The sequence below is a fragment of the Hemiscyllium ocellatum genome, chromosome 5, assembly GCF_020745735.1.
Source record: "Hemiscyllium ocellatum isolate sHemOce1 chromosome 5, sHemOce1.pat.X.cur, whole genome shotgun sequence".
NCBI lineage: Eukaryota > Metazoa > Chordata > Chondrichthyes > Orectolobiformes > Hemiscylliidae > Hemiscyllium > Hemiscyllium ocellatum.
In genome coordinates, this window is record NC_083405.1 from 138,898,502 (window position 1) to 139,182,419 (window position 283,918).

Here is a 283,918-nt window from a genome sequence, read left to right on the forward strand (position 1 = left end):
ATACAGGCGACGAGATTAGATGGGATTGAGGATGACAAAGAGGAAGTTTTAGCAATTTTGAAAGATCTGTAAATAGATACGACCTCAGGGTCGGATGGGATTTATCCTCGGATTCTCTGGGAAGCCAGGGAGGAGATTGCAGAGCCTTTGGCTTCGATCTTTATGTCATCATTGTCGACAGGAATAGTGCCAGAAGTCTGGAGGATAGCAAATGTTGTTCCCTTGTTCAAGAAGGGGAGTAGGGACAATGTGATAATTACAGACCAGGGAGCCTTATTGCAGTTGTGGGTAAGGTGTTGGGAAAGGTTATAAGAGATAGGATTTATAATCATCTGGAAAAGAATAATTTGATTAGGGATAGTCAACACGGTTTTGTGAAGGGTAGGTGGTGCCTCACAAACCTTATTGAGTTTCTTTGAGATGGTGACCAAACAGGTGGATGAGGGTAAAGCCATTGATGTGGTGTATATGGATTTCAGTAAGGGGTTTGATAAGGTTCCCCACGGTAGGCTACTGGACAAAATACGGAGTTTTGGAATTGAATGTTATTTAGTGGTTTGGATCAGAAATTGGCTAGCTGAAAGAAGACAGAGGGTGGTGGTTGATGGGAAATGTTCATCCTGGAGTTCAGTTACTAGTGGTGTACAGCAAAGATCTGTTTTGGGGCCACTGCAGTTTGTCATTTTTATAAATGATCTGGGTGTGGGCGTAGAAGGATGGGTTAGTAAATTTGTGGATGACACTCAGGTAGGCAGAGTTGTGGATTGCCCTAAAGGATGTTGTGGGTTACAGAGGGACATAGATAAGCTGCAAAGCTGGGCTGAGAGGTGGCAAATAGGAGTTTAATGCGGACAAGTGTGAGATGATATGCCAGTAACAGTGGTGGACTCTCCCTCTTTATGGGCATTTAAACGGGCATTGGATAGACATATGGAGGATAGTGGGCTAGTGTAGGTTAGGTGGGCTTGGATCGGTGCAACATCAAGGGCCAAAGGGCCTGTACTGCGCTGTATTTTTCTATGTTCTATGTTCTATGATTCACTTCGGAACAAGTAACAGGAATACAAAGTACTGGGCTAATGGTTAGGTTCTTGGTAGTGTAGCTGAGCAGAGAGATCACAGTGTCCAGGTACATAAATCCCTGAAAGTTGCCACCCAGGTTGATTGGGTTGTTAAGAAGGCGTGTAGTGTGTTGGTGTTGATTGGTGGGGGATATAGTTTTGGATCCACAAGGTCATGCTGCAGCTGTACAGAACTCTAGTGCGGATGCATTTGGAGTATTGTGTACAGTTCTGGTCACCGCATTATAAGGAGGATGTGGAAGCTGTGGAAAGGGGCAGAGGAGATTTACCAGGATGTTGCCTGGTATGGAGGGAAGGTCTTATGAGGAAAGGCTGAGGGACTTGAGGCTGTTTTCGTTAGATAGAAGAAGGTTAAGAGGTGGCTTAATAGAGACATATAAGATAATCAGAGGGTTAGATCGGGTGGACAGGGAGAGCCTTTTTCCTCAGAAGGTGAATGCCAATATGAAGGGTCATAGTTTAAATTGAGGGGTGATAGATATAGGACAGATATCAGGGGTAGTTTCTTTACTCAGAGAGTAAGTGGGGCATGAAATGCACTGACTGCAACAGTAGTAGACTTGCCGACAGTAAGGGCATTTAAATGGGCATTGGATAAACATCTGGATAATAATGGAATGGTGTTGGTTAGATGGGCATCAGATTAATTTCACAGGTCGGCGCAACATCGAGGGCCGAAGGGCCTGTGCTGTAACGTTCTACATTCTATGACTGACCTCCAACAACCACAACCATCTTCCTATGTGTCAGGTCTGACTCTAACCAGTGGAGTGTTGCCCCCTGATACCCACTGATTCCAGTTTTGCCAGGGCTCCTTGATGCCACACTCGGTTGAATGAAGCCCTGATGTCAGTGCTGTCCCTCTCCCCTCCCCTCTGGAATCCAGCTCTTCTGCCCATGTTTGACCCAAGGCTGGAATGAGGTCAGGAGCTGAGTGACCCTGGGGGAACCCAAACTGGGCAGGTCACTGAGCAGGTTATTGCTGAGCAGGTGCTGCTTGGTAGCTCTGTTACTGACACCGTCCATCACTTTACTGAGGATCGAGAGGAGACTGATGGGGCAGGAATTGGCCGGGTCGGATTAGTTTTGGGATCGATAAAGGGCAGTGGGAGAGAGGAGGGTGGCTCAGTGGTTAGCACTGCTGCCTCACAGCACCAGGGACCCGGCTTCGATCCCAGCCCCGAGCGACTGTCTGTGTGGAGTTTGCACATTCTCCGGTAACTGCGTGGGTTTCCTCTGGGTGCTCCAGTTTCCAAAGATATGCAGGTTAGGGTGGGTTAGCCATGGGAAATGGCAGTATAGGGTAGGGGGTGTGCCTGGGGGGATGCCCTTTGTGGGGTTGGTGTGCAATCGATGGGCTGAATGGCCTGTTACCACATGGAAGGGATGAGTTTGGGGCAGATGCTGGAAAGAGGCAGTAGAGTGTTGGGGCTGAATGGCCTGTTTGTGGAGTTGTGTTAAAAAGTGAGGTCTGCAGATGCTGGAGATCAGAGCTGAAAATGTGTTGCTGGTTAAAGCGCAGCAGGTCAGGCAGCATCCAAGGAACAGGAAATTCGACGTTTCGGGCATAAGCCCTTCATCAGGAATGAGGAGAGGGTGCCAGGCAGGCTCAGATAAAAGGTAGGGAGGAGGGACTTGGGGGAGGGGCGATGGAGGTGGGATAGGTGGAAGGAGGTGAAGGTGAGGGTGATAGGCCAGAGTGGGGTGGGGGCGGAGAGGTCAGGAAGAAGATTGCAGGTTAGGAGGGCGGTGCTGAGTTGAGGGAACCGACTGAGACAAGGTGGGGGGAGGGGAAATGAGGAAGCTGGAGAAATCTGAGTTCATCCCTTGTGGTTGGAGGGTTCCCAGGCGGAAGATGAGGCGCTCTTCCTCCAACCGTCGTGTTGTTATGTTCTGCCGATGGAGGAGTCCAAGGACCTGCATGTCCTCGGTGGAGTAGGAGGGAGAATTAAAGTGTTGAGCCACGGGGTGGTTGGGTTGGTTGGTCCGGGCGTCCCAGAGGTGTTCTCTGAAGCGTTCCGCAAGTAAGCGGCCCGTCTCCCCAATGTAGAGGAGGCCACATCGGGTGCAGCGGATGCAATAGATGATGTGTGTGGAGGTACAGGTGAATTTGTGGCAGATATGGAAGGATCCCTTGGGATCCTTGGAGTTGTGTTCCCATGTGCTACCATTCTCACCTGCGTTCCCGGTCGGAGTTATTCCCTCCGGCTGCTCATCCCCCTGGAAAACAGAAGGTCACGTCACTGGGAACGGAGAAAGGAACTGGGAGCCTGGATCGCTCTCTGATCCCCCACTCTCCTCCCCCTGTACCCTCAGCCTGACGACTTGTGTTCCCTCAAACAGCCACAACCTTCCCCACACTCACCGTGTCAGGAGCCTCAACCTGTCACCACCCCACCCCCACATCCCCCAACACCCTCACTCCCAGACAGAGAGAGACACCACCCTGGGGAATAGTGACTGGTTGAAAGGTGATACAGTCATAGAGATGTACAGCACGGAAACAGACTCTTTGGTCCAACCCCTCCATGCCGACCAGATATCCCAACCCAATCTAGTCCCACCTGCCAGCACCCGGCCCATATCCCTCCAAACCCTTCCTATTCATATACCCATCCAAATGCCTCTTAAATGTTGCAACTGTACCAGCCTCCACCACATCCTCTGGCAGCTCATTCCATATACGTACCACCCTCTGTGTGAAAAAGTTGCCCCTTAGGTCTCTCATATTTTTCCCCGCTCCCCCTAAACCTATGCCCTCTAGTTCTGGACTCCCCCACCCCAGGGAAAAGACTTTGTCTATTTACCCTATCCATGTCCCTCATGATTTTATAAACCTCTATAAGGTCACCCCTCAGCCTCCGACGCTCCAGGGAAAACAGTCCCAGCCTGTTCAGCCTCTCCCTGTAGCTCAGATCCTCCAACCCTGGCAACATCCTTGTAAATCTTTTCTGAACCCTTTCAAGTTTCACAACATCTTTCCGATAGGAAGGAGACCAGAATTGCACGCGATATTCCAACAGTAACCTAACCAATGTCCTATACAGCCGCAACATGACCTCCCAACTCCTGTACCCAATAAAAAGCAAATTACTGCAGATGCTGGAATCTGAAACCAAAAGAGAAAATGCTGGAAAATCTCAGCAGGTCTGGCAGCGTCTGTAAGGAGAGAAAAAAGAGCTGACGTTTCGAGTCTAACTGACCCTTTGTCAAAGCTGCTTCAGTGCTGCTGAACAAAGAGACCTTGGAGTGCAGGTTCATAGCTCCGTGAAAGTGGAGTCACAGGTAGATAGGATAGTGAAGGTGGTGTTTGGTATGCTTTCCTTTGCTGGTCAGAGTATTGAGCTTTACTGAAGTCCATATAGATCACATCTACCACTCTGCCCTCAGCAATCCTCTTTGTTACTTCTTCAAAAAACTCAATCAAGTTTGTGAGACACGATTTCCCACACACAAAGCCATGTTGACTATCCCTAATCAGACCTTGCCTTTCCAAGTACATGTACATCCTGTCCCTCAGGATTCCCTCCAACAACTTGCCCACCACCGAGGTCAGGCTCACTGGTCTATAGTTCCCTGGCTTGTTCTCACCACCCTTCCTCCTCTGTAATCTGGACATTTTGCAAGGTGTCACCATTTATTTCCCTACAGTCTATATCTTCCATGTCCTTTTCCACAGTAAATACTGATACAGTAAATACATTAGTCAACCTTCAGTCTTCCAGCACCTCACCTGTGACTATCGATGATACAAATATCTCAGCAAGAGGCCCAGCAATCACTTCCCTAGCTTCCCACAGAGTTCTCGGGTGCACCTGATCAGGTCCTGGGGATTTATCCACCTTTAACCGTTTCAAGACATCCAGCGCTCTGTAATCTGGACATTTTGCAAGATGTCACCATTTATTTCCCTACAGCCTATATCTTCCATATCCTTTCCCACAGTAAATACTGATGCAAAATACTCGTTTAGTATCTCCCCCATTTTCTGTGGCTCCACACAAAGGCTGCCTTGCTGATCTGTGAGGGGCCCTATTCTCTCCCTAGTTACCCTTTTGTCTTTAATGTATTTGTAATACCCCTTTGGATTCTCCTTAACTCTATTTGCCAAAGCTATCTCATGTCCCCCTTTTGCCCCCCTGATTTCCCTCTTACATATACTCCTACTGCCTTTATACTCTTCTAAGGATTCACTCGGTCTATCCTGTCTATACCTGACATATGCTTCCTTCTTTTTCTTAACCAAATCCTCAATTTCTTTAGTCATCCAGCATTCCCTATCCCTACCAGCCTTCCCTTTCTCTGGATTCTTGTTATCTCATTTCTGAAGGCTTCCCATTTTCCAGTCGTCCCTTTACCTGCGAACATCTGCCCCCAATCAGCTTTCGAAAGTTCTTGCCTAATATCATCAAAATTGGCCTTTCTCCAATTTAGAACTTCAACTTTTAGATCTGGTCTATCCTTTTCCATCACTATTTTAAATCCAATAGAATTATGGCCCCAAAGTGCTCCCCCACTGACACCTCAGTCACCTGCCCTGCCTTATTTCCAAAGAGTAGGTCAAGTTTTGCACCTTCTCTAGTAGGTACATCCACATACTGAATCAGAAAATTGTCTTGTACACACTTAACAAATTCCTCTCCATCTAAGCCCTTAACACTATGGCAGTCCCAGTCGATGTTCGGAAAGTTTAAATCCCCTACCATAACTACTCTATTATTCTTACAGATAACCAAGATCTCCTTACAAATGTTTCTCAATTTCCCTCTGACAATTAGGGGGTCTATAATGCAATCCCAATAAGGTGATCATCCCTTTCTTATTTCTCAGTTCCACCCAAATAATTTCCCTGGATGTATTTCCGGGGATATCCTCCCTCAGCACAACTGTAATGCTATCCCTTATCAAAAATGCCACTCCCCCTCCTCTCTTGCCTCCCCTCCTACCCTTCCTGTAGCATTTGATTAAGAGTGTTTTGTTGCTTACCCTTGGGTCTTTTGGAGTGGAATGTTCCGGAGAGTCAGTGTCCCCAGTTCCTGACTGGTCTCTGTTTGGAGTTGGCACGGACCCACAATGCACTGCAATGTAACAGGCCAAATCAGAGACTCCCAGCAACTGCACTGAAACATCGGCTCAGCTGATTGGACAATGGGGATCGATGGATAATGGGGGTCGATGGACAGTGGGGGTCGATGGACAGTGGGGGTCGATGGATAATGTGGATCGATGGACAATGGGGGTCGATGGATAATGGGGATCGATGGATAATGGGGGTCGACGGACAATGGGGGTCGATGGACAATGGGGGTCGACGGACAATGGGGGTCGACGGACAATGGGGGTCGACGGACAATGGGGGTCGATGGACAATGGGGGTCGACGGACAATGGGGGTCGACGGACAATGGGGGTCGACGGACAATGGGGGTCGATGGACAGTGGGGGTCGATGGATAATGTGGATCGATGGACAATGGGGGTCGATGGATAATGGGGGTCGATGGATAATGGGGGTCGATGGATAATGGGGGTCGACGGACAATGGGGGTCGATGGATAATGGGGGTCGATGGATAATGGGGGTCGACGGACAATGGGGGTCGATGGACAATGGGGATCGATGGACAATGGGGGTCGATGGATAATGGGGGTCGATGGACAATGGGGATCGATGGACAATGGGGGTCGATGGACAATGGGGGTCGATGGATAATGGGGATCGATGGATAATGGGGACAGAATTGATGGATAAAGGGGTCAGGATTGATGGATAATGGAGATGGGGATTGTTGGACAATGGGGTCAGGGATAGATGAATAATGGGGTCAGGGATCGATGGATTAGATTACTTAAAGTGTGAAAAAAGGCCCTTCGGCCCAACAAGTCCACACCGACCCTCCAAAGAGCAACCCACCCAGACCCATTATCCTATGTATACCCCTGCACCTAACATTACGGGCAATTTAGCATGGCCAATTCACCTGACCCGCACATCTTTGGACTGTGGGAGCAAACCCACACAGACACAGGGAGAATGTGCAAACTCCACACAAACAGTGGCCCAAGGCTGGAATTGAACCTGGGTCCCTGGCGCCCTGAGGTAGCAGTGCTAACCACTGTACCACCGTGCTATAACAGGGGCTGATAGATAATGGGGATTTGCTCTGGAATCCTGAGAGAGTAATCTGAACAGGGAGTCTCTGGATGTCTTTCCAGGGAATGTGATCGGTTGACTTTCCCACATCATATTCCAGGAAACCGTTCCCCAAACCCGGGATCGATTCTGATCTGGTTCAGCTGCTCACCTTTCTTTGAGGGGTCAGAATTATTTGTGACGTCTGTCCATCCTCGCCTTTTTCTGAGCTGCAAACACAGAGAAACGTTAATCTCAGTCTCTGGACCACAACACCTTTCCCACTGGATGATCTCCCAGTCACTCTAGAACCTTCCGCTGGTTCAGGTCTCCCTGTCCTGAGGAGTGACCAACACAGGGCCTGCTCCTGATCGCGCTGCTCTCTGTGGGAGCTTCATCCCTCACTGCGGTGGGCACACCTCTCTGATTGGTCAGTGCAGCGGCACACCCTGACGTGGTGCCAGGCACTACAGCAATGCAGCTCTCCCACCCGCAGTTCTCTGGTCACACCAGTGTCCAGTCGTAAGTGAGGGTGAACAGATTCCAGTTTCACAGGCCCGACAGCGGGGGTGGGGGGGAGGGGGAGGGAATTACCCGAGGGGGGGAGATCACTGAGGCTGAGGGGGTGGGGGGAGACTCCGAGGAGACGGTCCTGAGGGAACGATTCTTCCCGTGAGGAATCCTGAGGAAAACCCGTACCTGCAGACAGTGCAGTGGAGGATATTCCCGGGAATAATTCCTGACCGAGGGGAGTGGAGAGGAAAAGGAAAGCTTGATTAGATTAGATTCCCTACAGTGTGGAAACAGGCCCTTCGGCCCAACAAGTCCACACTGACCCGCTGAAGCACAACCCACCCATACCCCTACATTTACCCCTTACCTAACACTACGGGCAATTTAGCATGGCCAATTCACCTGACCCGCACATCTTTGGACTGTGGGAGGAAACCGGAGCACCCGGAGGAAACCCACGCAGACACGGGGAGAACGTGCAAACTCCACACAGTCAGTCGCCTGAGGTGCCCTTCCTCGCCCCTCACTCTGGGAGATAATCCTGGGGAGGGTTTTCTGGGAACCCATGCTCACGGCCGCTCGGTGTTTGAGGGAACGCGAGGGAATGTCACTGACCACTCGGGATTTCATCCGGGGAGCTGGTCCATCGAACACAAACACCGGCTTGATCCCTTTCTCCAGGAGGCTGGCCGTCCGATAGAATAACCCCATCACCTGGCTGCAGGGACAGGACACAGAGAGAGAGAGAGAGAGACCGTCACCACCAGGAACCGGCAACACACTCACTCACCCTCACACTCACATTCCACCCCCTCACTCACACTCACCCTCACACTGACACTGACACTCACACACACTCACACTCACATCACACTCACACTCACTCACCCTCACACTCACTCACCCTCACACACACACACTCACATCACCCTCACACACCCTCACACACACACACTCACATCACACTCACACTCACCCTCACACTCACATCGCACTCACACTCACCCTCACACCACACTCACATCACACTCACCCTCTCTCTCACACTCACTCACACTCACATCACACTCACACTCACATCACACTCACACTCACCCTCTCTCTCTCACACTCACTCACACTCACCTTCACACTCACATCACACTCACCCTCACACACACACTCACATCACACTCACACTCACCTTCACTCTCTCTCACACTCACTCACACTCACCCTCACACTCACATCACACTCTCACTCACCCTCACTCACACTCACCCTCACACTCACATCGCACTCACACTCACACACACACTCACTCACACCAACACTCACACTCACACTCACTCACACCGACACTCATACCCTCACCCTCACACTCACCCTCACCCACACACTGACACACACTCACACTCACATCACACTCACACACTCACACTCACCCTCACATCACACTCACATCACACTCACACTCACCCTCACCCACACTCACATCACACTCACATTCCATCCTCTCACTCACACTCCATACTCTCCCTCACACTCACACTCCACACGCACATCACACTCTCACTCACCCTCACATCACACTCACCCTCACACTCATCATCACTCACCCTCACACTCCACCCTCACCCTCTCACTCACACTCCACCCTCTTTCACACTCCACCCTCTCCCTCACACTCCACCCTCTCCCTCACACTCCACCCTCTCCCTCACCCTCACACTCCACCCTCTCCCTCACACTCCACCCTCTCCCTCTCCCTCACACTCCACCCTCACCCTCTCCCTCACACTCCACCCTCTCCCTCTCCCTCACACTCCACCCTCACACTCACACTCCACCCTCACCCTCACACTCCACCCTCACCCTCACACTCCACCCTCACACTGACCCTCACCCTCACACTCCACTCTCTCCCTCAAACTCACACTCCACCCTCTCCCTCACACTCCACCCTCTCCCTCACACTCCACCCTTACCCTGTACCAGCCGCAGGGTTAGATACAGAGTAAAACTTCCCCTACACTGTCCCCCATCAAACACTCCCAGGACAGGGACATGCAAATGAAGATCCCATCACCCTCCTGACTTGTACCTTGTAGATGGTGGACAGGTTTGGGGAGTCAGGAGGGGAGTTACTCGCTGCAGGATTCCCAGCCTCCGACCTGCTCTTGTAGCCGCTGTGTTTATGTGGTGGGTCCGGTTCAGTTTCTGGGTAAAAGTGGGTCCTACAGATGCTGGAGATCAGAGTCTAGATTAGAGTGGGGCTGGAAAAGTGCAGCAGGTCAGGCAGTATCCAAGGAGCAGGAGAATCGACATTTCGGGCAAAAACCCTTCATCAGGAATGGATTCCTCTCACTCACGAAGGGCTTTTCCCTGAAACGTCGATTCTCCTGCTCCTCAGATGCTGCCTGACCTGCTGAGTTTTTCCAGCCCCACTCTAACCCCAGGTCAATGTTAACCCCCAGAATGCTGATGACAATTGAACATTGAAGATGGAACAGTGGGGATGGTTTTCCTGTTGTTCTGAGAATGCTCCCAGCTGAATGAATTCTTGTGGAGTTTCACTCCGGGGACGAAGCCTTCCAGAGTTGAGCAGCCGGGGCAGGTTCAGGTGGATCTTGGCTGCTCTCTGCTGGTGGATGAGGAAACAGCAGCCAGTCTGAAACCTTCCACAGAATACCAGAGGCTGCAGGGACGGGAGGGACTCACCCTCACTCTGTGTTAGTGCCCGGGGGGTCAGTACACATGGGAGGGGGTCAGGGGGGTTCAGTACAGATGGGGGGTCGGGGGGGTCAGTACAGATGGGGGGGGGTCAGGGTGGTCAGGGGGTTCAGTACAGATGGGGGGTGAAAGGGGTTCAGTACAGATGGGGGGGTCAGGGGGGTCAGTACAGATGGGAGGGGTCAGTGGGTTCAGTACAGATGGGAGGGTCAGGGGGTTCGGTACAGATGGGGGGGTCAGTGGGTTCAGTACAGATGGGGGGGTCAGTGGGGTCAGTACAGATGGGAGGGGTCAGTGGGTTCAGTACAGATAGGGGGGTCGGGGGGTTCACTACAGATGGGGGGGTCAGGGGTTCAGTACAGATGGGGGGTCGGGGGGTCAGGGGTTCAGTACAGATGGGGACTGTCTGCTGAGGGGAGGTTGAGGAGTTGGGGCCTGGATTTGTTGGAGCTAAGAGGAGACTTTATTGAAAGAGACGAGAGCAGGGGACACGGTGGCCCTGCCTCAGGAAAAGGGGTCCCCTTTTTAAGAGTGAGCTGAGGAGGAATCTCTTCTCTCTGAGGGGAGCGTATCTGTGGAATTCTCTCCCACAGACAGCAGGCGAGGCTGGGTCACACAGGACATTCCAGGCTGAGAGACAGGTTTATAATCCCGAAGGGAATCGAGGGGAATGGGGTCAAAGTAGAACTGAGAAGGCGAGGAATCTCAGATCAGCCGTGAGATGCCTCAATGGGCTGAATGGCCTAGCTGTGCTTCAGGTCACACGGTTTAATGGGTTTGGGTAATTTTCAGTGGTTTGCCCATACACCTGATGTTCCACTTCCACCAAATAGCAGAGATCGTCCTCCGCGTTTGCCAGACAATGCCCATCGTCAATCAGAGACAATCTAATCACCACTGCCTTGGCATTCACTGGTGTTACCATCACAGAATCCCCAAATATCAACATCCTGGGGGGGTTACCAGTGACCAGAAACTCGACTAGACCCACCATATAAACACAGTGACTACAGGAGCAGGTCGGAGGCTGGGAATCCTGCAGCAAGTAACTCACCACCTGACACCCCAAACCTGTCCACCATCTACAAGGTACATGTCAGGAGGGTGATGGAATACTCCCCACTTGCCCCTGGGTGGGGGCAGCTCTGACAACACTCGAGCAGCTTGACACCATCAGGACAAAGCAGCCGCTTGATTGGCCCCACATCCACAAACATCCCCTCCCCCCCCCACCCACGCTCAGTAACAGCAGTGTGTACCGTCCCCTCCCTCCCCCCACCCACGCTCAGTAACAGCAGTGTGTACCGTCCCCTCCCTCCCCCACCCACGCTCAGTAACAGCAGTGTGTACCGTCCCCTCCCTCCCCCACCCACGCTCAGTAACAGCAGTGTGTACCGTCCCCTCCCTCCCCCACCCACGCTCAGTAACAGCAGTGTGTACCGTCCCCTCCCTCCCCACCCACGCTCAGTAACAGCAGTGTGTACCGTCCCCTCCCTCCCCCCACCCACGCTCAGTAACAGCAGTGTGTACCGTCCCCTCCCTCCCCCCACCCACGCTCAGTAACAGCAGTGTGTACCGTCCCCTCCCTCCCCCCACCCACGCTCAGTAACAGCAGTGTGTACCGTCCCCTCCCCCCCCACCCACGCTCAGTAACAGCAGTGTGTACCGTCCCCTCCCTCCCCCCACCCACGCTCAGTAACAGCAGTGTGTACCGTCCCCTCCCTCCCCCCACCCACGCTCAGTAACAGCAGTGTGTACCGTCCCCTCCCTCCCCCCACCCACGCTCAGTAACAGCAGTGTGTACCGTCCCCTCCCTCCCCCCACCCACGCTCAGTAACAGCAGTGTGTACCGTCCCCTCCCTCCCCCCACCCACACTCAGTAACAGCAGTGTGTACCGTCCCCTCCCTCCCCCACCCACCCACACTCAGTAACAGCAGTGTGTACCGTCCCCTCCCTCCCCCACCCACCCACACTCAGTAACAGCAGTGTGTACCGTCCCCTCCCTCCCCCACCCACACTCAGTAACAGCAGTGTGTACCGTCCCCTCCCCCCCCCACCCACGCTCAGTAACAGCAGTGTGTACCGTCCCCTCCCTCCCCCACCCACCCACGCTCAGTAACAGCAGTGTGTACCGTCCCCTCCCTCCCCCCACCCACGCTCAGTAACAGCAGTGTGTACCGTCCCCTCCCTCCCCCCACCCACGCTCAGTAACAGCAGTGTGTACCGTCCCCTCCCTCCCCCCACCCACGCTCAGTAACAGCAGTGTGTACCATCCTGCTCCTATTATCAATGTTTCTATTGGTTAGTTAGAGATCAGGGTGGGCTCCCAGTCTCTGCTCCCAATCCAGACACAGCCTGCAGTCACCTCAGACCTGGGAGGACGAGGGAGCTGATAGCGGGGGGGGGGGGGGGTTACTGATGGGGGACCCACCTGAGATGGCGCAGGTATCGCTTGTCAGGACGGGCCGTGCGGAACTGATTCATCACCACAGCAGCATCGAGCGCCATCACTCTCCCTGGGGGGCAGGAACACAGACACACACCGAGGGAGGGGTCAGCTCAGACAGTCAGGCTCATACTGTCACCGCCCCCCCCACCGAGACCAGCTCATCCATCGGAGGGGGAGGGGGAGCGGTGGGAGAGGGAGGGGGAGGGGGGAAGGGGAGAGTGGGAGAGGGAGAAAGGGAGGGAGGGGGAGAGGGAGGGGGAGCGGGGGATGGGAGGAAGAGGGACGGAGAGGGAGAGATGGGGGAGGGGGAGAGAGGGAGGGAGGGGGAGAGGGCAGGGAGAGAGGGGGCAGAGGGGGAGGGACAGGGAGAGAGAGGGAGAGTGGTGGGGGAGAAGGAGGGGGGAGAGGAGGGGAGGAGAGAGAGAGGGAGGAGGGGAGAGAGACAGAGACACATCTCGAGAACACAGTGTAGTCAGTAACGGACACTATCGGACAGTGACATGACCACAGGCATGTTACACCTCATTCCACACATTCCCATTGTCCCACACAGGGGCTTGGGGCATCTCTGAATCTGACTGACACTTTATACTTTGTCCCAATCAGGAATATTTGATTAAACAGTTTAGCGTAATCCCTTGATGATCCTCCTGGTGAACAGGACTGTGGGGAATAGCAGGAGATTGCCACTGGCTGATAGAAGCAGTGTTGGGATAATGGGCCAAATGGCCACTATTTGCACAGTACCAATCCTGTGACTGTGTAATCACAGCCCCATCCAAAAGGCACCCCCTGACTCTCTGTAACACCCATCAGATCCTGAACCCCAACTCACCGGCAACACTGTGGGCAGCACTCTGAACATCAGACCATAATGTCCCACAACAACACACTATCACCACAAGGGAGCGCCACACTGAGGAACAGTCACTGCTGAGGGAGCGCCGCACTGTCGGAGGGTCAGTGCTGAGGGAGTGCTGCACTGTCGGAGGGTCAGTGCTGAGGGAGTGCCGCACTGTCGGAGGGTCAGTGCTGAGGGAGTGCCGCACTGTCGGAGGATAAGTGCTGAGGGAGTGCTGCACTGTCAGAGGGTCAGTGCTGAGGGAGTGCCGCACTGTCAGAGGGTCAGTGCTGAGGGAGTGCTGCACTGTCGGAGGATAAGTGCTGAGGGAGTGCTGCACTGTCGGAGGGTCAGTGATGAGGGAGTGCCGCACTGTCGGAGGGTCAGTGCTGAGGGAGTGGGCACTGTCGGAGGGTCAGTGCTGAGGGAGCGCTGCACTGTCGGAGGGTCAGTGCTGAGGGAGTGGGCACTATCGGAGGGTCAGTGCTGAGGGAGTGCCGCACTGTCGGAGGGTCAGTGCTGAGGGAGTGTCGCACTGTCGGAGGGTCAGTGCTGAGAGTGTAGGCACTGTCGGAGGGTGCTATGTTGAGTTGTTATCCTCTCTATGCTGTGAGCTGTATTTATAAGTTGCCATGGGTATTATTTTGAACACAGCACGTGTTGTTCTCCCCTTTTCCTGCCTGTGACCCTGGTCTCCACCTCACTCCCATCTCCCCTGGGTGTGATCTCGCCCCCCTCTCTGCTATTTCCACCATACTCTACAACCCCCTGATGAAGGAGCGACGCTCCGAAAGCTAGTGCTTCCAAATAAACCTGTTGGACTCTAACCTGGTGCTGGGTGATTTTTAACTTGGTAGAGGGACAGTAGCATTGAGGAGGTGGGGGGGCTGCTGAAGGATTTGGACGGTTCAGGAGAGTGGACAAAGAAGTGACAGATGGAGGACAATGTGGGAACGTGTACGGTGATGCACTTTGGTCAGAAGAATAGAGGCGTGGACTATTTTCTAAGTGGGGAGCAGAGTGTAGTGCTGGAAAAGCGCAGCAGGTCAGGCAGCATCCGAGGGGCAGGAGAATCGACATTTCGGGCAAAAGCCCTTCATTAGGAATGAGCTGATGTTTGAAATGTCGATTCTCCTGCCCCTCGGACGCTGCCTGACCTGCTGCGCTTTTCCAGCCCCACTCTCTCGACTCTGACCTCCAGCATCTGCAGTCCTCACTATCTCCTGTTTTGTAACTGGGGAAAGGTTTCAGGAATCCACAGGGACTTGGGAGCCCTTGTTCAGGATTCCCTTCGGATTAACCAGCAGGTTCCGTTGGGGTCAGGAAGGCAAATACAATGTTCGTATTCAGTTCAAGAGGGTGAGAATCCGAGAGCAGGGAGGTCCTGCTGGGGCTGGGTAAGGCTCTGGTCAGACCCCATTGGGAATATTGTGAGCAGTTTTGTCTCCCGTATCTAAGGACGGGAGGGTTGGTGTTGGAGGGGGCCCAGAGGGGGTTTACAAAGATGATCCTGGGGATGAAGGCATTGTCACATGATGAGTGGTTGAGGACTCTGGGTCTAGACCCGATGGGGTTTAGAAGGATGAGGGGGGGGATGGGATTGAGATTGACAGGAGGCCTGGGGAGAGGGCACATGGAGAAGATGTTTCCCCTCGGACCGGAGGGCACAGTCTCAGGGGGAAGCCTTTAAAACGGAGAATGGGGAGGGATTTCTTTGGCCGGAGAGTGGGGGGGAACGTGTGGAAGCCCTTGCTGCAGAGGGAGGTGGAGGCCTGGTCACTGAGTGTGAGTAAGACGGAGACAGACAGGATCCTGGGGAGTAACGGGATCGAGGGTTACAGCACAAAGGCAGGAGGATGTGATTGAGAAACGTCAGCCACAATCGAACACTGGGGCAGACTCGATGGGCTGAATGGCCAATTCTACTCCTGTACCTGATGGCCTGACTCTCACAGTCTCCCCCATTCTCTCTCTCCCCCTCCCCCCCCAACCCTCCCTCTCTATCCCTCTACCTCACACTCCCTTCTCCCTCCCTACCCCCCTCTAACCCCATTCCTTCTCCATCCAATCCTCTCCCCTCCCCCTCCCCTCCCTCCATCCTTACCCTCACCCCCTCCCTCCCTATCTCCCTCACTCACTCTCTCCCTCTTTACCTTCCCTCCTATATCCCTCCCCCTCTCCTCTGTCCTTACCCTCACTATCCCTCACCCTCCCTAAATCCCTCTCCCTCCCTCTACCCCTCCCCGTCCCCTCCCTCTCCCCCGTCCTTACCCTCACTATCGCTCACCCACCCTACCCCCTCCTCTCTATCTCTCTCCTACCCTACTACCTCCCTCTCCCTCCATCCTTACCCTCACTATCCTTCACCCACCCCTCTCCTTCTGTCCTTACCCTCACTATCCTCCCCCTCCCTCTCCCTCTGTCCTTACCCTCACTATCCTCACCCTCCCTCTCCCTCTGTCCTTACCCTCACTATCCCTCCCTCTCCCTCTCCCCTTACCCTCACTATCCCTTACCCTCCCTCTCCCTCTGTCCTTACCCTCCCTCTCCTTCTCCCTCTGTCCTTACCCTCTCCCTCTCTCTCTCTCTGTCCTCTCCCTCTCCCTCTGTCCTTACCCTCCCTCTCCCTCCCTCTCCCTCTGTCCTCCCTCTCCCTCTGTCCTCTCCCTCTCTCTCCCTCTCCCTCTGTCCTCCCTCTCCCTCTGTCCTCTCCCTCCCTCTCCCTCTGTCCTCTCCCTCCCTCTCCCTCTGTCCTCCCTCTCCCTCTGTCCTCTCCCTCTCTCTCCCTCTGTCCTCCCTCTCCCTCTCCCTCTGTCCTCACCCTCCCTCTCCCTCTCCCTCTGTCCTCACCCTCCCTCTCCCTCTGTCCTCTCCCTCCCTCTCCCTCTGTCCTCCCTCTCCCTCTCCCTCTGTCCTCACCCTCCCTCTCCCTCTCCCTCTGTCCTCACCCTCCCTCTCCCTCTGTCCTCACCCTCCCTCTCCCTCTCCCTCTGTCCTCACCCTCCCTCTCCCTCTCCCTCTGTCCTCACCCTCCCTCTCCCTCTGTCCTTACCCTCCCTCTCCCTCTGTCCTCTCCCTCCCTCTCCCTCTGTCCTCACCCTCCCTCTCCCTCTCCCTCTGTCCTTACCCTCATACGAGTGGATGCTCTTGTCGGTCACTGCCTCCCGGGCTCTCTCCCGGATCAGCTCCGATAGTTTACAGATTCCCATCGCCCAGGATTCGGCAGCGTCTGTACACCCCCACCCCCCTCACACACACACCCTCACACACACAGACCCACCCCCCCCCAGCCCCCCTCCCTCACACACAGACCCACACACACACCCTCACACAGACCCTCACACACAGAGAGACCCTGGTGCAGCGCCGCTCCGCACAGACAGAGAAAGAGAGAGAGACAAAGAGAGGGCCTGGGGGGAGGGGGAGAGAACAAGGAACAGCTGCAGGAGGCCCCGATACACACAGACACACAGAGACACAGACAGAGACTCAGATACACACAGACACACACAGGGAGACAGAGACTGAGGTACACACAGAGACACACACACAGAGGGAGACAGACTGAGATACACACAGACACAGGGAGACAGAGAGAGACTGAGGTGCACACACACACACACACAGGGAGACAGAGAGAGACTGAGATACACATACACACACACAGAGGGAGACAGACTGAGATACACACAGACACAGGGAGACAGAGAGAGACTGAGGTGCACACACACACACACACACACAGAGGGAGACAGAGACTGAGATACACACAGACACAGGGAGACAGAGAGAGTGACTGAGATATCGACAGTTTGAGCTCACAGCTTGACTGAACTGGAGTTAGGCCACCCTTGGAATGTTGTGTACAGTTCTGATCACCACACTGAGAGAAGGATGTGATGCTTTGGAGAGGGTACAGAAAAGGTTTACCAGGAGTATGGGGGCTTTTAACAAGAAAGGAAGGTGGACACACTGCGTCTGTTTTCACTGGAACGCAGCGGCAACCCAATAAATGTTTATAAGATTGTGAATGGCATGGACAGGGTGGAAAGTATGAGGCTTTTTCCCAGAGTGGAGGGGTCAATCTTCGAGGAGAAAGTGAGGTCTGCAGATGCTGGAGATCAGAGCTGAAAATGTGTTGCTGGAAAAGCGCAGCAGGTCAGGCAGTATCCAAGGAGCAGGAGATTTCGGGCATAAGCCCTTCTTCAGGAGGACACGGTGTGAGTGGGGAGAAAGGGGGGAAGTTTAAAAGAGATGTGTGAGGCAGGTTTTTGACACAAAGGGTGATGAGTGCGTGGAACACGATGCCAGAGGAGGGGGCGGAAGCAGACACAATAGCAGCATTCAGTAAGAACCTGGACGAATACATGAATAGGAAGGGAATAGAGGGATATGGATCCTGTAAGGGAAGGCAGTTTTAGTATGGAAGGGCAAAATGTGTCAGCACAGGCTTGATGGGCCGAAGGGCTTGTTTATGTGCTGTATTATCCTATGATCTTTACACAGAGAGAGACTGAGATACAGGAATGTGGACTGAGAGCAGGGTAACAACACTGCACCATCATGAACAGAACCAGGGAAATTCCACAAATCCAGAGACAAATCAGGAAAGGGACAAAGAGAAGTTGGGAAAGCTTTTGAAACCCATTACTCATGGAAAACAAGTAAATGGTCATGGCATGTGAGAAACACAACTCACTCCCAAATCAATCAGCCTGAGACAAAACCTTGGAAACAAGAACAATTTATTACAGCCTTGCAAGGACCAGACGCTTCTGCAATCAAGCAGAACTGCGTGCGAAAACAGAGCGTGTTAGCTTTCTTATTCAGTTTACAAGTTGCGGAATCATGTCTCCCTTTTCCCATCCTATCATAAGCCGATTACCTCACTGGTTAGTTATTTTCTTATCTGGCCATCCTGCTATCCTTGTCTGCATTCTTTGTTCCTTGTTTGTTACAGCTTGTTCTTTTATCCAGTTTCTCTTATCATACTATAATCTTTATTGTGAAATGACCCTGCTGCTTCTTTTTGTGGTCAGCTACAACCCTTTAAAGTTATTTCCTAGCTTAAAACTATTTTCTTTAAAAGACCCTCTGTATTCATTCAAGTCTTAGCCATAAGTATGCTACATGCTACAAGAATTAACACCCCGCCCCCCCTGCAAAAACAACATTTCTAATCTCCCACATGACATCAGTGTGGAACCCTTAGAGAGCTTCCCAAAGCAGAGGGTGCTGGGGACAGCAATGGACCGGAACTGTAATCCCAGTCTCTCCTCACAGCTCATAGACAGACTGGGTTCCAATGTCCCGGAATACCTCCCATTCAGGAAGGATCCCAGTCTGTCCTGGGGAAGGTGGTTGAATCCATTAAGGAATCTAAATGCATGATACTTCAATAACCGTGCGCTGGTCAGGCAGTGTCAACATGACGATGCAAAACCATTGGGAGAAGAGGCCATTCAGCCTCTCCAGCTTGTTCCACCAGCCAGTGAGATCATGGCTGGTCTGTGGCCTAACTCCTATAGCCTGCCTTCTGCCCGTATCCCTTATTCCCCTGCTTTACAAAAATGCATTGATTTCAGCTTTTAAATTAACCACTGATCCAGCACCCACTGCTGTTTGTGTTGGAGAGTTCCAAAGCTCTCCCACCCCTTGTTTGTCAAAGTGTTTCTGAACATCTCTCCCACACAGTCTGGCCCTCATTCTCAGACTCTGCTCCCAGTTCTCGATCCCAGACCAGTGAAAGGGAAGTTGTGTGTCAGTGATTTCACAGATTGGATTTTTTGAAGCAGTAACATTCTCAGGTGGATAGAGAGGAACTGATAAGTATAACCTGCTTGGATTTCCAAAAGCCATTTAATTAGAGCACGTGATTGAGGGGCTAACGTTTGTGTGGATTAAGGATTGCTTAGCCAATGGGAAGCAGTATCAGGAGTAATGCACCTTTCTCAGTTTAACATGCTGTTTTGTGTTCCCCTTCATAGTTTTACAGATGTTACTGGTACCACCTTGGAACATGACCACTCTAATTCTTTGAAGAGGTGACAAGTAGGTTAGACCAGGGAAACCCAGTGGATGTGGTCTATTTAGACTTCCAAAAGGCCTTTGATAAGGTGCCACACGGGAGGCTGCTGTGTAAGGTGAGGGCCCATGGTGTTCGAGGTGAGCTACTGGGATGGATTGAGGATTGACTGTCTGACAGAAGGCAGAGAGTTGGGATAAAAGGTTTTTTTTCAGAATGGCAGCTGGTGACAAGCAGCGTCCCACAGGGTTCAGTGTTTGGTGTTGCTGCTGTTCATTTTATATATAAATGATCTGGATGAAGGGACTGGGGGAATTCTGGAGAAGTTCGTCAATGATACAAAGTTAGGTGGACAGGCAGGTAGTTCTGAGGAGGTGGGGAGGCTGCAGGAAGATCTAGACAGCTTGGGAGAGTGGTCTGGGAAATGGGTGATGAAATTCATTGTGAGCAAATGCGAGGTCTTGCACTTTGGAAAAAAGAACACAGGCATGGACTATTTTATAATCGGTGAGAAAATTCATAAAGCCAAAGAACGAAGGGATCTGGGAGAGCTAGTACAGGATTCTCTAAAGGTTAGCTTGCAGTTGAGTCCGTGATTAAGAAAGCAAATGTAATATTGTCATTTATCTCAAGGGGTTGGAATGTAACAACAGTGATGTGCTTCTGAGACTTTATAAAGCTCTGGTTAGGCCCCATTTGGAGTACTGTGTCCAGTCTTGGTCCCCACACCTCAGGAAGGAAGTACTGGCACTGGAGCATGTCCAGCGGAGATTCACATGGATGATCCCTGGAATGGTTGGTCTAGCATATGAGGAACAGCTGAGGATCCTGGGATTGTATTCATTACAGTTTAGAAGATTGAGGGGAGATCTAATAGAAACTTACAGGATAATGTATGGCATAGAAAGGGTGGACACTGGGAATTTGTTTCCGTTAGGCAGGATACTAGGACCCGTGGGCACAGCCTTAGAATTAGAGCGGGTCAATTTAGAACAGAAATGAGGAGACATTTCTTCAGCCAGAGAGTAGTGGGCCTGTGGTATTCATTGTTACAGAGTGCAGTGGAGGCCGGGACGCTAAATGTCTTCAAGGCAGAGATTGATAAATTCTTGATGTCACAAGGAATTAAGGGCTATGGGAGAGTGCAGGTAAGTGGCGCTGAAATGCCCATCAGCCATGATTGAATGGCGGAGTGGACTCGATGGGCTGAATGGCCTTACTCCCACTCCTATGTCTTATGGTCTTATGGATCCTCTGCTCGGCCATTGTCAGTCTCTCTCCAGACCAGAGCACATGGACCAGTAACAGCTTTCAGGGCGTTGGGGAGGGGTGGCACAGTTGCTCAGCCACTGAGAGTTGTCCATCTTCCTGACGACACTGACCCGGCTGCCACCAGTAGTTTCACTTTGCCTCAGTCTGACTATCACCCTGAACAATGTGGTTACGGTCGGTTTGCTGACCCCCCCACCCCTTATCCAAACCAGCTGCGAGAGGTTTCACCAAGACCTGAAACATTCTGCAGTGCGACCTTCCCAATCCCCTCCCTCACGGTCACACCCTTCAGTGCCTGACATAAACTGAACCAGAATTATCTTGGCGGCACGGTGGCACAGTGGTTAGCACTGCTGCCTCACAGCACCAGAGACCTGGGTTCAATTCCCGCCTCAGGCGACTGACTGTGTGGAGTTTGCACGTTCTCCCCGTGTCTGCGTGGGTTTCCTCTGGGTGCTCCGGTTTCCTCCCACAGTCCAAAGATGTGCAGGTCAGGTGAATTGGCCATGCTAAATTGCCCGTAGTGTTAGGTAAGGGGTATATGTAGGGGTATGGGTGGGTTGTGCTTTGGCGGGTCGGTGTGGACTTGTTGGGCCGAAGGGCCTGTTTCCACACTGTAAGTAATCTAATCTGTTCAGCACTGGGGATACATCTACCACCTGGGAAACAATGTCCCCTCCTGAGCTGCTCCAGTTGCAGACTCCCTGCCCAGGATTGTCACTGATCTCACTTACCAGCTGCATGAAATCCAGCCGTGATGTTAAGGGCTGTCCCTCTCCCCTCCCCTCTGGAATCCAGCTCTTCTGTCCATGTTTGACCCAAGGCTGGAATGAGGTCAGGAGCTGAATGACCCTGGGGGAATCCAAACTGGGCAGGTCACTGAGCAGGTTATTACTGAGCAGGTGCTGCTTGATAGCTCTGTTACTGACACCGTCCATCACTTTACTGAGGATCGAGAGGAGACTGATGGGGCAGGAACTGGCCGGGTTGGATTTGTCCTGCTCTTTGTGTACGGGACATACCGGGACAATTTTCCACATTGCTGGCTAGATGCCAGTGTAGTAACTGTACTGGAACAGCTTGGCTAGGGGAACAGCAAGTTCTGGAGCACAAATTGTCAGTACTATTGCTGGAATGTTATCGGGGCCTATTGCCTTTGCAATATCCAGTGCCTCCAGCCATTTCTTGATGTCACAGGGAGTGATTCACATTGGCTGGAGACTGGGATCTGTGATACTGAGGACCACTGGAGGAGGCCGAAATGGATCATCCGCTCAACACTTCTGACTGGAGATTGCTGCAAATGCATCAGCCTTATCTGTTGCCCTGATGTACTGGACTCCTCCATCATTGAGGAGAGGGAGCCCTCCTTCCTCAGTGAGTTGGTTAGTTGACACGACTGAATGGGACATACTGAACGCAGGTGATGGCGGTACCTGGGATATTGTCTCTGGAGTGGAATTTGTTCAGTATGACCATCAGGCTCTCGTTTGATGAGATTGTGGGACCTGCCCTCTCTGGTTTGGCACCAGGTCATCTTTAGCAGGAAGGAGGGCTTTGTAAAGGTGACTGCGTTCACTGCAACATGTTACATAACTAATGATTATCATGTGATCGTCACCAAACCTTCGTTGGCAGATATCCCTCGTTCAAATCAGTGGTGGTGGAATGGCAGGTTAGAATAATGAGAGGTGATCTCATTGAAAGATGTCTGATTCTTAAGGGGCTTGACAGGGTCAATGCTGAGAGGATTAGATTAGATTAGATCACTTACAGTGTGGAAACAGGCCCTTCGGCCCAACAAGTCCACACCAACCCTCCGAAGCGCAACCCACCCAGACCCATTCCCCTACATTTACCCCTGCACCTAACAGTACGGGCAGTTTAGCATGGCCAATTCACCTGGCCTGCACATCTTTGGACTGTGGGAGGAAACTGGAGCACCCGGAGGAAACCCACGCAGACACGGGGAGAACGTGCAAACTCCACACAGTCAGTCGCCTGAGGCGGGAATTGAACCCGGGTCTCAGGCGCTGTGAGGCAGCAGTGCTAACCACTGTGCCACCATGCGGCCCACTCATGGAAGAGTCGAGAGCCAGCGGGCATAGGCTCAGGATAAAGGGACACCAATTTCAGACTGAGATGAGGAGGGATATCGTCTCTCAGGGGGTTGAGGGTCTTTGGAACTCCTCACCACAGGGAGCTGTGAGCTGTGGAGGGCAGAGTCCTTGTGGATATTTCAGGCTGAGATCGAGAGATTCCTGATCAGTCGGGTAATCGAAGGGATTGGGCAGGAAAGGGGACGTGAGGAACGTGGGATCAGCCATGGTCCTGTTGAATGGTGAAGCAGACTGGAGGGGCTGAAGGGCCTTCACCTGTTCCTGTGTGTGATAGGAACACATTCTAAACAAAGGTCAATATCCAGTGGTCCATCCTTTTGAAAAAAATAAAGTTTTCCAGGTGTTTTGATACAACCAAACGGCTTTAGGATCCAGGAGGCAAAAGTGAGGGCTGCAGATGCTGGAGATCAGAGTCTAGATTAGAGCAGTGCTGGAAAAGCACAGCAGGTCAGGCAGCATCCGAGCAGCAGGAGAATCGACGTTTCAGACAAAAGCCCTTCCTCAGGAATGAACTGATGAAGCCCGACCTGCTGTGCTTTTCCAGCACCACTCTAATTTCTTAGGATCCAGGAGTCAACGTGGAGTCACGTATAGGCCGGACCAGGCAAGGACGGTCTTCCTTCCCTCCTGAACCAGACGGTTTTCGGACAGTCCAACATTGTCCACAGTCAGTCTGCTGAGACTCTACTTCAGGAGGCACATCAGAATGCTGAAGATGGTGGAACTCCCAGGCATGGGAAATCAGCACAGGATCCATCACACCAGGTAAGAATTGGGCACACAAACAGCCTGTAGATACCTCTCGTTTAATACATATTATACAATCGATAAAAATATGTTAGTTACATATAAACAGTGTGAAAGGATGTGAGTGTTTTAACAGAGGCTGCTGGGTGCTGCCCTGATCAGACACTTGTGTCGGTGAGACACAGTGTGAACCTTCCGTACTGCCTCCTCCTGCCAGCTCCTCACCAGGCTCTCCCTCTCGGATTTATCGAGGCGGCTGCTACACAGCCTCAGCTCACCAAGCTTCACTCCAAGGGCTGTCAGGTCTGAGGGGCCATGGACAGAGGAGCCTGAAAGACAAACCATGGGTCACTGCATCGCCCCCGAGACTGGCACAAAGTGAACAACTCTTTCCCAAATCAACTGGCTGCAAATTAAAACAGAAAACACGAGGTGTGGGTGCTCCCTGCCCTGGTTACTTTCCACCTACAGCTGACCCACACTTTACATGTTAAACTCGCACCCAGGAATTGAGTATCGGAGGGTCAGCGCTGAGGGAATGCCGCACTGTCTGAGGGTCAGCGCTGAGGGAGCACCGCACTGTCAGAGGGTCAGCGCTGAGGGAGCGCCGCACTGTCAGAGGGTCAGCGCTGAGGGAGCGCCGCACTGTCAGAGGGTCAGCGCTGAGGGAGCGCCGCACTGTCGGAGGGTCAGCGCTGAGGGAGCGCCGCACTGTCGGAGGGTCAGTGCTGAGAAGGTGCCGCACTGTCGGAGGGTCAGTGCTGAGGGAGCACCGCACTGTCGGAGGGTCAGTGCTGAGAGGGTGCCGCACTGTCGGAGGGTCAGTGCTGAGAGGGTGCCGCACTGTCGGAGGGTCAGTGCTGAGAGGGTGCCGCACTGTCGGAGGGTCAGCGCTGAGGGAGCGCCGCACTGTCAGAGGGTCAGCGCTGAGGGAGCGCCGCACTGTCAGAGGGTCAGCGCTGAGGGAGCGCCGCACTGTCAGAGGGTCAGCGCTGAGGGAGCGCCGCACTGTCAGAGGGTCAGCGCTGAGGGAGCACTGCACTGTTAGAGGGTCAGCGCTGAGGGAGCACCGCACTGTCAGAGGGTCAGTGCTGAGGGAGTGCCGCACTGTCAGAGGGTCAGTGCTGAGGGAGCACTGCACTGTCGGAGGGTCAGCGCTGAGGGAGCACTGCACTGTCGGGGGGGTCAGTGCTGAGGGAGTGCTGCACTGTTGGAGGGTCAGTGCTGAGGGAGTGCCGCACTGTTGGAGGGTCAGTGCTGAGGGAGTGCCGCACTGTCAGAGGGTGAGCAGTGATGAATGTACTTTTCTGGCAGTGAATTTTCTGAACGTGACATTGATGTGAGGCCTGATGACCTTCTGAGATTGAGAGGATAGTTGAGACGCGTTGCTGCTGTCTGAGCAGTGACGGGGATGATGAGAAGCTCCCGGTCTGGGCTCTCTCGGTTCGTGAGCAGCCGGTGACTGGGCATTGGCTGTGTTTACCCCTGGGGTAGTCACCCCCACGTAAGGGCCGGTCTAGTCCTGTGCTGTGATGTAGAGGACAAAGTTAAAAATCACACAACACCAGGTTAGAGTCCAACAGGTTTAACTGGAAGCACACTAGCTTTCGGAGCGACGCTGCTTCATCAGGGGGTTGTGGGGCAGGACCATAAGACATAGAAGGTGCCCTACAACCCCCTGAAGGGGCAGTGCTCTGAAAGCTAGTTGGACTCTAACCTGGTGTTGGGTGATGTTTAACCTTGCCCTGTGGTCCAGGCTATACACAGGCAGTGGATAGCTCTCAACTGGCAAGTCAGTCAGCCACTTCCCAGAAACAGTGCCATCAATTCCAATCAGGAATCAGCTACTGACAATCCGTGCCAAAGGAATCAGCAAAATCCTGCATTCACATAGCGCCTTCAACAATGCAAAATGAGCTAAGATGCTTCACAGGGCTGTTCTCAAACAGTCAATACCCAAACACCTGCAGAGATAGGAGCGGGGGGGGGCGAAAGCTCTTTTACACATGTACGTTGTTCAGCTGGTTTTAAAGGAGACAGTCAGAGATTGAGGAGTTTCAGGAAGGAGACCCCTCAAAGGGGGTCAGAGAACAGACGGGGGGGGGGGGGGGCGAAGGAGCTGTGGCTCAGCACTCTCAGCAACACCCCCCCAGCCCAGTATCAGATCACACAGAGCAGAACCCACCAGAAACGTTCAGGTACTGCATCCCACAGCTCCGCTCTCTGACTGCACCAAGCAGCATCTCCAGACCCGCTGTCGTTATCCCAGAATTGGCCGACACGTCCAGGGAAACCAGGGACGGACACAGTAACAGGCATCTGAAGCAGATCAAATCAAGAGGCACAGCGTTATCACTTACCACTCTGTATCTAACCCCGTGCTGTCCCTGTCCTGGGAGGGTTTGGTGGGGAACAGTGTCGAGGGAGCTTTAGTTTCAGTTTCCCGGAGTAAAAGGAACGTCAGGCCACCTTTAGGGAAGGAAGCGGCCATCCTTCCCCGGTCTGGCCTACACGTGACTCCAGACCCACAGCAATGTGGCTGCCTCTTCCTGACCTTCCAGAATGGCTGAGCAAACTCCGTTAAAGGTGATTTGTGATGGACAACTAAAACCCCCACATCCCATGAAGGATTTTTTAAAAAAAAATAAAAGCAGTAGATGATGAAACCTGGTGATGAAAGACTGTTTGCTGAGAGTCTGGATCTAAACCGGGCACCATCTGAGGGTGTTCCTGAGGCCTCACTGTGACCTCAGATATAATGCTGCTCGATGGTGAGAGTGAGTGCGCCCACCAAAGAGAGAGAGAGAGAGAGAGAGAGAAAACGAGCATGCAAGAGAGAGCGCAAACACGAGAGAGTGTGACAGACAGCGCAAGAACTAGGGAGAATGAATGCTTCCTTGCAGTAAGGAGATCATTGCTCTGGGTCTGAGAGATATTTAAACTGGGGGAGTGCGCTGCAGTATTGAAGTGAGTTACCTGCACAGATCTCTGACAGAATCATCAGTCAAGCGATTCCCAGAGAGGTTCAGATGGGTCAGACTGCAATCACTCTGGACACGAGGAGAGAGAGAGACAGACACACCATTAACCCATCACAGAACGCTGGTCAACGCGATACCTTTAAAAACTAATCCTGATCAATCAGTTCGGTGTGCTGCTGGTAAAGCACAGCAGGTCAGGCAGCACCCGAGGGGCAGGAGAATCGATGTTTCGGGCAGGAGCCTTTCATCAGGAATGAGGCAGGGATCCGCTGGGATGGAGAGATACCCCACCCCCATCCACCTATTGCACTCTCAGCTACCTGCCCCCAGCCCCACCCCCCTCCCATTTATCTCTCCATTTCCGAGACTCCCAGCCTCATTCCTGATGAAGGGCTCCGACCCGAAACGTCGATTCTCCTGCTCCTCGGATGCTGCCTGACCTGCTGCGCTTTTCCAGCACCACTCTCTCGACTCTGATCTCCAGCAGCTGCAGTCCTGTCTGTCTTCAAGCCTGATTAAATAATGTTAACACGTATAGCCATACCCTGAACTCACCTGGGACAGGTACCTGGCGAGATGTTCCATTCCCAAGGCGTCACTGTGGTTACTGATTACGCCAGCGATGTCCAGGTGGCTGACGGTGTGGTGGGGCAGGCTCTGGAAGATCAGCTCGGTTCCCACTGAGCCCAGAGCATTGTGCGACAGGCAGACAGTCTTCAGGTGTCCAGCGCCTGGGTGAAAACAGGAAACCTGTCAGCAAGGCTAGTGTGGGGTCGGGGACAGGGACGGGGAGCTGACCGCCTCCCAGACAAGGACTGCCTGTCCCTGTGTGAAACACACATCTAACACCACACGGAGTACTGGCACCAACAGCGTTCACGATGCCAAATACCTCACCCTTCCTCATCATCCTTCCCTGCTGCCATACTGATCAATCCCATTTCACATTCATGTGGCTTAGTTAGATTGTGGATTACACTGAAATTGGTGATATAGTAGACTGTGAAGAAGGTTATCTAAGATTACAAAGGGATCTTGATCAAATGGGTCAATGGGCTGAGGAGTGGCAGATGGAGTTCAATCTGAATAAATGAGGTATTGCACTTCAGTATAATAAACGAGGGGAGGACTTGTACAATTAATGGTAGGGAATGGGCAGTGTTGGAGAACAGAGGGACCTGGGGGTGCAGGTACATAATTCTTTGAAGTTTGTTTCACATTTATGCAGGGTGGGTAAGAAGGCGTTTAGCACATTTGCCTTCATTGCTCAGTCCTTTTGAGTCTAGGAGACAGGACGTAATGCTGAGGTTATACAGGACATTGGTGAGGCCTGTTCTGGAGTACTGTGTCCAGTTATAGGAAGGATATTATTAAGCTGGACGGAGAATTCAGAAGAGATTTATGAGGACGTTGTCAAGGTTTGGGTTGTAAAGAAAGGCTGGATAGGCTGGGACCTTTGTCAGAGTCAGATGTGCAGCACTGGAAAAACTCAGCTGGTCAGGCAGCATCTGAGAAGCAGGACCATAGGAGGTCACAAGGTGACCTGTTAGAAGTCTATAAAATAATGAGAGGTGTAGATATGTTGATGGTAGTTGTCCTTTCCCTCGGATGACGAATTTCAAGATTAGGGGGCACAACTTTAAGGTTCGAGGCGAGAGATTTAAAAAACAGACACAGACACAAAGGGCAAATGTTTGACACAGAGGGTGGTTCATGTGTGGAATGTACTTCCTGAGGAAGTGGTGGATGTGGGACAGTTACAATGTTTAAAAGACATTTGGATAGGTACATGAACAGGAAATGTTTGGAGGGATATGGGCCAGGAGCAGGCAGCTGGGACTAGTTTAGTTTAGGATTACGGTCAGCATGGACTGGTTGGGCCGAAGGGTCTGTTTCCATGCTGTATGACTCTAAAGCTGTGGGATGTGACAGGCACAAGGTGACAGCCCATCAGGAAGTCCCTCCCAATGGGCCCCAGCCCACTGCTCCATTAACAACACAGATCGATATGACCATCAACAGCTGTTTCTTTCATTTATTGTGTTATGACTTAACAAATTGTGCATCACAGTTCCACAAGCTGTTCCGAAGTGTACAGCGTCCCAGAGACAGACATCCACGCATACTTCCACTCTGTGAGCTCAAGTCCATCTCAGGGTATACAGTCTGTTCTGATATAACACAGTAGTGCCTTTCTCCTGTGATCCCGTGTTATAAGAAAACGGTGTCACAGCAGCACTGTTTAAACCAATGGGACCAGAACTATGTTAGAGCCAATACAGGGAAGGAACGTTCACATTTTATAAATGATGGTCTAAGTTATTCAATTGCGTGATAACTAATTTGTGTTGAAGAAATGAGTGCTAAAGCAGAACCGACTGTAATATCTAAGACCAAACTCCCACCACATCCCTGCCACCAGCCTGCCCGCTGTTTGCTGATCTACAAGAGCTCCAACTCAAGTGAAGCCTGGACTTAAAAAGGCTTCAGGCCTTTCTCAACTCTGTAACGATCATGGTCCCAACAACCCTCAGCTATCTCTCTGTCCACCCAGCCTGGCCTACAAAGAACACAGAAAATGTACAGCCCAAGAACAGGCCCTTCGGCCCTCCAAGCCTGAGCTGATCCAAATCCACTGTTTAAACCTGTCACCCAATTCCTCAGCATCTGTGTCCCTCTGCTCCCCACCCACTCAGGCATCTGTCCTGACGCATCTTAAATGAATCTCCCTGTGCCTGCCTCTACCACCGCTGCTGGCAACGTGTTCCAGGCACCCACCACCCTCTGTGTGAGGTATTTACTGCGTGTATCCCCCTTAAACTGTTCACCTCTCACCTTGAAAGTGTGACCTCTCGTTGTTGAATCCTTCACCCTGGGAAAAAGCTTATCTCTATCCACCATGTCTATCCCCTTCATGATTTTGTAAACCTCAAAGTTTGTGCGAAGATTTGTAGCTCGGGTGCTTGTTGTAGTGGTTCTGTTCGCCGAGCTGGAACAAAAACTTTGTAAACCTCAATCAGGTCCCCCCTCAATCTCCTTTTTTCTAATGAAAACAAATCTAACCTACTCAATCTTTCTTCATAGCTAGCACCTTCCATACCAGGCAACATCCTCGTAAACCTTCTCCACACCCTCTCCAAAGTGTCCACATCCTTTTGGTAATGTGGCGACCAGAACTGTACACAGTACTCTGAATGTGACCGAGCCAATACTGTGTGTAATATTAACATGACCTGCCAGCTCTTATACTCAATACCCCGTCTGATGAAGGCAAGCATACTATATGCCTTCTTGACCACTCTACCCACCTGTGCAGCAACCTTCAGGGTACAATGGACCTGAACTCCCAGATCTCTCTGCCCATCAAGTTTTCCCAAGGCTCTTCCGTTTACTGTATATTTTGTTCTAGAATTAGACTTCCCAAAATGTATCACCTCACATTTGCCTGGATTGAACTCCATCTGCCACTTCTCTGCCCAACTCTCCAGTCTATCTATATCCTCCTGTATTCTCTGACAGTCCCCTATGCTTTCTGCTACTCCACCAAACTTCGTGTCATCTGCAAACTTACTGATCATACCAACAATGCCCCCTTCCAGATCATTGATGTCTATCACAAACAACAGTGGCCCCAACACTGACCCCTGTAGGACACCACTGGCCACCTTTCTCCATTTCGAGAAACCCCTTCAACTACTACTCTCTGTCTCCTGTTGCTCAACCAGTTCTTTATCCCCTAGCTAGAACACCCTGCACACCATGTGACTTCACTGTCTCTATTAGTCTACAATGGGGAACCTTATCAGATGCCTTACTAAACTCCATGTATATGACATCAACAATCCTTCCTTCATCTATCAACTTGGTCACTTCCTCAAAGAACTCCCCGCACAAAACCATGTTGCCTATCACTGATAAGCCCATTCTTCTCTAAATATAAAGAGATCCTATCCCTCAGTACCTTCTCTAGCAACCTTCCCACCACTGACGCCAGGCTCACTGGTCTGTAGTTACCCGGAATATCCCTACTACCCTTCTTGTACAGGGGGAAAACATGAGCAACCCTCCAGTCCTCCGGCACCTCACCTGTATTAAAGGATGCCACAAAGATATCTTTCAGGGCCCCAGCTATTTCCTCTCTCACCTCCCTCAGCAACCTGGGATAGATCCCATCCTGCCACGGGGATTTGTCCACCTTAATAACCTCTAGCCTGCCCAACACATCTTCCCTACTTATCTCAATGTGATCCAGACCAATCAAACTTCTATTTCTAATCTCAACATTCAACATGTTCCTCTCCTCAGTGAACACTGATGCAAAGTAATCATTCAGAATCTCACCCATTCTCTCAGGTTTGACACACAGCTTTCCTTCGTTATCCTTTAATGGACCAATCCTTTCTCTAGTTACCTGCTTGTTTCTTATATAAGAATAAAAGGCTTTGGCATTTTCCTTAATTCTGCTCACTAAAGCTATTTCATTACCCCTTTAGCCTTGTCCTAAGACTTGTCCTACTCTTCTGATATTCCTCCAGGGCCCGTTCTGTTCTTAGCTGCCTGGACCTTATGTACGCTTCCCTTTTCCTCTTGGCTCCTCGTACAATTTCTCCTGTCATCCATGGTTCACGAATCTTGCCCTTCCTATCTTTTGCTTTCAATGGGACATGCCTATCCTGCACAACTTTAATCTATCTTTGAAAGCCTCCCACATCTCAAATGTGGACTTCCCTTCAAACAGCTGTGTCCAATCCACATTTCCCAGCTCCTGCCTAATTTTGATATAATTGCCCTTGGCCCAGGTTAGTACTCTTCCCTTAGGACCACTCTCATCTCCGTCTATGGGTATTCTAAAACTTACAGAATTGTGGTCACTGTTCTCAAAGAAATCCCCACCACAACTTCTACCACCCTGGCCTGGCACATTCCCCAGTACCAGGTCCAATATGGCCCCTTCCCTCGTCGGACTATTGACATACGCTCTAGAAAACTCTCCTGGATGTTTCTTACAAATTCTACTCCATCCAGGTCTCTGACGCTAAGTGTATCCCAGTCAATGTTGGGAAAATTAAAGTCTCCCATCACCACTACCCTATTGCCTCTACATCTTTCCATAATCTGTTTACCTATTTGTTCTTCTCCCTCATGCTCACTGTTGGGAGGCCTGTAATACAGCCCCAACAATGTAACTGCACCCTTCTTATTTCTCAGCTCCACCCATAATACCTCACTACCCAAGATCTCCAACAAACCCAAACCCCTCCCTCCTACACCATCCCTCAAGCCACGTGTCCATCCTGCCTATTTTCTCATTTCTACGCTGGCTAGCACGTGGCACTGGGAGTAATCCTGAGATCACTACCTTTGAGGTCCTCCATTTTAAGTTCTCTCCTAGCTCCCTGAATTCTGCTTTCAGGACCTCATCTTGTTTTTTTACTTATATTGTTGGTGCCAATGTGCACCAAGACAACTGGCTGTTCACCCTCCCCTTTCAGAATGCTCTGCAGCCGATCGTTGACATCCCTGACCTGAGCCCCTGGGAGGCAACATACCATCCGGGAGTCCCGTTTTCAACCACAGAACTGCCTATCTTCTCCCCTCACAATAGAATCCCCTATGACTATGATCCTATGAGTCTTTTACCCGCCCTTCTGAACAGCAGTGCCCGCCACAGTGCCATGATCTTGGCAACTGCTGCCCTCCCCTGGTGAGCCCAGGTCCCCAGAGCATTAGCTAGGTCTCTGGGTTAATACTCTAGTGATAATACCACGAGGCCATTGCCTTGATGAACATGCACACTGACCATTAAACAGCAGCACCGAGCTCACTTTAGGCAGGAGCTGGCTCTTACCTTTCAGGGCTTCTGCCAGCAGGAGGCGGTAATTCTGCAGGAACCTGGCTGTGAGGCCACAGGCCTGGAGTTTGAGGGTGCTCAGTAGTGGGCAGGATCTGAGGAGGGAGGCGATAGCCTGAGAGCAGCCATCGCCCAAAGGATTGAGGCTGAGGTTCAATTCCTCCAGACTCTGAAACACAAAGGAATGTTGTTGAGCGATTCTCTAGAAAATCCTCCTGATGCTGTCCTTGAAAATCTGCTTGTTGCAGCTGAGTGCCCTCCCCCCATACAGATTAACCCCTCCTCCATTAAAGATGGGTGTATAGAAGAGTGGGGTAAAGGTGAGGGGAGATGTGAAGGAACGCTGCAGTGAGTCACGGTGACTTGGTGAAGGGACCTGTCTGTGGTGGTGGCTGCAAGGTTACCTGGTGTTGACTCAGGTCACAGCATCAGCAGGCAGCCTCAGAGCAGGGAGTGACACACACACACACACACGCGCACACGGGGCCACACACACACACACACACACACACACACACACACACAGACTCAATAGTGACAGCCCAACCCTGTACACAGGCAAGACGGCTTCAGAGTTTGCAGATGATACCCAGTAGTAAGGAGGACAGTAACAGAGGGACTGACTGGAAGGGACAGACATGGTTTAATGTGGATAAATGTGAGACGACTCAAGTTGAGAAAAATCCGATTGGGAGACATAATCATAATGTAGTGGGGGGCCTGGAGGGCAGATTTACAAATCCTTGTAGGCGGTTGGTCAAGTTGGTTAGATGGTTAAAAAGGTGTAAATAAAGTGTGGCTTTTAAAATGGGACATTGAATACAGTAACAAAGAAGCCAGGCTGAATGATTAGCTTGATTCCTGATGAAGGGCTTTTGCCTGAAACGTTGATTTTCCTGCTCCTCGGATGCTGCCTGACCTGCTGTGCTCTTCCAGCCCCACTCTGACGTAAACACTGAAGGATTATTGATCACTCATTCAGCCCCAGCTGGAAAGCTCTGTGTACAACCTGGGAAAGTTGCCAAGGTCTGGAAGCAGTACAGAGGAGGTTTCCCAGAAATCAACCCGATGGACAAAGTGGAGGAGCTGGGATTGCTCTCCTGAGAGCAGAGAACAGGAAGGTCAGAGATCATCACCATGTTCCAAATTCTGAACAAGTTTGATGAACCAAGTCAGGAGAATCTGTTCTCTCTGCTAACTGCTTCAGTAACCACGTCTCATGACAATAGACAATAGGTGCAGGAGTAGGCCATTCTACCCTTCGAGCCTGCACCACCATTCAATATGATCATGGCTGATCATCCTTAATCAGTATCCTGTTCCTGCCTTATCTCCATAACCCTTGGTTCCACTATCCTTGAGAGCTCTATCCAACTCTTTCTTAAATGAATCCAGAGACTGGGCCTCCACTGCCCTCTGGGGCAGAGCATTCCACACACCCACCACTCTCTGGGTGAAGACGTTTCTCCTCATCTCTGTCCTAAATGGTCTACCCTGTATTTTTAAACTGTGTCCTCTGGTTCGGCACTCACCCATCAGCGGAAACATGTTTCCTGCTGCCAGAGTGTCCAATCCTTTAATAATCTTATATGTCTCAATCTGATCCCCTCTCAGTCTTCTAAACTCAAGGGTATACAAGCCCAGTCGCTCCAGTCTTTCAGTGTAAGGTAATCCCGCCATTCCAGGAATTGACCTCGTGAACCTCATCAATTTAAAACAATTAGCAAAAGGTTTACTTTCAGAATGTAATGTTCTCTAGGATGACCTCTCGGGTATAGTTTAAAAACAACAGCAATATGCAAACTACAGAATCAGTGAACATTCTAAGAGGAGGCCATTTGGCCTGCCATGTCTGTGCTAGCTCCCTCCATGAGTAATTCACTTAATGCCACTCCCTGCTGCCTGCCCTTGGGCTAGACCATTTGATTGCTCCTCAGACAATTCTCCAATTCCTGACTGAAAGCCCTTACTGAACTACCTCTGTCACACCCACACAGACAGGCAGACACACACCCACACAGACAGGCAGACACACACAGAGACATACACAGACAGGCAGACACACACATTAGGTGAGCACTTGAGGGACAGTGACCACAACTCGGTGACTTTTACTCTAGTGATGGAGAGGGATAAGTGTGCACTGCAGGGCAAGAGTTATAGCTGGGGGCAGGGAAATTATGATGCGGTGAGGCATGACTTAGGATGCGTGGCTTGGAAAAATAGGCTTCAAGGGAAGAACACAAATGATATGTGGAGATTGTTCAAGGAAAAGCTAATGGGTGTCCTTGATAAGTATGTACCAGTCAGGCAGGGAGTAAAGGGTCTTGTGAGGGAGCCGTGGTTTAATAAGGAATTGGAATCCCTTGTTAAAGGGAAGAGGGCGGCCTATGTAAAGATGAGGCGTGAAGGTTCAATTGGGGCGATTGAGAGTTATAAGGTAGCCAGGAAGGATCTAAAGAGAGAGCTAAGAGCAGTGAGAAAGGGACATGTAAAGTCCTTGGTTGGTAGGATTAGGGAAAACCCAAAGGCTTTCTATAGGTATGTCAGGAATAAAAGGATGACTAAGGTAGGTATCGGTCCAGTCAAGGATAGTAGTGGGAAGTTGTGTGTGGAGGCGGAGGAGATTGGAGAGACACTAAATCAATACTTTTTGTCAGTATTCACTCAGGAACAGGACATTGTTGCTGATGTGAATATTGAGTCACAAGTGATTAGAATGGATGGCCTTGAGGTATGTAGGGAAGAGGTCTGGGGAATACTGGAAAGGATGAAAATAGGTAAGCCCCCTGGGCCTGATGGCATTTAACCTAGGATCCACTGGGAAGCTAGGGAGGAGATAGCAGAGCCATTGGCCTTGATTTTTATGTCGTCGTTGTCTATGGGAATAGTGCCAGAAGACTAGAGGATAGCGAATGTGGTCCCCTTGTTCAAGAACGGGAGTAGGGATAGCCCGAGTAACTATAGGCCAGTGAGTCTCACTTCTGTTGTGGGCAAAGTCTGAGAGAGAATTGTAAGGGATAGGATTTATGAACATCTGGATAGGAATAATGTGATCAAGGATAGTCAGCATGGTTTTGTGAAGGGCAGGTCGTGCCTCACAAACCTTACTGAGTTCTTTGAGAAGGTGACCAAGGAAGCGGACGAGGGTAAAGCAGTAGATGTGGTGTATATGGATTTTAGCAAGGTGTTCGATAAGGTACCCCATGGCAGGCTAATGCAAAAACTACGGAGGTATGGCATTGAGGGTGCATTAGAGGTTTGGATTAGGAATTGGCTGGCTGGAAGGAGACAGAGGGTAGTAGTTGATGGTAAAGGTTCATCTTGGAGTGCAGTTACTAGCGGTGTTCCGCAAGGATCTGTTTTGGGACCATTGCTGTTTGTCATTTTTATAAATGACCTAGAGGAGGGGCTTGAAAGCTGGGTGAGCAAGTTTGCGGATGACACGAAAGTCGGTGGAGTTGTGGACAGCGAAGAAGGATGTGGCAGGTTACAGCGGGATATAGATAAGTTGCAGAGCTGGGCAGAAAGGTGGCAAATGGAGTTCAATGTAGGTAAGTGTGAAGTCATTCACTTTGGTAGGAAGAACAAGAAGATGGATTACTGGGCTAATGGTAGGCTACTTGGTAGTGTGGATGAGCAGAGGGATCTTGGTGTCCATGTACACAGATCTCTGAAAGTTGCCACCCAGGTAAATAGTGCTGTGAGGAAGGCATATGGTGTACTGGGCTTTATTGGTAGAGGAATTGAGTTCCAGAGTCCTGAGGTCATGTTGCAGTTGTATAAGACTCTGGTGCGGCCTCATCTGGAGTATTGTGTGCAGTTTTGGTCGCCATACTATAGGAAGGATGTGGAGGCACTGGAACGGGTGCAGAGGAGGTTTACCAGGATGTTGCCTGGCATGGTAGGAAGATCGTATGAGGAAAGGCTGAGGCACTTGGGGCTGTTTTCATTGGAGAAAAGAAGGTTTAGGGGAGATTTGATAGAGGTGTACAAGATGATTTTGGTTTAGATAGGGTTGACCATGAGAACCTTTTTCCGCTAATGGAGTCAGCTGTTACTAGGGGACACAACTTTAAATTAAGGGGTGGTAGGTATAGGACAGACGTCAGGGGTAGATTCTTTACTCAGCGGGTTGTGAGTTCATGGAATGCCCTGCCAGTAGCAGTGGTGGACTCTCCCTCTTTATGGTCATTTAAGCGGGCATTGGATAGACATATGGAGGTTATTGGGCTAGTGTAGGCTAGGTAGGCTTCGGTCGGCGCAACTTCGAGGGCCGAAGGGCCTGTACTGTGCTGTATTTTTCTATGTTCTATGTTCTACACAGAAACATACACAGAAAGGCAGACATACACAGACAGGCAGACACACACAGAGATACACACAGACAGGCAGATACACACACACAGGCAGACACAGGCAGGCAGACACACACAGAGACACACAGACAGGCAGACACACACAGACAGGCAGACACATAGACACACAGGCAGACACAGAGACAGACACACAGGCAGACACAGAGGCGCACACACAGGCAGACACACAGGCAGACAGACACACACAGACACAGACACAGACACAGACCACTCCAGGTCCTCAACATTCGTTATGTGTAAAACTCTTTTCAAGTTCTTCACTTCCTTTCTCTGTAACCTTTAACCTGTGCCGCCTGGTTCTTAAAGCTTCCACCAACAGACACATAGAAACGAGGAGCAGGAGCAGGAGTAGGCCATTCAGCCCTTCGAGCCTGCTCTGTCCTTCAGTACGATCACAGCTGATCAAGTTTCTCCCTGTTTATACTGAAATAAAACAAAGAACTGCCAACGCTGAAAATTAGAAACAAAAACAGGAATTGCTGGAGAAACTCAGCAGGTCTGGCCAGTATCTATGGAGAAAAAGCAGAGTTAATGTTTCAGTTCAGTGACACTTCTGAATTTTTCCAGCAATTTCTGTTTTTGTTTCTCCCTGTCTATTGTCCAGATCCTCATGATTTGGAAGAACTCTCTGAAATCTCTTCTCAACCGCCATCTCTTCCACGGAACACATTCCCAACTTCTCCAGTCTGTCTGTGTCCCTGAAGCCCCTCATCAGTGGGCCACCCTTGAGTCTTTTGCGGCAGCCTCTCCAATACCCTCACACCCTGAGAGAACAAAGTACAAAGAAAATGTACAGCCCAGGAGCTGGCCCTTCGGCCCTCCAAGCCTGAGCTGATCCAAGTCCCCTGTCTAAACCTGTCGCCCAATTCCTAAGCATCTGTGTCCCTCTGCTCCCCACCAACTCAGGCATCTGTCCTGATGCATCTTGAATGAATCTACTGTGCCTACCTCTGCTGGCAGCTCGTTCCAAACACCCACCACCCTCTGTGTGAAGTACTTGCCACGTTTATCCCTGTTAAACTCTTCACCTTTCACCTTGTAAGTGGGACCTCTCGTTATTGAATCCCTCACCCTGGGAAAAAGCTGGTCTCTATCCACCCTGTCTAAAGAGGATAGATAGATCTTCTGAAGGTTTTAAACCTGAGCAGGTGACAGCAGTAACCACCCTCCAGTGCTCTTTCAGGCTGCACAGAGGACAGGTAGAGAAATGACTTCCATTCAGTCCAGAACAAGGTATCATCACTGACAGGTAGAGAATGGAGGAGGGATTTCTTTACACACAGAGTGGAGAGCACATGCAACTCTGTGAAATACTGATGCATCACATTAATGTAAGGAAGTGAAAGTTTCTTTCTAATTTGCCGATGGGATGGCGAGGCCAGTATTTATTGCCCAGGTTAGGAGTCAGCCATGTCCCTGTGGGCGTGCAGTCCCACACCAGCGTCTTTAAACAGCACCTGGTGAACCAGCGAGACCATTACACCAACTGACAACAGGCACAATCAGGATTTTTATGTCAGCCTTTTATGGGATTCAAACCTACGTCCCCACAACATGAAATAAAAACAGAAAGACCTGCAGATGCTGGAAATCAGAAACAAAAGCAGAAGTTGCTGGAAAAGCTCAGCAGGTCTGGCAGCGTCTGCGGAGAGAGATCAGAGTGAATGTTTCGGGTGCAGTGACCCTGCCACCGGTGCTGCCACTCCTGCGGTGCTTTTCCAACAATTTCAGGTTTTGTCCCCAGCACGTTGACCTGGGTCAGTGAATTAGCGGGGACGAGAGTGTGGTGCTGCTCAGGCAGCAGCCGAGGAGCAGGAGACTTGACATTTCGGGCTGGAGAACTTCATCAGGAGGGCTCTGGTCCAATACATCCATCCTCCTGCCCCTCGGATGCTGCCTGACCTGCTGTGCTTTTCCAGCACCACACTCTCAACTCTGACCTCCAGCAGCTGCAGCCCTCAGTGAATTAACAGTCCAGTGACATTACCAGGCAGTAGGTTGGGGAGTGGTAATTAGTAATTGGTGTAGAGTATGGACACTAGCACATAGCAGTGGGGCTGAATGGCCTGTTTGACTGTGATTGTGTGCCAAACTTCCACACTTCGCCCCTGTTGCTTGAATCTTCACAGATTTCCCTTTCAGTCAGACAGGCTGGAGTCTTCCTGGTGAAATGTACTTGCACAGCCAGCACTGACTGAGCAGATGGAACTCACTTGGAAAGGAGTGTCCCTGGAGAGGCTGCTGGCCTGACAGAGCGCGCTCAGGCCTTGGTGTGTGATCTGATTGGAGGAGAGGTCCAGCACCCTCAGGTTGGGCATGGTTACCAGGCAGGCCAGCAGCTCCCCCATGGCATCGTCACCCAGGCGATTGGCAGACAGGCACAGCTGGCGGGTGGGGGTCTGCAGTTTCAGGGCCCTCAGGATGGGACTCAGGTGCTCCTTGCTCAGGGACAGGCCGGACAGTTGGAAACAGGTCCCGCTCCCCTGGGTCTCACACACCCTTAACACCAGACCGTTAACAGCTAGAGAAAGAGAAACAGGAATATCCCGATCAGCAACAACTGGGAACCAGCTCAGAACAATACCAACACAGAGGGAGGGGGGGAAGGGGTAGGAGGGAGAGGGAAGGTTACACAGAGAGGGTGGGGGGGAGAGGGAAGGATACACAGACAGGGGAGAAGGGGTGGGGAGACAGAGGGATACACAGAGAACTGGGCGCTCATCAGTAAATGAGAACGGTCAGCCTTGTAAGATCTCTCCCCTTACCCAACGACAGACTGTCACAGGCCCTCCTGTATCGCTCAGAGAGTGGAGGCAGGTCCCAGGACACGACCTCAGCCAGGACCTGAGAGATAGAAACGGGAGCAAGGGTGAGATTTCCATTCCACGATCAGTTCACACTCAGTGTCACACAACGCAGGGGGCTGCGAGGCCACAGGACCCTACAGCAGCACTGTCGGAGAGCTTTCACCGAGACAAACCCCAGGACGGGGGGGGGGGGGGGGCTTCACTCTGTATCTAACCCCGTGCTGTCCCTGTCCTGGGAGTGTTTGATGGGGACAGTGTAGAGGGAGCTTTACTCTGTATTTAACCCAGTGCTGTCCCTGTCCTGGGAGTGTTTGATGGGGGACAGTGTAGAGGGAGCTTTACTCTGTATCTAACCCCGTGCTGTCCCTGTCCTGGGGGTGTTTGATGGGGACAGTGTAGAGGGAGCCTTACTCTGTATCTAACCCCGTGCTGTCCCTGTCCTGGGAGTGTTTGATGGGGACAGTGTAGGGGGAGCCTTACTCTGTATCTAACCCCGTGCTGTCCCTGTCGTGGGTGTGTTTGATGGGGGAACAGTGTAGATGGAGCTTTACTCTGTATCTAACCCCGTGCTGTCCCTTCCCTGGGAGTGTTTGGTGGGGGGACAATGTAGAGGGAGCTTTACTCTGTATCTAACCCCATACTGTCCCTGTCCTGGGAGTGTTTGATGGGGATGGTGTAGAGGGAGCTTTACTCTGTATCTGACCCCATACTGTCCCTGTCCTGGGAGTGTTTGATGGGGATGGTGTAGAGGGAGCTTTACTCTGTATCTGACCCCATACTGTCCCTGTCCTGGGAGTGTTTGATGGGGATGGTGTAGAGGGAGCTTTACTCTGTATCTAACCCCATGCTGTCCCTTCCCTGGGAGTGTTTGATGGGGGATGGTGTAGAGGGAGCTTTACTCTGTATCTAAGCCCGTATTGAGACGGTGGTGCAGGTCTTACCTCCTCGTTGCTTTGCAGAACGTGGATGATGGGGTCCTGTGGAGCGAGCAGTGCCCCTTCCTTCTTCAGGGTGAGTCTTGGCCGCAGCCCACACGTCTGGTAATGTCGCTGAGCGGCCTGTTCTGCCAACCAAGACACAGTCCGTACTTCAGTGTCACTGTAGGCCGAGGAAAGACAGGTTACACTCACAACTGGGGCTGTGCTGAGATCCAGTATTCTGCCTCGCGTGTTTCAATTCCACGTTGATGAATTGATTGGATATCCCACCAGCTGCCATGGTGGGATTTGTCCCCAGAACATTAAACAAAACAACTGTGGATGCTGGAAATCTGCAACAAAATACAGAAATGGCTGGAGAAACTCAGCAGGTCTGGCAGTGTCCGTGGAGAGAAAGCAAAGCTAATGTTTCTGGTCCAGTGACCTTTCTTCATGGGTTGTGGAGGAGGGTCACTGGGTATTAACTCTGTTTTTCTTTCTCCACAGATGCTGCCAGACTTGCTGAGATTCTCCAGAAGGAGCCCACCTCAAGACAGGCGGGTAAACGGTGTGGAAGGCTCTCAAATGATTAACCTGAAGGCTGGAAGAGGAGATACTATCCCTCTTGGGGAACTGAAAGCAATAAGTGATTGTGAAAGTATCACTGATTATCCGCGAAAACCCCTCTGATTCACCAAAGTCCTTCCAGGAAGGAATTCGGCCATCCTCACTGGTCAGGCCGACACCGGACTCCAGAACGTGGGTGATTCACACATACCCTCTGAAATACATTCCTGACGATGGGCTTGGGTCAAACCATCAACTCTGCTGCTCCTCGGATGCTGCCTGACCGGCTGTCCTGTCATACAGCTGTTTACAGTGCCCTCTGTTCAGGGGCAGTCAGGGTGGCCCCGTGTGTGTGTGATGGAAGAATGAAAGTCTGGGGAGAGCTGCCCACAGTTCAGCGCTCCGTATCCGGAGCGGGTCAAAGAGGCAAAGAAGGGTTTACGAGAATGACAGCCGAACAGAGAGGGTCATCATTGTTGAGAAAGACTCAACAGGCTGGGATTCTGCATCAGTAAGGAGCTGAGGGATCACTGGGCAGGGGACTTTAGTATTTGAAAGTGGTTTCACAAAGGATTGACCAGTTCAAATAGACAGCAGCTCACCCTCTGGAGCACAACCATGGACAGACATTAATTGGATTTCTTATTGTCACATGTACCGAGTGAAAAGTATTGTCTTCTATGCTAACCAGACAAATCATACCCCACACAAATACATCAGGGCAATGGAACAGAATATAGTGTCACAGCTACAGAGAAGGTGCAGAGAAAGGTCAACTCTAATGTACGAGAGGTCTGTTCATAAGTCTGATAACAATGAGGAACAAAGCTGTTCTTAAATCTATTGGTACATGTTCTCAAACGTTTGTATCTTCTGCCCTGTGGAAGAGAGTCTAACTGGGCTGGGAGGGGTCTATGATGATGTTAGCTGCTTTCCCGAGGCAGTGGGAAGTGTAGACGGAGTCATTGGATGGAAGGCTGGTTATCCCGACGAACTGGCCTGGGTTCACCCCTCTCTGTAATCTCCTGGGCAGAGCCGTTGCCTTACCAAGCTGTGATCCATCCGGAGAGGTTGCTTTCTGTGGTGCATCGATATAAATTGGTAAGAGCCTTTGTGGACACTTCCAGTTTCCTTAGCCTCGTGAGGAAGTCGAGGTAGTGGTGTGCTTTTTTGTTGTAGTGTTGGTGTGGATGGGCCAGGACGGATCATTGGGGAATAAATGCTGGCCCAACCAACAACAATAACATTCCATGAGTTTTAACAAAAGATTCTCCAGATTAATTCCCAGAATTGTCCTCTGCTTCCCAGAATTGGAAGTTTTCACCAGGAGATAGGTGCTGATCACTCAAGAGGCATCAGGTTATCAAACTCAGTTGGTCATTGATATCTCTGTAAACCGACTAGACCCTCCAGCTCCCTTCCCCCTCACTCCCCAGCCTCGAACATACCTGTGTGCTATTGGGATCAGGAAGACATGATCTTGAACTCTGACCCTCACTCTGATCGATGGAGGAGCTGCTGGGGCAACAGGCACAAACTGATGAGTTGAAACCTGGAGAGAGAGAGAGAGCAGGACAGACAGATTACTGAGCACTCAACACCGAGACATGGGGGCAGGGGCTTGTCACCATGTGACCCAGGGGGGAACACCCCATAGGGCCACAGTCTGACGCAGGGGGACACCCCATAGGGACACAGCCTGACCCAGGGTGACACCCTATAGGGCTGCAGTCTGACCCAGGGGGGCACCCTATAGGGCTGCAGTCTGACCCAGAGGGGCACCCTATAGGGCCACAGCCTGACCCAAGGGGGAACACCCTATAGGTTCGCAGTCTGACCCAGGGGGGCACCCTATAGGGCTGCAGTCTGACCCAGGGGGGCACCCTATAGGGCCACAGCCTGACCCAAGGGGGAACACCCTATAGGTTCGCAGTCTGACCCAGGGGGGCACCCTATAGGGCTGCAGTCTGACCCAGGGGGGCACCCTATAGGGCCACAGCCTGACCCAAGGGGGAACACCCTATAGGGCCACAGCCTGACCCGGGGGACACCCTATAGGGCTGCAGTCTGACCCAGGGGGGCACCCTATAGGGCCACAGCCTGACCCAAGGGGGAACACCCTATAGGTTTGCAGTCTGACCCAGGGGGGCACCCTATAGGGCTGCAGCCTGACTCAGGGGGGCACCCTATAGGGCCACAGCCTGACCCAAGGGGGAACACCCTATAGGTATGCAGTCTGACCCAGGGGGGCACCCTATAGGGCTGCAGCCTGACCCCGGGTGGGGGGGGGGGGGGGGGGAGAGAGCACCCTATAGGGCCGCAGTCTGACCCGGGGGGCACCCTATAGGGCCACAGCCTGACCCAAGGGGGAACACCCTATAGGGCTGCAGCCTGACCCAGGGGGGACACCCTATAGGGCCACAGCCTGACCCAGGGGGGACACCCTATAGGGCCACAGCCTGACCCAGGGGGAATACCCTATAAGGCCGCAGTCTGACCCGGGGGGGCACCCTATAGGGTCACAGGCAGATCCTACAGGGCTGATGGGTCCCTCTGTCTGGTTAGTGTGTGAGGGGGAACACGGAGAGTCCTGGCCATTACCAGTGAGCTGGAGGCTGCTGTGGGCTCGCTGGTTGTAGAGGTGACCTGGGAGGTATCCCTCTCAGTGTTGCTGCTGCTGTTTCCTGTCCTCCTGAGCCCGGCCCTGTCCACTATCTGGGTCATACGCAGTTGCTTTGATCGTTTCTTCTGCAGAGTGGCCCTTTGGCGGCATGCAGGCAGCTGTGAGCTCCGACAGGGATCTCCTTCAGTGCTGAGGCCAGGCTCCTCTCGCTCAGGGACACTGCCTGCCTGTTCCCAACGCCTCTTCTTGGCTCGGCTGCTGCCCAGATCATCGTCCAGCCAGCTGTCCTCCACGTACTCACTATCTGGGATCAACGCTGACTTCCTGCTGGCGGCTGGCGGATGAACGGGCGGTGCTGCTAAAGTTTGGGATAAAATCCTGGACTTTGCACTCCCTAAATTCCGGATAGCCTGCAGGTAAGTGGACGCTCCGACACTGGGAGCATCGAAATCACATTCCCGCCCCGTCCTGGACGAATGCCACTCACTCGTCTCCTCCTGATTCGAACCAGAGTTGTTGAGCAGAGCTGGTGTCCAGCCACTGGTGGGTATGGTCCTTCCTGGGCCAGTGGAAGCCCTCTGACCCATGACCCTGTGCCGTTTCTTCACTGGTTGGCATCGCTCCACTGGAACGTCCTCGTCGGAAGAGCCCTCCTGCCCGAGAGCAGACCAATCCAGCCGGTTGCGAGTGGTCATCTGGGTACCGGAGCCTGAGAGTTTCCCAGGGCCATCGGAGGTCCCATCGGCGCTGTGTAACCGAGCACGCAGCAGACTGCTCTGGGTCACGGGAGCTGTGTTCGAATCCAGCCTGCTGCGGCACTGACCTCCCGCGTCGTTGTGCTGAAACCCTCTCTCCTGTTCCTCAGGGGGAGTGGATGCAGGGCCAGTAACACCCCCTCTGATTGGCTCCTGTGGCTGGGAACTTTCAGAGTCAAACACTTCACTCTCTTGAAGGACTTGAACAGGCTGCGAATCTGTCAACAGGAAATAAAACTAATAACGATATTTCACCAAAAGGTACAAAGGAAAGCAAATTCTAACTATTACAAAACCAACTGTTAGTAGAGAAAATTAAAACATCCTTTACTCTTTCAACCTGAGAGTGAAGTTCTCTCTACACTATTCCCAGAAGACGGGTAAAGTAACCCTACCGCTACTCTCGCAAATGGAAAGTAAAGCCCTTTTACACAGAGCCCAAACCCTCCCAGGACACTGCATGGTGACAGACAGAATAAAGCTCCCTCTACTCTTTTAAACTGATAGTAAAGCTCCCTCTGCACTGACCAGCACCAAGTGTTCCCAGGACAGCGACAGCGTGGGGTTTGATACAAAGGACAGCACTTTCTGCACTTATAAACTGAACATACAGCTCCCTCTACACTGTCCCCCCACAAACACTCCCAGGACAAGGACAGCACGGGGTTAGATACAGAGTACAGCTCCCTCTACACTGTCCCCATCAAACACTCCCAGGAGTGGGACAGCACAGGGATGGATACAGAGTAAAGCTCCCTCTACACTGTCCCCACCAAACACCCCCAGGACAGGGGCAGCACGGGGTTAGATACAGAGTAAAGCTCCCTCTACACTGTCACCACCAAACACTTCCAGGACAGGGACAGGTACAGCATGAGATACAGAGTAAAGCTCCCTCTACACTGTCCCCATCAAACCCTCCCAGGACAGGGACAGCACGGGGTTAGATACAGAGTAAATCTCCCTCTACACTGTCCCCCCACCAAACACTCCCAGGACAAGGACAGCACGGGGTTAGATACAGAGTAAAGCTCCCTCTACACTGCGCTCATCAAAGCCTCCCGGGACAGGGACAGCACGGGGTTAGATACAGAGTAAAGCTCTCTCTACATTGTCCCCACCAAACCCTCCCAGGACAGGGACCGCATGGGTTTAGATACAGAGTAAAGCTCCCTCTACACTGCCCCACTGTGTGTGTACAGAGTGTGTTTCAACTTGTGGGAAGGAGCCAAACCCGAGGCGATCCATCCATGAATTGCCATCAGGAAATCCAACTGGGAGTTCAGAAGAAAGGTCTTCGCCAGACAGAGTGAGAATGTGGGCCACCCTCCCAAATGTAGGCAAGATGACCAGTCCATGTGTGTTTCACAGCGAACTGAGTAGAGGCAGATTAAGGTGCAGTTGGAGATGAGCACACAGACCATCCTGGGCTGGATGGGCTGAATGGCCGTTTCTGGAGCTGCCCGCAGGGAATGGTTTTCCTCACATTGCTGGTGAAAGGAGCCTGCAATTACAATGTGCTGGGATTTCCGGCTCACCTCTGGCGGAGCTGTTCGTCAGCAGTTTCTCGATGTGTTTACACTGCTGCTTGGTGTCTTGGTCAAGGTGTTTGCCGTACGTCTGCCTCCAGTCGTGTAGACTGTCCAGGGGGGTGTGCCCCTGAGGAGAAAGGAGGAGAACATTCGGTGAGAGACAGACACACTCACTGAGAGCAGCTGAACATCGGGCACGATACAGAGGAACAGCATTTGATTGGGACCAGAGTCAAAAAGGCCGGCACTGGAAAGGCACAGCACGTCAGGCAGCATCTGAGGAGCAGGGGAGGCAATGTTCCTCAGGAATGACAACACAGGCGAAACGTCGACTCTCCTGCTCCTCAGACGCTGCCTGACCTGCTGTGCTTTTCCAGCAGTAATCACTATGACTCAGATCACCAGCATATGCTGTCCTGATTTTCACCGGATTGATCGGGATCACTCTGTTGTATTCCCTAATATCCACATCATCCTTAACGTGCAATCGGGAAAAATTATCAGAAACAACTCCCGAGAATCAGTGCTGGAAGCAAATCACAAAATGATAAACCAGGGGCCATCCACACACCAGCCACGCCCCCACACACACACACCAGCCCCCCCATCACTGTCCCCACACACCAGCCCCCCCACACACCAGCCACGCCCCCATCACTGTCCCCTCCCCACACACCAGCTCCCCATCACTATCCCCTCCCCACACACCAGCTCCCCCCATCACTGTCCCCCCACACACACACCAGCCCCCACATCACTGTCCCCCCCCACACACACGAGCCCCCCCATCACTGTACACCCCCCACACACCAGCCCCCCCACACCAGCCCCCCCAATCACTGCCCCCACACACCAGCCCCCCCATCGCTGTCCCCCCCCTCCCCACACCAGCCCGCGCCCCCCCATCGCTGTCCCCCACCCCCCCACACCAGCCCGCGCCCCCCCATCGCTGTCCCCCACCCCCCCCACACCAGCCCGCGCCCCCCCATCGCTGTCCCCCACCCCCCCACACCAGCCCGCCCCCCCATCGCTGCCCCCCCAACACCAGCCCCTTGGTCTCCCCCCTGATCCAGGGCCCTACCTTGGCGTTTCGCATCGTCACGGATGCTCCCTTCCGAATGAGCATTTCAGCCACATGGAAGTTTCCGCACGTGATCGCATCGTGAAGGGGCGTGATCCCCTCACAGTATGGCCCTCCGGGATCATTCACATTCACCGGGTGATCCAACAGGAAGCGGACAATCTCTGGGGGAAATAATGGCTGTGGTTTAATAGCCGAGGGAGCTGGCTCAGTGCCCACCTGTCATTCCTATCCCTCATGGGGTGGAGGGGCTGCTCACATCATGGTCAGAGCCTTGGCACAATGTACTGGAGTCACAGCTCCTCATTATATCGAAACCTATAGCTGGGCACAGCAGCTCAGCCTGTTGGGCAGTGAGGTGGGGGAGGGGAGCGAGGAGGGGGGAGCACTGAGGGAGGGAGCGATGATAAGCATCACACCAGCTACTACACTGTCTCCCTTGGTCACTATAATGGGCCAGGGTGAAGCATTCCAAGCAGCTCAAATGACCCCTATTTTCTCAACAAAAACATGTCACAGCATCATGCACAGATGACAGATCCCTGGGACACAGGCCATTCGGCCCCTCCAGCTCTGCCTTTCTCTAAGGTTGTGGATGATCTGATTGTGTTTTGAACCCAACCCTCCCATCTACACTCCCTCCCAGCCCCACTCTCTGACCAAAACAACACGCTAGCCACCTCTGCCTTTAAAATATCCAACGACCCCCACCTCCCCCGGCTTCTGGGGCAGGGAGTCAGAAAGGCTGACAGTCCTTACAAAGAGAATGATTTCCTATCTGGCCAGAAAAGGCAGCCCCTGGTTCTAAAACACTGTGCCCAATTCTGAACTCACTCACAAGGTATAAACCCTATCCACGTCTATCTCGTTTGGACCATTCAGGATCTTATATACGTCAAGGGGTTATACTTTAGGCCACGCGGTATCTGGACTGTACATCCAGAGACCCAGGTAATGTTCTGGGGACTGGGGTTCGATCCCTGGCACAGCAGGTGGTGGAATGGGAATTCAATACAAGTCCGGAATTCAGAATCTAATGATGACCATGAATCCATTGTCATTTGTTGGGATAACAACCCAACTAGGAAAGTGCCCTGCTTAAAAACAAAACCGAAAGAACCACAGATGCTGTAAATCAGAAACAAAAACAGAAACTGCTGGAAAAGCTCAGCAGGTCTGGCAGCATCTGTGCAGAGAAATCAGGGTTAACGTTTCAGGTCAGGTTACCCTTCCTCAGAACTGTTCTCTGAGGAAGGGTCACCGGACCCAAAACATTAAAGATCTCATGGAATACAGGGAGAACTAGCCATTTAGATACAGAACTGGCTCAAAGGTAGAAGACCTTTGAGGGTTGTTTTTCAGACTGGAGGCCTGTGACCAGTGGAGTGCCACAAGGATCGGTGCTGGGCCCTCTACGTTTTGTCATTTACATAAATGATTTGGATGCGAGCATAAGAGGTACAGTTAGTAAGTTTGCAGATGACACCAAAATTGGAGGTGTAGTGGACAGCGAAGAGGGTTACCTCAGATTACAACAGGATCTGGACCAGATGGGCCAATGGGCTGAGAAGTGGCAGATGGAGTTTAATTCAGATAAATGCGAGGTGCTGCATTTTGGGAAAACAAATCTTAGCAGGACTTATACACTTAATGGTAAGGTCCTAGGGAGTATTGCTGAACAAAGAGACCTTGGAGTGCAGGCTCATAGCTCCTTGAAAATGGAGTTGCAGGTGGATAGGATAGTGAAGGCGGCGTTTGGTATGCTTTCCTTTATTGGTCAGAGTATTGAGTACAGGAGTTGGGAGGTCATGTTGCGGCTGTACAGGACATTGGTTAGGCCACTGTTGGAATATTGTGTGCAATTCAGGCCTCCTTCCCATCGGAAAGATGTTGTGAAACTTGAAAGGATTCAGAAAAGATTTACAAGGATGATGCCAGGGTTGGAGGATTTCAGCTACAGAGAGAGACTGTACAGGCTGGGGCTGTTTTCCCTGGAGTGTCGGAGGCTGAGGGGTGACCTTATAGAGGTTTACAAAATTGAGGGACATGGATAGGGTAAATAGGCAAAATCTTTTCCCTGGGGTCGGGGAGTGCAGAACTAGAGGGCATAGGTTTAGGGTGAGAGGGGAAAGATATAAAAGAGACTTAAGGGGCAACTTTTTCACACAGAGGGTGGTACGTGTATGGAATGAGCTGCCACAGGAAGTGGTGGAGGCTGGTACAATTGCAACATTTAAGAGGCATTTGGATGGGTATATGAATAGGAAGGGTTTGGAGGGATATGGGCTGGGTGCTGGCAGGTGGGTCTAGATTGGGTTGGGATATCTGGTCGGCATGGACGGTTGGACCAAAGGGTTTGTTTCCGTGCTGTACATCTGTATTAACAGCTGTCCTTACCTGGTCTGACCTACACGTGACTCCAGACCCTCAGCAATGTGTTTGAGTTTTAACTGCCCCCTGATATGACTGATCAGGTCAGTCAGTTAAGGGGCAATTAAGGACAGGAAATAAATGCTGGCCTTGCCAATGACACACACACAGCCTGTGAAAGGATAAAGGAAAAGTGTTTGCTGCTGGGTCTGTCTCCTCATCGTCCTGCTGCCTGGAGACAAACATCCCCCTCACCACAAAGACTGAAATCTTCCGTTTCCACCTGTGTGTGTGGGAGCATAGCGGGAGGGAGAGGGAGGGAGGAGTGTGATCGGGGTGGGGAAGGGGAGTCCTGGGAGGTAGGGGTATGATGACCGAGCTGCTGGGAATGAAGACTCACCCAGGTGGCCATGGTTACAGGCTTCGTGTAATGGCGTCCAGCCGCAGTAATCCCTGGGATTCAGGGGGTGACCCTGAAACAACAGCAAACCAATCGCCAGATCAACATCAGGCAGAAGGCATCGCGAAATAACGGACTGTTTCGGGAAACCGCATCTCGGTCCCTGGCCATGCAAACGATCGCAAAATGGTACAGCTCAGAATATTCTAGAATTCTCATGGAGCGAAGCATCATATCAGGCCAACTGGCCGAAAACCTACTTCACACCCCTGGAGAAAGATGGAAACCTCCTGATGCAGGCTCCCAGCCTGGTGTTCCTATACTGATGGGACAATGTACCCGCTTACCCAGGGGCCTGTCCGGTGCCCCCTAAAGATCCACAAAGGGCGGTATGATGGCTCAGCGGTTAGCACTGCTGCCTCACTGCTCCAGGGACCTGGGTTCAATTCCAGCCTCAGGCGACTGGCTGTGTGGAGTTTGCACGTTCTCCCCGTGTCTGCGTGGGTTTCCTCCCACAGTCCAAAGGTGTGCAGGTTAGATGGATTGGCCGTGCTAAATTGACCACAGTGTGCAGGCTAGGTGGGGTTAGCCATGGGGAATGCAGGGATTAGGGTTGGGTCTGGGTGGGATGCTCTTTGGGGGGGGGGGGGGGGGGGGGGGGGGTCAGTATGGACTCAATGGGCCGAATGGCCTAACCCCACACTGTGGGGAAGACCATGAGAGTGAGAGGTGACATGTAGAGACCACTGCCCTACATTCATTAGTCAGAACTTAAGTGATTGACTCAGTTTAAACCAGTAGCTACAGATAAACTTCCCTCACATGTCACTTTCTGAAGGAGAAAGAAAAGGGGTGTGGGTAAAAAGAGTGGGGAAGACCCACTTTTATTGTTCATTGCTAGAATAGTGAGTCTTGTTCAGGCCATTTCACAGGGTAGTTAAGAGTCAATCACGTTGCTGTGGGTCTGGAGTCACGTGTAGGCCACTCTGGAGAAGGATGGCAGTTTCCTGGTCTGGAGTCACGTGTAGGCCAGACCGGGGAAGGGTGGCAGTTTCCTGGTCTGGAGTCACGTGTAGGCCAGACCGGGGAAGGATGGCAGTTTCCTGGTCTGGAGTCACGTGTAGGCCAGACCGGGGAAGGGTGGCAGTTTCCTGGTCTGGAGTCACGTGTAGGCCAGACCGGGGAATGATGGCAGTTTCCTGGTCTGGAGTCACGTGTAGGCCAGACTGGGGATGGGTGGCAGTTTCCTGGTCTGGAGTCACGTGTAGGCCAGACCGGGGAAGGATGGCAGTTTCCTGGTCGGGAGTCACGTGTAGGCCAGACCGGGGATGATGGCAGTTTCCTGGTCGGGAGTCACGTGTAGGCCAGACCGGGGAAGGGTGGCAGTTTCCTGGTCGGGAGTCACGTGTAGGCCAGACCGGGGAAGGGTGGCAGTTTCCTGGTCTGGAGTCACGTGTAGGCCAGACCGGGGAAGGATGGCAGTTTCCTGGTCTGGAGTCACGTGTAGGCCAGACCGGGGAAGGGTGGCAGTTTCCTGGTCTGGAGTCATGTGTAGGCCAGACCGGGGAAGGGTGGCAGTTTCCTGGTCGGGAGTCACGTGTAGGCCAGACCGGGGAAGGGTGGCAGTTTCCTGGTCGGGAGTCACGTGTAGGCCAGACCGGGGAAGGGTGGCAGTTTCCTGGTCGGGAGTCACGTGTAGGCCAGACCGGGGATGATGGCAGTTTCCTGGTCGGGAGTCACGTGTAGGCCAGACCGGGGAAGGGTGGCAGTTTCCTGGTCGGGAGTCACGTGTAGGCCAGACCGGGGATGATGGCAGTTTCCTTCCCTGAAGGACGTTAGTGACCCAGATGAATATTTACTGCCAGGATTATCATTTCCGACTTTTATTGAATGTGAATCCCATAGTTGAGGGATTCGATGCCATATGTCCCCAGAGGATTAGGCTGGGCTGCTGGGTGAACACAGCATCTCTCACCTCACGTGCTGTTCCAGTTTGTTTAGCTTACGCCTATTTAAGACGATTGCTCATTAATAAGCTACCTTTAAATCACTTGGAGAGATTTTTAAATCACCCTCTGATTTCTTTGGGACCTGGGGTTTAACCAGAGGGTTAACCAGGCGGCCTGAGTGAGTGCTAACTGATGTGGGTGAGGCAGTGTGCTGACTACAGGAAGCTGCGAAGGGGAAGGAGAATTCATGGAAATGCCAGGGCTACCTGACACAAAGCCTCAGGGGCTGGTCACCCTGAGGCTCAGTGGTTAGCACTGTTGCCTTTCAGCGCCAGGGACCTGGATTCAATTCCAACCTCCCACAATCCAAAGATGTGCAGGTTAGGGTGAACTGGCTGTGCTAAGTTGCCAATAGTGTTCAGGTAAGGTAGGAGTATGGGTCTGGGTGGGTTATTCTTCAGAGGGTCGGTGTGGACTTGTTGGGCCGAAGGGCCTGTTTCCATACAGTAGGGAATCTATGATTCTATGAATCAGACTCAGCAGGAAATTAGACCACAGGGTGGAGGCGAGGATGGAGTTGGAGTAGACTGGTGACTCTGAGGAACATTCCGAGAGCAGGCTGTGGCCCAGTCGGGACCTATCTCAGCTGACAGCCAGAGTCCTGGACAAGTCAACACACAGCCATTGCAGTGGGCACAGTGAAACTACATCGAGCACAGGGGAAAAGGCTGGAGATCAGCAAGCAAGGACATTACCTTCTCCACCAGGCACTGCACGTGTTTCAGGTTCCCCTCGATGCAGGCGCGATGTAACACGGTCTCCCCTTTCTCATTCCGCCGGTTCCACTGCAGGGACACAGGGATACATCCCGGTCAGAGCCCAGTCCCCCACAGGGATACATCCCGGTCAGAGCCCGGTCCCCACAGGGATACATCCCGGTCAGAGCCCTGTCCCCCACAGGGATACATCCCGGTCAGAGCCCGGTCCCCACAGGGATACATCCCGGTCAGAGCCCAGTCCCCCACAGGGATACATCCCGGTCAGAGCCCGGTCCCCACAGGGATACATCCCGGTCAGAGCCCGGTCCCCACAGGGATACATCCCGGTCAGAGCCCGGTCCCCACAGGGATACATCCCGGTCAGAGCCCGGTCCCCACAGGGATACATCCCGGTCAGTGCCCAGTCCCCACAGGGATACATCCCGGTCAGAGCCCAGTCCCCCACAGGGATACATCCCGGTCAGAGCTCAGACCCCACAGGGATACATCCCGGTCAGAGCCCAGTCCCCACAGGGATACATCCCGGTCAGAGCCCAGTCCCCCACAGGGATACATCCCGGTCAGTGCCCAGTCCCCACAGGGATACATCCCGGTCAGAGCCTAGTCCCCCACAGGGATACATTCCGGTCAGTGCCCAGTCCCCACAGGGATACATCCCGGTCAGAGCCCTGTCCCCCACAGGGATACATCCCGGTCAGAGCCCTGTCCCCCACAGGGATACATCCCGGTCAGAGCCCGGTCCCCCACAGGGATACATCCCGGTCAGAGCCCGGTCCCCACAGGGATACATCCCGGTCAGTGCCCAGTCCCCACAGGGATACATCCCGGTCAGTGCCCGGTCCCCACAGGGATACATCCCGGTCAGAGCCCAGTCCCCCACAGGGATACATCCCGGTCAGAGCCCAGTCCCCCACAGGGATACATCCTGGTCAGAGCCCAGTCCCCCACAGGGATACATCCCGGTCAGAGCCCAGACCCCACAGCGATACATCCCGGTCAGAGCCCAGTCCCCCACAGGGATACATCCCGGTCAGAGCCCGGTCCCCACAGGGATACATCCCGGTCAGAGCCCAGTCCCCACAGCGATACATCCCGGTCATAGCCCAGTCCCCCACAGGGATACATCCCGGTCAGAGCTCAGACCCCACAGGGACACATCCCGGTCCCCCACAGGGACACATCCCAGTCAGTGCCCAGACAGCCCCCACAGGGATACATCCCCTGGAGGATACGATGGTTAAGGAGGCATTTGGTGTGTTTGCCTTCACTGCTTAGACCTCTGAGTATACGATTTGCAATGTTGAAGTTGTCCAGCATGTTGGTGAGACATCTTCTGGAATACCGTGTGCAGTTCTGGTCGCCCTGTTATCCGATTAATATTGTTATGCTGGAGAGGCTTCAGGAGAGATTTACCAGGTTGTTGCCAGGAATACAGGGTTTGAGCTTTCAGGGGAGGCTGGATTGGCTGGGAGTTTTTCACTAATGCATAGGAGGTTGAGAGATGACCATATAGAAATCTATAAGGCCATGAGGGGGATAGATGAGTCAGCTGCCTTTTCCCTCAGGCGGGCATTTTAAAGACGGGGGGGGGGGGGGGGGGGGGGGGGGAGAGCTGGGGCATATTTATAAATTGATAATGTGGTGCTGGAAAAGCACAGCAGGTCAGGCAGCATCCGAGGAACAGGCAAATCAACGTTTCAGGCCAGAGCCCTTCATCAGCGTTTTGCCTGAAATGTCGATTCTCCTGCCCCTCGGATGCTGCCTGACCTGCTGTGCTTTTCCAGCAACACACTCTCGACTCTAATCCCCAGCATCTGCAGTCCTCACTTTCACCTGAGCGTATTTTTAAGTTGAGAGGAGAAAGATTTTAAAAACGATGAGGAGCAACTTTTTCTTTTAAGTGGTGGGTGTGTGGAGTGAATGTCCAGAGGTCGAGCTGGGTACAGGTATGGGGTCACAAGGTTTAAAATACATTGGGCTCAGAACAGGAATAGGAAAGGTTTGGTGGGATATGGGTCAGGGGCAGGCAGCTGGGACTGGTTTAGTTTGGGGTTATGTTTAGCACGGGCTGGTTGGACCGAAGGCTCTGACTCCCTGCTGGATGAACGCAGTGAGAGAACAGGGTACCTGCAGGAAGACTTACCCGGTTAATCCTTCGCCTTCCTGTAGTTGCTTTGTCATAACCCTCCAAGTCATCGTCATCTGAAAATATATAAAAGAGGACAAGTGAGGATATCAGCTCAGCCTCCCCAGAGTTTCTGTGGGTCACCTGATCTTTCAAGCTGTGATGCGAGTCACCAGAATACAGCACACCTTCCCAGGGGGACAGCAATATCCTCCATCTGTCAGCACAGGGCGGGGTCGTGTAGCTCAGTCCCCAGGGGGACAGCAAGACCCTCCATCTGTCAGCACGGGGGGGGGTCATGTAGCTCAGTCCCCAGGGGGACAGCCAGACCCTCCATCTGTCAGCACAGGGGAGGTCGTGTAGCTCAGTGTCACTGGGAAAGGGAGAGGCAAACAGAAACTGTCAAGGAGAGACGTGTTGCTCTCCTACTCAGCTATACCATCCTCACCTTCACTGGGTGTGTACACAGTCTTAGGAGAGAAACACCCTCTTCAATCACTCTGTGATAAATAATCCCTCACCACTACCATGGTCAATTCATACCCTTCTGCACAACCCTGTAATACACTGCAGCATCTTTTTGTGAATGAAGTAACTGGTAGTACAAGAGGCTGGTATCCCTTCACCATGTCACCCTTCAGTTACATGTGCACAGTATATGACACTGACCCAGTGAGCTCTGAGCCAGCTCTCAGACTGAGCAGAAGCTCTGACACTCTGGGTTATTTCTTTTTAAAACCCCCACCCTACCGCCTAACTGCGGTAGTGCTTATTTTTCCCCAGCACCCATGGGGTGTGTGTGTGCAGGTGTAAGACACAGTGAGAGAGACAAGGTGCACGAATCTTTATTCAGCTTCCATCAGTAAAAAGTGAGGTCTGCAGATGCTGGAGATCAGAGCTGAAAATGTGATGCTGGTTAAAGCACAGCAGCTTCCATCACCAGGAAGAAAGGAAAACACCCGAGTGGCCTGTGACAAGCAGTGCCCTTCACATCAAAGGGCAACGCTGTGTGATCAAACAGTGAAGGGGAGGGCAGGGACTAAATCAAAATAGAGTTGGAGGGGGAAATGATGCACTCCACTCCCTGCGGCGCCCACCTCTCCCTGAACAACTCCAGGGTGTCGGTGGACACCACGCGCTCCCTCTCCAAGGACACCCGGGCCCTAACGTAGCCGTGGAAGAGGAGCAGGCAGTCGGCACTAACGACCCCCTCCACGGCCCGCTGCCTGGACCTGTTTATGGCCAGTTTGGCCAGGCCCAGGAGCAGACCCACGAGGAGGTCTTCAGACCTGCCCTCCCTCCTCCGCACCGGGTGCCTGAAGATAAGGAGCGCGGGACTGAAGTGCAACCAAAAACAGAAGAGGAGGTTTTTAAGGAAATCAAAAAGGGAGTGCAAACGCCCACACCCAATATACACATGGTCCACGGACTCCACAGCACCACAGAACAAGCAGTTGGGCTGGGAGTCCGTGAACCACCGCAATCTGCGGTTGCAGGGGACTGCTGTGTGCAGCACCCTCCACCCCAGATCCCAGAGAAAGGGGGAGGGACTCCTGCGTAGAGAGGGATCCCCACTGCCCGGTGGCAAATGGGCACGCCAAGGCGTGTCCAGGGGTGGATGAGGGAGAAGAGGTGGACAGTGTGCAGCAGCAGTCAATACAGGGCCTGCCTTTTTACCCCCAGAAAGGGAACAAAATTAAAATTCCGGAGGCGGCTCAGGTTGTGGGGCACGGGCTCCCGCGGGAAGTACGGGACCTCGGGGCCAGACACTCCTGTTTATATCTGTCAGCCAAGGCTCCCTGATTGGGGCTGTTCATCTGGTCTATTCAGGAATCTCACTGTAGGAGATCGACCTGGTGAACTTCATTTCAACCATTACTATTTACTTGTTAATGGGATCACAGCCTGCAATTATTGCCGATCATAGTCATAGAGGAGAAAGTGAGGACTGCAGATGCTGGAGATCAGAGCTGAAAATGTGTTGCTGGAAAAACGCAGCAGGTCAGGCAGCATCCAAGGAGCAGGAGAAGGGCTCATGCCCGAAACGTCGATTCTCCTGCTCCTTGGATGCTGCCTGACCTGCTGTGCTTTTCCAGCAACACATTTTCAGCTATCACAGTCATAGAGATGTACAGCACAGAAACAGACCCTTTGGTCCAACCCACCCATGCTGACCAGATATCCCAACCCAATCTAGTCCCACCTGCCAGCACCCCCCGATATCCCTCCAAACCCTTCCTATTCATATACCCATCCAAATGCCTTTTAAATGTTGCAATTGTACCAGCCTCCAGCACTTCCTCTGGCAGCTCATTCCATACACATACCACCCTCTGCGTGAAAAAATTGCCCCTTAGGTCTATTTTATATCTTTCCCCTCTCACCCTAAACCTATGCCCTCTAATTCTGGCCTCTCCAACACCAGGGAAAAGACTTTGCCTATTTATCCTATCCATACTCCTCATAATTTTGCAAACCTCTATAACGTCACCCCTCAGCCTCCAACGCTCCAGGGAAAACAGCCCCAGCCTGTTCAGCCTCTCCCTGTAGCTCAAATCCTCCAACCCTGGCAACATCCTTGTAAATCTTTTCTGAAACCTTTCAACTTTCACAACATCTTTCCGATAGGAAGGAGACCGGAATTGCACGCAATATTCCAACAGTGGCCTAACCAATGTCCTGTACAGCCGCAACATGACCTCCCAACTCCTGTACTCAATACTCTGACCAATAAAGGAAAGCATACCAAATGCCTTCTTCACTATCCTATCTACCTGCGACTCCACTTTCAAGGAGCTATGAACCTGCACTCCCAAGGTCTCTTTGTTCAGCAACACTCCCTAGCACCTTACCATTAAGTGTATAAGTCCTGCTAAGATTTGCTTTCACAAAATGCAGCACCTCGCTTTTATCTGAATTAAACTCCATCTGCCACTTCTCAGCCCATTGGCCCATCTGGCCCAGATCCTGTTGTAGTCTGAAGTAATCCTCTTCGCTGTCCACTACACCTCCAATTTTGGTGTCATCTGCAAACTTACTAACTGTAACTCTTATGCTCGCATCCAAATCATTTATGTAAACGGCAAAAAGTAGAGGGCCCAGCACCGATCCTTGTGGCACTCCAATAGTCACAGGCCTCCAGTCTGAAAAACAACCCTCCACCACCACCCTCTGTCTTCTACCTTTGAGCCAGTTCTGTATCCAAATGGCTAGTTCTCCCGGTATTCCATGAGATCTAACCTTGCTAATCAGTCTCCCATGGGGAACCTTGTCCTTAATTTCACAGAGAGCAGTTGAAAGCTAAGTACATGTAGGCCAGGCTAGGCCAGGATGTCTGATTTCCCTCCCTGAAGGATGTAAATGACAATCAACAGTGGTCATCATAGGGCGGAGTTTTTATCAAATTCAAACTTTGCCATCCACTACAATGAAACTCAGACCCATGTCTCAGGGACATAAGTCAGCAGTTGTGGAGTATTAATATAAAACAAAGAACTGTAGGTGCTGGAAATTTGAAACAAAAGCAGAAATTGCTGGAGAAACTCAGCAGCACCTGTAGGAAGAAAGCAGAGTCCATGTTTCGAGCAGAGAGAACTCTGCTTTCTCTTCACAGATACTGCCAGGTCTGCCATATTTCTCCACTAATTTGCTTTCGTTGTGGGTGACTAGTCCAGTAATGTTACTGCCCCCCTGCCCCAGGAGAGATCCATCTCGTTAGTTATCGGTTAACGGTGACACATACCGCTCTCTGAGAGTTCCAGCTCACTATCTTCCAGAGGCTCACTGTTCTCCATTTCCTCTGTATTGCTCTCATCCCCACTCTCACTGCCCTGAGCCTGGGATAGGGCTTCTAACTGGGCCAGGGTGGCAGAGGCCTCAGGCTGCCCCGCCTTCAGTTGTGCCCAGTGAAGGAGCTTCAGTGATCGCAGCTGCAGGAAGGAAGTCAGCACGGTTAACCCTGGCCGGACACGGTGACAATCCTCACGTACACACAGACGCGCACACACAGACACAGACGCGCACACACAGACACAGACGCACACGCGCGCGCACACAGACACGCGTGCGCACACAGACACACACAGACACACACACAGGCATGGAGACTCTGAGTAGATAGGATCACAGAGGGAGATGGAGGTACAGAGGCAATCTCACTGGGCTGGCAATCCAGAGGCCCAGGCTAATGCTGTGGCAATCAGGGTTCAAATCCCACCCTGCCAACTGGACAAGAGCATACTCACTCAAGTCTCAGTAATGGTACAACCATTGGCAACTGCAGCAACAGGAGGCCATTCAGCCCCTTGAGCTTGCTCTGCTATTCTGCCAGATCACATCCAGCTTGCCCAGAATTATACCATAACCTTCAATACGCTAATCAAGTTCAGTCTTGGACAAACTCAACGGCTGAGATCACACAAACCTCTGGGTAAGAGAGTTCCTTCTCACCTCATCTCACTCGGATGCCATTGGCCCCATTCTTCTGAGACTTTGGACAGTTTCAGAGGCTTCAGCCGGGGGAGGGGGATCACACGCAGCTGCCCCCCACCTCCCCTGCCAGGCTGGCAATGACTCGCTCATGTTACGGTTGGCATGGCCCTGTAGGGGAGGGGGTGGGGGTGGGGTTTACACAACACAGGGGTCGGGGGTTTCTTCCCCCTAACCGCTCCGGGAGTTACCTGCAGTCGGGGTAGCTGAGCCTGCTCGGCAATCCGCAGTGCGTGCTGGTAACATTCCACCAGCTCACTGTACCGTTCTCCAGCTTCCTCTTTGGCCAGGGCCATGTTTAGCCAGGTCTCACACTCCTACAACAAACACAGACATTCACATCACTGGCTGCCCCTGCTTTGTGAAGGAGACAGAAGGTTCTCCCCATCCCAAACACCGTCGCGGTCAGTCCCTCACTAACAGCAGTGGGCTCGCTTGGTCTGGGAGGGAACAGCAGCATCAACTGGGAAACAGTCCCACACAATGTGATCTGAACAGGATAAATTAGATTCGATTCCTTACAGTGTGGAAACAGGCCCTTCGGCCCAACCAGTCCACACCAACCCTCCGAAGAGTAACCCACCCATACCCCTACATTTACCCCTTACCTAACACTACGGGCAATTTAGCATGGCCAATTCACCTGACCCGCACATCTTTGGACTGTGGGAGGAAACCGGAGCACCCGGAGGAAACCCACGCAGACACGGGGAGAACGTGCAAACTCCACACAGTCAGTTACCCTGAGGCTGGAATTGAACCCAGGTCTCAGGCGCTGTGAGGCAGCAGTGCTAACCACTCAGCCACCATGCCCCCCCTGCCCCCAAATTCCTTGAAGGGCCCTGGGGAAGGAGCGTACAAGTGGAGCTCATTGTTGTTGCAAATTTAAGATGCTACTTAAAACTGACAACAGACCAAACTTTAAGTCAGCTGATCTAATGCCCTTCCACAGCTCGACATTAAACAATCTCCCCGCCAGATTGAGACATAAAAGATTATGAAAGGATTGGACACTCTGGAGGCAGGAAACATGTTTCCGCTGATGTGAGAGTGCTGAACCAGAGGACACAGCTTAAAAATACGGGGTAGACCATTTAGGACAGAGATGAGGAGAAACTTCTTCACCCAGAGAGTGGTGGGTGTGTGGAATGCTCTGCCCCAGAGGGCAGTGGAGGCCCAGTCTCTGGATTCATTTAAGAAAGAGTTGGATAGAGCTCTCAAGGATAGTGGAATCAAGGGTTATGGAGATAAGGCAGGAACAGGATACTGATTAAGGATGATCAGCCATGTTCATATTGAATGGTGGTGCAGGCCTCGAAGGGCAGAATGGCCTTCTCCTGCACTTACTGTCTATTGTCCTAGCCACTCACCATCCTGACTTGGAAATATATGGCCATTCCTTCACTGTCACTGGGTCAGAATCCTGGAATCTGTCCCTCAGGGAACTATGGGTCAACCCACAGCACATGGACTGCAGCAGTTCAAGAAGGCAGCTCACCCCCACCTTCTCAAGGGGCAATTAGGGACAGGGCAATAAATGCTGGGCCCAGCCAGAGATACCCACTGAATGAATGTTTTGTAATACTGATCTAGCACTGTGACGTTAACATTTTGTATTTATATCCAAGCACTATTAACAAGTTGTGATTGATTGTTGAGGTAAACGCCGAGAGCAGAGCCTACCTCCTTGGGGTTCCCCTTGCGCAGTGCCAGCTCAGCTTCATAGTGCCTGACCGACTGTTGGTAATCCTTCAGGTCAGCAAAGGTGGTTGCTAGTGAGACGTGGATAACAGCCAGTTCCCGGTCAGGCTTCCTCAACAACTCGGCATGTTTCAGCTGGGAAACAGGGCGAAGGGGAGAGTGGCGGGTAACAGGGGGATGCGCCAGAAGGAGGAGAGAGTGAAACAGTGAACATTAGTGTCCCGGACCATTCTGCACGCTTCAAACTGAGAACCCGCACTGCCTCCATGCTCCCCACCCGCCCGCCCCAGCCTCTGGAACATACCCACCCTGGCACCTGGCACTGCTCCAGGAACAAAACTGGCTCATTGACTTGGTGGCCTTTGGGCGCGCAATGAGTGTTTCGAAGTATTTACGCTCTCATGCTGTAAAGAAATGTAGCAGCAGCTGCGTCGACACAGTCTGTTCCCAGAAAGGCCAGCAATATAAATGATCACATGTTCAAATGTTGCTCAGTGAGAACATGAGAACCAGGAGCAGGAGGAGGCCATCCGGCCCATCGATCCTACCCCGCCGTTTGGTGAGACCATGGCTGACCTTTCCATGGCCTCAGCTGCACTTCCCCGGGCCCTCAGCTCGTCCCTTAACCCCTTCATTGTTCGAAAAATATCTACCTTGGCTTTAAAAGCAATTATTTAAGTAGCATCAACCACTTCCCTAGACAAGGAATTCCATCGATTCACAACCCTCTGGGTGAAGATGTTCCTTCTCCATTCAGTTCTAAACCTGCTCGCTCTAATCTTGCAGCCATGCCCCCTAGCCTCACCTGCCAGTGAAAACATCCTCTCTACTTCTATCTTATCCATTCCCTCCATAATTTTATATGTTTCTATAAGATCCCTCCTCTTCTGAATTCCAATGAATATAATCCCAATCTATTGAGTCTCTCCTCACAAGCCAACCTCCTCAACTCCGGAATCATCCCAGTGACCCTCCCCTGCACCCCCTCCAATGCCAGTCCATCCTTTCTCAAGTAAAGAGACCAAACCCACACACACTACTCCAGGGGTGGCCTCACCAGCGCCTTGTACAGCTGTAACACAACCTCCCTGCTTTTAAACTCCATCCCTTTAGCAATGAAGGACATTCCCTTTGCCTTCCCAATTCCCTGTTGTAGCTGCAGACCAACCTTCACTGATTCATTGGACTGTACCTTCCAAAGCCACAACCACTTCCATTTAGAAGGACAAGGGCAGCAGATACACGGGAACCCCACCCCCTGCAAGCTCCACCCCGAGCCACTCACCATCCTGACTTGGGAATCTGTCGCTATTCTTTTATTGTCGCTGGGTCAGAATCCTGGAATTCCCTCCCTCAGGGACATTGTGGGTCTACCCACAGCACATGGACTGCAGCGGGTTCAAGAAGGCAGCTCACCCCCACCTTCTCAAGGGGGCAACTAGGGACAGAGCAATAAATGCTGGGCCCAGCCAGTGATGTCAAAAATCGGTTTAAAGAGAAAAGGAATTAAAATCTATGTTATGAGAGAGATTGGTCTTTTAATCCCTAATTCCTTTCCTACTTGTCGTATTTTTCTTTTAAAAAGGTCAAAATTGATTCTGCATCTACTCCATTCCGCAACCAAAGCGATCTAACAACTGGATAAATACACCAAGGGCCGGGTGCCTGTCACAGCTAGGACAGTTACGATGGGCTGAGTGGCTGCCCTTGGTAGTTTTGATGATCTGAGTATAGGGAAGCGGTGTTAAGAGGTTTAGCTTGCAACGAGAGTGGGTATGGACCCTGTCAGACGTTGGGGAGTAGGTTTCATATAGAGGACCCAGTTACCTGCGCCTGGTAATAGTCGATGGCCTTACGATAGGATCCCACTTTACAGCAGAGATCGGCGAGTTGTTCACACAGACCCAACTCCTGCTGCTGCTCCTTGTCAGCCAGTTCGGATAAAGCTTCTTCCAATCGGCAGCCTTTCACAGCTGGGGAGGGGTAAGGAACACACACAGCAATTATTCACAGAAGCAATCACACAGCTACTGCCAGCCCCCAACACAATACAGGATCACATCCCCTTTATGGTGGAGAGATGAAGGAAAGATAGAGCTGGAGAGTGAGGACACATGCACGACAGAGAGAGAGAGAGAGAGAAAGAGAGAGAATGGTAGCTGGTTTGTGCACAGCTAGTTCCAACATACTGTTCTGTGAGAGACGGTCACTTTGTCGGTTTCTGAGATTGCGTTCTGAGAGATTCCCTCCCTCCCTCAGGGCATTGGGGAGCAACCACAGCACATGGACTGCAGCGGTTCAAGAAGGCAGCTCACGCCCACCTTCTCAAGGGGGCAACTAGGGACAGGGTAATAAATGCTGGGCAATAAGTGCCAACACTCACGTGCCACAAGTGAATAAGCAAAAAAAGATTTCTTTAACCCTGACCCTGGGGTGGTCAAGGATCACATCATTAAAAATGTGCAGGGATCGACATGAAATATAATCTGCATGATCAAACAACACCAAACCCTGGTCTGCAGCATCATCGCCCTCCGTTTAATGAAGGAAGATTTACATTTCTCTATCAGGTTTCTCCTCAGGAGCTCGGAAAACATCTCACAGCCAAAGTAGTAGGGTGGAGGTGTAATGATTGGCTGCTGTTTGCCTACGTACGCACACCAGGATTCCATAATCAGCAATATAATAATGACCAAGTCTCCTCCTCTACTAGTGTCGGCTGAGATTGGGGAACATCCCCTCCCCTCCTGTTCTATTTCAAATAGTGGCCATGGGCTGTTTTACACGAGGGGTCAGATCCAGCCTCACCTATAAGATTGCACTTCAGACAGTAAAGCACCTTGTACTGGGGGGGTGGGATGGTGGTGAGGGATACCGGGGAGGGCTGCTCGAGGTTGCAACAGGACACAGAGCTGGACTGATCAGGAGCAGATGGAGTTCAACCTGGAAAGTGTGAAGTCATTCACACTGGAAAGTGGAATTTGAGTACAGAATACAGGGTAAAAGGCAGGATTCTTGGCAGTGTGAAAGAACACAGGGATATTGGGGTCCACATCCATAGATCCCTTCAAATTGCCATCCGAATGGATAGGGTTGTTAAAGAGGCATATGGTATGTTGACTTTCCTTAGCAGGGGATTTGAGTTGAAGAGCTGTGAGATTTTGCTGCAACTCTATAAAACCCTGATTAGGCCACATTTGGAATATTGTGTTCAGTTCGGGTCGCCTCATTATAGTAAGGATGTGGAAGCTTTAGAGAGGGTACAGAGGAGATTAGCCAGGATGCTGCCGGGACTGGAGGGCATGTGTTATGAAGAAAGGAACTTAGTTGTCTGGATACAGAATTGGATGGCCAACAGAAGACAGCGAGTGGTAGTAGAAGGAAAATATTCTGCCTGGAAGTCTGTGGTGAGTGGTGTTCCACAGGGCTCTGTCCTTGGGCCTCTACTGTTTGTAATTTTTATTAATGACTTGGATGAGGGGATTGAAGGGTGGGTCAGCAAGTTTGCAGATGACACAGTGGTTGGAGGTGTCATTGACAGAGGGCTGTTGTAGGCTGCAGCGGGACAGTGACAGGATGCAGAGATGGGCTGAGAGGTGGCAGATGGAGTTCAACCTGGATAAATGCGAGGTGATGCATTTTGGAAGGTCGAATTTGAAAGCTGAGTACAGGATTAAGGATAGGATTCTTGGCAGTGTGGAGGAACAGAGGGATCTTGGTGTGCAGGTACATAGATCCCTTAAAATGGCCACCCAAGTGGACAGGGTTGTTAAGAAAGCATATGGTGTTTTGGCTTTCATTAACAGGGGGATTGAGTTTAAGAGTCGTGAGATCTGTTGCAGCTCTATAAAACTTTGGTTAGACCGCACTTGGAATACTGTGTCCAGTTCTGGTCGCCCTATTATAAGAAAGATGTGGATGCTTTGGAGAGGATTCAGAGGAGGTTTACCAGGATGCTGCCTGGACTGGAGGGCTTATCTTATGAGGAGAGGTTGACTGAACTTGGACTTTTTTCATTGGAGAAAAGGAGGAGGGGAGGGGACCTAATTGAGGTATACAAGATAATGAGAGGCATAGATAGAGTCGATAGCCAGAGACTATTTCCCAGCGCAGAAATGACTAACACGAGGAGTCATAGTTTTAAGCTGGTTGGAGGAAAGTATAGAGGGGATGTCAGAGGCAGGTTCTTTACACAGAGAGTTGAGAGAGCATGGAATGCGTTGCCAGCAGCAGTTGTGGAGGCAGGGTCATCGGGGACATTTAAGAGACTGCTGGACATGCATATGGTCACAGAAATCTGAGGGTGCATACATCAGGATCAGTAGTCGGCACAACATCGTGGGCTGAAGGGCCTGTTCTGTAGGTTGAGGGAGCTGGGCTTTTCTCACTGGAGCGAGGAAGGATGAGAGGTGAAGAAAAAAACAAGAACTTACTTGGCAGAGAACGTTGATAGGGAAAGGTGACATGATAGAGGGGTACAAGATGTTGTGAGGCATACATTGAGGAGATAGTCAGAGAGCTTGCCTCAAAGAGGAAATGGCTATCATGAGGGGGCATAATGGAGGAAGGTTGAAGGGGAGATGTCAGTTCTTTACTGAGAGAGTGGTGGGTGTGTGGAATGCATTGCCAGCAGTGGGACTAGAGTCAGAGACATGAGGGACATTTCAGCGACTCTTGGATAGGCCCATGGTAGATAGTACAATGAGGAGTATGTGGGTGAGTCTGATCTTAGAGTAGGGTAAAGGGTCGGTATCACAGAGGGTCAAAGGGCCAGTACTGTGCTGTACTAGTCTATGTTCAGCATCACCCTGGAACCTGAGACTCCATGATGGGGTTGAAGTGAGCGTGCACCTTTAACCTGCTGAAGTATGACATTCAGCCCCTCTAGCTTGTTCTGCCATTCAATGTGCTTCATAACATCTCTCCTGAACGATCTGGTTCTCATTCTCAGGCGATGTCTCCAAGTCCCTCTCGAATCCCCGAACAGTGGAAATCGTTTATCTCGGTCCACCCTGTCTTTTCCTGTGAATACCTTGGAAACTTGGATTACATCATCCCTCACATCCCCCGATGACATGTCCATTCTGGGCTGCCTCCACCTTCCAGACAAGGCTCCCTGTAAACTGGAGGAGGGACACCTCATCTTCCATGGGGGAGCCTACAACTCCACATTACCGACACTGAGCTCAGCAGCTTCCCAATCTCCCCAGCCCCACCCCCCCATCCAACCCTCTGACACGGCATTGCCCTCTTGACCTCCCCTACCTGTCCATTTCCCTTCCAATTTATCCTCTCCACTCGCTTCACCAATCTATTACAGTCACCTCCTACCATCACCTACCCATCGCCATCCCACCTAGCTTTCCCCTAAACCCATTCCCCCTCCCCATTTATCTCTCAGCCCCCTCCCCAGTCCTGATGTGGGGTTATGCCCAAAACGTTGATTCTCCTGCTCATCAGATGCTGCCTGACCTGCTGTGCTTTTCCAGCACCACACTTTATCAACTCACCCTTTAACATTATAAGACACCAGGCCTCATTTGCACAATCTCTCCTCATCACCTGAAGTCAAGGTATCATTGTTTTGAAGCTACATTGTAATCCCTGAGTTCACAACATTGCTGATGGACATCGGTGTCCCCATTTCTGGGGATAGACTGGCCACTAACATCCATTACAAACCCACCAACTCCCACAGCTCTCGGGACTATCTATCCTCACTGCCTGCTCCCTGTCAGGACTCTATTCCATTCTCCCAGTTCCTCCATCTCCGGCACATTTGTTTTGAAATTGTCAACTTCGACAAGGCTGGTGGAGGGTGGGTGGGGGATGTTGGGGGAGGGGGGGAATCTCTGAATACTCCGCCTTCTCTTTTCATTACAGTAACTGACCGGGCCCACCATGCAGTTGAGTCCAACCTATCTCCCACACTTCAGCACGCACCCCCATCTCCCAACCCTCCCCCAACACACGCCCACACACAGATACAGAGCAGGAGGGTACCCCCGGTGTTGGTTTCTAACCAGGGCTGGCTCAGCTCACTGAGACAGGGCACACAGCTCAGCAATAAACTGGAGACGATACAGTCCAGATGGCACTGAAGGCACAGTGGACAGGGTTCACTCGGCTGGTGCCAGGTATGAAGTGGTTTCCTTCGGAGGAGAGGGTGAATAGGTTGGCCCTGTGCCTGCCGGGAATGAAAGGAAACCTTATTGAATTCAATAAAGTTTTAAAGGGACCTGGGTTTGGTTCCACCCTCGCCTGTCAGAAACAAGTTGAATCTTTTGGAAACAGTAGAGACAGATGGCACTGCCAGTCTGCGAGGTGGTCAGGCCTGTCGATCAAAGGTTGGCACAGAGGTAGAGCCGAGGAGTCTGACATCGCACAGAGCTGTGGTGAGAGGAACTGAACGGGGCTTCTGTGGCAACAGGCGGGATTTAAGGATGGCGTGTTGCCTTCCTGGTGCCAGGGTTAAAGACATCACAGACAGTGCAGGAAATCCTCAAGGGCGAAGGTGAAGAGCCAGAGGTGGTGGTACATGTCGGCACAAATGATGTCGGGAAGAAGAGGAGGAACATACTACAGCGGGACTTCGGAGAACTAGGAAGAAGGCTGAAAAGCAGGACGTCTAGGGTGGTTATCTCCGGTTTGCTTCCAGTTCCTCAGGCTGGAGAGGACAGGAACAGGGAGATAATGGACTTTAATGTGTAGCTGGGGAACTGGTGCAGGAAGCAAGGATTTAAATTCTTGGATCGCTGGGGTATGTTTTGTGGTAAGCATAAATTATACAAAAGAGACAGTTTGCACCTTAATAGGTTAGGGACCAGCATTCTGGCAGGCAGGTTTGCTACTGCAACACCGCTACGTTTAAACTAAGTCGCGGGGGGAGGGGACAAATTGGATGCTTAAGAAGGAAATTGAAGGGAAAGTTAGATCAAGGGAATTCAAGAAAGAACTGTATCAATGAAAACTCAAAAAGGGATCATGCTGTAAGGTTGTGTGAAGTAGGGGTTGATAGGAAGGGTAAGGGCAGTAAAAAATTAAAAATACTATATGTGAATGCACGAAGCTTTAGGAATAAGATGGATGAGCTTGAGGCTCTTTTGGAAATTGGCAGATATGATATTGTGGGGATAACGGAGACGTGGCTTCAAGTGGACAGGGCCTGGGAAATGAATATTCAAGGCTACACGTGCTATCGTAAAGACAGACTGACGGGCAGAGGGGGTGGGGTGGCCCTGTTGGTAAGGGATGATATTCAGTCCCTTGCGCAGGAGGACCTAGAATCAGGGGATATAGAGACAGTGTGGATAGAGCTGAGAAATTCTAAGGGGAGAAAGACCCTCTTGGAAATTATCTACAGGCCCCCAAACAGTAGTCTGGATGTAAGGTGTAAGTTGAATCAGGAGCTGAAATTGGCCTGTCGCAAAGATGTTACTACAGTTGTTATGGGGGATTTCAACATGCAGGGAGACTGGGAGAATCAGGATGGTATTGGACCTCAAGAAAGGGAGTTTGTGGAGTGCCTCAGAGATGGATTTTTAGAGCAGCTGGTGCTGGAGCCGACCAGGGAGAAGGCAATTCTGGATCTGGTATTGTGTAACGAACCAGAATTGGTCAGGGACCTCGAAGTGAAGGAGCCATTGGGAAGTAGTGACCATAATACAATCAGCTTCAATCTGCAATTTGAAAGGGAGAGGGTACAATCGGTAGTGACAATATTTCTGTTGAATAAAGGGAACTATGGAGCTATGAGGGAGGAGCTGGCCAAAGTTCAATGGTGCAATACCTTAGCAGGGATGACAGTGGAGGAACAATGGCAGATATTTCTGGGTATAATCCAGAAGTTGCAGGATCAGTTCATTCCAAAAAGGAAGAAAGATCCTTTGAGGAGGCATGGGTGGCCATGGCAGACGAGGGAAGTTAAGAAACATATAAAGTCAAAAGAGAAGAAGTGTAACATTTCAAAGATAAGTGGGAAAACGGAGGACTGGGAAGCTTTTAAAGAACAACAGAGGATTAGTAAGAAGGAAATACGCAGAGAAAAAATGAGGTACGAAGGTAAACTGGCCAAAAATATAAAGGAGGATAGTAAAAGCTTTTTTAGGTATGTGAAAGGAAAAAAATGGTTAAGACTAAAATTGCGCCCTTGAAGACAGAAACAGGGGAATATATTACGGGGAACAAAGAAATGGCAGAAGAGTTGAATGGGTACTTCAGATCTGTGTTCACTGGGGAAGACACAAGCAATCTCCCTGAGGTAACAGTGGCTGAAGGACCTGAACTGAAGGGAATTTATATTTGCCAGGAATTGGTGTTGGAGAGACTGTTAGGTCTGAAGGTTGATAAGTCCCCGGGGCCTGATGGTCTACATCCCAGGGTACTGAAGGAGGTGGCTCAAGAAATCGTGGATGCGTTGGTGATTATTTTCCAGAGTCCAATAGGTTCGGGATCAGTTCCTACGGATTGGAGGGTGGCTAATGTTGTCCCACTTTTTAAGAAAGGAGAGAGAGAGAAAGCAGGAAATTATAGACCAGTTAGTCTGACCTCAGTGGTGGGAAAGATGCTGGAGTCTATTATAAAGGATGAAATTACGACACATTTGGATAGCAGTAACAGGATAGGTCAGAGTCAGCATGGATTTATGAAGGGGAAATCATGCTTGACTAATCTTTTGGAATTTTTTGAGGATGTAACTCTGAAGATGGACAAGGGAGATCCAGTGGATGTAGTGTACCTGGACTTTCAGAAAGCCTTTGATAAAGTCCCACATAGGAGGTTAGTGAGCAAAATTAGGGTGCATGGTATTGGGGGCAAAGTACTGACTTGGATTGAAAATTGGTTGGCTGATAGGAAACAAAGGGTAGTGATAAACGGCTCCCTTTCAGAATGGCAGGCAGTGACCAGTGGGGTACCGCAGGGATCTGTGCTGGGACCGCAGCTTTTTATAATATATGTTAATGATATAGAAGATGGTATTAATAGTAAAATTAGCAAATTTGCAGATGATACAAAGCTGGGTGGCAGGGTGAAATGTGAGGACGATGTTAAGAGATTACAGGGTGACCTGGACAGGTTAGGTGAGTGGTCAGATGCATGGCAGATGCAGTTTAATGTAGATAAATGTATGGTTATCCACTTTGGTGGCAAGAACAGGAAGGCAGATTACTACCTCAATGGAATCAATTTAGGTAAAGGGGCAGTACAGAGAGATCTGGGTGTTCTTGTACACCAGTCAATGAAGGTAAGCATGCAGGTACAGCAGGTAGTGAAGAAGGCTAATAGCATGCTGGCCTTCATAACAAGAGGAATTGAATATAGCAGCAAAGAGGTTCTTCTGCAGCTGTACAGGGCCCTGGTGAGACCACACCTGGAGTACTGTGTGCAGTTCTGGTCTCCAAATTTGAGGAAAGACATCCTGGCTATTGAGGGAGTGCAGCGTAGGTTCACGAGGTCAATTCCTGGAATGGTGGGACCACCTTACGCTGATAGACTGAAGCGACTGGGCTTGTATACCCTTGTGTTTAGAAGACTGAGAGGGGATCTGATTGAGATGTATAAGATTATGAAAGGATTGCACACTCTGGCAGCAGCAAACATGTTTCCGCTGATGGGTGAGTGCCGAACCTGAGGACACAGCTTAAAAATACGGGGTAGACCATTTAGGACAGAGATGAGGAGAAACTTCTTCACCCAGAGAGTGGTAGCTGTGTGGAATGCTCTGCCCCAGAGGGCAGTGGAGACCCAGTCTCTGGATTCATTTAAGAAAGAGTTGGATAGAGCTCTCAAGGATAGTGGAATCAAGGGTTATGGAGATAAGGCAGGAAGAGGATACTGATTAAGGATGATCAGCCATGATCATATTGAATGGGGGTGCAGGCTCGAAGGGCAGAATGGCCTACTCCTGCACCTATTGTCTATTGTCTGTTTGTGTCGAGTTTGCACGTTCTCCCCGTGTCTGCACGGGTGTCCTCCGGGTGCTCCAGTTTCCTCCTACAGTCCATAGATGTGCAGGCTGGGTGGACCGGCCATACTAAATTATCTGTAGTGTCCAGGGATGTGCATGCCAGGTGGATTAGCCAGGGTTACTAGGGATGCGCATGGGTCTGGGTAGGATGCTCTTTGAAGGGTGAGTGCAGACCAGATGGGCCAAATGGCCTCCTCCTGCACTGCAGCAACTCTATAATTCTATGGGCAGGGTAGATATGGCAAGGTGGCTTCCCCCTGTGAGAGTGTGTCTAGGAGCAGAGGGCACCATCGCAGAGTAAGGGGTGTTACACCCAAGGCCCAGGTGAGGAGGAATGCCTTCCCTCCGAGGGGAGCGAAAGGGGGGAGTTCTTTCCCGCAGATGGCTGCAGAGGCTGGGGTGCTACACATGTACGAGGCTGAGACAGACAGATTGTCGATCAGGAAGGGCAGTCAGGGGAAAAGGCAGGAAAGGGAAGGTGAGGGCTAGCAGGTCAGCTACGATCGCACTGAAAGGTGGAGCAGACTCAGTGGGCTGAATAGCCCACTCTGGGCCCGAGACCCTGCGGTTTTCTCTGCAGGAGATACTCCGCTGGGGAGGCAGCACCTGCCAACGGTGCTGTTCACCGTTCCAATCTGAGGAGTGTTTAGCAGATGTCAGTCAGACGCTGCCAGCCCCACAAGGCCCTTGGCCATGTGCTGGTGTGCACTGGGTGCTCTGGGAGATGCTCACCGTACTTGAGGTGTTTCCTGACCGTGTCTCGCTCTGCTGGCTGCTGGGAGCCCAGTGTAAACGCCTTCTTCAGGGAACGCTTAGCAGCCACAAAGTCTCCGAGATTCAGGAAGACCTGAGGGGAGAACAGAGGGAGTGGGGGGGGGTTAACACTCAGCTGCTGCATGATGCAGCAACTGGAGAGCACTGAATCACACACTGACGGACAGAACACCCGAGCAAGGTAATGCTCTCCCTGATCCCACGTACAAAGAGATCCTTCAGCCTGACACTCCAACCCAAACCCCTCGTTCTCATTTCAAGACAATGCCATGACCCACAACACCCCGTGCACCACAGGAAACAGTTTCTCTCTATCTGTCCAATCAGATGGAATTCTCCAATCTTTTACACACGAGGAAGACTCTGCAGCAATGATCACAATTCATTGTAAAACATGATCAAAACCTTTTAGCCATTACAATTTAGACCAAATTTAATTCTTAAAGATGCGCCTTCACTCACTCCTTTCGTATCCATCTTATGGAACTCATACCATTTCTCCCTGTCCCTCCTCTGCCCAGACAACCCAACTGCTGAGAGCTTGCCTCAACCAGCTGCGCAATACTGAGACCCTCCCTCAATGCTGAGGGACCTGCACTCCGCACTGAGACCCTCCCTCAATGCTGAGGGACCTGCACTCTGCATTGCATTCTCTCTCTTACTCACCTGCCCGATGCTGCTGAAGCACTCACTCTCCATAAAGTTTTCATTCATTTTCTTGGCACACTCCTTGGCAGCTTCCAGACAGCGCACAGCCTTGGAGTGCTGGCCATTGCGCCAGTGGATAGTGCCCAGGTTGAAATTGGCTCGGTACAGATCCTCGTACAGGTGGTTCTGCCTGGCAGAGGGTGGAAGACATCATCTGTTTAGAACATATGTACTCCTCAGAGATAGTTTAACTGTCTTATTAACCTGATTGGCCAACTTCAGGAATTTATAAATATTACCTTTTCCCTCCCCCTTCCTCAACTCTCTTCTGGCCTGCCACATTTCCCTCAATATAATAAATTGAGGTTGGAATCACTCTCTGTTACCAGACCACAGGGCTGTTCTCTCAGAGCGCAAGACACAGGGGGGCTGCTGGAGCTGCTTTAAGCTGAGGGACACCACACCTCAGGTGATGGGAAAGAGTGAGAGACTCCTTCAATGGTCACCTCAGCCAACATGGGAACTGAACCCACGTGGTCGGTATCATTCCACACCACTCAGCTGACTGGGCTCATACCATTCACACAACTCTGCCTCAGCAGTTTCATCCAAATTGTGTGCTATTTCACACTTGCTCACAGCAAAGTCTACCTGCCCATTTCAGTCAGTCCACCCCTGAAAATGCAGCAAAATGGTGAACAGCATCCCTGTCAAACTTGTGCTCCTGCTTCCCAAGTGCAGGGTTTAGATTAGATTAGGTTAGATTACTTACAGTGTGGAAACAGGCCCTTCAGCCCAACAAGTCCACAGCGACCCGCCGAAGCACAACCCACCCAGACCCCTACATTTACCCCTTACCTAACACTACGGGCAATTTAGCATGGCCAATTCACCTGACCCGCACATCTTTGGACTGTGGGAGGAAACCGGATCACCCGGAGGAAACCCACGCAGACACGGGGAGAACGTGCAAACTCCACACAGTCGGGAATTGAACCCGGGTCTCAGGCGTTGTGAGGCAGCAGTGCTAACCACTGTGCCACCGTGCCGCTCACGGGTATCTGGGTTTAAGAAGGAAAGCAGCCATCACTGTATTGAATCCTGGGGTAGCTCAATGCACACTTCCCTCAGCAAGCAAACTATTTATTCATCACTAAGTTCTGCAATCTATCCCTTAGCCAAATCAAATACCCAGTTGAAAATGTGTTGCTGGTTAAAGCACAGCAGGTTAGGCAGCATCCAAGGAATAGGAAATTCGACGTTTCGGGCATAAGCCCTTCATCAGGAATGAGGGCTCATTCCTGATGAAGGGCTTATGCCCGAAACGTCGAATTTCCTAATCCTTGGATGCTGCCTAACCTGCTGTGCTTTAACCAGCAACACATTTTCAACTGTGATCTCCAGCATCTGCAGACCTCATTTTTTACCCTTAAATCAAATACCCAAGCTACCATCTCCTTCTTTATTATTTACTTCCATTTTCCAAAAGTGGAGACTTTATCAGATGCCTTTTGAAAGCCAAAACATACACCATTTCCAACAATACTCTCAGCAGCAGCCCTCGCAGTTACTCAGGGAAGGTGATTAGGCTGATTAGATTACTTACAGCGTGGAAACAGGCTCTTCGGCCCAACAAGTCCACACCGACCCATTGAAGCACAACCCACCCATTCCCCTACATTTACCCCTTTACCTAACACTACGGGCAATTTAGCATGGCCAATTCACCTAACCTGCACATATTTTGGACTGTGGGAGGAAACCCACGCAGACACGGGGAGAATGTGCAAACTCCACACAGACAGTTGCCTGAGGCGGGAATTGAACCCGGGTCTCTGGCACTATGAGGCAGCAGTGCTAACCACTGTGTCACCGTGCCGCTGCTCCTGACTGACATTTTAACCGAGAATTTACTTTGTCCTTGACGATGGTTTCTAGTCACTTTTCAAATCAGTGACATGAATGTTGAAAGGATTCAAAAAAGATTTACAAGGATGTTGCCAGGGTTGGAGGATTTGAGCTACAGGGAGAGGCTGAACAGGCTGGGGCTGTTTTCCCTGGAGTGTCGGAGGCTGAGGGGTGACCTTATAGAGGTTTACAAAATTATGAGGGACATGGATAGAGTTAATAGACAAAGTCTTTTCCCTGGGGTCAGGGAGTCCAGAACTAGAGGGCATAGGTTTGGGGGAGAGGGGAAAGATATAAGAGAGACCTAAGGGGCAACTTTTTCACACAGAGGATGGTACGTGTATGGAATGAGCTGCCAGAGGAAGTGGTGGAGGCTGGTACAATTGCAACATTTAAGAGGCATTTGGATGGGTATATGAATAGGAAGGGTTTGGAGGGATATGGGCCGGGTGCTGGCAGGTGGGACTAGATTGGGTTGGGATATCTGGTCGGCAGGGATGGGTTGGACCGAAGGGTCTGTTTCCATGCTGTACATCTCTATGACTCTGTGATTGGCCTCTTATTCCCAAATCTATCCTCTTGTGACAATAAAAGAATATGTAAAATATTAATAATAAATTTAGAGAGTCGATTTCAAATTATAGTAAAGGGTGTTTGGAATTTGAAGAAGAGTTTTCTAATTCAAAAAGGTCAGCAAGCCCTCGGTAATCTCAGCGTTCCTGTTGGGAGAGGCAGTTGAACAGATGGAGAGACATCGATTTAAACCGTGTAGGGGCAGGAACAGACAGGACCCAGCATCGGGAATGTGTGCTGTCTACTGTGCTGGGCCCCGACTCGGTGCTCCTTCAGGAAGAGCTGGACTAGTTTGCTGACTGGGAGAGAGATCTGATCACAGAAAAATTAAGCATCACCACAGATCACAGCCTTCAAATTCCTAACCCCCTTTACCATATTTTGAAATAGACTCTCTAAATATATTTTTAATATTTTACATCCTCTTTTATTGTCACAAGAAGATCGATTTGGGAATAAGAGGCCAATCACAGAGTCATAGAGAAGTACAGCACGGAAACAGACCCTTCGGTCCAACCCGTCCATATCCATGGGATGTGGTGGAGGCTACACAAATTGCAACATTTAAGAGGCATTTGGATGGGTATATGAATAGGAAGGGTTTGGAGGGATATGGGCCGGGTGCTGGCAGGTGCGACTAGATTAGGTTAGGATATCTGGTCGGCAATATGAGTTGGACCGAAGGGTCTGTTTCTGTGCTGTACATCTCTCTGACTCTATGACTTGTACTGGATCACCTTGCCAGAGGGAGAGGAATTTCCCAGAGTTGTGTTCTCATTCCTTATTGACAGTGCTTTGTTTTTTCAGTTTTCTCCTTCTGCCAGGAGATTGCAGGGTCCCCAGGGGAGGGAGCGAAGGGCAGACAAAGTATTTTGTTCGGGGCACTTCAGTCACCCTGAGGTTGGATGGAGAAGCTGCTGCTTTCCAGCCCATTGTGTTTGTAAATCTACCCACGTCAGAAAAAACCTAATCCCTGTCCCCTCCTGGGGCTGGCAGAGGGAAGAGGGGGGGGGGGAGTGTCAGCACCCCGAGTCCACAGTCAGTACTTACTCAGCGATGAAGACGCTCTTGCGGATGTAGTGGTTGCATTTCTCTGGCTCTTTCAGGCTGTCGTAGAGGAAGCCGAGATTCAAGTAGAGTCGGGCTCGCATCTCACTCAGTTCATGGCGGGAAGCCTTACCTGGGAGGCCGAAGAAACACTGACTCGTCATTGCAGAAGGGGAACAAAGCAAGGTGATAAACTGGAAAAGGGAGGGTGCTGAGAGGATGGGAGGAAGTAAGACACCATGGAGGGCATGGTCACAGGTCACTGAAGGTAGAAAGATGGGTAGGTAAGGTGGCACAGGACACTAACCTCATCTGGTAGATACGGTGGTAGAGGGCACTCTCGCTCATTGGGTGAAGGATATTGTACTATGAAGTTTTTCTGCATGGTTATGGGTCCTTGGTACAATATGACATTGCCACAATCTCTCCCTCCCTTTTGTTTGCTGATTACCATCAGCCCCGTCACTAACCTGCTCTCCGACCTTCTCCTTTATCTCGGATTTTATCAGTTCCACCCCACCCCCACTTCACTACTTGGTTTAAAGCCGTGTCCCCAGCGCTGGGCCTGTGATTCACCAGGATTCATGTCCCGGAATGGTTCAGATGAAGACCATCCCATTGGAACAGCTTCCTCCTTCCCCAGCCCAGGTGCCAAGGTCCCATGAATTCACACCCATTTCTCCCACACCAATCTGTGAGCTACACACTTCCCTCTTTAATCCTGTTGGCCCTGTGCCAATTAGCTTCAATCCAGAGATTGTTCCCTTTTTGTTCCCGCTTTGTAACTTAGCTGCTGATATTCCGAGTTTCACAGCTGTAGTCCGAGATGGAATAACTGAAGGATCTTCCAGTGAGGCTTTGTGGGAGGAGCTAAGTAATAAGAAGGGGATGGTGATGTTATTGAGGTTGTACTATCGGCCCCCAAATAGTCAATGGGAATTAGAGGAACAAACACTTGCAGGAGCAAGAGGGTTGTCATAGCAGGGGATTTTAATTTTCCTAACATACACACGGACTGCCAGATGGTTAAGGGCTTACACGGGGTGGAATTTGTTAAGTGCATTCAGGAAAGTTTCCTCAAGCAGTCTATAGAGGGTCCTACTCAGGAAGGGGCAAACCTCAACCTACTCTTGGGGGAAAAGGGCAGGACTGGTTACAGGAGGTGACAGTAGCAGAGCACTGTGGGACCAGTGAGCATAGTTCTACTAATTTTAAAATCATTAGGGAAAGGGACAAAACTAGTCCAGAGGTTCAAGTTCTAAACTGTGGCAAGGGGAACTGTGATGGAATTAGACAGGAGCTTGCAGGGGGTTGTTAGGAGTAGTCTGTTTACGGCAAAGGGACCTCTGGCAAGTGGGAGACGTTTAAACGGGAGATAGCTAGAGGTCACGGTCTATATGTTCCTGTGAAGGATAAGGTTGGCAGCGACTGGGAACCCAGGGATGACAAGAGATATTGAGGCTTTGACCAGAAAAAAGGAGGAGGCGTGGCTCAGGTACGGGCAGCTGGGTTCAAGGGAATATCTGGAGGTAAACAGGGAATACAGGACTTTACTGAAGGAGGAAATCAGGAGGGCAAACAGGGGGCATGAGGTAGCCTTGGCTGAGATCAGGGACATTTCCAAAGAGGTTCTTTAAGTATATAGAAGAAAAAAGAATAACTAGATAGAGAAGAGAGCCCCTCAATGACCAAAGTGGACATGCTGGGGTAGAACCACAGGAGATGGGTGTGGTCCTCAATGAGTATCTCTCCTCTGCGTTTACTGTGGAGAAAGACAAGACGTCTTGGGAACTTGGGGAAGTTAGTGATGATATCTTGGGGACAGTCCATATCACATCAGAGGTGGTGTTGGATCTATTAGAATGTATGAAGTTGGATAAATCTCCTGGTCCTGACCAGATATATCCAAGAGGCTAGAGAAGAAATTAGGAACTTGATTAGGAATAGTCAGCCTAGCTTTGTGAGTGGGAGATCATACCTCACAAATTTGTTCGTTCTTAGATGAAGTGACCAGGAAGGTTGACGAGGGCAGGGCGGCAGACATAGTCTATATGAATTTCAGTAAAGGCCTTTGATAAGGTTCCACATAGTGGACTGCTCTGGAAGGTTAGATCGCATGGAATCGAGTGTGGGACTGACAAAATGGATACATAATTGTCTTGATGATTGGAAGGGTGCTTGTCGGACTGGAGGCCTGTGACTAGGGGTCGGTACTGGGCCCATTGCTGTTTGTTATCTACATCAATGATTTGGATGAGACGTACAAGGTACGATGACTAAGTTTGCTGATAACACTGAAATAGTCGGTATCACGGACAGTGAGGAAGATTATCAGAAATTACAGCAGAGGAAGTGGGCTGAGAAATGGCAGATGGCGTTTAATACAGGTAAGTGTGAGGTCTTGGATTTTGGAAAGTCAAATCAAGGTAGGAGTTTCATGGTGAACGTACGGGCCTTAAGGAGTGTAGTGGGAGTTCAGGTGCACGGTTCTCTGGAAGTGGAGTCCCAGGTAGACAGGGCAGTGAAGGAGACCTTTGGCACACTGGCCTTCATCAGTCAGGGCACTGAGTATAGAAGTTGGGAAGTTATGTTGCAGTTTAACAGGACGTTAGTGAGGCCGCACTTGGAGTACTGTGTTCAGTTTTGGTCACCTTGCTTCAGGGAGGATGGTATTAAACTGAAAAGAGTGCAGAAGAAATTTACAAGGATGTTGCCTGGTCTCAATGGTTAGAGCGAGGTTGGACAAGCTAGGAGTTTTCTCTTTAGAGCGTAGGAGACTGAAGGGGGGGACCTTATAGAGGTGTATAAGAACATTAGAGGCCTGGACAGGGTGAATGTACTCAGTCTTTTTCCCAGGGTTGGGGGAATCGAAGACTAGAGGGCATCAGTTTAAGGTTAGAGGGGTAAGAATAAAAGGGAACCTGAGGGGCAACTTTTTTTACACAGAGGGTGGTACACATATGGAATGAGCTGCCAGGGGAAGTGGTTGAGGTGGGTCCATTAACAACATTTAAAAGGCATTTGGACAAATACGTGGTTTGGAAGGCTCTGGGCCAATGGGGTTAGTGTGGATGGTCATTCTGGTCGGGATGGAGCAGTTTGGGCTGAAGGGCCTGTCTCTGTGCTGTCGGACTCTGTGACTCTATGAGGAGAACTTCTTCCCTCATTCTATCGTTGGTACCTATGGGGACCACAACAACTGGATCTTTCCCCCTCCCACTCCACTTCCTCTGCAGCCCAGATGGAATATCCCAAACCCAGGCACCAGGCAGGCAATACAGCCTTCGGGACTCGCGATCCTGGTCACAGAGAACAGTGTCTATTCCCCTGGCTATACTATCCCTGATTCCAACTCCATTTCTCTTTCTCCCACCTTGCGAATGCTGCCTGTATCACAGTGTTAGTTTGCTCACATTCCCTACAACTCCCACTCTCATCCACACACAGAGCAAGAATCTCCAACCTGTTAGACAGGCTGAAGGGGCGGAGGTTCCTTCAGCACTACCTCCTGGATCCCTCTCCCTGCCTCACTCAGAGCCACACCCTCCTGTCCCTAACCACTGACTGAATTCGAAGTCATTAACCTACTGGGTGTGACTGCCTCCTGAAACACAGCGTCCCAGGTAACTCTCCCCCTCCCCTGATGGGTCACAGTGTTTGAAGCTCAGCCTCTACCTCACCAGTTCGGAGCTGCAGTTCCTCAGGCAGCCAGCACTCCCTCCAGACATGGTCACTATGACCCATAACAGGGTCCATCCGATCCCACACCATGCACGTACAACACATCACCTGGCCCTACATTTCTAACTACCTAATTCATCATTTGTTATTTTTAGGAATCGTACTGATTGTTTCGTTTGTAGCCTGTAAATGTTTTTCCTATTGACCTTCAATCTGAAAGTAACCTTTAACTGAGAGTCAAATTAGCAGCCGTTACCAAGCAATGACCTTACGGTTTTCCTGGGATGTCCCTGAGCTCCAGTTTATCCAGTTCTAAACCAGCTCCAAATTCCCTGAACGACATACACCCTCAGGTTATGTCTCAGCCTGAATGTGATCTCTCCTTCCTGACTGGGTGAAGCTTATTCTGTTGCGGAACTCTATCAGACAGCCTCTGTAGGTTAGGGTGACCAGCTTTACCCTGTGTCTGTGTCTGTTTCTCTGGGAAGCACGTCCCTCAGACTGTGTGGGACGGGGCTTCACTGAACACGGAGTCAGGGGTTTGGTGCCATCTGTGCTGTGTGCCGGCCTCTCAATGCATTCGGCCAGCGAGCAGGAAGCGGTCCCAGTAAATCTCACAGTCCTGACTACAGTTGGTGACACTGACAGTGTGGTGGGAATGATCGGGAAGTGATCACAACAGTGACCTCCTCCAAGAGATGGAAACAAGATCAACCAGGGAAGAGGAGCTGAGCCACATCCCGGTGTGAGTCATATTCACTCCCAATTCCGGTTGACACTCCGGTCATGAAATGCACCGTCCGAAAATTGGCATCATTGTTGGCAGACCCAGTGTTTATCGATTGTGTCTATAAGAGTCTTGTCTGTGTCATTTCAGAAAGGAGTGAAGAGTTGACCACACCATGTCGGACTGGAGTCACACCTTGACAGTCAGAACAGGGAAGGATGGGAGATTCCCACTGCCCAGTGACAAATGTTCGCACAAAGGACATCAATGAAGCAGATTGGTTTCTCACAACAAACCATGATAATAAACATTTACCGAGACTAGCTTTCTATCCCAGATTTACAACCGCTAGCTGCTGTGGTGGGATTTAAACCAGCTTCCCCAGAGCATTAGCCCAGTAGTTTCTGGGTTGCTAGTCCACTCCAATACACTGCCAGCTCCTCTCTCCCTGTCCCCCCATGCTCACTGGGGAGGGTCTTGGGATGTCTACAGGTGGAGGTAGGCATTTTGGAAATCAAAGTCCGTCTTAGCTGAAATGTACATGCAGTTTGGGGGAGCGGGGAGCAACAGATGACCCCTACTGCCCACTCCATCCCTACCTTCAGCAGATACCCCTACTGCCCACTCCATCCCCACCTTCAACAGATGACCCCCACTGCCCACTCCATCCCCACCTTCAACAGATGACCCCCACTGCCCACTCCATCCCCACCTTCAACAGATGACCCCCACTGCCCACTCCATCCCCACCTTCAACAGATGACCCCTACTGCCCACTCCATCCCCACCTTCAGCAGATACACCTACTGCCCACTCCATCCCCACCTTCAACAGATGACCCCTACTGCCCACTCCATCCCCACCTTCAGCAGATGACCCCTACTGCCCACTCCATCCCCCACTGCCCACTCCATCCCCACCTTCAACAGATGACCCCTACTGCCCACTCCATCCCCACCTTCAGCAGATGACCCCTACTGCCCACTCCATCCCCCACTGCCCACTCCAACCCCACCTTCAGCAGATGACCCCTACTGCCCACTCCATCCCCCACTGCCCACTCCAACCCCACCTTCAGCAGATGGCCCCCACTGCCCACTCCATCCCCCACTGCCCACTCCAACCCCCACTGCCCACTCCAACCCCACCTTCAGCAGATGGCCCCCACTGCCCACTCCATCCCCCACTGCCCACTCCAACCCCCACTGCCCACTCCAACCCCACCTTCAGCAGATGGCCCCCACTGCCCACTCCATCCCCCACTGCCCACTCCATCCCCCACTGCCCACTCCAACCCCACCTTCAGCAGATGGCCCCCACTGCCCACTCCATCCCCCACTGCCCACTCCAACCCCCACTGCCCACTCCAACCCCACCTTCAGCAGATGGCCCCCACTGCCCACTCCATCCCCCACTGCCCACTCCAACCCCCACTGCCCACTCCAACCCCACCTTCAGCAGATGGCCCCCACTGCCCACTCCATCCCCCACTGCCCACTCCAACCCCCACTGCCCACTCCAACCCCACCTTCAGCAGATGGCCCCCACTGCCCACTCCATCCCCCACTGCCCACTCCAACCCCCACTGCCCACTCCAACCCCACCTTCAGCAGATGGCCCCCACTGCCCACTCCATCCCCCACTTTCAACAGATGACCCTTACTGCCCACTCCATCCCCACCTTCAACAGATGACCCCTACTGCCCACTCCATCCCCACCTTCAGCAGATACACCTACTGCCCACTCCATCCCCACCTTCAACAGATGACCCCTACTGCCCACTCCATCCCCACCTTCAGCAGATGACCCCTACTGCCCACTCCATCCCCCACTGCCCACTCCATCCCCACCTTCAACAGATGACCCCTACTGCCCACTCCATCCCCACCTTCAGCAGATGACCCCTACTGCCCACTCCATCCCCCACTGCCCACTCCAACCCCACCTTCAGCAGATGACCCCTACTGCCCATTCCATCCCCCACTGCCCACTCCAACCCCACCTTCAGCAGATGGCCCCCACTGCCCACTCCATCCCCCACTGCCCACTCCAACCCCCACTGCCCACTCCAACCCCACCTTCAGCAGATGGCCCCCACTGCCCACTCCATCCCCCACTGCCCACTCCAACCCCCACTGCCCACTCCAACCCCACCTTCAGCAGATGGCCCCCACTGCCCACTCCATCCCCCACTGCCCACTCCATCCCCCACTGCCCACTCCAACCCCACCTTCAGCAGATGGCCCCCACTGCCCACTCCATCCCCCACTGCCCACTCCAACCCCCACTGCCCACTCCAACCCCACCTTCAGCAGATGGCCCCCACTGCCCACTCCATCCCCCACTGCCCACTCCAACCCCCACTGCCCACTCCAACCCCACCTTCAGCAGATGGCCCCCACTGCCCACTCCATCCCCCACTGCCCACTCCAACCCCCACTGCCCACTCCAACCCCACCTTCAGCAGATGGCCCCCACTGCCCACTCCATCCCCCACTGCCCACTCCAACCCCCACTGCCCACTCCAACCCCCACTTTCAACAGATGACCCTTACTGCCCACTCCATCCCACCTTCAACAGATGACCCTTACTGCCCACTCCAACCCCAATGCCCACTCCCTCCCTACCTTCTAGCCTCTCGTCCACAATGGCCAGGCTTTTCCGGAAAGCATTCTCCGCCTCCTTCAGCGACTCACACGATTGGTCCGTTTCATAGATGTACAGGTACGTCCGCCCAATGGTAGCCCAGGCTCGCTGTTCCTCGATGTCATTGCTGACTGACCGGGCCAGTTCCAGGTGTTGGTGCTGGTGCTGCAGGGAGGCAAGTGGAAGCTGGTCATTTATTGTTAAAGGAATCCAGTATAAAAGGAAGGAAATGTTGCTGCAACTGTACAAGGCATTGGTCAGATCGCATCGGGAGCACTCTGGACAGTTTTGGCCCCTTTACCTGAGGAGGGGTCGTTTAGATTAGATTAGATTAGATTACTTCCAGTGGGGAAACAGGCTCTTCAGCCCAACAAGTCCCCACCGATCTGCCGAAGCATACCCACCCAGACCCATTCCCCTACATTTACCCCTGCACCTAACATTACGGGCAATTTAGCATGGCCAATTCACCTAACCTGCGCATTTTTGGACATTGGGAGGAAACCGGAGCACCCAGAGGAAACCCACACAGACACGGGGAGAACGTGCAAACTCCACACAGTCAGTCGCCTGAGGCAGGAATTGAACCCGGGTCTCTGGCGCTGTGAGGCAGCAGTGCTAACCATGGAGCCACCGTGCCGTGTAGTTGTCTTGGAGACAGTTCAGACGAGGGTCACTAGATTGATTCCAGAGATGAGGGATTTGTCTAATGCAGAGAGATTGAGCAGTTTAGCCCCATTCTCTCTGAAGTTTAGAAGAATGAGAGATGATCTCACTGAGGTCGATAAGCTGCTGAAGGGGATTGACAAGGTCAATGCAGAGATGATGTGGAAATGCTGGTGTCAGACAGGGGTGTACAAAGTTAAAAATCACACAACACCAGGTTATAGTCCAACAGGTTTAATTGGAAGCACTAGCTTTTGGAGCGACGCTCACTTCATCAGGGGGTTGTGGGGCAGGACCATAAGACGTAGAAGGTGCCCCACAACCCCCTGATGAAGTGAGCGTTGCTCCGAAAGCTAGTGCTTCCAATTAAACCTGTTGGACTATAACCTGGTGTTGGGTGATTTTTAACTTAGATCGCGAGAGGATACTTCCTCACATGGGGCAGTGACCGACTGACTGGTGGTGTGGGTTACTGTCTGGCAATCTGATGATGAGAGCAGGGCTAAAGCAAACCACTGCCCAGGGCAGGCACAGTAACAAGGGTTCCCTACCTTCAGGGCGCCAGCGTAGTTCCCAATCTCAGCCAGGCATTCTCCGATCTTCCTGTTAGCTATCGCCCGGCCTATCACGTCACCGAGTGCCTCTGACAAGTGCAGCTCCTGCTGGTGCTCTTTGATTGCATCCTTGAACTCACCTGGTTCGGGAGAGGGGGCATGGGGAGGGGATGAAGAAAAACAGGAACAATTAATTAATTGAGTGAAAAAACATAATCAGTAAAATGTTTCAAAACCATTTATTGATAAAACATTGTAGAACCTACAGGCCATGGAGGCAGAGCTGGGCGGATAAACCGGTCTCCATTCCACACACACAGTCACACGAGGCAGCACCGACATGCTGGTAGGCACTGATCCAGAGAGAGGCAGGTCCAATGTCTGCACTGACAAACTCTCCAGAGACTGTACCCACACCCCCACAAAAACAAATCACTGGGCACGGTCTGAGGCTTTCCCACTCACCAGCTCTGGTGGAACTTGTGGGGGCTGGTGTGTGCGTGGTGAGACCGAGAGAATGTTGAGTCCAACGTGCATCAAAACATCCACTTTGCCCATGGGACCTGCTGAATTTCTCCAGCACTAACAGTTTTTATTTCAGATCTTGAGCATCTGCACCACTTTACTGTCATACTGCCCGAAAACTCAGATGGAGGAGCATGCTGACTTCGGGATTTGTGCAAACTCTTGGTTGTGGGGGCGGGGGGGAGGAGTGCTCCGAAACTTACGGAATAAACCCCTGGACCCACAAAGCACAGAGACAGCAAATCCACCTGCACGTAGCAGAACTCACCATGTCTAGCCAGGACCTCTCCAAGACGGTTACAGAGATTCGCCTGCTCCCTCAGGTCATTGTTTTTCTGAGCTTTTAGCTTGGCTTTCTCAAGATCTGCAAACATTAAAGAGAAACAAACGATCAGGTCATTTTAAAAACAGCACTAAAGAATGCATTGGGTACAGGAGTTGGGAGGTAATGTTGCAGCTGTACAGGTCATTGGTGAGGCCACTTAGAGCCATAGAGATGTACAGCACAGAAACAGACCCTTCAGTCCAACCCATCCATGCCGACCAGATATCCCAACCCAATTTAGTGCCAGCACCCGGCCCATATCCCTCCAAATCCTTCCTATTCATATACCCATCCAGATGCCTTATAAATGTTGCAATTGTACCAGCCTCACCACTTCCTCTGGCAGCTCATTCCATACACGTACCACCCTCTGCATGAAAAAGGTGCCCCTTAGGTCTCTTTTATATATTTCCCCAAACCTATGCTCTCTAGTTCTGGACTCCCCAGGGAAAAGACTTTGTCTATTTATCCTACTCATGAACACAGAACAATACAGCACAGAACAGGCCCTTCGGCCCTCGATGTTGCGCTGACCTGTGAACTATTCTCAGCTCGTCCCCCTACACTATCCCAAAATCATCCATGTGCTTATCCAAGGATTGTTTAAATCTCCCTTATGTGGCTGAGTTGACATTAGCAGGTAGGACATTCCACACCCTTACCACACTCTGCGTAACGAACCTGCCTCTGATATCTGTCTTAAATCTATCTCCCCTCAATTTGTAGTAATGCCCCCTCGTACACGCTGATGTCATCATCCTAGGGAAAAGACTCTCACTGTCTACCCTATCTAATCCTCTGATCATCTTGTATGTCTCTATCAAATCCCCTCTTAGCCTTCTTCTTTCCAATGAGAACAGACCCAAGTCCCTCAGCCTTTCCTCATAAGACCTTCCCCCCAGACCAGGCAACATCCTGGGAAATCTCCTCTGCACCTTTTCCAATGCTTCCACATCCTTCCCGAAATATGGGGCGACCAGAACTGTACACAATATTCCAAATGTAGCCACACTAGCGTTTTGTATAGTTGTAGCCTGATATTGCGGCTCAGGAACTCAATCCCCCTACCAATAAAACCTAACACACCGTATGCCTTCTTAACAGCACTATCCACCTGGGTGGCAACTTTCAGGGATCTATATACATGGACTCCAAGATCCCTCTGCATATCCACACTACCAAGAATCTTTCCGTTGACCTAGCACTCTGCCTTCCTGTTATTCTTCTCAAAGTGAATCACCTCCCATTTAGCTGCATTGAACTCCATTTGCCACCTCTCAGCCCAATTCTGCAGTTTATCCAAGTCCCACAGCAATCTGTAACATTCTTCCACACTGTCCACTATTCCACCGACTTTAGTGTCGTCTGCAAATCGCTAACCCATTCACCTACTCCATCCCATATTCCCAATTCCTTCGTCTCCGCCGCATCTGCTCCCAGGAGGACCAGTTCCAACACCGCACAGCCCACATGGCCTCCTTCTTCAAGGACCGCAGATTCCCCCCAAACGTGATCGACGATGCCCTCCACCGCATCTCCTCCACTTCCCGCTCCTCCGCCCTTGAGCCCCGCTCCTCCAACCGCCACCAAGACAGAACTCCACTGGTTCTCACCTACCACCCCACCAACCTCTGTATACAGCGTATCATCCGCCGTCATTTCCGCCACCTCCAAACAGACCCCACCACCAGGGATATATTTCCCTCCCCTCCCCTATCAGCGTTCCGCAAAGACCACTCCCTTCGTGACTCCCTCGTCAGGTCCACACCCCCCACCAACCCAACCTCCACTCCCGGCACCTTCCCCTGCAACCGCAGGAAATGTAAAACTTGCGCCCACACCTCCTCCCTCACTTCCCTCCAAGGCCCCAAGGGATCCTTCCATATCCGCCACAAGTTCACCTGTACCTCCACACACATCATCTATTGCATCCGCTGCACCCGATGTGGCCTCCGCTATATTGGGGAGACGGGCCGCTTACTTGCGGAACGCTTCAGAGAACACCTCTGGGACGCCCGGACCAACCAACCCAACCACCCCGTGGCTCAACACTTTAACTCCACCGAGGACATGCAGATCCTTGGACTCCTCCACCGGCAGAACATAACAACACGACGGCTGGAGGAGGAGCGCCTCATCTTCCGCCTGGGAACCCTCCAACCACAAGGGATGAACTCAGATTTCTCCAGTTTCCTCATTTCCCCTCCCCCCACCTTCTCTCAGTCAGTTCCCTCAACTCAGCACCGCCCTCCTAACCTGCAATCTTCTTCCTGACCTCTCCGCCCCCACCCCACTCCGGCCTATCACCCTCACCTTGACCTCCTTCCACCTATCACATCTCCATCGCCCCTCCCCAAGTCCCTCCTCCCTACCGTTTATCTTAGCCTGCCTGGCACACTCTCCTCATTCCTGATGAAGGGCTTATGCCTGAAACGTCGAATTTCCTATTCCTTGGATGCTGCCTGGCCTGCTGTGCTTTAACCAGCAACACATTTTCAGCTACGCCTGCATCTACGAGTAAAAAATGAGGTCTGCAGATGCTGGAGATCACAGCTGCAAATGTGTTGCTGGTCAAAGCACAGCAGGTTAGGCAGCATCTCAGGAATAGAGAATTCGACGTTTCGAGCATAAGCCCTTCATCAGGAATAAGAGAGAGAGAGCCAAGCAGGCTAAGATAAAAGGTAGGGAGGAGGGGCTAGGGGGAGGGGCGATGGAGGTGGGATAGGTGGAAGGAGGTCAAGGTGAGGGTGATAGGCCAGAGTGGGGTGGGGGCGGAGAGGTCAGGAAGAGGATTGCAGGTTAGGAGGGCGGTGCTGAGTTGAGGGAACCGACTGAGACAAGGTGGGGGGAGGGGAAATGAGGAAGCTGGAGCGGAGTCCGTGTGGGATCAGTTGGTTCCGTAGACAGGTGCTGAGGAAGGAGATGTGGCTGTGGTAACGAGTCTGTTTGAGAACGTGGCTGAAGAGTTTCTGTGCAGAGGAGATGACCTGGGGGGTGCAGTGAGAGAGGGACTCACTGAAATCCTTGTAGAGAGAGGAAGAGAGCTTCTTCAAGGAAGGCATCCTTGTAAGAGGATTCGCAGTAGGTTAAAATCTTCGAGTAAAAAATGAGGTCTGCAGATGCTGGAGATCACAGCTGCAAATGTGTTGCTACGCCTGCATCTAAGTCATTTATAAAAATGACAAATAGCAGTGGTCCCAAAACAGATCCTTGTGGCACACCATTAGTAACCAGACTCCAGGCTGAATATTTTCCATCAACTACCACTCATTGCCTTTCAGAAAGCCAGTTTTTAATCCAAACTGCTAAATCACCCTCAATCCCATGCCTCTGCATTTGCTCCAACAGCCTACCATGTGGAACCTTATCAAAGCTTTACTGAAGTCCATGTTCACGATGTCAACTGCCTGACCCTCATCTACACACTTGGCCACCTACTCAAAAAACTCAATGAGGTTTGAGAGACACGACCTGCCCTTGATGAAACCATGTGACTATCTGAAATCAAATTGTTACCTACTAGATGATTATAAATCTTATTTCTTATCCCGAACAGGACAAACAGGACAGACTACAGATTCAAAAACACCAGCAATGGTTCTCCTTCAAGATCCTCCGCTCCACGCTCGCAGCAATGCGCCGGCACCTAACCTCTCTACTTCAATAATTTCCTCATTTCCCCTTCCCCCACCTCACCCTAGTTCCAAACTTCCAGCTCAGCACTGTCCCCATGACCTGTCCTACCTGCCTATCTTCTTTTCCACCTATCCACTCCATCCTCCTCCCTGACCTATCACCTTCATCTCCCCCCCCCCCACTCATCTATTGTACTCTGTGCTACTTTCTCCCCACCCCCACCCTCCTCTCACTTATCTCTCCACCCTTCAGGCTCTCTGCCTCTATTCCTGATGAAGGGCTTTTGCCTGAAATGTCGATTTTACTGCTCCTCGGATGCTGCCTGAACTGCTGTGCTCTTCCAGCAGCACTGATCCAGAATCCTTTCCAAAGCGTTTCCTACAACAGAAGTAAGGCTCGCTGGTCTATAATTACCTGGGTCATCTCTACTGCCCTTCTTGAACAAGGGCACAACATTTGCAATCCTAAGTCCTCTGGTACTAAATCTGTAGACAATAACGACTACTATTTCCTCCCTTGCTTCCCAGAGAATCCTCGGATAAATCCCACCCAGACCAGGGGACTTACCTACTTTCACTCCTTCGAGAGATGATAACACATGTTCATAACTAACCTCGAACCTTTCTAGTGTAATATAGAGTCATAGAGATGTATAGCACGGAAACAGACCCTTTGGTCCAACCAGTCCATGCCAACCAGATATCCCAACCCAATCTAGTCCCACCTGCCAGCACCCGGCCCATATCCCTCCAAACCCTTCCTATTCATATACCCATCCAAATGCCTCTTAAATGTTGCAATTGTACCAGCCTCCACCACTTCCTCTGGCAGTTCATTTCATACACGCACCACCTTCTGTGTGAAAAGGTTGCCCCTTAGGTCTCTTTTATATCTTTCCCCTCTCACCCTGAACCTATGCCCTCTAGTTCTGGACTCCCCCACCCCAGGGAAAAGACTATTTACCCGCTCCATGCCCCTCATAATTTTGTAAACCTCGATAAGGTCACCCCTCAGCCTCCGACACTCCAGGGAAAACAGCCCCAGCCTGTTCAGCCTCTCCCTGTAGCCCAAGTCCTCCAACCCTGGCAACATCCTTGTAAATCTTTTCTGAACTCTTTCAAGTTTCACAACAGCTTTCCGATAGGAAGGAGACCAGAATTGCACGCAATATTCCAACAGTGGCCTAACCAATGTCCTGTACAGCCGCAACATGACCTCCCAACTCCTCTACTCAATACTCTGACCAATAAAGGAAAAGCATACCAAACACTGCCTTCACTATCCTATCTACCTGCGACTCCACTTTCAAGGAGCTATGAACCTGCACTCCAAGGTCTCTTTATTTAGCAACACTCCCTAGCACCTTACCATTAAGTGTATAAGTCCTGCTAAGATTTGCTTTTCTAAAATGCAGCACCTCGCATTTATCTAAATTAAACTCCATCTGCCACTTCTCGGCCCATTGGCCCATCTGGTCAAGATCCTGTTGTAATCTGAGGTAACCTTCTTCACTGTCCACTACACCTCCAATTTTGGTGTCATCTGCAAACTTACTAACTGTACCTCTTATGCTCACATCCAAATCATTTATGTAAATTCCCCCCACTCCCCCTCCCTCATTCCCCCCCTCCCCTCCCATTTCCTCCACTCCCTCATTCCCCCTCCTCTCCCATCCCCTCCCTCTCCCTCATTCCTCCCTCCCCCTCCCTCATTCCCCCTCTCCCTCATTCAGCTCCCTCCCTCCCCCTCATTCCTCTCCCTCCCTCATTCCCCCTCTCCCTCATTCCCCCTCCCCCTCATTCCTCTCCCTCCCTCATTCCCCCCTCTCCCTCCCTCATTCCCCCTCTCCCTCATTCCCCCTCTCCCTCATTCCTCCCTCTCCCTCTCTCTCTCTCTCTCTGTCACATTCTCTCTATTTCTCACATTTTTTCTCCTCTTTCATCTTTTGCCGTTTTTCTTCCTCTCCGTCTCCCGCCGCCAGACGCTCTGCTCCGATTGGCCACGCTCCGGACCGCCCCCTTCTCCCATTGGTCCAGCGCCATGACCTCCGCGCTCCCATTCGTCTACCGCCCAGAGACTCCGCGCTCCCATTGGTCAAATGCGCAGTGTCCCGCGCTCCCATTGGACAAAACCACAGAATCTTGCGGTCCCATTGGTCAAAATCCCCGCGTTCCCATTGGTCAACAGTCCAGAGTCTACACGCTCCTATTGGTCAATCGCCAAGAATCCTCACGCTCCTATTGGCTGCCGCCTCAACAGCCCTCCTCCATTCCCGTCAGCCAGTTCCGGTGGCGAGCTCTGATTGGCCGCTGCGGTTGAGTCAGATTCTGCCATTGTCTCCCAACCATAAACCCCACCCCCATTCTGTCTCCTCCCCCCACCCTATCCATCCCCCAACAATGACCCCTCCCCTCACACTGACCCCTCCCCTCACACTGACCCTCCCACATACTGACCCCTCCCCTCATACTGACCCCTCCCCCCACACTGACCTCTCCCCCCACACTGACCTCTCCCCTCACACTGACCCCTCCCCTCACACTGACCCCTCCCCCAACACTGACCCTCCCACACACTGACCCCTCCCCTACTCTGACCCCACCCAACACTGACCCCTCCCCCCACACACACTGTCCCCTCCCCCCACACTGACCCCTCCCCCACACTGACCCCTCCCCTACTCTGACCCCACCCAACACTGACCCCTCCCCCCACACACACTGTCCCCTCCCCCCACACTGACCCCTCCCCCACACTGACCCCTCCCCCTACACTGGCACCTCCCCCACTCTGACCCCACCCAACACTGACCCCTCCCCCACACACACTGTTCCCTCCCCCACACTGACCCCACCCCCACACTGACCCCTCCCCCTACACTGGCACCTCCCCCACTCTGACCCCACCCAACACTGACCCCTCCCCCCACACACACTGTTCCCTCCCCCACACTGACCCCTCCCCCTACACTGGCACCTCCCCCACTCTGACCCCACCCAACACTGACCCCTCCCCCCACACACACTGTCCCCTCCCCCCACACTGACCCCTCCCCCACACTGACCCCTCCCCCTACACTGGCACCTCCCACACTCTGACCCCACCCAACACTGACCCCTCCCCCCACACACACTGTCCCCTCCCCCCACACTGACCCCTCCCCCACACTGACCCCTCCCCCTACACTGGCACCTCCCCCACTCTGACCCCACCCAACACTGACCCCTCCCCCACACACACTGTTCCCTCCCCCACACTGACCCCTCCCCCACACTGACCCCTCCCCCTACACTGGCACCTCCCCCACTCTGACCCCACCCAACACTGACCCCTCCCCCCACACACACTGTTCCCTCCCCCACACTGACCCCTCCCCCTACACTGGCACCTCCCCCACTCTGACCCCACCCAACACTGACCCCTCCCCCCACACACACTGTTCCCTCCCCCACACTGACTATACCCACACACACTGAGCCCTCCCCCCCACCCAACACTGACCCCTCCCCCCACCCAACACTGACCCCTCCTATACACTGACCCCACCCCCGTATTGACCCCTCCCCCACACTGACCCCTCCCCCCACACTGACCTCTCCCCCCACACTGACCTCTCCCACACACACACTGACCCCTCCCCACACTGACCACTCCTCTACACACTGACACCTCCCCACCTTGACCCCTCCCCCACACTGACCCTTCACCCCACACTGACTCCTCACCCCTCACTGACCTCTCCCCCACACTGACCCCTCCCCCATGATGTCCCCTCCCCATACTGACCACTCCCCCACACTGACCCTTCCCGCACACACTGAACCCTCCCCTACACTCTGACCCCTCCCCCAAACTGACTCCTTTCCCCAGTGACCCCACCCCCCACACACTGACTCCTCCCCTCCTCCACACACTGACCCCTTTCCTCCTCCACACACTGACCCCTCCTCTACACTGACCCCTCCCCCACACACTGACCCCTCCCCCACACACTGAGACCTCCCCTACACACAATGACTCCTCCCCTACACACACTGACCCCTCCCCCACACTGACCCTTCCCCCACACTGACCCCTACCTCACACACTGACCCCCCACACACTGATCCTTCCCCCCACAGTGATCTCTCCCCTCCCCCACACACTGACCCCTCCCTCACACTGACCCCTCCTATACACTGACCTCTCCCCTACACACTGACCACTCCCCCACACTGACCCCTCCCACACACACTGACCCCTCCCCTCCCCCACACACTGACCCCTCCCCTCCCCCACACACTGACTTCTCACCCCCCATATACACTGACCCCTCCCCCACACACTGACCCCTCACCTCCATCACACACTGACCTCCCCACTCCCCCACACACTGACCCCTCCCCCACACACAAACTGACCCCTCACCTCCCTCACACACTGACCTCCCCACTCCCCCACACACAGACCCCTCCCCCACACACACTGATCCCTCACACACACACACTGACCTCTCCCCTCCCCCACACACTGACCCCTCCCCCACACACACTGACCTCCCCACTCCCCCACACACAGACCCCTCCCCCACACACACACTGATCCCTCACACACACACACACTGACCTCCCCACTCCCCTACACACTGACCTCCCCACTCCCCCACACACTGACCTCTCCCCTCCCCCACACACTGACCCCTCATACACATGGTTACCTTCAGTGACTGGTGTACAAGGACACCCTGATCCCGTTGTATATTCCCCTCTCCCAATCTATCACCATTCCGATAATAATCTGCAGTCCTGGTTTTCCTTGAATCATCTCAGATCAATCTCTATTCAACTGCATCTGCCATACGTTTGACCACTCATTCAGCCTGCCCAAGGGCAGTATCACACTACTGTCACTCACAAGGGCAGTATCACACTACTGTCACTCACAAAACCACCCATTTGTGCTTTAATTCCTGTCTGCCAACCAGTTCTCAAAGGCCCTCAACACACTACCCCAATCACATACACTTTATTTTTACAGGCCAATCTCTTAACTGGTTAGATTCTGAGTTGAAGATGTCCAATGCCTGGGGTTTGCGTGTTGCTAATGCCTTTTACCGCATCATTGCCATGTTACAAAAGATCAAAAGACTTTGACTATCCTGTCCAAGTTGCTTTATCTTGGTGCTGGGCTGCTGGATGTTCCTCCCATGGCAGACTGTCCGAACGTTGTCACAACTGTTCTGTGGTTGGGGGAGATCCTGATGTTAACACTGTTACCTTTAGCAAGGCAGTGAATTTGGACAAAGTATCTCAAACATACCCACAACGCTGTGTCTGTGTGAGTGAGTGAGTGTGTGTGTCTGTGAGTGAATGTGTGTGTCTGAGTGTGTGCGTCAGTGAGAGCTGTGTCAGTGAGTGTGTGTGTCAGTGAGTGTATGTCTGTGAGTGTGTGTCTGAGTGAGTGTTATGTCTGTGAATGAATGTGTGTGTGTGTGTGTGTGTATGCGTCAGTGAGAGGTGTGTGAGTGTGTGTCTGAGTGAGTGTGTGTGTCAGTGAGAGGTGTGTCAGTGAGTGTATGTCAGTGAGTGTATGTCTGTGAGTGTGTGTCTGTGAGTGTGTGTCTGTGAGTTTGTGTGTGTCTGAGTGTGTGTGTGTGTCTGAGTGTGTGCGCGCGTCAGTGAGAGGTGTGTCAGTGAGTGTATGTCTGTCTGAGTGAGTGTGTATGTCTGTGTGTGTCTGAGTGTGTGTGAGGGTGGGTGTCTGAGTGAGTGTGTGTCAGTGAGTGTGAGTGTGTCTGAGTGTGTGTATGTCTGTGAGTGTGTGTCTGAGTGAGTGTGAGCGTGTGTGTCAGTGAGTGTGTGCGTGTGCACACTTGTTTGTATTCATGTAAATGAGAGTCAACTTGAAACCTCAAAAAAACAGGTTTTGCTCAAAAGCAGCTCTTTATTTCAAAACATGCAAATTGGGTCAGTTATAAATCCTGATAAAAAAGGTTTGTGTAGCACGAATAAAAATGAGTGAAATGATACCATTCTCCTCCTCTACCTTGGAATATTTGTCAAACGGAACCTGCATTGAATATTGAAATGAATATTGGAATATTGAATTAGAGTACTGGTAAAAAATAACCAAAAACATGATGATTAGATTAGATTAGATTACTTACAGTGTAGAAACAGGCCCTTCGGCCCAACAAGTCCACACCGACCCGCCGAAGAGTAACCCACCCAGACCCATTCCCCTACATTTACCCCTTACCTAACACTACGGGCAATTTAGCATGGCCAATTCACCTGACCTACACATCTTTGGACTGTGGGAGGAAACCGGAGCACCCGGAGGAAACCCACACAGACACGGGGAGAACGTGCAAACTCCACACAGTCAGTCGCCTGAGTCGGGAATTGAACCTGGGTCTCTGGCGCTGTGAGGCAGCAGTGCTAACCACCGTGCCACTGTTCTGCCCTAATATTGAAATTATGGAGGCTGGAAATCAGAAACAAAAACAGAAATGGAAAGAAAATCTCGGCAGGTTTGACAGGATCTGTGGAGAGAGAACAGAGTTAACGTTTCAGGTCCAGTGACCCTGCTTCAGAACCCACTTGTGGGAGCGACAGGCTGGCAAGGGGTTTGGGAAGGAGGGTGAGAATTTTATACATGAGGAGCCGCTGTTAGTGAACAGGGCAGTGATGGGCGGAGCAGACCTTGCTGAGGGTAAGGACAGGGCCAGCTCAGTCTTGCCTCGGGGAGGGGTTTTGGGTTGGGTGAGTGGGTGAGGGTAAGGGTTAGGGTAGCCAGCAGAGACATTAGGGCGTCTGGTTTATGGGCTGTCTCAGCTATGACTGCCTCAGAGCCAGAGTGTGTGCAGTTTTCCCTGGCTCCCTCTCTATCCCAGTCTGGTAACCGTAGCTTTGTGCTGTGGTATCCTATTGCCTGTGTGTTACGAGGGTAAGTGAGGCTCGATGAGGGTTTCTGCAGCCAATGAGCTGAGGCAGCGTTGGGGGGGTGGGGGGGGTGGGTGGGTAAGGTGTGCGGTGGAGATACAGAAGCATATTTGACCCGGAAACCTATCTCTGAAGAAAGTCTGACATGAAGGTTATGAGGAGAATAGCAGTGATTCTGGAAGGATTATTCTATCCCCTGCCTCCCACGGTTTGTGACCCAGCGCTGGGTCTGTCAAGAGGAGAAATTCCTTCTCCCAGCGAGCGGGGAATTCTCTACCACGGAAAGCAGTTGAGGTCAAAACACTGAATGTTTCCAAGGAGGAGTTGGGTGCAGTTCTCAGGGTGAAAGTAATCTCAGGTTATGGGGAGAAAGTGGGAAGAGGGGATTGAGTTGGAAGAACAGCCATTGTCATATTGCATGGTGCAGCAGGCTGAAAGGGCTGAATGGCCTCCTCCTGCTCCCAGTTTAATATTTCTCTGGTTAGTAGCTGTGTACGGTACTGTTCCCAGTGCAGTTACTCAAGGGTTTTCCAATAAGCGTTTCAGCCTCTGCCACCCTTTCTGGTGCTGGTTCAGCCTCACACAGGCAGCAGGGTGGACTACGGGACTGGTGTACATTTCTATCCCCCAGCCCAGGATATCAGATCAACAACCAGACAAGGGAGATAATGTGGTGGCTGTTAACCATCCAGAGGCTCAGTCTCTCCTCACAGCCACTCTGTTTTTGAAGAGAGGTTTGGGGAGACTGGAGGATAGCCAATCCTTAAAAATGGCAACAAGAATAATCCCATCAATGGGTGGGAAATTATTCGATTATTCGGGGCAGGATGTACTCCCGTCTAGAAAAGGAATGAACTTACTGCGAATAGTCAACATAGTCATGGTGTGGGGAAGGTCTTGATTCACAAATGTGACAGAGTTTTCTGAGCAAGTCATGAGGATAATCGATGAGGGTAGGGCAGTGGATGTAGCCTACATGGACTTTACTAAAGCATTTGACCAGATCCCTCATGGGAGGCTGTTTCCGAAGATGAAGTCACATGGGATCCATGGTGAGTCGGTAAGTTGGATACCGAACTGGCTTGGTCATAGAGACAGAGGGTAGTGGTGGAAGAACCTTTTTCTGTCTGGAGGTCTGTGACTGGTGAGGTTCCACAAGGATCAGTGCTGGGACCTCTGTTATTTGTAATATATAATGATTTGGAGGAAATGTTGGGAGTCTGAATAGTAAGGTTGCAGACAACATGAAGATTGGTGGAGTTGTGGATAGTGAGGAAGGTTGTCAAATGATACAGTAGGATATAGGTTGGATGGAGAGATGAGTGGAGGAATGGCAGATGGAGTCTAATAAGGACAAGTGTGAGGGGTGATCACCGATCCCCGATGAGAGTCCCTCACCGATCCCCGATGAGAGTCCCTCACCGATCCCCGATGAGAGTTCCTCACTGATCCCCGATGATTCCCTCACTGATACCCAATGAGCATTCCTTCTGGAGGGCTATGGCTGTGTGCACTATGAGATGACAGCATCTGGTTTGGAAGTGACTGCTCTCCATTTGACACTGGTGATCCAGATTGGATCATGAGATTTTAACTGAGGCACTGGAAGAGCACCTGGTGCACGGGGAAGTCCTTCCCCAAGGATAGGGAAGAGGTGAGGAGGGTTAACAGCAGAATAATGCAGTAATTACTGATGTGCATCCTTGACCCATTCAGGGCTGTTTACATGTAAAAAGTGAGGTCTGCAGATGCTGGAGACTAGAGCTGAAAATGTGTTGCTGGTTAAAGCGCAGCAGGTCAGGCAGCATCCGAGGAACAGGAGATTCGACGTTTCGGGCCTGAGCTACATACACAGTAACATGTTGTGCTCTTGACCCCTGCAAATTCATTCTCTCTCAGTCACAATAAATCAATCCCAGATGAATCAGTTACACAAATTGAGGCATGGCAGATGACTCTAGTTAAAGTGCAGATATGCCATCGCATACCCATCCTCTATGAGGGGCTGAACGGCCTCCAGTTCCTGTGACAGCATTTAAAGCCAGGAACTCCTAAGAGATTGCAGAATGGAAATGTCCCCCCTTCTTCCTTGGGAATAAACGGTTCCAGGTAATTCTGCTGCTGTTGCATTCTGGGAACGTTCCTTTTGGAATTTTTGGCTGTTCTTGTCCCTTCAGGATTCAGAGAAGCAGCTCTCCTAGATTCCAGTTCGCAGTCTCACACTGGTTATCAAAGTGTTGCACCGAGCAGTCTGAAAAATATACAGTCCATCAACCTTACTGGAGTTCCCTCACACCTCACAATCCTTCCCTTTCCCTCGCCCTGTACAATTCTCTCCTCCTCTCTCAATCTCCTCTGTCTGTCCCTGTACTATCCTTTCCCCTTCTCTTCGTCCCCCTCCTCTCTCCTTCATACCACACCCCTCCCAGGTCTGCACCCCACCTCTCCATTTCTCGGTCTTCAGCCCCCTGCGTAAAGCCAGCCGAATGATTGCTTCCAACCCTGAGCTGTCAATACTTGAGGATTTCCACCTCATGACCATGGCCCCTCCCATACACTCAACATTGTGAACCCACCAATCCCTAACACCAAGAAATGTGAGAGTTGTCAAAGTTTATCAAACATAAACCTATCGAGATTGATGGTCGGTTTGGAAACTTCAACAAAGATTTGTCAGATCTCTTAACAAGTCAGACCTACTCACAAAGATTCTGGATCAGTGGTGCTGGAAGAGCACAGCCGTTCAGGCAGCATCCAACGAGCAGCGAAATCGACATTTCGGGCAAAAGCCCTTCATCAGGAATTCACTGCTCGTTGGATGCTGCCTGAACTGCTGTGCTCTTCCAGCACCACTAATCCAGAATCTGGTTTCCAGTATCTGCAGTCATTGTTTGTACTTACTCACAAAGACTCAATCACTGCATCTCAAAGTGCTTTACAAAGCAGCTTTTTAATTATCCAATCTGTTATCCCGTGTGTGCTCATCAGCGTTCCCGTTTGAGTCAGTGAGGGTTAATTTCCCACTCAGATCCAGCTTGGGGCAGTGAGCCCAGTCTTACCAAGATCCCTCGGTCCAGGACTTACAGGCCTGACTAGCATCTGCAGCAAGAGAGATGGACAGCACAGAAACAGACCCTTCGGTCCAACCCGTCCATGCTGACCGGACATTAATCTAGTCCCATTTGCCAGCACCTGGCCCATATCCCTCTAACTCCTTCCGATGCATATGTCCATCCAGATCTCTCAAAATGTTATAATTATAGCCTCACTATCTCCAAGATTCAAAGTCTTTCAACTGCTGAAAAAAATATTAGTTTTTTTTGCCAAATCAGAAGATGACAAACAAATAAATTAATGTTATTCAAACTGGATCATAATAACAGACTTCAGGTAGCAAGTTCACTTTAAGTGAAGGGAACAAAATTATTTGAACTTCTCCCTAAATTTATAATAATTGTAACAGATGACTAGATTGTGATTGGGGGAAAAACAATGACTGCAGATGCTGGAAACCAGATTCTGGATCAGTGGTGCTGGAAGAGCACAGCAGTTCAGGCAGCGTCCAATGAGCAGCGAAATCGACATTTTGGGCAAAAGCCCTTCATCAGGAATAAAGGCAGTGAGCTGTACGCGTACTTACTTACTCTCTGCCTTTATTCCTGATGAAGGGCTTTTGCCCGAAACGTCGATTTCGCTGCTCGTTGGATGCTGCCTGAACTGCTGTGCTCTTCCAGCACCACTGACCGAGATTGTGATTGGACTGAAGTCCAGGTTCCAAACCCTAACCCCCTGCACAGAGCCGCTCTCCAGCTCCCACACTGCAGAAACACTACTGTCTGAGCAACTAAAGTCCCCAAAATTCCTTTTTAAAGCAACTATTTCATGGGGCGCCTGCATCACTGGCTGGGCCCAGATTTCTTGCCCATCCTTGGCTGCCCTTGGGAAGATGGCGGTGAGCTTATCCTTGAACTGCTGCTGTCCCGGAGAGGTGGTGTTAGTGGGGCTTTGAGTTCTAGGATTGTGACCCAGTGACAGTGAAGGAACGGGCTGATGGGTGAGTGGGAGGGGAGCTTGCAGGGGGTGGGGTTCCCGTGTATCTGCTGCCCTTGTCCTTCTAGATGGAAGTGGTTGTGGGTTTGGAAGGTGCTGTCTGAGGGTCTTTGGTGAATTTCTGCAGAGCATCTTGCAGATGGTACACACTACTGTTACTGAGTGTGGGTGGGGGAGGGAGGGGACGGTACACACTGCTGTTACTGAGCGTGGGTGGGGGAGGGAGGGGACGGTACACACTGCTGTTACTGAGCGTGGGTGGGGGGAGGGAGGGGACGGTACACACTGCTGTTACTGAGTGTGGGTGGGGGAGGGAGGGGACGGTACACACTGCTGTTACTGAGTGTGGGTGGGGGAGGGAGGGGACGGTACACACTGCTGTTACTGAGTGTGGGTGGGAGGAGGGAGGGGACGGTACACACTGCTGTTACTGAGCGTGGGTGGGGGAGGGAGGGGACGGTACACACTGCCGTTACTGAGCGTGGGTGGGGGAGGGAGGGGATGTTGAGGGTGGTGGGCGAGGAGCTGATCCAGTGGGCTGGATGTGCTAAAATAGGAAAGGGGAGATATTCCAATCCCAATGAGTCTCAAATCATTCCTCTGTGTTGAATCCCACTCTTTTTTTGAACAAATTAGCAGGTGGTGAGGTGAATGGGAGAGTGTGTTGGGGAGTGGGTTAGGCTAACAGCGCCAGTTAGTGCTGTCAATTACCCATCACATGAGGATGCAGAGATGTCCCATTCTGACACGAATGACGCACCAATGGCCTACAATCCAAAAGTGCAATGTCATTTGGAGAAACCGGCCCCAACCTACAAACTACTTCCACATCAAAGACTCTAAGCGGGACTTCTGAAAGTCGGGCCTTTCTGGCTCAGCGTTCCAAACTGACCTCTTACATCAAGGACTTCCATCCATGAATCTCTCTGGGCTAAAACAGTCAGGATCCTCTCCATCCCACGGGAACTGATCCCCGGGTTCTCTGATAGATCGAGGGATGTCAGGGATGCAGCTGATGCCAAACACCTACAACAAGAGGGAGTTCCATTATTCAGCTCAGGCCCTGGCACCTCCCAGATCCCACTGATGTGGGCAGGCACGATTCCTCAGCTGGCATCAAGGATTGGGAACAGCTTCAGAAGGAGGATCTGGTAACTCTCAGTATTGATAAGAACAGGGAGCAACAGACACTAGTCAGTGTACACACATCTCCCTGACAGACACCAGTCAGTGTACACACGTCTCCCTGAGAGACACCAGTCAGTGTACACACACCTCCCTGAGAGACACCAGTCAGTGTACACACATCTCCCTGACAGACACCAGTGTACACACATCTCCCTGAGAGACACCAGTCAGTGTACACACATCTCCCTGAGAGACACCAGTCAGTGTACAGATATCTCCCTGACAGACACCAGTCAGTGTACACACATCTCCCTGAGAGACACTAGTCAGTGTACACACATCTCCCTGACAGACACCAGTCAGTGTACACACATCTCCCTGAGAGACACCAGTCAGTGTACACACATCTCCCTGAGAGAAACCGGTCAGTGTACAGATATCTCCCTGAGAGACACCAGTCAGTGTACACATATCTCCCTGAGAGACACCAGTCAGTGTACAGATATCTCCTTGAGAGACACCAGTCAGTGTACAGATATCTCCCTGAGAGACACCAATCAGTGTACACATATCTCCCTGAGAGATACCAGTCAGTGTACAGGTATCTCCCTGAGAGACACCAGTCAGTGTACACACAACTCCCTGAGAGACACCAATCAGTGTACAGATATCTCCCTGAGAGACACCAGTTAGTGTACACACATCTCCCTGAGAGACACCAGTCAGTGTACACATATCTCCCTGAGAGACACCAGTCAGTGTACACACATCTCCCTGAGAGACACCAGTCAGTGTACACACATCTCCCTGAGGGAACACCAGTCAGTGTACAGATATCTCCCTGAGAGATACCAGTCAGTGTACAGGTATCTCCCTGAGAGTTACCAGTCAGTGTACACACATCTCCCTGGGAGACACCAGTTAGTGTACATACATCTCCCTGAGCGACACCAGTCAGTGTACACACACCTCCCTGAGAGACACCAGGCGGTGTACGGATAATTCCCTGGGTCTGGTCTGGGAAACAGTGTGCTGTTTTGCTCAGCTTGTGAAGGGTTAGTTTCATCTTTGGGCCAATTTTACAAAAAATCAAACTGTTGAATCGAGTTGGAAATTACCTGGCAAAGTCACTGATGGCATCATCTGTCAATGAGTTTCTTGAAAGATTAAGATGAGTCAAAACACAGCCATCCTGGATTGTAGGAAAATAGATTCAAGTCAAATAAACATGGAAATGAGAGTCTAAGTCCCAGGCTTTCAGACTGACCCTGATTGATCAGCCAGTTCACTGGGAACGTCCTCCTTTACAGAGTTATCATGGCACAGTGTTAGTGTCATAATCCATATGCCCAGGCTAATGCCCTAGGTCAGTATTTCGTGGCCATCCTGACACAGCTCGTTACTTGCTTGAGCAATCCATACAACATAGAACAGTACGATACAGTACAGGCCCTTCGGCACTAGGTGTTGTGCTGACCCTTTACCCTACTCTAAGATCAGACTAACCTACATGCCCTCATTGTACTATCTACCGTCGGCCTATCCAAGAGTTGTTTAAAATATCCCTAATGTCTCTGACTCTACCCCCACTGCTGGCAGTGTATTCCACACACCCCCTCCCTCTGACATCTCCCCTAAACCTTCCTCCAATCACCTTAAAATGATGCCGCCTCGGGACAGCCATTTCCACTCTGGGAAAATTTCTTTGACTACCCACTGTATCCGTGCCTTGCATCATCTCATACACCTCTATCAAGGCCCCTCTCATCCTTCTTCACTCCAGTGAGAAAAGCCCTCGCTCCCTCAGCCTCTCTCCATAAGACACAGCCTCCAGTCCAGGCAGCATCCTGGCTAATCTCCTCGGCACCCTCTCTAAAGCTTCCACATCTTACTTATAATGAGGTGACCAGAACTGAACACAATATTCCAAGTGTGGTCTAACCAGGGCTCTGTAGAACTGCAGCATATCCTCGCGGCTCTTAAACTCAATCCCCCTGCTAATTAGACGCCTTCCTAACCCAATCAACTTAGGTGGAAACTTTGAGAGATCAATGAACGTGAGATCTATGACCCCAAGATCCCTCCATTCCTCCACACTGCCAAGAATCCTGCCTTTAACCCTATAATCTGCATTCACATTCAACGTTTCATAATGAGTCACTTCACACTGTTCCAGGTTGAACTCCACCTGCCCCTTCTCAGCCCAGCTCTGTATCCTGCCTATGTCCCATTGCAACCTACAATAGCCCTCCACACTATCCACAACTCCACCAACTTTCATTTAATTGGCAAACGTACTAACCCACCCTTCCACTTCCTCATCCAAGTCATTTATAAAGATCACAAAGAGCAGAGGTCCCAGAACAGGTCTCTGTGGAACACCACTGGTCACTGAGCTCCAGGCAGAATACTCTCCATCTACCACCACCCTCTGTCTTCTATGGGCCAGCCAATTCTGTATCCGACAGCCAGGTGTCCCTGTATCCCAAGCCTCCTTACTTTCTGAATGGGCCTACCATGGGGAAACTTATCAAACACCTTGCTCAAATCCACGTACACCACATCCACTGCTCCACCCTCATCAATGTGTTTTGTCACATCCTCAAAGAATTCAATAAGGTTTGTGAGGCATGACCTGCCCTTCACAGAGCCATGATATCTCTAATCAAACTATAGTTTTCCAAGTAATCATCAATCCTGTCTCAGATTCCTCTTCAATACTTTGCCCACTATTGATGTAAGACTGACTGGTGTGTAATTCCCAGGATTTTCCCTGTTCCCTTTGTTGAACAAGGGAATAACATTTGCCACCCTCCAATCATCTGGCACTGTTCCAGTGGACAGTGAGGATGTAAAAATCATCACCAAAAGCGCAGCAATCTCTTCCCTCACTTCCTGTAGTAACCTCAGTATATCCCGTCTGGCCCAGGGGATTTATCTGTCCTAATGTTTTTCAGAATTTTCAGCACATCCTTCTTCCTAACATCAGCCTGTTTCACACTGTCCTCACAAATGCCAAGGTCCCTCTCAGTAGTGAATACTGAAGCAAAGCATTTCATTAAGGACCTCCCTTACTTCCTCCGACTCCTGGCACAAGTTCCCTCCACTATCCCTCAGTCTGGCCATCCTCTTGTTCCCCACATTGTGTCGAATGCCTTGGGGTTTTCCTGACTCTAACCCACTCAAGCTTCAGTGGGTGGTTTGGGGTCAGCTCTCCATCTGGAAGAGAGTATGGGCTTGTGTGAGCACATCAGTAACGGCCTCACAGGAACCCCACACAGCTGGGTAATGTCAGAACAACCCCAGCTGCCTTCTCATCGACCCTGGGTTTTCCCACAACGGGATACGTCTGGCTCAAGCAAGGTGGTCTCTTTGAGAAAAGAAACAAGAGACGTTCCCCAACTTCAGCTCCTCGAGAGACTGAGGGGCAGAGGACCAAGCCTGGACAGCAGCTGTGTAGTCCTTACCTGGGTGAGGTACCTCGCAACCAGCTCCAGAAACTGCCAGGCCTCCTGGTCACAAAATATCGAGGAGATCTCCAGATGGGAAAGGACGTCATGAGGAAGATTCTTCAGGAGAAAGTGGACCCCTTTTATTCCCAGGTCATTGTTGGAGAGGATCAGAGTTTTCAAGTGTTTGGTCCCTGAGGGAGGAAAGCTGGTGAGCGGGCAGTGCCAACGTCAGATGGACAGGTGATTCCGCAGTCTGGTATCAGCTTCCAAACTAACCACCAGCCCAACATAATAACAATCAAGTCACTAAACCATGAACACATTGACACACAGCTAGAACATTCCAGTCAGAGTGTTCCTCGTCATCAGTGACAATTACCTTTAAAATGAAATCCCCAATCTATATCCCAACACTTCGCAGGGTCAGCACTGAGGGAGTGGTGCATTGTGGGATGGTCAGTGATGAGGGAGTGGTGCATTGTGGGATGGTCAGTGCTGAGGGAGTGCTGCACTGTCGGAGGGTCAGTGCTGAGGGAGTGGGCACTGTCGGAGGGTCAGCACTGAGGGAGTGGTGCATTGTGGGATGGTCAGCACTGAGGGAGTGGTGCATTGTGGGATGGTCAGTGCTGAGGGAGTGCTGCACTGTCGGAGGGTCAGTGCTGAGGGAGTGGGCACTGTCGGAGGGTCAGTGCTGAGGGAGTAGTGCATTGTGGGATGGTCAGTACTGAGGGAGTGCTGCACTGTCGGAGGGTCAGCACTGAGGGAGTGGTGCATTGTGGGATGGTCAGTGCTGAGGGAGCGCTGCACTGTCGGATGGTCAGTGCTGAGGTAGTGCCGCACTGTTGGAGGGTCAGTGCTGAGGGAGTGGGCACTGTCGGAGGGTCAGTGCTGAGGGAGTGGGCACTGTCGGAGGGTCAGTGCTGAGGGAGTGGGCACTGTCGGAGGGTCAGTGCTGAGGGAGTGGGCACTGTCGGAGGGTCAGTGCTGAGGGAGTGCCGCACTGTGGGAAATACTACTAGTTGAATGGAAACAAACAACTGGAAATCGGAAATAAACAGAAATTGCTGGAGAAACTCTGCAGGTCCGGCACCACCTGAAGTGAGGGAAACAGTGTATTTTGAGTCCACTGTCCCTTTATCAGAACTGAAAGTAACTGAACGAGGAATATTTGTGAACAGGGTTTATTTGTGAATGGGGGTATTTGTGAACGGGGAGTATTTGTGAATGGGGAGATTTGTGAAAGGGGAGTATTTGTGAACAGGGGTGTTTGTGAATGGGGGTATTTGTGGATGGGGGTATTTGTGAATGGGGTATCTGTGAACGGGTGTATTTGTGGATGGGGGTCTTTGTGAATGGGGAGATTTGTGAAAGGGGAGTATTTGTGAACAGGGGTGTTTGTGGATGGGGGTCTTTGTGAATGGGGGTATTTGTGAACGGGGGTATTTATGCTGATGTTGGGGTGGGACAACACCGGGAAGAACCACACCCATTTCCCCCGATACCTTCCAGCCGTCAGGATTCAATATTGAGTTTACTAATTTCAGGCGATGAATCCCCCCCCCCACACCATGTGTCCGGTGTTAGAATCTGTCACTTCCATTACAGCCGCCTCATTTTCAACCATTTTCATTTCTCGTTAGCACCTTATCCAGTTTTTATTTCTATGTTGCTCTGTCATCAGCAATCTCTTTATTTACTTACTCCTCCTCTCTCTCTATCTCTCTATTTCTCAGGCACTGTCTCCAAGTACAGAGGAACTTTGATTATCCGAATATCGGATCATCCGAAGGGGATCTCCAGGTCCCGATAGAAACATTACATCAAAGACATGTTTCCAACAGGGATCGCGTCTTTTGTTTACAGTGATTAAAAAGGCACCATCTCCAAATGACTGACCTCCCACCCTCTCTCTCTCCCTACACTTTCCCTGGAGTTCTACACAGGGGTATACCCGAACCCCGCGCCCCCACCTTGCCCAAATAATCTCACCAACATTGTCCGGTACAGGGCAAAGGTGGAACCTGTCAAAAAGTTGCAGTAAAAAGTTGTGTGTGTGTGTGGCTCTGTGTGTGTGTGTCCCTGCCTGCCTGTGTGTGTGCATGTGTGAGTGTGTGAGTGTGTGTGAGTGTGTGTGTGGGTGTGTGTGTGTGTGTGTGTGTGTGTGTGTGTGTGTGTGTGTGTGTGTGTGTGTCCCTGCCTCTGTGTGTGTGTGTGTGTGAGAGTGTGTATGTGTGTGTGTGTGTGTGTGTGTGTGTCCCTGCCTCTGTGTGTGTGTGTGTGTGAGAGTGTGTATGTGTGTGTGTCCCTGCCTGCCTGTGTGTGTGCGTGTGTGAGTGTGTGTGTGTCCCTGCCTCTGTGTGTGTGTGTGTGTGTGTGTGTGTGTGTCCCTGCCTCTGTGTGAGTGTGTGTGTGTGTGTGTCCCTGCCTGTGTGTGTGTGTGTGTCCCTGCCTCTGTGTGAGTGTGTGTGTGTGTGTGTGTCCCTGCCTGTGTGTGTGTGTGTGTCCCTGCCTCTGTGTGAGTGTGTGTGTGTGTCCCTGCCTGTGTGTGTGTGTCCCTGCCTGTGTGTGTGTGTGTGTCCCTGCCTCTGTGTGTGTGTGTGTGTGTGTGTGTGTGTGTGTGTGTGTGTGTGTGTGTGTGTGTGTGTCCCTGCCTCTGTGTGAGTGTGTGTGTGTGTGTGTGTGTGTGTGTGTGTCCCTGCCTGTGTGTGTGTGTGTGTGTGTGTGTGTCCCTGCCTCTGTGTGAGTGTGTGTGTCCCTGCCTGTGTGTGTGTGTGTGTGTGTGGCTCTGCTGAGTTTCTCCAGCGCTCTGTTTTTGTACCACATTTTGACGATCTCCTTCCCCATTTGTCGATTTGACCTGCTGTCTGTCACCAACTCAACAGAAAATCTTCAGTCCTGACTGGTACCCTCCTGACCCCATCACATCTATCTTAAAGGATCTTCCTTCATGTGTTGGAGTCCGAAATCACAGGACACCAGGTCCCAGTCCGATACGTTTTGGAGTGCTGTGTCTTTGTTCAGTGAAGTCTATCAGGTCCAGCAGTTGTGTACCTCACCTGATGAGGGAGCAGCGCTCCGAAAGCCTGTGATTTCAATTAAACCTGGTGGACTATAACCTGGTGTTGTGTGATTTCTGACTTTGCCCACCCCAGCCCGACACCAGCAGCTCCCACATAAGGAAAGATATAACTACGTTCACTAGAGTTTACAAAGATGAGAAATTGTATCAGATTCTAACAGGTCAGATCAGATCCAGGGAGGATGATTCCCTGGATGAGGAGTCGAGAACCAGAGGCTCCAGTCTGAGGGTGGGAGGGTAGACTTATATCAGAGGTGTGACAGAGATGAAAAACATTCCTTCGCCCAAAGGTTGGGGGGCATTTAGAATTCTGCTGGTCAGGCACATGGAGAGCAGTGAGTTGGGTGTGTAGGTTAAGTTATTATATTTTACATTAGGATTAAACCTCGGTACAGCATCGTGGGCCGAAGGGTCTGCTCTGTGCTGTACATTTCTATGTTCTATGTTCTACACCATGAAGGCAGCGGAAGCCAAGTCCCTGAATATATTCAAGAAAGAGGTTGACACATTTCTAGGCTTTAAGGGTATGAAGGAGAGTGGGGACTGATGCGATCGTACCACATGGGGACACAAACCTGAAGGGCTGAATGGCCTACTCCTGCTGCCAGTTTCCGTGATCCTAAGTGAGTGTGCGCTTTCCCAGGATGCTCTGCCTCTAACTCTGTGCAAGTCGCTGATACAGAACACCGTGATATCACCCTTGAAGTTGGAGATTGTATCTTATACAGCACGCAAGAGACCCTTCAACCCATCGAGTCTGTGCTGACCCATCTGCACTAGTCCCATGTTCCAGCGCTTGGCCTGTGGCCTTGAATGTTACGACATTTCCCACCCCACCTCAACTCCCCTCTGAGGCAGACTGTCGTCCCTTTGTCGGGATATTCCTTGTGAGGGGCTGAGGGGAGTTATGATGCTGTCGAGACGGGAGTTTGACCTGTCTCTTACCTTTCATTGTGCAGGTCAGAGCGAAGTTCTGCAGGAACCTGGCTGTGAGGCCACAGGCCTGGAGTTTGAGGGTGCTCAGTAGTGGGCAGGATCTGAGGAGGGAGGCGATAGCCTGAGAGCAGCCATCGCCCAAAGGATTGAGGCTGAGGTTCAATTCCTCCAGACTCTGAAACACAAATAAAACAAAATAAACGCACGGAATTGCTTGTGGTGTAAACTAATACAGAGGATTATCCGGGCATTCGGTTATTGGAACGTCGGATTATTCAGCAACATCACTCAGCTACGTTATCCGGCATTAGATTATTGATAGTTCGACTAACGGAACAAAATACTCCCGCTCAGATAATCGAGGTTCCTCTCAATATTTTTACAACCTCCTCTAGCCACCCCGCACTGCGCTCGGTGTTAATTGTACCATTTAGAATAAAGATATAGGTAAAGTTACCATAGTCCAATGTTAGAGAGACAACTGGGGCTGGTTTAACCTGAGGGTCACCATGCCTCAGGGAAGGGGAGAGAGAGAGAGAGCGAGAGGGAGATCCCTCAGCCAGGGTGGGGATTGAACCCATGTGACTCTGCATTAGCCGTCCCTCCAACTGTGCTAACCAGCCCCAAGGTTAAAGGTTGACTATTGATTCTTGACGATCTTGAGCACAAAGAAATGGAGTCAGTCATAGTTTACTTTTGAACGGGGTTTTTAAAAGGTCCGTTTCAGGAGGGGAGGGGCCAGGCCGCTCAGAGCCCAGGAGATCTGCTCCCACCCCTGGCCAAAGGGACCATCCACACGTGCACACCTGGATAGAGGGCACACAGAGAAGATGCTTCCACCAGCAGGAGTCATAGAGTCATAGAGATGTACATCACGGAAACAGACCCTTCAATCCAACCCATCCATGCCGACCAGATATCCCAACCCAATCTAGTCCCACCTGCCAGCACCCGGCCCATATCCCTCCAAACCCTTCCTATTCATATATCCATATAGATCACATCTACCACTCTGCCCTCATCAATCTTCTTTGTTACTTCTTCAAAAAACTCAATCAAGTTTGTGAGACATGATTTCCCACGCACAAAGCCAGGTTGACTATCCCTAATCAGTCCGTGTCTTTCCAAATACATGTACATCCTGTCCCTCAGGATTCCCTCTAATAACTTGCCCACCACCGACGTAAGGCTCACCAGTCTATAGTTCCCTGGCTTGTCTTTACCACCCTTCTTAAACAGTGGCACCACGTTTGCCAACGTCCAGGCTTCCGGTACCTCACCTGTGACTATCATTGACACAAATATCTCAGCAAGACGCCCAGCAATCACTTCCCTAGCTTCCCACAGAGTTCTCGGGTACACCTGATCAGGTCCTGGGGATTTATCCACCTTTAACCGTTTCAAGGTATCCAGCACTTCCTCGTCTGTAATCTGGACATTTTGCAAGATGTCACCAGCTATTTCCCTACTTTCTATATCTTCCATGTTCTTTTCCACAGTAAATACTGATGTAAAATATTCATTTAGTATCTCCTCCATCTCCCCCATCAAGGCTCCACACAAAGGCCACCTTGCTGATCTGTGAGGGGCCCTATTCTCTCCCTAGTTACCCTTTTGTCCTTAATATATTTGTAAAAATCCTTTGGATTCTCCTTAACCCTATTTGTCAAAGCTATCTCATGTTCCCTTGTTGACTTCCTGATTTCTCTTTTAAGTATACTCCTATTGCCTTTATACTCTTCTAAGGATTCACTCGGTCTATCCTGTCTATACCTGACATATGCTTCCTTCTTTTTCTTGGAGACTGAGACCCAAGGGCACAGCCTCAGGGTGAAGGGAGACGAGGAGAACAGAGATGAGGAGAAATTTCTTCAGCTGGAGGGTGGGGAAACTGTGCAACTCATTACCACACAGGGCTGTGGAGGCCTGCTTATTGTGTGTATTTAAGACAGAGATAGACAGGTACTTAGTCAAGATTAGAGTGGTGTTGGAAAAGCACAGCAAGTCAGGATTGAGCTGATGAAGGGCTTTTGCCTGAAACGTCAATGTTTCCTGCTCCTCGGATGCTGCCTGACCTGTTGTGCTTTTCCAGCACCACTCTAATCCTGACTCTAATCTCCAGCATCTGCAGTACCCACTTCCACACAGGTAGGTCCTTGATTAGTAAGAGGGATCAAGGGTTTCAGGGAGAAGGCAGGAGAATGGGATTGAGAAACATATCAGCCATGATGGAATGGTGGAGCCGAACTGATGGGCTGAATGGTTAATGCTCAATTTCCAAAAATGAATTAAATTGAAGAGTAGTTTGAGACGGAGCTGGGGTTACGATGGTGGTTATCGGTGGTTGCTGGAATCGGTGGTGGTAATCATTGTGGTAATCGTTGATGATATTCATTGCTGGAATCGCTGGTGATAATTGGTGGGAATCGGTGGTGGGAATCATTAGTGGAACGATTGGAGAGGGAGCTGAGGGGATGTGATGTGTTGATCGGACACTGCGCAGTGTGTACTGGAGCCCAGCTTTGTACTGTCAGAGGGTTAGCAGAATCCGGCAGAACCTGACTGGGTTCCAGCACTCTGACAGACCATCTGATCCACACGCGTGTTCACTGGGTTCCAGCACTCCAACAGGCCATCTGATCCACACGCGTGTTCACTGGGCTCCAGCACTCCGACAGGCCATCTGATCCACACGCGTGTTCACTGGGTTCCAGCACTCCGACAGGCCATCTGATCCACACGCGTGTTCACTGGGCTCCAGCACTCCGACAGGCCATCTGATCCACATGCGTGTTCACTGGGCTCCAGCACTCCGACAGGCTATCTGATCCACACACGTGTTCACTGGGTTCCAGCACTCCGACAGGCCATCTGATCCACACGCGTGTTCACTGGGCTCCAGCACTCCGACAGGCCATCTGATCCACATGCGTGTTCACTGGGCTCCAGCACTCCGACAGGCCATCTGATCCACACGCGTGTTCACTGGGCTCCAGCACTCCGACAGGCCATCTGATCCACACGCGTGTTCACTGGGCTCCAGCACTCCGACAGGCCATCTGATCCACATGCGTGTTCACTGGGCTCCAGCACTCCGACAGGCCATCTGATCCACACGCGTGTTCACTGGGCTCCATCACTCCGACAGGCCAGCTGATCCACACGCGTGTTCACCCTTAAACAAGTTATCCAACTGTTCCCATCCTCCTTGCTAACTTGGTCATCTACCCAATCAAAACACTTCATAATTTTGAACATCTCGATAAGATCTCACCTTCATCCCCTTGTCTTCGTAAAGAACAATCCCAGCTGAGAGTCAGAGTCCTACAGAGACAGGCCCTTCAGCCCTAACTGGTCCATGCTGACCAGAATGTCCATCCACACTAACCTCATTTCCCTGCACTTGGCCACATCCTTCTAATCCTTTCCTATCCGTGTATTTGTCCAAATGCCTTTTAAATGTTGTTAATGGACCCACCTCAACCACTTCCTCTGGCAGCTCATTCCATATGTGTACCACCCTCTGTGTAAAAAAGTTGCCCCTCAGGTTCCCTTTTATTCTTCCCCCTCTAACCTTAAACTGATGCCCTCTAGTCCACGATTCCCCCAACCCTGGGAAAAAGACTGAGTACATTCACCCTGTCCAGGCCTCTAATGATCTTATACACCTCTATAAGGTCCCTCCCTCAGTCTCCTACGCTCTAAAGAGAAAACTCCTAGCTTGTCCAACCTCGCTGTAACCATTGAGTCCAGGTAACATCCTTGTAAATTTCTTCTGCACTCTTTTCAGTTTAATACCATCCTCCCTGTAGCAAGGTGACCAAAGCTGAACACAGTACTCCAAGTGCGGCCTCACCAACATCCTGTACAACTGCAACATAACTTCCCACCTTCTATACTCAGTGCCCTGACTGATGAAGGCCAGTGTGCCAAAGGTCTCGTTCACTGCCCTGTCTACCTGGGACTCCACTTCCAGAGAACCGTGCACCTGAACTCCAAGGTCCCTCTGTCCCACTACACTCCTTAAGGCCCCACCATTCACCGTGAAACTCCTACCTCGATTGTCCAGTCTCTTCACATTCACTGAATCCCCTCATCCCTGAGACTGTTTGGTGTTCTGTGCTCCCTGTCTTGAGGCACAGCTTTTACCGAGAGAAGTTATTTCCTGAAGTGGTGTTGGGCAGGGAGTAGGTGTGCTCCAGGGGTGTGGGGTGGGCGGGGGTTATGGGACCTTCAAGTTCAGGGTAACATCAGAAGCACTTCATTGCACAGAGGGGAGTGGGAGTCTGTAACTGTCCTGGGGAGTGACTGAGGGGGAGCTGACCCCCTCTGACTGAGAGGGACGGATTCTTGTTGCTGAAGGTTATTGAGGGAAATAAAGCAACATTGTGTGAATGGAGTCAGGACACAGGTCAGCTGTGATACCTGATTGAATGGTGACCCACTCAACAGAGCCAAATGGCCTCCTCCTGAAACACATGTTGACATAGAGTCATAGAGATGTACAGCACGGAAACAAACCCTTCGGTCCAACCCATCCATGCCGACCAGATATCCCAACCCAATCTAGTCCCACCTGCCAGCACCCGGCCCATATCCCTCCAAACCCTTCCTATTCATATACCCATCCAAATGCCTCTTAAATGTTGCAATTGTACCAGCCTCCACCACTTCCTCTGGCAGCTCATTCCATACACGTACCACCCTCTGTGTGAAAACGTTGCCCCTTAGGTCTCTTATATCTTTCCCCCCTCACCCTAAACCTATACCCTCTAGTTCTGGACTCCCCCACCCCAGGGAAAAGACTTTATCTATTTATTCTATCCATGCCCCTCATGATTTTGTAAACCTCTATAAGGTCACCCCTCAGCCTCCGACGCTCCAGGGAAAACAGCCCCAGCCTGTCCAGCCTCTCCCTGTAGCTCATCGTTAGTGAGATCTCAAACCTGAAGAGCCGCCTCCTCAGTTGGCCGGCTGGCCTGACAGAGCGCGCTCAGGCCTTGGTGTGTGATCTGATTGGAGGAGAGGTCCAGCACCCTCAGGTTGGGCATGGTTACCAGGCAGGCCAGCAGCTCCCCCATGGCATCGTCACCCAGGCGATTGGCAGACAGGCACAGCTGGCGGGTGGGGGTCTGTAGTTTCAGGGCCCTCAGGATGGGACTCAGGTGCTCCTGGCTCAGGGACAGGCCGGACAGGTCGACAAGGGAGCCTTGCTCCTGGAGGTGTAGAATCTTCACCATGGAGGGGTTTGCATCTGCAGGCAGTCAGACACAACAACGAGATCATTACAGCAACCACCACTCCACAGAAAATCCAACCACACCGGGTCCCTCTTCCTATTGCTCAGCCCTAACAGGCCAGAAATAGAGGGTCTCACTGACCCAGTTCAGAGGGCAGATTGGAATCATTCACACTGCCGTGGGTCTGGAGTCACGTGTAGGCCAGACCAGGTAAGGATAGCAGTTTCCTTCCCTGAATGACATTGGTGACCCAGATGGGGGTTTTTACAATTGATGATAATTCCTTGGTCACCGTCACCAAGACTTGCTTCAACTGCAGATTTACAGTCGCACAGACAGCGCAGAAACAGACCCTTCAGCCCAACCCGTCCATGCCGACCAGATATCCCAACCCAATCTAGTCCCACCTGCCAGCACCCGGCCCATATCCCTCCAAACCCTTCCTATTCACATACCCATCCAAATGCCTCTTAAATGTTGCAACTGTACCAGCCTCCACCACATCCTCTGGCAGCTCATTCCATACACATACCACCCTCTGTGTGAAAAAGTTGCCCCTTAGGTCTCTTTTATATCTTTCCCCCCTCACCCTAAACCTATGCCCTCTAGTTCTGGACTCCCCGACCCCAGGGAAAAGATGTTGTCTATTGACACTGTCCATGCCCCTGATATGTATTGATTGAATTTCTACCAGCTTTGATCCAGTGTTCCCAAACAGAGGACCTGGAGCTCTGGATAATGATGGATACGATGTGGTGTGATGTTCTGGGGATGTGGGTTCACATCCTGCTATGGTAGATGGTGGGTGGGGGAGTTTAAATTTGGTATTGTCTCGAGCTAAAAGCATAATGACGACCATGTGACCCAGTGTCAACAATTGCAAAAACTCATCTGGGTCACTAACGTCCTTCAGGGAAGGAAACTGCCACCCTTCCCCGGTCTGGCCTACACGTGACTCCAGACCAGGAAACTGCCACCCTTCCCCGGTCTGGCCTACACGTGACTCCAGACCAGGAATCTGCCACCCTTCCCCGGTCTGGCCTACACGTGACTCCAGACCAGGAATCTGCCACCCTTCCCCGGTCTGGCCTACACGTGACTCCAGACCAGGAAACTGCCATCCTTCCCCGGTCTGGCCTACACGTGACTCCAGACCAGGAAACTGCCACCCTTCCCCGGTCTGGCCTACACGTGACTCCAGACCAGGAAACTGCCACCCTTCCCCGGTCTGGCCTACACGTGACTCCAGACCAGGAAACTGCCACCCTTCCCCGGTCTGGCCTACACGTGACTCCAGACCAGGAAACTGCCACCCTTCCCCGGTCTGGCCTACACGTGACTCCAGACCAGGAAACTGCCATCCTTCCCCGGTCTGGCCTACACGTGACTCCAGACCAGGAAACTGCCACCCTTCCCCGGTCTGGCCTACACGTGACTCCAGACCAGGAAACTGCCACCCTTCCCCGGTCTGGCCTACACGTGACTCCAGACCAGGAAACTGCCACCCTTCCCCGGTCTGGCCTACACGTGACTCCAGACCAGGAATCTGCCACCCTTCCCCGGTCTGGCCTACACGTGACTCCAGACCAGGAAACTGCCACCCTTCCCCGGTCTGGCCTACACGTGACTCCAGACCAGGAAACTGCCACCCTTCCCCGGTCTGGCCTACACGTGACTCCAGACCAGGAATCTGCCACCCTTCCCCGGTCTGGCCTACACGTGACTCCAGACCAGGAAACTGCCATCATCCCCGGTCTGGCCTACACGTGACTCCCGACCAGGAAACTGCCACCCTTCCCCGGTCTGGCCTACACGTGACTCCAGACCAGGAAACTGCCACCCTTCCCCGGTCTGGCCTACACGTGACTCCAGACCAGGAAACTGCCATCATCCCCGGTCTGGCCTACACGTGACTCCCGACCAGGAAACTGCCACCCTTCCCCGGTCTGGCCTACACGTGACTCCAGACCAGGAAACTGCCACCCTTCCCCGGTCTGGCCTACACGTGACTCCAGACCAGGAAACTGCCACCCTTCCCCGGTCTGGCCTACACGTGACTCCAGACCAGGAAACTGCCATCATCCCCGGTCTGGCCTACACGTGACTCCCGACCAGGAAACTGCCACCCATCCCCGGTCTGGCCTACACGTGACTCCAGACCAGGAAACTGCCACCCTTCCCCGGTCTGGCCTACACGTGACTCCAGACCAGGAAACTGCCACCCTTCCCCGGTCTGGCCTACACGTGATTACAGACCAGGAAACTGCCACCCTTCCCCGGTCTGGCCTACACGTGACTCCAGACCAGGAAACTGCCACCCTTCCCCGGTCTGGCATACACGTGACTCCAGACCAGGAAACTGCCATCATCCCCGGTCTGGCCTACACGTGACTCCCGACCAGGAAACTGCCACCCATCCCCGGTCTGGCCTACACGTGACTCCCGACCAGGAAACTGCCACCCTTCCCCGGTCTGGCCTACACGTGACTCCAGACCAGGAAACTGCCATCATCCCCGGTCTGGCCTACACGTGACTCCAGACCAGGAAACTGCCACCCTTCCCCGGTCTGGCCTACACGTGACACCCGACCAGGAAACTGCCATCATCCCCGGTCTGGCCTACACGTGACTCCAGACCAGGAAACTGCCACCCTTCCCCGGTCTGGCCTACACGTGACTCCAGACCAGGAAACTGCCACCCTTCCCCAGTCTGGCCTACACGTGACTCCAGACCAGGAAACTGTCACCCTTCCCCGGTCTGGCCTACACGTGACTCCAGACCAGGAAACTGCCATCCTTCCCCGGTCTGGCCTACACGTGACTCCAGACCAGGAAACTGTCACCCTTCCCCGGTCTGGCCTACACGTGACTCCCGACCAGGAAACTGCCACCCTTCCCCGGTCTGGCCTACACGTGACTCCCGACCAGGAAACTGCCATCCTTCCCCGGTCTGGCCTACACGTGACTCCCGACCAGGAAACTGCCATCCTTCCCCGGTCTGGCCTACACGTGACTCCAGCCCAGGAAACTGCCACCCTTCCCCGGTCTGGCCTACACGTGACTCCAGACCAGGAAACTGCCACTCTTCCCCGGTCTGGCCTACACGTGACTCCAGACCAGGAAACTGTCACCCTTCCCCGGTCTGGCCTACACGTGACTCCCGACCAGGAAACTGCCATCCTTCCCCGGTCTGGCCTACACGTGACTCCAGACCAGGAAACTGTCACCCTTCCCCGGTCTGGCCTACACGTGACTCCCGACCAGGAAACTGCCACCCTTCCCCGGTCTGGCCTACACGTGACTCCCGACCAGGAAACTGCCATCCTTCCCCGGTCTGGCCTACACGTGACTCCCGACCAGGAAACTGCCATCCTTCCCCGGTCTGGCCTACACGTGACTCCAGACCAGGAAACTGCCACCCTTCCCCGGTCTGGCCTACACGTGACTCCAGACCAGGAAACTGCCATCATCCCCGGTCTGGCCTACACGTGACTCCAGACCAGGAAACTGCCACCCTTCCCCGGTCTGGCCTACACGTGACTCCAGACCAGGAAACTGCCACCCTTCCCCGGTCTGGCCTACACGTGACTCCAGACCAGGAAACTGCCATCCTTCCCCGGTCTGGCCTACACGTGACTCCAGACCAGGAAACTGCCACCCTTCCCCGGTCTGGCCTACACGTGACTCCAGACCAGGAAACTGCCACCCTTCCCCGGTCTGGCCTACACGTGACTCCAGACCAGGAAACTGCCACCCTTCCCCGGTCTGGCCTACACGTGACTCCAGACCAGGAAACTGCCACCCTTCCCCGGTCTGGCCTACACGTGACTCCAGACCAGGAAACTGCCACCCTTCCCCGGTCTGGCCTACACGTGACTCCAGACCAGGAAACTGCCACCCTTCCCCGGTCTGGCCTACACGTGACTCCAGACCAGGAAACTGCCATCCTTCCCCGGTCTGGCCTACACGTGACTCCAGACCAGGAAACTGCCACCCTTCCCCGGTCTGGCCTACACGTGACTCCAGACCAGGAAACTGCCACCCTTCCCCGGTCTGGCCTACACGTGACTCCAGACCAGGAAACTGCCACCCTTCCCCGGTCTGGCCTACACGTGACTCCAGACCAGGAAACTGCCACCCTTCCCCGGTCTGGCCTACACGTGACTCCAGACCAGGAAACTGCCATCCTTCCCCGGTCTGGCCTACACGTGACTCCAGACCCACAGCAGTGTGAGTGACTCCTAACTGCCCTCTGAAATGATGAAGTAAGAGACTTGTGCGACTTGAAACCTAAAACAGGGAATGAAACAGACAGCAACCGGGCATTACTGGAAAAGACAACTGGAAACTACTCTGTTGACCCTGCACAGCCCCCCTCACTAACACCCTGGGGAGGGGGTGGGGTTAGGGCCAACACTGGGAGAGCTGTCACACAGACTGACCAAGCAACAGCCTGACACAGACACACTCACGGAACCACACCTCACAGACAATGTCCCAGACCCCACCGTCCCCATCCCTGGATAGGTCCTGTCCCCCCAGTAGGACAGACCCAGCAGAGGGGGCAGCACAGTGGGATACAGTCGGGACGGAGTGGCCCTGGGAATCCTCAACATTGACCCCGGGCCACATGAAGTCTCATGGCTTCAGGTTAAACAGGGTCAAGGAGACCTCCTGCTGATGACCACGTACCGTCCTCCCACGGCTGATGGATTAGTATCCTCCATGTTGAACAACACTTACAGGAAGCATTGAGGATGGCAGGGGCACAGGGTGTACTCTGGGTGGGGGAGTTCAATGCCCCCCATCCCCCACCAAGAGTGGCTCAGCAGTAGTGTTACTGATGGAGCTGGTCAGGTCCTAAAGGACAGAGCTGCTCGACTGGGGGGTGCGGCAGGTGGGGAGGGAACCAACAAGAGGGGAAAACATAACTTGACCTCATCCTTACCCATCAGCTTTCTGCGGCTGTATCTGTCCATGACAGTATCGGTAAATGTGACCACCACACAATCCTTGTGGAGAGGAAGTCCCATCCTTATACTGAAAATAGTCTCCATTGTGTTGTGTGGCACTATCACCGTGCTAAATGGGACAGATCTAGCAACTCAAGACTGAGCATCCATGAGGCACTGTGGGCCATCAACAGTAGCACAGTCTGTAACCTCATGGCCCGGCATATCCCCCACTCACCCATTACCATCGGGCCAGGGGATCGACCCTGGTTCAATGGAGAGTGCAGGAGGGCATGCCAGGAGCAGCACCAGGGATACCTGAAGATGAAGGGTCAGCCTGGTGAAGCCCCCAAACAGGATTACCTGCATGGCAAACAGCATAAGCAGCAAGTGACAGACAGTGCTAAGCGATCCCACAACTCATGGATTAGATCTAAGCTCTGCAGTCCTGCCACATCCAGTCGGAATGGTGATGAATCATGTCACTCGCTGTATAAATATCCCTATCCTCAATGATGGAGGAACCCAAGCACATCAGTGCAATTGATAAGGCTGAACCTTTCGTGTCAATGTTCAGCCAGAAATGCTGAGTGGATGATCCATCTCGGCCTCCTCCAGTGGTCCCCAGTGTCACAGAGACCAGTCTCCAGTCAATTCAATTCACTCCGCGTGATACCAAGGAACAGCTGGAGGCCCAGGATCCTGCAAAGGCCATGGACCCTGACAACACTCCGGCAATAGGACTGAAGAGTTGTGCTTCAGAACCTGTCGTTCCCCTACACAAGCTGTTCCAATACAGCTACAACACCGGCATCTACTGGACAATGGAAAATTGCCCAGGTATGTCCTGGACATTAAAAGCAGGACAAATCCAACCCGGCCAATTCCTGCCCCATCAGTCTCACCGTCCAGGACAAAGCAGCCGCTTGATTGGCCGCACATCCACAAACATCCCCTCCCTCCCCCACTCACACTCAGTAACAGCAGTGTGTACCGTCCCCTCCCTCCCCCCACCCACCCACACTCAGTAACAGCAGTGTGTACCGTCCCCTCCCTCCCCCCACCCACCCACGCTCGGTAACAGCAGTGTGTACCGTCCCCTCCCTCCCCCCACCCACCCACGCTCAGTAACAGCAGTGTGTACCGTCCCCTCCCTCCCCCCACCCACGCTCGGTAACAGCAGTGTGTACCGTCCCCTCCCTCCCCCACCCACGCTCGGTAACAGCAGTGTGTACCGTCCCCTCCCTCCCCCCCACCCACGCTCAGTAACAGCAGTGTGTACCATCCCCTCCCTACCCCCACCCACACTCAGTAACAGCAGTGTGTACCATCCCCTCCCTACCCCCACCCACGTTCAGTAACAGCAGTGTGTACTATCTACAAGATGCTCTGCAGAAACTCACCAGAGATGGGAACCCCACCCCCTACAAGTTCCCCTCCGAACCACACACCATCCTGACTTGGAAATATATTCCCGTTCCTTCACTGTCACTGGGTCAGAATCCTGGAATTCCCTCCCTCAGGGTCAACCCACAGCACATGGACTGCAGCGGTTCAAGATGGCAGCTCACCCCCACCTTCTCAAGGGGGCAACTAGGGATGGGGTAATAAATGCTAGGCCCAGCCAATGACACCCAGGTCCCGTGGATTAATACAAAAAAAATCATACTATAACACCATCTCCCTTTATGATATGTGTCCCTGCAACACAGTGATCAACAGCCTATTGGTACATTTGAGGAAGGGGGATGGACAGGGTGGGTTTGGAAGGTACAGTTGAAGGAGTCTTGGTGAATTGCCGCTGTGTGATGGTACACACTGTAATTCTCAGAGCCCGTGCACTCTCCTCTGGATAAGATGCTATTTCCATTGTCGAATGAATCGCTCTCCTTACCCAATGACAGACTGTCACAGGCCCTCCTGTATCGCTCAGAGAGGGGAGGCAGATCCCAGGACACGACCTCAGCCAGGACCTGAAAAATATCCAGGAGATCCCTGAGTCCATTCCCTTGTCGCTGGTGCATCATTGCTCCTGGAGCAGTCTGTAACCCTCTCGCATCCGGTTCCTGCACGTACTGGGCCCAAAACCTGCCCTCCTTAAATTCAGTCAGAACATAATCTTCCCCTTTATTCATCATCCAATCATTACAGCACAGAGGCCATTTGGCCCATCCTGCTGGTGCAGGATCTCCCCTTGGGGACAGTTCATATTCTGCACTGCCCGCACCCACCCCACCATCTGTACGCAGACTTCCTCTTGGAATATTAGGAATGTTCAGAAATGTACACGTTCCTGGGAACAGAAGGTGGTTCCTTATGCATCCATCCTCACCTGAAGAAAACAGCAGGACTTCAGCCCTAATGCCATGTTCTAGCTCCTGGCCCATGGCCCAGGAGGTGATGGGCCCTGAGGTGTAGGGCCCAGTGTGGGAGGGGATGGGTCTGGGGGTGTAGGGCCCAGTGTGGGAGGTGATGGGCCCTGAGGTGTAGGGCCCAGTGTGGGAGGGGATGGGTCTGGGGGTGTAGGGCCCAGTGTGGGAGGTGATGGGCCCTGAGGTGTAGGGCCCAGTGTGGGAGGGGATGGGCCCTAAGGTGTAGGGCCCAGTGTGGGAGGGGATGGGTCTGGGGGTGTAGGGCCCAGTGTGGGAGGGGATGGGTCTGGGGGTGTAGGGCCCAGCGTGGGAGGGGATGGGTCTGGGGGTGTAGGGCCCAGTGTGGGAGGGGATGGGTCTGGGGGTGTAGGGCCCAGCGTGGGAGGGGATGCGTCTGGGGGTGTAGGGCCCAGTGTGGGAGGGGATGGGTCTGGGGGTGTAGGGCCCAGTGTGGGAGGTGATGGGTCTGAGTGTAGGGCCCAGTGTGGGAGGGGATGGGTCTGGGGGTGTAGGGCCCAGTGTGGGAGGTGATGGGTCTGGGTGTAGGGCCCAGTGTGGGAGGTGATGGGTCTGGGGGTGTAGGGTCCAGTGTGGGAGGGGATGGGTCTGGGGGTGTAGGGCCCAGTGTGGGAGGGGATGGGTCTGGGGGTGTAGGGCCCAGTGTGGGAGGGGATGGGTCTGGGGGTGTAGGGCCCAGTGTGGGAGGGGATGGGTCTGGGGGTGTAGGGCCCAGTGTGGGAGGGGATGGTGGGGGTGTAGGGCCCAGTGTGGGAGGGGATGGGTCTGGGGGTGTAGGGCCCAGTGTGGGAGGTGATGGGTCTGGGGGTGTAGGGCCCAGTGTGGGAGGTGATGGGTCTGGGTGTAGGGCCCAGTGTGGGAGGTGATGGGTCTGGGGGTGTAGGGTCCAGTGTGGGAGGGGATGGGTCTGGGGGTGAGGGGCCCAGTGTGGGAGGTGATGGGTTCTGTAGGAACCTTCATGGTCACGTCAGCCAGTGTGGGATTTGAACCCCACGCTGTTTGGTATCACTCTATCTCACAAACCAGCCCACGTGGGTCTAGCTCGATTAGCTCAGTTGGCTGGACAGCTGGTTTGTGATACCGTGTGGGTTCAATCCCTACACTGTCTGAGGTAAACATGAAGGGCTCTCCTTCTTGAAGTCCCCTCTTGCCTGAGGCGCGGTGACCCTCAGGTGAAACCATCCCTGGTTTTGTCTCTGTGTTGAGTGGGCAGCCCCGTGGTTGGCTGGGAGGGTGCTGACTTTGCCTGTGCCCTGGATGTTGTCACACTCACCACCTCATCGTCACGGAGAAGGTGGACGACTGGTTCCTGTGGAGAGAGCAGAGCCCCGTCGAGGGTGAGAGAGAGTCGCGGTCTCAGGCCACACTCGATGTTGTATTTCCTCCCGGCCTCCTCCGCCAGCCAGGAGATGGTGTATGTGTCCAACTCACTGAAACGGAAACACAGCGCGGTGTAACTGTGCAGCGTGGGATCAGCTCGAAGGCCCCCGCGTATATCGTCCAACTCCTACCTGTGAGGAATCCCAATTACAAAGCATTTCTTTTCCACTTTCACCTTCACACGGAACGATGGGTTGAGCAGTGGGGTGGGTGGGACGCTGGGCTGTGAACACAAAGGGGCAAGGGTTAGGAAGCCATTCCAGCTCAGGGACAGGCAAGTTCCTGCTGTCCCTCTGTCGAGAGATCTCGTCAGTCACCCTCTCCCCCAACCCCGCTCCCTCTTCATCTCCTGCATCCCCCTCAAGTGGCTGTCCAAATTCCATTTGAAATTGTTCATTGTCACTGCCCCTCCCCCTCAGCCTCCCCAGGGTGGGGGGCAGTGAGTTTGAGCACACAGTGTCATACAATTCTCCCTCACACTCCTTTGCAAGTTGCTGAGACAGAGGGACTTTTTTTTAGGTCAGGAAGGGAATTGAGAGTGATGGGGAGAGAGGCAAGTGGAGTGGAGGATGATCTGGTCAGCCATGAGCTCACCGAAGGGCAGAGCAGGGGGCTCGATGGGCTGAATGGCCTACTGCTGATCCTATACCCTTTCGCCTTGCATCCTGCACATCGTTCCTTTGCCGATAACAACCCAACTCCCTCTTGACTGCCTTGGTTGAACAAAACTAAGACAGGGTTCAAGGAAGGGACAAGAGTGGTGAGGGGGTTACTGAGGGAATTAGATTAGATTACTTACAGTGTGGAAACAGGCCCTTCGGCCCAACAAGTCCACACCGACCCGCCGAAGCACAACCCACCCATACCCCTTTACCTCACACTACGGGCAATTTAGCATGGCCAATTCACCTGACCCGCACATCTTTGGACTGTGGGAGGAAACCAGAGCACCCGGAGGAAACCCACGCAGACACGGGGAGAACGTGCAAACTCCACACAGTCGGTCGCCTGAGGCGGGAATTGAACCCAGGTCTCAGGCGCTGTGAGGCAGCAGTGCTAACCACTGTGCCACCGTGCTGCCCAGAACTCAGGATTGGCAGCTGAAGGCACAGCCTCCAATGGTGAAGTGACAGTGAGGGACGAGGAGGTCAGAGACTGACCCTCCACCCAATACTCTGGGGAGGCCTTGGCTTAGTAGCATCGTTGCTGGGCCGGTAATCCACAGAGGAGCCTGTGAGGACTGCAGATGCTGGGGATCAGGGTCGAGAGAGTAGTGCTGGAAAAGCACAGCAGGTCAGGCAGCGTCCGAGGGGCAGGAGAATCGACATTTCGGCCAAAAGCCCTTCATCAGGAATGAGGCTGGGAGTCTCGGGGGTAGAGAGATAAATGGGAGGGGGATATTAACCCACAGAACATGAGGGTGATAGGGAAAGAGGGAAGTAGAGTGGAGGATGGTCTGGTCAGCCGGGATCTGGGTTTGAACCCAGCCACAGTGGATGGTGGAATTTAAATTCAATAGAAATCTGGAATTAAGAGTCTAATGATGACCATGTCAGAAAAACCCCATCTGGGTCACAGATGTCCTTCAGGGAAGGAAACTGCCATCCTCACCTGGTCAGGCCTACATGTGACTCCAGACCCACAGCAATGCCCTCTGGGTAATTATGGATGGACTATAAGTGCTGATGCACACAGTAGCTGAAAGTGTGTTGCTGGAAAAGTGCAGCAGGTCAGGCAGCATCCAAGGAGCAGGAGAATCGACGTTTCGGGCATGAGCCCTTCTTTATGCCTGAAACGTCGATTCTCCTGCTCCTTGGATGCTGCCTGACCTGCTGCGCTTTTCCAGCAACACATTTTCAGCTCTGATCGCCAGCATCTGCAGACCTCACTTCCTCCCTGATGCAGGCACTCCCATGAGGGAATAAACACAAGGTTGTGAGGCTGACGGAGATTAAGGAGATGGAGGTGAGGCCACAGAGACATTACAAAACACAGACACGGATTTTAAAATCAGGGCCAAAACATCTGACAAAAGATAAGGCAGGCTTTGTGCGTCAGTCGCCTTGAGATCTGTCAAGGACAATATTTCCTGAATCCTCAGTCAGAAATATTGCAGGGGGCACAGGTTCCTACCTGTGAGGCGGACGGACGCGACATTCGGAAGCTGCTGGGGATCCTGGCCATTGTATTCTTCCCAGAGTGTGACAGGGATGAGGGAGTGGGAGTGTTTGCTGTGTTGGCACTGTAACGGTGAGCGTTATCCTGCCCCGGTGGGAATGAGCTGCCCTGGGACCCTCCCACCACCGGGACGGTCACTGTTTGTGCCGGCTGGCTCAGAGCCTGCGGTCTTGAGCTTCGGTCAACCTCCAGCCAATCATCGTCTGAGCAGCTACCGTCCAGCCAATCACTGCCCACAGCTGGTGGCTGTCCCCCATTGGCAGCTGTGTTGGCGACCATAGGCGAATGTGATTGGTCAATCAGCAGGTTCAGTGTTGTACTCTCTGAAGGTTGGACGTGTTTGGATGTAGAGTCCTCCAAACCCACTGAGGATTGGCCACGGTTGGGTGAAGATTTCTCTGACCCCTTTCTGGATTGGACAGTTTTGGATAAGGGTTTCCTTGACCCCTTTCTGGATTGGACAGTTTTGGATAAGGGTTTCCTTGACCCCTTTCTGGATTGGACAGTTTTGGATAAGGGTTTCCTTGACCCCTTTCTGGATTGGACACTTTTGGATAAGGGTTTCCTTGACCTCTTTCTGGATTGGGTGGTTTTGATCGAAGATTTCTTTGTGTTTGCTGAAGATTGGGTGGTTTTGGATGAAGTTGTGGTACTCATGAAGGATTGGTTGAAGTATGTATGATCACTGACTGAACTCTGACCCTCATGAATATGTTGCTTTTTAAACGGTGTGAGAGAGGCCATGAAGTCATCACTTTCGTCAGATGAAAATGAATTGGATGTCAATGAGAAGGGGCTAGCTGTTGTTGCTTTTTGTCCAACAGAGGATTGGATCTTCCTGGACTGCAAGGACTTGCGACTGCGCTGAGTTGTTGGTGTGGGGGACAGCTGAGGTAACTGTGCCCCAATGCTGTGACCGCCATCTTGCTTCTGCAGACAGGAAGTCATCGTGCTATCAGGGGACAGCGAGCAGGAAGTCAGCTGTACATCGCTGTGGGAACGCTGGCAACACTGAGACAATGGTTTCAATTCTGGTCCTGGAACAGAAAACACAAATTCAGCAAAGTCATCGCAGACAGGAAGTGGGCATGAGGCTGAGGAGGAAGTGATTAATCAGACAGGAAATCAGCTCTATAAGCAGGGCAAGCAAACCATAAAGAACGGGATAACAGTAACAAGGCAGGGGTAAAAACTTGGCCCAGTTAGAATCCCTACAGTGTGGAAACGGGGTATTCTGCCCAACAAGTCCACACCAACCTTCCAAAGCACATCCCATCCAGACCCAGCCCCTCCCCCATGGCTACTCCACCCTGACCCGCACATCTTTGGACTGTGGGAGGAAAGCGGGGAACCCGGAGAAAACCCACCCCGACACGGGGAGAACGTGCAAACTCCACACAGACAGTCACCCGAGGTTAGAATCGAACCTGGGTCCCTGGCGCTGGGAGCATCTCAGCTGCCTAACCTGCTGTGCTTTGACCAGCAACACATTTGCAGCTGTGATCTCCAGCATCTGCAGACCTCATTTTTTACTCCCTGGCGCTGGGAGGCAGCAGTGCTAACCACTGAGCCACCGTGTCACCCTGAATGTCCCCTCCAACCTTGGATAAAAGGCACTATTTTCAAACAGTACCCCAGATTTCACTCACGGAATCAGAAACAAAAGCTTTTGCCTAGAATAATGCACTTCATTCCATCTCAGTGATGAAGGACCTGCGCCTCCACCAAGGAACCTGAACAGATATTCCAGACGGAAAACTCCCAATCAGTTACCAAGGCAGCGCAGCACTGTCGGAGGGTCAGTGCTGAGGGAGCATCGTACTGTCAGATGGTCAGGGCTGAGGGAGTGGGCACTGTCGGAGGGTCAGTGCTGAGGGAGTGCTGCACTGTCGGAGGGTCAGTGTCGAGGGAGTGGGCACTGTCGGAAGATCAGTGCTGAGGGAGCGGGGACTGTCGGAGGGTCAGTGCTGAGGGAGTGCCACACTGTCGGAGGGTCAGTGCTGAGGGAGCGGGGACTGTCGGAGGGTCAGTGCTGAGGGAGTGCTGCACTGTCGGAGGGTCAGTGCTGAGGGAGTGTCCCACTGTCAGACAGTCAGTGCTGAGGGAGTGCCGCACTGTCGGAGGGTCAGTGCTGAGGAGGTGCCGCACTGTCGGAGGGTCAGTGCTGAGGGGGTGCCGCACTGTCAGAGGGTCAATGCTGAGGGAGTGCCGCACTGTCAGATGGTCAGGGCTGAGGGAGTGCTGGACGTTCACTATGCTGACTGGAGGGGTCAGAAATTACAAATGGAACTGGGGAGTGCTGGGATGGGATGTCTCACTCCCCATCCTGACTTGGAAATATCTCACCGCTCCTTCACTGTCGCTGGGTCAGAATCCTGGAATTCCCTCCCTCAGGGCATCGTGGGTCTACCCACAGCACATGGACTGCAGTGGTTCAGGAAGGCAGCTCTCCCCCCATCTTCTCAAGGGGGCAACTAGGGACAGGGTAATAAAGGTTGGCCCAGTCACTGACACCCACATCCCAGATATTGCATTATTAAGAGCTATTTGACGAACCCATGGCTGTCTGAGTTGCTGTGCCAAGTTGAGTGTGGTGTTGAGGTGTGTCTGTCTCCAGAATGTGGGAGATGGTCTCCCATTGCAGACTGCTGTCTGGGCTGGGCTCCTGCTTCACGCTGCTACTCCATTGGTCAAAGCAGTCAGCTGGTGATCGACCCTGTCAGAACAACACGTTCAACAATAAGTTCCACAGGCAGCAGAGAATAGGTGTTTCTGTCAATCCAGACATGAACTCGGGCCTAGATATACCATCAACCACCCCCAGGACAGGGACAGCACAGGGTTAGATACAGAGTAAAGCTCCCTCTACACTGTCCCCCCATCAAACACCCCCAGGACAGGGACAGCACGGGGTTACATACAGGGTAAAGCTCCCTCTACACTGTCCCCCCATCAAACACCCCCAGGACAGGGACAGCACGGGGTTAGATACAGGGTAAAGCTCCCTCTACACTGTCCCCCCATCAAACACTCCCAGGACAGGGACAGCACAGGGTTAGATACAGGGTAAAGCTCCCTCTACACTGTCCCCCCATCAACCACCCCCAGGACAGGGACAGCACGGGGTTAGATACAGGGTAAAGCTCCCTCTACACTGTCCCCATCAAACACTCCCAGGACAGGGACAGCACGGGGTTAGATACAGAGTAAAGCTCCCTCTACACTGTCCCCATCAAACACTCCCAGGACAGGGACAGCACGGGGTTAGATACAGAGTAAAGCTCCCTCTACACTGTCCCCCATCAAACACCCCCAGGACAGGGACAGCAGGGGGTTAGATACAGAGTAAAGCTCCCTGTACTATGTCCCCCATCAAACACTCCCAGGACAGGGACAGCACGGGGTTAGATACAGAGTAAAGCTCCCTCTACACTGTCCCCCATCAAACACCCCCAGGACAGGGACAGCAGGGGGTTAGATACAGAGTAAAGCTCCCTGTACTATGTCCCCCATCAAACACTCCCAGGACAGGGACAGCACGGGGTTAGATACAGAGTAAAGCTCCCTGTACTATGTCCCCATCAAACACTCCCAGGACAGGGACAGCAGGGGGTTAGATACAGAGTAAAGCTCCCTGTACTATGTCCCCATCAAACACTCCCAGGACAGGGACAGCAGGGGGTTAGATACAGAGTAAAGCTCCCTCTACACTGTCCCCCATCAAACACCCCCAGGACAGGGACAGCATGGGGTTAGATACAGAGTAAATCTCCCTCTACACTGTCCCCCCATCAAACACCCCCAGGACAGGGACAGCATGGGGTTAGATACAGAGTAAAGCTCCCTCTACACTGTCCCCCCATCAAACACCCCCAGGACAGGGACAGCATGGGGTTAGATACAGAGTAAAGCTCCCTCTACACTGTCCCCCCATCAAACACTCCCAGGACAGGGACAGCACGGGGTTAGATACAGAGTAAAGCTCCCTCTACACTGTCCCCCCATCAAACACCCCCAGGACAGGGACAGCACGGGGTTAGATACAGAGTAAAGCTCCCTCTACACTGTCCCCCCATCAAACACCCCCAGGACAGGGACAGCACGGGGTTAGATACAGAGTAAAGCTCCCTCTACACTGTCCCCCCATCAAACACCCCCAGGACAGGGACAGCATGGGGTTAGATACAGAGTAAAGCTCCCTCTACACTGTCCCCCCATCAAACACCCCCAGGACAGGGACAGCATGGGGTTAGATACAGAGTAAAGCTCCCTCTACACTGTCCCCCATCAAACACCCCCAGGACAGGGACAGCATGGGGTTAGATACAGAGTAAAGCTCCCTCTACACTGTCCCCCCATCAAACACCCCCAGGACAGGGACAGCAGGGGGTTAGATACAGAGTAAAGCTCCCTCTACACTGTCCCCCCATCAAACACCCCCAGGACAGGGACAGCAGGGGGTTAGATACAGAGTAAAGCTCCCTCTACACTGTCCCTATCAGGACCAGGACATCCTGGGGTTCGGTGAACGGTGCTGATTTGACTTACACTGATATCTTGTCCCGCCAGGTTTGCCCCTCTGTCAATTAGCAGCTCAGCTATCTCCAGGTGTCCCGCCCGTAATGCATCATGGAGGGCAGTGACACCCCCACACAGCTTGTCATCCACGGAGTTCACCGGGGCACCAGAATCCAACAGCATCCGCACGATCTCTGCAAACACAGGCCGCAGTCAGAGCTCTGCAGTTACGCTGTCAACACCAGGGCTCAGCTGCTAGTGTAACATTCACCTCAGGGAGCAGACATTGCCAATAATTCCTCCGTCTGAGTCCCATTGCTCATGTGTAGACTTAGTCCTGTCTCACAGTGGGATGGGAACTACCATAAGGCCACTCCAAAACAACCGAGAGGCTGCTGCTGCATCCCAGAGATAGAAGCAGAGTCCCTGCAGAGAAGGGCTGGAACAGCTCTCCTGCAGAGAAGGCTCTCTCTTTTTTAGATTATTTACAGTGTGGAAACAGGCCCTTCGGCCCAACAAGTCCACACTGACCCGCCGAAGCACAACCCACCCATACCCCTACATTTACCCCTTACCTAACACTACGGGCAATTTAGCATGGCCAATTCACCTGACCCACACATCTTTGGACTGTGGGAGGAAACCGGAGCACCCGGAGGAAACCCACGCAGACACGGGGAGAACGTGCAAACTCCACACAGTCAGTCGCCTGAGGCGGGAATTGAACCCAGGTCTCTGGCGCTGTGAGGCAGCAGTGCTAACCACTGTGCCACCGTACCGCCCACACCATGCCACCTCTCCTTCTCTGGTTGTGTGTACTTGGGGCTAGCTGGGAGGTTCTAGGCATTCAGATAACCGATGCAGTCAGTCTTCAGGATGCAGTTCTCTGAGTCAGTACACGAGCTCAGTGTTTGGCAGAAACCGTGTCCCATCACTGACTCAGTGCAGCACGGGGTGGGGCAGCTGAAATCCCCAAATTGGAGTTGCTCAGTGTAGCCGAGCGGGCCAGGAATCACGCGACTCCAGGTTAACGTCCCACCAGGTTTATATGAGATCAGGGACTGCCTCTCCATCAGGTGGGGTGTGGACCTGACCAAGGGGCAGTGCTCCGAAACCTCGTGATTTCAAATCAACCCCATTGGACGATAGAAACCAAAAGAGTTGTGAATCAGAAACACAAACTGAGGTTGCTGGAAAAACTCAGCAAGTCTGGTAGCATCGGTGAAGAGAAATGGGATGTTTCGGGTCTGGTAGCCCTTCCTCAGGAATGATAATAGCCAGGAAATATCGGTTTAGATACAGAAGATAGGATGGAGGGAGGAGTTCAGGACCTAAAGTTATTGAACTCGATCTGGAGTCCGGAGAGCTGCCGGGTCCCCGAGTGGATAAAGAGGATGAAGAGGTGACGTCCTTTGAGTTTGCACTGAGCTTCAGTGGGCCACTGAGACACAGACATTGGCCAGGGGAACAGGGTGGGGTGAGAAAGTAGCAGGCAACTGGAAGGTCACCACAGCCACGGAGAGAGGGAGAGGGAAAGGAGCAGTTACCGAGGGAAAATACACAGTTGGGGAAAAGGAGATTATGATGCTATCAGACAGGAGTTCGGAAATACAGCCTGGGAGCAAATGTTCCACTGAAAGGGCACAGCAGACATCTAGAGACTGTTTCAGGAGCAGTTGTTGCGAGTGATACACAAATCTGTTCCTCTGAGACAGGTAAGGAGGGGTAAGGTTAAGGAACCTTGAATGACGAGAACAGAGGAACTTCTCATCAAAATGTAGAAGGCAGCTTATGTAAGATGGAGGAAGCAAGGATCTGGCACAGCTTTCGAGGATTACAGGCTTGTTCGAAAGGAACTCAAAAATGGACTGAGGAGAGCCAGGAGGGGGCATGAAGAAGGCTTGGCAGGAAGGATTAGGGAGAACCCAAAGGCATTTTACTCATACATGAAGAATAAGAGAATGCTTAGCGAGAAGGTAGGGTTGAACAGGGATAGCGGAGGGAACTTGTGTGTGGAGTCTGAGCAGATAGGGGAAGCCCTAAATGAGCTTTTTGCTTCGGTTTTCACGAAGGAAAGGGACCTTGTTGTGAGTGAAAACTTTGAGGAGCTGGGAAACAGGCCTGAGCAGATCAAGATTGATGAAGTTGATGTGCTGGAAATATTGGAAGACATTAAGATTGATAAGTCCCCAGGTCCAGACCAGATTTATCCCAGGCTGCTCCGGGAAGCAAGAAAGGAGGTTGCTAAGCTGCTGGCGAGGGTATTTGCCTCCTCACTCCACGGGAGTCATACCGGAGGATTGGAAAGAGGTGAATGTTGTTCCTCTTTTCAAGAAGGGTAATAGGGAAAACCCTGGCTATTACAGACCAGTCAGTCTTACGTCTGTGGTCAGCAAAGTTTTGGAAAGAATTCTGGGAACTAGGATTGATGACTATTTGGAAAAGCACAGCATGATTAAAGGCAGTCAGCATGGCTTTGTGAGGGGCAGATTGTGCCTCACAAATCTTATTGAGTTCTTTGAGGAGGTGACGAGACAGGTTGTCGAGCAGTGGATGTGGTGTATATGGACTTCAGCAAGGCATTTGATAAGGTTCCCCATGGTAGGCTCATTCATAAAGTCAGGGAGTATGGGATACAGGGAGATTTGGCTATCTGGATTCAGAACTGGCTGGCTGACAGAAGGCAGAGAGTGGTTGTAGATGGAAAGTATTCTGCCTGGAGGTCAGTGCTGAGTGGGGTCCCACAGGGCTCTGTTCTTGGGCCTCTGCTCTTTGTAGTTTTTATAAATGACTTGGATGAGGAGGTTGAGGGGTGGGTTAGTAAATTTGCTGATGTCACAAAGGTTGGAGGTGCCGTTGATAGTATCGAGGGCTATTGCAGGCTGCAGAGCAACATAGACAGGATGCAGAGCTGGGCTGAGAAATGGCAGATGGAGTTCACCCTGGATAAATGTGAAGTGATGCATTTTGGAAGGTCAAACTTGAATGCTGAATATAGGATTAAAGACAGGATTGTTGGCAGTGTGGAGGAACAGAGGGATCTGGGTGTACAAGTACATAGATCCCTCAAAGTTGCCACCCGAGTGGATCGGGTTGATAAGAAAGCATATGGTGTTTTGGCTTTCATTAACAGGGGGATCGAGTTTAAGAGCCGCAAGATTTTGCTGCAGCTCTACAAGTCCCTGGTGAGACCACACTTGGAATATTGTGTCCAGTTCTGGTCGTCCTACTATAGGAAAGATACAGAGGCTTTGGAGAGAGTGCAAAGAAGGTTTAGCAGGATGCTGCCTGGACTGGAGGGCTTGCCTTATGAAGAAAGGTTGAATAAGCTCAGACCTTTCTCTCTGTAGAGAAGGAGGAAGAGAGGAGACCTGATCGAGGTGTACAAGGTAATGAGAGGAATAGATAGAGTCAATAGCCAGAGACTCTTCCCCAGGGCAGGATTGACTGGCACGAGGGGACGTAGTTTGAAGATATTAGGAGAAAGGTATAGAGGAGATGTCTGAGGTAGGTTCTTTACACAGAGAGTTGTGAATGTATGGAATGTGTTACCAGTTGTGGTGGTGGAAGCAGAATCATTGGGGACATTTAAGTGACTGTTGGACATGCACATGGATAGCAGTGAGTTGAGGGGTGTGTAGGTTATTACTATATTTTACATGAGGATTAAATCTCGGCACAACATGGTGGGCCGAAGGGCCTGTTCTGTGCTGAACCTTTCGATGTTCTATGCCTTTTTTTCCGGCAGACTGTAGATGATCTACAAAGAGGTCGCCAGCCGAAGTTTCATTCCCCGAGTGAAGAGGAGAGCACACAGTGAGCAGTGAACACACTCCACCAGATTGTGGGAACATCAAACGTACAGTACAGTACAGGCCCTTCAGCCCTCGATGTTGTGCTGATCTGTGAAACCGATCTGAAGCCCAACCTAACGACATGATTCCATTCCCATCCACATGGGGAAGTGCAGGGAAAGTGTGTGTTTGGGCCCTTGGATACTGAGCAGGGAGGAGCGAGAACGGCAGCTCCAGGGGAAGGTGCCGTGGGGCTGCGGGGGAGGGTGTGGGAGTGAAGGGAGAGTGGATCAAGGTGTCCCGGAGGGAATGGTCCCTTCAGAGGGCAGACAAGGGAGCGGAGAGGGATATGGGCCCAGTGGTGGTGGAAATGGTGGCTGATGATTGTCTGGATGTGGGCTGCTGGTGGGATGGTTGGTAAGGACAAGGGGAATCCTCTCGCTGCTGAGGGAGGGAAAAGGGGAAAGGACGGGACTGGGAAATCCAGGCCTGAGGCCATTTCAGAGCTTCCCACGTCCAAGATGGCAGCGTCCGGGAGAACATGGCCGAACAGAGAGGGAGGAACGGGGAGAATGGAATGGACTGTGTGAAGCCGTGCATTGTGTTAGCACCGTGACTGCGTCTGACAGGAGATGGAGACATCTTACCAAGGTGCCCATTGTTACATGCCTCATGCAGAGGGGTCCAGCCTGCATTGTCCCGAACCGTCAGCGGGTGACCCTGCACAGAACGATTCAGCTCATGGTCAGTCAGTGTCTATCATTGTCAGCCCGAATCCCTCATCCAGCCTGAGGAGACCGGATACATCGGCAAATCCCACTGCAATGTTTCCACACCATCCGAACTAACCACCTGACAGGCAGGATAGTGCGGCACTCCCTCAGCACTGACCCTCCGACAGTGCCCACTCCCTCAGCACTGACCCTCCGACAGTGCGGCATACCCTCAGCACTGACCCTCCGACAGTGCGGCACTCCCTCAGCACTGACCCTCCGACACTGCGGCGCTCCCTCAGCAGTGACCCTCCGACAGTGTGACACACCCTCAGCACTGACCCTCCCCACAGTGCCCACTCCCTCAGCACTGACCCTCCGACAGTGCCCACTCCCTCAGCACTGACCCTCCCACAGTGCAGCACTCCCTCAGCACTGACCCTCCGACAGTGCGGCACTCCCTCAGCACTGACCCTCCCCACAGTGCCCACTCCCTCAGCACTGACCCTCCGACAGTGCCCACTCCCTCAGCACTGACCCTCCGACAGTGCCCACTGTCTCAGCACTGACTCTCTGACAGTGCCCACTCCCTCAGCACTGACCCTCCGACAGCGCGACGCTCCCGCAGCACTAACCCTCTGACAGTGCGGCACTCCCTCAGCACTGACCCTCCGACAGTGTGGCACTCCCTCAGCACTGACCCTCCGACAGTGCCCACTCCCTCAGCACTGACCCTCCGACAGTGCCCACTCCCTCAGCACTGACCGTCCCACAGCGGGGTGCTCTGTGAGATTGGTGCGATGGGTATTTGGAATTTGCCATGAGCCATTCGTTGCTGTGGTTACAGGAGAAGGAATGGGCTGTGGTAACTCAACCTCTGATCGAACCGGTCTTACCATCGCAATGAGGGAGTGGGCCTGTTGCCAGCTCCCTGTGATACACGCTCTGTGCAGCGGGCTCTCCCCCTTCAGGTTACATCTCCATTTCTGAAGAGAGAGAGAGAGATCTGGGTGAGTCACTCCAAGCCTGTGAGAACTGGAGCAGGTGGGGGCCCAAGGTCGGGGGGGGGGCCTTGGGAATGGGGTGGAGAGAGTGAGCTTCGGGGGCCAGCACAGGGAGAACAACAGGAGGTAGGTGGAGGGGAAGGGCGTGGAGTGGGACAGAGGAAGAGAAGGGAGTAGCAGAGAGAAGGGGTGAGGGCTAAGTGGGTGAGGGTTGGAGCGGGGCGATGACCCGGATTTGGGGAGCGGAGAGACAACAGATTTTGAGCTCTCTCGGGCTCTCTCCATCCATTCCCTACACGTCGGGCACTCTCTCTCTCTCTGTCCAAAACTCCTCTCTCCCTCTGCGTCGCTCACTCTCTCACTCAGCCTCGCTCTCTCTGCATCGCGCTCTCTCTCTCTCTCTCTCTCACTCCCCCCTCTGCATTGCTCTCCGTCTCTCTCTCCCTCTGTGTCACTCTCTCTCTCTCTGCGTCACTCTCCATCTCTCTGCGTCACTCTCCATCTCTCTGTGTCACTCTCCATCTCTCTCACCCTGTTTCGCTCTCTCTCTCTCTGCGTCACTCCTTCTTACTGTCACTGCGTTGCTCTCTCTCTCTCTGCGTCACTCCTCACTGTCTCTGCGTTGCTCTCTCTCTGCACTGTTCTCCTTTCTCTGCGTCGCTCTTTCTCTCTCTCTCTCTCTCTCTCTCTGCATTGCTCTCTCTGTTTCTCTCTCTCTCCCTCTGCGTTGCCCTTTCTGTTTCTCTCTCTCTCTCTCTCTCTCTCTCTGCTGTCATTCACACATCGGAAAACCGGAACAGCAGTGTGAGCACTGACACACATCCAATTCTCCCCAAACTCTCCTCGGATTCTCCCTGGAGTTCTGTCTCAAAAACTCATCAAAACCTTTTCCTGGAGCACTTGCCAGATTTAAGGAGCAAATGGGCATCAGGGAGGGGTCAGAGCATGGACATCAGTGGGGGTCAGAGCATGGACATCAGGGGGGGTCAGAGCATGGACATCAGGGGGGGTCAGAGGATGGACATCAGGGGGGGTCAGAGGATGGACATCAGGGAGGGCCAGAGGATGGACATCGGGGGGGTCAGAGGATGGACGTCAGGGAGGGCCAGAGGATGGACATCAGGAGGGCCAGAGGATGGACATCGGGGGGGTCAGAGGATGGATGTCAGGGAGGGTCAGAGGATGGACATCAGGGAGGGCCAGAGGATGGACATCAGGGGGGGCCAGAGGCTGGACATCAGGGAGGGTCAGAGGATGGACATCGGGGGGGCCAGAGGATGGATATCAGGGGGGGCCAGAGGCTGGACATCAGGGAGGGTCAGAGGCTGGACGTCGGGGGGGGTCAGAGGATGGACGTCAGGGAGGGCCAGAGGATGGATGTCAGGGAGGGTCAAAGGCTGGACATCAGGGAGGGTCAGAGGCTGGACGTCAGGGAGGGGCCAGAGGCTGGACATCAGGGAGGGTCAGAGGATGGACGTCGGGGGGGTCAGAGGATGGACGTCAGGGAGGGTCAGAGGATGGACGTCAGGGAGGGGCCAGAGGCTGGACATCAGGGAGGGTCAGAGGATGGACATCAGGGGGGGTCAGAGGCTGGACGTCAGGGAGGGTCAGAGGATGGACATTGGGGAGGGTCAGAGGATGGACATCACTGGAGGTTTCAGACTGGGGAATGCGGGGATGGGACATCCCACTCATCATCCGGACTCGGAAATATCTCACCGTTCCTGCACTGTGACTGGGTCAGAATCCTGGAATTCCCTCCCTAAGGGACATTGTGGGTCTACCCACAGCACATGGACTGCAGCGGGTTCAGGAAGACAGCTCACCCCCACCTTCTCAAGGGGCAACTAGGGACAGGGCAGTAAATGCTGGGCCCAGCTCTGAGGGGTGGGTCAGATTGTGAATTTGTGTCCAGTGGGCGAACAGACACAGTCGCTATTCTGGTCGGATTCCCCTGAACCCTGTGGCTAGGCCGGGAAGACACCTACCTGGTTGGTTTTCACAGTGGCCTTGCCGTGCTGACCTTTCAGGGTCTGGGGGGATCTCAGCTGCAGGGATTAAAAGTAAAACTTTACTTCAACAGAGCCACTGCTCGAAAAATCGCAAACCCTGCCCTTGGCCTGGCTTCTCTCCAAAGACAAGGTCATTTCTTTGCTGAGAGATGTGACTGAGGTGTCACTTTGGGGCCAGCGACTAGAATTCTATTGGTTTTAAAATCGTGATGGAAAAGGATAGAGCAGATCTCAAAGTTAAAGTTCTAAACTGGAGAAAGGCCAATTTTGACAATACGAGGCAAGAACTTTCAAAAGCTGATTGGGGGCAGATGTTCGCAGGTAAAGGGACGGCTGGAAAATGGGAAGCCTTCAGGAATGAGAGAATGAGAGTCCAGAGTCCAGTTCCTGTTCAGCTAAACGGTAAGGCTGGTAGCTGTACGGAATGCTGGGTGACTGGATAAATTGAAGCTCTGGTCAAGGAGGTGTATGGCAGGTATAGACAACCGGGAACGCGAGTCCCTGAAGGAGGATAAGGGTAGTAGGCGTATACCCAAGAGGGAAATCAGGAGGGAATGTTGGCAAGTTAGGTTAAGGAGAATCCAGAGAAATTCTACAAATGCATTGAAGGGCAAAAGGGTAACTAGGGAGAGAATAGGGCCCCTTTTGTCGGGGAACTGAGTACAAGTCAAGATGTCAGGTTGCAGCTTTGTAAGACTTTGCGAGACCGCACTTGGAGTGTTGTGTTCAGTTCTGGTCACCACATCACAGGAAGGGTGTGGGGGCTTTGAAGAGTGTGCAGAAGGGGTTTCCCAGGATGCTGCCTGGATTAGAGGGGGTGAGCTAGAAGGAGAGGCTAGGAAAACTCGGGTTGGTTTCTCTGGAGCAGGGGAGGCTGAGGGGAGACTTGCTAGAAGTCTATACAATTATGAGATACATAGTTAGAGTTAACAGACAAAATCTTTTTTCCAGAGTTGAAATGTCTAAAACCAGGAGCATGCACTTGAAGGTGAGAGGGGAGATGTTCAAAGGAGATGTGAGGGGCCAGTGTTATACACAGAGGGCAGTAGGAGTGTGGAACACATTGTCACGGATGGTGGTAGAGTCATACGAGAGGGGGCTTCTAAGGGACTTTTAGGTAAGCACATGAATATGCAAGACAATAGACAATAGGTGCAGGAGTAGGCCATTCTGCCCTTCGAGCCTGCACACCATTCAATATGATCATGGCTGACCATCCTTAATCAGTATCCTGTTCCTGCCTTATCTCCATAACCCTTGATTCCACTATCCTTTGAGAGCTCTATCCAACTCTTTCTTAAATGAATCCAGAGACTGGGCCTCCACTGCCCTCTGGGGCAGAGCATTCCACACAGCCACCACTCTCTGGGTGAAGAAGTTTCGCCTCATCTCTGTCCTAAATGGTCTACCCCGTATTTTTAAGCTGTGTCCTCTGGTTCGGCACTCACCCACTCACTCACACACCCTGCTGCCAGAGTGTCCAATTCTTTCATAATCTTATATGTCTCAATCAGATCCCCTCTCAGTCTTCTAAACTCAAGGGTATACAAGCCCAGTCGCTTCAGTCTTTCAGTGTAAGGTAATCCCGCCATTCCAGGAATTGACCTCGTGAACCTACGCTGCACTCCCTCAATAGCCAGAATGTCTTTCCTCAAATTTGGAGACCAGAACTGCACACAATACTCCAGGTGCGGTCTCACCAGGGCCCTGTACAGCTGCAGAAGAACCTCTTTGCTTCTATACTCAATCCCTCTTGTTATGAAGGCCAGCATGCTATTAGCCTTCTTCACTACCTGCTGTACCTGCATGCTTGGCTTCATTGACTGGTGTACAAGAACACCCAGATCTCTCTGTACTGCCCCTTTACCTAAATTGATTCCATTTAGGTAGTAATCTGCCTTCCTGTTCTTGCCACCAAAGTGGATAACCACACATTTATCCACATTAAACTGCATCTGCCATGGATCTGACCACTCACCTAACCTGTCCAGGTCACCCTGTAATCTCCTAACATCCTCCTCACATTTCACCCTGCCCCCCAGCTTTGTATCATCAGCAAATTTGCTAATGTTATTACTAATACCATCTTTTATATCATTAATATATATTGTAAAAAGCTGCGGTCCCAGCACTGATCCCTGCGGTACCCCACTGGTCACCGCCTGCCATTCTGAAAGGGAACCGTTTATCACTATTCTTTGTTTCCTATCAGCCAACCAACTTTCAATCCAATCTAGTACTTTGCCCCCAATACCATGCGCCCTAATTTTACTCACTAACCTCCTATGTGGGACTTTATCAAAGGCTTTCTGAAAGTCCAGGTACACTACATCTACTGGATCTCCCTTGTCCATCTTCAGAGTTACATCCTCAAAAAATTCCAGAAGATTAGTCAATCATGGTTTCCCCTTCATAAATCCGTGCTGACTCTGACCTATCCTGTTACTGCTATCCAGATGTGTCGTAATTTCATCCTTTATAATAGACTCCAGCATCTTTCCCACCACTGAGGTCAGACTAACTGGTCTATAATTTCCTGATTTCTCTCTCCCACCTTTCTTAAAAAGTGGTACAACATTAGCCACCCTCCAATCCTCAGGAACTGATCCCGAATCTATCGAACTCTGGAAAATAATCACCAACACATCCATGATTTCCCGAGCCACCTCCTTCAGTACCCTGAGATGTAGACCATCAGGCCCCAGGGACTTATCAACCTTCAGACCTAACAGTCTCTCCAATACCATTTCCTGGCAAATATAAATTCCCTTCAGTTCAGGTCCTTCAGCCACTGTTACCTCTGGGAGATTGCTTGTGTCTTCCCCAGTGAACACAGATCTGAAGTACCCATTCAACTCTTCTGCCATTTCTTTGTTCCCTGTAATATATTCACCTGTTTCTGTCTTCAAGGGCCCAATGTTAGTCTTAACCATTTTTTTCCCTTTCACATCCCTAAAAAAGCTTTTACTATCCTCCTTTATATTATTGGCCAGTTTACCTTCGTACCTCATTTTTTCTCTGCGTATTTCCTTCTTACTAATCCTCTGTTGCTCTTTAAAAGCTTCCCAATCCTCTGTTTTCCCACTCATCTTTGCTATGTTATACTTTTTCTCTATTGACTTTATATGTTTCTTAACTTCCCTCGTCTGCCACGGCCGCCCCTGCCTCCTCCTGGGATCTTTCTTCCTTTTTGGAATAAACTGATCCTGCATCTTCTGCATTATACACAGAAATATCCGCCATTGTTCCTCCACTGTCATCCCTGCTAAGGTATTGCACCATTGAACTTTGGCCAGCTCATCTCTCAGAGCTGTGAAAGGCCAGCTCCTGTGTTGTACTGTTTAAAGTTCAAAGGTCAACATGGCCGTCTCTGCGTGGGGCCGTAGAAGATGGGGGAGATACTAAACGAGTATTTTGCATCAATGTTTACTGTGGAAAAGGATATGGAAGGTATAGAATGTGGGGAAATAGATGGCGACATCTTGAAAAATGTCCATATTACAGAGGAGGAAGTGCTGGATGTCTTAAAATGCAAAAAGATGGTTAAATCCCAGGGATGTGATCAGGTGTAGCCTGGAACTCTGTGGGAAGCTAGGGAAGGGATTGCTGGTCCTCTTACTGAGATATTTGTATCATCGATAGTCACAGGTGAGGTGCTGGAAGACTGGAGGTTGACTAACGTGGTGCCACTGTTTAAGAAGGGTGGTGAGGACAAGCCAGGGAACTATAGACCAGTGAGCCTGATGTTGGTGGTGGGCAAGTTATTGGAGGGTACTGCCTCCCTCAGGGCATTGTGGGTCTGCATACAGCACATGGACTGCAGCGGTTCAAGATGGCAGCTCACCCCCACCTTCTCAAGGGGCAACTAGGGATGGGTAATAATAAATGCTGGGCCCAGCAGCGGTGCCCACATCCTGAAGCTAGATCCTGGCAATGGATGTTTTCTTAAACTGGCTGACAGGGTGGGGGTTGGGCAGTATTTCCCATCCAGCTGTAGTTTGTGGCAGTTACATGACAGAGATGCTCTTACTCACCTCTTCCAGCCGTTTTCGGGTCTGTCTGCGTTTCGATAAACTACATTTCACTTTCTCTGAAAGACAGATCACCAACCGATCGTCAGCAAACCAGCCAACAGTCCCAACGTCTCAAACATAAAACAACTTCACACAACCACACCCCGTTTGGAAACGTGTGACATCACTGCGATTTCTCAGTCATTCTCTCACTCTGTCCCACCGGCGCGCTCCCTCTCTCACTCTCCGGGGGTTGGGGGGGGGAGAATATGCCTGGAGTTGGAGGAAGTGGGTGAGGTCCTTCAGGAATACTGTGCATCAGTGTTCACAAGGGAGGAAGACGTTTCGGATGTAGGTTTGCTTGCTGAGCTGAAAGGAACGAAACGTCTGGAAATGAACCTTCCAGCTCAGTGAGCAAACCTACATCCAAAACCCCAACCTGAGCTACAAATCTACTCAAAACTCACTCGGATGAAGACAGGGCGAGTCTCAGGAGGGCGATGTTGACATTCTGTCAATATAAAGAAAGGAGGTGGTGTTGGGTGTTAAGAAAAGCATTGAAGATAGAAAGGTCCCCAGGACATGGTGGGATCTCTCCCAGAATGCTGACGGAGGCTGGTGAGGGAATTTCTGGGGCCGTAGAAGAAATCTTTGTCTTAATCTCAAGAGAGGTGCCAGAGGATTGGAGAGTAGCCAGCGCTGTTCCTCTGATTGAGAAGAACGACTGGGCTAGTCTGGGAGATTGCAGGCTGGGGGTGAGCTTTGTGTCAGTAGGACGGAAATTACTGGAGAAGATTCTCAGCGACAGAATTTGCTCACATTTGGAGCATCACAGACTGAGGTGCGTTAGACAGCATGGCTCTGTGCAGAGAAGGCGCCGCTCCCAAACCTGATGGAGGTTTTTCAGGAAGTGACAAAACTGATTGATGAGGGAACGGTGATGGATATACCTAGTAGAGAAGGTACGAACCTTGACCTACTCTTGGGAAATAAGGCAGGGCAGGTGACTGAGGTGTCAGTGGGGGAGCACTTTGGGGCCAGCGACCATAATTCTATTAGATTTAAAATAGTGATGGAAAAGGGCAGACCAGATCTAAAAGTTGAAGTTCTAAATTGGAGAAAGGCCAATTTTGACGGTATTAGGCAAGAACCTTCAAAAGTTGATTGGGGAAAGATGTTCGCAGGTAAAGGGAATGGCTGGAAAATGGGAAGCCTTCAGAAATGAGATAACAAGAATCCAGAGAAAGTATATCCCTGTCAGGGTGAAAGGGAAGGCTGGTAGGTATAGGGAATGCTGGATGACTAAAGAAATTGAGGGTTTGGTTAAGAAAAAGAAGGAACCATATGTCAGGTATATGAATAGGAAGGGTTTGGCGGGATATGGGCCGGGTGTTGGCAGGTGGGCATGGTCGGCAGGTGGATATCTGGTCGGCATGGACGGGTTGGACCGAAGGGTCTGTTTCCGTGCTGTACATCTCTATGACTAGGCCCTTCATCAGGAATTAAGTGGTAGGTGGTCAAGATGGAATATGGCCTACTTACCTTCATTAGTCAGGGCACTGAGTATAAACATTGGCAAGTCAATGTTGCAGCTGTATCAGACTTTATAGAATCATATAATCACTACAATGTGGAGGCAGGCCATTCCACCCATTGAGTCCATCCCGGCCCTCTACAGAGCATCCACATTTGGAATACTGTGTCCAGTTCTGGTCACCACGCTACCAGAAGGATGTGGAGGCTTTGGAGGGAGTGCAGGAAGAGTTTACCGGATGTTGTTTGGTTTGGAGGGATGAGCTATGAGGGGAGATTAACAAATTCTGTTTGTTTTCACTTGAATGTTGGAGGTTGAAGGCGACTTGGTAGAAGATTACAAAACTATGGAAGGCGTGGATAGGATACTCTAGCCTGGTGCTGTATGTCCAGCTCAGTCCAACACCAACTCCACCACATCACAGGATGGACAGCCAGAGTCTTCTTCCCAAGGTCGAGGGGTCAATGACTAGGGGACAAGGTAAAGTGGCACGGTGGCACAGTGGTTAGCATTGCTGCCTCACAGCGCCAGGGACCCGGGTTTAATTCCCGCCTCAGGCAACTCTCTGTGTGGAGTTTGCACATTCTCCCCGTGTCTGTGTGGGTTTCCTCCCACAGTCCAAAGATGTGCAGGTCAGGTGAATTGGCCATGCTAAATTGTCCTTAGTGTTAGGTGAAGGGGTAAATGTAGGGGAATGGGTCTGGGTGGGTTGCTCTTCGGAGGGTCAGTGTGGACTTGTTGGGCTGAAGGGCCTGTTCCCCCTACTGTAAGTTATCTAAAACGGGGTACGTTTATGGGAGGGGCAGGTTGTTTTAGACCGAGGGTGGTGAGGGCCAGGAATGTGTTCCCGGAGGTGGTGCTGACAGCAGGTATGATAGCAATGTTTACGAGGCTTCTTGACAGAGACGTGAATAGCCAGGGAATACAGGGATATGGACCACAGAAAGGCAAAGGGCTTCTCCTTTAGGAAGGTATCTGGTATTGTCACAGGCTTGATGGGTCGAAGGGCCTATTCTGGTGCTGGACTGTCTCTCTCGCTCTCTCTCTCTCTGTCTGGCTCCCCCTCCCTTGCAGTCACACTCTCTCGCTTGCTCTCTAGCTCTTGCTCACTGTCTCTCTCTCTCTCTCACACTGTCACTCTTTCTCTGACTCATTCTATCTCATTGTCTCTCACTGTCACTCTCTCTCTCTCTCATTGCCAATCTCTCTGTCTCACTACCTCACTCTCTCTCTCGCTATCTCACTTTGTCTCTCTCACTGTCCCCCTCTTTCTCACTGTCACACACTCACTGTCACTCTCTCACTGTCTCACTCTCTCTCACCGTCACTGTCACACACTCTCTCTCTCTCTCTGTCTCACTCTCACTGTCTCACTCTCACTGTCTCACTCTCACTGTCTCACTCTCTCTCTCATCGTCACTGTCACTCTCTCACTGTCACTGTCTCTCTCTCTCTCTCTCACACTGTCTCACTCTCTCACTGTCACTCTCTCTCTCACTGTCACTCTCTCACTCTCTCTCACCATCACTGTCACTCTCTCCTTCTCTCTCACTGTCACTCTCTCTCTCACTGTCACTGTCACTCTCTCCCTCTCTGTTGTGGTTCTGTTCGCCGAGCTGGAAGTTTTTGCTGCAAACGTTTCGTTCCCTGGCTAGGGAACATCATCAGTGCTATTGGAGCCTCCTGTGAAGCGCTGCTGTGATGTTTCTTCCGGTATTTATATTGGTTTATTCTTGCCGCTTCTGGGTGTCAGTTTCAGCTGCAGTGATTTGTATGTGGGGTCCAGGTCGATGTGTCTGTTGATGGATGTTCTTGCCGTTTCCAGGTGTCAGTTTCAGCTGTAGTGGTTTGTATATGGTGTCCAGGTCAATGTGACTGTTAATGGAGTTTGTGGATGAATGCCATGCCTCTAGGAATTCCCTGGCTGTTCTCTGTCTGGCTTGTCCTATGATGGTAGTGTTTTCCCAGTCAAATTCATGTTCCTGGTTGTCTGAGTGTATGGCTACTAGGGATAGCTGGTCGTGTCGTTTTGTGGCTAGCTGATGTTCATGGATGCGGATTGTTAGCTGTCTTCCTGTTTGTCCTATATAGTGTTTTGTGCAGTCCTTGCATGGTATTTCGTACAAAAAAAAATACCATGCAAGGACTGCACAAAACACTATATAGGACAAACAGGAAGACAGCTAACAATCCGCATCCATGAACATCAGCTAGCCACAAAACGACACGACCAGCTATCCCTAGTAGCCATACACTCAGACAACCAGGAACATGAATTTGACTGGGAAAACGCTACCATCATAGGACAAGCCAGACAGAGAACAGCCAGGGAATTCCTAGAGGCATGGCATTCATCCACAAACTCCATTAACAGACACATCGACCTGGACCCCACATACAAATCACTGCAGCTGAAACTGACACCCGGAAGCGGCAAGAACAAACCACTATAAATACCGGAAGAAACATCAAAGCAGCGCTTCACAGGAGGCTCCAATAGCACTGATGATGTTCCCTAGCCAGGGAACGAAACGTTTGCAGCAAAAACTTCCAGCTCGGCGAGCAGAACCACAACAACGGACACCCGAGCTACAAATCTTCAACCAGACTTTCTCCCTCTCTCTCACTGTCTCACTCTCTCTTTCACTGTCACTGTCACACTCTCTCTATCTCACTGTCTCACTCTCTCTCATCGTCACTCTCTCATTCTCTCTCACTGTCGCACTCTCTCTCTCACTGTCACTCTCTCTCTCTCTCTCTCTCTCACACTGTCTCACTCTCTCTCTCACTGTCACTCTCATTCTCTCTCACTGTCGCACTCTCTCTCTCACTGTCACTGTCACTCTCTCTCTCTCACTGTCTCACTCTCTCACTGTCACTCTCTCTCTCACTGTCTCACTCTCTCTCTCACTGTCACTCTCTCTCTCTCTTTCTCACTGTCTCACTCTCTCTCTCACTGTCACTGTCACACTACCTCACTCTCCCTCTCTCACTATCTCACTCTGTCTCTCTCACTGTCCCCCTCTTTCTCAATGTCACACTCACTGTCTCACTGTCATTCTCTCTCTCTCTCACTCTCTCTCACTGTCTCACTCTCTCACTGTCACTCTCTCTCTCACTGTCTCTCTCACCGTCACTGTCACTCTCTCTCTCACTGTCACTGTCACTCTCTCTCGCACTGTCACACTGTCTGTCTGTCTCTCTCTCTCTCTCTGTCACACTCTCTCTCTCTCACTCTCTCTCACCGTCACTGTCACTCTCTCTCTCACTCTCTCTTTCACCGTCACTGTCACTGTCTCTCTCTCTCTCTCTCACTGTCTCACTCTCTCTTTCACCATCACTGTCACTCTCTCTCTATCTCACTGTCTCACTCTCTCTCACCGTCACTCTCTCACTGTCTCACTCTCTCTCACCGTCACTGTCACTCTCTCTCTCTCTCACACTGTCACTGTCACTTTCTCTCTCTCACTGTCACTCTCTCTCTCACTGTCACTCTCTCTCTCACTCCGTCACGGTCACTCTCCCTCTCACTGTCTCACTCTCTCGCACTGTCACACTCTCTCTCTCTCTCCCACTCTCTCACTGTCACACTCACTCTCTCACTTTCACTCTCTCACTCTCTCTCACCGTCACTGTCACTCTCTCTTTCACCGTCACTGTCACTCTCTCTCTCTCACTGTCTCACTCTCTCTCTCAGCGTCACTGTCTCTCTCTCTCTCTCAATGTCTCACTCTCTCTCACTGTCACTCTCTCTCTCACTCTCTCTCACCGTCACTGTCACTCTCTCGCTCTCACTGTCTCACTTTCTCTCTGTCTCACTCTCTGTCTCTGTCTCTCTCTCTCTCACTCTCTCTCTCTCCTAACACACTCTGGTCCCGGGTTTCCTGCACCTACTGGTTTTCTGGAGTTCTGGATCACTCGGTCCTGGGATTTCTGGATCCTCTCTCTCTGGTGTCTCCTGGCTGCTGCTGTCACTTGTTGTTCCATCATTCCCATCCTGTTCCGAGGAGCTGCAGGATTTCCCATCGCTCCGAGCCTGTTCCCTCAGCACCTTCCTCTGCAGAATGAAGATCAGGTCAAGGAGCAACTCCTCCAAAACATCCTGGCATTCCCAGGGAGTCACCCACAGGGAATTCCAGAAGAGTGACATCCCAGCATTCCCAGGGAGTGACCCACATGGCATTCCCGGTGAGTGACCATTCTGGCATTCCCAGGGAGTGACCATTCTGGCGTTCCCAGGGAGTGACCATCCCTGCGACCCGGGGAGTGACCATCCTGGCGTTCCCAGGGAGTGACCATCTGGCGTTCCCGGGGAGTGACCATCCCAGGGAGTGACCATCTCGGTTTCCCAGGGAGTGACCATCCCTGCGACCCGGGGAGTGACCATCCCGGCGTTCCCAGGGAGTGACCATCCTGGCGTTCCCAGGGAGTGACCATCTGGCGTTCCCGGGGAGTGACCATCCCAGGGAGTGACCATCCCGGTTTCCCGGGGAGTGACCATCCCTGCGACCCGGGGAGTGACCATCCCTGCGTTCCCGGGGAGTGACCATCCCTGCGACCCGGGGAGTGACCATCCCAGCGTTCCCGGGGAGTGACCATCCCGGCGTTCCCGGGAGGTTGGCAGTGAGGATTGAGACTCTGTGTTGTGTTTGACGGGATAAACGGAGCTGGCCCGGACTGAGTGAGAGAGGGAGTGGGATATCAGGGAGACTCCGGGCTGCTCAACATCATTCACCTGGACAGACACTCCCCACCGTCACCCCCTCACACTCACTCCCCCCTCACACTCACTCCCCCCTCACACTCACTCCCCACACTCACTCCCCACACTCACTCCCCCCTCACACTCACATCCCCCTTCACACTCACTAACCCCCACACTCACTCCCCCCTCACACTCACTCCCCACACTCACTCCCCCCTCACACTCACATCCCCCTTCACACTCACTAACCCCCACACTCACTCCCCCCACACACTCACTCCCCACACTCACTCCCCCCTCACACTCACTAACCCCCACACTCACTCCCCCCACACACTCCCCCCTCACACTCACTAACCCCCACACTCACTCCCCCCTCACACTCACTAACCCCCACACTCACTCCCCCCTCACACTCACTAACCCCCACACTCACTCCCCCTCACACTCACATCCCCCTCACACTCACTCCCCACACTCACTCCCCCCTCACACTCACATCTCCCTCACACTCACTCCCCACACTCACTCCCCCCTCACACTCACTCCCCCCTCACACTCACTCCCCCCTCACACTCACTAACCCCCACACTCACTCCCCACACTCACTCCCCCCTCACACTCACTAACCCCCACACTCACTCCCCCCTCACACTCACTCCCCACACTCACTCCCTCCCCACACTCACTCCCTCCCCACACTCACTCCCCCCTCACACTCACATCCCCCTCACACTCACTCACCCCTCACACTCACTCCCCACACTCACTCCCCCCTCACACTCACTCCCCCTCACACTCACATCCCCCTCACACTCACATCCCCCTTCACACTCACTAACACCCACACTCACTCCCCCCACACACTCACTCCCCACACTCACTACCCCCTCACACTCACATCCCCCTTCACACTCACATCCCCCTTCACACTCACATCCCCCTTCACACTCACTCCCCCCACACACTCACTCCCCACACTCACTCCCCCCTCACACTCACATCCCCCTCACACTCACTCCCCACACTCACATCCCCCTTCACACTCACATCCCCCTTCACACTCACATCCCCCTTCACACTCACTCCCCCCACACACTCACTCCCCACACTCACTCCCACCTCACACTCACATCCCCCTCACACTCACTAACCCCCACACTCACTCCCCACACTCACTCCCCCTCACACTCACTCCCCCCTCACACTCACTCCCCCCTCACACTCACTCCCCCCTCACACTCACTCCCCCCTCACACTCACTCCCCACACTCACTTCCCCCTCACACTCACATCCCCCTCACACTCACATCCCCCTTCACACTCACTAACCCCCACACTCACTCCCCCTACACACTCACTCCCCACACTCACTCCCCCCTCACACTCACTCCCCCCTCACACTCACATCCCCCTTCACACTCACATCCCCCTTCACACTCACTAACCCCCACACTCACTACCCCCTCACACTCACATCCCCCTTCACACTCACTAACCCCCACACTCACTCCCCCCTCACACTCACTCCCCACACTCACTCCCCCCTCACACTCACTCCCCACACTCACTCCCCCCTCACACTCACTCCTCACACTCACTCCTCACACTCACTCCCCCTCACACTCACTCCCCCCTCACACTCACTCTCCCCTCACACTCACATCCCCCTTCACACTCACTAACCCCCACACTCACTCCCCCCACACACTCACTCCCCACACTCACTACCCCCTCACACTCACATCCCCCTCACACTCACTAACCCCCACACTCACTCCCCACACTCACTCCCCCTCACACTCACTCCCCCCTCACACTCACTCCCCCCTCACACTCACTCCCCCCTCACACTCACTCCCCACACTCACTACCCCCTCACACTCACATCCCCCTCACACTCACATCTCCCTTCACACTCACTAACCCCCACACTCACTCCCCCTACACACTCACTCCCCACACTCACTCCCCCCTCACACTCACTCCCCCCCACACTCACATCCCCCTTCACACTCACATCCCCCTTCACACTCACTAACCCCCACACTCACTCCCCCCTCACACTCACATCCCCCTTCACACTCACTAACCCCTCACACTCACTCCCCCCTCACACTCACTCCCCCCTCACACTCACTCCCCCCTCACACTCACTCCTCACACTCACTCCCCCCTCACACTCACTCCCCCCTCACACTCACTCTCCCCTCACACTCACATCCCCCTTCACACTCACTAACCCCCACACTCACTCCCCCCACACACTCACTCCCCACACTCACTACCCCCTCACACTCACATCCCCCTCACACTCACTAACCCCCACACTCACTCCCCCCTCACACTCACTCCCCACACTCACTCCCCCCTCACACTCACTCCCCCCTCACACTCACATCCCCCTTCACACTCACTCCCCCCTCACACTCACATCCCCTTCACACTCACTAACCCCCACACTCACTCCCCCCACACACTCACATCCCCCTTCACACTCACTAACCCCCACACTCACTCCCCCCACACTCACTCCCCCCACACACTCACTCCCCCCACACACTCACTCCCCCCACACACTCACTCCCCACACTCACTACCCCCTCACACTCACATCCCCCTCACACTCACTAACCCCCACACTCACTCCCCCCTCACACTCACTCCCCACACTCACTCCCCCCTCACACTCACTCCCCCCTCACACTCACATCCCCCTTCACACTCACTCCCCCCTCACACTCACATCCCCTTCACACTCACTAACCCCCACACTCACTCCCCCCACACACTCACATCCCCCTTCACACTCACTAACCCCCACACTCACTCCCCCCACACTCACTCCCCCCACACACTCACTCCCCCCACACACTCACTCCCCCCACACACTCACTCCCCCCACACACTCACTCCCACCACACTCACATCCCCCTCACACTCACATCCCCCTCACACTCACATCCCCCTTCACACTCACTAACCCCCACACTCACTCCCCCCACACACTAAATCCCCACACTCACTCCCCCCTCACTTACTCCCCTTACACTCACTCCCCACACACTCATTCCCCCTCCCACTCACCCCCCCACTCACACTACCCCCTCACACTCACTCCCCACACACTCACTACTCCCTCACACTCACTCCACCTCACACTCAATCCCCCCTCTTACTCACTCCCCCCTCACACTCATTACACCCTCACACTCACCTGCCCCTCAGACTCACTCCCACCACACTCACATCCCCCTCACATTCAGTCCCCCCTCACACACCCCCCTCAAACTCACTCCCCCCTCACACACACCCCCTCAAACTCACTCCCCCTCACCCTCACTCCCCCTCAAACTCACTCTCCCCTCACCCTCACTCCCCCTCACCCTCACTCCCCCCTCACCCTCACTCCCCCACATTCACTCCCTCCCCACCCTCACTCCCCCCTCACTCCCCCCACATACTCACTCACTCTCCCCACACTCACTCCCCCCTCAAACCCACTCCCCCCACACCCTCACTCCCCCTCACACTCACTCCCCCCATACTCACTCCCTCCCCCATCAAACTCACTCCCCCCACACCCTCATTCCCCCACACCCTCACTCCCCCCCACACCCTCACTCCCCCTTCACACCCACTCCCCTCTCACCCTCACTCCCCCCACACCCTCACTCCCCCCCACACCCTTACTCCCCCCCACACTCTCACTCCCCTCTCACTCTCATTCCCCCACACCCTCATTCCCCCACACCCTCACTCCCCTCTCACCCTCACTCCCCTCTCACCCTCACTCCCCTCTCACCCTCTATCCCCCCACACCCTCACTCCCCCCCAAACACCCTCTATCCCCCCACACCCTCACTCCCCCCCAACACCCTCTATCCCCCCACACCCTCACTCCCCCCCAACACCCTCTATCCCCCCAACACCCTCACTCCCCCCCAACATCCTCACTCCATCCCAAGTTCCCCCTCTTTTTAAACTTCATCGTTATACAATGGACACACACGACACAGCCCTGAAAACATCCATCTGACGTCCTGCTGTAACCAGCAGCAAAAGTAACACAGAAACATCGCAGCAAAACGCTTCACAATCCTCCAAAAAAACCCCACATTGCCCTGTGCCGAGGAACACTGCAGGTCAGAACACCACACACCAGCCACCTCTGCGACATTCAGAGAAACACCCCACATTAGCTCCGCGATGGGCTCCAACTAATGATTCCCTTTGACAAAACCATGTCTGGTTACCCTGGGCATATCCGGTCCCCTGTGACTGTGTGAAAGTGAGGTCTGCAGATGCTAGAGATCAGAGCTGAAAATATGTTGCTGGAAAAGCGCAGCAGGTCAGGCAGCATCCAAGGAGCAGGAGATTCGACATTTCGGGGATTCCTGAATTTGGGCTCATGCCCGAAACATCGATTCTCCTGCTCCTTGGATGCTGCCTGACCTGCTGCGCTTTTCCAGCACCACATTTTTAACCCCGTTACTATGTCTCTGATAACAGCTCCTAACATTCCCCTCTGAGAGATGCTGAGCTAACTGGCCTGTAGGTTCCTGCTTTCTGTCTCCCTTTCTGAATGAAAGAGTTTCATTTGCTATTTTTCAATCGAATGGGACTGTCCCTGAATAACGGAGTTTCGTAAAATTATAATAATTACATTAACACCAATAGCCAGCAGGAGGTAGAGGAACAGATGTCTAAGCAGGGAGATGGAAAAACAGCGGGCGACTTCTTAATTCATTCACAGGGTGAGGGTGTCACTGGCGAGGTCAGCATCTATTGCCCCTCTCTAATTGCCCAGGGGGCAGTTAGGAGTCACCAACGTTGCTGTGGGTCTGGAGTCACATGTAGGCCAGACCAGGTGAGGATGGCAGATTCCTTCCCTAAAGGACATTAGTGAATCAGATGGGGGTTCTGACAAACGGCGATGGATTCTCCTGCTCCTTGGATGCTGCCTGACCTGCTGCGCTTTTCCAGCAACACCTTTTTCAGCTCCGATCTCCAGCATCTGCAGTCCTCACTTTCTCCTAACGGATTCATGGTCATCGTTAGACCTGTAATTCCAGATTTTTACTGAATCCATGGTGGGATTCAAAGCCAGGAACCCAGAGCATTTACCCGAGTTCCTCGATTCCTAGCTCATTGACAATACCACCAAGTCTCTCCTCTGGTCTGCGGGGATCTGGAATGTGCTGACAGAAATGGGCAATGGAATTAGGGGTCAATATGAAATTTGAAGAGGGGATTGGATAGGAAGTTTGAGTAAATCCCAGGATTGTTGGGGAGTCCATTAATTGAGTTTTAAAGATCTGGTGAAGAGCTGGAAATGGGCAGTGGGTCACTTTGTGTGTGAGACTGAGGGATACCCCAACGCTGACACGCAGCTGAACGGATGGTCCTTGTGGTGCAGTGGTAACGTCCTCATCTCTGAGCCAGAGAACCCCAGGTTCAACTCCCACCTGCCCCAGACATCCCTGGCCATGCTGGTTAGGGAATAGAGAACAGGGCTGGAGGGTGTTGGGTGATAATTATTCCAGACTGTGTTACTGGTGGCAGGAAATCAGCCCCGGCCCACCCCCTCAGTGCCTCTCTCTGGTACAGAGAGGCGTGTCAGACACACACACACACACATTTATTGCCCAGCCCATATTACCCAGGGGGCAGTTGAGAGTCAGCTGTATTGCTGTGGGTCTGGAGTCACATGTAGACCACAGCATTGTACCCCAAAATGACCCCTCACCTCTCAGGGTGGGCCAGGGGTCACAGTAGCCCATGCCCCTCAGGGTGAGTCAGGGGTCACTAGCCCACACCGCTCAGGGTTGGCAAGGGGTCACTGTAACCCTCGCCCCTGAGGGTGGGTCTGGGATAACTGTAACCCCTGCTCCTCAGGGTGGGTCAGAGGTCACTGTAACCCCTGCCCCTCGGTGGGTCAGAGGTCACTGTAACCCCTGTCCCTCGGTGGGTCAGAGGTCACTGTAACTCACGCCCCCTCAGGGTGGGTCAGAGGTTACTGTAACCCAAGCCCCTCAGGGTGGGTCAGAGGTCACTGTAACTCACATCCCTCAGGGATGGGTCAGGGGCCAATGTAACCCACACCATTCAGGGTGGGTCTGGGATCACTGTAACCCACACCCCTTAGGGTGGATCGGGGTCACTATAACCCTCACCCCTGAGGGTGGGTCAGGGGTCACTGTAACCCACACCCCTCAGGGTGGGTCAGAATTCACTGTAACCCAAGCCCCTCAGGGTGGGTCAGGGGTCACTGTAACCCACTCCCCTCAGGGTGGGTCAGAGGTCACTGTAACCCAAGCCCCTCAGGGTGGGTCAGGGGTCACTGTAACCCTCACCCCTCAGGGTGGGTCAGAGGTCATTGTAACCCAAGCCCCTCAGGGTGGGTCAAGGGTCACTGTAACCCACACTCCTCAGGGTGGATCGGGGTCACTGTAATCCACACCCCTCAGGATGGGTCAGGGGTCACTGTAACCCACACCCCTGAGGGTGGGTCAGAGGTCACTGTAACCCACACCCCTCAGGGTGGGTCAGAGGTCACTGTAACCCCTGCTCCTCAGGGTGGGTCAGGGGTCACTGTAACCCACACTCCTCAGGGTGGATCGGGGTCACTGTAATCCACACCCCTCAGGGTGGGTCAGGGGTCACTGTAACCCACACCCCTCAGGGTGGGTCAGAGGTCACTGTAACCCACACCCCTCAGGGTGGGTCTGAGGTCACTGTAACCCCTGCTCCTCAGGGTGGGTCAGAGGTCACTGTAACCCAAGCCCCTCAGGGTGGGTCAGGGGTCACTGTAACCTACACTCCTCAGGGTGGGTCAGAGGTCACTGTAACCCCTGCCCCTCAGGGTGGGTCAGGGGTCACTGTAACCTACACTCCTCAGGGTGGGTCAGAGGTCACTGTAACCCCCGCCCCTTAGGGTGGGTCAGAGGTCACTGTACCTGGAGTCTGGAATCGTTGCTCTCCTTAGCGAGTTGTAGTGCATTCTGATAGCAGCGATTGACCTCAGTGCTCCCAGCACCATCCATTCCCTTGGCCGCTGCCAGGTGGAGCCATGTCTTGCACTTCTGCAGGGAAATGGAGGGATTTGTCAGCAGCTCCTGAATTGGTGTAGCCGCCCTCCCTGTCCACAAACACTGCGCCATCTGATTGGTGGAGGTGGAGGTGGTGATGATAGATGGGGGGTCCCTCAGAGTTTCTGCCCCGGTGATACAGGCTGTGCCATATCCCAGTGTAGACAGGAAATGGCCATTCAGCCCTCCTGTCTGCTGTGCTGTTTGGTGACACAATGGCTGACCCGATTATGACCCTAATCCTTACAATGTGGCGAGAGGCCATTCGGGTCTTCACCAACTCACCAAAGGGCATCCCACCCACAACCCCACCCCCCTGCCAACCTATCCCTGTAACCCCCCACCCACATTTACACCCCCCTCACTGCCCATCTCTCCCTCAGTCACTAACCTGTCGAAGTCAGCCTGAATAGATGCGACGTGTCGGTAGGGTTGATGGTCCGAATCTCTTTCCCAGAGTTGAAATGTCTAATACTAAGGCAGCCCGCATTTGAGGCGAGAGGGGGAAAGTTCAAAGGTGGATGTGAGGGGCAGGTTTTTTACAAAGAGAGTGGTTAGAGTGTGGTGCACGCTGCCTGGGCTGGTGGTGGGGGCAGGTACAATAGGGCTGTTTAAGGGAGTTTTAGATAAGCTCATGAATATGCAAAGGATGAAGGGATACAGAGCAGGGGCAAGCAGAAGGGATCAGTTCAATTTGGTATCACGTTCAGCACAGCATCATGGGCCGAAGGGCTTGTTCCTGTGCTGTACCGTTCCATGCTCCCTGATCCCCGGGGCACACCACTAGTTACTGGTTGCTGTCCTCTGGTATCCCAACTCTCAGTTTTCTATTAGACAGCCAATCTTCTCTCCATTCTCTGCCCCCAGCACCATGGGCTCTAGGTGCTATAAATCGGAAACAAAAATAGGAATTGCTGGAAAAACCCGGCAGGTCTAGCAGCATCTGTGGAGCGAAGTCAGAGTCCTGCGCTTCCGACAAGTTCTGTTTCTGACTATGGGCTCTCCTGTTATAACAGCCCAATGCATGATACCTTATTAAACACCTTGTGAAAATCTACATACATCACATTCACTGTTTTCCCTTTATTTATCTTTATTTATCAAAGAATGCTAATAAATTTGTCAGTCGTACTTCCCCCTCTCCATGAAGCCATGACTCTGACTCCGCCTGATCATATTATATATTTCAAAATGTTTGGCTGTTATATCCTTAAAATAGACGGAAGCACTTTCCCAAAGACAGATGAGGAGCAGCCTGGCCTGTAATGTCACCTTCCTTCATAAGGAAAGGTGTTACACTGGTGGATAGATTCTCAGTATTGCTGGCTGGTTTAGAAAGGCTGTGGGGAGGGTGGAGGTGTCAGCGCCGTCAGTGAAGAGAGGGTGTGTTGATGAGTTAGCAGAGGGTCCCAAAGCAGAGAGGCCAGGAATCCACGTATGGAGTCAGATATTACGAGGGCGCATAGCTTTAAATTAAGGGGTGGTAGGTATAGGACAGATGTTAGGGGTAGATTCTTTACTCAGTGGGTTGTGAGTTCATGAATGCCCTGCCAATAACAGTGGTGGACTCTCCCTCTTTATGGTCATTTAAACGGGCATTGGATAGGCACATGGAGGATAGTGGGCTAGTGTAGGTTAGGTGGGCTTGGATTGGCGCAACATCGAGGGCCGAAGGGCCTGTACTGCGCTGTATTTTTCTATGTTTCTATGAATCAGCGAAATCCGTTCACCTACCTCTCGAGGGCGGTCGTTCTGAAAGATCAGTTCTGTTTCATAGTAACTGATGGCCTGTTTATAATCCTTCAGGTCAAAGTAGGTACTGCCTAAGGAGAAGTAAATCATTGCCCGTTCCTCATCAGGCAGTTTCAGGGTCTCTGCACACGCCAGCTACAATCGGCAGATAAACAGGAGATCAGAGTGAGAATAGATTAGATTATTTTTAGATTAGATTATTTACAGTGTGGAAACAGGCCCTTCGGCCCAACAAGTCCACACTGACCCGCCGAAGCGTAACCCACCCATACCCCTACATTTACCCCTTTTACCTAACACTACGGGCAATTTAGCATGGCCAACTCACCTGATCCGCACATCTTTGGACTGTGGGAGGAAACCGGAGCACCCGGAGGAAACCCACGCAGACACGGGGAGAACGTGCAAACTCCACACAGTCAGTCGCCTGAGTCGGGAACTGAACCCGGGTCTCAGGCGCTGTGAGGCAGCAGTGCTAACCACTGTGCCACCGTGCCGCCCATGTGCCACCGTGCCGCCCATATACTCAGTTACTAAAACAAGGGGCACAGAGTTAGAGACATCTACAGCACAGAAACAGCTGCTTCAGCCCACTGGCTCCGTGCTGGTCAAAACCAGCTACGTAACCATTCTCTGGCACTTAGCCAAGTGTTTAGATTAGATTCCCTACAGTGTGGAAACAGGCCCTTCGGCCCAACAAGATACACACTGACCCTCCGAAGAGCAACTCACCCAGACCCATTCCCCTATATTTACCCCTTCACCTAACACTAGGGGCAATTTAGCATGGCCAATTCACCTGACCTGCACATTTTTTGGACTGTGGGAGGAAGCCCACACAGACACAGGGAGAACGTGCAAACTCCACACAGAGAGTTGCCCAAGGTGGGAATCGAACCTGGGTCCCTGGCGCTGTGAGGCAGCAACGCTAACCACTGAGCCACCGTGCTGTCCCCTATTTCTACATCTATGTCTGCCTTCAGTGTAACGAGGTTTTCTGCCTCTCCCACCCTCCCAGGCACTGAGAGTTAAATTCCTTGCAGCCTTTCCTCCATCACATTTCCTGTGAACTATGGAGAATAAAGAACAGGAAAGCGTGGGAAGGGTTCAAGCATGAAGCCCACTGGGACCCTGTGGTCAGTGGGAGGGAGGGTGGGACACTCCTACACCAATTAGCAGGGTAAGGTTAAAGCTGAGAGGTCACTACGGCCAGATGAGATAACACAAGTAATAGAGCAAGTTTCTCTGTGAAGTGTTATGATGACAGGATTGGGACCGTAAATATTTGGGACACAACATTAAAATATCTCATTAATAGTTAGTAGAGTCAGCTTGAGACAGGAGACTATTGTAACAGATGGAATAGCTAAATGTCTATCATGACAGGTTAGTCTGGAATGGAAGATCACTGTAGCAGAGTTAGCAATAAATATCTAAGCGTGACATTAGGTAGAATGTACAACTACAGAGATAATGGGAACTACCATCACTGGTTTATTGTGTAGCTACAGTGAGGTACTTTGATTAATATAGTTGGACATACTGATCAGTGAACAGAAACATGATAAAAAAAAATAAAAACCCACAGAGGTTCGGGGACATTTGAGAATCTGCTTTCTCAGTGTCAGTGTTTTGTTTGCAAATAAAAGTCCGACTTCTTGAAGAGCTGCCTCCATCTCCTGGTGGTTCCCCGTATTCTCCCCACAACAGTATCCCCAGCTGTTTCCCTTAATCCCTGGTCACCCATCCCCTCCACCAAAGGGAACCCTTCCATCCCATCTCCTCCAACCCCCGCCTCACTGCCCTCTGGGTAATTGGGGCATGGGCAATAAATGCTGCCTCATTCTGTGACTGAATTAAAAAACATGCTCATTCCAGATGTCAATCTATAAACCATGTTGACCAGGCCTGGGAGTGGACGGCAGCTTCCCCTTTCCCCATGGGAATTTGTGAAATGTTGATGGTTTTGTGATCAGCATTGCAGCTCTGCATCGCAGACTGACTCACTGAAACAGCACCAGCTGCTGAACCAGGATTCGAACCCAGGTCCCAGAGCCTGGGCCTGTACCTCTGGGTTACTAAACCAGTACCTCCTCCGACAACAAGGGCTCATTATCATCGAGCAATCACAGAAATCCTCAGCCGCTCAGGGAACATTCCGGAGGCAGTGAGTGAGCGTACCTGCTTCTGGTAATACTCCAGGCCTTGCTGGTAACCTGTCACTTTACAGCAGAGATCCCCGAGTTTCTCGTAGATCCTCATTGTCCCGCGAGGGTGATCAGGAGGCAGCACAGAGAGAGATTCCTGTAACTCTATCCCCTTCATGGCTGCACAGGGACACAAAACACACACACACAGACACACACACACAGACACACACACACTCACTGTAAAGGTTGTAACACCAGACACTGCTGCTCAAGATACTTAGGCTGATTGACCACTGAGACTCGATGGGCCCAAGGGTCTTTATCTGTGCTGTAGGTCTCAGTGGCCAATGCAGCACAGGTTACACTCACCTACAGACCAGAGGAGATGACCACTCCACATCAGGAATCAGTAAGCTGTAAGACTGGCCCAGAACTCACCCCTCACCCCATCAACTTGGCTCCATCAGAAGGTCAGAGGTGGGTTGGGAGCAGCTGAAGATGGTTGGTCCGAGGACACTACCCTGAGGGACTCCTGCAGAGATGTCCTGGAGCGGGGATGACTGACCTTCCACAACCACAACCATCTTCCCATGTGTCAGGTCTGACTCTAACCAGTGGAGTGTGCCCCCTGATACCCACTGATTCCAGTTTTGTCAGGGCTCCTTGATGCCACACTCAGTCAAATCCAGCCGTGATGGCAGGGTCTGTCCCTCCCCCCTCCCTCTGGAACCCAGCTCTTTTGTCCATGTTTGACCCAAGGCTGGAATGAGGTCAGGAGCTGAGTGACCCTGGGGGAACCCAAACTGGGCGTCACTGAGCAGGTTATTGCTGAGCAGGTGCTGCTTGGTAGCTCTGTTACTGACACCGTCCATCACTTTACTGAGGATCGAGAGGAGACTGATGGGAATTGGCCGGGTCGGATTTGTCCTGCTCTTTGTGTACGGGACATACCGGGACAAGTTTCCACGTTGTCGGGTAGATGCCAGTGTTGTAACTGTACTGGAACAGCTTGGCTAGGGGAGCGGCAAGTTCTGGAGCACAAGTCTTCAGTGCTATTGCCGGGATGTTATCGGGGCCCATAGCCTTTGCAGTATCCAGTGCCTCCAGCTGTTTGTTGATATCACGGGGAGTGTATTGGACTGGCATGTAGCGGTGGGTTTGTTCAGACCTCATTCAGCCCGGTGTCTGGGCAGGATCAGAACGCTGAAGGTGAACAAAATCTCTTTGGTCTTTTAGCTGAGAATTCCTCAGCTCTTTGACATTGATAATTTCACATTCCTTCATCTCCCCCTCACGTCTTATCTCAAACCCTTCCTGTGCAAAACCACCTTCTCAGGACATTTCACCCCAATTTTCTCCGTGTAAACTTTGGGAGGTTTCAAAATTAAGCACTTAGTCTGTGCCCGCTCCCACCCTGGGGGCTGCAGTGCCCACACTGTCCCGACCCTGGGGCTGCAGTGCCCACACTGTGCCCACCCTGGGGGCTGCAGTGCCCACACTGTCCCCACCCTGGGGCTGCAGTGCCCACACTGTCCCCACCCTGGGGGCTGCAGTGCCCACACTGACCGCACCCTGGGATCCACAATGCCCACACTGTCCCCACCCTGGGGCTGCAGTGCCCAGACTGTCCCCACCCTGGGTGATATTCTCAGATGGCACTGACCTCTCCTGAGGTGCTTCCTGATGGTGGTGTGCTCTCGGTGTGTGGGTGGTACCAGGGACAGGGCATTCTGCAAAGACACCTTCGCATTGGTAAACTCTCCAACCATCAGGTAGACCTGAGAGAGTGAGGAGAGAGTGAGGAGAGTGTGAGGAGAGAGTGAGGAGAGAGTGAGGAGAGAGTCAGGAGAGAGTGAGGAGAGAGTCAGGAGAGAGTGAGGAGAGAGTGAGGAGAGAGTGAGGAGAGAGTCAGGAGAGAGTGAGGAGAGAGTGAGGAGAGAGTGAGGAGGCAGTGAGGAGAGAGTCAGCCAACGGAAAGCACCGCGGCTAACCCTCACTGCCGCGCACTCACCCCATCACCCTCCCTGTGGGGTCAGTGTTCCCCCCTGTCCCCCCTCCCTGTGGGGTCAGTGACCCCCCTGTCCCCCCTCCCTGTGGGGTCAATGACCCCCCTGTCCCCCCTCCCTGTGGGGTCAGTGTTCCCCCCTGTCCCCCCTCCCTGTGGGGTCAGTGTTCCCCCCTGTCCCCCCTCCCTGTGGGGTCAGTGTTCCGCCCGTCCCCCCTCCCTGTGGGGTCAGTGTTCCCCCTGTGCCCCCTCCCTGTGGGGTCAGTGTCCCTCCTGTACCCCCTCCCTGTGGGGTCAGTGTCCCTCCTGTACCCCCTCCCTGTGGGGTCAGTGACCCCCCTGTGCCCCCTCCCTGTGGGGTCAGTGTCCCTCCTGTACCCCCTCCCTGTGGGGTCAGTGTTCCCCCCTGTCCCCCCTCCCTGTGGGGTCAGTGTTCCCCCTGTCCCCCCTCCCTGTGGGGTCAGTGACCCCCCTGTCCCCCCTCCCAGTGGGGTCAGTGACCCCCCTGTCCCCCCTCCCTGTGGGGTCAGTGTTCCCCCTGTCTCCCCCCTCCCTGTGGGGTCAGTGTTCCGCCCGTCCCCCCTCCCTGTGGGGTCAGTGACCCCCCTGTCCCCCCTCCCTGTGGGGTCAGTGTTCCCCCTGTCTCCCCCCTCCCTGTGGGGTCAGTGTCCCTCCTGTACCCCCTCCCTGTGGGGTCAGTGACCCCCCGTCCCCCCTCCCTGTGGGGTCAGTGTTCCGCCCGTCCCCCCTCCCTGTGGGGTCAGTGACCCCCCCTGTGCCCCCTCCCTGTGGGGTCAGTGTCCCTCCTGTACCCCCTCCCTGTGGGGTCAGTGACCCCCCGTCCCCCCTCCCTGTGGGGTCAGTGTTCCCCCTGTCTCCCCACTCCCTGTGGGGTCAGTGACCCCCCTGTCCCCCCTCCCTGTGGGGTCAGTGTTCCCCCCGTCCCCCCTCCCTGTGGGGTCAGTGTTCCGCCCGTCCCCCCTCCCTGTGGGGTCAGTGTTCCCCCTGTCCCCCCTCCCTGTGGGGTCAGTGACCCCCCCTGTCCCCCCTCCCTGTGGGGTCAGTGTTCTCCCCGTCCCCCCTCCCTGTGGGGTCAGTGTTCCGCCCGTCCCCCCTCCCTGTGGGGTCAGTGTTCCGCCCGTCCCCCCTCCCTGTGGGGTCAGTGTTCCCCCCGTCCCCCCTCCCTGTGGGGTCAGTGACCCCCCCTGTACCCCCTCCCTGTGGGGTCAGTGACCCCCCCTGTACCCCCTCCCTGTGGGGTCAGTGACCCCCCGTACCCCCTCCCTGTGGGGTCAGTGTTCCCCCCGTACCCCCTCCCTGTGGGGTCAGTGTTCCTCCTGTCCCCCCTCCCTGTGGGGTCAGTGTTTCCCTGTGGGGTCATTGTTCCCCCCTGTCCCCCTTCCCTGTGGTGTTGGTAGTGGAGGGTCTGGGTGATGTGCCCATGGGGACAGCCCCCTGGCAGACCCACCTCTCCCAGGCTGGTCAGACTCTCACTCTGCTCGGACAGTAGTTTGGCCCGGCCCGCGCTCTCGTGTGCCAACTGGAACCGGTGGATAGCGTCTGGGTACTGCCCGTCCGCCTGGTGGATACAGCCCAGGCAGTAATGTGCTCGATGGAGATCGCAAAACAGCCCGTTCTCTCTGAGGGGGAGGGGAGAACAAACAGGAACCCGTCACCAAAACACCAGCAACGAGACAGGCCTGTCCTCCGAGAGGGCGACACACCCCAGGCCCAGCCCCAGCGACACACCCCAGGCCCAGCCCCAGCGACACACCCCAGGCCCAGACCCAGCGACACACCCCAGGCCCAGCCCCAGCCCCAGCGACTCACCCCAGGCCCAGCCCCAGCGACACACCCCAGGCCCAGACCCAGCGACACACCCCAGGCCCAGCCCCAGCGACTCACCCCAGGCCCAGCCCCAGTGACACACCCCAGGCCCAGACCCAGCCCCAGCGACACACCCCAGGCCCAGCCCCAGCGACACACCCCAGGCCCAGCCCCAGCCCCAGCGACACACCCCAGGCCCAGACCCAGCGACACACCCCAGGCCCAGCCCCAGCGACACACCCCAGGCCCAGACCCAGCGACACACCCCAGGCCCAGACCCAGCGACACACCCCATGCCCAGCCCCAGCGACACACCCCAGGCCCAGACCCAGCGACACACCCCAGGCCCAGCCCCAGCGACACACCCCAGGCCCAGACCCAGAGACATACCCCAGGCCCAGTCCCAGCGACACACCCCAGGCCCAGACCCAGCGACACACCCCAGCCCCAGCCCCAGCTCATCCCACATCTCCATCCCCAAAGCCCCATCTGCCACCTGTCCCTATCACCCCTCTCCTCACTCCCCCAGCCCTCCCGTCACTCCCTCTCCCCTCCCCATCTCGGTGACACTCCCATTACTCTGCTTCCAATTCCCCACCTTCAACTGGGAAAACGAGGACAATGTGAGATTTCTATAGCGCCGGGATAATGGCTGAATATCCGCAGGAATGTTCCTCAAAGGGATTCAGGGTGTTCCACAAGGAACCTGGAGGGTGGATACAGGGGCCAGAGGGAGAGCATCAGGCACGCCTCACGGGTATAACTCCAGACCCAAGGGTCTAACACCAGCAAGTAAACTAAACCATCACAATGGACAGGAGCAGGCCATTCTGCCCCTCGAGCCTGAATCACATTAGACATATCTGATAACACACTGATCTGCACTTTGTACTGACCCACTGAATGTGCCAGAGGGAGTGCTGTACTGTCGGAGGGTCAGTGCTGAGGGAGTGGGCACTGTCGGAGGGTCAGTGCTGAGGGAGTGGGCACTGTCGGAGGGTCAGTGCTGAGGGAGCGCTGCACTGTCGGAGGGTCAGTGCTGAGGGAGTGCCGCACTGTCAGAGGGTCAGTGCTGAGGGTGTGTCACACTGTTGGACGGTCAGTGCTGAGGGAGTGCCGCACTGTCGGAGGGTCAGTGCTGAGGAAGTGGGCACTAACGGAGGGTCAGTGCTGAGGGAGTGGGCATTGTTGGAGGGTCAGTGCTGAGGGAGTGGGCACTATCGGAGGGTCAGTGCTGAGGGAGTGTCACACTGTCGGAGGGTCAGCGCTGAAGGAGTGGGCACTGTTGGAGGGTCAGTGCTGAGGGAGTGTCACACACTGTCGGAGGGTCAGTGCTGAGGGAGTGCCACACTCTCAGAGGGTCAGTGCTGAGGAAGTGGGCAATGTCAGAGGGTCAGTGGGGAGTGGGCACTGTCGGATGGTCAGTGCTGAGGGAGTGCCGCACTGTCGGACGGTCAGTGCTGAGGGAGTGCTGCACTGTCGCAGGGTCAGTGCTGAGGGAGTGCCGCACTGTCTGAGGGTCAGTGCAGAGGGAGTACCGCACTGTCGGAGGGTCAGTGCTGAGGGGGTGGGCACTGTCGGAGGGTCAGTGCTGAGGGAGTGCCGTACTGTTGGAGGGTCAGTGCTGAGGGAGTGGGCACTGTCGGAGGGTCAGTGCTGAGGGAGTGGGCACTGTCGGAGGGTCAGTGCTGAGGGAGTGAGCACTGTTGGAGGGTCAGTGCTGAGGGAGTGGTGCACTGTTGGAGGGTCAGTGCTGAGGGAGTGGGCACTGTCAGAGGGTCAGTGCTGAGGGAGTGGGCACTGTTGGAGGGTCAGTGCTGAGGGAGTGCTGCACTGTTGGAGGGTCAGTGCTGAGGGAGTGGGCACTGTCAGAGGGTCAGTGCTGAGGGAGTGGGCACTGTCAGAGGGTCAGTGCTGAGGGAGTGGGCACTGTTGGAGGGTCAGTGCTGAGGGAGTGCTGCACTGTTGGAGGGTCAGTGCTGAGGGAGTGGGCACTGTCAGAAGGTCAGTGCTGAGGGAGTGGGCACTGTCAGAGGGTCAGTGCTGAGGGAGTGGGCACTGTTGGAGGGAACTGTTTCTCCCTGTTTGCTGTGTCCACCCTGCACCTGATTCTGAAAACCCTCTATCAGATCTCCCTCCCAGCTGCTCCTCTGTCTGGGGAGAACAGTCCCAACACCTTCACATCCCACCATCATTAGGGTGGCTAATGTTGTCCCACTTTTTAAGAAAGGTGGGAGAGAGAAAGCAGGAAATTATAAACCAGTTAGTCTGACCTCAGTGGTGGGAAAGATGCTGGAGTCTATTATAAAGGATGAAATTACGACACATCTGGATAGTAGTAACAGGATAGGTCAGAGTCAGCACGGATTTATGAAGGGGAAACCATGCTTGAGTAATCTTCTGGAATTTTTTGAGGATGTAACCCTGAAGATGGACAAGGGAGATCCAGTGGATGTAGTGTACCTGGACTTTCAGAAAGCCTTTGATAAAGTCCCACATAGGAGGTTAGTGAGCAAAATTAGGGTGCATGGTATTGGGGGCAAAGTACTAGATTGGATTGAAAATTGGTTGGCTGATAGGAAACAAAGGGTAGTGATAAACGGCTCTATTTCGGAATGGCAGGCAGTGACCAGTGGGGTACCGCAGGGATCCGTGCTGGGACCGCAGCTTTTTACAATATATGTTAATGATATAGAAGATGGTATTAATAGTAAAATTAGCAAATTTACTGATGATACAAAGCTGGGGGGCAGGGTGAAATGTGAGGACGATGTTAGGAGATTACAGGGTGACCTGGACAGGTTAGGTGAGTGGTCAGATGCATGGCAGATGCAGTTTAATGTGGATAAATGTATGGTTATCCACTTTGGTGGCAAGAACAGGAAGGCAGATTACTACCTAAATGGAATCAATTTAGGTAAAGGGGCAGTACAGAGAGATCTGGGTGTTCTTGTACACCAGTCAATGAAGGTAAGCATGCAGGTACAGCAGGTAGTGAAGAAGGCTAATAGCATGCTGGCCTTCATAACAAGAGGAATTGAGTATAGAAGCAAAGAGGTTCTTCTGCAGCTGTACAGGGCCCTGGTGAGACCGCACCTGGAGTACTGTGTGCAGTTCTGGTCTCCAAATTTGAGGAAAGACATTCTGGCTATTGAGGGAGTGCAGCGTAGGTTCACGAGGTCAATTCCTGGAATGGCGGGATTACCTTACACTGAAAGACTGAAGTGACTGGGCTTGTATACCCTTGAGTTTAGAAGACTGAGAGGGGATCTGATTGAGATGTATAAGATCAGGGGCGGCACGGTAGCACAGTGGTTAGCACTGCTGCCTCACAGCGCCAGAGACCTGGGTTCAATTCCCGACTCAGGCAACTGACTGTGTGGAGTTTGCACATTCTCCCCGTGTCTGTGTGGGTTTCCTCCGGGTGCTCCGGTTTCCTCCCACAGTCCAAAGATGTGCAGGTCAGGTGAATTGGCCATGCTAAATTGTCCGTAGTGTCAGGTAATAGGGGTATGGGTGGGTTGTGCTTCGGCGGGTCGGTGTGGGCTTGTTGGGCCGAAGGGCCTGTTTCCACACTGTAAGTAATCTTAAAAAAAAATTATGAAAGGATTGGACACTCTGGAGGCAGGAAACATGTTTCTGCTGATGGGTGAGTGCCGAACCAGAGGACACAGTTTAAAAATATGGGGTAGACCATTTAGGACAGAGATGAGGCGAAACTTCTTCACCCAGAGAGTGGTGGCTGTGTGGAATGCTCTGCCCCAGAGGGCAGTGGAGGCCCAGTCTCTGGATTCATTTAAGAAAGATTTGGATAGAGCTCTTAAGGATAGTGGAATCAAGGGTTATGGAGACAAGGCAGGAACAGGATACTGATTAAGGATGATCAGCCATGATCATATTGAATGGTGTGCAGGCTCGAAGGGCAGAATGGCCTACTCCTGCACCTATTGTCTATTATCTAACCTTGTTAACCAGTCTCTCAGTGTCCTTTTGGAGTCCCACACACAGCTTACAATTCTTCCAAGTCTCGTGTCATCTGCAAACTTGGAATGAACCCCCTGCACAGCGAGATCCCGATCATTAATATCCATCAGGCTCCAAATCCTGACCCCTGGGAAACTTGGCTAGAACACCGTCCCGCTCCCCCCGCCACCCCTCCCTCACTCCAGCCTGAACTTGATCCATTGCCTTCACTCTCTGCTTCCTTCTCACTCAGTGTGTCTGGTATGCATGTTAACACCACGTACATCTGACTCCCCTCCAAGGTCAGTTGTGTCACACAGTATTGAATATCTTGTATATGACAGCAACATCCACCCTTTCTGTTACCTCTTCAATAGAAAAGACTCCTGCAAATGAGCTCAGCACGACTTCCTGCTTCGCTGACGATGCTGACTTTGTGTTATTAGCCCACCTTGTCTCCATGTGATCACTGATCCAGTCCCAACTATCTGTGTCTCAGTGTTTCCCCTCTCCTGCAGTTGGACTAACCGGGCTGTGATTATCCTTACTAATCTTTCTTGCATCAAACTAAAATGTTGATAATTGTTGTGGTTCTGTTCGCCGAGCTGGGAATTTGTGTTGCAGACGTTTCGTCCCCTGTCTAGGTGACATCCTCAGTGCTTGGGAGCCTCCTGTGAAGCGCTTCTGTGTTGTTTCCTCCGGCATTTATAGTGGTTTGTCTCTGCCGCTTCCGGTTGTCAGTTGCTGCCCGCTGCAGTGGCCGGTATATTGAGTCCAGGTCAATGTGTTTGTTGATTGAATCTGTGGATGAGTGCCATGCCTCTAGGAATTCCCTGGCTGTTCTCTGTTTGGCTTGTCCTATAATAGTCTGCCACACACACAGATGACAAGCAACATGAGTTCGACTGGGACAACACTACTATTATAGGACAAGCCAAACAGAGAACAGCCAGGGAATTCCTAGAGGCATGGCACTCATCCACAGATTCAATCAACAAACACATTGACCTGGACCCTATATACCGGCCACTGCAGCGGGCAGCAACTGACAACCGGAAGCGGCAGAGACAAACCACTATAAATGCCGGAGGAAACAACACAGAAGCGCTTCACAGGAGGCTCCCAAACACTGAGGATGTCACCTAGACAGGGGACGAAACGTCTGCAACACAAACTCCCAGCTCAGCGAACAGAACCACAACAACCAGCACCAGAGCTACAAATCTTCTCCCAAACTTTGAATGTTGATAATTCTCCGAATCTTCTGGCACTTGCCCAGAATCCAGGGAAAACTGAAATACTGTGGCCAGTCCCTCTGCATTTTCTACCCTCAGTTTCTTCAAACTCTTTGGATGGTTCCCGTCCCGTGCCCCCGGGGCCTTGTTAACTTTAAGGGGCAAACGTTAATCCAGATGCAAAGTATTGATTTCATTTCTCAGTCTCCATATTCCCTCCTTGGGCTCTGACTGCCTCCTGCTACAGGAAAGATGTTGTGAAACTTGAAAGGATTCAGAAAAGATTTACAAGGATGTTGCCAGGGTTGGAGGGTTTGAGCTACAGGGAGAGGCTGAACAGGCTGGGGCTGTTTTCCCTGGAGCGTCGGAAGCTGAGGGGTGACCTTATAGAGGTTTATAAAATTATGAGGGGTATGGATAGGATAAAAAGACAAAGTCTTTTCCCTGGGGTTGGGGAGTCCAGAACTAGAGGGTATAGGTTTAGGGTGAGAGGGGAAAGATGTAAAAGAGACCTAAGGGGCAACTTTTTCACTCAGAGGGTGGTACGTGTATGGAATGAGCTGCCAGAGGAAGTGGTGGAGGCTGGTACAATTGCAACATTTAAGAGGCATTTGGATGGGTATATGAATAGGAAGGGTTTGGAGGGATATGGGCTGGGTTCTGGCAGGTGGGACTAGATTGGGTTGGGATATCTGGTCGGCATGGACAGGTTGGACCGAAGGGTCTGTTTCCGTGACTTTATGAGTGCACTGTTTGCACGCTGACTTTAGGATTTCCTTTTATGTTAGCTGCCAGTCTTTTCTCGGGATCCCTGTCTGCCTCTCTCATTGGCGTTCTCACTCCCCCACCCCTCCAGCCCCCAGTTTCCCTCTCGGTTTGCGGACTGTATTTTCCCATTAGTTTCTAATGGACCATGAGGATGATGGAGGGGTTCCCTCTCACTCTGCAATCTCCAGGCTCCTCTGGATGTATTCCACACTGTGAGCAACATCTTTCATCAGGTTCAACACCATTCCCAGGTTCAGGTAGAGTCCCACTCTCATCTTGTTCAGCTCCAGCGCTGACAGTCTGTACACACTGCTCCCTGTAGAAGAAACCCAATCGCTTCAGTAATCGACTGACTCAAGGCTGGTTCAACCTCTCGGACAGACATCACTGTCACTGTCACAGGAACCACACAACAACATCAAGTTACATTTCTATAGCACCTCCAACGCAAAGCAGACATCCCATCCAGGCCAAATGAAATACAGACCCGTGTGGGAAAGGAAGGGGACAGGGAAACCAACAGCTGGTTGGTCACGAGGTGGTAATGACAGTGTTGCCGGAGTCAGCCAACGGAGAGACATCGGGATTTGTCCGGAGGCAATTCCAGAGCTCAGGGCTGAAAGGACAGCCCCCAGGGGCGATGGGAATCCAGGAAAGGGGGGGCAAGAGGGCAGGATAATCGAACATAGAAAGGTACAGCACAGAACAGGCCCTTTGGCCCACAATGTTGTGCCGAGGATTAATCCTAATCTAAAATAAAATAACCTAACCTACACTCCCCTCAACTCACTGCTCTCCATGTGCATGTCCAGCAGTCGCTTAACTGTCCCCAATGACTCTGCTCCCACCACCACAGCTGGCAACGCATTCCATACATTCACAACTCTCTGTGTGAAAAACCTACCGCTGATGTCTCCTTTATACCTTCCTCCTAATGTCTTCAAACTATAACTTCTCGTACCAGTCCATCCTGCCCTGGGGAGAAGTCTCTGGCTATTGACTCTATCTATTCCTCTCATTACCTTGTATACCTCAATCAGGTCTCCTCTCTTCCTCCTTCTCTCCAGAGAGAAAAGTCTGAGCTAAGTCAACCTCTCTTCATAAGGCAAGCCCTCCAGTCCAGGCAGCATCCTGGTAAACCTTCTGTGCACCCTCTCCAAAGCTTCTGTATCGTTCCTATAGTAGGGCGACCAGAACTGGACACAATATTCCAAGTGTGGTCTCACCAGGGACTTGTAGAGCTGCAGCAAAACCTCACGGCTCTTAAACTCGATCCCCCTGTTAATGAAAGCCAAAACACCATATGCTTTCTTAACAACCCTATCCACTCGGGTGGCAACTTTGAGGGATCTATGAACTTGCACATCCAGATCCCTCTGTTCCTCCACACTGCCAACAATCCTGTCTTTAATCCTATATTCGGCATTCAAGTTTGACCTTCCAAAATGCATCACTTCACATTTATCGAGGTTGAACTCCATCTGCCATTTCTCAGCCCAGCTCTGCATCCTGTCTATGTTGCTCTGCAGCCTGCAATAGCCCTCGATACTATCAACGGCACCTCCAACCTTTGTGACATCAGCAAATTTACTAACCCACCCCTCAACCTCCTCATCCAAGTCATTTATAAAAACTACAAAGAGCAGAGGCCCAAGAACAGAGCCCCGTGGGACCCCACTCAACACTGACCGCCAGGCAGAATACTTTCCATCAGCAACCACTCTACCTTCTGTCAGCCAGCCAATTCTGAATCCAGATAGCCAAATCTCCCTGTATCCCATACCTCCTGACTTTATGAATGAGCCTACCATGGGGAACCCTATCAAATGCGTTGCTGAATCCATATACACCACATCCACTGCTCTACCATCGTCGACCTGACTTGACACCTCCTCAAAGAACTCAATAAGATTTGTGAGGCATGACCTGCCCCTCACAAAGCCATGCTGACTGCCTTTAATCACACTGTGCTTTTCCAAATAGTCACAAATCCTAGTTCCCAGAATTCTTTCCAAAACTTTGCTGACCACCGACGTAAGACTGACTGGTCTGTAATAGTCAGGGTTTTCCCTATTACTCTTCTCGAAAAGAGGAACAACATTCGCCTCCTTCCAATCCTCCCGTGGAGAGTGAGGAGACAAAGATCCTCGCCATAGGCTTAGCAACCTCCTTTCTTACTTCCCGGAGCAGCCTGGGATAAATCTGGTCTGGCCCTGGGGACCTATCAATCTTAATGTTTGTTGTGGTTCTGTTCGCCGAGCTGGGAGTTTTTGTTGCAGACGTTTCGTCCCCTGTCTAGGTGACATCCTCAGTGTTTGGGAGCCTCCTGTGAAGCGCTTCTGTGCTGATTCCTCCGGCATTTATAGTGGTTTGTCTCTGCCGCTTCCGGTTGTCAGTTCCAGATCCAGAGTAAAACCACTATAAATGCTGGAGGAAAGATCACAGAAGCGCTTCACAGGAGGCTCCCAAGCACTGAGGATGTCACCTAGACAGGGGACGAAACATCTGCAACACAAACTCCCAGCTCGGCGAACAGAACCACAACAACGAGCACCCGAGCTACAAAGCTTCGCACAAACTTTGAAAATCTTAATGTTTGCCAAAATTTCCAGCACATCATCTTCATTAATCTTGATCTGTTCAGGCCTGTATCCCAGCTCCTCAAAGTTCTCATTTCCAACAAGGTCCCTTTCCCAAGTGAAAACTGAAGCAAAAAACTCATTTAGGGCTTCCCCTATCTGTTCAGACTCCACACACAAGTTCCCTCCCTGACCGGCCCTACCGTCTCCCTGAGCATTCTCTTATTCCTCACATAGGAGTAAAATGCCTTTGGGTTCATCGAATTCTTCCAGCAGAGAGGGATGGCCATTCACTCATCAACCTCTGCTATATCTCTGCAGGACATGGGAACACTACAGGGGGTTACAGAGATAGGGAGGGGGTGTGGGGGCTGGAGGGAGTTACAGAGATAGGGATGGGGTGTAGGGGCTGGAGAGGGTTACAGAGATAGGGAGGGGTGTAGGGGCTGGAGAGGGTTACAGAGGTAGGGAGGGGTGTAGGGGATGGTGGGGGTTACAGAGATAGGGAGGGGGTGTAGGGGATGGTGGGGGTTACAGAGATAGGGAGGGGGTGTAGGGGATGGTGGGGGTTACAGAGATAGGGAGGGGGAATAGGGGCTGGAGGGGGTTACAGAGATAGGGAGGGGGTGCAGGGGCTGGAGGGGGTTACAGAGCTAGGGAAGGGGTGTAGGGGCTGGAGGGGGTTACAGAGATAGGGAGGGGGTGCAGGGGCTGGAGGGGTTACAGAGCTAGGGAGGGGGTGTAGGGGCTGGAGGGGGTTACAGAGATAGGGAGGGGGTGTAGGGGCTGGAGGGGGTTACAGAGATAGGGAGGGGGTGTAGGGGCTGGAGGGGGTTACAGAGCTAGGGAGGGGGTGTAGGGGCTGGAGGGGGTTACAGAGATGGGGGGGGGGTGTAGGGGGTGTAGGGGCTGGAGGGGGTTACAGAGATGGGGAGGGGGTGTAGGGGATGTTGGGGGTGACAGAGATAGGGAGGGGGTGCAGGGGATGGAGGGGGTTACAGAGATGGGGAGGGGGTGTAGGGATTGGAGGGGGTTACAGAGATAGGGAGGTGGATGTGGGTGTGGGTGATGGTGTTGGGGACTTTCCAGGTAAACTCTGGTCTGTAACATCCTCCAGCCCCCTCTGTGCTGAGGCCATTCAGCCCCAGTTGATGTGATGTTGTGTGTAAAGTGAGGAGGAGCTGACAGCTCCCGGATCTCTCCGGATTGATTCCCCCCCGAGCTGGATCCCAATCTCAGTTGGTTGGCATGGTGCTCGGTCCCGGCCTGAGTTGATCCCAGGTTCCCATCTCGGTTGGTTACCTGACAGACTGACCGATCGGACCCATTCTCTGTGAATTCCCACGGAGGCCGGGCCCAGTCGGAGGAGATTACCTTGCAGCCTGTGGTCAAGGATCTTGAGGCTCTTTCTAAAGGCCTTCTCAGCTTCCTGGAGAGCTTCGCTCGATTGGTCCTTCTCATGCCGGAACAAGTAGCTGCGGCCAATCAGTGCCCAGGCTCGCTGTTGCTCGGTGTGATTCCCCATCGACTTGGCCAGACGTAAATAAGCTCCATAATGCTAAACAGGAGGAAGCAGAGACGATAACCATCAGAGAGGATCCCCCACCCCTCCCCCCACACACATGGGGGTAAAGGCAGCCCCAGGATGGCGGGAGGTGGGAGAGATTATAACCCAATCAGAGCTCTCGGGGATGTGGGCAGACAGTCTGACTCTGACACTGGTGTGGGTCTGGAGTCACGTGTAGGCCAGACTGGGTGAGGATGGCAGTGTTCCTTCCCTGAAGGACATTAGTGACCCAGGTGGGATTTTCACACCTTCACAGTGAGGCTCCATTTTAATTGAATTCCAATGTTACCATCAGACAATTCAAACCCGTGTCCCCCAGAATACTAGCCCGAGGTGCCTGGCTGGTTTCTCCATGACACCATCACCTCACCACACTGTGCCGCATTCACTGATTACTGGCTCAAACAAGCTCAGACTGAGGGACAGCTTCCCAATACACCTCTCTGCCTATCTATCTGTCTGTGTCCATCTGCCTGCCTATCTATCTGTCTGTGTATCTCTCTGCTTGTCTATCTGTCTGTGTGCCTGTCTGACTGTGTGTCTGTCTGATTGTCTGCCTGTGCGTGTCTGTGTCTGCTTGTGTGTCTGATTATCTGTCTGTCTGTTGGACTGTGTCTATCTGTCTGTGTGTCTACCTGACTGTGTGTCTGCCGGATTGTCTGCCTGCCTGCCTGTACGCCTGTCTGCTTGTCTGTAGGCCTGTCTGTCTTTCTGTGTGCCTACCTGTGCGCCTGTCTGTGCGCTTGTCTGTCTGTGTGCCTGCCTGTGTGTCTGTCTGCCTGCCTGTGTGCTGTCTGTGTGTCTGTCTGCCTGCCTGTCTGTGCGCCTGATGGCCTGTCTGTAGGTCTGTCTGTGTGTGTGCCTGTGTGTCTGCCTGCCTGTCTGTGTGCCTGCCTATGTGTCTGCCTGTCTGTGTGTCTGCCTGTGTTCCTGTCTGCCTGTGTGCCTGCGTGTCTGCCTGTGTTCCTGTGTGTCTGTCTGCCTGTGTGACTGTCTGTGCGCCTGTCTGTGTGCCAGTCTGCGTGCCTGTCTAGTGTGCCTGCCTGTGCGCCTGTCGTCTGTCTGTGTGCCTGCCTGTGCGCCTGTCAGTCTGTGTGCCTGCCTGTCTGCCTGTGTGCCTGCCTGTCTGTCTGCCTCTCTGTCTGTCTCCCTATGTGCCTGCCTGTTGGCCTGCCCCTGAGCTCCCACAGAGTCTCAATCTCGAGAAGCCCCCGTGTGGGACTGGCCTGGCTGCCCCTGCTCCAATCACACACGAGGCCGGCTGGAGGAACACCTCACTGTCCACTGAGACACTGTCCCAGCCCCCCCACACTGTCCCCGCCCCCCGACACTGTCACCGCCCCCCGACACTGTCCCCGCCCCCCACACACTGTCCCCGCCCCCGACACTGTCCCCGCCCCCCTGACACTGTCCCCGCCCCCACACACTGTCCCCGCCACCACACACTGTCCCCGCCCCCCTGACACTGTCCCCGCCCCCACACACTGTCCCCGCCCCCCCACACTGTCACCGCCCCCCCACACTGTCACCGCCCCCCCACACTGTCCCCGCCCCCCCACACTGTCCCCGCCCCCCACACTGTCCCCGCCCCCCCACACTGTCCCCGCCCCCCCACACTGTCCCCGCCCCCCACACTGTCCCCGCCCCCACACACTGACTCCGCCCCCACACACTGTCCCCGCCCCCCGACACTGTCCCCGCCCCCCCACACTGTCCCCGCCCCCACACACTGTCCCCGCCCCCGACACTGTCCCCGCCCCCACACACTGTCCCCCCCCCCACACACTGACTCCGCCCCCACACACTGTCCCCGCCCCCACACACTGTCCCCGCCCCCCGACACTGTCCCCGCCCCCCCACACTGTCCCCGCCCCCCACACACTGTCCCCGCCCCCGACACTGTCACCGCCCCCCGACACTGTCCCCGCCCCCCGACACTGTCCCCGCCCCCCGACACTGTCCCCGCCCCCCGACACTGTCACCGCCCCCCGACACTGTCCCCGCCCCCGACACTGTCCCCGCCCCCCGACACTGTCCCCGCCCCCGACACTGTCACCGCCCCCCGACACTGTCACCGCCCCCCGACACTGTCCCTCCCCCCGACACTGTCACCGCCCCCTGACACTGTCCCTCCCCCTGACACTGTCCCCGCCCCCCCGACACTGTCACCGCCCCCGACACTGTCCCCCCCCGACACTGTCCCCCCCCGACACTGTCCCTCCCCCCGACACTGTCACCGCCCCCCGACACTGTCCCCGCCCCCCCGACACTGTCCCCGCCCCCCACACACTGTCACCGCCCCCCGACACTGTCCCCGCCCCCCACACACTGTCACCGCCCCCCGACACTGTCACCGCCCCCCGACACTGTCACCGCCCCCCGACACTGTCCCCCCCCGACACTGTCCCCGCCCCCGACACTGTCCCCGCCCCCCGACACTGTCCCCGCCCCCGACACTGTCACCGCCCCCGACACTGTCACCGCCCCCGACACTGTCACCGCCCCCCGACACTGTCACCGCCCCCCGACACTGTCCCCGCCCCCCGACACTGTCCCTCCCCCCGACACTGTCCCTCCCCCCGACACTGTCACCGCCCCCCGACACTGTCACCGCCCCCGACACTGTCCCCGCCCCCGACACTGTCACCGCCCCCGACACTGTCCCCGCCCCCCGACACTGTCCCTCCCCCCGACACTGTCCCTCCCCCCGACACTGTCACCGCCCCCCGACACTGTCCCCGCCCCCCTGACACTGTCCCCGCCCCCCACACACTGTCACCGCCCCCCGACACTGTCCCCGCCCCCCACACACTGTCCCCCCCCGACACTGTCCCCGCCCCCGACACTGTCCCCGCCCCCCCCACACTGTCCCCGCCCCCCGACACTGTCCCCGCCCCCGACACTGTCACCACCCCCCGACACTGTCCCCCCCCGACACTGTCCCCGCCCCCGACACTGTCCCCGCCCCCCGACACTGTCACCGCCCCCGACACTGTCACCGCCCCCCGACACTGTCCCTCCCCCCGACACTGTCACCGCCCCCGACACTGTCCCCGCCCCCACACACTGTCCCCGCCCCCGACACTGTCACCGCCCCCCGACACTGTCACCGCCCCCCGACACTGTCCCCGCCCCCGACACTGTCCCCGCCCCCGACACTGTCACCGCCCTCCGACACTGTCCCCGCCCCCGACACTGTCCCCGCCCCCGACACTGTCCCCGCCCCCCACACACTGTCCCCGCCCCCCGACACTGTCCCCGCCCCCCACACACTGTCCCCGCCCCCCACACACTGTCCCCGCCCCCCGACACTGTCCCCGCCCCCGACACTGTCCCCGCCCCCGACACTGTCACCGCCCCCCGACACTGTCCCCGCCCCCCACACACTGTCCCCGCCCCCACACTGTCCCCGCCCCCCCACACTGTCCCCGCCCCCCCACACTGTCCCCGCCCCCACACTGTCCCCGCCCCCACACACTGTCCCCGCCCCCACACACTGACTCCGCCCCCACACACTGTCCCCGCCCCCCCGACACTGTCCCCGCCCCCCCACACTGTCACCGCCCCCACACACTGTCACCGCCCCCCGACACTGTCCCCGCCCCTGACACTGTCCCCGCCCCCGACACTGTCACCGCCCTCCGACACTGTCCCCGCCCCCGACACTGTCCCCGCCCCCGACACTGTCCCCGCCCCCCACACACTGTCCCCGCCCCCGACACTGTCCCCGCCCCCCACACACTGTCCCCGCCCCCGACACTGTCACCGCCCCCCGACACTGTCACCGCCCCCGACACTGTCCCTCCCCCCACACTGTCCCCGCCCCCCCACACTGTCACCGCCCCCCCACACTGTCCCCGCCCCCACACTGTCCCCGCCCCCCCACACTGTCCCCGCCCCCCCACACTGTCCCCGCCCCCACACACTGTCCCCGCCCCCACACACTGACTCCGCCCCCACACACTGTCCCCGCCCCCCCGACACTGTCCCCGCCCCCCCACACTGTCCCCGCCCCCACACACTGTCACCGCCCCTGACACTGTCCCCGCCCCCACACACTGTCACCGCCCCCGACACTGTCCCCGCCCCCGACACTGTCCCCGCCCCCGACACTGTCACCGCCCCCGACACTGTCCCCGCCCCCGACACTGTCACCGCCCCCCACACACTGTCCCCGCCCCTGACACTGTCCCCGCCCCCGACACTGTCACCGCCCCCGACACTGTCCCCGCCCCCGACACTGTCCCCGCCCCCCACACACTGTCCCCGCCCCCCGACACTGTCCCCGCCCCCCACACACTGTCCCCGCCCCCGACACTGTCACCGCCCCCCGACACTGTCACCGCCCCCGACACTGTCCCTCCCCCCGACACTGTCCCTCCCCCCGACACTGTCCCTCCCCCCGACACTGTCACCGCCCCCCGACACTGTCCCCGCCCCCCGACACTGTCACCGCCCCCCGACACTGTCCCCGCCCCCCGACACTGTCACCGCCCCCGACTCTGTCCCCCCCCGACACTGTCCCTCCCCCCGACACTGTCACCGCCCCCCGACACTGTCCCCGCCCCCCGACACTGTCACCGCCCCCGACTCTGTCCCCCCCCGACACTGTCCCTCCCCCCGACACTGTCACCGCCCCCCGACACTGTCCCTCCCCCCACACTGTCCCCGCCCCCCCACACTGTCCCCGCCCCCCCACACTGTCACCGCCCCCCCACACTGTCCCCGCCCCCACACTGTCCCCGCCCCCCCACACTGTCCCCGCCCCCACACTGTCCCCGCCCCCACACACTGACTCCGCCCCCACACACTGTCCCCGCCCCCCCGACACTGTCCCCGCCCCCCCACACTGTCCCCGCCCCCACACACTGTCACCGCCCCCGACACTGTCCCCGCCCCTGACACTGTCCCCGCCCCCGACACTGTCACCGCCCCCGACACTGTCCCCGCCCCCGACACTGTCCCCGCCCCCCACACACTGTCCCCGCCCCCCGACACTGTCACCGCCCCCCACACACTGTCCCCGCCCCTGACACTGTCCCCGCCCCCGACACTGTCACCGCCCCCGACACTGTCCCCGCCCCCGACACTGTCCCCGCCCCCCACACACTGTCCCCGCCCCCCGACACTGTCCCCGCCCCCACACACTGTCCCCGCCCCCGACACTGTCACCGCCCCCCGACACTGTCACCGCCCCCGACACTGTCCCTCCCCCCGACACTGTCCCTCCCCCCGACACTGTCACCGCCCCCGACACTGTCACCGCCCCCCGACACTGTCCCCGCCCCCCGACACTGTCACCGCCCCCCGACACTGTCACCGCCCCCCGACACTGTCACCGCCCCCCGACACTGTCACCGCCCCCCGACACTGTCCCTCCCCCCGACACTGTCACCCCCCCCCGACACTGTCACCGCCCCCCGACACTGTCCCTCCCCCCGACACTGTCCCCCCCCGACACTGTCCCTCCCCCCGACACTGTCACCGCCCCCCGACACTGTCACCGCCCCCCGACACTGTCACCGCCCCCCGACACTGTCACCGCCCCCACACACTGTCCCCGCCCCCGACACTGTCCCCGCCCCCCGACACTGTCCCCGCCCCCCGACACTGTCACCGCCCCCCGACACTGTCACCGCCCCCCGACACTGTCCCTCCCCCCGACACTGTCCCTCCCCCCGACACTGTCCCTCCCCCCGACACTGTCACCGCCCCCCGACACTGTCACCGCCTCCCGACACTGTCACCGCCTCCCGACACTGTCCCTCACCCCGACACTGTCCCTCCCCCCGACACTGTCACCGCCCCCCGACACTGTCCCCGCCCCCCGACACTGTCACCGCCCCCCGACACTGTCCCCGCCCCCCGACACTGTCCCCGCCCCCGACACTGTCCCTCCCCCCGACACTGTCACCGCCCCCCGACACTGTCCCTCCCCCCGACACTGTCCCCGCCCCCCGACACTGTCCCCGCCCCCCGACACTGTCCCCGCCCCCCGACACTGTCCCCGCCCCCCACACACTGTCACCGCCCCCGACACTGTCACCGCCCCCCGACACTGTCCCTCCCCCCGACACTGTCCCTCCCCCCGACACTGTCCCTCCCCCCGACACTGTCACCGCCCCCCCACACTGTCCCCGCCCCCCACACACTGTCCCCGCCCCCCACACACTGTCCCCGCCCCAACACTGTCCCCGCCCCCGACACTGTCACCGCCCCCCGACACTGTCCCTCCCCCCGACACTGTCCCTCCCCCCGACACTGTCCCCGCCCCCACACACTGTCCCCGCCACCGACACTGTCCCCGCCCCCCGACACTGTCACCGCCTCCCGACACTGTCACCGCCCCCCGACACTGTCCCTCCCCCCGACACTGTCCCCGCCCCCGACACTGTCACCGCCCCCCGACACTGTCCCTCCCCCGACACTGTCACCGCCCCCCGACACTGTCCCTCCCCCCGACACTGTCCCCGCCCCCCGACACTGTCCCCGCCCCCCGACACTGTCCCCGCCCCCCGACACTGTCCCCGCCCCCCACACACTGTCCCCGCCCCCCGACACTGTCCCCGCCCCCCACACACTGTCCCCGCCCCCGACACTGTCCCTCCCCCCGACACTGTCCCTCCCCCCGACACTGTCCCCGCCCCCCATACACTGTCCCCGCCCCCCGACACTGTCCCCGCCCCCCACACACTGTCCCCGCCCCCCCGACACTGTCCCCGCCCCCCACACACTGTCCCCGCCCCCGACACTGTCACCGCCCCCCGACACTGTCCCCGCCCCCCGACACTGTCCCCGCCCCCGACACTGTCACCGCCCCCCGACACTGTCACCGCCCCCCACACACTGTCCCCGCCCCCCGACACTGTCCCCGCCCCCCACACACTGTCCCCGCCCCCGACACTGTCCCCGCCCCCGACACTGTCCCCGCCCCCGACACTGTCCCCGCCCCCGGACACTGTCCCCGCCCCCCACACACTGTCCCCGCCCCCCGACACTGTCCCCGCCCCCCACACACTGTCCCCGCCCCCGACACTGTCACCGCCCCCCGACACTGTCCCCGCCCCTGACACTGTCCCTCCCCCCGACACTGTCACCGCCCCCGACACTGTCACCGCCCCCCGACACTGTCCCCGCCCCCGACACTGTCACCGCCCCCCGACACTGTCACCGCCCCCCGACACTGTCACCGCCCCCCGACACTGTCCCCGCCCCCCGACACTGTCCCCGCCCCCCGACACTGTCCCCGCCCCCGACACTGTCCCCGCCCCCCGACACTGTCCCTCACCCCGACACTGTCCCCGCCCCCGACTCTGTCCCCGCCCCCGACACTGTCCCCGCCCCCGACACTGTCCCCGCCCCCGACACTGTCACCGCCCCCGACACTGTCCCTCCCCCGACACTGTCACCGCCCCCGACACTGTCACCGCCCCCGACACTGTCCCCGCCCCCCACACACTGTCCCCGCCCCCGACACTGTCACCGCCCCCCGACACTGTCACCGCCCCCCGACTCTGTCCCCGCCCCCGACACTGTCCCCGCCCCCGACACTGTCACCGCCCCCCGACACTGTCCCCGCCCCCGACACTGTCCCTCCCCCCGACACTGTCCCTCCCCCTGACACTGTCACCGCCCCCGACACTGTCCCCGCCCCCCGACACTGTCCCCGCCCCCGACACTGTCCCTCCCCCCGACACTGTCCCTCCCCCTGACACTGTCACCGCCCCCGACACTGTCCCCGCCCCCCCGACACTGTCCCTCCCCCCGACACTGTCCCCGCCCCCGACACTGTCCCTCCCCCCCGACACTGTCCCTCCCCCCGACACTGTCCCCGCCCCCGACACTGTCCCCGCCCCCCGACACTGTCCCTCCCCCCCCTGTCAAAAACAACCCTCTCGCCCTTAGATACGGGACACAAACTGCTCACAATATTCCCAATGGGGTCTGACCCCAGCCTTACCCAGCCCCAGCAGGACCTCCCTGCTCTCGGATTCTCACCCTCTTGAACTGAATACGAACATTGTATTTGCCTTCCTGACCCCAACGGAACCTGCTGGTTAACTTTAAGAGAATCCACGACTCCGAACTCCCTTTGTGCTTCAGATTTCCAAAGTCTTTCCCCATTTAGAAAGTTGTCTATATCTTTGTTCTTCCGACCAAAGTCTGCATCACCTCACACTTTCCCACGTTGTAATCTATCTGCCACCAATCTGCCCTCCCTCCCGGACTGTCCAAGTCATTCTGCAGCCTCTCCTTGTCCTCAACACTAACTGGCCCTTGACATATCTTTGTGTCATCTTCAAACTTATTAACACTGCCCTCTGTCCCTTTGTCCTCATCATTACTGGGTAATGTGAATAGTTATGGTCCCCACACTGACCCGTGCGGAATCCCTCAGATAACAGGCAGCCATCCTGAATAAGACGCCTTTATCCCCACCCTCCGCTTTCTGCCAGTCAGCTAACTCTCTCTCCTAGACACTGACACCATGGGATCATCTTATTTAGCAGATTCCTGGGTGGCACCTAGTCAAAGGTTGTGTGTATATGACCATCAGCCAGAGCTGTTTATATCATTGTCATCTACCCCTATCACAGACAACACTTCCTGCACGTCCTGCACCTGACCTCTCGCCTCGGTCACACTTTAACCTTCCCCTGATAGCACAGCCCACTCACAGACCCCTTACTGCCCCTCACATACCCCTCACTGACCCTTCACTGCCCCCTCACAGACCCCTTACTGCCCCCTCACAGATCCCCTTACTGCCCCCTCACTGCCCCCTCACGGACCCCACACTGCCCCCTCACTGATGTTGCCAGACCTTGTGCGTTTCTCCAGCAATTTGTGATTTTGCTTCAGATTTCAGGCCTTTACTGTTCTTTGACAGGAGCCAGGACACAGGCACAGGCAGAGACACAGACATGGGCACAGGCACGGGCACAGGCACAGGCAGAGACACAGGCAGAGACACAGGCAGAGACACAGGCACAGGCAGAGACACAGACATGGGCACAGGCATGGGCACAGGCACGGGCACGGGCACAGGCACAGGCACAGGCAGAGACACAGGCAGAGACACGGGCACAGGCACGGGCACAGGCACGGGCACAGGCACGGGCACAGGCACGGGCACAGGCACAGACATGGGCACAGACACGGGCACAGACACGGGCACAGACACGGGCACAGACACGGGCACAGGCACAGGCAGAGACACAGACACAGGCACAGGCACAGACACGGGCACAGACACGGGCACAGACACGGGCACAGACACGGGCACAGGCAGAGACACAGACACAGGCATGGGCACAGGCACAGGCATGGGCACAGGCACAGGCATGGGCACAGGCACAGGCAGAGACATGGGCAGAGACACAGACACAGACACGGGCACAGGCACAGGCATAAACACAGACACAGGCAGAGACATAGACAGAGACACTGACACGGGCGCAGCCACGGGCACAGACACAGGCACAGACAGATGCACGCACAGACACAGGCACAGACACAGGCAGGGCACGGGCAGTGTCACAGACAGTGTCACGGACACGGGCACGGACAGTGTCACGGACACAGAACACGGGCACGGGCACAGACATGGGCACAGGCGGACACATGCACAGACCTGGACCCGGGCACAGACGGCCACGTGCAAGGGCAAAGACATGGGCACAGACATGGGCACGGGAACAGACACGGACACGGACAGAGGCACAGACACAGGCACAAACACAGGTATAAACAAGGACATGGGCAGGGACACGGGTGCAGGTACAGCAATGTGACCTATGGTGGCACTGGGAGTAGCAGGGTCAGTGTTCATGGGCACTGCCATCCCTCCTCCACCTCACTGCACCCTCCCTACCACCCCCCAGCCCAGCTCCCTCTACCTTTCACTCACCTCCAGGGAAGATTCCCAGTTGCCCAGCTCCAGGAAACATTCCCCAATCTTCCGGTGGGCTATCCCACACCCGAGGACATCATTCCGATCCTCCAACACACGCAGACCCTCCTCATATTCCTCAATCGCAGCCTCAAACTGACCTATCACAGGCAGAGGGAGAGAACGAGAGAGAGAGTGAGGGGGGAGAGAGAGGGGGAGGGGGAGGGGCAGGGGAGGGGGAGGGAGAGGGAGAGGGAGAGGGAGAGGGAGAGGGGGAGGGGGAGGGTGAGGGTGAGGGTGAGGGTGAGGGTGTGGGTGAGGGTGTGGGTGAGGGGGAGGGGAAGGGGGAGGGTGTGGGTGAGGGTGTGGGTGAGGTGAGGGTGAGGGTAAGGGTGAGGGGGAGGGGGAGGGTGTGGGTGAGGGTGTGGGTGTAGGTGTAGGTGTAGGTGGGGGTGAGGGTGTGGGTGAGGGGGAGGGGGAGGGTGAGGGTGAGGGTGAGGGTGAGGGTGTGGGTGAGGGTGTGGGTGAGGGGGAGGGGAAGGGGGAGGGTGTGGGTGAGGGTGTGGGTGAGGTGAGGGTGAGGGTAAGGGTGAGGGGGAGGGGGAGGGTGTGGGTGAGGGTGTGGGTGTAGGTGTAGGTGGGGGTGAGGGTGTGGGTGAGGGGGAGGGGGAGGGGGAGGGGGAGGGTGTGGGTGAGGGTGTGGGTGAGGGTGTGGGTGAGGGGGAGGGTGTGGGTGAGGGTGTGGGTGAGGGGGAGGGGGAGGGGGAGGGGGAGGGTGTGGGTGAGGGTGTGGGTGAGGGTGTGGGTGAGGGTGTGGGTGAGGTGAGGGTGAGGGTAAGGGTGAGGGTAAGGGGGAGGGGGAGGGTGTGGGTGAGGGTGAGGGTGTGGGTGTGGGTGTGGGGGAGGGTGAGAGGGTGAGGGTGAGGGTGAGGGGTGTCCTGTTTAGTGTGAGCTGGGGGACCCTGAGGGTCCTGGATGTCTCCAAATATTGAGGGCCGGATAAAGGGGGAGAAGGCTTCCCTTCCCTCCCCCCACCTCACTCACCCCCCTTCCCTCGCCCCTCGAATATCAGACCCCTCATGGGGGGGGTAAGGTCAGGGAGCACTGAGGACAGCAAGTGAGAGGACACAGAGGCAATATGAGGGGCCGAACGGCCTCGTCCCCTTGAAGACAACCCACTGGAGGGAGAATCCCAGCATTTTTAACCAGGGGATCCCAGGGGAAAGGATACAGCTCACGGGGGAGCAAGGGGTCAATGGGGTGGGTGGGGATTGGGGAACACTGACAGGGAGTTAAACATCTGCCATCACTCAGGGCAAGGAGGCTGTAGGTACAGACTTCAGGAGGAGGGACTGGGGGGGTCAGCAGCAGGTTGACATGAGGAGTGACAGACTGGAGGTGGGTACTGTAGATGCTGGAGTGAGAGTGTCGCTGGAAAAGCACAGCTGGTCAGGCAGCATCCGAGGAGCAGGGGGGTTCAATGTCTCGGGGCAAAGGGCCCTCAACAGCCTTGTGCCCGAGACATCGATTCCCCTCCTCCTCGGACGCTGCCTGAGCGTCTGTGCTCCTCCAGCCACACTCTGACCTTGACCAGGAGTGACACTCAATTGAAAAACAGACAGAGCAGCACCAACTCCCTGAGGCGCTGTAACAGGAAGGAATGTCCGGAGTTTGTTTTGCTGGAGTTTTGGAGGATTGTGAACACTGAGTCACTTAACAACAGAATCCAATCAACACAAACACAACGGTCAGGTTCCATGTAGTTACCGTGTGCCAACACACACTGGGATTGACATCAAACAATCACACAGCCAAAAGCTGCACTTGGCCAGAGGATGTTGTGAAAAATGAGATCGCACTTTATTCACTCGGTCACCCCTATAGGAGAGTGGGACAGTGCCCACTCCCTCAGCACTGACCCTCCGACAGTGCCCACTCCCTCAGCAATGACCCTCCGACAGTGCGGCACTCCCTCAGCACTGACCCTCCGACAGTGCCCACTCCCTCAGCATTGACCCTCCGACAGTGCGGCACTCCCTCAGCAATGACCCTCCAACAGTGCCCACTCCCTCAGCACTGACCCTCCGACAGTGCGGCACTCCCTCAGCACTGACCCTCCGACAGTGCGGCATTCCCTCAGCATTGACCCTCCGACAGTGCGACACTATCTCAGCACTGACCCTCTGACAGTGCCCACTCCCTCAGCACTGACCCTCCGACAGTGCCCACTCCCTCAGCACTGACCCTCCGACAGTGCCCATTCCCTCAGCACTGACCCTCCGACAGTGCCCATTCCCTCAGCACTGACCCTCCGACAGTGCCCACTCTCTCAGCACTGACCCTCCGACAGTGCCCACTCCCTCAGCACTGACCCTCCAACAGTGCGGCACTCCCTCAGCACTGACCCTCCGACAGTGCCCACTCCCTCAGCACTGACCCTCCGACAGTGCCCACTCCCTCAGCACTGACCCTCCGACAGTGCCCACTCCCTCAGCACTGACCCTCCGACAGTGCCCACTCCCTCACTCCTACAGGACATTGTGGTGTGCGATGTAGAGTCTGTGTCAGACAGTGAGCCCAATCTGCCCGGTGGGTGTTATCACACTGTGCCCTCACACACACGACTCACTGACCATTCCTGGTGAACAACGCTCCAAGATCCTGGCAAACACAAGCTATTCTCCTTCTTCTGTTCCTCGCCCGAGCTTTCCGCTTTGCTTCCTGTAGCTCTGGAAGTGTTCGGACGAGAGGGAGGAGTGAACAAGTCTCATTGAGGAACCATCACAGGCAGCTCAACATCCACCCCATCAGACACACCTGACAGCGGGGAATACACCCAACAGGCCGAGATCCTGCACAGGGAGCTTTACTCTGTATCTAACCCCGTGCTGTCCCTGTCCTGGGAGTGTTTGATGGGGGACAGTGTAGAGGGAGCTTTACTCTGTATCTAACCCGTGCTGTCCCTGTCCTGGGAGTGTTTGATGGGGGACAGTGTAGAGGGAGCTTTACTCTGTATCTAACCCGTGCTGTCCCTGTCCTGGGAGTGTTTGATGGGGGACAGTGTAGAGGGAGCTTTACTCTGTATCTAACCCGTGCTGTCCCTGTCCTGGGAGTGTTTGATGGGGACAGTGAAGAGGGCGCTTTACTCTGTATCTAACCCCATGCTGTCCCTGTCCCTGGGAGTGTTTGATGGGGACAGTGTAGAGGGAGCTTTACTCTGTATCTAACCCCGTGCTGTCCCTGTCCTGGGAGTGTTTGATGGGGACAGTGTAGAGGGAGCTTTACTCTGTATCTAACCGCATGTTGTCCCTGTCCTGGGAGTGTTCGATGAGGGACAGTGTAGAGGGAGCTTTACCCTGTATCTCACCCCATGCTGTCCCTGTCCTGGGAGTGTTTGATGGGGTTACAGTGTAGAGGGAGCTTTACTCTGTATCTAATCCCATGCTGTCCCTGTCCTGGGAGTGTTCGATGAGGGACAGTGTAGAGGGAGCTTTACTCCATAACTAACCCCGTGCTATCCCTGTCCCTGGGAGTGTTTGATGGGGGACAGTGTAGAGGGAGCTTTACTCTGTATCTAACCCTGTGCTGTCCCTGTCCTGGGAGTGTTTGATGGGGGACAGTGTAGAGGGAGCTTTACTCTGTATCCAACCCTGTGCTGTCCCTGTCCTGGGAGTGTTTGATGGGGGACATTGTAGAGGGAGCTTTACTCTGTATCTAACCCTGTGCTGTCCCTGTCCTGGGAGTGTTTGATGGGGGACAGTGTAGAGGGAGCTTTACTCTGTATCTAACCCCGTGCTGTCCCTGTCCTCGGAGTGTTTGATGGGGGACAGTGTAGAGAGAGCTTTACTCTGTATCTAACCCTGTCCTGTCCCTGTCCTGGGAGTGTTTGATTGGGGACAGTGTAGAGGGAGCTTTACTCTGTATCTAACCCTGTGCTGTCCCTGTCCTGGGGGTGTTTGATTGGGGACAGTGTAGAGGGAGCTTTACTCTGTATCTAAGCCCGCGCTGTCCCTGTCCTGAGGGTGTTTGATGGGGGACAGTGTAGAGGGAGCTTAAAAAGGTATCTAACCCTGTGCTGTCCCTGTCCTGGGAGTGTTTGATGGGGACAGTGTAGAGGGAGCTTTACTCTGTATCTAAGCCCGTGCTGTCCCTGTCCTGGGAGTGTTTGATGGGGACAGTGTAGAGGGAGCTTTACTCTGTATCTAACCCCATGCTGTCCCTGTCCTGGGAGTGTTTGATGGGGACTGTGTAGAGGGAGCTTTACTCTTTGTCTAACCCCATGCTGTCCCTGTCCTGAGCAGTTCAATGTGATAATGGACAGAGGGAGATTGTGAACAATCAGAGACTATGGGTTTATAAGGACTGGGAGCAAACACTGAGCTACTGACTCGACCGTGAGAGCGCGGCGCTGGGGAGGACGTGCCCAGAAACTGTGGGTGTAGTGACTGGGTTAGTATCGATGTGGAGGTACCAGGGTGGACAAAGTTAAAACTCACACAACACCGGGTTCGAGTCCAACAGGTTATTTGGAAATACGAACTTTCGGAGTGACGCTCCTTCGTCAGGGAGTTGTGGAGGATGAGATGATAAGAAATGGAATTTATCGCAAAACATTACTGTGTGATGTAACTGCTATGATATATTGAACAAATCTAGATTGTTATTAAGTCTTTGATCTTTTAGAATGGGGTTGCAGGTTGTGGTACATTAATATGTAAATCCCAGAACTGCTTTTAAGTCACTTTCCCGATATAACTTAAGGTTTTATAATAAAAGGTGACAATGCATTAAAGGTGTGAGGCTCCCAATCCTGAGTCAGACTGGTTCTATTCCCAGAGTAGGAGTTTGTAAAATGGGACATGGCCTGATTGCAGACACATCACTCAGTGTGATCCTGGAGGAGCATTGTGGGAGTTTGAGGAGACTGGATGCCAACAAAAACAGGGAAAAAGAGGAGGGTCTTTGGCTAATTTTCCCTTTTGTGATCCAAGGAGGGGAGACCGATGACCAGCCTCCACCCCTGCAGGTAACTAGATCCACTTGTACTGTATCTTCAATAGAAACAATTCTACTAATTCAGAGGGTAAGCAGGTGAAGTTTGACGGTGTTGAGGAAGAGCCAGTGATGCACCAGCAGGTCACTTTGTCTGTGTTCATTACCTGTTCAGCCATGATTTCTGTATCTGTGGGAATTACAATAACTTGTGTATTTTTCATAAATTACCTACGCTGCTTATTCAGGCGAAGGTGGGTCCTGCAGATGCTGGAGACTAGTGTCTAGATTAGAGTGGTGCTGGAATATCACAGCAGGTCAGGCAGCATCCGAGGAGCAGGAGGGTCAATGTCTCGGGCAAAAACCCTTCATCAGGAATGAGGATTCATCTTGACTTTAATCTGTGCTGTTATTGGTTGTTTTTGTTACTATTGAAATGTAGAAATCAGAGTGCAATTAAAAAGTGTTTACATTAGTTATAGAGAAAGAAACTCTGCACCTAGGCATTTCCTGTGAATTATGGAAATGAAACACGACTGTAAATCCCATCATCTTATTGACACACACACCTTCTACTTCCAACACAGTTTCCTCCCACAATCCAAAGATGGACAGGTCAGAGTGAATGGGCCGTGATAAACTGCCCGCAGTGCTCAGGGAGGTGGAGGTGAGCTGCATTAGTCAGGGGGAAATGTAGAGTAATAGGGTAGAGGAATGGGTTTGGGTGGGTTACTCTTCAGAGGGTCAGTGTGGACTGGTTGGGTCAAAGGGCCTGGTTCCACACTGTCAGGATTCTAGGACCGCCTGCAGTTTGTGGGCTATTTGAGTAAAATAGAACATATCTGCAACTTCAATTCTACAAATGGAAATACACCCCATAGACGTGTGTGTGTGTGTCTGTGTGTACGTGTGTGTGTGTCTGTGTGTACGTGTGTGTGTGTGTATCTGTCTGTGTGTGTCTGTGTCTGTGTGTGTAGGACTGTGTGTCAGTGTGTGTGTGTCTGTGTGTGTGTGTGTGTATGTGTCAGACTGTGTGTGTGTCTGTGTGTGTGTATCTGTGTGTTTGTGTGTGTGTGTATGTCTGTGTATGTGTCAGACTGTGTGTGTGTGTGTGTTTGTGTATGTATGTGTGTGTATGTCTGTGTATGTGTCAGACTGTGTGTGTGTGTGTGTGTGTGTGTGTGTGTGTTTGTGTATGTATGTGTGTGTATGTCTGTGTATGTGTCAGACTGTGTGTGTGTCTGTGTCTGTGTGTGTGTGTGTGTGTGTGTATAGTGATATGGATGTCACCTGTAATGTGACATGAACCCAAGGTCCTGGTTGAGGCCCTCCCTATGGGAACCGAAGTTGGCTATCAGCTTGGCTTCAGGACAACATTGACCACAACACCGTACAGCCCTGTCACAGTGGACGCTGCAAGACGTGTCAGATTGTGGACATAGATACCACCATTACACGTGGGAACACCTCCCACTTTGTACATGGCAGGTACTCATGTGACTCAGCCAACGTTGTCTATCTTATACGCTGCAGGCAAGGATGCCCGGAGGCATGGTACATTGGGGAAACCGAGCAAAGGCTACGACAACGGATGAATGGGCACCACACAACAATCAACAGACAGGAGGGTTCCCTCCCAGTTGGGGAACTCTTCATTGGTCCAGGACATTCAGCCTCGGACCTTCGGGTGACCATCCTCCAAGGTGAACTTCGGGACAGGCAGCAGAGGAAAGTGGCCGAGCAGAGGCTGATAGCTAAGTTCGGTACCCATAGGGAGGGCCTCAACCGGGACCTTGGGTTCATGTCACATTACATGCCACACTCACACTTGCACCCCTCGCAGACTTAAGACACTCTGCACTCACTACACACACACACACACACTCGCACACACTCCCATACACATACACACACACACACACACACACACACTCTCACACTCGCACGCACTCCCATACACATACACACACACACACACACACACACACTCGCACGCACTCCCATACACATACACACACTCGCACGCACTCCCATACACACACAGACACACACACACACTCCCATACACATACACACACAGACACACACACAGACACACACCTATACACATACACACACAGACACAGTCTATGGGGTGAATTTGCATTTGCAGAATTGTCACAGAGAATGGAAACAGACCCTTCGGTCCAACCTGTCCATGCTGACCAGATATCCCAACCCAATCTCATCCCACCTGCCAGTACCCAGCCCATATCCCTCTAAACCCTTCCTGTTCAGATACCCATCATCTGCAATTCCATGCTATTTTTCTCAAAAAGCCCACAGTCTGCAGGCAATCAGCCCGTGTGATATTTTATAAACTGCTCCTTTGGAAACAGAACCAATCTGACTCAAGATTGGAATGTGGACAGCCCTTCACTTACCTCTCACACTCCCAGCTACCTTCACCCCCGCCAATCCCAGACCCCTCCCATTTATCTCTCAGCCCCCAGGCCCACAACTCTCATTCCTGATGAAGGGCTTATGCCCGAAATGGTGATTCTCCTGCTCCTCAGATGCTGCCTGACCTGCTGTGCTTTTCCAGCACCACTCTTCAATACACACACACACTAACCTCACACCTTTAATGTATTGTCTCAGCTATCCCCTTGTTATCATGAGAAAGGGACTTGAAAGAAGCTCTGGGATTTACACATTAATAAACTGAAACCCACAACCCCATTCTAAATGATGAAAGACTTAACACATAACCAGGTTTTTTCAATATATCATTTCAGTTGTTTTATGGTCATGCCCCACAACCCCCTGATGAAGGGGCAGTGCTCCGAAAGCTAGTGCTTCCAAATAAACCCGTTGGATTCTAACCTGGTGCTGGGTGTGATTTGTGACAGGGTTAGTGTCAGAGCTGGGTGTGTGACTGTGAGTCAGTGAGTGGAATGGATAGTGAAAGTGAAACTCAAACAACCTGGGAAAGGGAAAGTAGGCCAGAGAGAGGGTTAATCAAGGAGGGGGGAGAGGGGAGGGGGACAGAGAGAGGGTTAATCAGGGAGGGGGGAGAGGGGAGGGGGACAGAGAGAGGGTTAATCAGGGAGGGGGGAGAGGGACAGAGAGAGGGTTAATCAGGGAGGGGAGGGGAGGGGAGGGGGACAGAGAGAGGGTTAATCAGGGAGGGGAGGGGAGGGGAGGGGAGGGGAGGGGAGGGGAGGGGAGGGGGACAGAGAGAGGGTTAATCAGGGAGGGGGACAGAGAGAGGGTTAATCAGGGAGGGGAGGGGAGGGGAGGGGGACAGAGAGAGGGTTAATCAGGGAGGGGGGAGGGGGGGAGAGAGAGGGTTAATCAGGGAGGGGGAGGGGGAGAGAGAGGGTTAATCAGGGAGGGGGAGGGGGAGGGGGAGAGGGACAGAGAGAGGGTTAATCAGGGAGGGGAGGGGAGGGGGACAGAGAGAGGGTTAATCAGGGAGGGGAGGGGAGGGGAGGGGAGGGGAGGGGAGGGGAGGGGGACAGAGAGAGGGTTAATCAGGGAGGGGGACAGAGAGAGGGTTAATCAGGGAGGGGGGAGAGGGGAGGGGGACAGAGAGAGGGTTAATCAGGGAGGGGAGGGAGGGGAGGGGAGGGGAGGGGAGGGGAGGGGAGGGGAGGGGAGGGGGACAGAGAGAGGGTTAATCAGGGAGGGGGAGGGGGAGAGGGTTAATCAGGGAGGGGGAGGGGGAGAGGGTTAATCAGGGAGGGGGAGAGGGAGGGGGAGGGGGAGAGAGAGGGTTAATCAGGGAGGGGAGGGGAGGGGAGGGGGACAGAGAGAGGGTTAATCAGGGAGGGGGACAGAGAGAGGGTTAATCAGGGAGGGGAGGGGAGGGGAGGGGAGGGGGACAGAGAGAGGGTTAATCAGGGAGGGGGGAGGGGGGGGAGAGAGAGGGTTAATCAGGGAGGGGGAGGGGGAGGGGGAGAGGGACAGAGAGAGGGTTAATCAGGGAGGGGAGGGGGACAGAGAGAGGGTTAATCAGGGAGGGGAGGGGAGGGGAGGGGGACAGAGAGAGGGTTAGTCAGGGAGGGGGACAGAGAGAGGGTTAATCAGGGAGGGGGGAGAGGGGAGGGGGACAGAGAGAGGGTTAATCAGGGAGGGGAGGGGAGGGGAGGGGAGGGGAGGGGGACAGAGAGAGGGTTAATCAGGGAGGGGGAGGGGGAGAGGGTTAATCAGGGAGGGGGAGGGGGAGAGGGTTAATCAGGGAGGGGGAGGGGGAGAGGGTTAATCAGGGAGGGGGAGAGGGAGGGGGAGGGGGAGAGAGAGGGTTAATCAGGGAGGGGAGGGGAGGGGAGGGGGACAGAGAGAGGGTTAATCAGGGAGGGGGTAGAGGGGAGGGGGACAGAGAGAGGGTTAATCAGGGAGGGGGGAGAGGGACAGAGAGAGGGTTAATCAGGGAGGGGGGAGAGGGACAGAGAGAGGGTTAATCAGGGAGAGGGGAGGGGGACAGAGAGAGGGTTAATCAGGGAGAGGGAGAGGGAGAGGGAGGGGGAGGGTTAATCAGGGAGGGGGGAGAGGGACAGAGAGAGGGTTAATCAGGGAGGGGAGGGTGATGGGTTTGAGGGGGTGAATGTGCAGAGGGAGTTAGTCTGAGGCACTGGGAGTCTCCCCCCTCCCCGGGGACGATCCCTCTCCCCCGAACACTCACTGACGATCTCCGGGCTCTCACACATTTCCCGCTGTATTCCCGGTGCGGTCCCGGTGCGGGCTCCTGGAGAACGGCGCCGACAGGATCCCGGCCACTCGGCCCGTCCTTGCTGCCGCTCGGGCACTGACAGGAAGATGATGCCGGAGGCAGAGCAATGCAGAGGGAGGGACAGGAACAGAGACAGGGAGCCTCCCCCGGCGCTAGACCCGAGATCCCCCGGAATCCGCTCCGCACTCACCCGCACCTCACTGTGACACACTCACACACACTCACACACACTCACAGACACACTCACTCACAGACACACTCACACTCACAGACACACTCACTCACACACACTCAATCACACTCACTCACAGACACACACACACAAACTCACACTCAGACACACACTCACTCATAGACACACACTCACTCACAGACACACTCACATACACAAACTCACACTCAGACACACACTCACTCATAGACAGACACTCACTCACAAACACTCAATCACAAACACACACACAGACACTCAAACACACTCACTCACAGACACACTCACTCTCAGACACACAGATACGCTCACACTCAAACACACACTCACAAACACACACTTACACTCACAGACACAAACTCACAGACACACTCACTCACAGACACATACTCACAGACACACACACTCACAGACACACTCACACTCACAGACACACTCACTCACACACACTCAATCACACTCACTCACAGACACACACTCACTCACAGACACATTCACTCACACACACTCAATCACACTCACTCACAGACACACACACACAAACTCACACTCAGACACACACTCACTCATAGACACACACTCACTCACAGACACACTCACATACACAAACTCACACTCAGACACACACTCACTCATAGACAGACACTCACTCACAAACACTCAATCACAAACACACACACAGACACTCAAACACACTCACTCACAGACACACTCACTCTCAGACACACAGATACGCTCACACTCAAACACACACTCACAAACACACACTTACACTCACAGACACAAACTCACAGACACACTCACTCACAGACACATACTCACAGACACACACACTCACAGACACACACACACTCACAGACACACTCACTCACAGACACACACTCACAGACACACTCACTCAGGCACACACACTCACAGACCCACACACTCTCACAGACACACACACTCACAGACACACTCACGCACAGACACACACTCATACACAGCCACACACTCTCAGACACACACACTCACTCACAGACACACTCACTCACTCACAGACACACTCACTCACTCACAGAAACACACACTCACAGACACACACACAGACACACACTCACAGACACACTCACTCAGACACACAATTACAGACATACACACTCTAACAGACACACACACACTCACAGACACACTCACTCACAGACACACACTCATACACAGCCACACACTCTCAGACACACACTCACTCACAGACACACTCACTCACAGACACATACACTCACTCACAGGAACCCCCACACTCACTTACAGACACACTCACAGACACACACACACTCACACACGGACACACACACTCACACACAGACACACACACTCACAGACACACACACTCACTCACAGACACACTCACTCACAGACACACACACACACACACTCACAGACACACATACACTCACTCACAGACACACACACTCACAGACACACACACACTCACAGACACACTCATTCACAGACACACACACACTCACTCACAGACACACTCACAGACACACACACTCACAGACACGCATATTCACAGACACACACACTCACTCACAGACACCATCACACTCACTCACAGACCCACACATACACAGACACACACTCACTCACAGACACCCCCACACTCACTCACAGACACACACACTCACAGACTCACATACACACAAACACTCACAGACATACACACTCACTCAGACACACACTCTCTCAGACACACTCACTCACAGACCCACAGTCACAGACACACACACTCACAGACACATACACTCACTCACAGGAACCCCCACACTCACTTACAGACACACTCACAGACACACACACACACTCACACACAGACACACTCACAGACACACACTCACAGACACACACTCACAGACACACACACTCACACAGACACACACACTCACAGACACACACACACTCACAGACACACTCACTCACAGACACACAATCACAGACACACTCACTCAGGCACACACACTCACAGACACACTCACTCTCAGACACCATCGCACTCACTCACAGACACACACTCTCACAGACACACACACACTCACAGACACACTCACTCAGGCACACACACTCACAGATACACTCACTCACAGACACCATCACACTCACTCACAGACACACACACTCTCACAGACACACACACTCTCACAGACACACACACACTCACAGACACACACTCATACACAGCCACACACTCATACACAGCCACACACTCACAGAGACACACACTCACTCACAGACACCCCCACACTCACTCACTCACAGACACACACACTCACAGACACACACACTCACAAACACACTCACTCACAGACACCATCACACTCACTCACAGACACACACACTCTCACAGACACACACACTCACAGACACACTCACTCACAGACACACTCACTCACAGACACACACTCATACACAGCCACACACTCACAGAGACACACACTCACTCACAGACACCCCCACACTCACTCACAGGCACACTCACTCACAGACACACACACTCACAGACACACACACACTCACAGACATACACACTCACTCAGACACACACTCACAGACACACTCACTCACAGACACACACACTCACAGACACACACACTCACTCACAGGAACCCCCACACTCACTTACAGACACACTCACAGACACACACACACACTCACACACAGACACACACACTCACAGACACACACTCACAGATACACACACACTCACAGACATACACACTCACTCAGACACACACACTCACAGACACACTCACAGACACACACAGAGACACACACTCGCACTCAGAAACAAACACTCACACAGACACACGCACTCACAGACACACACACACTCACAGACACACTCACTCTCAGACACACTCACGCTCTCAGACACACTCACAGACACTCACTCACAGACACACACACACTCACAGACACACTCACTCACAGACACACTCACTCACAGACACATACTCACACACAGACACTCACACACATTCACAGACACGCTCACTCACAGACACACACACACTCACAGACACTCACACACTCACTCAGAGACACACTCATTCAGAGACACACTCACTCACAGACACACTCACACTCACTCACAGACACACACACTCACAGACACACGCACTCACAGACACCCTCACACTCACTCACAGACACATGCACACTCACTCACTCACAGACACACACTCACAGACACACTCACTCAGTGACACACTCACTCAGAGACACACTCACAGACAGACACACTCACTCACAGACACCATCACACTCACTCACAGACACATTCACTCACAGACACACACACACACATGCACACTCACTCACTCACAGACACACACTCACAGACACACTCACTCAGTGACACACTCACTCAGTGACACACTCACTCAGAGACACACTCACAGACAGACACACTCACTCACAGACACCATCACACTCACTCACAGACACATTCACTCACAGACACACACACACAGACACACACACTCACTCACAGACACACTCACACTCACTCACTCACACTCACTCACTCACAGGCACACACTCACAGACACACACACTCACAGACACACACTCACTCACAGACACACACACTCACTCACAGACACACACACTCACAGACACACTCACCCACAGGCACACTCACCCACAGGCACACACATTCACAGACACACACACTCACTCACAGACACACACTCAGAGACACACACATTCACTCACAGACACACACACTCACTCGCAGACACACTCACTCATTCTTACATTCACTTGCAGACACACACACTCACACTCTCACTCGCAAACACACACACTCACACACACACACTCACACTCAGACGCACTCACTCATTCTCACACACTCACTCGAAGATACACTCACACAGACACACACAGGTTCTCACTCAGACACACTCACTCATTCTCACGCACTCTCACTCACAGACACACACTCACAGACATACACACTTACAGACATGCTCACACTCACACTCACAGACACACACACTCATTCACAGACACACATACTCACCCTCACACTCACTCACAGACACTCTCACACACTCACTCACACTCACACACACAATCACTTTCACACACACTCTCACACATTCCCTCACACTCTCACTCACACACAGACACACACACTCACTCACATACACACACACTCACAGACACATTACACTCACTCATTCTCACACACTCTCACTCGCAGACACACACATCACACTCAAGCACACACATTAACTCAGTCACACTCACAGACACACACACAAACACACACTCGCAGTCACACTCACTCACAGACACACGCACTCACAGACACACGCACTCACAGACACACACACTCACTCACAGACCCTCACACTCACTCAGACACCCTCACACTCACTCACAGACACATGCACACTCACTCACTCACAGACATACACTCAGAGACACACACACTCACTCACAGACCCACACACACACAGACACACACACTCACTCACATACACCATCACACTCACAGACACATTCACTCAGAGACACACACTCACAGACACACACTCACTCACAGACACCATCACACTCACTCACAGACACATTCACTCAGAGACACACACTCACAGACACACACTCACTCACAGACACACACACACAGACACACACACTCACACACACTCACTCACACACTCACTCACACACACACTCACATACTCATTCTTACACTCACTTGCAGACACACACTCACACTCTCACTCGCAAACACACACACTCACACACACTCACACTCAGACGCACTCACTTATTCTCACACACTCACTCGAAGATACTCTCACACTCACTCACTCACACAAACACACACAGACTCTCACTCAGACACACTCACTCACTCATTCTCACACACTCTCACTCACAGACACACACACTCACAGACACACTCAATCATAGACACGCTCACACTTTCACTCACTCACACTCTCAGACACACTCACAAACACATACACTCATTCACAGACACACATTCTCACCCTCACACTCACTCACAGACACTCTCACACACTCACTCACACTCACACACACACAATCACTTTCACACACTCACTCTCACACATTCCCTCACACTCTCACTCACATGCAGACACACACACACATTCACTCATACTCACTCACATACACACACACTCACAGACACATCACACTCACTCATTCTCACACACTCTCACTCGCAGACACACACACTCACACACATTCACACACACACTCTCGCTGACACACTCACACTCACTCACACACACTCACTCTCTCTCACAGACACACTCACACACACACTCACTCAGACACACTCACTCGTTCTAACACACTCTCATTCACAGATACACACACTAACACACGCTCACTCACACAGACACACACACACTCACATTCACACACTCACACTCACTCGCTCACACACAGACACTCACACACGCACACTCAAAAATACACACACACTCACTCACAGACACACACTCACACTCACTTGCTCACACACAGACACTCACACACACACCCTCAAAAATACACACACACTCACTCACAGACACACACTCACACTCACTCTCACACTCTCACTCACACACTCACTCACACACATACACACACACACTCACTCTCACTCACTCTCACACTCACTCACAGACACACACTCACAGACATACACACTGACTCACAGGCACTCACTCTCACACACTCATTCTCACTCACAGACACACTCACTCACACAGACACGCACTCACTCACACACAGACTCTCACTCAGACACACTCACTCACTCTTACACACTCTCACTCGCAGACACACACACTCACTCACAGACACACTCACTCACTCACACACTCACACTCACTCACGCACACTCATTCTCACACACTCTCACTCGCAGATACACACACTCACACACTCACTCACTCACACAGACACACACACACTCTCACATTCAGACACTCACTCACTCACACACACACTCAAAAACACACACACACTCCCTCACACACACACTCACACACATACAGACACACACTCACACAGACACACTCCCTTACACTCACACACACGCACACTCACTCACACACACACTCACACTCTCACAGACACACTCCCACACTCCCTCATACACTCACCCTCTCTCACACACACTCCCCCCCCCCCACACACACACTCCCACACTCACTCTTTCACACACATACTCCAAAGGGGATCATGCTGTAAGGTTGAGTGAAATAGGAGATGATGGGAAGGGTGAGGGCAGTAAAGAATTAAAAATACTATATATGAATGCACGAAGCATTAGAAATAAGATGATGAGCTTGAGGCTCTTTTAGAAATTGGTAGATCAATATTGTGGGGATAACGGAGACGTGGTTTCAAGTGGACAGGGCCTGGGAAATGAATATTCAAGGCTACACGTGATATCGTAAGGACAGACTGACGGGCAGAAGAGGTGGGGTGGCCATGTTGGATTAGGGATGATATTCAGTCCCTTGCGGAGGGGGACCTCGAATCAGAGGATATAGAGTCAGTATGGATAGAGCTGAGAAATTCTAAGGGGAGAAAGACCCTCTTGGAAATTATCTACAGGCCCCCAAACAGTAGTCTGGATATAGGGTGTAAGTTGAATAAGGAGCTGAAATTGGCCTGTCGCAAAGATGTTACTACAGTTGTTATGGGGGATTTCAACATGCAGGGAGACTGGGAGAATCAGGATGGTATTGGACCTCAAGAAAGAGACTTTGTGGAGTGCCTCAGAGATGGATTCTTAGAGCAGCTGGTGCTGGAGCCGACCAGGGAGAAGGCAATTCTGGATCTGGTATTGTGCAACGAACCAGAATCCGGGGCATGGGAACCTGGACTGTAGCTTTAGGGTACAGGACCTTGAGTGTAGGGAGGTTATGAATTATGCAGCGATCTCGAAGGAGGGTGCCTGTAAACAGGAAGGTGGCTTGAAGTGTGTATACTTCAATGCCAGAAGTATAAGAAATAAGGTAGGTGAACTTGCAGCGAGGGTTGGTACCTGGGACTTCGATGTTGTGGCCATTACAGAGACATGGGTAGAACAGGGACAGGATTGGCTGTTGCAGGTTCCAGGGTTTAAATGTTTTAGCAGGGTCAGAGATGGGGGTAAAAAAGGGGGAGGCGTGGCATTGCTTGTCAAGGATAGTATTACAGCAGTGGAAAGGACGATGGAAGAGGACTTGCCATCTGAGGTAGTTTGGGCTGAGGTTAGAAATAGGAAAGGTGAGGTCACCCTGTTAGGTGTTTTCTACAGGCCTCCTAATAGTCCGAGAGAAGTAGAGGATAATATTGCGAGGATGATTCAGGAAAAGAGTGAAGGTAGCAGGGTGGTTGTTATGGGGGACTTTAACTTCCCAGATATTGACTGGGAGAGCTATAGCTCGAGTTCATTAGATGGGTCGGTGTTTGTCCAATGTGTGCAGGAGGGTTTCCTGACACAATATGTAGACAGGCCAACAAGAGGGGAGGCTATACTGGATTTGGTTCTAGGTAATGAACCAGGCCAGGTGTTAGACTTGGAGGTAGGTGAGCACTTCGGGGACAGTGACCACAACTCGGTGACTTTTACTTTAGTGATGGAGAGGGATAATCGTGCGCCGCAGGGCAAGAGTTATAGCTGGGGGCAGGGAAATTATGATGCAGTGAGGCATGACTTAGGATGTGTGGATTGGAAAAACAGGCTTCAAGAGAAGAACACTAATGAGATGTGGGGATTGTTCAAGGAGCAGCTACTACGTGTCCTTGATAAGTATGTACCAGTCAGGCATGGTGTAAAGGGCCTTGTGAGGCAGCCGTGGTTTAGTAAGGAATTGGAATCCCTTGTGAAAGGGAAGAAGGCGGCATATGTAAAGATGAGGCGTGAAGGTTCACTTGGGGCGATTGAGAGTTATAAGGTAGCCAGGAAGAATCTAAAGAGAGAGCTAAGAGCAGCGAGAAGGGGCCATGAAAAGTCCTTAGCTGGTAGGATTAGGGAAAACCCAAAGGCTTTCTATAGGTATGTCAGGAATAAAAGGATGACTAGGGTAGGTATCGGTCCAGTCAAGGATAGTAGTGGGAAGTTGTGCGAAGAGGCGGAGGAGATTGGAGAGACACTAAATCAATACTTTTCATCAGTATTCACTCAGGAACAGGACACTGTTGCTGATGTGAATATGGAGTCACAAATGATTAGAATGGATGGCCTGGAAATATGCAGGGAAGAGGTTCTGGGAATATTGGAGAGGATGAAAATAGATAAGTCTCCTGGGCCTGATGGCATTTACCCTAGGATCCTATGGGAAGCTAGGGAGGAGATAGCAGAGCCATTGGCCTGGATTTTTATGTCGTCATTGTCAATGGGAATAGTACCAGAGGACTGGAGGATAGCGAATGTGGTCCCCTTGTTCAAGAAAGGGAGTAGGGATAGCCCTAGTAACTATAGGCCAGTGAGTCTGACTTCAGTGGTGGGCAAAGTCTTAGAGAGAATGGTAAGGGATAAGATTTATGAACATCTGGATAGGAATAACGTGATCAAGGATAGCCAGCATGGTTTTGTGAAGGGCAGGTCGTGCCTCACAAACCTTATTGAGTTCTTTGAGAAGGTGACTAAGGAAGTGGACGAGGGTAAAGCGGTAGATGTGGTGTATATGGATTTTAGTAAGGCGTTCGATAAGGGTCCCCATGGTAGGCTAATGCTAAAACTACGGAGGTATGGCATTGAGGATACATTAGAGGTTTGGATTAGGAATTGGCTGGCTGGAAGGAGACAGAGGGTAGTAGTTGATGGTATAGGTTCATCTTGGAGTGCAGTTACTAGCGGTGTACCACAAGGATCTGTTTTGGGACCATTGCTTTTTGTTATCTTTATAAATGATCTAGAGGAAGGGCTTGAAAGCTGGGTAAGCAAGTTTGCGGATGACACAAAAGTCGGTGGAGTTGTGGATAGTGAGGAAGGATGTGGTAGGTTACAGCGGGATATAGATAAGTTGCAGAGCTGGGCAGAAATGTGGCAAATGGAATTCAATGTAGCTAAGTGTGAAGTCATTCACTTTGGTAGGAGTAACAAGAAGATGGATTACTGGGCTAATGGTAGGCTACTTGGTAGTGTGGATGAGCAGAGGGATCTTGGTGTCCATGTACACAGATCTCTGAAAGTTGCCACCCAGGTAAATAGTGCTGTGAGGAAGGCATATGGTGTACTGGGCTTTATTGGTAGAGGAATTGAGTTCCGGAGTCCTGAGGTCATGTTGCAGTTGTATAAGACTCTGGTGCGGCCTCATCTGGAGTATTGTGTGCAGTTTTGGTCGCCATACTATAGGAAGGATGTGGAGGCACTGGAACGAGTGCAGAGGAGGTTTACCAGGATGTTGCCTGGCATGGTAGGAAAATCCTATGAGGAAAGGCTGAGGCACTTGGGGCTGTTCTCATTGGAGAAGAGAAGGTTTAGGGGAGATTTGATAGAGGTGTATAAGATGATTAGGGGTTTAGATTGGGTAGACACTGAGAACCTTTTACCGCTAATGGAGTCAGCTGTTACTAGGGGACACAGCTTTAAATTAAGGGGTGGTAGGTATAGGACAGATGTTAGGGGTAGATTCTTTACACAGCGGGTTGTGAGTTCATGGAATGCCCTGCCAGTAGCAGTGGTGAACTCTCCCTCTTTATGGGCATTTAAGCAGGCATTGGATAGGCATTTGGAAGTTATTGGGCTAGTGTAGGTTAGGTAGGCTTTGGTCGGCGCAACATCGAGGGCCGAAGGGCCTGTACTGCGCTGTATCTTTCTATGTTCTATGTTCTAATTGATCAGGGACCTCGAAGTGAAGGAGCCATTAGGAAGTAGTGACCATAATACAATCAGCTTCAATCTGCAATTTGAGAGGGAGAGGGTACAATCAGTAGTGACAATATTTCAGTTGAATAAAGGGAACTATGGAGCTATGAGGGAGGAGCTGGCCAAAGTTCAATGGTGCAACACCTTAGCAGGGATGACCGTGGAGGAACAATGACGGATATTTCGGTGTATAATGCAGAAGATGCAGGATCAGTTCATTCCAAAAAGGAAGAAAGATCCTAGGAGGAGGCATGGGTGGCCATGGCAGACGAGGGAAGTTAAGAAACATATAAAGTCAAAAGAGAAAAAGTATAACATAGCAAAGATGTATGGGAAAACGGAGGACTGGGAAGCTTTTAAAGAACAACAGAGGATTACTAAGAAGGAAATACGCAGAGAAAAAATGAGGTACGAAGGTAAACTGGCCAAAAATATAAAGGAGGATAGTAAAAGCGTTTTTTCTGTATGTGAAAGGCAAAAAAAATGGCTAAGACTAACATTGGGCCCTTGAAGACAGAAACAGAGGAATATATTACAGGGAACAAAGAAATGGCAGAAGAATTGAATGGGTACTTCAGATCAGTGTTCACTGGGGAAGACACAAGCACTCCCCCAGAGGTAATAGTGGCTGAAGGACCTGAACTGAAGGGAATTTATATTTGCCAGGAAATGGTGTTGGAGAGACTGTTAGGTCTGAAGGTTGATAAGTCCCTGGGGCCTGATGGTCTACATCCCAGGGTACTGAAGGAGGTGGCTCGGGAAATCGTGGATGCGTTGGTGATTATTTTCCAGAGTTCGATAGATTCGGGATCAGTTCCTGCGGATTGGAGGGTGGCTAATGTTGTCCCACTTTTTAAGAAAGGTGGGAGAGAGAAATCAGGAAATTATAGACCAGTTAGTCTGACCTCAGTGGAGGGAAAGATGCTGGAGTCTATTATAAAGGATGAAATTATGACACATCTGGATAGCAGTAACAGGATAGGTCAGAGTCAGCATGGATTTATGAAGGGGAAACCATGATTGACTAATCTTCTGGAATTTTTTGAGGATGTAACTCTGAAGATGGACAAGGGAGATCCAGTAGATGTAGTGTACCTGGACTTTCAGAAAGCCTTTGATAAAGTCCCACACAGGAGGTTAGTGAGTAAAATTAGGGTGCATGGTATTGGGGGCAAAGTACTGACTTGGATTGAAAGTTGGTTGGCTGATTGGAAACAAAGGGTAGTGATAAACGGCTCCATTTCGGAATGGCAGGCAGTGACCAGTGGGGTACCGCAGGGATCAGTGCTGGGACAGCAGCTTTTTACAATATATATTAATGATATAAAAGATGGTATTAATAGTAACATTAGCAACTTTGATACAAAGCTGGGTGGCAGGATGAAATGTGAGGACGATGTTAGGAGATTACAGGGTGACCTGGACAGGTTAGGTGAGTGGGCGGATCCACGGCAGATACAGTTTAATGTGGATAAATGTATGGTTATCCACTTTGGTGGCAAGAACAGGAAGGCAGATTACTACCTCAATGGAATCAATTTAGGTAAAGGGGCAGTACAGAGAGATCTGGGTGTTCTTGTACACCAGTCAATGAAGGTAAGCATGCAGGTACAGCAGGTAGTGAAGAAGGCTAATAGCATGCTGGCCTTCATAACAAGAGGAATTTGAGTGTAGAAGCAAAGAGGTGCTTCTGCAGCTGTACAGGGCCCTGGTGAGACCGCACCTGGAGTACTGTGTGCAGTTCTGGTCTCCAAATTTGAGGAAAGACATTCTGGCTATTGAGGGAGTGCAGCGTAGATTCACGAGGTCAATTCCTGGAATGGCGGGATTACCTTACACTGAAAGACTGGAGTGACTGGGCTTGTATACCCTTGAGTTTAGAAGACTGAGAGGGGATCTGATTGAGACGTATAAGATTATTAAAGGATTGGACACTCTGGAGGCAGGAAACATGTTTCCGCTGATGGGTGAGTGCCGAACCAGAGGACACAGCTTAAAAATACGGGGTAGGCCATTTAGGACAGAGATGAGGAGAAACTTCTTCACCCAGAGAGTGGTGGCTGTGTGGAATGCTCTGCCCCAGAGGGCAGTGGAGGCCCAGTCTCTGGATTCATTTAAGAAAGAGTTGGATAGAGCTCTCGAGGATAGTGGAATCAAGGGTTATGGAGATAAGGCAGGAACAGGATACTGATTAAGGATGATCAGCCATGATCATATTGAATGGTGGTGCAGGCTCGAAGGGCAGAATGGCCTACTCCTGCACCTACTGTCTATTGACTCATTGTCAGTGCCATCCTCCTGAACACAATCCCTTGACCGTTTCACCCATTTACTCAGCCTCAGGTTAAACTGGGGAAGGGCTAAGACCACCTCAAACTGCAGACAGCCGAAAGCTCCGATCACAGCAGGGACTCCTGGAGAAACTCAGGTCCGGCAGCCTTCCTGGGAGAGAAACAGAGTTAACGCTTCAAGGTGCAGATTACTCTGCTTCACAACAGATGGTCCAATCATCAGGCTTTGTAGAATTATCAAGTACAGCAGAGGCCATTTGGCCCATTGAGTCTGTACTGTCAAAACTATGCTGAATCTACACAAACCCCACAGTTTGTTGCCATCAGTGAGACAGACTGTGTTGGAGATCACAGCGTTTACTCACAGACTGATTTCACTCAGCGAACTCTCCCTCTGATTAACGAATTCCCTACCACTATCACATCTCTACCTTGCCCTCCCCACTTGAACGGCCTCCTGTCCCACAGTTTGACCGCCCTCCCTGCAGTTGTCCTCCCCATCCACACACACAGAGCCAGTACCTCATTCCTACTGGACCAGCTCACAGGCTGCGGTTCCTCCAGCACTACCTCCTGGATCCCTTCACCCACCTCACTCAGTCACACCCTCCTGTCCCTGACCACATGCAGGTTAGTTAATCTGAGGAGAACGACTGGCCCCCTGAAACGCAGTGTCCAGGTAACTCCACCCCTCCCTGGTGTGTCACAGTGTTTGAAGCTCAGACCCCAGCTCATTAACTCTGAGCTGGAGTTCCTCAAGCAACATGGGGAGAAAGTGAGGACTGCAGATGCTGGAGATCAGAGCTGAAAATGTGTTGCTGGAAAAGCGTAGCAGGTCAGGCAGCATCCAAGGAACAGCACCGCACTGTTCCTGCTCTTTGGATGCTGCCTGACCTGCTGCGCTTTTCCAGCAACACATTTTTAGCTTCCTCAAGTAACCAACATTCGCTCTATAAGTGCTCACTGTCAACTCCGGTGGGGATCACCAACTCCCACCTCACATCGGTACAACACATCGCCTGGACCAGCATCTCGAAATTATTTAATTGTATTTTAATTTGTGCTTTTACGTTTCCTCCTGGTCATTTTTCCTTTGCTCTGTCAAATAATTCTCGGATTTGAATGTGAAAACGGCTGAGAGAAGGTATTCAAATTAGCAGCTACTCTCCAACTAATGAAATTAACTGATTTCCCTGAGATGCATCTGTTTTATTCTCCATTTTCTAATCCCTGAGTCTCCTCTCCCATTGGCTTCTCCAAATCACCCCAAATTATCTCCCCTGTATCTCCCAGACAGCACCGTCTCCCAGTCCAGCCCACACCAACCCAGGACACAGCACCAACCCAGGACACAGCAGACACTGCCCAGGACTGGACTGTGGGTAAACACTGACACCCACTGGTCATGAGGTGGAAGTGCCGGTGTTGGACTGGGCTGGACAAAGTTACAAATCACATAACACCAGGGTATACGACACAATGTGTGAATGGGCACCGCACAACAATCAACAGACAGGAGGGTTCCCTCCCAGTTGGGGAACTCTTCAGTGGTCCAGGACATTCAGCCTCGGACCTTCGGGTGACCATCCTCCAAGGTGGACTTTGGGACAGGCAGCAGAGGAAAGTGGCCGAGCAGAGGCTGATAGCTAAGTTCGGGACCCATAGGGAGGGCCTCAACCAGGACCTTGGGTTCATTACAGGTGACCACCATTGCACTACACACACACACACACACACACACACACGCGCTCCAATACACACAGACACACATATACAGAGACGCGCACACAGACACCCACACACACACCCTTACAGACACACACACTCCCACACTCACACATGTGCCCCCTCACAGACTTAAGACACTCTGCACTCACTACACACACACACACTTTCTCACACTCACAACCCCCACCCCAGGCAGACACACACAGACAGACAAAGACCCACAAGCACACATATATTGTGTGGGGTGAATTTGTACTTGCAGAGTTATATTGCATTTTGCTCAAAAACTGCAGGAATTTATGTAAAACTCTGTTATCTCACTTTTTAGATTAGAATCAATCTAAACATCAGGTCATAGACAGAGAACACAGGGGGCTAACACCTTTAACATATTGTCTAGCTATCACCATTGTTAACAGCTAACCCGAGAATGCAACTTTAAAAAGAAGGGTTTTGTGATTTACACATGAAAGAAGTGAAACTATCACTGTATTCGAACAGATGAAAGGCTTAACAATCAATTTTTCAGTGTATAATTTCAGTTACATCACACTGTAAATGTTTGCTATAAACTCTGTGTTACGATCGAGCCCTCCACTATCACCTGATGAACGAGCGTCGCTCTGAAAGCTAGTGTGCTTCCAGTTAAACCTGTTGGAATATAACCTGGTGTTGTGTGTGATCTTTAACTTTGTACCCACTGGTAAATCACAGAACGTCACCTTACACAGCCTCACCACCGGCTCTAACTGTTCCCAGTGCCCACATTACAATTTTCCAGAAACTGTCCTTACAACACATACACCTGCACTTCAATCACCTTCTTCAGTACTGCTTCAGAGGATCAGGCTATCAGAGGGTCAGTGCTGAGGGAGGGCCGCACTGTCAGAGGGTCAGTGCTGAGGGAGGGCCGCACTGTCAGAGGGTCAGTGCTGAGGTAGTGGTGCACTGTCAGAGGGTCAGTGCTGAGGGAGGGCCGCACTGTCAGAGGGTCAGTGCTAAGGGAGTGGGCACTGTCGGAGGGTCAGTGCTGAGGGAGTGCCGCACTGTCGGAGGGTCAGTACTGAGGGAGGGCCGCACTGTCGAAGGGTCAGTGCTGAGGGAGTGGTGCACTGTCAGAGGGTCAGTGCTGAGGGAGTGCTGCACTGTCAGAGGGTCAGTGCTGAGGGAGTGCGGCACTGTCGGAGGGTCAGTGCCGAGGGAGTGCCGCACTGTCGGAGGGTCAGTGCCGAGGGAGTGCCGCACTGTCGGAGGGTCAATGCTGACGGAGTGCCGCACTGTCAGAGGGTCAGTGCTGAGGGAGCGCTGCACTGTCGGAGGGTCAGTGCTGAGGGAGTGCCGCACTGTCGGAGGGTCAGTGCTGACAGAGTGCCGCACTGTCGGAGGGTCAGTGCTGAGGGAGTGCCGCACTGTTGGAGGGTCAGTGCTGAGGGAGTGCCGCACTGTCAGAGGGTCAGTGCTGAGGGAGGGCCGCACTGTCAGAGGGTCAGTGCTGAGGGAGTGCCGCACTGTCAGAGGGACAGTGCTAAGGGAGTGGGCACTGTCGGAGGGTCAGTGCTGAGGGAGTGCCGCACTGTCGGAGGGTCAGTACTGAGGGAGGGCCGCACTGTCGGAGGGTCAGTGCTGAGGGAGTGGTGCACTGTGAGAGGGTCAGTGCTGAGGGAGTGCTGCACTGTCAGAGGGTCAGTGCTGAGGGAGTGCGGCACTGTTGGAGGGTCAGTGCCGAGGGAGTGCCGCACTGTCGGAGGGTCAATGCTGACGGAGTGCCGCACTGTCAGAGGGTCAGTGCTGAGGGAGCGCTGCAGTGTCGGAGGGTCAGTGCTGAGGGAGTGCCGCACTGTCGGAGGGTCAGTGCTGACAGAGTGCCGCACTGTCGGAGGGTCAGTGCTGAGGGAGTGCCGCACTGTCGGAGGGTCAGTGCTGAGGGAGTGCTGCACTGTCGGAGGGTCAGTGCTGACAGAGTACCGCACTGTCGGAGGGTCAGTGCTGAGGGAGTGCTGCACTGTCAGAGGGTCAGTGCTGAGGGAGTTCTGCACTGTCAGAGGGTCAGTGCTGAGGGAGTGGGCACTGTCGGAGGGTCAGTGCTGAGGGAGTGCTGCACTGTCGGAGGGTCAGTGCTGAGGGAGTGCCGAACTGTCGGAGGTCAGTGCTGAGGGAGTGCCGCACTGTCGGAGGCTCAGTGCTGAGGGAGTGCTGCACTGTCAGAGGGTCAGTGCTGAGGGAGTGGTGCACTGTCAGAGGGTCAGTACTGAGGGAGTGGGCACTGTCGGAGGGTCAGTGCTGAGGGAGTGCGGCACTCTCGGAGGGTCAGTGCTGACGGAGTGCCGCACTGTCGGAGGGTCAGTGCTGAGGGAGTGCTGCACTGGCGGAGGGTCAGTGCTGAGGGAGTACCGCACTGTTGGAGGGTCAGTGCTGAGGGAGTGGGCACTGTCAGAGGGTCAGTGCTGAGGGAGTGCCGAACTGTCGGAGGGTCAGTGCTGAGGGAGTGCCGAACTGTCGGAGGGTCAGTGCTGAGGGAGTGCCGCACTGTCAGAGGGTCAGTGCTGAGGGAGTGCCGCACTGTTGGAGGGTCAGTGCTGAGGGAGTGCCGAACTGTCAGAAGGTCAGTGCTGAGGGAGTGCCGCACTGTCAGAGGGTCAGTACTGAGGGAGCGGGCACTGTCAGAGGGTCAGTGCTGAGGGAGTGGGCACTATTGGAGGGTCAGTGCTGAGGGAGTTTCCCGGTGACAGTGTCTAAGAGCCTTAAAGGTACAAACATTTCCAGATCCTTTCTCCTGGATGTCTGACATTGGGATTCCACTCACTGGGTGAAGGTGTATCTTCTGTTCACTGATGGAAACGTTGTTGTGAATGGGCTCAGTGGATACCCCAGTTATTTAACAGCATGTGGGTGATGTTACTGGGTGCCTGGACAGTGACTGAGTTAATGACTGAAGACTCACACCTAAGGAGATCTCACCAAGGTGGGTGTGGTTATCGGTGATAGCCGAAAATTACAAAGGGAGATTGATGGTGGGAGTGGTTTGATTTGATTGGATTTCTTATTGTCACATGTACCGAGTTACAGTGAAAAGTATTGTCTTCTGTGCTAACCAGACAAATCATACCCCACACAAATACATCAGGGCAATGGAACAGAATTTGTGGGCGGCACGGTGGCACAATGGTTAGCACTGCTGCCTCACAGCCCCAGAGACCCAGGTTCAATTCCCGCCTCAGGCGACTGACTGTGTGGAGTTTGCACGTTCTCCCCGTGTCTGCGTGGGTTTCCTCCGGGTGCTCCAGTTTCCTCCCACAGTCCAAAGATGTGCGGGTCAGGTGAATTGGCCATGCTAAATTGCCTGTAGTGTTAGGTGAAGGGGTAAATGTAGGGGTATGGGTGGGTTGCGCTTCGGCGGGTCGGTGTGGACTTGTTGGGCCGAAGGGCCTGTTTCCACACTGTAAGTAATCTAATCTAATCTAATATAATGTTACAGCTACAGAGAAGGTGCATAGAGAGATCAACTCTAATATACAAGAGGTCTGGGCAATGTCTGATAGCCGTGGGAGAAGTGACCAGGTGACTGTGACCGGGTAAGACTGTGACAGGTGACCGGGTAAGACTGTGACAGGTGACCAGGTGACTGTGACCGGGTAAGACTGTGACAGGTGGAGTTCAATCTCAACAAGTGAAAGGTTTGGACCGAAAAATGGCAGACCAGGGAACCTTCAAGACAGTATAAAGTCAAACTCAGTGGATGGCCAGAAGCCTTGGGGGGTATTTAAAATCCCGAAGGTTAGTGGAATACTGGCCTGTCTCACTCAGAGACTGAGGTACAGGGTCACTGAGGTTACTCTGCAGTTCGACAGAACTCTGGTCCAGCCCACCCAGCAGCACACCTTCAGAAGGACACAGTGGCATTGGAGGGAGCATGCTGCACATTTACAGGAGTGACCTGGTTTTCAAGGGTTAAGGTATGAGAAGAGATTATATAATTTAGGCCTGTTTCCTCTCGAATATAGGAGGTTAAGGTGTGATTTGATTAGTCTGTTCAAAATATTAACAGGAAAATAAAGGGAAAGTATTTCCCTGGGTCGGGGATTTTACAACCGCAGGGTGGTATCTCAGAATTAGGGCCAGATTGTTCAGGAGAGATGACTGGAAGGACTTTGACACATAAATATCCATGGAGTCTATAATAAAGGGGGCAGGTAGGATCCTTTGTGAGCCGGATCGTGAGTCCTGTGTGGGGTGTTGCCTACCCCAGTGCCAGGGAGTGGGACATCTCTGACCTTCTTGAAAGGATATTGGGGCGGGACGGGGAGGATCCCGTTGTTGCGGTCCACGTTGGGACTAACAAGGCTGGGATGGAGGACCTGTGTGGGGATGAGCAAGCACTGGGAAGGAAATTAAGGAACAGATCCTTGAGGGTCATAATCTCCGAATGCCTGCCCGAGCCAGGTTCAAATTGGCATAGGGATAAGGAAATTAGGGAAGTGATCACGTGGCTTAGGGAGTGGTGTGGGAAAGAGGGGTTCTATTTCATGGGGCATTGACATCAGTCTTGGAACAGGAGAGATCTGTACCGATGGGACAGTCTCTACCTGAACCGATCTGGAAGCAGTGTTCTAGTGACAAAAGATAAATAAGGTGGTCACTAGGACTTTAGACTAGTGAATCGGGAGGAAGGGAAGGGGAGAACGACAGGAAGTATGACGGTAAATGGAAAGGTAAGCAGCAAGTGAGCATGTGTGCAGGAGGGTTTAACTACAGGCAGACTGTGAAAGAACTTAAAAGGAAGGATAACTCAGGAGATACTGTTAATGGAGATGTTAGAATTCATAAAGAGGGTCTAAAAACTTGCATGAAGGCACTTTACCTGAATGCTCATAGCATTCGAAACAAGGTAGATGAGCTAACGGCACAAATCATTGTGAATGAATGTGATTTAGTGGCCATTATGGTTGCAGGATGGTTAAATATCCAGGAGTATCAGACTATTCGGAAGGACAGACAGGAAGGTAAGGGAGGTGGTGTAGCTCTGATAGTCAAGGATGACATCAGGGCGGTGCTGAGAGATGACATAGGTTCTATGTAGAATAAGGCTGAATCGATTTGGGTGGAAATGAGAAATTCTAAGAAAAAAGTCACTGATAAGTGTAGTCTATAGGCCATCAAATAATAGTATAACATTCAGGCACGCAATAAGCAAAGAAATAATTAATGCCTATAAAAATGGTACGGCAATTATCATGGGGGATTTTAATCTCCTTGTAGATTGGTCAAACCAGCTCGGTCAGTGTAGCCTCAAGGAGGAGCACATTGAATGTGTCTGCGATAGTTTTCTTGAACTGTATGTAATTAGATGAGATTACTTACAGTGTGGAAACAGGCCCTTCGGCCCAACAAGCCCACACTGACCCGCCGAAATGCAACCCACCCAGACCCATTCCCCTACATTTACCCCTTCACCTAACACTACGGGCAATTTAGCATGGTCAATTCACCTGACCCGCACATCTTTGGACTGTGGGAGGAAACCGGAGCACCCAGGGAAACACAGACACTGGGAGGATGTGCAAACTCCACACAGAGAGTCGGCTGAGGCGGGTATTGAACCCAGGCCCCTGGCGCTGTGAGGCAGCAGTGCTAACCACTGTGCCACCCAATACTGGGATCAACAAGGGAGCAGACTGTTCTAGATCTGGTCTTGTGTAATGAGACAGGAATAATCCTCATCGTTCGGGATCCTCTTGGACAGAGTGACCACAGTGTGGTTGAATTTAAAATACAGATAGAGAGTGTGAAGATCAAATCCAATACCAGGGTCCTGTGCTTAAACAAGGGAGACTATAATAGGATGAGGGAGGACTTGGCTAAAGTAGACTGGAAACAAAGATTTTATGGTGGGACAGATGGTGAGCAGTGGAGGACTTTCAAAGTAATTTTTCAAAGTGCTCAGCAAAAGTATCTTCCAGTGAAAAAGGAGAACTGCAGGGAAAGGGGTAATCTGCCCCAGGTGTCTGAGGGAATAAGGGAGGCAAGGCATCCAAGATGGTACAGCTCAGTGGGAAACTGGAAGATTGGGAAAACTCTAAAGGTCAACAGAAAGCCACAAAAAAGTCTACAAAGAAAAGTAAGATAGAACATGAGGGGAAAAAAGCACAGAATATCAAGACAGATAGCAAAATAATCTATAATTATATAAAACAAAAAAAGTGGCTAAAGTGAATGTTCCTTTAGAGGATGAGAAGGGGCAGTTAGTTCTGGGATGTGGTGAAATGGCCGAAGCAGGTATTTTGTATCAGTCTCTACAGTGGAAGACATTAATAACATGCCAGTTACTGACAGCGAGACAAAGGTAGGTGAGGACCTGGAAACAAGCATTATTACAGAGGGGTTAGTATTGGGCAAGCTTATGGGCCGAAGGACAGACAAGTCTCCTGGCCCTGATGGAATGCATCCCAGGGAACAAAAAAGAGATGGCAGGAGAAACAGCAATAGACAATAGGTGCAGGAGTTGGCCATTCGGCCCTTCGAGCCTGCACAACCATTCAATATGATCATGGCTGATCATCCTTAATCAGTATCCTGTTCCTGCCTTATCTCCATAACTGAAAATGTGTTGCTGGAAAAGCGCAGCAGGTCAGGCAGCATCCAAGGAACAGGAGATTCGACGTTTTGGGCATAAGCCCTTCTTCAGGAATCACACCGATTCCTGAAGAAGGGCTTATGCCCAAAACGTCGATTCTCCTGTTCCTTGGATGCTGCCTGACCTGCTGCGCTTTTCCAGCAACACATTTTCAGCTCCGATCTCCAGCATCTGCAGACCTCACTACCTCCTCGAAGATTTTATCCCCATAACCCTTGATTCCACAATCCTTAAGAGCTCTATCGAACTCTTTCTTACAAGTGCATTTGTGGTAATTTTCCCAAACTCGCTGGACTCTGGGGCAGTTCCAGCAGATTCGAGAACAGCAATGTGACGCCACTGTTCAAAAAGGGAGGTAGGTAAAAGATGGGGAATTATAGATCAGCGAGATTAACTCCTGTGGGGGAGATGCTTGACTCTATTATCAGAAATAACAGGGCATCTAGACAGAAACTGTCCCGTTGGACAGACGCAGCACGGGTTCATGAGGGACAGGTCATGCTTCACTAATCTTTTGGCATTCTATGAAGACATTATGAGCAGGGTGGACAATGGGGACCCAGTGGATGTGGTGTACCTAGATTTCCAAAAGGCCTTCAACATTGTGCCACACAAGAGGCTGCTGCATAAGGTAAGGGTGCACGGCATTATGGGTAAAGTATTAGGAGTAGGGGATTGGTTGACTAACAGGAAGCAAAGAGTGGGGATAGATGAGGGCTATTCTGGTTGGCAGTCAGTACCTAGTGGTGTGCCTCAGGGATCAGTGTCGGTACTGTAAGTACTCACAATTTATATTGATGTTTTTGCATTGGGGACCACGTGTAGGGTGTGAAAGTTTGCAGATATACTCTGTGAGTGGCAGAGCAAAGGGTTATGAAACTTTGCAGAGGGACACAGATCGTTTCAGTGAGTGGGCAGAGCTCTGGCAGATGGAATCCAATGTTAATAAACACGAAACCATCCATTTTTACGGCTTAATATTAAAAAGGATTATTTCCTGAATGGTGAAAGGTTGCAGCTGTGCAGAGGGACCTGGGTGTCCATGTGGATGAAGTACAGGGGGTTGGTCTGCAGCTACAACAGGGAATTAGGAAGGCAAATGGAATGTCCTTCATTGCTAAAGGGATGGAGTTTAAAAGCAGGGAGGTTGTGTTACAGCTGTACAAGGCACTGGTGAGGCCACCCCTGGAGTAGTGTGTGTGGGTTTGGTCTCTTTACTTGAGAAAGGATGGACTGGCACTGGAGGGGGTGCAGGGGAGGGTCACTGGGATGATTCCGGAGTTGAGGAGGTTGGCTTGTGAGGAGAGACTCAATAGATTGGGATTATATTCATTGGAATTCAGAAGAGGAGGGATCGTATAGAAACATATAAAATTATGAAGGGAATAAGATGGAAGTAGGGGATATAGGTAAATTAATGTTACTTCTGCAATTATAATTGATTATACAAAAAATAAATGAACCCACATCAGTGTGTAATTGTTTTAGCCAGGAGCTGAGTCAACAAGAATGGAAACTATGTGGAGGAAATGCATAATTGTTTTTTTGTATTAGCTAAATGTGTATGCAAGAAAGAAACGGGACTGTAAGACAATGGTAGATAATACAGGCACTAGATTAGATGCTGTGAAGAGAGGCAGTTAAACAAGATACGCCTGTATAAACAATTGGTATAAACATCTGTTTCCCACTTTTACAGACACACAGGAACAAACCCCAATTAAAAGAGTCTTAATGATAAGATGCTGAGAGGGGCAGCACAGATGGAGGGAGTAGATAATGGTAAGGCAAGAAATGCCGAACAATAACCCACAGCAGGATGAGGTCAAAGGGCCTTGTGAGGCCAGAAATAAGCATTTTGTCTCAGACCAGACCGGATAAGACACAAGATAAACAGGAGTAATGGGTACCGGTCTTAGGGAAGGGGAGGATGTAAACAGGGGGGGAAACAATGAAATAAGAAAAAAATATGTGGGAACCAAATTATATAAATATCGAGTATTTGTTGAATTCAGTGTGTTTTGTCCCTGCCTCGTGGACATCACACCCACTTGCAAGTGGGAAATAAATGACACTACTGATTCAGATCTTGTCTCGGACTGAAATTATTGCAGCGAGTGAGCTTTGTTTCTCACAGATGTAGAGGGAGGTTTCCGCTGGCAGGTGAAGCTAGGACAAGAGGGTATAGCCTCAGGATTAGGGGGAACAGATTTCGGACTGAATTGAGAAGGAACTTCTTCACCCAGAGGGTTGTGAATCGATGGAATTCCCTGCCCAGGGAAGTAGTAACTTCAGTAACCACTTTTAAAGCCAAGGGAGATACTTTTTTGAAAAATAAAGAAATTAAGGGACGCGGTGAGGGCACGGGTAAGTGGAGCTGAGGCCATGGAAAGGTCAGCCATGATCTCACCGAGTGGTGGAGTAGGTTCGATGGGCCGGATGGTCTCCTCCTGCTCCTGGTTCTCATGTTTTTATGAGTCATAGAGCACGGAAACAGACCCTTCGGTCCAACCCGTCCATGCCGACCAGATATCCCAACCCAATCTAGTCCCACCTGCCAGCCCCCGGCCCATATCCCTCCAAACCCTTCCTATTCATATCCCCATCCAAATGCCTTTTAAATGTTGCAATTGTACCAGCCTCCACCACATCCTCTGGCAGCTCATTCCATACACGTACCTCCCTCTGTGTGAAAAGGTTGTCCCTTAGGTCTCTTTTATATCTTTCCCCTCTCACCCTAAACCTATGCCCTCTAGTTCTGGACTCCCCCACCCCAGGGAAAAGACTTTGTCTATTTACCCTATCCATGCCCTTCATGATTTTATAAACCTCTATAAGGGCACCCCTCAGCCTCTGACACTCCAGGGAAAACAGCCCCAGCCTGTTCAGCCTCTCCCTGTAGCTCAAATCCTCCAACCCTGGCAACACCTTTGTAAATCTTTTCTGAACCCTTTCAAGTTTCACAACATCTTTCCGATAGGGAGGAGACCAGAATTGCACACAATATTCCAACAGTGGCCTAACCAATGTCCTGTACAGCCGCAACATGACCTCCCAACTCCTGTACTCAGTACTCTGACCAATAAAGGAAAGCATACCAAACGCCGCCTTCACTATCCTATCTACATTCTCACCGATCCGCTCCACCCTCCTCTCCAAACTACCAACATCGCCACCCAGCTTCGTCCACCTATCGCACGTCCTGCTGCCTTTCCCCAGCCCCAGCCCCAGCCCCAGCCCCAGCCTCCTATTAACCTCTTAGCCCCCTTTCCTCCTCATGTTCCTGATGAAGGGCTTAGGCCTGAAATGTTGATTTTCCTGCTCCTCGGATGCTGCCTGACCTGCTGTGTTTTCCCAGCACCACTCTGATCTTGACTCTGGTCTCCAGCATCTGCAGTCCTCACTTTCTCCGGTGCCTTTCCCCCTGACCCTCGGTCTCCTGGTCTGTAATTCTCAAATTAAACCCCTGACATGGAGGAATCTCTAACCTCTATTTTCCAACATTCCTTTCTGCAACAGGAAATTCAATGTGTATTCTGTACATTTATAAAACACTCCCAGCAGGAACGTGTTTCCCATTTCTGTGTACGGACTCATCTCTTTCATATTGTATGTTACAAATTTAACCACGGCTCCATAAATCCTGTCGAGTAACTCATTAAAATCTCCTCACAGACAGACACAGACCACAAATCATCTGCCACATATTCCAAATCAGTTCTCAAAAATAAATGAGATCATATTTTATAAATCATACCAATTACATCAGACAAGTAACACCACTCATTCCTGATGAAGGGCTGAGGCCTGAAATGTTGATTTTCCTGCTCCTCGGATGCTGCCTGACCTGCTGTGTTTTTCCAGCACCACACTCTCAACTCTGATCCCCAGCATCTGCAGACACTCGCTGTCTCTGATCAGAACAGGGCGACTGTCACGGTCACTGACAGACGATCGACCCATCACAGAACAGGGACACTGAGAGTATCCCAAACAGAGCAGATATAGAACATAGAACATAGAAGGATACAGCGCAGTACAGGCCCTTCGGCCCTCGATGTTGCGCCGACCGAATCCTACCTAACCTATACTAGCCCAATAACTTCCAAATGCCTATCCAATGCCCGCTTAAATGACCATAAAGAAGGAGAGTTCACCACTGATACGGGCAGGGCATTCCATGAACTCACAACCCGCTGTGTGAAGAATCTACCCCTAACATCTGTCCTATACCTACCACCCCTTAATTTAAAGCTATGTCCCCTAGTAACACCTGACTCCATTAGCGGTAAAAGGTTCTTAGTATCTACCCTATCTAAACCCCTAATCATCTTATACACTTCTATCAGATCTCCCTGTAGTGTTCCCATGTCCTGCAGAGATATAGCAGAGGTTGATGAGTGAATGGCCATCCCTCTCTGCTGGAAGAATTTGATGAACCCAAAGGCATTTTACTCCTATGTGAGGAATAAGAGAATGCTCAGGGAGACGGTAGGACCAGTCAGGGAGGGAACTTGTGTGTGGAGTCTGAACAGATAGGGGAAGCCCTAAATGAGTTTTTTGCTTCAGTTTTCACTTGGGAAAGGGACCTTGTTGGAAATGAGAACTTTGAGGAGCTGGGATACAGGCCTGAACAGATCAAGATTAATGAAGATGATGTGCTGGAAATTTTGGAAAGCATTAAGATTTTCAAAGTTTGTGAGAAGCTTTGTAGCTCGGGTGCTCGTTGTTGTGGTTCTGTTCGCCGAGCTGGGAGTTTGTGTTGCAGACGTTTCGTCCCCTGTCTAGGTGACATCCTCAGTGTTTGGGAGCCTCCTGTGAAGCGCTTCTGTGATGTTGGTGTATTGGGCCAATATACCGGCCACTGCAGCGGACAGCAACTGACAACTGGTACCGGCAGAGACAATTACATCTCTGTAACCCCCTCCAGACCCTACACTCCCTCCCTATCTCTGTAACCCCCTCCTTCCCCTACACTCCCTCCGTATCTCTGTAACCCCCTCCTTCCCCTACACTCCCTCCGTATCTCTGTAACCCGCTCCAGCCCCTACACCCCTCCCTATCTCTGTAACCCCCCTCCAACCCCTACACCCCCTCCCTATCTCTGTAACCCCCTCCATCCCCTACACTCCCTCCCTATCTCTGTAACCCCCTCCAGCCCCTTGACCCCCTCCCTATCTCTGTAACCCCCTCCAGCCCCTACACTCCCTCCCTATCTCTGTAACACCATCCAGCCCATACACCCCCTCCCTATCTCTGTATCCTCCTCCAGCCCATACACCCCCTCCCTATCTCTGTATCCTCCTCCAGCCCCTACACCCCTCCCTGTCTCTGTAACCCACTCCAACCCCTACACCCCCTCCCTATCTCTGTATCCTCCTCCAGCCCATACACCCCCTCCCTATCTCTGTATCCTCCTCCAGCCCATACACCCCCTCCCTGTCTCTGTAACCCCCTACAGCCCATACACTCCCACCCTCTCTGTAACCCCATCCAACCCCTACACCCCCTCCCTATCTCTGTAACCCACTCCAACCCCTACACCCCCTCCCTATCTCTGTAACCCCCTCCAACCCCGACACCCCCTCCCTATCTCTGTAACCCCCTCCAACCCCTACACCCCCTCCCTATCTCTGTAACCCCTCCATTCCCTACACCCCCTCACTATCTCTGTAACCCCCTCCATCCCCTACACCCCCTCCCTATCTCTTTAACCCCCTCCAGCCCCTGGACCCCCTCCCTATCTCTTTAACCCCCTCCAGCCCCTGGACCCCCTCCCTATCTCTGTAACCCACTCCATCCCCGACACCCTCTCCCTATATAGCTCGAGTTCGTTAGATGGGTCGGTGTTTGTCCAATGTGTGCAGGAGGGTTTCCTGACACAATATGTAGACAGGCCAACAAGAGGGGAGGCTATACTGGATTTGGTTCTGGGTAACAAACCAGGCCAGGTGTTAGACTTGGAGGTAGGTGAGCACTTCGGGGACAGTGACCACAACTCGGTGACTTTTACTCTAGTGATGGAGAGGGATAAGTGTGCACTGCAGGGCAAGAGTTATAACTGGGGGCAGGGAAATTATGATGCGGTGAGGCATGACTTAGGATGTGTGGATTGGAAAAGTAGGCTTCAAGGGAAGGGCGTAATCGATATGTGGAGCTTGTTCAAGGAGCAACTATTGGGTGTCCTTGATAAGTATGTACCTGTCAGGCAGGGAGGAAAGGGTCTTGTGAGGGAGCTGTGGTTTAATAAGGAATTGGAATCCCTTGTGAAAGGGAAGAGGGCGGCCTATGTAAAGATGAGGCGTGAAGGTTCAGTTGGGGCGATTGAGAGTTATAAGGTAGCCAGGAAGGATCTAAAGAGAGAGCTAAGAGCAGCGAGAAGGGGACATGTAAAGTCTTTAGTTGGTAGGATTAGGGAAAACCCAAAGGCTTTCTATAGGTATGTCAGGAATAAAAGGATGACTAGGGTAGGTATCGGTCCAGTCAAGGATAGTAGTGGGAAGTTGTGTGTGGAGGCGGAGGAGATTGGAGAGACACTAAATCAATACTTTTCATCAGTATTCACTCAGGAACAGGACACTGTTGCTGATGTGAATATTGAGTCACAAGTGATTAGAATGGATGGCCTTGAGGTATGTAGGGAAGAGGTCTGGGGAATACTGGAAAGGATGAAAATAGATAAGTCCCCTGGGCCTGATGGCATTTATCCTAGGATCCTCTGGGAAGCAAGGGAGGAGATAGCAGAGCCATTGGCCTTGATTTTTATGTTGTCGTTGTCTACGGGAATAGTGCCAGAAGACTGGAGGATAGCGAATGTGGTCCCCTTGTTCAAGAAGGGGAGTAGGGACAGCCCTAGTAACTATAGGCCAGTGAGTCTCACTTCTGTTGTGGGCAAAGTCTTAGAGAGAATTGTAAGGGATAGGATTTATGAACATCTGGATAGGAATAATGTGATCAGGGATAGTCAGCATGGTTTTGTGAAGGGCAGGAAGTGCCTCACAAACCTTACTGAATTCTTTGAGAAGGTGGATGAGGGTAAAGCAGTAGATGTGGTGTATATGGATTTTAGTAAGGCGTTCGATAAGGTTCCCCATGGTAGGCTACTGCAAAAAATACGGAGGTATGGCATTGAGGATACATTAGAGGTTTGGATTAGGAATTGGCTGGCTGGAAGGAGACAGAGGGTAGTAGTTGATGGTAAAGGTTCATCTTGGAGTGCAGTTACTAGCGGTGTTCCACAAGGATCTGTTTTGGGACCATTTCTGTTTGTCATTTTTATAAATGACCTGGAGGAGGGGCTTGAAAGCTGGGTGAGCAAGTTTGCGGATGACACGAAAGTCGGTGGAGTTGTGGACAGCGAAGAAGGATGTGGCAGGTTACAGCGGGATATAGATAAGTTGCAGAGCTGGGCAGAAAGGTGGCAAATGGAGTTCAATGTAGCTAAGTGTGAAGTCATTCACTTTGGTAGGAGTAACAAGAAGATGGATTACTGGGCTAATGGTAGGATACTTGGTAGTGTGGATGAGCAGAGGGATCTTGGTGTCCATGTACACAGATCTCTGAAAGTTGCCACCCAGGTAAATAGTGCTGTGAGGAAGGCATATGGTGCACTGGCTTTTATTGGTAGAGGAATTGAGTTCCGGAGTCCTGAGGTCATGTTGAGTTGTATAAGACTCTGGTGCGGCCGCATCTGGAGTATTGTGTGCAGTTTTGGTCGCCATACTATAGGAAGGATGTGGAGGCACTGGAACGGGTGCAGAGGAGGTTTACCAGGATGTTGCCTGGTATGGTAGGAAGATCGTATGAGGAAAGGCTGAGGCACTTGGGGCTGTTTTCATTGGAGAAAAGAAGGTTTAGGGGAGATTTGATAAAGGTGTACAAAATGATTAGGGGTTTAGATAGGGTTGACCATGAGAACCTTTTTCCACCTATGGAGTCAGCTATTACGAGGGAGCATAGCTTTAAATTAAGGGGTGGTAGGTATAGGACAGATGTTAGGGGTAGATTCTTTACTCAGCGATTCGTGAGTTCATGGAATGCCCTGCCAGTAGCAGTGGTGGACTCTCCCTCTTTATGGTCATTTAAACGGGCATCTCTGTAACCCCCTCCTTCCCCTACACTCCCTCCGTATCTCTGTAACCCGCTCCAGCCCCTACACCCCTCCCTATCTCTGTAACCCCCCTCCAACCCCTACACCCCCTCCCTATCTCTGTAACCCCCTCCATCCCCTACACTCCCTCCCTATCTCTGTAACCCCCTCCAGCCCCTTGACCCCCTCCCTATCTCTATAATCCCCTCCAGCCCCTACACCCCCTCCCTATCTCTGTAACACCCTCCAGACCCGACACCCACTCCCTATCTCTTTAACCTCATCCAGCCCCTAAACTCCCTCCCTATCTCAGAAACGCCCCAGGCCCCTACACTCCCTCCCTATCTCTGTGACCCCCTCACACGCCTACACCCCCTCCCTATCTCTGTAACCCCCTCCAACCCCTACGTCCTCTCCCTATCTCTGTAACCCCCTCCAGCCCCTATACCCCCTCCCTATCTATGTAACCCCCACCATCCCCTCCACCCCCTCCTTTTCTCTGTCACCCCCTCCAGTCCCTACACCCCCTCCCTTTCTATGTCACCCCCTCCAACCCCTACACTCCCTCCCTGTTTCTGTAACCCCCTCCAGCCCCTACATCCCCTCCCTATCTCTGTAACCCCCACCAGCCCCTACTGTCCCTCCCTATCTCTGTAACCCCCTCGAGCCCCTACACCCCCTCCCTATCTCTGTAACCCCCTCCAGCCCCTACATCCCCTCCCTATCTCTGTAACCCCCACCAGCCCCTACTGTCCCTCCCTATCTCTGTAACACCCTCCAGCCCCTACACCCCCTCCTTTTCTCTGTCACCCCCTCCAGCCCCTACACCCCCTCCCTATCTCTGTAACCCCCATCATCCCCTCCACCCCCTCCTTTTCTCTGTCACCCCCTCCAGCCCCTACATCCCCTCCCTATCTCTGTCACCCCTTCCAGCTCCTACACTCCCTCCCTATCTCTGTAACCCCCTCCATCCCCTACACTCCCTCCCTATCTCTGTATCCTCCTCCAGCCCCTACACCCCTCCCTATCTCTGTAACCCCCTCCATCCCCTACACTCCCTCCCTATCTCTGTAACCTCCTCCAGCCCCTACATCCCCTCCCTATCTCTGTAACCCCCTCCAGCCCCTACACCCCCTCCCTAGCTCTGTAACCCCCTCCAGCCCCTGCACCCCCTCCCTATCTCTGTAACCCCCTCCAGCCCCTACAGTCCCTCCCTATCTCTGTAACCCCCTCCAGCCCTTACACCCCCTCCCTATCTCTGTAACCCCCTCCAGCCCCTACGCCCCCTCTCTATCTCTGTAACCCCCTCCAGCCCCTACACCCCCTCCCTATCTCTGTAACCCCCTCCAGCCCCTACGCCCCCTCCCTATCTCTGTAACCCCCTCCAGCCCCTACGCCCCCTCCCTATCTCTGTAACCCCCTCCAGCCCTTACACCCCCTCCCTATCTCTGTAACCCCCTCCAGCCCTTACACCCCCTCCCTATCTCTGTAACCCCCTCCAGCCCTTACACCCCCTCCCTATCTCTGTAACCCCCTCCAGCCCCTACACCCCCTCCATATCTCAGAAACGCCCCAGGCCCCTACACTCCCTCCCTATCTCTGTAACCCCTCACACGCCTACACCCCCTCCCTATCTCTGTTGCCCCTCCAGACCCTACAACCCCTCCCTTTCTCTGCAACCCCACTCCAGCCCCTACACTCCCTCCCTATCTCTGTAACCCCCACCATCCCCTACACCCCCTCCCTATCTCTGTAATCCCCTCCAGCCCCTGTAGCCCCTCCCTATCTCTGCAACCCCCTCCAGCCCCTGGACCCCCTCCCTATCTCTGTAACCTCCTCCAGCTCCTACGCCCCCTCCCTATCTCTGTAACCCCCTCACACGCCTACACCCCCTCCCTATCTCTGTTGCCCCTCCAGACCCTACACCACCTCCTTTTCTCTGACACCCCTTCCAGTCCTACACCCCCTCCCTATCTCTGTAACCTCCTCCAGCCCGTACACCCCATCCCTACCTCTATAATCTCCTCCAGCCCCTACACCCCCTCCCTTTCTCTGTCACCCCATCCAGCTGCTACACCCCCTCCCTATCTCTTTAATCCCTTCCAGCCCCTGTAGCCCCTCCCTATCTCTGTAACCTCCTCCAGCCCCTACTCCCCCTCCCTATCTCTGTAACCCCCTCACACGCCTACATCCCCTCCCTATCACTGTTGCCCCTCCAGACCCTACACCCCCTCCTTTTCTCTGTAATCCCCTCCATCCCCTACACCCCTCCCTATCTCTGTAACCCCCTCCAGCCTGTACACCCCATCCCTATTTCTGTAACCCCCTCCAGCCCCTACACCCCCTCCCTATCTCTGTAATCCCCTCCAGCCCCTACACCCCCTCCCTATCTCTGTAATCCCCTCCAGCCCCTACACCCCCTCCCTATCTCTGTAATCCCCTCCAGCCCCTGTAGCCCCTCCCTATCTCTGAAACCCCCTCCAGCCCCTACACCCCCTCCCTATCTCTGAAACCCCCTCCAGCCCCTACACCCCCTCCCTATCTCTGTAACACCATCCAGTCCCTACATCCCCTCCCTATCTCTGTAACCCCCTCCAACCCCTTCATCCCACTCCCTATCTCTGTAACCCCCTCAGCCCCTACACCCCCTCCCTATCTCTGTAACACCCTCCAGACCCGACACGCACTCCCTATCTCTTTAACCCCATCCACCCCTAAACTCCCTCCCTATCTCAGAAACGCCCCAGGCCCCTACACTCCCTCCCTATCTCTGTAACCCCCTCACACGCCTATATCCCCTCCCTATCTCTGTTGCCCCTCCAGACCCTACACCCCCTCCTTTTCTCTGTAATCCCCTCCAGCCCCTACACCTCCTCCCTATCTCTGTAATCCCCTCCATCCCTAAACCCCCTCCCTATCTCTGTAACCCCCGCCAGCTCCTATAATCCCTCCCTATCTCTGTAAGCCCCTCCAGCCCCTACACCCCCTCCCTGTCTCTGTAACCCCATCCAGCCCCTACACTGGAGGGAGTTACAGAGATGTCGGACGGTCAGTGCTGAGGGAGTGGGCACTATCGTAGGGTCAGTATTGAGGGAATACTGCACTGTCAGAGGGTCAGTATTGAGTGAGTGGACACTGTCGGAGGGTCAGTGCTGAGGGAGTGGGCTCTGTCAGACGGTCAGTTCTCAGTACCATCCCCTGGATTCTCTGAACTCAGGTCTCCATCTTTGTCGATCGAATCGTGACACTAGTTGATGTTTGGAACCTGTTCCCAGCCATGGTCCTCATGGATGGAGTCAATGTTGTGATATCTGACAAAGTATTGACTGTCAAGAGGCAGGTCAGCGTCTGGGATGAGGATATGGTCAGTGGGCATCCTGGAGAATTACTGCTGGTTTCTGTCAGTGCAGTCTTGATGGGCCGAAGGGCCTCATTGTACTTAGTGATCCCATGAATATGTATGAGACAGAGCTGGGACAGGAATGTGCTGCGAACATTTCTCTGATCACTCAGTGTTCACAGGAACGTACCTGTGCTCAGATCGTTCCAGCTCCTGACATCAAATCATAAACTCAGCAGGAAATCAAAACCTGAATCACATGGTTCTGTAAACGGTGCTGCCTGAGATTCCCCGTGCTGTAACGTTCAGGTTAAACATGTTCACACCAGGTTTAAAGGTGAAAGTATGGAGTTACCTGGTAATGAACTGATGTCCCTGTCCTGGGAGTGTTTGATGGGGGACAGTGTAGAGGGAGCTTTACTCTGTATCTAACTCCGTGCTGTCCCTGTCCTGGGAGTGTTCGATGGGGACAGTGTAGAGGGAGCTTTACTCTGTATCTAACCCCGCGCTGTCCCTGTCCTGAGGGTGTTTGATGGGGGACAGTATAGAGGGAGCTTTACAAGGTATCTAACCCTGTGCTGTCCCTGTCCTTGGGAGTGTTTGATGGGGACAGTGTAGAGGGAGCTTTACTCTGTATCTAACCCCGTGCTGTCCCTGTCCTGGGAGTGTTTGATGGGGACAGTGTAGAGGGAGCTTTACTCTGTATCTCACCCCACGCTGTCCCTGTCCTGGGAGTGTTTGATGGGGACAGTGTAGAGGGAGCTTTACTCTGTATCTAACCCCATGCTGTCCCTGTCCTGGGATTGTTTGATGGGGACAGTGTAGAGGGAGCTTTACTCTGTATCTAACTCCGTGCTGTCCCTGTCTGGGAGTGTTTGATGGGGACAGTGTAGAGGGAGCTTTACTCTGTATCTAACCCCGTGCTGTCCCTGTCCTGAGGGTGTTTGATGGGGACAGTGTAGAGGGAGCTTTACTCTGTATCTAACCCCACGCTGTCCCTGTCCTGAGGGTGTTTGATGGGGACAGTGTAGAGGGAGCTTTACTCTGTATCTAACCCCGTGCTGTCCCTGTCCTGAGGGTGTTTGATGGGGACAGTGTAGAGGGAGCTTTACTCTGTATCTAACTCCGTGCTGTCCCTGTCCTGGGAGTGTTCGATGGGGACAGTGTAGAGGGAGCTTTACTCTGTATCTAACCCCGCGCTGTCCCTGTCCTGAGGGTGTTTGATGGGGGACAGTATAGAGGGAGCTTTACAAGGTATCTAACCCTGTGCTGTCCCTGTCCTTGGGAGTGTTTGATGGGGACAGTGTAGAGGGAGCTTTACTCTGTATCTAACCCCGTGCTGTCCCTGTCCTGGGAGTGTTTGATGGGGACAGTGTAGAGGGAGCTTTACTCTGTATCTCACCCCACGCTGTCCCTGTCCTGGGAGTGTTTGATGGGGACAGTGTAGAGGGAGCTTTACTCTGTATCTAACCCCATGCTGTCCCTGTCCTGGGATTGTTTGATGGGGACAGTGTAGAGGGAGCTTTACTCTGTATCTAACTCCGTGCTGTCCCTGTCTGGGAGTGTTTGATGGGGACAGTGTAGAGGGAGCTTTACTCTGTATCTAACCCCGTGCTGTCCCTGTCCTGAGGGTGTTTGATGGGGACAGTGTAGAGGGAGCTTTACTCTGTATCTAACCCCACGCTGTCCCTGTCCTGAGGGTGTTTGATGGGGACAGTGTAGAGGGAGCTTTACTCTGTATCTAACCCCGTGCTGTCCCTGTCCTGAGGGTGTTTGATGGGGACAGTGTAGAGGGAGCTTTACTCTGTATCTAACCCCGTGCTGTCCCTGTCCTGGGAGTGTTTGATGGGGACAGTGTAGAGGGAGCTTTACTCTGTATCTAACCCCATGCTGTCCCTGTCCTGGGGGTGTTTGATGGGTGAAAATGTGTTGCTGGTCAAAGCACAGCAGGTTAGGCAGCATCTCAGGAATAGAGAATTCGACGTTTCGAGCATAAGCCCTTCATCAGGAATGAGGAGAGTGTGTCCAGCAGGCTGAGATAAAAGGTAGGGAGGAGGGACTAGGGGGAGGGGCGATGGAGGTGGGATAGGTGGAAGGAGGTCAAGGTGAGGGTGATAGGCCGGAGTGGGGTGGGGGCGGAGAGGTCAGGAAGAGGATTGCAGGTTAGGAGGGCGGTGCTGAGTTGAGGGAACCGACTGAGACAAGGTGGGGGGAGGGGAAATGAGGAAGCTGGAGAAATCTGAATTCATACCTTGTGGTTGGAGGGTTCCCAGGCGGAAGATGAGGCGCTCCTCCTCCAGCCGTCGTGGTGTTGTGTTCTGCCGGTGGAGGAGTCCAAGGACCTGCATGTCCTCGGTGGAGTGGGAGGGAGAGTTAAAGTGTTGAGCCACGGGGCGGTTGGGTTGGTTGGTTCGGGCGGCCCAGAGGTGTTCTCTGAAGCGTTCCGCAAGTAGACAGCCTGTCTCCCCAATATAGAGGAGGCCACATCGGGTGCAGCGGATGCAATAGATGATGTGTGTGGAGGTACAGGTGAACTTGTGGCGGATATGGAAGGATCCCTTGGGGCCTTGGAGGGAAGTGAGGGGGGAGGTGTGGGCGCAAGTTTAACATTTCCTGAGGTTGCAGGGGAAGGTGCCGGGGGTGGAGGTTGGGTTGGTGGGGGGTGTGGACCTGACGAGGGAGTCACGAAGGGAGTGGTCCTTGCGGAACGCTGATAGGGGAGGGGAGGGAAATATATCCCTGGTGGTGGGGTCCGTTTGGAGGTGGCGGAAATGACGGCGGATGATACGTTGTATGCGGAGGTTGGTGGGGTGGTAGGTGAGAACCAGTGGGGACAATGTAGAGAGACCTTTACTCTGTATCTAACCCCATGCTGTCCCTGTCCTGGGAGTGTTTAATGGGGACAGTGTAGAGGGAGCTTTACTAGGTATCAGTGGAGATGAGGTGGGGTGAAGTGAGTGAAAGTGAGGGAGTGTGAGAAGGTGAAGTGAGAGGCGGTGTGAGGAAATGAGGGAGGGGAGGTGTATGAATATGAGGAGGGTGGAGTCGAGGGGAGGTGTGTGAACATGAGGGAGTTGGAGTGGAGGAGAGGTGTGTGAACATGAGGGGAGTGAGGTGGAGGGGAGGTGTGTGAACATGAGGGGGTGGAGTGGAGGGGAGGTGTGTGAATATGAGGGGGTTGGAGTGGAGGAGAGGTGTGTGAACATGAGGGGAGTGAGGTGGAGGGGAGGTGTGTGAACATGAGGGGGTGGAGTGGAGGGGAGGTGTGTGAACATGAGGGGAGTGAGGTGGAGGGGAGGTGTGTGAACATGAGGGGAGTGAGGTGGAGGGGAGGTGTGTGAACATGAGGGGGTGGAGTGATGAGGTGTCATGAGGTTGGAAAGGGAAAGGACAGTGAGGAGGTGTGGGGAGGGGAGGTGAGGGTATGGAATGTGATCTGGGGGAGGGGAGCGGAGGTTATCACTGACCGTGGGCCTGTTAATAATTATCACTTAGTAAAGTCACAAGCCCCAGTTCCTGAGTGGGTAACCAAACCCTGGGATCACCCAGACACAGCCGTCTCATGTTGACTGACATTGATTGCAGGGTCAGGAATTTGAATGAACTCTCTCTCTCTCTCTCTCTCTCTCTTTCTCTCTCTCTCTCACACTCTCTCTATCTCTCTCTCTTTCTATCTGTCTCCCGGAGACTGCCATCTCGTCACATACACAGGGGCTTGTTATCTCTTAGTTCGGAACGCCATTCCCTCTCTGTGAAAGGTACAAACCACACCTTCAACTTCATTACACAGGCCAGGGTCAGACAGCGCCTTCCCAACCCATGGCCACTTCCATCTGGAAGGACAAGGGGCAGCAGGTACACGGGAACACCACCCCCTGCACGTTCAACCCTCATCTTTTCCCATGTCCCAGAATTCCCGAAACTATTGGGAATCTGATCCCTGCTGCACCATTGACCAGTATCTGGGACAGAGAATTCCAGCAATTCCCAATCCTGAGTGAGGAACATTCTCCTCATCTCCATCTGCCTGACATCCCGAGGCCATGTGTTGCTGGAAGCTGCTCTCAGAGTGTTTGCCTGTTGGTGTTTGACGTCAGGTTTAGTTTGGTTGTGAACATACCAGATTCACACACTCGCCTTACCCTTATCTCATTGTTTGTGACTGGCCAGGTCCCTGGCTGCACCAGTAGCAGTAAGCACAGTCTCTCCCACAGCACAGCGCTCTGCAAAACAGGAGTGTGAATTCTGAAGGACTTGGACCAAACTAAAATCCCCCAAATCAAATTGGTGATTCTTCTGGAGAGTTCAAAATCCAGTCTGGGGTATCGACAGGGAGGGAGGGGAGGGGAGGAAAAGGAAGGACGTCTTTCACCTGAAGGATATTGGAATGTTCACTAAGTAACAACTGTTCCAATCCCCCACTAATTAAACCAAACCCCCAGAAAAGCTCATCTCACCTCATAATCTGTTCAAATGAGTGACAGAGAATTCTCCAAATTCCATTATTTAAAGAAAATAATATCAATTTATTCCTTAACTTTAAAAGTGAACATGAAACAATAACTATTCACAACTCTATCCCCCCATTCTCGTATTATCTGTCTCCAATTCTATAGGAATATACTGTTCCAATCAAACACTTATTAAAATTACACCAACTTAATCTCAAAGCCACACAGCAGCTTTCACCTTCAGTGTCTTTTTTCTGGCTGAAGATTTCCCTGGGTCAACTTCTTTCGTTCTACTGCGAGTATGTTTCATATGAAATGGTCCCTTTTATAGAGAGTGGTTCCTACTTTCTTCGAGAGCAGGATGTTACCTCTCTCTATAATTTTCTCTCTTAATGGCAGTTTCTCTCTGACCACTTTTCAAAATGTCTGCATTTTATAGCCCCCCTCCCCCCCCCCCAACATCGCATCATCTCATTGGTTCAATGTTGGCAAAATAATAAATTCAAACTCAATTGGGTTTTAGCATCCTGGGGCATAATTTAAACTGATTGGTTAAATTCAAATTATAGTCAAAACAGCAACAATTCATTTCACAGCTAAATGCTATATATTTTCAATATTCCAGTACACTCTGAGACTGCCATCTAGTCATGTACACAGGGGCTGTTATCGCTCAGTTCAGAACAGCATTCTCTCTCTGTTAAAGGTACAATACAGGCCTTCAACTTCATTACACAGGCCAGGGTCAGACAGCACCTTCCTAACCCACGGCCACTTCCATCTCGAAGGACAAGGGGCAGCATGTTTATGGGAACACCACCACTTGCAAGTTGCCCTCTAAGCCATGCCCCATCCTGACTTGGAAATATCTCACCGTTCCCTCAGTGTCACTGGGTCAGAATCCTGGAATTCCCTCCCTAAGGGCATTGTCGGTCTATATACAGCACATGGACTGCAGCGGTTCAAGATGGCAGCTCACCCCCACCTTCTCAAGGGGGTATCTGGGGATGAGTAACAAATACTGGCCACATCCCGAATACCCCACATCCTGGAAAATAATTGTTAAAAATGCTTCTGTAACCTGAGATTGAATTGTGGATGTGACCCTCTGCAGTGACTGTAACAAGGTCAGTCAGGTGGAGAACTTACAATATGAGCTCCCTGACTGGGGCTGTTAATCTGGTCCAATCAGGGAGCCCAGGCTGACAGATATAAACAGGAGTGTCAGATGTTCTGTTCACTGTGGGAGTTGGCTCTGAGCTAGCTGAACAGGACTCTATTGCTGTGTATGTGTGAATGAAGGGTGGCTCAGTGATGGGGCACTGGCCTCAGTGGAGTTACTTCACCCTCTCGCTGACATTGAAGACTGTTTGATTTGGAGCGAAATTCCATGGGAATTTTCACATGGGAAGGAAAGGCAGCCATAGAGTTACGGGTTTAGATGGAGAGGAATTTGTTAAGTGCGGTCAATAAAATTTCTGATTCAGTATGTGGATGTACCGACGAGAGAAGGTACAAAACTTGACCTACTCTTGGGAAATAAGGCAGGGCAGGTGACTGAGGTGTCAGTGGGGGAGCACTTTGGGGCCAGGGACCATAATTCCATTAGATTTAAAATAGTGACGGAAAAGGATAGATCAGATCTAAAAGTTGAAGTTCTAAATTGGAGAAAGGCCAATTTTGACAGTTATTAGGCAAGAACTTTCAAAAATTGATTGGAGGCAGATGTTCGCAGGTAAAGGGACGGCTGGAAAATGGGAAGCATTCAGAAATGAGATAACGAGAATCCAGAGAAAGTATATTCCTGTCAGGGTGAAAGGGAAGGCTGGTAGGTATAGGGAATGCTGGATGACTAAAGAAATTGAGGGCTTGGTTAAGGAAAAGGAGGAAGCATATGTCAGGTACAGACAGGATAGATCGAGCGAATCCTTAGAAGAGTATAAAGGCAGTAGGGGTATACTGAAGGAGGAAATCAGGAGGGCAAAACGGGGACATGAGATAGCTTTGGAAAATAGAGTTAAAGAGAATCCAAAGGGTTTTTACAAATACATTAAGGACAAAAGGGTAACTAGGGAGAGAATAGGGCCCCTCACAGATCAACAAGGCAGCATTTGTGTGGAGCCACAGAAAATGGGGGAGATACTAAACAAGTATTTTGCATCAGTATTTACTGTGGGAAAGGATATGGAAGATATAGAATTTGGGGAAATAGATGGTGACATCTTGAAAAATGTCCATATTACAGAGGAGGAAGTGCTGGATGTCTTGAAATGCATAAAAGTGGATAAATCCCCAGGGCCTGATCAGGTGTACTCTAGAACTCTGTGGGAAGCTAGGGAAGTGATTGCTGGGCCTCTTGCTGTGATATTTGTGTCATCAATAGTCACAGGTGTGGTGCCAGAAGACTGGAGGTTGGCAAACGTGGTGCCACTGTTTAAGAAGGGAGGTAAGGACAAGCCAAGGAACTATAGACCAGTGAGCCTGACCTCGGTGGTGGGCAAGTTGTTGGAGGGAATCCTGAGGGGCAGGATGTACATGTATTTGGAAAGGCAAGAACTGATTCGGAATCGTCAACATGGCTTTGTGCGTGGGAAATCATTGTCACAAACTTGATTTAAGTTTTTGAAGAAGTAACAAAGAAGATTGATGAGGGCAGAGCAGTAGATGTGATCTATATGGACTTCAGTAAGGCATTTGACAAGGTTCCCAATGGGAGACTGATTAGCAAGGTTAGATCTCATGGAATACAGGGAGAACTAGCCATTTGGATACAGAACTGGCTCAAAGGTAGAAGACAGAGGGTGGTGGTGGAGGGTTGCTATTCAGACTGGAGGCCTGTGACCAGTGGAGTGCCACAAGGATCGGTGCTGGGTCCTTTACTTTTTGTCATTTACATAAATGATTTGGATGCGAGCATAAGAGGTACAGTTAGTAAGTTTGCAGATGACACCAAAATTGGAGGTGTAGTGGACAGCGAAGAGGGTTACCTCAGATTACAACAGGATCTGGGCCAGATGGGCCAATGGGCTGAGAAGTGGCAGATGGAATTTAATTCAGATAAGTGCGAGGTGCTGCATTTTGGGAAAGCAAATCTTAGCAGGATTTCTACACTTAATGGTAAGGTCCTAGGGAGTGTTGCTGAACAAAGAGATCTTAAAGTGCAGGTTCATAGCTCCTGGAAAGTAGAGTCGCAGGTAGATAGGATAGTGAAGAAGGCGTTTGGTATGCTTTCCTTTATTGGTTCTCCTGCCTCCAACATACAACCGTGCTGCCCTCTTCCCCTCCCCCCACCTCTTTATCGCCAATCGCTGCTGTGGCATTGACCGCCTGAACCTTCCCACCCCTCTCCCCCCACTCCAACCTCTCAATATGCAGCCCTCCAGTCCCTCTGCTCCAACCCATCCTCACCATTAAACCAGCTGATGAGAGGGACGCAGTGACACTGTAGCACACTGATCTCTACCTTGGTGAAGCCAGACACCAACTCGCAAACACCTCCCCCTCCCACCCCCTTGACCACAACGCCACCTCCCATCATCATCTCCTACACCATCCTCAACCTCATCACCTCAGAGGATCTCCCCACCCACAGCCTCGAACCTCCTCATTCCCCAGCCCTGCACCGCCAGATTCGACCTCTCACCCAAAATCCACAAACCGGATTGGGCAGGTTGACTGATTGTCTCCACCTGCTCCTGTCTCATCAAACCCATCTCCTCATATTTCAACTCCGTCCTGTCCCCCCCTTGGTCCAGGACCTGCCCACAGACGTTCGGGACACCACCCACACCTCCTCCAGAACTTTCAATTCCCTGACCCCTTACACCTCACCGTCACCATGGACATCTAGTCCCTATACACATCCATCCCCCATGACCAAAACCTACAAGCCCCTGTTTCTTCCTCTCCTGCCAAACCAACCAGTCCCCCTCCACTGACACTCTCAATCCAATTGGCAGAACTGGGCCTCACCGTCAAACACCTGTCCTTCGAATCCTCCCACTGCCTCCAAACCAAAAGGGTTGCCATGGGCACCCACATGGGCCCCAGCTAGGCCTGCCTCTTTGTCAGCTACGTGGAACAGTCTAGCTTCCACAGTTACACCGGCACCACCCCCCACCTTTTCCTCTGCTACATCAATGGCGTCGCCTCATGGTCCCACGAGGAGGTTGAGGTTCTGGATGTAGGTTCGGTCGATGAGCTGGAAGGTTCATTTCCAGACGCTTCATCACCCGACTTGGTAACATCTTCAGTGGGCCTCAGGTGAAGCACTGCTGAAGATGCCTGCTTTCTATTTATATCTTTGGGTTGGTGATGTCATTTCCTGTGGTGATGTTATTTCCTGTGGTGAAGTCACGTCTAGTTCCTTTTCTCAGGGGGTGGTAGATGGGGTCTAACTCGATGTGTTTGTTGATAGCGTTCCGGTTGGAATGCCATGCTTCTAGGAATTCTCCCGTGTGTCTCTGTTTGGCTTGTCCTAGGCTGGATGTGTTGTCCCAGTCGAAGTGGTCTCCTTCCTCATCTGGATGTAAGGATACTAGTGATGGTGGGTCATGTTGTTTAGTGGCTGGTTGGTGTTCGTGTATCCTGGTGGCTAGTTTTCTGCCTGTTTGTCCAATGTAGTATTTATTACAGTCCTTGCACGGTATTTTGTAAATGACATTAGTTTTGCTTGTTGCCTGTACAGGGTCTTTCAGGTTCATTAGCTGCTGTTTCAGTGTGTTGGTGGGTTTGTGAGCTACAGTGAGGCCAAGGGGTTCATCAACTTCACCAACACATTCCACCCCAACTTTAAATTCACCTGGATCATCTCAGACACCTCCCTCACCTTCCTGGACCTCTCCATCTCCACCAACAGTGGCCGACTCAACACTTACATCAACTTCAAACCCAACAACTCCCACAGCTACCTGGATTAGACCTCCTCCCACCCTCCCTCCTGTAAAAATGCCATTCCTTATTCCCAATCTCTCCACCTCTGCTGTATCTGCTCCTGGGAAGAGCAATTTCATCATAGAATATCCCAGATGGCCTCCTTGTTCAAGGACAGCAAATTCCCCTCCCACATCTTCGACGATGCCCTCCAGAACATCTCCTCCACTCGGAGGGTCAGTGCTGAGGTAGTGGGCGCTGTCAGAGGGTCAGTGCTGAGGGAGCGCCGCACTGTCAGAGGGTCAGTGCTGAGGGAACGGGCACTGTCAGAGGGTCAGTGCTGAGGGAACGGGCACTGTCAGAGGGTCAGTGCTGAGGGAGCGCCGCACTGTCAGAGGGTCAGTGCTGAGGGAGCGCCGCACTGTCGGAGGGTCAGTGCTGAGGGAGTGGGCTCTGTCGGAGGGTCAGTGCTGAGGGAGTGCCGCACTGTCGGAGGGTCAGTACTGAGGGAGGGCCGCACTGTTGGAGGGTCAGTGCTGAGAGGGTGCCGCACTGTCGGACGGTCAGTGCTGAGGGAGTGCCGCACTGATGTAGGGTCAGTAATGAGGGAATACCGCACTGTCGGAGGGTCAGTATTGAATGAGTGGACACTGTCGGAGGGTCAGCGCTGAGGGAGTGGGCACTGTCGGAGGGTCAGTGCTGAGGGAGTGGGCACTGTCGGAGGGTCAGCGCTGAGGGAGTGGGCACTGTCAGACGGTCAGTTCTCAGTACCATCCCCTGGATTCTCTGAACTCAGGTCTCCATCTTTGTCGATCGAATCGTTGTGACACTAGTTGATGTTTGGAACCTGTTCCCAGCCATGGTCCTCATGGATGGAGCCAATGTTGTGATATCTGACAAAGTATTGACTGTCATGAGGTAGGTCAGCGTCTGGGATGAGGATATGGTCAGTGGGCATCCTGGAGAATTACTGCTGGTTTCTGTCAGTGCAGTCTTGATGGGCCGAAGGGCCTCATTGTACTGTGTGATCCCATGAATATGTATGAGACAGAGCTGGGACAGGAATGTGCTGTGAACATTTCTCTGATCACTCAGTGTTCACAGGAACGTACCTGTGCTCAGATCGTCCCAGCTCCTGACATCAAATCATAAACTCAGCAGGAAATCAAAACCTGAATCACATGGTTCTGTAAACGGTGCTGCCTGAGATTCCCCGTGCTGTAACGTTCAGGTTAAACATGTTCACACCAGGTTTAAAGGTGAAAGTATGGAGTTACCTGGTAATGAACTGATGTCCCTGTCCTGGGAGTGTTTGATGGGGGACAGTGTAGAGGGAGCTTTACTCTGTATCTAACCCTATACTGTCCCTGTCCTGGGAGTGTGTGATGGGGGACAGTGTAGGGGCAGCTTTCCTCTGTATCTAACCCCGTGCTGTCCCTGTCCTGGGAGGGTTTGATGGGGACAGTGTAGAGGGAGCTTTTCTCTGTATCTAACCCGGTGCTGTCCCTGTCCTGGGAGTGTTTGTTGCGGGACAGTGTAGGGGGTGCTTTACTCTGTATCGAACCCCGTGGTGTACCTGTCCTGGGAGGGTTTGATGGGGGACAGTGTAGAGGGAGCTTTACTCTGTATCTAACCCCATGTTGTCCCTGTCCTGGGAGGGTTTGTTGGGGACAGTGTAGAGGGAGCTTTACTCTGTATCTAACCCCGTGCTGTCCCTGTCCTGGGAGTGTTTGATGGGGGGACGGTGTAGAGGGAGCTTTACTCTGTATCTAACCCTGTGCTATCCCTGTCCTGGGAGTGTTTCATGGGGACAGTGTAGAGCGAGCTTTACTCTGTATCTAACCCCGTGCTGTCCCTGTCCGGGGAATGTTTGATGGGGGTCAGTGTAGAGGGAGCTTTACTCTGTATCTTACCCCATACTCCCCCTGTCCTGGGAGGGTTTGATGGGGGACAGTGTAGAGGGAGCTTTGCTCTGTATCTAACCCCGTGCTGTCCCTGTCCTGGGAGTGTTACTTGCGGGACAGTGTAGAGGGAGCTTTACTCTGTATCTAACCCTGTGCTGTCCCTGTCCTGGGAGTGTTTGATGGGGGCAGTGTAGAGGGAGCTTTACTCTGTATTTAACCCCGTGCTGTCCCTGTCCTGGGTGTGTTTGATGGGGGGACAGTGTAGAGCAAGCTTTACTCTGTATCTAACCCTATACTGTCCCTGTCCTGGGAGTGTTTGATGGGGGGACAGTTTAGAGGGAGCTTTACTCTGTATCTAACCCCGTGCTGTCCCTGTCCCTGTTAGTGTTTGATGGGGACAGTGTAGAGGGAGCTTTACTCTGTATCTAACCCTATACTGTCCCTGTCCTGGGAGTGTGTGATGGGGGACAGTGTAGGGGCAGCTTTCCTCTGTATCTAACCCCGTGCTGTCCCTGTCCTGGGAGGGTTTGATGGGGACAGTGTAGAGGGAGCTTTACTCTGTATCTAACCCTATACTGTCCCTGTCCTGGGAGTGTTTGATGGGGGGACAGTTTAGAGGGAGCTTTACTCTGTATCTAACCCCGTGCTGTCCCTGTCCCTGTTAGTGTTTGATGGGGACAGTGTAGAGGGAGCTTTACTCTGTATCTAACCCCGTGCTGTCCCTGTCCTGGGAGTGTTTGATGGGGGACAGTGTAGGGGGAGCTTTACTCTGTATCTAACCCCGTGCTGTCCCTGTCCTGGGAGTGTTTGATGGGGGTCAGTGTAGAGAGAGCTTTACTCTGTATCTAACCCTGTGCTGTACCTGTCCTGGGAGTGTTTGATGGGGGCAGTGTAGAGGGAGCTTTACTCTGTATTTAACCCCGTGCTGTCGCTGTCCCTGGGAGTGTTTGATGAGGACAGTGTAGAGGGAGCTTTACTCTGTATCTAACCCCATACTGTCCCCGTCCTGGAAGTCTTTGACGGAGACAGTGTAGAGGAAGCTTTACTCTGTATCGAACCCTGTGCTGTCCCTGTCCTGGGAGTGTCTGATGCGGGATAGTGTAGAGGGAGCTTTACTCTGTATCTAACCCCATGCTGTCCCTGTCCTAGGATTGTTTGATGGGGACAGTGTAGAGGGAGCTTTACTCTGTATCTAACCCCGTGCTGTCCCTGTCCTGGGAGTGTTTGATGGGGGTCAGTGTAGAGGGAGCTTTACTATGTATCTAAATCTGTGCTGTCCCTTTCCTGGGAGTGTTTGATGGGGGGACGGTGTAGAGGGAGCTTTACTCTGTATCTAACCCTGTGCTATCCCTGTCCTGGGAGTGTTTGATGTGGACAGTGTAGAGGGAGCTTTACTCTGTATCTAACCCCGTGCTGTCCCTGTCCTGGGAATGTTTGATGGGGGTCAGTGTAGAGGGAGCTTTACTCTGTATCTTACCCCATACTCTCCCTGTCCTGGGAGGGTTTGATGGGGGGACAGTGTAGGGGGAGCTTTACTCTACATCTAACCCCGTGGTGTACCTGTCCTGGGAGGGTTTGATGGGGAACAGTTTAGAGGGAGCTTTACTCTGTATCTAACCCTATACTGTCCCTGTCCTGGGAGTGTTTGATGGGGGCAGTGTAGAGGGAGCTTTACTCTGTATCTAACCCCATGCTGTCCCTGTCCTGGGAGTGTTTGATGGGGGGACAGTGTAGGGGGAGCTTTACTCTACATCTAACCCCATGCTGTCCCTGTCCTGGGAATGTTTGAATGGGGTCAGTGTACAGGGAGCTTTACTCTGTATCTAACTCTGTGCTGTCCCTTTCCTGGGAGTGTTTGATGGGGGGACAGTGTAGAGGGAGCTTTACTCTGTATCTAAACCCATGCTGTCCCTGTCCCTGGGAGTGTTTGATGGGGACAGTGTAGAGCGAGCTTTACTCTGTATCTAACCCCGTGCTGTCCCTGTCCTGGGAATGTTTGATGGGGGACAGTGTAGAGGGAGCTTTACTCTGTATCTAACCCCGTGCTGTCCCAGTCCTGGGAGTGTTTGATGGGGGACAGTGTAGAGGGAGCTTTGCTCTGTATCTAACCCTATACTGTCCCTGTCCTGGGGGTGTTTAATGGGGACAATGTAGAGGGAGCTTTACTCTGTATCTAACCCTGTGCTGTCCCTGTCCTGGGAGCGTTTGATGGGGGACAGTGTAGAGGGAGCTTTACTCTGTATCTAACCCCGTGCTGTCCCTGTCCTGGGAGTGTTTAATGGGGACAATGTAGAGGGAGCTTTACTAGGTATCAGTGGTGATGAGGTGGGGTAAAGTGAGTGAAAGTGAGGGAGTGTGAGAAGGTGAAGTGAGAGACGGTGTGAGGAAATGAGGGAGGGGAGGTGGAGGGGAGGGGAGGGGAGGTGTGTGAACATGAGGGGAGTGAGGTGGAGGGGAGGTGTGTGAACATGAGGGGAGTGAGGTGGAGGGGAGGTGTGTGAACATGAGGGGAGTGAGGTGGAGGGGAGGTGTGTGAACATGAGGGGAGTGAGGTGGAGGGGAGGTGTGTGAACATGAGGGGAGTGAGGTGGAGGGGAGGTGTGTGAACATGAGGGGGTGGAGTGATGAGGTGTCATGAGGTTGGAAAGGGAAAGGACAGTGAGGAGGTGTGGGGAGGGGAGGTGAGGGTATGGAATGTGATCTGGGGGAGGGGTGCGGAGGTTATCACTGACCGTGGGCCTGTTAATAATTATCACTTAGTAAAGTCACAAGCCCCAGTTCCTGAGTGGGTAACCAAACCCTGGGATCACCCAGACACAGCCGTCTCATGTTGACTGACATTGATTGCAGGGTCAGGAATTTGAATGAACTCTCTCTCTCTCTCTCTCTCTCTGTCTCTCTCTGTCTGTCTCCCTCTCCCTCTCTGTCTGTCTGTCTGTCTGTCTGTCTCTCTCTCTCTCTGTCTCTGTCTCACTCTCTTTCTCTCTCTCTCTCTGTCTCCCTCTCCCTCTCTCTCTGTCTCTCTCTCTCCCTCTCCCTCTCTCTCTCTCTCTCTGTCTCCCTGTCTCTCTCTGTCTCTCTCTCTCTGTCTATCTATCTCTCTGTCTCTCTCTCTCTGTCTATCTCTCTCTCTGTCTCTCTCTCTCCCGGAGACTGCCATCTCGTCACATACACAGGGGCTTGTTATCTCTTAGTTCGGAACGCCATTCCCTCTCTGTGAAAGGTACAAACCACACCTTCAACTTCATTACACAGGCCAGGGTCAGACAGCGCCTTCCCAACCCATGGCCACTTCCATCTGGAAGGACAAGGGGCAGCAGGTACACGGGAACACCACCCCCTGCACGTTCAACCCTCATCTTTTCCCATGTCCCAGAATTCCCAAAACTATTGGGAATCTGATCCCTGCTGCACCATTGACCAGTATCTGGGATAGAGAATTCCAGCAATTCCCAATTCTGAGTGAGGAACATTCTCCTCATCTCCATCTGCCTGACATCCCGAGGCCATGTGTTGCTGGAAGCTGCTCTCAGAGTGTTTGCCTGTTGGTGTTTGACGTCAGGTTTAGTTTGGTTGTGAACATACCAGATTCACACACTCGCCTTACCCTTATCTCATTGTTTGTGACTGGCCAGGTCCCTGGCTGCACCAGTAGCAGTAAGCACAGTCTCTCCCACAGCACAGCGCTCTGCAAAACAGGAGTGTGAATTCTGAAGGACTTGGACCAAACTAAAATCCCCCAAATCAAATTGGTGATTCTTCTGGAGAGTTCAAAATCCAGTCTGGGGTATCGACAGGGAGGGAGGGGAGGGGAGGAAAAGGAAGGACGTCTTTCACCTGAAGGATATTGGAATGTTCACTAAGTAACAACTGTTCCAATCCCCCACTAATTAAACCAAACCCCCAGAAAAGCTCATCTCACCTCATAATCTGTTCAAATGAGTGACAGAGAATTCTCCAAATTCCATTATTTAAAGAAAATAATATCAATTTATTCCTTAACTTTAAAAGTGAACATGAAACAATAACTATTCACAACTCTATCCCCCCATTCTCGTATTATCTGTCTCCAATTCTATAGGAATATACTGTTCCAATCAAACACTTATTAAAATTACACCAACTTAATCTCAAAGCCACACAGCAGCTTTCACCTTCAGTGTTTTTTTATGGCTGAAGATTTCCCTGGGTCAACTTCTTTCGTTCTACTGCGAGTATGTTTCATATGAAATGGTCCCTTTTATGGAGAGTGTTTCCTACTTTCTTCGAGAGCAGGATGTTACCTCTCTCTATAATTTTCTCTCTTAATGGCAGTTTCTCTCTGACCACTTTTCAAAATGTCTGCATTTTATAGTCCCCCCCGCCCCCCAACATCGCATCATCTCATTGGTTCGAGGTTGGCAAAACAATAAATTCAAACTCAATTGGGTTTTAGCATCCTGGGGCATAATTTAAACTGATTGGTTAAATTCAAATTGTTGTCAAAACAGCAACAATTCATTTCACAGCCAAATGTTATATATTTTCAATTTTCCAGTACACTCTGAGACTGCCATCTAGTCATATATATTCACTCTCTGTTAAAGGTACAATACAGGCCTTCAACTTCATTACACAGGCCAGGGTCAGACAGCACCTTCCTAACCCACGGCCACTTCCATCTCGAAGGACAAGGGGCAGCATGTTTATGGGAACACCACCACTTGCAAGTTGCCCTCTAAGCCATGCCCCATCCTGACTTGGAAATATCTCACCGTTCCCTCAGTGTCACTGAGTCAGAATCCTGGAATTCCCTCCCTCAGGGCATTGTCAATCTATATACAGCACATGGACTGCAGCGGTTCAAGATGGCAGCTCACCCCTACCTTCTCAAGGGGGTATCTGGGGATGAGTAACAGATACTGGCCACATCCCGAATACCCCACATCCTGGACAATAATTGTTAAAAATGCTTCTGTAACCTGAGATTGAATTGTGGATGTGACCCTCTGCAGTGACTGTAACAAGGCCAGTCAGGTGGAGAACTTACAATATGAGCTCCCTGACTGGGGCTGTTAATCTGGTCCAATCAGGGAGCCCAGGCTGACAGATATAAACAGGAGTGTCAGATGTTCTGTTCACTGTGGGAGTTGGCTCTGAGCTAGCTGAACAGGACTCTATTGCTGTGTATGTGTGAATGAAGGGTGGCTCAGTGATGGGGCACTGGCCTCAGTGGAGTTACTTCACCCTCTCGCTGACATTGAGGACTGTTTGATTTGGAGCGAAATTCCATGGGAATTTTCACACGGGAAGAAAAGGCAGCCATAGAGTTACGGGTTTAGATGGAGAGGAATTTGTTAAGTGCAGTCAATAAATTTTCTGATTCAGTATGTGGATGTACCGACGAGAGAAGGTGCAAAACCTGACCTACTCTTGGGAAATAAGGCAGGGCAGGTGACTGAGGTGTCAGTGGGGGAGCACTTTGGGGCCAGCGACCATAATTCTATTAGATTTAACATAGTGATGGAAAAGGATAGACCAGATCTAAAAGTTGAAGTTCTAAATTGGAGAAAGGCCAATTTTGACAGTTATTAGGCAAGAACTTTCAAAAATTGATTGGGGACAGATGTTCGCAGGTAAAGGGACGGCTGGAAAATGGGAAGCATTCAGAAATGAGATAACGAGAATCCAGAGAAAGTATATTCCTGTCAGGGTGAAAGGGAAGGCTGGTAGGTATAGGGAATGCTGGATGACTAAAGAAATTGAGGGTTTGGTTAAGGAAAAGGAGGAAGCATATGTCAGGTACAGACCGGATAGATCGAGTGAATCCTTAGAAGAGTATAAAGGCAGTAGGAGTATACTGAAGGAGGAAATCAGGAGGGCAACAAGGGGACATGAGATAGCTTTGGAAAATAGAGTTAAAGAGAATCCAAAGGGTTTTTACAAATACATTAAGGACAAAAGGGTAACTAGGGAGAGAATAGGGCCCCTCACAGATCAGCAAGGTGGCATTTGTGTTGAGCCACAGGAGATGGGGGAGATACTAAATGAGTATTTTGCATCAGCGTTTACTGTGGGAAAGGATATGGAAGATATAGAAAGTAGGGAAATAGATGGTGACATCTTGCAAAATGTCCATATTACAGAGGAGGAAGTGCTGGATGTCTTGAAATGCATAAAATTAGATAAATCCCCAGGGCCTGATCAGGTGTACTCTAGAACTCTGTGGGAAGCTAGGGAAGTGATTGCTGGGCCTTTTACTGAGATATTTGTATCATCGATAGTCACAGGTGAGGTGCCAGAAGACTGGAGGTTGGCAAACGTGGTGCCACTGTTTAAGAAGGGTGGTAAGGACAAGCCAAGGAACTATAGACCAGTGAGCCTGACCTCAGTGGTGGGCAAGTTGTTGGAGGGAATCCTGAGGGACAGGATGTACATGTATTTGGAAAGGCAAGGACTGATTAGGGATAGTCAACATGGCTTTGTGCGTGGGAAATCATGTCTCACAAACTTGATTGAAGTTTTTGAAGAAGTAACAAAGAAGATTGATGAGAGCAGAGCAGTAGATGTGATCTATATGGTCTTCAGTAAGGTGTTCAACAAGGTTCCCCATGAGAGATTGATTAGCAAGGTTAGATCTCATGGAATACAGGGAGAACTAGCCATTTGGATACAGAACTGGCTCAAAGGTAGAAGACAGAGGGTGGTGGTGGAGGGTTGCTATTCAGACTGGAGGCCTGTGACCAGTGGAGTGCCACAAGGATGGGTGCTGGGTCCTTTACTTTTTGTCATTTACATAAATGATTTGGATGCGAGCATAAGAGGTACAGTTAGTAAGTTTGCAGATGACACCAAAATTGGAGGTGTAATGACAGCGAAGAGGGTTACCTCAGATTACAACAGGATCTGGGCCAGATGGGCCAATGGGCTGAGAAGTGGCAGATGGAATTTAATTCAGATAAGTGCGAGGTGCTGCATTTTGGGAAAGCAAATCTTAGCAGGACTTATACAGTTAATGGTAAGGTCCTAGGGAGTGTTGCTGAACAAAGAGACCCTGGAGTGCAGGTTCATAGCTCCTTGAAAGTGGAGTCACAGGTAGATAGGATAGTGAAGAAGGCGTTTGGTATGCTTTCCTTTATTGGTCAGAGTATTGAATACAGGAGTTGGGAGGTCATGTTGCGGCTGTACAGGACTTTGGTTAGGCCACTGTTGGAATATTGCGTGCAATTCTGGTCTCCTTCCTATCAGAAGGATGTTGTGAAACTTGAAAGGGTTCAGAAAAGATTTACAAGGATGTTGCCAGGGTTGGAGGATCTGAGCTACAGGGAGAGACTGAACAGGCTGGGACTATTTTCCCTGGAGTGTCGGAGGCTGAGGGATGACCTTATAGAGGTTTACAAAATTATGAGGGGCATGGATAGGGTAAATAGACAAAGTTCTTTCCCTGGTGTTGGAGAGTCCAGAACTAGAGGGCATAGGTTTAGGATGAGAGGGGAAAGATATAAAAGAGACCTAAGGGGCAACTCTTTCACACAGAGGGTGGTACGTGTATGGAATGAGCTGCCAGAGGATGTGGTGGAGGCTGGTACAATTGCAATATTTAAAAGACATTTGGATGGGTATATGAATAGGAAGGGTTTGGAGGGATATGGGCCGGATGCTGGCAGGTGGGACTAGATTGGGTTGGGATATCTGGTCGGCATGGACGGGTTGGACCGAAGGGTCTCTTTCTGTGCTGTACATCTCTCTGACTCTATGACCATGTGACTCTGTGACCATGTGACTCTATGACTTTGATTCTAATATCCTATGACAATGGATTAACTTCCATTGATGGCTGATCAATCGCTGCCGTGACCTCTGACCTTGCCTCAACCCCACCAACCTCGCTGAAACCTCCAGGAATGCTGCCTGCTCTGTCACCTCTGCTCCCCCATGAACTGCTGCCATCGACTTCACTTCCTCTGATGATGCCACCAACGATCACATGACCACACCTACTCCAGAGACGGTCTCTACCCTCACTCCCAACTCCAGCCCTGCCAGGTATTCACCAACACCCCCTCCCAGACCTTCCCCCTCAGTCAGGATGAGCGATTAGTCTTTAGTAACGTTCTTACCTTCATCCCAGTACCCCTCCCCCACCCCGTGTCAATGAACACTCTACATGTTGTGACATTGAAGTTGTCTTGTGTTGCCTCCATCTTGTGCCTACTTTCCTATCATGACTCACACCCACCCTGCGAAGACCCGTTGTCCCATCTCCAACATACACCCGTGCTGCCCTCTTCCCCTCCCTCCACCTCTTTATCGCCAATCGCTGCTGTGATATTGACCGCCTGAACCTTCCCACCCCTCTCCCCCCACTCCAACCTCTCAATATGCAGCCCTCCAGTCCCTCTGCTCCAACCCATCCTCACCATTAAACCAGCTGATGAGAGGGACGCAGTCATACTGTAGCACACTGATCTCTATCTTGGTGAAGCCAGACGCCAACTCGCAAACACCTCCTCCTCCCACCCCCTTGACCACAATGCCACCTCCCATCATCATCTCCTACACCATCCTCAACCTCATCACCTCAGAGGATCTCCCCACCCACAGCCTCGAACCTCCTCATTCCCCAGCCCTGCACCGCCAGATTCGACCTCTCACCCAAAATCCACAAACCGGATTGGGCAGGTTGACTGATTGTCTCCACCTGCTCCTGTCTCACCAAACCCATCTCCTCATATTTCAACTCCGTCCTGTCCCCCCTTGGTCCAGGACCTGCCCACAGACGTTCGGGACACCACCCACACCTTCTCCAGAACTTTCAATTCCCTGACCCCTTACACCTCACCGTCACCATGGACATCTAGTCCCTATACACATCCATCCCCCATGACCAAAACCTACAAGCCCCTGTTTCTTCCTCTCCTGCCAAACCAACCAGTCCCCCTCCACTGACACTCTCAATCAATTGGCAGAACTGGGCCTCACCCTCAAACACCTGTCCTTCGAATCCTCCCACTGCCTCCAAACCAAAAGGGTTGCCATGGGCACCCACATGGGCCCCAGCTAGGCCTGCCTCTTTGTCAGCTACGTGGAACAGTCTAGCTTCCACAGTTACACCGGCACCACCCCCCACCTTTTCCTCCGCTACATCAATGGTGCCGCCTCATGGTCCCAGAAGGAGGTTGAGGTTCTGGATGTAGGTTCGCTCGATGAGCTGGAAGGTTCATTTCCAGACGCTTCATCACCCGACTCGGTAACATCTTCAGTGGGCCTCAGGTGAAGCACTGCTGAAGATGCCTGCTTTCTATTTATATCTTTGGGTTGGTGATGTCATTTCCTGTGGTGATGTCATTTCCTGTGGTGAAGTCATGTCTAGTTCCTTTTCTCAGGGGGTGGTAGATGGGGTCTAACTCGATGTGTTTGTTGATAGCGTTCCGGTTGGAATGCCATGCTTCTAGGAATTCTCGTGTGTGTCTCTGTTTGGCTTGTCCTAGGCTGGATGTGTTGTCCCAGTCGAAGTGGTCTCCTTCCTCATCTGGCTGTACGGATACTAGTGATGGTGGGTCATGTTGTTTTGTGGCTGGTTGGTGTTCATGTACCCTGGTGGCTAGTTTTCTGCCTGTTTGTCCAATGTAGTGTTTATTACAGTCCTTGCACGGTATTTTGTAAATGACATTAGTTTTGCTTGTTGCCTGTACAGGGTCTTTCAGGTTCATTAGTTGCTGTTTCAGTGTGTTGGTGGGTTTGTGAGCTACAGTGAGGCCAAGGGGTTCATCAACTTCACCAACACATTCCACCCTGACTTTAAATTCACCTGGATCATCTCAGACACCTCCCTCTCCTTCCTGGACCTCTCCATCTCCACCAACAGTGGCCGACTCAACACTTACATCAACTTCAAACCCAACAACTCCCACAGCTACCTGGATTAGACCTCCTCCCATCCTCCCTCCTGTAAAAATGCCATTCCTTATTCCCAATCTCTCCACCTCTGCTGTATCTGCTCCTGGGAAGAGCAATTTCACCATAGAATATCCCAGATGGCCTCCTTGTTCAAGGACTGCAAATTCCCCTCCCACATGGTCGACGATGCCCTCCAGAACATCTCCTCCACTTCCTGCACCTCCGCCCTCGAACCTCACCCCTCCAATCGCAACACGGTCAGATCACCCCGGGTCTTCACCTTCCACCCCACCAACGTCCGCATACATCACATCATTTCCACCACCTACAAACAGACCACACCACCAGAGATATATTTCCCTCCCACCCATATCCGCGTCCCGCAGAGACCATTCCCTGAGTGACTCCCTTGTTAGGTCCATAGCCCCCACCAACCCACCCTCCACTCCTGACACCTACCGCTGCCACCGCAGGAAGTGAACAACCTGCGGCCACACCTCCCCCCTCACCTCCGTCCAAGGATCCTTCCACAACTGAGAGATTTCCTGTACTTCCACCCACATCATCTACTGTGTCCGTTGCTCTCGATGTGGTCTCCTCTACATCGGGGAGACAGAATGCCAACTCGCGGAACGTTCAGGGAATGTCTCTGGAACACACTCGCTAACCAACCCCACCGCCCTGTGACTGCACACTAACTCCCCCTCCCACTCCACCAAGTTCTGGGCCTCCTCCCCCGCCAAACACTTGCCACCCGGCGCCTGGAGGAAGAACTCCTCATCTTCCGCCTTGGGACCTGCCAAGCACTCAGGATTAATGTAGGTTTCACCAGTTTCCTCACCCCCCCTCCCACCACCTTATCCAACATTCCAACTCGGCACTGCCCTCTTGAACTGTCCCATCTGCCTTCACACCTATCTGCTCCACCCTCTGCTCTGACCTGTCACCATCACCCCCACCCACCTCCACCCACCTATCGCACTTCCAGCTACCTTCCCCCAAGCTCCCCCTACCCCCCCTATTAATCTCTCAGCCCCTTACTAATAGAAGAGAGAAACCCTCTAATGACAGTTAGTATCCACGGAGACTGACATCAATCACAATCACTGTACAAACAGCTTCAGTTAACCCTGTCACTACAACCCTTATACGTCACAATAATACTTGGTCTGGTTGGGATGTTGACATTGCTATTGGGCTAATAGCATCATCTCCAATGGTAAAGTTAGAGGTGACGCAGAGAGACGGTGCTTTCTATTCACTAGTCGATGATCCTACAATGTTTTGGCCGGTCCGGAATTATTGTGCTCCTGAGGCCGGCTGTGCCTGATAACCAGGCCTGCTGCATTCTTTCCTTTTATTTATTTATGTTTAACTTTATCTTCCCATCATTTAACGGTTAGGCATTTTTGAGAGGCTCCAACAGTGCCATAAACGGTGTAGATAGAGTCCATTCCTCGTGGTCCTTGCAGCTACAGCCTGGTCCTGTGGTGTGACGGTCAAGCTGTCACAGAACCAGGATTCTTCGTCTGACCTTTCCCCAGTTATTGCTGGGGTCTCAGCAGGATTGGAAGGCTGGAAATCTCTCCCGGCTGCTACACTCTCTCTGAGATTTTTTCTCAGAATTGTCTTTTGATGTTCTTTCCTCCTGGACTGGAGAACCGCATGTGAGACAATCTGTTTCCTGAGTTTGGTTTTTTGACAAGTGTGTGTTTAGAGGATGTTATCTGATGAAGGGCTTATGCCTGAAATGTCGATTCTCCTGCTCCTCAGATGCTGCCTGATCTGCTGCGCTTTTCCAGCACCACTCTCTTCAACTCTGATCGCCAGCATCTGCAGTCCTTACCTCCTCCTCAGATTAGGTTGAGACTCTGCCCTCTGTACGGGAATCAATGATGGGGCCTTTACTTGGTGGGAATGTTTCAAAGACAGGTTTGTTCATTGGAATAGACCCCTACCCCTGAAAACTTTATCCATACTGTCCTGTATCAAGCTTCACCTTGATCCCACCCCCTCACTAATAGCTTTATCTTGTATAAATGCCCTCTTTCCTTCCTTCCTTGTTTGCCTTATCAACGTTTTCTCTGTCTCAAAAGAATTATTTTGCCTTTTCAGTGAGTTGTGGGCATTGTTGGGTTCGGCAGCGTTTACTGCACGTTCCGTCATGACCTGGAGAAGGTGAACGTGTTAAAGGTGCTCTCTCTCAGTCTCACGTGGATCAGAAAGCTCGGGTTGATGAACAAAGACCCAATAATTTAGCTTCAAAAGAATATCAGATAAATACTTCAGGTGGGAGAAAATGGCAGGGCCTTGGAGAAAGGGCAGGGGGAGTGTGACTATGTGGAGAGCTTTTCAAAGAAGCAACGATTGGTCAAATGGCCTCCCCCTGGGCTGAACGATTTTGTTAACAGTTTAAATTCCAGGCATGTACCTTTAAGATACGATAGAGGCATTTTAAGGAACATTTGGATAAGCCCAGGCATGGGGATTAAGACCCGGCAGAAGGTACGTGTTTCATTTCAAGACATATTCAGCACAACATTGTGGGCGGAAGGGCCTGTGCCTGTGCTGTACTGTTCTAAGACAGTTACACAATTAGTACAATGTGATGTTTAACTTTGTTCCTTTAGTTTTCCAGTCGATATTAAGAAGGACTTTAATGTTAACTAATGCCTGATTTATTTGCTTTTCTACTCTTTCTATGAAGGTAATGCTTAACTTTTTTAACTTTGTCCCTAAGTTTTTTGTAACTTAGATGGTGCCATGTGGTGACATTAGACACTTTTCACTATATCCCTGTAATCATGACAATCAAATCTAAATAGAAATGTTCTGGTATAATGATCAGCACATTGCCTCAGGCACTCTCTCTGTCTAATGGGGGATGTGTACAAACAGTTATTGGGCCAAACCAAACTGGGGTGATATTGAAATAATGTCACGTTTTGGAGACAGGAAGGGAACGTACTGGAGCCAATTTGCAAACAACACGAAAATAGGTGGAAAGTTACAACCACGATATAAACAGCTAAAAATATTCACAGGCTAAATGTAAGGGGTCAACATATTGTCAAAAGGAGTACAGAATCATAGAATCACTAGAGTGGCAGTAGGCCATTCGGCCCATCTAGTCCACACCACCCCTCTGAGCAGAATCCCATCCAGATCCACTCCCTTAACCTAACCCCTGCATTTCCCACAGCCAATCCACCCTGACCTGCACATGCTTTGGACTATAGGAGGAAACTGGAGCACCAGGAGGAAACCCACACAGACACGGGGAGAACGTGCAAAATCCACACACAGTTCCACGAGGGTCGAATTAGACTCAAGTCCCTGGCACTGAGGGGCAGCAGTTTTAGACACTGTGAGAACCCCAAATAGACATATAATGTGGGAAACTATGGGATTAGTTACCGGGTGGAAACAAGCCAACAAGTCCACACCGACCCGCCGAAGCGTAACCCACCCACACCCATACCCCTACATTTACCCCTTCCCCTAACACTACGGGCAATTTAGCATGGCCAATTCACCTAACCTGCATATTTTTGGATTGTGGGAGGAAACCGGAGCACCCGGAGGAAACCCACGCAGACACGGGGAGAATGTGCAAACTCCACACAGTCAGTCGCCTGAGACGGGAATTGAACCCAAGTCTCTGGCGCTGTGAGGCAGCAGTGCTAACCACTGTGCCACCGTGCCGCCCACAAAGAGAATCCCATTTGGACCCATCTTCTATCTTTCCCAACTAACATACACAACTCTGGACACTATGGGCAATTTAGCAGGGTCAATCCACCTAATCTGCAATCTTTGGACTGTGAGAGGAAACCTATGCAGACATGGGGAGAACATACAAACTCCTAACAGAGGGTCGCTCGAGGCTGGAATCGAACCCAGGTCCCTGGCACTGCAAGGCAGCAGTGCTAACCACTGTGCCACCGTGTCACCCTTGTTCAGTTTGGAAGGGAAACAAAAGACCAGAGTATTATTTAAACAGAGAAAGAGCAGAGAAAGCAGCAGCACAGCAGGATTTGGAGGGACATGTGCATGAAACTCAGAAAGTGAGCACACAGGGGCAGCAGGGAATCAGCAAAGGTCATGGAATGTTGACCTTTATTTCAGGAGGTTTGGAATATGAGAGTAGAGGCTGTAGAATGAGCTGGGGTGACAATACCTGGAATACCAGGAGCAGTTGTGGTCCCCTTATTTAAAGAAAGATTTCATTGGAGGCAGCTCAGAAAAATGTTCATTCAGATGATCCCTGGTATAGGATTGTCTTAGGGGCAAAGTTACTGAGTCATAAAGATATACAACACAGAAACAGACCCTTCGGTCCAACACGTCCATGCCAACCAGACAGCCTAACCTAATCTAGTCCCATTTGCCAACACTTGGCCCATATCCCTCTAAACAGCACGGTGGCTCAGTGGTTAGCACTGCTGCCTCACAGCACCAGGATCCCAAGTTTGATTCCAGCACTGGATGACTATTTGTGTGGAGTTTGCACATTCTCCCTGTGTCTGTGTGGGTTTCCTCCCACAGTCCAAAGATGTGCAGGTTAGGTGAACTGGCTATGCTAAACTGCCCATAGTGTTAGGTGCATTAGTCAGAGGTAAATGGGTCTTGGTGGCTTGCTCTTCGGCGGGTTGGTGTGGACTGGTTGGGCTGAAGGGCCTGTTTCCACACTGTAGGGAATCTAGTCTAATCTAAACTCTTCTTATACCCATCCAGATGCCTTTTAAATGTTGTAATTGTACCAGCCTCCACCACTTCCTCTGGCAGCTCATTCCATACACGTACCACCCTCTGTGTGTGAAATAATTGACCCTCAGATCTCTTTTATATCTTTCCCCTCTCACCCTAAACCAATGGGACTAGATGAATTTAGGATATCCGGTCAGCATGGAAGAGTTGGACCAAAGGGTCTGTTTCTGTGCTGTACCTGTTTATGACTATAACCTAGTACTGCCCACTAACCTTCGAATCCAACGTGTCATTCTCCGACATTTCCGCCACCTACAATCAGACCCCACCACCCAAAAGATATTTCCTTCCCATTCCGTCGGATTTCCGTGAGGAGCGTTCACTCTGTGACTCCCTTGGCACCTCTACACCCCCACCACCATGTCCACCCCACCCAGTACCTTTCCCTGCGACCACAGGAGACGCAGCACCTGTCCCCACACCTCCACCCAACACCCCAAACAATCCTTCCAGATCCAACAGAGATTCACCTGCACATCATCCAACCTCATCTATTATACCCGCTGCTCCCAATGTGGTCTCCTCTATATTGGGGAGACCAAACGCAGACTCGGGGACTGGTTCATGGAGAATCTGCGCTCCACACTCATTAACCAACCTAACCTTACACTTGACGTCCATTTTAATTCCCTTTGCCACTCCCCCCGGCGACATGTCCATTCTTGGCCTCCTCCACTGTCAAGACGGAGACCAAACAGACCACCTGATATTTCCCCTGGGAAGTGTACAGCCCAGTGCCCTCAACACCCACTTCACCAACTTCCAAGTCCCTCCTCCCCCAGCCTTAGCCCATATTCGGCCCTCCCTGTCCCCCCTCACCTCCCCGACCTGCCCATGGTCTGACTCACCCAGCTGCTCCACCCTTCCCACTGACCAATCACAATAACCTCCTGCCTGCATCCACCAATCACCACCCCAACCAACCTTCCCACCTACCCCTCTCTCAGCCACCCCCCCTCCCCCTATATACCTCTGGGCTCCCCTGACTCTCCCCAGTCCTGACGAAACATTGATGTTCCTGCTGTTCGGAGGCTGTCTGACCTGCTGTGCTTTTCCAGCATCACATCTATCGACTCGAACATAGAATCTCATGGCATTTGTAGTTTTCTATCAGCTAATTTTGTATTTAAGAATTGGTGTAGCCCACCCTTTAGCTCCAGAAACTGAGGGCTTCTTGTCTTACCATATCCCATCCATTTCTAACATTATACAGGTCTGTCACGTCACCCTGCCTTACTCTGATGACTGAAGAGGGGTTTTAACCTTTTCCCAAATTCTCCTCCCAGGGAGTAATGTGACCTCCCCACCCTGTACCAAGCCTGTAACATGAACTGTGTCAGATGTGAAAGGAGCAAACGTTCAGAGGCAGTGCTAACTTGAGTTAAAAGTCTTTATTTTCAAAACAAGTACAGGACAGAGAACTGCGAAGCAAGATCTTCCAATCCTTCTGACCCTCCACACTCTGAGCATTCTAACAAAAAAATCAGCTCTCTCTCTCTCTCTCTCGAGCTGTTGACCCACCACAACAATGAAAACACTTAATACAAGTTCCCAAAAACATCAGGAACCAATATCAAATAGCTGAAGGTGAGGCAGGAATATAAAACACCTAATTGAAAAGTGATCCTTGCAATTAGAAGGTAGTTTAAGATTAAATTCAGCCGAGTCATGCTGATGTGACAGTGATTTTGAAACTACACGCCTATTGCACCAAGCCTCCCAGAGACAGGAGTGAAAACTGGCCCCAGAAATGGCTAAGACTGCTCTGTGTGGACACAATACAGCCCCGAATGTACTTGGTACAGGACAGTGTTTGAGCAGTGATTGGGAACACTCGTTGCCCTCCACTCTCCTGACTGGAGTTGCTCCAGCACACTCTGCTTTTATTTTGGGCTAACAGCAGCGCTGCCTCTTGCTTTCAGACTAAATGAACTCTCCTTGGATCATGTCTCTAATGATTATCGTGTGAGACAACAAAGCCAATTCAAGTTAAACAGCTCCATTTTGGAAATCCCACCACAAATACTGCTGTCGCTGCTCACTGTTCACAACCAACAGAGAGAGAAAACAGAACTTAGCCAAGGCACTCAGGGATTGATCCTTAAACCTAATAGATACACCTGAAAATAAAGGCTTCATGAAGAATGATGGTGTTCAGGATTAATCCATTGGTTCATTCGGGGTCACAGCATGTCTCACAGACAATCAACATCCTCCTTAGCAAAACTCATCATAAGACCAACTCTCCCATATGGCATCCATGACCTCTGACCTGGGGCATGACCCAAGATGTGGCCCCAGACCATGATGTGATGCAGGCTGTGAGCTGTGGATCTTGGTCAGGAATGGGTCAGTTAGACTCCAGACTGGTCCCGTAGGTTTGGAGTTGGTTGTTATATTAGCTCCCCTCGTGTCTCCCGTACTGTTGTAGACTTTCAGATCAAGGGGAGGTCGCCAGTTCATGTGTTCCCCTTCTGCATCAAACATGTCACGGGAATGTGCCCAGCCCACACCCAACCCAATCAAGGAGCAGAACTACCCAAGGGAGCTGTGCTCCATACTACCCGAAGGTGAGTCGCTAACTGGGAGGCTTCACGTTAGGATACTGACTGACTGACTGACCCACTGCTCTTGGGAATTACAGAAGGTTAGCTGCATTTGTTTTGTGTCCATCTTGTGTTCCGAGTACCGCCACAGTCAGAAGGTTGGCTGTTAATGTCACTCAGTGGAACAACTGGAATATCAGCAGCTTCTCACCCTTCACCCGGGAACACCGACGGGAACACCTACAGGCACTCCGCCAGGAATGCCACCAGGAACACCTACAGCTGCTCTGACAGGAACACCAACAGGCACTCCGACGGGAACACCTATTGGCACTCTGACGGGAACACCGACAGGCACTCCGACGGGAACACCTATTGGCACTCTGACGGGAACACCAACAGAAAAACCTATTGGCACTCCGACGGGAACACCGACGGGAACACCTACAGGCACTCCACCAGGAATGCCACCAGGAACACCTACAGCTGCTCTGACAGGAACATCGCCGGGAACACCGACGAGAACACCTATTGGCACTCCGACAGGAACACCGACAGGTGCTTGGACAGGCATGCTGCTGGTTCTCCGGGCTCAGGATCAGAAATCCTGGCTCTAATCCTCTGGCACTGAGGCCTGTGTCTTGCTCCCACCCCTTTGTTGAGGATTGGCCGTGTCTGAACTCCGAGCTTTTAACCCAAGTCTGACTCATTGCTTAAAAGTGGTAACTTTGGACAGTACCGGCGAAAATCCTCAACAACAATTAATATTTAATTCTGCAATTTCCTAGGTCCTGATGTAGAATGTTAATGTAAAGTCCAACATGGGATTGTTCACAGAGGGAGTGATCCCCACAACGAGGAGGATCACAGCACATTGCACCTGGTGGAGATGCAGACCATGAGGAAATCAGAGTTCCAATTACTTCATCCTCACTTGCAGATTATTGCATTGTTAACATTAGAGAGAATCAGCTTCGCTGGTTTTCTTGGTCATATCTGTCCCTTCCCTCCCATTCGTGATCCCTTCACCTAATGACGTGTTTGATTGGTTCCAGGGCAGATCATTTGTTTTATTGATTTGCATTGCGCCCTCCCCCTCCCTCCCCTTGCTGAGATGTACACTGTATGTAGGTACGTTCCTATTGCTATTACATTTGATACCGGGACAGGTTTGTCCCTGTGCACTCCCGCAGTGCGTGGAGTTGTGGACAGACCCTGATGGTTAGGAGTACTGTTGGGTGAATTCCTGGTAGAATGTCTTCAGCTTGCTTAGGAGCACCTTCAGCTTCTCAGTCTTGGGCAGGATGGTCATCCTGGGAAGGAGCAGAAATACAGCAAAGGACAAAGAGAATCAAAACCAATACTGCAGCAAAACACCCAAACCCAACCGTCTCCACCACAATCCTAGCATTACAGTGTTCACCCTTCCATATCCTCAGCCCACTGCCCCATTCCTCTACCTGCCTGAACAAACGCCAGTGTGCAGTTCCCTGATAATCCACTCGCATTACTGCACGATCAGTGACAGTGCTTCCAACTGCCTGGCTCTGAGCTCTGCAAACTCTGTGACCCTCTTTCTTCCTCAAAGACACTCCTCAAAATCTACCTCAATAAAGAAGGCCTTCGGCCATTGGTACAAATACATACATCGTTTTGCTTTCTCATGACTTACAGTCATTGTGTTACAGAGATGGACAGCACGGAAACAGACCCTTCGGTCCAACCCGTCCATGCCGACCAGATATCCCAACCCAATCTAGTCCCACCTGCCAGCACCCGGCCCATATCCCTCCAAACCCTTCCTATTCATATACCCATCCAGATGCCTCTTAAATGTTGCAATTGTACCAGCCTCCACCACTTCCTCTGGCAGCTCATTCCATACACGTACCATCCTCTGCGTGAAAAAGTTGTCCCTTAGGTCTCTTTTATATCTTTCCCCTCTCACCCTAAACCTATGCCCCTCTAGTTCTGGACTCCCTGATCCCAGGAAAAAGACTTTGCCTATTTACCCTATCCATGCCCCTCATAATTTTGTAAACCTCTATAAGGTCACCCCTCAGCCTCCAACACTCCAGGGAAAACAGCCCCAGCCTGTTCAGTCTCTCCCTGTAGCTCAGATCCTCCAACCCTGGCAACATCCTTGTAAATCTTTTCTGAACCCTTTCAAGTTTCACAACATCCTTGGACATCTCATTATGTTGCAGGTGTTGCAAAAGTTTGCTATTTCTAAACTTGATCTAAGTCTGGATTGCTGGGAACACTAATGTCCCTGCCACTCCCCATCCTGACTTGGGAAATATATCTGGATCAGTGGTGCTGGAAGAGCACAGCAGTTCAGGCAGCATCCAATGAGCAGCGAAATCAACATTTCGGGCAAAAGCCCTTCATCAGGAATATAAGGGGCTTTTGCCCAAAACATCAATTTTACTGCTCCTCGGATGCTGCCTGACCTGCTGTGCTCTTCCAGCACCACTGATCCAGAGTCTGGTTTCCAGCATCTGCAGTCATTGTTTTTATCACCTTGAGAAATATATTCCCGTTCCTTCACTGTCATGGGTCAGAATCCTGGAATTCCCTCCCTCAGGGACATTGTGGGTCTACCCACATGGACTGCAGTGGTTCAAGAAGGCAGCTCACCCCCACCTTCTCAAGGGGGCAACTAGGGATGAGTAATAAATGCTGGGCCCAGCCAGTGATGTCAGGGCCTGTGAATGAATGAATGAAAGAGGGTGGGTTGCTGTAACTCAGACAGAACTCTGAGTGAAGCTAGCTCTCTCATCAAGGGGATTGTTGGATTCACACAATGAAGTTACTTTGTATTCTCCACACTGTCAGTCAAAGCCAAATCTTTGATTAAATAATGAACTAACGAGCTTCCCAACCAGCACCCAGTGAACCCCACCAGAGCTGCTGACATTACTGCAAAGCCTCCCTTACTCTCACACTCAGTGGCCTTGAAGTAAACAGGAATATAACCGATCCTGCTGTACTGTTTGCTCAGCCTGTTTACTCCGTCAACAGGGACACGCCAGTTCCTCAAACAGGAACATTTACCCACTCCCTCACTGTTCCAAACAGATCCGACTTTTGTTTATTTTTACAAGAGGCGAACCTCACACATAAAACCATGAGAACCAGGAGGCGGCCATTCGGCCCCACCAACATGTTCCGCCATTTGACAGGCTCATGGCTGATCCCACATTCCTCACGTCCCCTTTCCTGCCCTTTCCCATCGATTCCCTGACTGATCAGGAATCTCCCGGTCTCAGCCTGAAATATCCACAAGGACTCTGCCCCCACGGCTCCCTGTGACGAGGAGTTCTGAGAGAAGGGATTCCCGCCCCCACCTCAGCCTCCAGTTGGTGCCCCTTTATTCTGACCCAGTGCCCTCTGACCCTTGACCCTCCCATGAGGGGAGACACCCTCTCAGTATTGACCCTGTCAAGCCCCTCGAGAATCGGACATGTTTCAGTTAGACCCCCCTCTCATTCTTCTCCAGCGAGCAGACTCCCAACCTGTTTAACCTTCACTGATAATCACCACCCCTCCTCCCCCCCCCACCGATCCTAGGGACCATCTGAGTGAACCTCCTCCTCTGAAACAGCATCTCTCCTTTAATAAGGGGAACAAGCTGTCCGGTAGGTGTGCTCTCCCCAGCTCCCTGTAGAGCTGCAGTGAGACCTCCCTAGTTTACACTCTGACCCCTTTCAAAAAAGGGCCAACATTTTGTTACCCTCCCTGATTACCTGCTACCCATGTGACCCACTGTCAGAGGGTCAGTGCTGAGGGAGTGCCGCACTGTCAGAGGGTCAGTGCTGAGGGAGTGCCGCACTGTCGGAGGGTCAGTGCCAAGGGAGCCCCGCACTGTCGGAGGGTCAGTGCTGAGGGAACGCCGCACTGTCGGAGGGTCAGTGCTGAGGGAACGCCGCACTGTTGGAGGGTCAGTGCTGAGGGAGTGGGCACTGTCGGAGGGTCAGTGCTGAGGGAGTAGTGCACTATCGGAGGGTCAGTGCTGAGGGAGAGCTGCACTGCCGGAGGGTCAGTGCTGAGGGAGTGCCGCACTGCCGGAGGGTCAGTGCTGAGGGAGTGCCGCACTGCCGGAGGGTCAGTGCTGAGGGAGTGCCACACTGTCAGAGGGTCAGTGCTGTTGGACGTTTCAGCCTTAGGGGAGCTAAGCTATGATTTGAGCTCTCAGACCGATAGTAAGGTTTCCATAGTTTGGAAGAAAAGTATGGAGTATGTTCCCTTGTGCCCTGTGGCCTCTCCTGGAATAATCACCGAAACCGCCGATAGGTGCCGCCTGTGAGAGCTAGCTGTGCATCAATTACTTGCCCCAATTCCAGCCATGACTACATTACAGAGGTCTTTTACATTCCTGACTTATGATAGGTGCTATAGAAATGTAAGTTCTCTCTCCATGTACCTGAAATGATGAGTGCCGTCTTTCTGTCCAAAGCCACTCCCTGGAACCACACAGATGCCAGTCTCCTCCAGCAGCTTCATACAGAAGAACATGTCTGGGGTCTGCCCTGCAGCCTGGTGGGGAAGGACACTGGGGTTACTGTCTGCTCATTACAGGGTTCGGGGACCTCATCCAGGGACCCCTCACTGGCTAACGGGATCCACTGAGCTCCGATTCCATCTGGACAGCTCGAGAATCTGAACTCTGTTAAAATAGTCAGGATATAAAACACTGGTGTCATTCAGCGTGGTCTTTAGCTGACATAGTGATCTTTTGGTTAGAACATTCCCGGTCTTCCCCGGTCTGACCTGGATCAGGCTGCGGACATGCAGAAAGGTGATCAGCTCTTCTGGGCCCCTGTGAAATAACCCAGCAATCCATTCAGGTCAGCTCGGTCAGAACTAAGTGTTGTAATGGCTTTACCTTCATTGCTTTGTTTCTGGCCTTGAATTTGAAGGGTTGTGGATTGTGTAGAAGGTTAAGAGGTGACCTGATTGAAGTCTTCAAGATATTAACAGGAAAGGACAGGGTAGAGATAGTTTCTCTTTACCCACTGGTTGGGGATTCTAGAACAGGATGTGAGAATTAGGGACAGTCAGTTCAGGAGAGATGTTGGGAAGCACTTGTACACACACAGGGTGGGACAGGTTTAGAACTCTCTTCATGGACTTCAGTAAGGCATTTGACAAGGTTCCCCATGGGAGACTGATTAACAAGGTTAGATCTCATGGAATACAGGGAGAACTAGCCATTTGGATACAGAACTGGCTCAAAGGTAGAAGACAGAGGGTGGTGGTGGAGGGTTGTTTTTCAGACTGGAGGCCTGTGACCAGTGGAGTGCCACAAGGATCTGTGCTGGGTTCTCTACTTTTTGTCATTTACATAAATGATTTGGATGTGAGCATAAGCGGTACAGTTAGTAAGTTTGCAGATGACACCAAAATTGGAGGTGTAGTGGACAGCGAAGAGGGTTACCTCAGATTATAACAGGATCTGGACCAGATGGGCCAATGGGCTGAGAAGTGGCAGATGGAGTTTAATTCAGATAAATGCGAGGTGCTGCATTTTGGGAAAGCAAATCTTAGCAGGACTTATACACTTAATGGTAAGGTGCTAGGGAGTGTTGCTGAACAAAGAGACCTTGGAGTGCAGTTTCATAGCTCCTTGAAAGTGGAGTCGCAGGTAGATAGGATAGTGAAGAAGGTGTTTGGTATGCTTTCCTTTATTGGTCAGAGTATTGAGTACAGGAGTTGGGAGGTCATGTTGCGGCTGTACAGGACATTGGTTAGGCCACTGTTGGAATATTGTGTGCAATTCTGGTCTCCTTCCTATCGGAAAGATGTTGTGAAACTTGAAAGGGTTCAGAAAAGATTTATAAGGATGTTGCCAGAGTTGGAGGATCTGAGCTACAGGGAGAGGCTGAACAGGCTGGGGCTGTTTTCCCTGGAGCGTCAGAGGCTGAGGGGTGACCTTATAGAGGTTTATAAAATCATGAGGGGCATGGATAGGGTAAATAGACAAAGTGAATGGTTAGTGTTTGGAACACGCATCCCGAGAGAGCGTTGGAGACAGGTCCAACTGAATGGGCATCTGCACTGTTATGGGGAGAAGGAAGGAATAGCATGAAATGAGGAGCTCCTTCAGAGAGCTTCCAGGCTGAATGTCCTCCTTTGGTCCTGTAACCTATCACTGGTACATTCCAGTTCCAGGATTGACTATTCAGCAAAGTTCACCATCCAGTTCCTTCAAGAAAAAACAACAATTGTGGAACCAATCAGTTCATACTGCCATGATTTAGGAACACCGCTACTCAGATCGAATGCAGACATTTACAACATGGTCATAGAGATGTACAGCACGGAAACAGACCCTTCGGTCCAACCCGTCCATGCCAACCAGATATCCCAACCCAATCTAGTCCCACCTGCCAGCACCCGGCCCATATCCCTCCAAACCCTTCCTATTCATATACCCATCCAAATGCCTCTTAAATGTTGCAATTGTACCAGCCTCCACCACTTCCTCTGGCAGCTCATTCCATACACGCACCACCCTCTGTGTGAAAACGTTGCCCCTTAGGTCTCTTTTATATCTTTCCCCTCTCACCCTAAACCTATGCCCCTCTAGTTCTGGACTCCCCGACCCCAGGGAAAAGACTTTGTCTATTTACCCTATCTATGCCCCTCATAATTTTGTAAACCTCTATAAGGTCACCCCTCAGCCTCCAACACTCCAGGGAAAACAGCCCCAGCCTGTTCAGCCTCTCCCTGTAGCTCAGATCCTCCAACCCTGGCAACATCCTTGTAAATCTTTTCTGAACCCTTTCAAGTTTCACAACATCTTTCCGATAGGAAGGAGACCAGAATTGCACACAATATTCCAACAGTGGCGTAACCAATGTCCTGTACAGCTGCAACATGACCTCCCAACTCCTGTACTCAATACTCTGACCAATAAAGCAAAGCATACCAAATGCCTTCTTCACTATCCTATCTACCTGCGACTCCACTTTCAAGGAGCTATGAAACTGCACTCCAAGGTCTCTTTGTTCAGTAACACTCCCTAGGACCTTACTATTAAGTAGATAAGTCCTGCCCTGATTTCCATTTCCAAAAAATGCAGCAGCTTGCATTTATCTAAATTAAACTCCCTCTGCCACTCCTCATAACAGAATGCAATATTTCACACAATTCGAGGCTGCTATCAAGGTTAGGTTAGATTTCAGGAGTTTACCTCGGCTGCCTCAATGGCTTTGGGTGGGATAGCAATCCTGGGAAATGAGTACATTGCTCCTTGCACTGGGTTACACCGGATTCCGGGAGTGTCATTGAATATTTCCTCGGTCAGCCGCGCCCTCTCTGCCAAACAGTTCAGCACGTTCCGCTTCTCCTGCACAGAGAAAGGGAGGAACGGAATATCCTCAACATACCCGCCTCACTGACTGGGAACGCAACACACCCGCCTCGCTGACTGAGAACGCAACACACCCGCCTCGCTGACTGAGAACGCAACACACCCGCCTCGCTGACTGAGAACGCAACACACCCGCCTCACTGACTGAGAACGCAACACACCCGCCTCGCTGACTGAGAACGCATTGGGAATAATAGGACCAACATTAGGTACAGAGTAAAGCTCCCTCTACACTGTCCCCCGATTGAACACTCCCAGGACAGGGACAGCACGGGGTTAGATACAGAGTAAAGCTCCCTCTACACTGTCCCCCATCAAACTGTCCCAGCTATAGCGTAGGTTAAAAGTGTAGAAATAGGAGTGAGCCGTTGATGTTGATAATAATTTAGGAGAATCTTATTGTGATTTCACTTATATTACTATTTGGACTTTTAGACTAGATTTCCCTACAGTGTGGAAACTGGCCCTTCAGCCCAACAAGTCCACACTGACTCTCCAAAGAGTAACCCACCCATACCCATTCCCCCCTGACTAATTCACCTAACACTATGGGCAATTTAGCATGGCCAATTCACCTAACCTTCGAGTAAAAAATGAGGTCTGCAGATGCTGGAGATCACAGCTGCAAATGTGTTGCTGGTCAAAGCACAGCAGGTTAGGCAGCATCTCAGGAATAGAGAATTCGACGTTTCGAGCATAAGCCCTTCATTCACCTAACCTGCATATCTTCGGACTGTGGGAGGAAACCCACACAGACACGGGGAGAATGTACAAACTCCACACAGACAGTTGCCCGAGGCTGGAATTGAACCTGGGTCCCTGGCGCTGTGAGGCAGCAGTGCTAACCACTGAGCCACTTAATTTGAAATTCTAATGGAAACAAGGATGTCAGGAGCTGGAGCAGGCCGTTCGGCTCCCCAAGCCTCTCTACTATTCAATAACGATCATGACCGATCATCAAGCTCAGTATGTTATCCCAGCCTGCACACAGACAGTGTGATCCCATTAATCTGGAGAACATTCGGGTTTGACGGGGTTCCTGATCCCAGCCCTACACCCAGGAAGATTAGCTGCTGTTGCAAGGTCACTCACTTTCATGAACCTGTCATACGAGGGTTCGTCAGGCCGTGGAGGGTCTGTGATCACCCCGAGCACTGCCTGCCCTGACACCGGGGGGCAGAGACGGACTGAGACCAGTTTGATTAACTGCATCCTGACCTCAGGATCCAGGTTGATGAGTTCCATATAGCCCCCCCGGTAACCACACCTACAGAGAGAGAGAAAGGAAGACAAACACTAACATTAGGAACATGGGAATAGAGGCAGGCCATTCAGCCTGTCCAGGCTCTTCTACCATTCAATAAAATCAGAGCTGATCTGTGGCCTAACTCCATACATCTGCCTTTGGCCCATAACCCTTCACACTTCTGCTTAACAAAAATGTATCTCTCTCAGGGTTAAAATTAATAACTGATCCAGTACCTATGACCATTTTTGGAAGAGAGTTTCAAACCTCTCCCACCCTTTTTGTGTAGAAATGCTTCCCAACATCTCTGAGGGACGGTCTGGCCCCTAATTCTCAGGGGATGACCTGGGTTTAAAACGTGGCCGGAGTACCTTGAATATATTCGTTTGAATATATTCAGAAATATTCCACAGATCAGTCCAACGTTGTTTTTTGTCCTTCTGTGACCTAGTTCCAGAATCTGCAATCAGTCAAAATCGTTTATCTTTACCTACTCTGTCTTTTCCCATTAATATCTTGAAGATTTCGATAAAATCACACCGTGACCGTTTAAATTCTGGAGACAACAGAGGCCTAATTTGTATCATCTCTCCTCATAACCTAGCCCCTGAAAACCAGGTGTCATTCCTGTAAACTGACGCTGACCTCCCTTCCAAGACCATTCCAGGCTTCCGAAGGTGGTAGTGACCAGGTCTACTGCAGAGGAAAGTGGGCTCGAACCAACATTTCGGTATATCAGCAGCATAACCGCTGTTTTCTTTGTACTCCCGTGCTCTAGATAGAAAGGCCACCATTCCATTAACTGTCTGGATTATTTTCTACACCAGACTGTGACAGTTTAAAGATCGAGACACCTAAACCCCCAAGTCTCTCTGGGCATCCACTATATTTAACTTCATACCAACTGGAAGTTTTTAAAACATTCATTCACAGGATGAGGGAGTCACTCACTAAGCATCATGTATTGCTTGTCCCTAATTGCCCAAGGGGCAGTTAAGAGTCACCCACGTTGCTGTGGGTCTGGAGTCATGTGTAGGCCAGACCAGGTAAGGATGGAAGATTCCTTCCCTCAAGGATATCAGTGACCCAGATGGGGTTTCCGACAATCGGCAATGGATCCCTGGCCATCATTAGACTCTTTAATTCCAGATTTTTATTGAACTCGAAATCCACCATCTGCCATGGCAGCACTCAAACTGGGGTCCCTGGAACATTAGGAGATAGTGAGGATTGCAGATGCTGGAGATCAGAGTCGAGAGTGTGTTGCTGGAAAAGCGCAGCAGGTCAGGCAGCATCCGAGGGGCAGGAGAATCGACGTTTCGGGCAAAAGCCCTTCATCAGTCATTACCTGATTCATTAAGTGTCATTCATAAAGTCAGGGAGTATGGGATACAGGGAGATTTGGCTATCTGGATTCAGAATTGGCTGGCTGACAGAAGGTAAAGTGGTTGCTAATGGAAAGTATTCTGCCTGGAGGTCAGTGGTGAGTGGGGTGCCACAGGGCTCTGTTCTTGGGTCTCTGCTCTTTGTAGTTTTTATAAATGACTTGGATGAGGAGGTTGAGGGGTGGGTTAGTAAATTTGCCGATGTGACAAAGGTTGGAGGTGCCGTCGATAGTATCGAGGGCTACTGCAGGCTGCAGCACGACATAGACAGGATGCAGAGCTGGGCTGAGAAATGGCAGATGGAGTTCACCCTGGATAAATGTGAGGTGATGCATTTTGGAAGATCAAACTCAATTGCTGAATATAGGATTAAAGACAGGATTCTTGGCAGTGTGGAAGAACGGGGGATCTTGGTGTTTAAGTGCGTAGATCCCTCAAAGTTGCCACCCAAGTGGATAGGGTTGTTAAGAAAGCATATGGTGTTTTGGCTTTCATTAACAGGGGGATTGAGTTTAAGAGCTGCGAGGTTTTGCTGCAGCTCTACAAGTCCCTGGTGAGACCACATTTGGAATATTGTGTCCAGTTCTGGTCGCCCTACTATAGGAGGGATACAGAGGCTATGGAGAGGGTTCAGAGGAGGTTTACCAGGATGCTGCCTGGACTGGAGGGCTTGTTTTACAAAGAGAGGTTGACTAAGCTCAGACGTTTCTCTCTGGAGAGAAGGAGGAAGAGAGGAGACCTGATCGAGGTATACAAGGTAATGAGGGGAATAGATAGAGTCAATAGCCAGAGACTCTTCCCCAGGGCAGGATGGACTGGGACGAGGGGTCATAGTTTGAAGATATTAGGAGGAAGGTATAGAGGGGACGTCAGAGGTAGGTTCTTTACGCAGAGAATTATGAATGCATGGAATGTGTTGCCAGCTGTGGTGGTGGAAGCGAAGTTATTAGGGACGTTTAAGCGACTGCTGGACATGCACACGGATAGCAGTGAGTTGAGGGGTGCGTAGGTTAGGTTATTTTATTTTAGATTAGGATTAAACCTCAGCACAACATCGTGGGCCAAAGGGCCTGTTCTGTGCTGTACATTTTCTATGTTCTGTGTTCTACTCTCACCTCCCTAGATCATTACCTGGGTCTCTGGGTAAACCAGTGGGCCATTATGTGACCTTTCTCAGTCTAATATGGGATAAACTCACACTTGCTTACATTGAACTCCATCTGCTACCGTTTGGCCCATTCACTCAGCCTACCAATATCCCTCTGAAAGTGTAGACTGTCACCTACATTGTCTTTAATGTTACACAACTTTGTGTCATCAGGGTGCATGACTTACTACTCTTTTGAAATTAAAAAAAGCTTCCTCGACTTTCCGAACTGAAAATAAAATCCGTATTCCTCTGGGGAAAACAAAAACAAACAAACAAACAAACCATGGCTCTCCCTTGACTCTATTCTCAGGGGCAGGGGCCATAATGTTAAATAATCCTTCATTGACTCATTAAAAAACAAAGGAAATGGAAAAATAAATCCCCTCTGCTCTGTCCCCATCCTGATGGTCCTGAGACAGGGTCAACAAGGGTTTCAAATCCAAAGAAAAATTCCTTTAATCGTTTCAACTAAAAATAGAATTCCCCTCACCCTGACCCCACGAAGCACATCTGGGACAGGGACAATCCGGGGGTGAAACAAGCCCCCCCCCCCATCACCACCAACCCCCACTACCCCCCACCCCTGACCTTCCAAGTGTCCAAATCAATACCAAAGGAAAATAAAACAGCCCTTTTTTGGCCAGAAAACTGACAACAAACACAACGTTCAAACATCAAACGGGAACTTCACCAAACTAGAATATCATTATCCAAACTGATAATGCCCTCCAGCCCCCCACTGGTCACGAGACATCTCCACAGAATCTTGGAGCACTGCGTTCTCCTTCTCTTGGGATATCCGAGCGGGGATGTAACCGGGAAAGGGGGACATTCCCAGCTCCACGACTACCTGGTGAGGGATGCAGGAAAGCTTGGACAGGGGGAAACAGCATCGCCTCAGGTGCTTCTGTCAAAGTTTAAGGGAAGTCTGTTCAGTGATCAGACCCTGGCATTGCCTGGATGTATAAGAACACTCTCCTCCACGAATCAGAATTGCCTTGGGGCATCTGCGGGGAGCTTCAACCTCCAGTGTTTGTTTTCCTGAACAGACTGTACAGAATTGTTACAATATCGGTGAGTGTGGACAAAGATAGTTTTAATTAAAGTTTATTTTTGCGATAGAATAAAGCCCTGGGTGAAGGGAGGGTCAAAGTCAATACTTGTAACTTGGAAGAATGGATGGGTTACCAGGGAGCAGGCAATTGTCCCACTCACTGAAGGTGTCTCACCCTTACCCTTCCACTCCCCTCCCTGGCCCAGTGACCCATCTTTATTCCACACACCCCATCCAATCCACTCCTGCGTCACTCCGTGTACTCACTCTCCCATATAACCCTTGGAGATGGAGTGGAACGAAGCCAATTCAACGGTGTTGGAATACTCCGGACCCATCTCAAACAAAACCTTCTTAAAGGAATGGAACTGACAGCCCTCAGCGTAGACATTGTCCTGATAGACCTGTTGGAAGAAAAGGTCACAGGTTTGGGGTCAGAATATGCCTGCTGCTCACTGTACTAACACGCACACACCAGCACACCGCAATCCGTTCATCATAAAAACCCACTTTAATTCTTGCCCACGTCCCTCATCTGTTTCTTCACAGAGTATCCCTTAGGAAGCCAACTACCATTCCAAAACCCCTCACCCCCCACCACCCAAAGCACTCTCCCCCTCCCCCCAAAGCACGCTCTCTCCAAAATCTTCCCCCTCCCCCGAAGTCCTCCCCATCCCCCTCCCCCCCAAACCACCCTCCTCCTCCCCACCCCCCCAAAAAAACAATTGGGCCAACAAGTGCACACCGACCCTCCAAAGAGTAACCCACCCAGACCCATTTCCCTCTGACTAATGCCCCTAACACAATGGGTAATTTAGCACGGCCAATCCACCTGGCCTACACATCTTTGTGTAGGACTGTGGGAGGAAACCGGAACACCCAGAGGTAACCCACACAGACCCGGGGAGAATATGTAAACTCCACACAGAGAGTCCTCTGAGGCTGAGTCACCGTGCCACCTTCACAGATGCACAAGGGAAGACTTTCATGCAGAGAGTGGGAGGAGGCTGGAACATACTGCCAGAGGGGTGGTGGAAGCAGGCACGTGGGGGACATTGAAGAGGCATCTGGATGGTTACAGGAACAAGGAGGGAACAGAGGGAGACGGACTGAATAAAGGCAGAAGGTTTGTTTTTCAGTTCAGTTTGGGCATGATGATCAGCACAGGCTTAGAGGGCCGAAGGGCCTGTTCCCGGGCTGGACTTCTGTTTGCTCTTTTCTCCACTCTATCCACGCCTCTCCCAACTTTGTAATCTTCTTGTTAGGTCACCCCTCATCCTTTGATGTTCAAGTGAAAAACAAACCAAGTTTGTCCAGTCTCCCCTCATAACCAACACCCTCCAAACCAGGCAGCACCCTGGTAAACCTCGTCTGTACCCTCTCCGAAGCCTCCACCTCCTTCAGGTAGTGTGGTGACCAAATCCGTACACAATATTCCAAATGCGGCCTAACTAAATGTGGCCGGTACAGCTGGTCCCATGTTTTGAGTGTTCTGCCACTTCAAGTGCTCACCCTGGTATTTTTTTTTAAAGATTGTGAAGTTTCTCACCTGACTGACCCTCCCAGGCAGTGTATTCGAGACCCTCACCCCTTTTGGGTACAAAGACCCTAATAAACACGGCAGTAAATGGTTGGTACACGGTGCTGCGACTGAGGGTGTGGAGGGAGTGGACGTCTGTGGATCGGGTACCAGTCGAGTGAGCTGCCTCCTCCTGGATGGTGTTCAGCTTCATGATTATTGTAGGAGCTGTCCCCACAGGAGGACCATTCTGCTGCTGCGGCTGATAGCCCACAGCGCCTCATGGAGGCCCAGCCTTGAGTTGGTAGATCTGTTCAATATCTGTCCCATTTCAGCACGGTGACAGTGCCATATGGCACGATGGAGGGTATTCTCAATGTAAAGGCAGCACTGTCCCTACAAGGACTGTGTGGTGATCAAACTTGCCGTTTGCAGATGACACCAAAATTGATAGTGTCGTCGACAGTGAAGGTGGTTGCAATGGGACCTTGATCAGATGGGCCAATGGGCCGCAGAGTGTCAGATGGAGTTTAATTTACATAAATGTGAGGTGCTGCATTTTGGAAAGGCACATCAGGGCAAGACCCATACACTGCTGAAAATGTGTTGCTGGTTAAAGCGCAGCAGGTCAGGCAGCATCCAAGGAACAGGAAATTGACGTTTCAGGCACAATCCCTTCCTGCTGTGCTTTAACCAGCAACACATTTTCAGCTCTGATCTCCAGCATCTGCAGTCCTCACTTTTTACTCGAAGACCCATACACTTAATGGTAAAGTCTTGGTGAGTGTTGCTGAACAAAGAGACCTTGGAGTGCAGGTTCATAGCTCCTTGAAAGTGGAATCGCAGGTAGATAGGATGGTGAAGGCGGCATTTGGTATGCTTTCCTTTATTGGTCAGAGTATTGAGTACAGGAGTTGGGAGGTCATGTTGCGGCTGTACAGGACATTGGTCAGGCCATGGCTGGAGTATTGTGTGTAATTCTGGTCTCCTTCCTATCGGAAAGATGTTGTGAAACTTGAAAGGGTTCAGAAAAGATTTACAAGGATGTTGCCAGGGTTGGAGGATCTGAGCTACAGGGAGAGGCTGAACAGGCTGGGGCTGTTTTCCCTGGAGTGTCGGAGGCTGAGGGGTGACCTTACAGAGGTTGATAAAATCATGAGGGTCATGGATCAGGTAAATAGACAAAGTCTGTTCCCTGGGATGAGGGAGTCCAGAACTAGAGGGCATAGCTTTAGGGTGAGATGGGAAAGATATAAAAGAGACCTAAGGGGCAACCTTTTCACACAGAGGGTGGTACGTGTATGGAATGAGCTGCCAGAGGAAGTGGAGGAGGCTGGTACAATTGCAACATTTAAAAGGCACCTGGATGGGTATATGAATAGGAAGGGTTTGGAGGGATATGGGCTAAGTGCTGGCAAATGCGACTAGATTAGGTTAGGATATCTGGGCCAGCATGGAGGAGTTGGACCGAAGAGTCTGTTTCCGTGCTGTACATCCCTATGACTCTATGACAGATGTACCTGCAGCTGGCAGCCTGGTAAGGATCAGACTAAGTATGTTTTTGTCACTTGTTGGTTCCCTCACCACCTGCCACAGGCAAGCAGCTATGTCTTTTAGGACCTGACCCAACTCAATCAGTAGTGTTCCTGCTAATCCCCTCTTGGTAATAGTCATTATAAATCCCCCAGCTTTCATTACAAGGTGAAGTTGGAGCTCCTGGGATGGTCAAGGTTACTAGGCTCAGTGTTAGTCAGGGGTGGAGAAGCCTAACTCATCACCGAACCCTCTCCAGCAGGTTCTCAAGAATATACCCAGAATTCCCAGAGCTCCAGGGGCTAGTATATGGCCATTCACTGAGCACAGTTGCCCAATAGCAGCGGCTTGCAGGAAATTACCTCGTCTGCCATCAGGAAAAGACCCTCTTCAGCAGCAAATCGAATCACATCTTCTATAATCTGCCGGCTCTGGACCTGGCCTATAGGAAAAGAACAAAGAATGAATGAGTTAACAGGAGGAGGTGGGGAGGAGGAGGATGAGGATGAGGATGAGGAGAGTGAGGAGGAATCCCCTCCCCCCATTTCCCCCCTGACCCCTTCATTGACCCAACACCCCTCCCTGTGCCTGAAGCCCCACCTCTAAACCTCTCCCCAACTTGAACCCCAAATCCCTCCTCCCCTTTCTCAACCCAAACCCACCCCGTGAGATGAACCCTCTTGACCCTGAACTCCACCCCTAACCCCTGACCTGAACTTTCTGTCCCCATCCCAGATTGAAGCTGGGGGATTGTTTACCACAGAGGGCTGTCGAGGCTGGGGCCTTCAGTATATTCCAGGCTGAGACAAACAGAGTTTTCATCAGGAAGTGGACGGAGGGTTACGGGGGGAAGCGCAGGGAAGTTGGGTTGAGGGCTATCAGATCAGCCCTGAAGGGCAGAACAGGCTTTATGTGCTGTATAACCTCCCTCTGCTCCTTGTCGTCTTCAACAGAGACCTTGATCCAGACCCCAGCCGAATGAGGGGATCGTGCCCTGACCAACCCACATCCTAATCACAGCAACAGGAACTTACTGACTGTCCCTAACTCCCCCCACCCATCCTGCCTGGCTGTGCCTTTATTTACCTGTGGGGTTTCCAGGGTTAATAGCACAAAGTACTTTTGGGGTGCAGTAACTCCTGGCTTCATTGAGTGCCCTTCGGAGCTCTTCGATGTTCAGTGCCCAGCAGTTCTCCTCATCGAGGTAGTAATTGACCTGGACTCCATTCAGCTCTGCAATCGCTGCCGAATAGAGCGGGTACTGTGGGATGGGGATCATTATTCCAGTCCTTGACCTCCCCTCGCCAGATACCAGGAGTTTCAGAGTGGTCTGTGAAGAGAGAAATGTTACAAATGCTGGGCTTTCAAAGGTAGTCGATTCAAGTAGGAATGGAATACTCTGGAAGAGGGTTTGGGATCTGCCTGGAGACAAGCCCATGTAATGTTCCCGTACACATACCACCCTCTGTGTGAAAATGTTGCCCCTTAGGTCTCTTGTATATCTTTCCCCTCTCACCCTAAACCTATGCCCTCTCATTCTGGACTCCCCCACCTCAGGGAAAAGACTTTGCCTATCTACCCTATCCATGCCCCTCATCATTTTGTAAGCCTCTATAAGGTCACCCCTCAGCCTCCGACGCTCCAGGGAAAACAGCCCCAGCCTGTTCAGCTTCTCCCTATAGCTCAAATCCTCCAACCTTGGCAACATCCTTGTAAATCTTTTCTGAACCCTTTCAATTTTCACAACATCTTTCCAATAGGAAGGAGACCAGAATTGCACGCAATATTCCAACAGTGGCCTAACCAATGTCCTGTACAGCCACAACATGACCTCCCACCTCCTGTACTCAATACTCTGACCAATAAAGCAAAGCATACCAAATGCCTTCTTCACTATCCTATCTACCTGCGACTCCACTTTCAAGGAGCTATGATTACACTCAGGAGGTTAAATAAAAGGCAATTTGTTTAAGACGCTAAGATTCACTCTAACCAGGCCAGTGATCATGTGATATCTGGGAGAAAATTTGTCAATCATGATCTCAGTGAACGGTGGATGAATAGATTCATACAGAGACCCTGTGACCCATCCGTAACCTCCATTAAAAATGCACTCATCCCAATTTCCTGTAGTTGATCCAATTCCTTGAATGTTATGATATTTGAAGCTCATCCAAAATTTCTTTTCAAAGTTCTAAGACTTCCAGCTTCCACGACCTTCCCATTTCATTAGGGCTCGAGGGGCTGAATGGCCTACTGTTCCAATGTTCTTCCATCCTGTACATAAACAGAAGATGAGTGATCCATGAAGAATGTGTGCAGTGTGTACACGTGTGGTTCCCACGCTGTAAGCTTTAGGGGGAGCAGTGTCCCAGTGGCGTTGTGTTTGAGGTGCCCATGAAGCAATGCTTGGACAATGGTGGTGTGTGTTTACTGCAGTCAGTCTCTAACCGGGTTAGCCTGTCTTCTTCATTGTTTACATCAGGCTTGGAGGAGGACACCTCCTTTTACAACACAACAATCTCCAAAAGGACAATGACAAATTGGGAATTCCTGCAGGATATCAATCCAGTGACAGGGAACCTGTACAATGGAATTTGCCAAAATTGAAAAAGAAAATTCAGAACTACTCAACCTCTAACAGATAGACAAACAGAGAGAGAGAGAGAGTGCACATCAGACAGGGAGACAGTGAGAGAGAGAGACAGACAGACAGACAGAGCGCGAGATGGGGAGAGGCGAGACAGGGAGACAGTGAGAGAGAGAGAGAGACAGACAGACAGAGAGACAGAGGGCGAGATGGGGAGAGGCGAGACAGGGAGACAGTGTGAGAGAGAGACAGAGAGAGAGAGACAGAGAGAGAGATAGGGGGACGGGGTGGGGCGGGAGTGAGATGGGAGACAGAGGGTGAGACGGGGAGCGAGACAGCGAGGGCTAGACTGGGGGGGGGGGGGGGGGGCGGTGTGATATGGGGAGACAGGGAGACAGAGAGCGAGGCAGGGAGACAGGACCTGTGTGCACATGTCTTGCAGTTGACTGGGATTAAATAGAAATGGGTGGCAGAGGAACTGGGAATAAAACCAAAAATAAAGCAGACAGCATTGGAGCAATCCCTCAATAGCTAAAACATGAGGGAGGCAAACTCTGTGGGAAGATGATAGTAACACTCCGACAGAATTAACTGAAAACAGCTGGAAATGGAGAGACAATATTTTAAAAATGTAACAGAGAGAGAGTAAGAAACGAAATTTGAACCTATTGTGCAAGGGAAAGAAAAACTTCAAGCTGCAGGGGATTAGAGAGAGAGAAAAGCAGAAGTTAGAACAAGGGAAAGAAAGTAAAAAAACACAAATTTCAAAAAGAAAGCGAGACTGGAATGAAAAACTGAGAAAGGAAGGATAAAACTGGACTGTTTACGTAAACTTTGGCAGGAACAGTGGCTGATGATTCAGATTTAATTCCCCGTTTTGCTTTGTGATGAAATCTTCACCAACGTCTAAAAGGAGAAAGGAAGGGTGGAAATGTGAAACTATAATAAACTGAAAACTACAATGAAGCTGCAATGACCAGAGGAGAGCTATACTTCCTCCTGAGAAAAATCTTCGTCTCACCCCAACCTTATCCCAAAGCAGCTCAGTGCAGAAGGCCCTCAGAATTGGACTCAACTCTGTGGGAAGGTGACAGGGTGAACAAGACGATGAAAGGGTGAAAGCTGATTGTCCCATTGCGAGGGTTCCAGCTGCAGGTTTATGGAGCGGACAGCACAGACTGAAGGGAGAGATAGATCCGTGTGCAGTTTGCAAGGGAAAGGAAATGACATGTACGTGGCACAGCTGCTTTTTCCACAGATTATAACAAACAGGTGCAGGACTCAGTAACTCCAAAGTTGGTACATACCAAAAACAGAGGGAATATAGAAATAAAGGCCCCACTTTGATTACCTGTAATACTGACCCTCCGACAGTGTGGCGCTCCCTCAGCACTGACCCTCCGACAGTGTGGCAATCCCATTGCACTGACCCTCAAATAGTGACCAGTCCCTCAGCACTGACCCTCCGACATTGCGACACTCCCTCAGCACTGACCCTCCGACAGTGCAGCACTCCCTCAGCACTGACCCTCCGACAGTGCCCACTCCCTCAGCACTGACCCTCCGACAGTGCCCACTCCCTCAGCACTGACTGACAGTTCTGAGGAAGGGTCACTGGACTGGAAACTTTAAGTTTGATTTCTCTTAACAGATGCTGCCAGACTTGCTGAACTTTTCCAGCAATTTCTCCTGTTGTTCCACATGGATGACCCTGGGTGAAGGTAGTTGCTGGGCTCCTCCATCGTTGAAGATGGGCATATTTGTGGAGCCTCCTCCTCCAGTGAATTGTTTAATTGTCCATCACCGTTCCCAGGACAGCAGAGGTTCGATGTGATCTTTTAGATGTTTCACTGCAGATCGAGAGGGAGGGGGAGAGCAGACAGACAGTGTGATGTACAGAAAGGGAGACAGAGAGAGAGGACAGTACTATCATTGTTTGAATGCATTCAAATCTCAGTTGATAGTAGTTGAGTCTTGCTGCCAACTTCTGAACAATGATTCCTGTGTTGTCACGGTCATGAGTAGCAATGGGTTTTTGGCAGATTCTGACCATCTCCAGGAAGCTCGCAGGAACACCTGGGCTTTCCATGTATCTGCAGCATGGCCCAGATGGAGTTAACCCTTTCACAACAGCATCACTAATTCACTGGGAGCTACACAATGTGTCTGGAACACATCGGCACAAAATCTGATGTCTTCTCACAATGCAATTAATTTCAGTCAAATAACAGACAGAGAACAAAGAAAATCCACTATTCCCAATGTAACCCTAAACAATAGGGCCTGACCCACAGCAGTGATTGGACTGGGAACTAACTGAAGGGTTCAGTGTGGTTTATATTCAGAATAACAGTTACCCAGGAGGGAGGTACAGACTGGAATCTACAAAGTCTATCAGGGTGACAGAACAGAGTGCAGGATACATTGTTACAGCCACAGAGAACCGGCAGAGAGAGATCAGAATTCATATTTGAGATGTCCAATCAAAAGTCTGATAACAGCACAGAAATTGCTGTTCTTGAATCTATTCATATGTGTGTTCAAACATTTGCATGTTCTGCCTGACGGAAGAGATTATAACCAGGGTGGGAGGGTCTCTGATGATGTTGGCTGCTTTCCCGAGGCAGTGGGAAGTATAGGCTGGTTATCCTGATGGACTGGGCTGGGTCCACAACTCTTTGGTTTGTCATGGTCTTGGGAAGTTGCCATACCGTTCTGTATGGATCCTTTCTATGGTGCATCTGTTAAAAATGGGTCAGAGCCCCTGTGGATATGTCGAATTTCCTCAGCCTCCTAAGGAAGGAGAGGTGTTGTGCTTTCTTGTGGGTGGGCCAGGACAGATTGTTGGTGATGGTCACTCCCAGGAGCTTGATGTTCACGACCATCTCCACCTCAGCCCCATTGATCCAGACGGGGGTGTGCCCTCCACTCCACTTCCTGAACTCAGTGACCAGCTCCTTCGTTTTGCTGACATTGATGGATAGTGTTTTATCTTTACACAATGCTGCTAATCACTCCACCTCCTTCCTGTACTCGGGGCCATTGTTGTTTCTGATCTGACCCACATCAGTCGCATCGCCAGCAAACTTGTAAATGGAGTCGGTGTGGGATTTGACCACATGGTTATGTGTGCATTAGGTGTATAGCAGGGGCTGAGTACATACTCTCTGGGGTATCGCTGTTCAGGATTATCATGGAGGGGGTGGTGTCCCCTATCCTCACGGATGGCGGTCTGTGGGTCAGGATCCATTTCCAGAAGTGGGGGGAGCTGAGACCGAGGTCTCAGAGTTTGGGGATGAGTTTGTTTGGAATGATGGTTTTGAAGGTGGAGTTGTCGTCAATCAACAGGAGCCTGATGGAGGTATCCTTGTTGTCCAGATATGAGTACAGGGTCAGGGAGATGGCATCTGCTGTGGACCTGTTGTAACGGTAAGTGAATTACAAAGGATCAAGGCAGGCTGGGAGGCTGGAGATGATGTGACCATGACCAAACTCTCAAAGCACTTCGTAGTGACAGAATGATGGAGGTCAGAACCACCAGGCACGTTGTATGTTGTTTTTCTTTGACATTGGGATGATGGTAGTTTCCTTGAAGCAGGTGGGAACGTCAGATCAGAGGAAGAAGAGGTTCAAGATGTCAGTGAATACTCCCACCGGCTGGTCCATGCAGGACCTGAGTGTACGGCCAGGGTCTCCACCTGGGCCTGTCCCTCTCTGTGGGTTCACCCTCAGGAAGGCCGATCTGATCCCTGCAGCAGTGACTGTGGGTCCAGAGCACCTAGGGCTGTTGGGGCAGGTGACATCATTTCACCCAGCTTCTGTTCAAAGTGAGCACAGAATGGGATGGTCTCATTGGGGAGGGATGTACCATTGAGCTCATCAGGGGAGGAGGGAGATGTACCATTGAGCTCATTGGGGAGGGATGTACCATTGAACTCATTGGGGAGGGATGTACCATTGAGCTCATCATGGAACACATCCATCCTGGGACAGGCTGAACAGAGACATGCACAGGAATTCCTCGAGAATTCAAACCCAAACTCCATCAATAAACACATCAATTTGCACCCCATTTACCATCCTCTGAGAAAAAGAACCCGAAGTGATACCACCCACTGTAACAGACCAAGATACCTAAACAGAAAGTGGGTACAGAATGCCAGCGCTTCACCAGAGGCTCAGTGATGATGTTCCCTGGGACAGTGGCAGAACATCAGAGAACAAATCTACCAGCTCAGTGAGCAAACCTACAACTTCAGGGGAATATGGTGGAATTGACATTGAAGCTTTATTGATGACTGGTTCACCACTGGTTTGAAGAATATGTTTGCTGTAAATACCTTGTTAGTTTAGAATCTATTGAGAAACCGGGTCACACTCCCTTCTCTTCACCGGAGACTCTCACTGAAGATGTTACCTCATCATGGTGACGAAGCGTCTGAAAACAAACCTTCCAGCTCAGTGAGCTAACTTATCATCACCCTGAGCTACAAATCTTCTCAAATATTGCTGACACACTCCTAATCTCCTGAACAGCAATAAGAGATATACGTTGATCATTGTTGGTGAGTGAACAAAATTGTTGCACATTTGGTGTGGCTCAACCGGTGTTGGGATTGGATTCCCATTTGTCACTGCTCCTTCACCGTCACTGGGTCGGAATCCTGGAATTCCCTCCCTCAGGGACATTGTGGGTCAACCCACAGCACATGGACTGCAGCGGTTCAGGAAGGCAGCTCACCCCCCACCTTCTCAAGGTGGCAATGAGGGAGGGTCAACAGATGTTGGCCCAGCCAGTGATGTCCAAAACCCCTCAGTGAATAAAACAAAATCCAGGGTCTCCAACCGTCTCTTAATATCACGTGGAGTGAATTGGATTGGCTGGAGACTGGGATCTGTGACGCTGGGATCACTGGAGGAGGCCGAGATGGATCATCCACTCGACACTTCTGACTGGAGATTGCTGTGAAAACTTCAGCCTTGTTCTTTGCCCTGATGTGCTGGGCCCCTCCATCATTGAGGAGGCAGACCCTCCTTCCTCAGTGAGTTGGTTAATTGTCCATCACCATTCACCACTGGATGTGGAAGGACTGCAGAGATGAGATCGGATCCGTTGTTTGTGGGATTGTTTAGCTCTGTCCATCTCTTGTGGATTATGCTGTTGGCCATGTAAATAATCCTGTTTGGTATCTTCACCAGGCTGACACCTCATGCCCAGGTCTCCCTGGTGCTGCTCCTGGCATGCCCTCCGACAGTGGATTGGCAATAACCACCATTGGGGTAGCTTTTGAATTTGGGGTTTTGTTCAAGTTTCACCATCTGCCACAGGAGGATCCAAACCCAAATCCCCAGTATATTTCTGAACAAGAATTGAGAATTAACTCTATTTCTCTACCAACAGATGCTGCAGGCCTGCTGAGTTTCTCCAGCATTTTCTGCTTTAATACCCCAGAATTCTGGATTACTTGCCCAGTGACCATACCAGGGCAGCACCTCTCCAAGTTGATACTCACGACAGTAGCAGGGTCAGCGATATTCACAGCACCAGCAGTACTCAAGGTGTGACACGCTGCTGAACGCCACCACAGGAGCAGACGGTGCTTTGGTGCAGTTTACAGTCGTGGGAGTTTAGGTGATCAATTCCACGTCGAACCCTACTGGCAAACTGCCCAGGAAGTACTGAACTCTTTCAAGGGAGGACTGTGTAACTTGCTCGAGGCAAGACGTGGACACAATCATTAACACAACCAGCTCAGGCACAGCCCTTCATTCAATCTTACAGCTTTCTCACTGCAACAGATTGGATGCAGAGTCCATCAGATCAGGGAATGTTGAAATCATAAAACATTCTGGATGTCATACAATGACTCTGCAAACAGATACCATTCTCCCCAGTGATTTGCTGTGTGTTAACCCTCTCCAACTCAACACTGCCCCTAAAATTAACCACTTATTCCCCATCTCCTTCCCCATTATACACTGTGGGGACATGGTGTTACTCCCCCAGAGAGTCAGAGCTTCAGATATTCAAAACAATGACCACGAGCAACTCTCCCTCTGGGTACCAAGGTGAGGGGTGGTGGGGGCTTTGGGGGTGATACTGAGTGGGAGGGCAATCTGAGGTGCCAGCTGCTCAGAGAGTAGGTACACAGTATTGAAGGAGAGAGTGCCTATAGATATAGACCATCCGGTCATGATTACATTCCCAGTGGTGTTCCCTACATGCCGGGAGGAGTGACCTTCCCCAGGTATTTCGATGAGCCTGTGAAGATCATCAGGAGATGTTAATGATACAGTACTCACCACGATGGCATCACTGGCTCCAGTCGAGAGGAAGATGTTGTTCGGATCAGCAGGGATTCCTCCATCTCGAGTCTCTATGTATTTAGCCACAGTCTGTCGTACACACTCCAGACCTTGACTGGCCGTGTAGGCACCTGGGTGAAGACATTGAGAATGTTCAGTCGGGCTGTGATCGGCTCCCAGACTATAGCACAGTGATCACAGGATCCCGATCCCACTCCTGTGTTGGTGTCTTGGAAGCTGAGGTACAGTATTCTCTGACAATCTGATGTCGTGTTATTAGGTCTCTGGTAGCACAGTGGGTAGTGTCTGTGCCTCTGAGTAAGAGGGTCTAGATTCAAGTCCCATCTTGGGGCTCAGTGGCCAAGCAAGGGGTGTTATTAACACCGGCCGAAAAGGGTGGCGCTGGAAAAGCAGCCGTCAGGCATCATCTGAGGAGCAGGAGAGTCAACATTCTGGGCATAAACCCTTCATCAGGAATGTGGAGGGAGGAGAGGGATGAGAGATAAATAGGGGGTGGGGTGGGGCTAGGGGGAAGGTAGTTGGGAAGGCAAGAGGTAGGTGGGGATGGGGGTAATGGTGATCGGTCGGTGGGGAGATGGCAGTGGATAGGTGGGAAGGAAGATGGACAGGCAGGACAGGTCATGAGGGCAGTGCCGAGTCAGAGGGTTGGATCTCGGATGAGGTGGGGAGAGGGGAGATTTGGAAACTGGTGAAGTCAATGTCAATGCCGTGTGGTTGGAGGGTCTCAAAGCGGAAGATGAGGCGGTTTTCCTCCAGTTGGCAGGTGGCTTGGGTTTGGCAGTGGATGCAGCTCAGGACTTGTATGTCCTTGGGGGCATGGGAAGGGCAGTTGAAGTGGTGGGCCACAGGGCAGTGGGTTGGTTGGTGTGTGTTCCAGAGATGTTCCCTGAAATGCTCCAGGGAATTCCCTGTCTCCCCGTACTGTCGGTACAGGTTGTGGTGCTGTGGGGACAGGTTGCCGTGCTGTGGGTACAGGTTGTGGTGCTGTGGGGACAGGTTGCCGTGCTGTGGTACAGGTTGCCGTGCCGTGGGGACAGGTTGCCGTGCCGTGGGGACAGGTTGCCGTGCCGTGGGGACAGGTTGCGGTGCCGTGGGGACAGGTTGCGGTGCCGTGGGGACAGGTTGTGGTGCCGTGGGGACAGGTTGATGATGTCGAATAGTTCGACATCGTATCCCTGCAAACCTCATCCTTTCGGAAGGATTCTGAATTCTCAATACTCCAGCTCAAAGTCCACTGTCCCTTGTGCCTTTCTGCCCATCGACCCTACCACCATTTAGATTTAGATTACTTACAGTGTGGAAACAGGCCCTTCGGCCCAACAAGTCCACACCGACCCGCTGAAGCGCAGCCCACCCATACCCATACATTTACCCCTTACCTAGCACTATGGGCAATTTAGCATGGCCAATTCACCTGACCCGCACATCTTTGGACTGTGGGAGGAAACTGGAGCACCCAGAGGAAACCCACGCAGACACGGGGAGAACGTGCAAACTCCACACAGTCAGTCGCCTGAGTCGGGAATTGAACCCAGGTCGCTGGCGCTGTGAGGCAGCAGTGCTAACCACTGTGCCACCGTGCCGCCCTAATGACGAGTCTGGTCAGAACAAAGCCGTTTGGTTCCTCAAGCCTGTGATGGCTCTTTGAAAGAACGTATTTTGTTTGTCCCATTCTCCTCTGAGTCATACAGCACAGACACAGACCCTTCAGTCCAACCTGTCCATGCCAACCAGATATCCCAACCCAATCTAATCCCACCTGTCAGCACCCGGCTCATATCCCTCCAAACCCTTCCTATTCATATACACATCCAAATGCCTCTTAAATATTGCAATTGTACCAGCCTCCACCACTTCCTCTGGCAGCTCATTCCATACATGTACCACCCTCTACGTGAAAAAGTTGCCCTTTACGTCTCTCACCCTAAACCTATGCCCTCTAGTTCTGGACTCCCATACCCCTGGAAAAAGACTTTGCCTATTTACCCTATCCATGTCCCTCATGATTTTATAAACCTCTATAAGGTCACCCCTCAGCCTCCGACACTCCAGGGAAAACAGCCCCAGCCTGTTCAGCCTCTCCCTGTAGCTCAAATCCTCCAACCCTGGCAACATCCTTGTAAATCTTTTCTGAACCCTCTCAAGTTTCACAACATCTTTCCGATAGGAAGGAGACCAGAATTGCACACAATATTCCAACAGTGGCCTAACCAATGTCCTGTACAGCCGCAACATGACCTCCCAACTCCTGTATTCAATACTCTGACCAATAAAGGAAAGCATACCAAACGCCTTCTTCACTATCCTATCTACCTGCGACTCCACTTTCAAGGAGCTATGAACCTGCACTCCAAGGTCTCTTTGTTCAGCAACACTCCCTAGGACTTTACCATTAAGTGTATAAGTCCTGCTAAGATTTGCTTTCCCAAAATGCAGCACCTCGCATTTATCTGAATTAAATTCCATCTGCCACTTTTCAGCCCATTAGCCCATCTGGCCCAGATCCTGTTGTAGTCTGAAGTAACCCTCTTCGCTGTCCACTACACCTCCAATTTTGGTGTCATCTGCAAACTTACTAACTGTACCTTTTATGCTCGCATCCAAATCATTTATGTAAATGACAAAAAGTAAAGGACCCAGCACCGATCGTTGTGGCTGTTCACTGGTCACAGGCCTCCAGTCTGAAAAACAACCCTCCACCACCACCCTCTGTCTTCTACCTTTGAGCCAGTTCTGTATCCAAATGGCTAGTTCTCCCTGTATTCCATGAGATCTAACCTTGCTAATCAGTCTCCCATGGGGAACCTTGTCGAACACCTTACTGAAGTTCATATAGATCACATCTACCACTCTGCCCTCATCAATCTTCTTTGTTACTTCTTCAAAAAACTCAATCAAGTTTGTGAGACATAATTTCCCACGTACAAAGCCATATTGACTATCCCGAATCAGTCCTTGCCTTTCCAAGTTCATGGACATCCTGTCCCTCAGGATTCCCTCCAACAACTTGCCCCCCACCGAGGTCAGGCTCACCGGTCTATAGTTCCTTGGCTAGTCCTTACCACCCTTCTTAAACAGTGGCACCACGTTAGCCAACCTCCAGTCTTCTGGCACCTCACCTGTGACTATCAATGATACAAATACCTCAGTAAGAGGCCCAGCAATTACTTCTCTAGCTTCCCATAGAGTAGAAGGGTACACCTGATCAGGTCTTGGGGATTTATCCACTTTTATGTGTTTCAAGACATCCAGTACTTCCTGCTCTGTAATATGGACATTTTTCAAGGTGTCACCATCTATTTCCCCACATTATATATCTTCCATATTCTTTTCTGCAGTAAATATTGATACAAAATACTCCTTTAGTATCTCTCCCATGTCCTGTGGCTCCACACAAAGGCAGCCTTGCTGATCTTTGAGGGGCCCTATTCTCTCCCTCGTTACTATTTGTCCTTAAGGTATTTGTAAAAACCCTTTGGTGTCCATGTTGAATATAATCCCAAACTAAACTGGTTCCAGCCGCCTGCTCCTGGCCCATATCCCTGCAAATCATTCCTATTCATGGGCTTATCCAAATGTCATTTTAACTCTAATTGTGACAACATCCACCACTTCCTCAGCAAGTTCATTCCACATGCAGACCACCCTCTGTGGAAAAGATTTGCCCCTCATGTATATTTAAAATCGCTCTCCTCTCAGTTTAAAACTATACCCCTTAGTCTTGAAATTCCCCTGGGGAAAAGACAACTCCCATTAACTGACCCATATCCTTCGTGATTTTATAAACTTCTGTCAGGCCTCCTCTCAACCTCCTACATCCCAGCCCATCCGACCTCTCCTTATAACTCAAACCCTCCATTTCCAACAAGGTCATAGGAAATCTTTCCTGAACCCTGTCCAGTTCAATAATGTCCTTACTCTAACAGGATGACCAAAATTGGACACAGTATTCCAGAACAGGTCTCACCAATGTCTTGGACAACCTCAGCATTGAAAGCTTTCTTGTCAAACTACTCCTTCCAAACAGTGTACCACCTCTCACTTTTCAGGGTTAAATTCTATCTGTCACTTATCTGCCCATTTGACCATCCCCTTTTATATCTTCTTGTGGCCCAAGGTTAATCACCTGACCAAACTTTGGGTTATCCATAACCTTACTAATCCAATCCCTGACAGAGTCATCTATATCATGTATATAAGTGATGAATAACAGGGGACCCAGCACAGATCCCTCTGTCACACCACTGGACACCAGTTTCCAGTCACTAAAGCTGCCTTCTGTCAACACTCTCTCGGTCTCCTACAACTGAGCCAATTTGGAATCCACTTTATCTAATGACCCTGTATCCCGTGTGCATTGCCTTCTTGATAAATCTCTTCGGGGGACCTCGCCAAAGACTTTTAACTACAATACTGTCACCTATACACCTAGTCACCTCCTCAAAAACTTTAATCAGATTTGTTAGTCATGACCTCCCTCTGAATATCCCTGATCAAGCCTTGCCTCTCGAAGTGAAGGGAGATGCTCTCTTTCAGAATTTTCTCCAACAGTTTCCCTATCACTGATCGAGACTCACTGCTCTATCGTTCTCAGGCTTATGGCTATAACCCTTCTTAAATATCAGAACCACATTAGCTGTTCTCTAGTCCTCTGGCACCTCCCCCATGACCTGCAATCTCCTTCCTTGCCTCCCACTGCAGCCTGGGACACAATTCATCCGGACCTGGAAAGTTGCCAACACCTCACCCTTCCCCGTATCAATTTACTGATGAACCTCACAGTCTCTCCCCTGGGCACCATACCGTCATCCTGATCCTGTTGGGTGAAGGCTGATTGGAAGAACTGGTTGAACACTCTACCAACATCCTCTGGCTCCGCCCATAGCTGTGCCCTTGGTCCCTAATGATCCCTGCTCGTTCCCTGGCTATCCAGTTCCCATTGATATACTTACAGAATATTTTGGAAGTTTTCCTACTTTGACCAGCCCAGAGCTTTCTCATTTCCCCTCTTTGCTTTCTTATGCTTTTGTAAAAATCCTGTGACAGGGTGAGGGCATCACCAGTGGGCAGCATTTATTGCCCAGAGGGCAGTTGAGAGTCAACCAATGAAGAGCTTATCCTCGAAACGTTGATTCTCCTGCTCCTCGGACGCTGTGCTTTTCTAGCACCACACTTTTCCACTCCAATCCCCACCCTCCCGTTCTCCCACATTACTCTGGGTCTGGAGTCACGTGTAGGCCAGACCAGGTAAGGATGGCAGTCTCCTTCCCTAGAGGACATTGGTGACCAGATTAGCAATGGATTGATAGTAGTAATTATAAATCCCAGATACTTACTGAAGTTGAATTCCACCATCAGGGGTGGGATTCAAACCCGGGTACCTGGAACATTACCTGGGTCTCTGGATTAACAGTCCAGTGATAATACCACTAGGCCATCATCTCCACTTTCTTAAACTCCACCCTATTCTTTCTGTACTCCACTAATGCCTCAGCTATTTGCTCCTCTTGTACCTGCTAAAAGTGTCTCTTTTCCTTCTCAGTATATCCTGACCATCACTGGGCGGGTTCCTCCTTCTGATCACCCTCAGAGGGAGCAGGCTGGCTTGGCTCATTCCCTCCCCATTTCCCTTATGAAAGCCTCCCACTGCCCTCCTGTAGACTTCCCCACTAGCAGCTGTTCTCAGGCTGCCCACTCCAAAATGTGGTTTTGCCGCGTTTATTCCTTTGTCCATAAGCAGTTTCAGGTGGACCGTGTTGCCATCACTATCACTAAAATGCTCCCCATCGTCCTCCACCACCACCTCAACTGCCTGTTCAGTTTCATTCCCAGAGTTAGGTCCAGAACATCTCTGTCCCTTGTTGGACCCTGCATGTATCGCCCTGAAATGTTCTCCTGTACACATTTCTGTGAAACCCAGGCCCTTAACACTCTGTCTATCTGCTTGCCCTGCCTCTCTGACTGCACATTCCAGGTCACAACAATTTCACATCCAAACAAACCTTTCCCCTGGTCATCACTGGTTCTTTTCCTAATTACCAAGCCTCCTGCTACTGATGGAGGAGAAAGTGAGGTCTGCAGATGCTGGAGATCAGAGCTGAAAATGTGTTGCTGGAAAAGCGCAGCAGGTCAGGCAGCATCCAAGGAACAGGAGCTTCGACGTTTGGGCATAAGCCCTTCTTCAGGAACCTGCTAGTGATAACAGCTTTCCCATTATAATCTATCCAAACCCTTCGCCATTCCAAAGATTTCTGTTCAAGTTTCTCTTAACTTTCTCAGGTTCACAAGGAACTATCCTAGCTTCTCTCATCTCACTCAGCATTTTCAACAAAGGTTAATCCCTTTTTGGTACCTCCCCATGCTATCCCTGAATGACTCCTTTTCCAGGGTGCAGGAATCACTGATGTTTACAAATCAGGGCTTCTCTTTCTCTTCTTAGTTCGGGAATAATTGAGAGAGGTGGGCTGATTGTTGATTTGTCTCAGAGTACAAGAGATGTAGGTAAGTGGGAGGATAACTCCGGCGTGAGAAAGCTTCCTCAACACTGCCACAAAGCTACCTCAGAATGACTAGCTCCCTGTACAAGAGGGGTCGGGGTTGGTGGACATAGTAAAAAGGTATACAGAGACAGAAGAGAGAGAAAGGGAGCACGGGAAGATAAGAATAGGCTGACAGGGAGAGGGAGACGAGATGAGACAGGTTGGCAGAGGAAGTGGGTGCAAGGACAGTGAGGGAGAGAGAGCAAGAGAAATAAACACAGGACAGAAGTAAGAGGAGGAATGGTAGTGGCAGGGAAATGGGGAGAGTGAGTACGTGCAGGTGGGAGAAGAGGAACTGAAACAGTGACAAAGTCGAAAAGCAGCAGCGGAGCTAACAGAAGAGAGCAAGAAGAGAGAGGAGAGAGACATAGACAGAGAGAGAGAGAGAGAGACAGACAGACAGACAGAGAGAGATAGAGAAGAGAAAGACCGAGAGAGAGAGAGAGAGATGAGAAAGAAAGAAAGTCATTTATTAATGACTTGGAAGAGGGAGTCAAAGGGTGGGTCAGTAAATTTGCAGATGATACGAAGATTGGTGGAGTTGTGGACAGTGAGGAGGGCTGTTGTCGGCTGCAAAGGGACTTAGATATGATGCAGAGCTGGGCTGAGGAGTGGCAGATGGAGTTCAACCCTGCCAAGTGTGAGGTTGTCCATTTTGGAAGAACAAATAAGAATGCGGAATACAGGGTTAACGGCAGGGTTCTTAGTCAGGTGGAGGAACAGAGGGATCTTGGGGTCTATGTACATAGATCTTTGAAAGTTGCCACTCAGGTGGATAGAGCTTGTAAGAAGGCCTATGGTGTATTAGTGTTCATTAGCAGAGGGATTGAATTCAAGAATCATGAAGTGATGTTGCAGCTGTACAGGACCTTGGTAAGGCCACATTTGGAGTACTGTGTGCAGTTCTTGTCGCCTCACTTTAGGAAAGATGTGGAAGCTTTGGAGAGGGTGCAGAGAAGATTTACCAGGATGTTGCCTGGAATGGAGAATAGGTCGTACGAGGATAGGTTGAGAGTTCTCGGCCTTTTCTCGTTGGAACGGCGAAGGATGAGGGGTGACTTGATAGAGGTTTATAAGATGATCAGAGGAATAGATAGAGTAGACAGTCAGAAACTTTTTCCCCAGGTACAACAGAGTGTTACAAGAAGACATAAATTTAAGGTGAAGGGTGGAAGGTATAGGGGAGATGTCAG

The 283,918-nt window shown here is 52.0% G+C and overlaps 4 protein-coding genes across 7 annotated transcripts in view; all 4 read right to left on the reverse strand.

The window, feature by feature from the left end:
• Positions 1 to 17,599, reverse strand: part of LOC132815899 (probable flap endonuclease 1 homolog) — a 49,604-nt gene extending 32,005 nt beyond the window's left edge. The window contains exons 1-6 of one of the 2 annotated variants that reach the window (XM_060825262.1): positions 17,551 to 17,599; positions 12,870 to 12,954; positions 8,341 to 8,443; positions 7,385 to 7,442; positions 6,069 to 6,160; positions 3,260 to 3,302 (exon numbers count right to left, since the gene is read on the reverse strand). In XM_060825262.1, coding sequence (XP_060681245.1) covers positions 3,260 to 3,302; positions 6,069 to 6,160; positions 7,385 to 7,442; positions 8,341 to 8,443; positions 12,870 to 12,946 — 373 coding nt within the window. In that variant the 5' untranslated portion in view covers positions 12,947 to 12,954; positions 17,551 to 17,599. Of the gene's footprint in view, positions 1 to 3,259; positions 3,303 to 6,068; positions 6,161 to 7,384; positions 7,443 to 8,340; positions 8,444 to 12,869; positions 12,955 to 16,855; positions 16,938 to 17,550 lie in introns of those variants that run through there. The other variant, XM_060825261.1, reaches the window with a different exon arrangement.
• A 6,351-nt stretch (positions 17,600 to 23,950) lies between these two features.
• tonsl (tonsoku-like, DNA repair protein) lies at positions 23,951 to 90,838 on the reverse strand. Of its 2 annotated transcripts, XM_060825679.1 has the most exons (26): positions 90,800 to 90,838; positions 85,184 to 85,279; positions 84,388 to 84,530; positions 83,152 to 83,335; positions 76,118 to 76,247; positions 72,605 to 72,776; positions 71,897 to 72,011; positions 63,025 to 63,170; positions 61,180 to 61,332; positions 59,688 to 59,813; positions 58,751 to 58,937; positions 55,027 to 55,085; positions 52,860 to 52,949; positions 50,156 to 50,228; positions 47,386 to 47,549; positions 46,311 to 46,431; positions 43,996 to 44,990; positions 42,843 to 42,946; positions 40,852 to 41,008; positions 39,869 to 39,947; positions 39,317 to 39,624; positions 32,722 to 32,893; positions 27,429 to 27,604; positions 26,869 to 26,942; positions 26,078 to 26,211; positions 23,951 to 24,221 (listed from the first exon to the last, which is right to left on the reverse strand). In XM_060825679.1, the coding sequence occupies exons 1-26, from the start codon at positions 90,816 to 90,818 to the stop codon at positions 24,022 to 24,024; spliced, it is 4,377 nt and encodes a 1,458-aa protein (XP_060681662.1). In that variant the 5' UTR covers positions 90,819 to 90,838; the 3' UTR covers positions 23,951 to 24,021. The 2 variants fall into 2 exon arrangements, with proteins under 2 accessions (XP_060681662.1, XP_060681663.1); XM_060825680.1 differs by lacking the exons at positions 84,388 to 84,530; positions 90,800 to 90,838 and having other exon boundaries at positions 85,184 to 85,225.
• Positions 90,839 to 94,778: 3,940 nt separating this feature from the next.
• On the reverse strand, positions 94,779 to 243,341 carry LOC132816253 (tonsoku-like protein). Its single transcript, XM_060825749.1, has 28 exons — positions 243,209 to 243,341; positions 191,365 to 191,487; positions 184,340 to 184,435; positions 181,725 to 181,867; positions 171,622 to 171,805; positions 167,843 to 167,984; positions 161,344 to 161,515; positions 159,534 to 159,648; positions 157,902 to 158,047; positions 155,703 to 155,855; positions 153,837 to 153,962; positions 146,067 to 146,229; positions 140,660 to 140,715; positions 136,602 to 136,661; positions 134,506 to 134,595; positions 133,544 to 133,616; positions 129,133 to 129,296; positions 127,141 to 127,300; positions 124,540 to 125,621; positions 122,538 to 122,629; positions 122,300 to 122,456; positions 120,531 to 120,609; positions 113,391 to 113,698; positions 108,454 to 108,619; positions 104,445 to 104,620; positions 102,096 to 102,169; positions 100,742 to 100,875; positions 94,779 to 98,050 (listed from the first exon to the last, which is right to left on the reverse strand). Exons 1-28 carry the CDS (start codon positions 243,339 to 243,341, stop codon positions 97,980 to 97,982), a joined length of 4,638 nt encoding a protein of 1,545 aa, XP_060681732.1. The 3' UTR covers positions 94,779 to 97,979.
• A 7,489-nt stretch (positions 243,342 to 250,830) lies between these two features.
• The window catches only part of LOC132816187 (alanine aminotransferase 2-like), a 209,533-nt gene continuing 176,445 nt past the window's right edge, over positions 250,831 to 283,918 (reverse strand). For both annotated transcript variants that reach the window (XM_060825683.1, XM_060825682.1), the window contains exons 5-12: positions 276,163 to 276,296; positions 268,356 to 268,599; positions 267,632 to 267,711; positions 264,485 to 264,621; positions 260,475 to 260,649; positions 259,203 to 259,358; positions 256,431 to 256,543; positions 250,831 to 253,317 (exon numbers count right to left, since the gene is read on the reverse strand). In XM_060825683.1, coding sequence (XP_060681666.1) covers positions 253,227 to 253,317; positions 256,431 to 256,543; positions 259,203 to 259,358; positions 260,475 to 260,649; positions 264,485 to 264,621; positions 267,632 to 267,711; positions 268,356 to 268,599; positions 276,163 to 276,296 — 1,130 coding nt within the window. In that variant the 3' untranslated portion in view covers positions 250,831 to 253,226. The remainder of the gene's footprint in view (positions 253,318 to 256,430; positions 256,544 to 259,202; positions 259,359 to 260,474; positions 260,650 to 264,484; positions 264,622 to 267,631; positions 267,712 to 268,355; positions 268,600 to 276,162; positions 276,297 to 283,918) is intronic.

Bases quoted from the DNA above. Each gene is read 5' to 3' on its own strand.
- LOC132816253 (XM_060825749.1), bottom strand. From the start codon at position 243,341: ATGATGATGGGAGGTGGCATTGTGGTCAAGGGGGTGGGAGGAGGAGGT. The intron at 120,610-122,299 runs GTGAGTGTGACA...GATATTTTTCAG, and splicing joins TTCTCCGTGACGATGAGGTG to GTCCTGGCTGAGGTCGTGTC. The intron at 98,051-100,741 runs GTCAGTTTGGAA...TATATTTTTCAG, and splicing joins GGAAGTCCTTGATGTAAGAG to ACTGCTCGGTGCAACACTTT.
- tonsl (XM_060825679.1), bottom strand. The intron at 58,938-59,687 runs GTAACTCCCGGA...TCCTTCCTGCAG, and splicing joins CTCAGCTACCCCGACTGCAG to CTGCGATCACTGAAGCTCCT. The intron at 32,894-39,316 runs GTGAGTTCCATC...TTTGTGTTTCAG, and splicing joins CCAGGGACACTCCTTTCCAA to AGTCTGGAGGAATTGAACCT.